Below are 254,902 nucleotides of genomic sequence, written 5' to 3' on the forward strand. Positions count from 1 at the left end.
TAACCGGCCACCAGCAGCATCCAGTCCCATGCTGAATCCCGTGTCCCCCAACCCACCCCAGCACACACAGCCTCAGTTCCACAGTGTGGATTAACTCAGCAACAAACATAGGGGCACAGGAGGCTGTGACTCCCAGGGAAATCTGAGCAATTTTCTGGGACAGAAAATGGGGTTCTCAGGACGGCCCTGACCTCCACCCTTCTCCTAACATCCCCAGGAGGATTTGCCTCGGGCAATGTCCAAACTCTCAGAAATCTGCTGCCACATCCATCGCCCTGCACAGAGACAGGGCCCAAGAAACACGTTTTGAATTAATGAAAAAATCCTATCAATTTGTGTGTGTGTGTGTGTTGCAGCTCCAGGGGAAAACTGACAGAAAAGAAAACTTCCGGCAGAAATAACTGCATTTGTTTATGGCCTATTTATTCATTGATCTGCTCTTCAGGAAGCTAAGAATTCCTATTTTTAGCACGTCTTGGGCTCAAGAGTGCATTTTCCTTTTTCCCTTGAACTTTCTTAAAAAGTTGACAGTTGTCAGCCTGTGAACTGCAGTCATGTCCTGCATCCAACAGGGTTGACAGTGGGGGTCCCCAGCCCCCAGGATTATTCACAAGGCCTTTGAAAACTGCCCTTGGACTGCAAGGAGATCCAACCAGTCCATCCTAAAGGAGATCCGTCCTGAATGTTCATTGGAAGGACTGATGCTGAAGCTGAAACTCCAATACTTTGGCCACTTGATGTGCAGAACTGACTCATTGGAAAAGACCCTGATGCTGGGAAAGATTGAGGGCAGGAGGAGAAGGGGGCGACAGACGATAGGATGGTTGGATGGCATCACTGGCTCAATGGACATAAATTTGAGCAAACTCCAGGAGATAGTGAAGGATAGGGAAGCCTGGCGTGCTGCAGACCATGGGGTCACAAAGAGATGCCACCTAGTGAGTGAACAACAATATAGAATTTAAAGAGTCTTGCATTCAATAAGAACATTTTTAAAAATAGTCACAAGGCAAGAAAGGTGGACAAGAGTGGCCAGGAAGTGTCACAAGGCTGTCCCAGAAGCAGCCTTCCAGCAGAAGTGCCAGCTCCTCCAGTCTTCGTGGACTCCACTCTCCACAGCTTCCAGGAAGCCAGGTAGGAAGGGTCCTCCTCCATCCACCTGTTCTCTTTCCAGTTCCAGAGAGAAGGTATTAACACTGGAGCCTCATCCCTGTATTTGCATCTCTGCCAAGCGCACTGGACCAAATGGTCGTTTATAAGCCACTCACTGAAAAAACGTAGGATGTATGAGCTGCACCCGAACCCACGATCTAAGCCTGTAAAAATATCTGAAAGACGGTAGTCATTGCAACTGGGGTGCTGAGCTCCAGAAATGTCTGACACTGACCACGCCAAGCACTTGAGGAAGTCTTCGAATTCTCTGGGTCTCAGTTTTTCTCCGTGAATGACGTGGGAATCATAAATATAGCAAGGAGATCCAACCAGTCCATCCTAAAGGAAATCAGTCCTGAATATTCATTGGAAGGACTTATGTTGAAGCTGAAAGTCCAATACTTTGGCCACTTGATGCAAAGAACTGACTCACTTGAAAAGACCCTGATGCTGGGAAAGATTGAAGGCAGGAGGAGAAGGGGACGACAGAGGATGAGATGGTTGGATGGCATCACTGACTCAATGGACATGAGTTTGAGTAAACTCCGGGAATTGGTGATGGACAGGGAGGCCTGGCGTGCTGCAGTCCATGGGGTCGCAGAGAATCCAACATGACTGAACGACTGAACTGAACATCAGCACCCAGTTAATACTCCTGGAACTCGGAGGAGGTACTGCTCAGCCCCAGTGATTAATGTGCAGCTTAATCACTCATGAAATCTTTCTAAAATATCCACACTGGTTACCGTAATTCCAGCAGCCACCTCAAAAATGGAAACACTGGGATAATCATCAGAGTAACAAAAGTAATGCAGCACTAGAGCACAGAAGGTTTCCAAGGTGTTAATCTTCTTGATGCCTCTGTGAGGACAAGAGGCGGCGAATACATGGAAGCATGATCCCTGTCATCATCCAGCATGCTTCCAGGGCACGGCAGGCTCTTTCCAAAATTGACACTCGTTTTACCATCTGTCTGCATTCCTGACAGAAGGATTGAAACTATTCTTATTTTCTCCAAATAATAAGCTTTTTTGAGACATGAGAATCCAGCAATATTTGGTTAAGGAAAGGTAGTGGATTGAATAATGTCCCCTCCCAAAACGCAGGTTCCACCAGAACCTCTGAATGTGACCTTATTTGGAAAAATAGGATCTCTGCAGAGATGATTAGTTACGGTGAAGTCATCCTTGAGCAGAGTCACCAATGACTGCTGTCCATGAGAAGAGGAGACGCACTAATACACACAGAGGAGAAGGCCCTGTGCAGAGGAAAGCAGAGGCTGGAGTGATGCAGACACCAGCCAGGGAACCCTAAGGATTGCTGCAGTCACCAGACCCTGGAAAGGACCAAGAAAAGATTTTTCCCTACAGTCCTGGGAGCATGGCTCTGCAGGCACCTTGATTAGGACTACCTGCCTCCAGACCTGTAAGGGGACACATCTCTGTTGTTTTAAGCCCTCCAGACTATGGTGCTGCGTTATGTCAGCCCGAGGAAACTAATAAAGCAGGACAACCAGGACCTGGGAGCCAGAAGACCCAGAAGGGAACTTGCAGGGGCTTCGAGAACACTCCAGGGCTGCCACTCAGGAATTCAGAGAAGGCTCAGGACCCTTCTGGTCCCTTCTGATGCATCCCAGGGAGCAAACGCTCTGGGATTTTCCAGGCAAGAAGACCACCAACCCCTTCAGCTGAGCCTTCTTCCCCCAGGAAGTGGTCAAACAAGTAGGTGCTGGGTCCTATATCCTCCCATTCTTCCGCACCTACTGCCTTCCTTTCCTCTCATTCCGAGACGACTGATCAGGAGACCTTCTCACCGTTTGTTTTTTTTTCCCCCAGATCCTGCAGGAGTGCCCTGGTGCCAGTCCAGGTCCTTCCTGCCGCTGCACTGTCAGGTCTCCACACCGGTCCTCAGCGGCTGTCCATCCTCCTCTGCCATCTCCGGGGACTCTCCACTCTCTTCTTCTGCAGGGTGTGAATGACGGTAATGGGTCCTTTCTCCCAGATGAAGGCAGCGAGTCCGTGAACGGGGAATGGGGCCCAGAAAGGCCTTTGCAGGGTGCATGGTGTTGCCAGAGCTCTGGAATGCTTCGCATCTTGAACAGCTTGACCTTGACAGTCAAGGTCAATTGCAAGACCAGGGGAAGGCAAAACAGCCCTTGACCTCAGAATCCTTGTTGGGGCTTCCCGAATGGCTCCACTGGCATAAAGAATCCGCCTGCCAATGCAGGAGGCGCAAGACACATGGGTTTGATCCTTGGGTTGGGAACATTCCCTGGAGAAGGAAATGGCAACCCACTCCAGTATTCTTGCCTGGATAATCCCATGGACAGAGGAGTTTGGCAGGCTACAGTCTATAGGGTCACAAAGAGTCAGACACGACTGAGCATGCAAGCACAAGGAAAGCAAATTGAAGAAGAATATTTTGTGACTTGTCAAAATTCCATGAATTCAGTATTATCCATAGGTGAAGTCTTATTGGAACACAACTACACTTATCTGTCTCCATGAGACCACAGCTGTCTTTACTGGTCAGCAGTAGACTTGAGTGGCTGTGACGGAGATCGCGTGACCCGCAAGGCTTAAAATATTTACTAGCTGATGCTTTACAGAAGTTTGCTGGCCCCTGGCATAGACTCTGGAGTCTGATGACCTAACTTTAAATCTTAGCTCCACCACTTACTAGCTCTGTGATTTGGGACAAGTTATTTTCCTCTCTCTTCTCTCATTTCCACGTCTCTATAACAGACACACAAGTTCTTATTTCAAAATATTATTGTGACGATTAGATGACTTATCATTCTAAGGTCTTAAAACGGTGCCTGGCATAGAGCAATACTATAGATGGGTTAAGTTATCTTCAGGTCTTCATGTTAATCCTGTCTCCCTAAATCCTACATCGTTCTACACCAAAGTAAAATGAATAAAAACGTCTAAGTCTTCATTTTACTTAACACAAACTTATCATTTTCTCCTTTTTTCTGCATTTCCTTCACTTTTCATTATTGGTCCATAGGCAAACAGATCTGGGAGACCTTAACTCAGATTTCTCAAATCCCAGCTGGGTTCTAATTTGTTACATGGAGGAGAAAAAAAATCCGTATCCCTCAGCAGATGCACAGGAGTGCTTTGTTAAGCACACCTGTCACCTCCTTACTCTTCAGCATTAAAGGACATTCTTGCAAACTCAACAAATCCTGACATGAAAAGCAGCACAGAGGGGGCATTTCGCTGGTGGCCCAGTGGTTGGGTATCTGCCTTGCGATGCAGGGTACACTTTGTCACAGTGGCTTAGGTTTTATCCTAACTAACCCACAGACGTGCAGCCCACTACCCTCAGCCCACTGAGTGATGGGCTGATCTGCCAACCACCCCTTGATGCCATCCCCACACTTAGCTGCAGAACCCGGTCTGAACTAGTCTCTGAACCCGGAGCCCTCTGCTCTGTCCACTTAACATGGGCACTATATTTGCCCTTGGAGACAAGCCTGGGTCCCCTCAGGCCTCTGAATTAATTCACCCAGTGCTTAGCACATGGTGCCCATGGGCTTCCCAGATGGCATTAGTGCTAAAGAACCCACCTGCCAATGTAGGAGACGTAGGTTTGATCCCTGGGTCGGGAAGATCCCCTGGAGGAGGGCCTGGCAACCCAGTCCAGTATTCTTGCCTTGGAGAATCCCATGGACAGAGGAGCCTGGTGGGCTACAGTCCATGGGGTCGCAGAGTTGGACACGACAGAAGTGACTTTGCACGCACTCACGCCCATGTGCTGCTGGGGATAGTGCATCAGTCCAGGTCCAGTCGGGAGAGAGAAACCACAGACTAAGACAAACGGGTAACATACAACAGAAGAATCAGTCGCTCTAACGGAAGTGGGGTACGAGGAACCGGATGGAAAGAAGTAAAGGGAACTCTAAAGGATATCTGACTAGCAGGTGTAGGGAGCAGCCAAGAGCCCCAGGTGTGGGACCAGGGCACTGGGGGGAAAGCGTCCCCATCTCCCACCCCCGCCCTGGGGCTGAGCTCTAGATCTGTCGGCTGCGGCTGTGGTTCTGTGCTGGAGAACTTGCCAGAAACTAGCCCTCTGGGGACTCAGGGAAAGAGTCACAGGAGACACCTCACTGCTCTGAAACCACGGGGGGCTCTAGGGAAGCTCCTGGGCACAGAGGATGATGAGCAGACAATTACAGGTCGTTTAGAGCACATTTGTAAACCACCAAGAATCATCTTTTGCTCATAATTTTCTCTTATCTTTGAATGCGTGAGTGTGAGTTCTAAGTCGCTTCAGTCGTGTCGGACTCTTTGCAACCCCATGAACTGTAGCCCACCAGGCTCCCCTGTCCATGGGATTCTCCAGGCAGGAATACTAGAGTGGGTTGCCATGCCCTCCTCCAGGGGATCTTCCCGACCCAGGGTTCAAATTCACATCTCTTAGGGCTTCTGCCTTGGCAGGTCGGTTCTTTAACACTAGCACTACCCAGAAAGGCCTCTATTATCCTTAGAAACTTCCAATTTTTTTTAAAACTAATGTGTGATTCATCTTAAAACACAACTTAAAAATATGCATCCATGTTTAAAAGGGGATCACTTTTAAAACCCACAACATCAAGGCTCAGCAGTGTTCCTTCTTTACCATTTGGGAGGGACTTTGGTCAGATACTGCGTTCGTTTTCTATGGCGCATCACCCATGGTCACAAAGATATCGGCTTCAAACAGTCCACATTCATTAATTTGTTGTTTCTGTGGATCCGGAGGTCACGCATGGGCTGACCGAGTCTCTGCTCACTTGGCAAACACCTCGTCAAGGTGCGGGCTGAGGCTGCTCTCTCACCATGCTGGACTCACATATAAGCCATCAGGACTGTTGACAGAATTCAGTTCCTTGTGGTCACAGGGCTACACGCATGCATGCTCAGTCGCTTCGGTAGTGTCCGACTCTGTATGACCCCGTGGACTGTGGCCCGCCAGGCTCCTCTGTCCATGGAGTTCTCCAGGCAAGAATACTGGAGTGGGTTGCCATGTCCTCCTGCAGAGGATATTCCCGACTCAGGGATCGAACCCCCGCCTCTTAGGTCTCCTGCATTGGCAGGCGGGTTCTCCACCGCGAGCACCACCTGGGAAGCCCCTCATCGGGCTGAGCGCCACAGTTCTTTGCCCACTGTCAGCTGGAGGTTGCTCTCAACCCCCAGAGACCATCCTCAGGTCCTCGACACCTGGCATCTCATAATGACAGCTAAGATCTCAAAGCCAGCGGGAGCATCTCTCCAGTCAGCCACCTCTGAGTCTTACATAATGTAACACAACCAAGGGAGCACCTATCGCCCTGTATTCATGGCTCTACCCGCACTGAGGGACATGAGGTCACAGCGAGTGCACACCAGGGCCGGGATCTCAGAGTTCTGCCCGCCACGGAGACTCACAGAAAGTCTGAGACAATCTGAAAATTATCAAGAGCAAGTCTAGCTTCTCCCCGTTCTAGAAATCTCTCTGATCTTCTAAATGAGCCAAGATTCCCTCATTACACTTCGACTTCCTCTATCCTCAAACCAACCCCCATCCCCCAGCTCTGGAATTTAAAGGGCTTTCTTCTCAGGGATCAGTAGAAAAACAAATCCAGATCTGGCCATGCCAGAGGTTAGTCCATTTCTTCCTCTTCTTCTTCTTCTTTTTTTTTTTTAAGCAGCTTTTCTTTTTTTGTTGTTTTTTAATTTATTTATTTTCTAGATGACCATCAGCAGATGAATGGATAAGGAAGCTGTGGTACATATACATAATGAAATATTGCTCAGCTATAAAAAGGAATGCATTTGAGTCCATTCTAATGAGGTGGATGAAGCTAGAGCCTATTATACAGAGGGAAGTGAGTCAGAAAGAGAAAAACAAACAATGTATATTAACGCATATATATGGAATCTAGAAAGATGGTAGTGATGAACCTATTGCAGAGCAAAAATGGAGATGCAGACATAAAGAACAGAGTTTTATTCTATTTCTGATGCCCCCTCTGGACAGATGGCAAGAAAAGAGGCCAGCAGGTACATTATCCTCCCAAGGCTGCTGTATCAAATAACCACAACCTGCAGGGCATAAAACAACAATCTATTCTCTCACAGTTCTGAAGGCTGGAGATCCAAAATCAAGATGTTGGCAGGACTGTGCTCCCTCCAAAGGCTTAGCGGAGGGTCCTTCCTCGCCGTTCCCAGGCCCTGCTGGCCTCAGGTGTACCTGGCTTTTGGCTTCATCACTCCAGTCCCTGTCTCCATCTTCACGTGGCCTTATTCTGGTGTCTCAAGTCTCTCTCTGTCTTTCTCTTATAAAACCCCAGTCATCAGAGGCCAATCCTAAACCAGGGATGATCTCACCTCAAGATTCTTAACTAATGTGCAAAAGCCTCTTCAAAACATGGCCACGTTCACAGCTTCCAGGGTTAAAACATGGTCTAGGGACTTCCTTGGTGCTCCAGTGGTTAAGAATTCACCTTCCAGTGAAAAGACAGAGGTTCCATCCCTGGTCAGGAGACTAAGATCCCACATGCCATGGGGCAACTAAGCCCACACCCTCTAGAACCTGTGCTTCACAACAAGAAAAACTCACGTGCTGCAACAAAGAGCCCACATACCACAACAGTCCAGGTTTTATTTATTTTTTACTTTGCATAGCCAAAATAAAATAATAATAAGACATGGACTATCTTTTCAGAGGATCATTATTCAACTGATTTCATAAGGAAACTATTTATTTAGAAGTCCAGTTATATCAGTTGCAAACACTAGTGATCCACTTTGATCTTGCAGGAGCACGCTGGGGGGCCCTGGTTGGTGCATTAATGGAATTGAGAGCCTGGTCAAGGCGATGTGTCCCTAGAGAGGCACAGGGCCAGGATCCTAACCCCTGAGACACTGCTGCTCTGCCCATCCCAACACCCCAGCCCCTGGTGCAGAGAGACTCCTCCAGGAGTCCCGGGGGGCCCCACAGATGGGGAGGCAGGGGAGCACGGAGACCTCTGCAACCCTACACGAGACGCTCAGCCTCTCTCTTCCTCAGTTATCACACCCATAGTATGAAGTTAGTCACAGTCATACTCACTTTATGGGGTGTTGTTATGAAGGTTAAGTAAGTCCATGTATGTAAAGTAGGTAAAATTCTAACTGGCTCCAAAATTCCCACCACGCTGGTGAAGCTGCCCTTCACAGTCCCCTCTCCTTGACGGCCTGGCATGTATTAGATTAAACGAGATGAAACTGATATTTTCGATGAAAAATGGAGTCGATCTGTAACTTACATGTTTCAGCAGAACACAGTCAAAGTCTTAGTCTTGCTGGTACATCAACTCTTTGCGACCCTATGAACTCTAGCCCGCCGGCCTCCTCTGTCCATGGGATTCTCCAGGCAAGAATATTGAAGTGGAATTGCTATTCCCTTCTCCAGGGGATCTGCCCAACCCTAGGGATCAAACCCACATCTCCCGCATGGCAGGCAGGTTCTTAACTGTCTGAGCCACCAGGGAAGCCCCCATAAGTATCATGTAATTGTTAGCTAAGGTTACTACCTACAGCTCTAGGCCCACCTCCTGATGATGCCTCAACCACAGCAAAGCAAAAGGACTTCTGCCTTCCAGCTCCAGGAGGAAAAGCTCAAGGGAGGCTCTGATTGGCCGAGTGTGCGTCATGTGCCAACCTGCTGACAAATCACTGTGGCCAGGAGGGGAGGGGAGTGTTGTGATTGGTCTACCGTAAATCACAGGTATGCCCCTATTGGCTGCATCCCAAGCCCAAAGAGCACCCAGAACATCAATTCTTGTTAATGATTGGTGGATGGATGGATTGAATGTATAATACATGCACAGGATAAAAATCAAACAGTAGGCAAAGTTACATGGTGGCAAGTAGGCCACTGCTTTTCAGAAGTTTCTACCAGTGCCTTTTGTGTGTGTTAACATCCTAGAAATAATTTGTGCATCTGTAAGCATGCACATCAATGCATAGAGATACAGATACAAATTTCCTGCACCTTTTTTTCACACGAATGATTGTGTGCTGGATATTTCCCACTTCTTTGAGTGTTCCTCTCCTTGCTCTGCCCTTTTCCAAAGCCAGATGAACTGATCTCTGTGTGCCTCTTCTTCTAGTTGTGCTTGACCACCTTAACGCCCTGGCAGAAGATTAGAAGGCCGGAGGCAAATGGGAGGGGAGTATTTATTCCCCCGGCTGCCACCTTGTGGGTCCCAAGGCATAGCTTGCATGCGTGCATGCTAAGTCACTTCAGTCATGTCCCACTCTTTGCGACCCCATGAACTATAACCCACCAGGCTCCTCTGTCCATGGGGTTCTCCAGGCAAGAATACTGGAGTGGGTTGCCATTTCCTCCTCCAGGGGATCCTCCTAACCCAGGGATCAAACTTGAGTTTCTTACATCTCCTACATTGGCAGGTGGGTTCTTTACCACCTGGGAAGACCCAAGGCATGGCTACCCCTCTACTAAATCCATAGCTCCTGCCATCTCTCCGAACCCCAGAGGCAGCCGCCCCTCTACCACACAAAGCCCCCACGTTGGCTGGCCCAGGGCCCTGCACCCTCCCCCGTGGGTTCCCCTTAACCCTCCCCACACTTTGATAAAGTCTTCTGTGACACCTCCTCTCCAACAAGGTGAGCATAACCCTATTAGATGGCCCAACGTAAACACTTTTTCACTAGCAAATCAAGAAATGAATTCTGCCCCGATTACTGTCCCCTCCCCAATTCCCTTCACATCTTCTTTAGAGTCGGGGCTCCCCAGACTCTGAAGTCAGGGTTTAGTCACAGCCCTGCCACTTTTTACCTGAGTCACCTGGGCAAGACACCGTCCTGACCTGTGAAGGCAGTGGTAGTAACCACCCCCTGCAGTTGGTGTGAAAATTCACTGTGAACACGCCCCTTAGCAGAGGGCCCAGCCCTTAGTGGGTGCTGGTTAAATGCTTTCTCATCTAAGCTGGATGTTATCCCAACCCAAACGTCCCTGAGGCCCCACTGGGCAGACTTTTCCAGGATCTTCATGTCCTGTCTGGCCATCCTGGTCACGGCAGATTTGAACACTGGTTGGGTTTGGGGTGGTGACTGATGGAACATGTGCCCAGAAGGGAACCATTCCCCCTCCCGAGTCAGTGGCTCCATCTCGGCACTGAAAAGTATGGGACTCCTGCCTCATCTTAGTGGATCACAGACCAGCTGTCCACGAGATGTCTGGAAGGATGCAGCCATCCTGGGGAAAGCTGCATGTGAACATGCCAACACCCTTTCAGTTAACTTTACTTGTTGAGTCTTCCAACCTCATGGAAAGCCAGCACCAAGGAAATGGAGGGGTGGATATTAGAAACGCTGGTTGAAGGACTTCCCCCATGGTCCAGTGGCTAAGACTCTGTGCTCCGGGCCTCGGTTCCATCCCTGGTCAAGGAGCTAGATCCCACATGCTGCAACTAAGACCCAGGGCAGCCAAATATATAATAAATACTTTAAAAAAGAAAAGAAACGCTGGTTGATGTGGGAGAAGTCGAGAGGGACAGAAGTGCAAGGTCAGGTGGGTGGGCCTGAGTCCAGGGCAGGAAGATCAGCTGAGATGCCCCTGCCCTCTCAGTTCTAGGGCTCAGTCCCCAGAAAGGGGGTTAATTATATTTTTGCAGCCCACCTCATGGGCTTCTGGAGAGAATCCACACTGATAACCAAGGAGGACAAACTACACAGAGTGACGTAATGGAGCTGGGGTTTTCCTTAGGGAGCGTCTGCACTGCTTTCATTCCAGATGCTAAGGCACAGAGCCTCGGGCCTAACAACAGCTTCAAGGATCTTTGAAAATGTTTAAGTCTTGGAAAAAAAAAATGATAGGCTGAAGATTATAGAAATAGCAATAGCAAAATCAAATTCAACAAATGATTAATTTATATATTCACTCTTCATTAATTGTTAAATAGAGTAGACATCAAAATCTCACTGCATTTGAAAACCGTTTGTAAAGACAGATTTTCTCATGTCACAAGAATTCACAAGTATGCCACTGACTGCCAGGAAATAACGGCTAATCGCAAGTTAAATGAGCGACTTATAGCAAAATCTTGTGTGTGTGTGTGGGGGGGAGGTGTGTGTGGCCACACGGCTTGTAGAATCTCAGTTCTGAGACCAGAGATTGGACCCAGGCCACAGCAGTGAAAGCCCAGTATCCCAACCACTAGGCTACCAGAGAACTCCTGAAGCTCAATCATTTTAAGAACAAAATCACTGGTCCTGCCCAGTGAACTCCATCCTGCCAGGGGATGGTCTGTTTCCAGAATCATTGCTACTTCCGCCTATTTCTCTTTCTTACATATCATGAATATCAACCAAAAAAAAAAAAACTCAGTTTCTTTAAAGCCGAAAAAAACAGAAGCTGACAATAGATTGAAAATCCATTCATATGCCGGTTGCACTGCAGGGACGTGGTGTTTCAATGGGACAGCCAGTTCCTAAGACCAAAGTCACCTTTGGCTAAATTGCATTTGTGGCTTTTCCAATCTTGTTTTCCCTCAACCCACCCCTGTGCCATCAATGGAGAGTAGGTACTTTCCAAACCCACAGCTCACAAATGTCAGGGATTGTTGTTTTTAATGCTGCACATGTGTCCTCAGTCATGTCTGACTCTCTGTTACCTCATGGGCTGTAGCCCACCAGGCTCCTCTGTCTGTGGGGATTCTCCAGGCAAGAATACTGGAGTGGGTTGCCATGCCCTCCTCCAGGGGATCTTCCCAACCCAGGGATCAAACCCGGGTCTCCTGTGCCTCCTGCACTGCAGGCAGATTCTTTAGCACTTGACCTACCTGGGAAGCCCTTTGAATGCTGAGTCTCCATCTTCGTCAAAGTCTCCTCACTAAGTGACTTTACTTAGAAACGTGTCTGTCTCTCGAGGAGGTAAATCCAGATGGGGTCACCTGCGCCCTCACCCTCAGCCCCTCACAGTCCGGGCTCTCCTGAATGCCACCCCAGGCTCCCACAGAAAAGAGGAACTGGTCTCTGTCTAGAGCGCCTCTGTTCAAAAATTCCAGTCTCTTGAATAGTTTATGTTATCCAACACCTCTGCCTTCCTGTGCTCAGGAGTTTCTGCCCCTCCCCCTCCCTACTCTGCAGCCTCCAAACAGATTGCTTTCCTCAGGTCATTTCTCTGCTATGAATGTGTTGTAATTAAGGTTCTTAGGAGAATGTGGAGAACCATCACTAAATATTGTTGTTGTTGTTCAGCCGCTAAGTCGTGTCTGACTATTTGCCACCCCATGGAGTGCAGCACTCCAGGTTTCTCTGTCCTTCACTGTCTCCTGGAGCTTGCTCAAACTCCTGTCCATTGAGTCAGTGATGCCATCTCACCCTCTCGCCCTCTGTCACCCCCTTCTCCTCCTGCCCTCAATCTTTCCCAGCATCAGTGCAGTGAAATGAAAGTCGCTCAGCTGTGTCTGACTCTTTGCAACCCCATGGACTTTACACTCCATGGAATTCTCCAGGCCACAATACTGGAGTGGGTAGCCTTTCCCTTCTCCAGGGGATCTTCGCAACCCAGGGATCAAACCCAGGTCTCCCGCATGGATTCTTTACCAACTGAGCTATTAGGGAAGCCCTTCCTAGCATCAGGGTCTTCTCCAGTGAGTTGTCTCTTCGCATCAGGTGGCCAAAGTACTGGAGCTTCAGCTTCAGCGTCAGTCCTTCCAGTGAATATTCAGAGTCGATTTCCTTTAGGATTGACCAGTTGGATCTCCTTGCTGGCAAAGGGACTCCAAGAGGCTTCTCCAGCACCACAATTCAAAAGCATCAATTCTTTGGCACTCAGTCTTCTTTGTGGTCTGACTCTCATATCTGTACATGACTACTAGAAAAACCACAGCTTTGACTATAAGGACCTTTGTCAGCAAAGTGATGTCTCTACTCTTTAATTTGCTATCTAGGTCAGTCATAGCTTTCCTTCTAAGGAGAAAGCGTCTTTTAATCACTAAATAGGGCCCCAGGATGCACTGGTTACATTCCATTACAAGAAAAACTCACACTACATATGTATGTGGTTAATGACATGTTATATTTGGTGCCAAGGTTTTGAAAGGCACTATTTTGACATTACAATGTGTTCTTCTCTGTATTAATGGCCTATGTCTTCTGAGTTTTCTTTTCGAGGCTTTCTAAATTTTCCTCTTTAGAATGAAGAAATCTGAAAGACCTATCATACCATTCTTTCTAGCAGCTCTAAATGGGAAACAGACAAAGATGCCCATTAGTAATCTCTTACCGCACATCATACTATTTCTATGCAATATAGCATAATTTAGCTTTACCTTAAAAATAGACTGTGGTCTCAAATCAGTAATTCTTACCCCTAAAAATAAAGCACTCTCTTTTCTTACATTGAAAAATGCATATATATTTCTAGGTGAAAAAAATTAGTACTAGGTTTAAGATTTTTTCTTTATTGACAACTCAAATTTTAGTCAGTAGTATAATAAGAGGATCTTTCTAGTATTTTAAAAGTTGATCCAGTAGAGCTCAAAGCAGTGTCTTAAGTCTATTAAACTTTGGCACTGACAACGTCTTTTGACTTTTCTCCTTATCTACAGATAGTTTTATTTCTTAAAAGATGTGAACGTTAGTTAATTTCTACTAGCATCTTAGATGTAAAAATACTGAACTGGAACAACGTTCATTTTCAATGTCAGTGGGAACATAAGAACTTCCTTGAGGGCTCATATTTAAAGGTAATAGGAACAAGTTAGTGGTTCTGAAACATACTTTACCATAAAAAGGAACCACCTCTTATGGGCCCAGGGGATGACACCTTAGGAAGAGCCTCCCATTGGAGCCACCTGGCAATGGAGAGTGGACGTCTCCCTGAACACCTGCCCTTCTGGGTGCAGGGACCTCCCACCACCGGAGCCCAACCACTGCTTAGGTAGCAGGGGAATCCTGTTACTGTCTTTGTGATTGTAAACACAGGGTTATAAACTCCCACCTCGCAGCCTGCAGTTAAATGCCCTTTTCCTGTACTTTCAGGCTGGGCAAACATGCATTTCTGTTGGGACCGTTTTAAGCCTGACAGGTGCACCAGACATCCCCGAGGGGAGGTCCAGTAGGCACTTGACATCGGAGTTTGGAGCTGGGGGCCAAGGCCAGACAGAACCCACGGGCAGCTCGAGCCTGGAGGAGCCCAGACACCCGGGATGGAGGGCCGGGCCCAGGGAGGGAGGCACAGGGGGAGTACAGTCAGTGGGGGAGCGGGCAAGGGGAAGGCCCCGGGCCTGGTTGGGATGGAAATCCCCGATGGGAGTGGACTGGAAAATGAGACTGGGTGAGGCGACAGGAACAGTGTCCCCGGAGGAGAGAGGGATAGAGGGCTGGCAGCTTCCAGGAGGAGGGAGAGGTTTTCAAGTTGGTGGGTGAAGGGGGAAGAAAACTGGGACCACAAGGGTCTGGGGCTCAGCCTGTGACTGGTGGGGTGGGGGGCAGACTTCAGAGGGAGGCGAGCTATCCTGCCACTGGCCTTAAGCACAGGGTGTCAAACGGTTTAAAAACCAGGGCGAGTTCAAAAGGAAGAGTTCGTTAGTTTCTCAACAATGAAACACGGAAATGGGTCCCTGCAGGCTGGGGGGAATCCTGACTCCCCGTGTGAGTGAAGAGCGACCCCCCCACCCCGTGCACCTCTCCCGTGGAGGGGGGACGGAGTGGGGTTGGGGTGGAGGGTAGGGAGTGCGATTCTGAAGGATGGAGGAGAGGAAGGGGTTTCGAGGGCTCCAGGTGAGGGCCGTGGGGGGGCCAGGGTCCCCTTAGGGGCCGAGGGGAGGGGTCAGCTCCGGAGCACCCCAAATGGTTAGGGGGGGAAGGGGGAGGGGACGAGAGCCTGGGAGGCGGGGACGGGCCTGCCGGGTGCGGGCTCCCGGGGGCCGGGCAGAGGGACTGACCGGTCAGTGTCACCATCAGCGGCTCCATCGCCCTGCTATCTTGTGATCTATCACCACCACAAACACGCGCGCGCGCACCGCCACTACATCCCGGCAGGCACGCGCGGCTCTCCGCAAACCTGTCCTGTGGCTCCAGGTGGCGGGTGTGGGGCTGGGGATTGTGGGCAGGGGCGCCTGGGGGGGCTGGGGAGCGGCCCCGCTGTCGCGAGGCCCACGAGCATCACCTTTCCGACCCGCCGGGCACAAGCCCCTGCAGGCAGCATGGGGGGCGGGTGGGTGGCGGGGTGCACGGGGTCGCTCCCCACTCACGCGGGGAGTCTGGACTCTCTCCACCTGCGGGGACCCATTTCCGTGTTGCATTGTCGAGAAACGAACTCTTCCTTTTGAACGCGCCCTGGTGTTAACATCGGACATCCCGTCCTTAAGAAGGCCGGGGCGGGATGCGCAGTCTGCTCGCTGAGCGGCTCACGGAGCGGCCCCCCGCCCAGTCTCCTCACACCGCCGAGCCACACCTGACACCTCGGGGCTGGGGGGCTCGGCGTGTGCTCCTTCCCTCCCGTCGAAGGCCTGCCCGATCGTCTGAGAGCCGAGAGCCCCGGCGCGCGCACTTACGCGTTCTCCTTCAGCGAGGAGAGGTAGGACTCGGTGTCCGACGCAGGGATGTCCGAGTCGAGCCCCGACAGGTAGCGGTAGACGTAGGAGAAGGTCCCGAAAGGGATGCGCGCGGGCCCGCCCTCGGGGTCCGCGGTCAGGATCTCGCACAGGTGCTTCATCGCAGTGGTCAGTGACTAGAAACAGCAGAGAACAAGCGGGGAAACGGTTACCGCTGGGATGCGCTAAGACCGACAGCAAAGACAGCCGCCGACAGACACCTGGGTACAGCCTCCAGAAGTTCTCCCCCAAGTAGGTTCTCGGCGGTCTAAATTAAGAACTACCGGGGATTTACAATTGCCACAAGAAAGAAAAGGGTTGATCAGGATGTAGCTGGCCTGAAAAAGAGTTTGATTCCCAGATTCTCTCTCATGTTAAATGGGAGTGACTCTTAAAGAGACAAGAGGAAGCCTCGATCTTACTGACGAGGGATTAGGCAACTTGGACACCAGTCCCTCTGGCCCCACAACATACCTCCGGGGGAGCAAGCAAACCGCCCCCAACTGGGCCGCCCGTGGAGGCGGGGCTACCAGGGCCCTGAGCAGGCTGGGGGCAGCAGCAAACCTGGGTCAGTCACCCGCTCAACACCACTGTCCGCCAGCATCCTTGACTTTCAGCCAGAACTCCTCCCCGCCCCCATGTGGCACGAGCTTCCAGAACATTCCAGAGCATGCTGACCCTCCCCCACCTGACCCCTTCTAGGCACCAGGGCATGAGGGTGAGGGTCGGGGGAGTCCTGGCCCATGTCAAACACCCCGGGAAGGTCCGTCTAGTCACCGCCACGGTTTTTCCAGTGGTCATATATGGATGTGAGAGTTGGACTATAAAGAAAGCTGAGCGCCAAAGAATTAATGCTTTTGAACTGTGGTGCTGGAGAAGACTCTTGAGAGTCCCTTGGACGGCAAGGAGAGCCAACCAGTCCATCCTAAAGGAAATCAGTCCTGAATATTCATTGGAAGGACTGATGTTGAAGCTGAAACTCCAATACTTTGGCCACCTGATGTTAAGAACTGACTCCTTGGAAAAGACCCTGATGCTGGGAAAGATTGAAGGCAGGAGGAGAAGGGGATGACAGAGGATGAGATGGCTGGATGGCATCACCAACTCAATGGACATAAGTTTGAGCAAGCTCCAGGAGTTGATGATGGACAGGGAGGCCTGGCGTGCTGCAGTCCATGGGGTCGCAAAGAGTCGGACACAACTGAGTGACTGAACTGAAGGCTTAAATCCCCAGCAGTTTTTCGAGATGGTAGGAAATCAGCCTCAGTGGGCGTGTCTTCGCCTCGTTGGTGGCCCTTGTCCTGCCCTTAGGGAGCCGACACGGAGGGCTGCCATGGCGACGGTGGGGCTTACAGAGCGCAGACAGCGAGCCTCTGGGACAGACCAGAGCCCTCCAGGGCAGCTCCTGAGGGAATGAAATGTGGGCTGCGCTCACGAGGAAGAGAGAGCCAGGAAAACCCAGGGGGTTGGCTGCGGAGGACAGTCCCCCAAAGCGGTGGAGGGGAGGTCACACATAGACCAAATGGATCAGAGCAGCAGCCATGTGGAAGCGAGTCCCATGGCTCAGGGACACGCAGAGGGCGGGAGCGTGGTCTCAAATACAGTCATTATCCGGCCGCCTCTGTGGTCAGGAGCCTGGGCCCAGCCAGCTGGCTCCTCTGAGGCTGCAGTCGGGTGGTGGCCGGGGTCTGGTTCTCACCCAGAGGCTCGACTGGTGGGGGACCCACTGCCAGCCTCCCGAGGGGGTGGGCAGAACTCACTTCCTGAGGCTGTGAGACCGCGAGGGGGCCCGGGCTCTGGCCAGCTGCTGGCCGGAGCCCCCCTGAGCTCTGACGAGCTGCTGCAGTCCCCTGACACAGGGCCTCCCTGAGGTCCTCTTACCACACAGCAGCTCCTTCAAGTGCCAGGGCCTGGACCAGGTTCTCACGGTAAACATCAGAGAGAAATCAGAGGTGCTTCCCGCAGCGGGAGGAGCAAGGCAGGGGCCCCGAAATGAGGTTCCTGCCCAGAAAGTGCCAACGGCCTGCATCGCCACACAGCAGGAACCCCCTGAGAGCGGGCCTGGGCATCTCACTCACTCCTCATGGTGACCATGTGAGATGAGGTCCAGGGGGGCCCAAAGAGGCCTGGTCACTCACCCAGGTGAACCAGCTTGGACGGGAATCCAGCAGTCGGCATCCTGAGCCCGGCCCAGACCATCACATCCCACCACTGGGCTGGCTCGGGGAGCAGGTAGCGGGGGGTGGTTGACACACGCCTGCCAGGGGTGTGCCTGGACCAGGGGCGCACACTGCCCCCCGCCCCTCACCAGCTGCTGGGACTCGGGGCGTCTGCAAACCACCGTCCACCCCCACCCCGACCCACAGCCCCCGCTGAGACGGGCTGCGGGGGGTGGGGGGACAACCCCACAGTCCTGAGGTTAGCCCAGCTCTCGGGGCGAGGTGCTGCTCTAGTTAGAAAAAATGGTGGCGTTCGTTTGTTCGTTTCTGCATGCACCATCTCCCCGAAAGACGGTCCCCAGGGAGGACTGGGTGAACAAAAAGTTGTGTATTTTACAGGTTCCCTGCTTGAACCGTCTGAGAGATGGGTTGCTCCGTTAGATCCTGCTGTTTCACCCCACACAGCGGAGGACAGTCATTGAGGCGGGGCTGGGGGCCTCCAGCAGGGCTAAGGGGTGGAGGGAGCGGGCAAGGAGCCAGAGCAGACACTCTTCTGCGTGACTGCTGCTCCAGCGCTTCCGAGGAAGAGGTATTTTAGGGGGGAAAAAAATGCATCCAAACATGCTGGCATCACTTCCCCCGGCAAAGATGCGATGACATTACTGGTGCTAACGTTTTTGACGCAAAGACTCGCAGCAGTTTTTATATCCAGAAGGACTCGTTAGGCAACTCTCTTGGCTTGGGAACTCTGTTCCCTACAACAGCTGTCTCACTCTCCTAAGGGTCGTGGGTCCTAAGGCTACCTGCTCGCCAGCTACTAGGACCCCTCTCCCGGGCAGCGGCCCCCCTAACCCGCTACCCATCATCCTCTGGCTGGTGCTTGGCCCAGGAGGCGGCGGCGGCAGTGTTGCCAGCCCAGCGTGCAGGCCTGAAAGAGAACCAGAGCGGCACTTGGGGCTCGGAGGATATACCAGATATCGCCCCGTGGGGCGTGGGGTGTCGAGATCCCCTAGCACCCAGAGCAAAGCCCACAAACCCATCCAACCAGAGAGACTCCAAAGAGATCCTGAAGAGCCACAAGCCATGAGACGCCACGGGTGGAGCAGCCGGAGTCGCTGCGTCACAATGAGGCAGAGTGACCCGATTCCAGCTCTACGGCAGTCCTGCGTGCAGAGAAGTGGACAGCAGTGATCCACGAGAAATTCCTCCTTCTCATCTCGCTTCAGTTCTTCACTGGCTCCTTTCTGAGCATTTCCTTTTTCCAAGCATAAGGACAAGTGCTAAGGTGCCAATCTGCCTGAAGAGCCGTCTCCTGCAAGTCCCAGCGCCGGGCTCTTGGGGCGTCTCCAAGCTGTCCTGCCAACACGGGCAGCGGTGGGTCAACAGAGCACGTGTCACCTTGGGCCTGGCCCCTCGTGGCCCCCGTGGACCCCCAGCTAGCCCTGCCCTGGGTTTTTCTGGGCGGGGGGGGGGGGCAGGCCAGGATGGAGCAGGCACCCCAGGCTCTGAAGTCTGCCTGGCAGAGGAGCAGGGGATGTTCACACCTGAACTCCTCCCCAGGGTCGGCTCCCCGCAGAGAAATAGGAGAGAGTCCACGGCCAACAGCAAAGACTCTGGACCGAGGCGGCTTAGTCAGGGGCCAGTGCCGGACCCCCCACGGGCTGACGGATGAGCAGATGAGCGACACGCGACGGAAGAAAAGAGAAGCGCATGTGCTCTTTCCCTGTCACTTGCCCAGTCTTCAGTCCGGAAGGGAAGCTCCAGCCTTAACAAATGTCTCCATCTAGCGTCACGCCCCACACACGGCTAAGAGGCCTCCTCTTGCAAAACACGAGCTGGTCTGGTTTGAAATCTAGCGCCCGATTCTCCTGATTCAGGAGGGAGGACTTACAAAGATGGAGCCCCCCAAAAGATGAAATATTCTGATTTCCCATCTTTATAAAAATCTAAACCTCACAAACCAAGTTTAGAGGAATAAACCATCAAATCAAATATTAGGTATTCATTTTCTATTATTAAAATCTCCCTTTACCGGGGCTCCAGAAGAACAAAGCCACATAAAATTTCCTCCAGGAGCTAAACGCGTCTTTGTCCTTCTCAGTGACACCCTGCTGTGATTCCCCTCAGTGGCCTCGGAGCCACCAGAGAGAGGCGGCGACTTGGTCTTGTCCAGCCCAGGGCTGGCAGGAAACGCCACCTGTGGGCAGGGCACCACGAAAGGGAGCAGCCAGCCTAACACCAGCCTTTTCTGAGGTTTCCGAGTTTCTCGCTGGGGATGTGAACAGAAGTGTTAAAGTGCACGCTATTTGCAGAGCACACAGTACAGTGTCTGTAGCCAGGCAGATGAATCAAGAGAAATCGAATTCGGAATCAAAGAAAAGTTCCAGAAGCTTATTGACAACATAAAGCTAAAACCAGCTAAAATAAAATCGTATTTCTTGGGGGTCCATATGTGCTCAACGGGAAGCAGGAGCTCAGGGCAGCCGATGCTTGAGGCGAGGGGCACAGTGCGGGGACCGGATGGGACGTTAGCTGCAGGCGGTTAGCTGTCAGTGGTCCTGTGAGGGAGTGTCAGACAAAGGAATTCTAAAACGGAATCAAGGAGGCTCGTGTGGGGACCCGAGACGAGGGCGCCCCGTGAAGCGAGGCTGAAGGGTTAGCCAGGTATGTGCTCTGGGGTCCAAAGCCTGGAGGGGCAGGGTAGCATGCCTGGTCTGGGCGGTAAAGGCAGCTGGCTCTTTTCCCAGTCCTTTTCTTCACACGCTGAAAGTGGACACTCTCCCTGGACCTGACCCCTGTGTCTCACGGGGCGACTCAAATTCTAGAGCTGAAGACAGGCTCTAGATTTCCAGCCCCTCCCCACCACACCAACTGCCTGTCTCAGTGCACAGACTGGAGGGGTGTCTATGTCTTCCGTCCTAAACCCGTGTGGGTTATACTTCTTAACATCAGCAAGGTACCTGCTGTGAGTTACTAACAATCGATTCTAACTGCTGTAAGTTACTAATAATCGATTTTAACTAAACTAGAAGATAATTTTATTCCTTTTTGCACAGGAGGGAAACCTATCAATTTGTCAAATGACGTGTAGTTTAATAAAAGTCATCGATGCGTTCTCTTCTAAACACTAAACACATTTTCACGGTGTCTGCATGTTTTATCTACTGTTAACATCTTTAACGTTGAGGCATTCATAAGTATTTAACTTCTGTAAGTTAAAGTAACTACAAGCCTAAAACATAATAAGCATCTGAAAAAAATTGCCTAAGACAAAATGCTAAAGTCATGATCGTTCCTAAAGTGATGAGAGTGTTCTTAGTTACTGAAACACCTAAATTATTTGGATGGCAGGCCCATGATCACTCAGAATTATTAACTGGCTATTTATAGGTACGTACCCCACCAAGCATGCTGCATCCAAGCGCTAAAAATTTTATCCACTCGATTTTGTCTTCACAGGGATCCAACTGCAGGAGAGCTTTGAATTTTTCTACAGGCAGGCACAAATTTTTCCATTTCTGCTCAAGATCTGCTAAGTCCACATATTCCTTGTGGCTACACTATTTGGAAAACACAACATGATATAATAGATGTTAAGTTGAAGACCCAAGAAATAACATAATGCTTGTGAAGACTTAAACAGAGTACCCATCCCCATTCAAAGATGAACTCTGAACTCACTACACCATCAGCCCACTGCTAGGGGAGGGGAGGGGGCGGGGTTGTGTGTGTGTGTGCCGTGGGAGTTGGGGTGCACAGGCAGGGAAGCGGGGGGACTGGGAACTAGAGGCTGGCAACAAGTTACTTCTTGAGAGAAAAAAGGTCTGTGACGTGAACATGGCATAATGTTATGACTTAATGAAATGAGCACACGGACCTGGGGTGCCTGATTCTCTACTGTCTGTCCGCAACGCTTCACAACACAAATAAACTTCAGCAGACCAAATGAAATGCAAGCCTGCAACATGCTAACAGTTAAACAGGAGAAATTTTAACACTGAAAATAAAACTATTCCTTCTACTATTTTAAGACAACTTGATGAAAATGGGTGGCTTCTGTGACCTGTAGCAGTATTCTGCGTGCAAGACCTTTGAGCAAATTTCTCATGTTTTTTCCCAAACTACCCCTCCCTTTCAGTGGTTTATTCGTCTTCCCTTAAGCGAGAGAGCCATGGGAGAATCCCGTGTGTAGAAGTCACTGCACCCTGGTCAGGAACACAGAACTTCAAGATGGATAACGAGGACAAGCCACTTTAAAACTCAAGGCTCAACCACGGATCTCAGTTTTGGTAATACAGCCTGATCATTTCAATAAAATACACTTTCTATGAACTCTCCAAGTGAGCTGGTGGGTCTCAAGGGCTTTCAAGAGGGCTGGAAACCAGAAACCCCTTCAGATGAAGAAGGTGGCGGATTATCATATTTAGCATAGTTTTTATAAACACATATTTCAAGAAGGATCTTGCAACCCCCATGTCTGAAATTCCATATTTTCAAACCTTTCATTTCATTCCAGCAGCCTCTTGCATCTTAATGCAAATACTAAAAAAAAGTGTACATGTATATAATCGTGAACAGCGATCTTGGGTTCTTTAAACCAGAGGAAGATCACTGAATTCAAGATTCCTTCCTTGAGTAAACCTCGAAGGTTCCCTGCACGGGACACAGGGCTGTGGATGGATGACCGTGGAGGTCCTGCAGCTTTATCTCAAGCTCAGCTGACTGATCACAAACTTTGATACCTGCTTGTGCAAAACTTTAAGGAGTCCTTGAGTCAGGCCTGTGTCTGTTTTCTGAGTGGCCATGGGCATTTCGATTCTGTCCTTCACGGGCAGTGGATCTCCTCTTGACAAAGCTGAAAAATACCTGAAACAACAACAGACATCTCTGAAGCTTCATCGACACATGCTGTTGTTGTTCAACCGCTCAGTCGTGTCCGACTCTTTGCAGCCCCATGGACTGTAGCCCACCAGGCTCCTCGGTCTGTGGGATTCTCCAGGCAAGAATACTGGGGTGGGTTGCCACCTCCTTCTCCAGCAGATCTTCCCGACCCAGGGATTGAACCCACATCTCCTTTGTTGGCAGGTGGATTCACTGACACACAAGCAGCCCCCAAATTCAGGCACTTTCATCAGCGACCCCAGAGGGAGACAGTGACGAGGGAGGACCAGGCTGGGGCCCCGGGGCCAGGCTTCCATCCTGGCTCCTCCACTCAGCTTTCGGACTTCACCTTCTCCTGTGCCTCAGTTTCCCTGTCGGCACAATGGGGACAATGGGAGCTCCACACTCAGGGACCCCCGCCTGGCACGCCTGGGGGGCTCCAGTAACACGTGCTACTTTTATCAAGCAAACACCCATCCAGGTCCAGAGATGTTGCCAGAGGAAGCGGAGGTCAGGGCCCTACATGACCTGAATGCAAGGTCATGTGCAAGGTCATGCCACTTGAACAGTTGTGGGCTTGCCCTGCCGCTTTTTGAGGGGCAGGATTTCAAGCATCTCTGCCTATTCAGGTCTGAGACCCCCTGGAGCAGGGAAGTCACCTGTTTGGCCGACCCTGTTTGGCTGGGTCAGGTGCCAACATTCCCTACCCTTCACTTTTCCTGCTTGGTATTTTTTTTTTCCCTTTATTGTTCCTTTCTGGGACACGGATATGGCTGCCAATACTGGGAACAAGCAAGGCACGGAGATGGTTTGGGGCAACAACTCAGGAGATGGTGCACGTTGGGTTTCTGGCAGGAAGGGGAGGGGTGCTACTTGGGGTCTCTGCAAAACTCTCCCCACTGGGGTGCATGTCAGTGGAGACCGGCTCCTTAAACAATGACATTTGCTGCCCGCATCACTTTCCCACCATCAAAGAAATGACATATCCAGGAAAATAAAACACTAAACCATCCAGAGTCACAGGAAATAATATAAAAGATATGAAAAACTATGGTTACCCAAGGGGAAATGTGGAGAGAAGGGATAAACTAGGAGATTGACATATACACACTACTATGTAAGATATATATATAACCAACAAGGACCTGCTGCATAGCACAGGGGACTCTACTCAATATTCTCCAATAACCTATATGGGTAAAGGGGGCTTCCCAGGTAGCTCAGATGATAAAGAGTCTGCCTGCAAGCTGAAGACCTGGGTTCAATCCCTGGGTTGGGAAGATCCTCTGGAGAAGGGAATGGCTACCCACAACGGTATTCTTGCCTGGAAAATTCCATGGACAGAGAAACCAGACAGGTTATATAGTCCATGGGTCGCAAAGAACTGGACACGACTGAGCGACTAATACATACACTTACATACATATGGGTAAAGAATTCTAAAAAAAATCGATATATGTATAACTGAATCACTTTGCTATATACTCAAAACTAGTAAAGCATTGTAAATAAACTCTACTCTAATAAAAAATTTTTAAATATATGAGTAAGTAGAAACATCTCAGAACACGTAACAAAGAGTAGGTAAACAGACATTTGCCAGGTGAAAAGAAACTTTTATATCTCACCCCCTTTTTCTCTCTCCAACCCTCAAATTCGATTTTGTTTTCATGCTTTTAAGACAAGTCCAGTAATATTTCGTTAACTTGATGGTTTGAGGGAAAGTTAAAAGGCAGGCAGCTGTGAGTTACACAAATGTAGATCTGAAGACCTAAAGGGCCAGGCTAGGGGAGGGGTGCTTCATGTGACCATGTTGCTCCTAATTGGGGTTTTCACCTACTGTCACCCTGCTTATTTAACTTATATGCAGAGGACATCATGACAAATGCCAGGCTGGATGAAGCACAAGCTGGAATCAAGACTACGGGGAGAAATATCAATAACCTTTAATATGCAGATGTCACCACCCTTATGGCTGAAAGTGAAGAGGAACTAAGGTCTCTTGATGAAAGTGAAAGAGGAGAGTGAAAAAATTGGCTTAAAGCTCAACGTTCAGAAAACTAAGATCATGGCATCTGGTCCCATCACTTCATGGCAAATAGGTGGGTAAACAATGGAAACAGTGACAGACTTCATTTTCTTGGGCTCCAAAATCACTGTGGATGGTGACTGCAGCCAAGAAATTAGAAGACGCTTGCTCCTTGGAAGAGAAGCTATGATCAACCTAGACAGCATATTAAAAAGCATCACTCTGCTGACCAAGGTCTGTATAGTCAAAGCATCATCATCACAGCCAGGGCGGAGGAGGCCTGCTTGAATGGCCAGGCCAGTTTATGTCACAGGCACAGAAGGCATGCGTGAGCAAAAGCCTTTAGGGCTCAATGACGTAATAAGGTACAGCCAATGGGCTGCGGAGTCACAGCAGAGGCTGGGAGCCAGGCTGGCCCACCTTTGCCTCCTGACAACCTCGTCTGACAAGAACCCTCCCGTGAGTGCCTGCTAGAGCCTTCCACAGCAAAGTTACTTCCACGCACTTCCTGGCTCTCTCAGCTTGGTTTCTCATTGTTTTTCCTTCCTATCGTGGTCCTTGTGTCATAGGCTATTTCCTCTCCTGCCTTGTCTTAACCTCAATCGCTACAAAACCTTTCAAAGACCACTTCACGTTCTCCTGAACAACATCTCTGCCTAACGGATTCTGTTCTGCCTGCTTTTTCTCCTCAAATCCAAAATTGTTCTTAAAAATGAAATTAGCAGCATGGAACATTCAGAAGGTTCTTGATAAAGCCTTTTCAATTAAAGTGAAGCTTAAAATAGTTGCCTCTAAAGTGTTAGCAAATATAACGTTCCAAGGGGGAAAAAAAAGAGGAAATCTTGGAAGGTTTGGCAGAGTACAAATAAACTCTTTTGAACCAGCTGTACCTTTTATTTAGGCTTGAATAATGGTTAAAACTAGAGGCCACAGGCTTTCCTGGTGGTGGCCCAGTGGATGGGAATCTGCCTGTCAATGCAGGAGACACGGGTTCAGTCCCGGGTCCAGGAAGATCCCACATGCCACAGAGCAACTAAGCCCGGGCACCACAACTACTGAGTCCATATTCTCCAGCCCGGGAGCCCCGGGAGCCACAACTACTGAGCCCAAAGGCTGCAACTGCTGAAGCCTGTGCACCCTAGAGCCTGTACTCTGCAACAAGAGAAGCCACCACAATGAGAAGCCCGAGCACATCAACTAGAGAGTAACCTCAGCTCCCCACAGCCAGGGAAAGCCAGCGCACAGCAATACAGGCTCAGCATAACTAAACAGAAAAAAAAAAAAAAACAGATAAATAAAACGAATTATTAAAAATAAAACCCAGAGGCCACAATTTTGGGCAAGAACCTTGAGAGAGTCTTTCAGAAGCATTTGTCAGAGGTAAAGTGCTGGGTTAACCAGCAGCCTCGTGTGGTAGGTGCAGTGAGGGCCCCAAAGATACCCTGGCCCTGATCCTGGAAGCTGTGGCTCTTATTTCACATGGCAACAGGGAGTTTGTATGTATTTTAAGCAAATACATGCTCAAATTTTGCATGTGTTTTGAGCAAATACATGTATTTGAGTGAGGATTTTGAGCTGGGAACACCATCCAGGACTATCTGGATGGTTCCTAAATGCAATCACAAGTGTCCCTAGAGGAGGGAAGCAGAGGTACACATGAGAACACCACAGTGCTGGCGATGGAGGAAGGGCCCAGCAGCCCAACAATGCAAGGAATGCAGCTCTAGAAGCTGGAAAAGGCAAGGGGAAGGGTTGGATTCTCCCTAGAGTCTCCAGAGAGAGCAAGTGAAAGTGAAAGTCGCTCAGTGTGTCTGACTCTTTGCGACCCCACGGACTATACAGTCCATGGAATTCTCCAGGCCAGAATACTGGAGTAGGTAGCCTTTCCCTTCTCCAGGGGATCTTTCCAACAACCCAGGTCTCCCACATCGCAGGCAGATTCTTTACCAGCTGAGAGCAAAGCTCCGGCAATATCCTGAGTGTAGCCTGGTGAAACTGATTTTGGACTTTTGGCTTCCAGAACTGTGAGATCAGAGACGTTTGTTGTTTTAAGCCATCACATTTGGTGGTTATCTGTTACAGCTGTCCTAGTAATAATTTACTTTGGTCATACAACTTATAGAGAAGTTCAGCAAAATTTGACACTCTCATTACTAAAAAAAAAAAAAATAATAATAAGTTAAATTTCTACTGATTCTTGTGATCACAGATTTTGAGTTTCTGAGTCTGAGTCTGTTTACTACAAAAGGACAAAGAGCTTTCCTGTAAAACCACCAGGATTTATTTTAATGATTCTAAAGTCTGCTGGGGCAAAGAATCCGTCTACCAATGCAGGGGACGCAAGAGACTTGGGTTCGGTCTCTGGGTGGAGATCTCTGCCTGGAGAAGAAATGGCAACCCACGCCAGTATTCGTGCCTGGAAAATTCCACGGACAGAGGAACCTGGTGGGCTACAGTCCAGAGGGTGGCAAAGAGTCTGACACAACTGAGCAGGGCTGAGTGGGCACACACACACACACACACAAAAGGTCTATTGACTTGTGACTTTAAAAGTATTGATAATCTGTTCCTGGAAATGGTTAGAATGTTTGCTGCAAGAAACTGTGAAGTCTCTTGTGCTGTGAACCACCATGGACAGAGTTTAACCTTATAGCATTCTTGGGATGTTTACTCTAACTGGAGCCACTCCCTCTGGTTCCAACAAACTCAACAAGTACCTAATCCTGGAGGATTCTCTGATGACAAGGAACATCAGCATAAGATTTCTCTTTGTAAAATAATTTCACAAGTAAAATAAAGGGACTGTGATAGTTTGACTTTTTTTAACACAACGCAAAAACTTTTTATCCCGTGTTAGTGCTTTATAAATTTCAGTCTACCTGCATAAATACCAGTCTCCAAGAATGGAGGTGTCACTACTTCGTAGATAAATTGGCATTTTGAAGTAATTTCTGGTCTCATGGTCAATAATGCATGATGTTTCCTAGACAGATACTTAGGTGTAGATGTCACCGATGCTGAAGTGGAAGTTCTGTCGGTACTCGGTCTGTATCCTGAGGGTTGGACCACTGGTCTAGGTAGGAGGGTTCACTAGGCACGACTGGACATGCCAACGGGCCGGCTCTTGGCAGGTGCTGGCCCAAGGGGGGCTTACCCCGCGGACCACTGGAGCACGTCGGCGGGCTGGGTGCGGATCGCAGCCTTGGTGAACTGCTTCAAGATGTCCGGCAGTTCGGGGGGGATGTGGATCTGCTGCGCGCAGAACATGGTGTCGGGAAGCGGCATCGCTCTCCGCAGGCCAGAACCAAGCTGGAAGAAGCAAGGTGTGCTGCGAGGGGGAATGGGGAGAGGAAGGGCGGATCGGTCAGCCTGGGGAGCGCGGGAGACGCGCCTGCCAAGGGGCCCCGGGGCCAGGGTCCCAGGTCCCGAGTTTAGACCCTGGCCGGGGCCGGGGGCCTGGGGCGGGGCCGGGGTCCCGGATCCGGGACCAGGTCAGGTTCCGGATTGGGCCAGGCGAGGCCGTCCGTGTCTCCCTGGGTTTGGAGTGGGGCCCGGACGGTGGCGGTGGGGGGGCTCACGTTTGGAGGCGGGCCAAGGGGCCGGGTTCCCGAGGCGCGGGCGGCGGCGAAGGGTTCTTACCGCTCCTCCGCAGGCTCCTCTGAAAATGAGGGCCAACCGCCCTTCCTAGCAACAGCCCAGAAAGGGCAACCCGGCGTTATTGTCCCGCAGCGGTAACCAGGCAACCGAGACGCGAGCTCGGGCTCCGCCCCTCTGGGGTCGCGCAGGCGCACAAGCCTCGAGCCGGGCTTGTCGCCCGCGTGTGCGGGTCTGGGTTGGGGTGTCGTGGAGAGCGATGCGCTTACGCGGTCTGGCTTCGGCGCCCGCTTTGCATAAATGGGTAGTTTACAGATGCACGAGCGGAACATTTCAATTAAAAGAAGAGGACGTTTGGATCGATTTCCCACTACCAACTGTGAGCGGCGAATTCGCAAATGGCCCTCCTTTCCTTTGCACTGGCTCGGTGAAGCTTTGGAACGAGATGCCTAGTGGCCTCCGTGGAAGGAAGCCGTTGAGGTCCTGGGAGCTGACCTGTGCCCGCAGCGCGAGCCTCCCTGAGGTAACCTGGCCCCTGCGCTCCGGGACACGCGCCCCTGGCCGTTTGTCCAGCATGTGTCTGACCTCCATGCCTTCGCACGCGCTGTTCCCCGTGGCCCGGACCCAGTCGGCACCCTCGGTAAACTCATTCTTCAGTTCAGTTCAGTTCAGTCGCTCAGTCGTGTCCAACTCTTTGCGACCCCATGAAATGCAGCACGCCAGGCCTCTCTGTCCATCGCCAACTCCCGGAGTCTAACCAAACCTATGTCCATCGAGTCGGTGATGCCATCCAACCATCTCATCCTCTGTCGTCCCCTTCTCCTCCTGCCCCCAATCCTACCCAGCATTAGGGTCTTTTCCAGAGTCAACTCTTCGCATGAGGTGGCCAAAGTATTGGAGTTTTAGCTTCAACATCAGTCTTTCCAATGAACACCCAGGATTGATCTCCTTTAGGATGGATTGATTGGATCTCCTTGCAGTCCAAGGGACTCTCAAGAGTCTTCTCCAACACCACAGTTCGAAAGCATCAGTTCTTCGGCGCTCAGCTTTCTTCACCGTCCAACTCTCACATCCATACATGACCACTGGAAAAACCATAGCCTTGACTAGACAGACCTTTGTTGGCAAAGTAATGTCTCTGCTTTTAAATATGCTATCTAGGTTGGTCATAACCTTCCTTCCAATGAGTAAGCATGCATCTTTTAATTTCATGGCTGCAGTCACCATCAGCAGTGATTTTGGAGCCCAAAAAAATAAAGTCTGACACTGTTTCCACTGTTTCCCCATCTATTTCCCATGAAGTGATGGGACCAGATGCCATGATCTTAGTTTTCTGAACGTTGAGCTTTAAGCCAACTTTTTCACTCTCCTTTCACTTTCATCAAGAGGCTCTTTAGTTCTTCTTCACTTTCTGCCATAAGTGTGGTGTCATCTGCATATCTGAGGTTATTGATATTTCTCCCGGCAATCTTGATTCCAGCTTGTGTTTCTTCCAGCCCAGCGTTTCTCATGATGTACTCTGCATATAAGTTAAATAAGCATTCTTCAGATCGTGGTTTAAAAGCCACTTTAGAGAGTGGCAGTTTCTAGCCGAAAGATTTTAACTTGTTTTCCTAAATAAAATGGTGGGGTTGAGCCGATCTAATTGGGTCTGGCCAACCTAGATAGCATATTTAAAAGCAGAGACATTACTTTGCCAACAAAAGTCCATCTAGTCAAGGCTATGGTTTTTCCAGTGGTCATGTATGGATGTGAGAGTTGGACGGTGAAGAAAGCTGAGCGCCGAAGAATTGATGCTTTTGAACTGTGGTGTTGGAGAAGACTCTTGAGAGTCCCTTGGACTGCAAGGAGATCCAATCAATTCATTCTAAAGGAGATCAGTCCTGGGTGTTCATTGAAAGGACTGATGTTGAAGCTGAAACTCCAATACTTTGGCCACCTCATGCGAAGAGTTGACTCATTGGAGAAGACCCTACTGCTGGGAAGGATTGGGGGCAGGAGGAGAAGGGGACGACAGAGGATGAGATGGTTGGATGGCATCACTGACTCAATGGATATGGGTTTGGGTAAACTCCAGGAGTTGGTGATGGACAGGGAGGCCTGGCGTGCTGCAATTCATGGGGTCGCAGAGAGTCGGACACGACTGAGTGACTGAACTGAATTGGGTCTGGGAGAAAATAACCTACTTTTTCCCCGATACAATAGCTTTGGGGCCCAAGGGTAGGAGAAGCTGTTCCATTCTGGTGGATGTTGACTCGGGGAGCAATACAAGGTGTGAAGTGTAGTTTCCGGGTCTCCTGCTGGCTGCTGCAAGGTGCCCTTAACACCCACACTGGATGAAACAGGCCTGAGACCAACCTCTCCTTGCCCGCCTATCGATAGAGTGACCTATCTCCAGGAGAGGCCAGTGACAAGCTCTCCTTCCTTCCCTAGAGCCATCAGGCCCCAAACACAACTCCTCGACTGGGCAACTTAGCAAATGAAGCCTACCTACCAAATGAAGACGCAGGATTCCAACTTCAGAGCACTTGCAAAACTGAAAATAGGCACTACTTAGTGTTATGGGAAAACAAGGAATTTCATACACTGAGAGAGATAAGTGTTAATGGGGCAACGTGGCACTTAAAATATGTTTGATGATTTAGCAGTCTTCTAGGAATTTATCCTACAGAAATACTAATATAGTAATATGGACAAAAATGTTTACTATAGCATGTAATGAGTTAACTGTCAGAAAACTTAAATCATCATCTTATCCACATAATGGAATACAATACAGCTACAAATTTTTCAATGGGACAGCTACTTACGTACCGAGATAAAAAGATGTTCAGAAATATGAAGTCAAAGAAGCACACCACAGAGCTGCCCAGGGCTCATGCCACCTGACATGGGTGTTGATAAAAGTACCTGTAATGCTTACAGAGTCTGGAAGCAAACACCAAACTACTGACAAGTGCTTGCTTCTGGAGGATGGTTTTCAGGTTTTATTTTAACCATATATATATACATTATTTTGATTCTGATTCATTTACTTACTCAACAATATTTACTCAATGCCCAATATGTCCCAGTCCTGAAATAAAGTAAAAAAAAAAAAGTAAAATGAAAGTCGCTCAGTCATGTCCCCATGTACTATACCCTGCCAGGATCCTCTGTCCATGGGATTCTTCAGGTACGAATACTGGAGTGGGTAGCCATTCCCTTCTCCAGGGGATCTTCCCCGACCCAGGGATTGAACCTGAGTCTCCTGCATTGTAGGCAGATTCTTTACCATCTGAGCCACCAGGGAAGCCATGTAGTAATCCCCAAATAGTTTTGTTTTTTAATCTCTGGAGCTTATATTCCAGTGAGGAAAAACATGCAAATACAAATGAGATAAGTAAACTGTACAATATGTTACTAAATATGAAAAGAGAAAAAGGAGAAAAAGGAGACAGGAATGTTCCAGTAGCTACAATTTTAGATGAGATTCCCTAAAACAGCCATTTCAGTGTAGAAATGAGGTTGGGGAAAGCTTGGATATTAAGGCATGGCAAACAGCAAGTGCAAAGGTCCTGAGGTCTGACCTGTTCTGGAAAAGGGGAGGCTGCCTGGAGCACCATAAACACAGGGGTGGGAGTGATGGTGTGACTGCCAAGGGTGTGAACCTGTGAAAAGTTCTCTTCTGATTGTGTCTATCTTCTAGCTGAAATAGGAATAAACATCAGCCAAAAGTCTGGAAGGAGGAGGAGGAGGTGCTTTATTAAAGAAAGAGAATGTATGAAATGATCCATTAGAGAGAATGTATGAACATACTACTTTTTAAAAAAAGTAGAGTTGTAATTAACATGCAAGTTGCACAATTTGGTAAATTCTGACCTGTCAAACCAGAACTCCATCAAGACAGCAAACACATCCATCACACACTCACATCCTCCCCGGCCCATTTCTTCACGCACCTTTGAAACCCCTCAAATCCCTCCTGGCCAAACCCCACCCCCACTGATCTGCTACCTACAGATTTCTGAAGGTTACTTTCGATTTTCTAGAATTCTACATAAATGAAAGCATACATTTTTGGTCTTTCACTCAGCATAATCATTTTGAGGTGTATCCATGTTGTATACCCCAATAGTGAATTGCTTTTTTGTTGCTGAGCAATATTACATGATAATCATTTGTCCACTCACCTACTGATGGGCATGTGGGTTGTTGCCAGCTTTGGGTTATTAACAAATAAAGCTACTGTGAACACTCATGTAGACGTCTTCATATGGACTTTTTCTTTTGGCAAATAACTAGAAGTGTTAAGTACATGTTTTAAGCTTTTAAGAACTGCCCAGCTATTTTCAAAAGTTGTACCACCTTTCTTTCCCTCCAGCAGAGTATGAATTCCAGTTCCTCCACAACCTCATCACAATGTGGGACGGTGTTTTTAATTTCAGTAATAGATTAGGTACGCGGTGGTTTCTCACTGTGGCTTTAATTTGCACTTCATTGTTGTTCAGTCGCTCAGTTGCATCTGACTCTTTGCAGACCCCACGGACTGCAGCGTGCCAGGCTTCCCTGTCCTCCACCATCTCCCAGAGTTTGCTCATGTCCAGAGTCCGTGATACTATCTAACCATGCATTTTACTTATGGCTTATTCTGTTGAACATCTTCTCACGTGCTGGCTTGTCATATATATAGCCTCTTTGGTTAAGTATTAATTTTGCCCATTTTTAAAATAGGCAAATAAATTTTACTGCTGAGTTGAGACTTCTTTACTCCAAAAGCACTTCATCAGAAATGTTTTGCAAATATTTTCTGCCACTCCACGACTTGTCTTCTTGTCCTCTAAACAGTGTATTTCAAAGAGCAGACATCCTCAACTTTGATAAAGCCCAATTCATCCTATTTTTCTTCCAGGGATTACGCTTTGGGGGTTGTAACCCAAGGATGAAGTTTCTCCTTTGTCTTCTAAAAGTTACAGTTTAGGGTTTTACATTTAGGACTATAATCACTGTAAATTACTGTTTGCAAATGTTGAGACATGGGTCAATTTTTAACCTTGCATCTGGATGTCCAATTACTCTAGCACCATCTGTTCACTTTTGCACCTTTGTCAAAAACCAGCAGACCACATGTGTAGGCCTATTTCTGGACTCTATTATGTTCCATCACACACTGGATTTGTGCAGCTAGCAGAAGGGACTGATCAATTTAAGCAAAGAACCAATGAGTGAATGAATGGGGCTCCCAGGTATGAAGCATCTTGTCCTTAAGTTACAGAACAAACATGGAGGAGCAGGAAGGCCGGGGCACTGTTACATAGATATATAAAGGAAGAAATTTCAAAAAGATGATGCTTAGACAATGTACAGTGGGTTACTAGGTGTTGACATATGGACAGCTGTAGTGCCACGTGGGTCTGAGCAGAAGTCAACTGCACGAGGGTGAAAGAGGAGTTGTGGGTGTGTGGGAGCAGGGGTGCTATGTACATGCGACAGTAATGAAGGATGCAGTCTACTCATCACAGACTTCCCCAGGTGCATCCTTGCTCTGTGTTCCTCCTGGCATTTTACTCATACCTGTAACAGAACCTGTTGCTCATTTTTTCCTGTTCTTTTCCAGTCTAACTGGGCTCCTTGAAGGTAGATCCCATACTTCATTCCACTATAGTACTAAGTACAGTGCTGGAAACAGAACAGACACCAAAGTAAATGAGGGTGGGGTGGGTTGAGTGTTACCTCCACACACCCTTATGGCACTTGTGATGTGGGTTCCATTTCAGCAAGAGTGGCTGCAAGTCGCACAGTGGGGGGAGGGAACTGATGACCCCTTACTGAGATTCACCGCATGACAATGAAATTTGTCTGCTGTGAAATTTCAACTTCACAGCTTATACATACCCTGTGGGTCAAACAGCATTTCACCTACCACTACTGCATTTAAAATACAGATATACTCGATTTTTTAAAAAAAATCATTAAAAAAACCTGAACCTAGAAAAAAAGGAATCTTGTCACAAGGGCCCTTTAGTAACCCACGCTGCGGTCCTTTCCTTTTTCTCTGATACATATGATCAGTATGTGAAGTGGACTTGACTGGCTTCATTCCATCCAGATCTCCACTGAGAGTCCACCCAGGGAAGCTTCATGCTGGGACCTTGCAATGAGGGCGCGGAGCCGGGCAGTGTCTCACCTGCCGCACGAGGAGGGCTGCACTCTTCCTGGTGAGGATGGTCTGTAATCACAGTCAAGGGAGAGGCAAGGAGGCAGGGAGAGTGCACCTTCTGCAACTATACTTTTAAATTTACCCTTAACACAGAACGGAGGGGCTATAATCATGTAATTTCAGTTTTCTCTTCCATAATTATTGTATTTTTAACGGTCTGGATTATCTGCCTCTACCAACTAATAATGCACGTTTCTGTAATTCTGAAGCAACCATGCCACAAAGCAAAAATAAACGAACCAAAAAAGCTAGGCTACAACTAACATTTTTATTCAATTTTGTTCTCTCAACTCAGAAGGCAACAAAGGACCACATAAAAAAGGGAACACTTTAGAATATGTACACATAAAGTTGGTCTGCATATCTGTGTTTAGTAGAAAACTGACATCCCAACTAAGTAAATGTTCTATTTATTGAGCTTCTACAACAGTCATTTCTAGGCCCTATGGTCATTACATTTTCATTTAAGGTACTAATTTTGTGACTACAAAATGAGGCACTCATACAAAACAGATGGGAATGAAAACAGATGTATAATATCTTCATGTTGCATTAAATGCCCAAGACATTGTTGGGGATCATCTGAAAGAAGCCCTTATTTACTCAAGATGGCTGTTTTTAAAAAATGACAGAGGGCGGTAATGGATTGAAAGGAAAAATATCTGACTGCAGTGCACGTTAATGAAGGAAACACAAGGGAGTTCGAGAATCTCCAGAAGTGAGGCTTCTCCTAGTACCTCTGTGCTAAGACATTTGTTTTCTTCTTGAAGGCGACTGAACAGGTAACATTCTTAAGGAGTATTTTAAACATAATCATTTAAATTTACAATATAAAAAATTTATCACAGTAAGTAAAGAGCTTAAAATGTTCAGTCCTGAAAATGACAATAAGTAGCTCACTTGAACATTTTAAAAGTGCCAATGTTCTTACGCTGGTGCAACATTCTCAGAGTAAGTGAATGAGTGAGTAAAGGTGTGTGTGTTTTAAAAAGTCATTAATTCAACCTAAATTCAAGAATTACACTTTAATAGTAGCATTTTGCCAATACAGAAAGGACATACCATCTAGGATCAAATCATCCGAGAAAAAGTTATTCTCTAGTACTTGAATAAGGGAAAGAAAAAACACAAGACAAGAATCCACAGTAATAACAGTTATATTAAATGTTGAAATAAAAATTACTTTTCATTTACATCTGGAATTGAGATGTCCAATCTCCAAGGTTTTTCCAGAGAACTAACAGGAAAAAAAAATCACCTAAAAACATGGAGCTTTTTTAAGGCTAGCTATACACAAACTTCACATTGGCATTTTTTCTTCAGCTTTCATCTCAACTATTAGTACTTAATAGTAGTTTAAAAATCAAACATAATTTGCTAATAATGAACAACTGCACACTTCATACTGTGACCATTTGATAACTGGTCATATAAAACTAACCCCAAATGTTGATTTGTCTTCAATTTATAAACAGGAAAAATAAAGCAAAAAGGTCTTTCCTAATGAACTTCCTTGAAGACAGTTTTAGCCCAATGTAAAATGAAGAACTAGACTTTTTTTTTTTTTTTAATTCTACATGAAGAAGGGCAGCAATACTAGCACTTTCTGAACTAGAAGTTTAAACATTTATAATACTATTAGTTAATAATAAAATCCTGATGCTACCCAAGTAAATAGTATGCGAGCAAATGCTTTCTTCATGAAAGTATTCACCTCATTGAAAACAACAGGACAAAGTACAAATGAAAAACCAGGGGAAATCCTTAAGTAAGATAAGACAAAGTTATCTGCCAGTGAAATGGAGGGCAACTTTTTGGCCATTCTTTTTTTTTTTTACAAAATATCTGATAAGATTCATTTAAAATTTTGTAGAGTAACAATTTTTGTCTATTGTGGTATCTGTCTAGATCTCTTTCTGGCAAAACAGATAAATATGTTCCAGTAACTTTGTATCAAGATCTACAAATTCTCTGAAAAATTTAAAAAGAAACAAAATTAACATAATCAAAGTTATATGCCCAATTTTATATTTTTTCCCCAAAGAGAACAATTTATATAGACATACACCATAACAAGTGGCATTATGTTTAAAAAAATGCTCCTAATTTTTACAGTAGGACTAAATTTCTAAGTGAGGGTAGGGCTAGCAAAGACCTCATTTCAAACATGAGAAAGGGTCACTACAAAGTGTGAAAACTGTAACACTGAGTCCTATGTCAAGCTTTTTCTTTTTTTGATACTGATGTTTTAAAGTTCTCACTTACCACTTCAGGAAAAATTGCTGAAATACGAAACAATCAGAACCTAGTGCTTTTGATTTTGGTAGCTTATGTTTGGCTGACTCTCATACTTTAAAAATCCTTGGATTTAAGCCTATGGGTTTTAATACTATATGGAAACTCTTTTATGGTTTCTTAAGACCTATGCTGACCATTTTCTCTGAGAACTTCTAAGTTATCATTCATAAAACAAACACTCCCCTTACAATATACCATCACCATCAAACACTGGGATCACGGGCTCGACCATTCTCTCTCTCTCTCTCCATTTTTCACTTGAAGCTTTGGTTATATGGGAAAATCGAGTCTCTAAGTGTTCTGCCTTCTGAGATTTTACAGCACGCTTCCAATGAAATACATTCTGCACTCCTATGTTAAAAGGCCAGCGTGGCCAGCTTCCTCCTGGTTCAAATAAAATCAAGCTGGTTTTGATAGTTTTATTCTGTAAACAAAAAGCTTCAGAAACTTTGGAGAAAAGCACTGGCCCTAATCCTCACCCAGGGACGTGCTCGCCAGCAGGACCTGGGGTTCCAGCCAGTCTCCTCTAATCTCAGCCCACAATCTAATGCTGTCAACCTAAGACCACAAACCGCGGCTACACTGGACAGACACTTCAGTATGTCCTTATTCCAGGAAGATGCAGGATCACTGGTGATGTTATTTTCTTAAGATTTATGATCTTGAGTGACTCCTGGCCACTGCTGCCAAAAGGACAGCTGTGTGTGGGAAAGGGGATTGGGGGACCTAAGGAAAAAACTTCTTTTGGACTTTTGTTTTTCCTCTTAAGTATAGACATGCCCCTAACAAGCACAAAACCCCAACTCCCGATGCTGATCACTAGGAATATTAAATTATCAAAATTAAAAATAATTTCCTCACCTAGCACAAGATACTATACAATATTACAAACACAGACACATGAAAAAAAATCAGGCAGTAGAAAATGTACAACAGCTTTGGTGTTATACAAAATAACTTCCAAAAACGATTGACAGTGAAGCACAAGTTCATGTTTTCTTACCACAGACACTCCACTGTTGATTTCTTGTTTCCTCTTACGTTCTTGGTAAGGTCTGAACAGCCAAGACACACAGAACACACAGTTCACTTAAAAGAACCGCTAGGAACACCAGGACATTGTGCTCCAAAAGACGTCATTAAAAAGTTTTGCCTCTGCACTACAGCTCTGTGGCACATATCCTGTTAAGATCACAGCAGGTCCAAAATAAAGTGACAACTAGATTTAATAAATTAATATACATTTTGTTTAAAGATGTACAATGCACATTCTGTTTAATCCAGGGCTCTAGGGTATCCAGGAACTTCTATTTACACATGTACAGACCTCAGACAGCAGTGATGTCAGAAGATGCAAGGGCGGCAGAGTCTCGCTGTTGCTCGCTGAGTGCTGAGCACACAGGTCAGATACACCTAACTTAAAAACAATGCTGAGAGATCACTGGGGAAATCTCCAGAGAGAAGTCCACAAAAAAGGACACGTAAAGGCAAGGGGAAGGTCAAGGTAGTTGAGACAACCACTTTATTCTTGGGACGACTGTGGAGGTGGTGGTGACGTGCCTTGTTTGCCGGATTTCCGTTCATAGTTCACGAGGCGCTGGCCCACAAGGTACCTGGTTGTAAAAACAGGGTGGTTACTCTCTTCTGTCATCTTCCTTATTAAAACATCCTTCCTTGGGGTAGCCAGTGATACATTTTTTAAAATGTAAATCAGATCACTTCACTTCCTCTTAGAACCTTCAATAGTTAGGGAGGTAGACTGGGGGGTCAAGAATGACCACCAGCACAAAAGCAGGCATTTCATAGCAAGCTACGGGGCTTATGGGAGACAGAGACACACAGGTCAGTGGCCTCAGATGCTATGCGATGGAGGATACGCTCTGGTCCACAGGCCAGGGGCCCTCAGAAACTGAACCCTGGAGGCCAGAGGTAGGTAAGGTCAAGTCAACTTACTCAGGGGATTCATGTCTTACAGATCATATTTTACAAAACAGGTAAAGTGGACAGATCTGAAGATATGGACTGGAAATATCACCGGAAAGCTGGGTAGGGAGGAGAGTCAAACTCTGAAAAGCTCTAGCTCTCAAGAAAAGGAGAAATCAAAGGACAAAGTTTTCAAGGAGGTCAAACGGAGAAGTGTGTGTGCAAGGGACTGACAGAAGGTAGGAGCTTATGGTCCAAGAAAGAAGGCTAACTGTCCGTAACCTGTGCGATGTGGTGGCAGGAGGTGATGACAGATAAAGCAGGGCTGCAGAGATGGAGATGGAAGTTCCTGTGGTTGGAGTGACGAGGCGGAGGTCCCCTACCAGGGACGGCGTCCCGGTAACAACCACAGGGGCTGGGGAGGAGGAGCAGGAGTGTGCCTCTCCTGGAGGCTGACCCCAGGAGAAGAGTGGGTGCAAAGCTGATGGCAACAAGCTGGGGCAGGGGTCAGAACAAGTGCGCCCACTTGAGGAGTCAGCAACACTGATCCAGAAGTGCCCAGCAGGACCTGACACGATGGTGTGAGAGTGGGACAAGGAGGCCAGCCCGTGACAGGGTGCTGGGCACTGCTGCAGCCAACAGCAAGCACGCAAAAGCCCGGGGAACGAAGGCTGGGCACGTGCTGAGGACTCAGGACTCAGCAGCTTTTCTTTTTCACCATGACTTTCTCCCCGACTTTTATCTATCACTCTTCATCCAACACATGCTGCACGAGGTACTCTGGCAGTTTATGCCAAGGAGCTTAAAAACACTCCACTAATCCTACTGCTTCTTCGTCACGAGCTCACTGTTTAATCCCTTTTTGTCCTCCTGATATTCTTTCTGAAGGTAACCATTCCTTATCCCGCTGTTCCCCAACCAAACAGCGTTTTTTCAAACTGTGAGGATTTTGCAAATGTTTTAGACAATGCCAACCTAGTAATATCTGACCTAACACATAGGGCACTACCTGACACACACCTGAAGTTCAAACTATAGCAAGATATCAAGCACAGAGAGAAAAGCAAAGTAAACTTTGCCCAGGACCCAAAAAGTAGGGGCAGAAAAAGGAGACTGAGGCCACAGGCAGTCCTAGTATCCTCGCCCGCCATACACACGGGCACGCCTGACGCCTCCCAAGGACCAAGCCCTGAGAGGCGCACTGTGGATATACACTGGCGAACAGGATGTGGCCTCCGTGGAGCCTGCAGTTCAATGGTTTCCTGCACAAAGAGACAGAGGGGAAAGACAACAGAGTGTGCTGGGATACGGGCAGCTCCCAAGGGCGTGTCTCCTGTGATTTACTGCACTATTACTGCGCTGCCAAGTCAGGGGAGGGGAGAAAAACTGACTTTCAGCACTGAAATCGCCCTCCCCATTCCTTCATGATTGACAGAACTTACACTCTGACTCCCTAAGAGGTCTAGTGTTTATTACCATCGGTAAATTATCTGGAGAAGCCCTGAACACTCTAGATTTCACTCTTTAAAAAGTTACTCTTAAGTTAAGAGTCCTCCAAGTAACAAGGCGACCATATAATCTGTTGTCCAAAGCTGGCTCTCACGACTAAATGGGGGCAGCTGCTAACGATGACACAAAGGCGGCACGTGTAAACTGGGACTTTCCCGGGCAGACGAAGACGGAGAATGACAGACACACTTCCTCTGTGAGACACCATTACAGCAAAGAGGATCCCGCCTTCCAGGAGGACACAGAGGGTCAAAGGGCTGTTACCCCAGAAGGTGTTTTCGTCGACTGTCCTCCGTTTCTCAGAGGGCAGGTAGCAGCGTTTCCTCAAAACAGAAGGCGGCACAACACTTTAGAGTAACCTTAATCTCTTCTCTCAGGAACAGGCAGAGTAACCCACTGGCCCTTGGCTACAGGAAGGGCTTCGGCAGCACTGCTAGCTCCTAGTGTAGGCTTTTTTTTTCCTCTTTAGGTTTCTTATTTATCTAAAACTACTTAATATATTGCCAGACCAAGACATCTGAAAACAGACTGAAAAGTATTTCAAATGGACATTAAAAAAATCTACCCCCCCAAACGACTTTCAGTCTTTTTCATCTCTGTCACTGATAATTCCGTTTTTTTTTTCAGTTGCTTGACCCAAGCAAGTCCTTAATAACTCTCCTTTTTACTTTCTACACCCAACCTGTTAGCAAATCCTATTTATTCTACCTCAAAATACATCCAGAACCTGAGCACTTTTCCCTCCTGTGATTTATCGCATTAGACACAATAGTTAAGATACGAGACATTTTAACAAGGGCAGATAGACTAATGAAGTCTAGACTTACTTGTCATTTTTAATATGTTCATAAAGGCGCTTAAACTGGCGGACCTGGAAGGACAAGATTCCCATCAACACCACAACCATCAGCAAAAATGGATAAATCCGCCGATGGACCAAATTTTGCATTTCCGCAGTAACACCTGTAAAACCAAAAAAAGGAGAACTCTTAAGTATACATGCAGTGTATACAGAAAGACAGTGAAATGAAAATACATCCTTTCCCTAAGAAGAGGGAAGGGGAGCTTAACTGAAACCTATCCTGTACGACACAGAGGGAGGCCAGGAGTGCCTGGGGCCAGCCCCAGCCAGAGGAGGAACCCCATGAGCTACCCCACGAGCTAGATTGTGCTCTGAAGGCCACAGAGCAACCAAAGAAAGGATGTTCACCAAAAAGTCTTGAACAGTAAGACCTGTTCTTTTGAGAGGTCATTGTGGCTGCAGTGTAGAGAATGAGTTAGTGGTCGAGGGTTCTGAGCAGGGAACCCAGAGATGAAACAGCAGAGGTTGCAGTGAGAGCCTATCTCTGTCTCAACAGGAGGCAGGCAAGGGCTCAGAGATGAGAGAATGGGTTCCTAGGGTCAGATCAGCAGGACCCAGAGGCCAGCTGAGTCTGAAGAGCAGAAAGCCTCAGGTGACATGTATGACCTTCAAGGTCTCTGATTTATCCAACTTGTTGGATGATAATGGGGGTAACTGAGAGAGGGAACTCAGTAGAAGAAAAAGACCTGGAGGGGAAAACTGTTTATATTATTGAACATGTGCTGGCTTTAAGGTCGTGTGAGAATTGTTTAGCATCTAATTACTAAGATGCTGTCTACATGTTAAAGTGTCACAAATGAGCATCTCCTCTTTGGTTTTTCTTTAACGCTAAAGAAGATTTTTATGTGTCAATACTTTCTTACTTGCCTAGAGAAAAACACTGTGACAAAGAGTATTATTATCATTATCTTACCCTGACTAGTGAAATCTAAAAAAAAAAATAGTCTTTGAAAATCATTGTTTTAGCTGGATTTATATTTACAATAAAGCGTTTGGAGCCAGGTAACCTCATACTGGAAGGGGCAAGAATGTACTGATGTGGATAAACCCACCGAGTAAAGGAACGATGCCGGACGCAATGACGTAAGGTACACACAGGGAAAGCAAGAGCACAGAGATCACTGGTGCTGCCAGTTTCCGAACGATGTACTGAAGGTCAATGTTCCGGATGCCATTTGCGTAAACCTGAAACACAGGGGGAGGGTGAGAGCCAAGACACAAGACAAATTCCTCCCGGCTAACAGAGCAATCTCGACTGCAGTCAAGCCACGGGGAGCAGGATCTACCAGCCCAAACGGATTCAAGGTGGCCCTTTTTTCCAGAAGTCAAGGCAAATTCTAGAACACAACATAGGAGTGGTGTCCACAAATTTTTAAAAGAAATGCATTTACCTCCTAACATTTTGCAGTTAACTCTGCTAAGAGATGAAATAGTAAGACCTAATTGAGAATAACAGTTACACTAGCTTTGTGCTATACAACACCAGGTGGCATCCGTAACATTAGTTGAAGACCACATAACTTGAAGTAACTTTATATATAAATTGTGTGAGAGTAACTGTGTTATTACTCAAGATTACATTCATTTTATCTGAATATAAGAAAACATTACAAATAGGAAGCATGTTTCTAAAAAGCTAGTTATAAATCAAATTTGAACAAATCAAAACATATTTTATGTAATAATTCAGTATAAAAGAATGCTACAGTCAATTTTTTATTTCAAAAATTTCTAAAATATTTCCATCATTTTATCTAGAAAGTTCTACTGAATAGTACTGCAGAGGAAAGAATGGATGGCAGTGGGGAGATCCCGGGAATAATGGAAAATAAAACACGGCGTGCAGAAGGGGACAAAGCTGAAGAGTGCCGTGTTTCCCCAGCGCTTCAGCCCCTCGTGGCCCCTGGTCACACAGTGCGGTGCAGCTCACACCAGGCCCGGGACCCCTTTGACATGGGCCAGAGCATCGGAACATGAATGACACACAGGCTTCTCGGACCCCCTCAAAGTCCTTTTAACCCAAATGCATTTAAATTAATGTAGGAAGGCATCTCATTGTTTCTCAATCATTTTAAAGACTTAGACACATGTATGAGAAAGAATGCATCAGAGAGAAAAATGTCATAAAGATCAACAATGTTTCACAGCCTCCAGCTGTAACTAATGCTTACTCTCCAAGAGGGTCAGGTCTCACCCAGAACCTCTGAAGTGGACTGGTCTGTACCCCCACAATCCATCTCACTTCAGAATCAGCCCTCTCTTCAGAGACACATGCAAACACACACAATGGCTCTTCCCGGTCCCACAAATCTCCAGGTACAGGAATTTTTGGACTATTTTTTTGTGCATACTGGACTGAGAACTATTTCATATACATCAAAAGGAGGTGTACCTTTAGTGCTACAAAACTGTAACACCTTATTAATTTGGTGCTGCCCTAAGGACAAGTAGGTTGTTTTTAAGTCCATCCTCTAGCAAACTAAACTTAAAAGAAGTACCAAAATTTACTACATTCGTTATTTTGAAATAATCTTTCTAAATTGAATTATCCTACTTCCTAGCCTTATTATCAAAGTACAGAAGCACAACCTATCTCTTTCAAGGTTATCACCACAATGACCAAATTATCTGGGAGTTCCGTAATACAAAACTGTCTTAGGTGCTACATAGCTAGAATAGCTCTATTTTTTAAATCTACTCTTTTCCTGCCTTTTTCTTTATTGCCTTGCACAATTCTCTACTACAGGTTTACAAACTTGAATCCCTGCTCTTAAAAAAAAAAGAAAAGCACGTGTGCTAAATTCTGCCTTTACTTTGCTCAGGCATCTAGGTACTCTAAGCTACCAGTTAACTTCAGGTAAGGGAAGTTTTAAGAGTAGTTGATGATAAGAGTAAAAAGTACCTTTCTCCAAAAAAAAAAATTATATATCCTCATTAAGGAAAATGTAGAAAACTTAGAGAGAAGTGGGAACGTGGAAAATAAAGGCCCCATGAGTGAAACTTGCTTACCTGCTCAATTACAGTTTTCAGCCACCACTGAGGACCCATCAATGTTATAGCTGCAATGATTTTGGCATGCAGGACTCCAAGTGCCCAGTCCTAGGGAATAAAAATCATTTAACAGGTTTTGTTTTTAGCAATAAACCCAACACAGAGGCTATACAATTTTCTTGCATTATTTACTTCAAAACACAAGTTCTGTTGGATCAGTAAAAATTTTATAGAAGCGTAATAAATACACTGGAAGAAAACTCACGAAAGTTCAATGCTTCTACCAAAACTCATTCTTATTATCTTCCCTACCCCCATAAAAAAAATCTACATTATTTTCCCAAGAGAACTAAGAAAAGTGTTTACATTAGTGGAGATCTCAACAAGCAACTAAATAACACAGTGCCCTGATTTTATTTCATCACACCATTCTTACGCTGTTCTATCGGTTTGGACAGGGAAGCCCACCCTGTCTGACTTAAAGAAGCCATCCCGAGGGCTCAAAGCACTTTGAGCTAGTGCACTGGCAGTTCTGCTGAACTGCTACTAGGACCCCCACTGCCACAGGGAGCTCCTCGCGGGGCCTCCTGTCCACCCCCACTCTCCACCAGGCAGCCAAAGTGATTGCCACTCCTACCATCCAAGGGATCTCTTAAAAGTGCAAATCAGATCATTTACAGAGCCTTCCCTGCTTACAACCCTAAACATGGCACACAAAGTCCTTCATAATCTGTTCTCTGTTTATCTAAAAATATCTGTGTATTTTTTTTTAAGTATCACATAACATGTAAATCTATTCTTACATAAAACTGAAACCTTTCCAGGGACAGCTGGAGTCCTCTGTGATCACCAGCCCAAATCCTGACCCCACCCCACCCCCAGCAGTAACCACAGCTAACATCTTCTACATTGGTTTCCCTAGGCACCAACCAATGTCTGTACCTGTTACGTCCCACAGGAAATACACAATACCCATTTTTCATGGACTTTGCCCATACTGCTCTGTTCTGATATTCCGGTTGGGCTGGCTGTTTTACAAAACATCTTCAAAATGGGGTGGGAGGCTGAAGCATGCACTGAATTCTTGCATAACCTCGAATACCACTCTATCCTGACAGATGAATGACTGAATGACATTTTGTCTGGGTACAGGAAGCATGGTTTTTGTCCCTTTTATCTTAGTGGTCTCTAAACACCTTTCTAGCTTCTACGGTTTCAGTGCTACAAAGTCCATTGCCAGTATGGTTCTTTTTGGAACTTGTGATTTAATTCAGAAATTTTACCAAGATGTACCCAAATATGTGTTTTCCTCATCAATTTCCATTTCATCAAACCTGATAAGCTCCTTCAACCTACAGATTAGTTCTTTTCTTAAGAATGTCTATTTCTGTTTCAGCGTGGCCCCGTATTTTCGCACTATAGGACCCTTTTCATGAGTGGTATTAAGTCTCCTGGCTGTATCCACCACCTCCTCTCCCCTCAATTGCCTGCTCTTCAGTTGTGCACCATGCATCAGTCTTCCAGGCCTCCAGTCTGAGCCTTAATGGTGACTGGTCACATATTTAATTCATTTATTGAATTTGTCTGAAATCCATGCTATAAAACACCACGACAATTTCACTGTGTTTTATGGGTGCTGCTGTGTGTGCATTCATACATATCCTAATCGCCTGTGTTTTTATCTTCTGTTTGGATGCTCACAGCTCTGCAAGCAGTTCCCCATCACTGGGCCTTTTCCTTCTGTGGCTGCTGGGCCCCTCCTTACATAAAACAGTTGTTACTTTTCTCTGTAGGCTCAATGTGGCTCAGAGGCTTGGACTGAGAATAGCCTACAGGGCTGCAAAAGGATCTTTTAGCTCATTAGACCTCTGGGGTAGCAAGCCAACAGCTTGCCAATGAGAACATGGAGAAAGTCTCCCTGCTTTTTCTCTATCCTCCCAGGCTCCAGGCAGAGAAGATTCAACCCACCAGCTCAGCTCTCTCGTGGCCTTTGGGAGTCCAGAAGGCACCCAAGTGAAGTTAACACTCACCTGGGGAGGAACACAGAACACTGAGGTTCCAGCTCTTTCAAATCCTCTGCTTTGCAGTTCTTTCCCACAAAACAAAACACACCACACTAGCTCCTCTGCTAGAATTCCAGAAGAGCCCAACCTCCTGTAGAACTGCTTAGAGTCAGGGATGAACAAAACACAAGTTGTTGCTTCAAACTTTGGATTTTATCCAGAATATTAAGGATATCATGCTGTCGGCAACTTGTATCTATCCTATACTCAAAAATGTATCTGAGAGCTAGCTATATTAAAACATACAGCAAAACAAAAGCAAAAAATGAAACACACAGCTTGACTTCTTTTTAACTGCTGCACTGAATTCAAAAGGAAAGATATATCAGATTTTACTTAGTCATCTTCTACTGATGGACATCTGGCTTGCTTCTAAGTTTTCTGATATCATAAAAATCACATGATAGCAGAACAACCCTGTTCATGTCTCCTGCACACGTGTAAATATTTCTTTGCAGGATTTCTGAAAAGTAAAACTGATGGGTCACAACATATAAAGATTCTTGAAACTGAGTAATTTCAACTACTCTGCCAAGGTCAGGATGTCGGACACCGTCAAGACCACCAAGAACACGTGTACAGGCGAACAAGCTGCATCACTACTCAATGCAGTGAGGGAGAACAGACAAGTGTGGAGGACTCGGAGCCCTGAGCAAGAGTTAGAAAAGGCTTATTATAGTTCTCTGGCTTGTGTGAAGTGATCTGGGGAGAATTTAAGGAAGCAGGGCTTTGCTCTATTCCAGATGCTATTTAGAAAAGTAGCCCACCAGGCTCCTCTGTCCATGGGGTTCTACAAGCAAGAATACTGGAGTGGGGTGCTGTGCCCTCCTCCAGGAGATCTTCCCAACCCAGGGATCAAACTCAGATCTCCTGCATTGCAGGCAGATGATTTACTCTCTGAGCCACCAGGAAAGCCCATTAGAAAAGTCCTGGTAATCTATAATTGGATATTTTAATAAATCTTATCCAGAAGACAGGACAGACTAAGGCTAATAAAACTGCAGCTGCAAACGAAGGAGCAGCCAGTCATGGGCTTGTTTGGTCATTTGTGTGGTTTGGACAATGCTCACGCTTTGCCTGCATTCAGACATGATTATGGAGGGGCCTTAATTTTGTTGTGATCCATCACGGTCACAGAGCGGCAGTATAATGCCGATGTTCCATCAACTGTTCATATCCAACAGGAGGCACAGCTCCTGGACTCAGGCTGTTCTGATGTTTTTAGTGCAGCGTACCACACAACCTCAGGAGGCACAGAGCATCTGTTGGCCACACTTGCAGTGATCACGTGGGTCGAGGCAGTATCTGCTGACCCCCTCCTCTATGAAGCTGTATTTCCCTTTCAGGATCAAGTAATCTGAAAGGTGCCACTCTGTCACCATGCAAACGACCACTTCTGCGCTCTAGCGGCCTTAAAACATGACTGCAAATTCTCCTCCCATGGAGTGGTAGGGGTCTATGTCCCCTTCCCATAGTCTGAGCCAACCTGTGACTTGCTTGTACCGAGTAGAAGGCTGTGAAAAGCAATGCTGCAGGCCTTCTGAGAGGAGGCCATAAAAGCTGATGTAGCTTCTGCCTTGTTCGTTGGGACACTCATTTCCCCGAAGTGCAATGGAAGAAGCCCAAGTACCTTGAGCTACCAAGCTATAAAAAAGCTCAAATACGTGCAGGGGCTCCAGCCAAGAGCCCAAATGAGGGGCAACGACCAGCGCCAGCCCTCACATGAGTGGTGACATCTCCAAATGGTGTCAGCAAAGGCTGTCAAATCACACTCGGCCACTGAGTCTCCTACATGAGACCCCAGAGAATGCGAATCAGATACGAGCAGATTATGCCCTGGCTTAACTTCTGACCACAGATACTGCGGACAAAATAAAGGATTGTTTTAAGCCAGTAAGCCGAGGCTGCCAGGTGACTTGTTATTGCAGCACAGTAACCAAAGACCGACCAATCAACTTTCATCTGATGGGTTCACTATCCACTGACAATCCCAGCAATCAACTATTTTAATTATTGCAAAATAATGATTTTCCTAATTAATTCTCTTAATTCATCTACCTTTCACAGCTGCTATTATTCTGTGAAAAACAGCTTTCCTTCAATCCCTGATGCTATTACACTACATTGCAATTCAGCTCCTACAGGAAGGCATCACATACATCTAACAATTTCCCTTTTTTGCTCACTTTCACTCCGGTTCTAACCTACGAGCACACCAGATGAGTGTGTCCCCTATGTCTGTCCCCTACGTGTGCTGTCCCACTTCAAGGCCTGCTCACTCGTTCCTTCCTGGAACACACTTCTTTTCTCACCCACTCCTCTGCACTCTACTATGTTGTCCCGGACATCGTCTCTACAGAAAACTGTATGTGAAAACCCCCTCGGCTGGGTGAGTACCTCGCCCCCTAATGCTGTGCTCCTCACGCGTGCCCCACCACAGCACCATCTACCCGTCTTTCCCACCAGCCTGCAAGGTCCCCAGAAGTCCTCACATTAGCCTCACTCCCATCTGAGTTACACCGCACAGGGTTTGGGCACACATTAAAGCACTTGAGTAAGTATGTGCTGCTAAATGAAGTTTACGGAGGTTCTTCATCAGGAAAGTAGACAAAATTTTCATCTCTGGAAAGTTTATTTTTAAAACAAAGCTGAAAATCAGGCTTTGAATGACTGAAGTCAATACCCACTCCTTCCCTAATCTCTCTTAAAAATTTGAGGTCTATGACGTTAACTTCAGGCTCTATGTATGACAGAAAAGTTTAGTCTCTTTTTTCTATGTGTATTTTAAGGCCTTTGCTATGACCTGCATAGTTTCCCTCAGAATGTTCTTTTTAATAAGCCTGTGATTCTTGTGGGGGAAAATGTTGTAATTATTCAAAAATGTAGGTTATCGCTTCAAGGCTCAAAGCTGAAAGGAGGAAAGTATCAACCTAACTAAAAAGTGAAAAGACCAATACATTAGTTTGTATTTTTAAATATTAGTGACACCTATAGTGACATTTTAACCTATAAAGTAAGGTATTTACTTTACATGACCTGCATATTTCAAAAGGTAAAATGCATTATCTGATCAATTTTATAAAAGCTCCTACAATAAAAAAAATTAAGGAGTCTTTCTAAACAAGCTGCTTAAAATCACTTTAAACAATTGAGAATTTTTCTGATTCCAAATACAAAAGGAAATATCATAAGCAAAAGACATGCACTTACCTGCCACGGGTAAAAAAGAGGAGTCTGATCCAAAGGAACCCTCAGGGGAGCAACAATAACCAGTTCAAACAGAAGCCCCAGAAGAAGTGGGACCACCCCAGCCAGCAGCACTGCCACGATCACAGTCTTCATTATCTAGTGGGAGATGAAAGGCCACTGAGTTAAGAGTCTCCTTGACTTCTAGCCAAACACTTTATCTCATGTGAAGTTTATTCTTCTTTGATTTGACGCCTAACAGAACAAATACATACCTTAAACAACTCACTTTTTATGTTACACGTTTAAATGAAATCTGAATGTATAACTACAAAAACTCAAGCTACTTAACAAAAGCATGAAATTACTACTAAACATATTATTCTGTTGCCACAAAATTATTTTATTACATGTATTAACCAAGTGGCTGTGCTACTTTTCTCAATCTAAGTCTCAGGAATAGTCCTCTATTTGTCCAAGAAGCTGACCAAGTCTCCACGCCCCATCTTGGAGTATTACTGCCAGTGCTTGTCATCTCCCTGGTTGTCCCACGTCCCTGAGCCAATGGTGGCCCACCCAGAGGCTGACCTGTGACCTCTGAGATGGACTGATAGAGTGGAAGCATTCTGCATAAGCCCAGTTAAGGTAATTAACCAAGCTGATCAAATTAGCTCCCCTGAGAACAGTATGGTCCCACAGAACTTACTGAGATGACAGAAATGACCTGTATCTGTGTTGTGCAAGATGGTAGCTGTTAGTCACATGGCTACTCTATTAGCACTGCTACAGAATTTGGACAAAAATCAGCACAAAAAGAAGGAATAGATAACATGTAAGAGCCACTATGAAATCCTGACAAAGAAATTAGTTTTAAAGTGGCCTTGATGTCCCTTTTTCTTAAGGGAGCCTCAGTGAGTACAGTTGTTTCAACACCAAGAGACTAAAATGGTGTGCATTAAGACACAGCAAGTATTTCTTTACTTAGCAATATGAAGTGGAAGAATATCAAATGAAAACTGGTACTGGCTAGTTTATTTAAATATAGTTAAGTGTCTGATTATCTACAGATTACACAGCAACCAAATCTCTCCATTCTTAATATACAATCAATCTCTTATGGTTTTCTTTAAACATGAATATTAAATAGCTATTAAACGTCTAGTAAAATCAAAATAAAAATTCAGATACAAAACTAGAGTTGATTATACAAATGAAAAGGCATAAAGCAGTGACCTACACATATTTATCAGTCATAATCAACATTATGATCAATCAATAAGTTGCCACCCTTAGACAATCATCTTACAGTGACATTTTCCCCCACTCTTGTGACAATTAAGTCCTTTATTGAGAGTAATAATTCCCATTACCTACTATACTTGCACACTAGCCAGGACATTCTTGAATAACAACAGACTATAATTAAAAGAATCTCATTTATATATAAAACATTGACTGAATCCTGAAGTCAATGTTTTATATATTAAAAGAATTTAATCAAATTTTAGAAAAAAATAACTTTAAAGGAAACTTCTACTTAAACAAATTGATTTTAAATTCTACAGACTATCTTATGAATCAAGGGCATTACTGGATCATTTAATAGCATGCTTTTCTTCTAACCCTCACACAGATCTGGACTGTATTTCTCAGAGTGAAACCAGAAAACTACTGTCTTAAAGGAATACTTTTAATTCAAAAAGATCAACTCTCTTGACATAATCAACATGGTGAAGAAACAAAGTGAAAAGATTTAAAGAAAACACTGGAAAAACATTCACCACTGCTGTCAGACAGGACCAGTCTTGACTAGAAAGGCCTACCATGAGGGACCACTCCTTGACCTTCTGGAAGATCACTCTGCGTCCCTGTGGCATCCACGCCACCAGTACCGTCACTGCCCGGATGGTGAGCCAGCAAACATAGAGACCACAGGCAGCTGTGTAGAGTTCGTGGATTTTGGCAGTCCCGGTCCAAAATGACATTAACCAACGGCCAGCAAATACTGAAAATACAAAGGCTGATAAATGAGACATGCGATCATGCAAAAAGAACTCTAATCTTGATGTCAATGTTGTACTACTAGTATTTTCAATCATTTTAAGTGATCATTAAAAAGACAACACATTTTGATGTATCAGTGTCTTCATTAAGATCAGACAAACAAAATAAAAACAAAACCCCCCAAATTCTGAAGAATGTCATAACTTAAGATACAACCAAACCACAGCAAGTCACTGGGTACAAGCTCGCCTGTGACCTGCATGGTGACCTGCGAGGCCAACTGCTTGTTCTCTGGGGACTGAAATGACTTGAGGAGGCGGGGTGTTCTTGCTGTCTGGATCATAAAATAAAAAATGATTATGCACGTAACAGGACACAAATGGAGAATATACTTTCTATTATTTGTGTTGTCAGTATTTTTAATATTTAGGAACATTACAAAGAATTTAGAGTAACTTTCTTTCATTTAGCTCATTCATTAAGATAGAAAATTAAGCTTATTTTAATAAGTAGTGGGCACAATAAAAAAAAGAATACCACACTAATTTTCTCAGGAAAAAAATATAACGAAATTTAGGAAACATGTGAAAGTTGTCTAACGGATGGCCTCAAACAAAGAGTTATTACAAATAAATTACACAACGTACCCACAAATATCTATCAGGCAAGATCATTTATATAATTTCTTCACATGATTACTCCTTAATAAGGCTGGAGAGAAGACCAAGACCCCATTTCCAGTGTCTCATTCTCCTTCACACAGTAGTTATCTGTTTTGTTTTTTATAAACTTATCAGTTATTCTTGAATGTCTAAAAGGAGCGAGTGGCTGGGCTGAACATTTTCCATACATTTTCTCATTAATCTTGCCAACAACCCTGCAAAACAACCCTGCAAGCAGTAACGACCCTCCATTCTGAAGACTGAGAAACCAAGGCCCCAACCAAGGGCACACAAGAGTGGTGGCTGAATGTGAACTCACATTTACTTGACCAAGATCATGCTCTTGATCACTGACCCACACTGTCTCCAATCCCAATCAAACCACCTCAACAATTAAGTTTATAGGCTATAAAGCTAATAACATTACAGACTTCTTTGCAATATCACAAAACAGCTTGGATATGAAGATAAGTAATTTTTAAAGACAAACACATGCAAATGTCACATGAAATACATATGCTTGTTAAAGATTTAAAAGTATCACTGATAATTCTGTAAAAATGTCAAGCATTCTATATGTATATGTATTTCTACTCCAGCAAGGAGATTAAACCAGTCAATCCTAGAGGAAATCAGTCCTGAATATTCATTGAAAGGACTGATGCTAAAGCTGAAGCTCCAATACTTCGGCCACCTGATGTGAAAAACTGACTCACTGGAAAAGACACTGATGCTGGGAAAGACTGAAGGTAGGAGCAGGGGACGACAGAGGATGAGATGGTTGGATGGCATCACCAACTCGGTGGACGTGAGTTTGAGCAAGCTCCGGGAGTTGGTGATGGACAGGGAGGCCTGGCGTGCTGGATGGAGTTCATGGGGTCGCCGAGTCGGACATGACTGAGTGACTGAACTGAACTGATTTTTACTCCAAAGTTTATGTTCTTTTTGGTTGGCTGGTTTTAAAAAATTTAAAGGCCTCTTTTAATTCTATACTTCACATACTTCCAAAGTGTTTTTGAGAGGTCAGGTTAGTTTCTAGTTTGTAGTAACTTAACATCAGTTAAAATGTAGCTACAGGAAAGTAACCTATGGGGAAACAGCATCCTCACCACCTTATATATGTACTATGACCAAGTATTTCTATGATTAAACATAGCTGCATTCCTTCCACTAGATGCTGGGACTGGATTAACAGGGAAGTATTTACTTAACAATCTTTAATGAGATGAAAGTACTTGTATTGCCAAATTCAAGTAATAAAACTAGGTTTCTTTCCTTTGTTAACTTTTTAATATTTCTGATAAAAAATGAAAACGGAATATAAAACCCACAAAGCTGTCCAAAGTTCAAAAACTTAAGTTTTCTCAAAAATATGTTTATTTTGCTGCACCTTCCCAGGTGGCGCTAGTGGTAAAGAACCCACCTGCCAACGTAGGAGACATAAGAGACGTGGGTTTGATCCCTGGGTCAGGAAGATCCCCTAGAGGAGAGCATGGCAACCCACTCCAGTTTTCTTGCCTGGAAAAATCCCATGGACAGAGGAGCCTGGCAGGCTACGGTTCATAGGGTTGCAAAGAGTCGGACACAACTCAAGGGATTTAGCAATGGTTAACTAGACTTTGCCATTTTAACAGCTGAGATCAGAGTAGTGAACTCAGGAGTAAAGTTTTAACAGTCAAAAATCACTGTGAAGAAACAGTTAAAAATAAAACAAATTTAAAAAAAAACCTTTATTTTTACCAGTTTAAGGTAAATCACAACTCTTAGACAAATCAGAAAATAATTTAAGAAACCTCACTTGAAATTAAATTAACTAGTTGTTCCTCCTCAGCCTCAGCCCACATGGGAAAAAAATCAAGTATTGAAGGTAAATCTGATTTATAAAGTTATATTGAGTGCTATAATCAAGACACTAACTCAGTATATATTTGCATACTTGGTAAGACGTGAAAAGTATCTTCCACTTAGTGATGATTTAAGTGGCTAACACATCAGTATGATTTAGGATTTTCTGGCTGCTGTGAAGCACTAACAAGGAGGCTGGGGGGCAGTGAGCTGCTTCTGATACTTTGTGACTGACTTTGAAGTCCGTCCCCATGCACCCCATATTCAATAAAAATGAAGAGAAAACTGCTTCAAGTTTATATTTGATGGAAAGATCACATCTCAGCAAAATATACCCTGTTAAAGCATCTTTTCATGATGTCATTAGGGGAGAGCGAGGATAAGCTCATACCTGGTAGAGTAAGGCAGATGAGGCTGGCAATCAGTAAGGTTATACACATGAAGACAATCAACAAAAATATCTGCAAGGCAAAACACAGCAGCACATAAACAGTAGTCACATGTGCTCAATGTATTTTAGGACACCACTCAAAGAATCAACACAATTCTCAGTAAAAACAAACTGTCTATATTGGTATTTCCAGGACTCCTTCCATTTTACACAAAAAGGAAATTTTCATTTTAGATAATATTAACTATAACTCTGGCTAAAAGGAAATTGCTTCCACTTTCATATAATCAGATATACCAATAAATAACAAGGAAATATATTTTAAATCAAAGAGCACAAAAATAAAACATGATCAACTTACATTTTCCCTCACTATTAATTAAAACTAAAAATGGTCACTTTTTATGCAATTCTCAAAAACAACTTTTCATGAAAGGAAAGCTTATTCTCTAACAGTGCCATCCAATCAGAACACCCTGATGATGGAGATGTCCACACCTGCAGTGCTGAACACAGGAGCTACGGGTACATGAGGCCACCAAGCACCTCATATGGGATCGGTGTGAATGAATGTTGGAATTTAAAATTCTAGGTACTTTGAGTATGTCTACAAGAAACGTATTTTTTACTTTTTCAGCTTAATTGACATAAATGACAAATTAAACTATATTAATAATATATTTAAAGTGTTCAATGTGATCTGATATACGTATATGCTGCGAAGGAATATCCACCATCAAGGTAATTTACCACATGTCTACAAGTGGTATTTATTTTTAACTAAGTTTAAAAGTAAACAATCATCGTAGCTATAGCTGGTGGCTCCCATATGGAAAAGTATAGATAAAAAGGAAGCTCCCTGAGACAAGAAGGAATTGGCCACCCTGGACCGAGAGATAAAGCGTGCTGCCTGCCTGGACCCGACCAGGCGCTGAGGGCAGGGCTCCGGCAGGGAGACCGCGAGCACCGGCGATGACACTGCATGACCGGGCGTGGAGACTTGGTCAACTTCCACTGCCTGACAGCCCCCTTGGTGGTCCTCTCTCTAATCTGGACCACAAAGTACCTTCTGCCTAAGAAAGTATCTTTCGTCAACTCAAGAGCCTCGTCTCTCACAGCTCCTCCATCTCTGGCAGCTCGTCCGCACCTCCTGCCTTGAACTCCATCCGTTCACTTCCCTGCAGGTCCATACCTACCACGTCTAACGTGCCTCTCGTCCTGACAACAGGCCTGGAATGCCCTTTCCCACCTGCTTTTTTTAATCTGCTTGATCTCCTAAGTTTAAAGACTGAAAAGTATCAACTCCTCCATGAAGCCTCCTGAACAACTTCCAAAAAAGTGTTTTGTGGAACAAGAAGTGGGCAATCATGTAACATGCTACTAACATAGCAAGTGAGGTGAGGACTAAGACCCGACTATTGAATTTAACACCATGAAGGTCCCTGGAGACCCCTGAAGGAACAGTTTCGGTAGCACCTGGAGGAAGGTCTCGGTGAGGCAGGCACTTCCTTAACCAATCTGGTCTTCAGTTTTATCAGATATAAACAAAATATTACTATTCATTCCTTGGAGCACTGGGATTAATACTGCAAGGATTAAAGAGAGAAAAACTCTAAAATGCGGATTCCAGTTCCTGACATATGAAATGAATCAAGAATGTTAATTTCTTATTTGATCTAGGGTCTTCTTGTTCCTTACAAATGGCAGGGGCCAATGGCACATGGAAGCCCAACTCCATGGCCCACCTCTAAAATTTGATAAGCTTATCTGACATTTACATACATAACATGTTGTAGAATGAGAGGAGTAAAACGTAGCTCTCCTCAGAAGACTGTAAGTGTGGTTACACAGAGGATAGAGGACTCTATACTAAGAGCACCAATAACAGCAGCAAAAGCTCTCAACAGAAATCTGAAAAATCTTAAGTCTGTACAGTACCTACCCTGAGTGGAAAATTTAAAGGTCGGCGGTAAGGCTGAAAGCCGACAGGCCCGCCCTGCTGGAGTATGGCTTGGTGGGCTGCGTGCAGGCCTTCCCCCACCATGGGAATAGCGTTGTTATTTCGAGCATGCTGGTTATTGTTAACCTGTTGGTTTGCACTGTTCTCATTTTCTTCCTGGTCTCCCAGCAAGTAGGAATGAAGATCCCTGTGTAAAAATTGCACCAGTGAAAATTCTCACTCAGAATGAAACAGCAGACATGACACTGTCTTTTTTTAATAACAATTATTATTACTATAATTACTGGTGATCCTTAATAATTATTACTTAGGGAAGAAAAGGTATAAGTAGAATCTATGCAGAGCACTACCATTACCTCAATCTGCTCTAAATGTTGCTGCCTGCTTTAAATGAAACCCTTCCAAATGTAAAGTTAATTAACATACAGAACACCCCATAAATTCGATCTATTTTATGTTTTCTTCAGCCAACATCTGAGAAAAAGCAGTAACTTCAAAAAAAAAAGTGAACAATATACAAGATACTCTATGTGAAGAATTTTAGGGAAAAAAGTATCAATTTCTCTTTTCGCTATAGATGACTGCTGTGTCTGCTATGACATGCAGCTCAACTAAAACCTCCAAGCCACAGATGAGTTACAGCACAAATGAGATGGAGGAGGGAGGGGGCGTGGTAGGCACTGAGCCGTTAGAGAAGGATACATGTTCAAGCTGAACCCAATGCACATAGGCATCCCCTGGAGGTACTGTGGGTCTAGCTCGGGACACCCAACAAAGCCAACACTGCAGTAAACGGGTCAAGATTTGTGGTTTCCGAGTGTATATAAAACTTATGTTTACACTTGACTATAATCCAGTATGGAGAAGGCAATGGCACCCCACTCCAGTACTCTGGCCTGGAAAATCCCATGGACGGAGGAGCCTGGTAGGCTACAGTCCATGGGGTCGCTAAGAGTCAGACACGACTGAGCGACTTCACTTTCACTTTTCCCTTTCATGCACTGGAGAAAGAAATGGCAACCCACTCCAGTATTCTTGCCTGGAGAATCCTAGGGACGGCGGAGCCTGGTGAGCTGCCGTCTATGGGGTCGCACAGAGTCGGACACGACTGAAGCGACTTAGCATAGCATAGCATAGCATAATCCAGTAAGTGTGCAACAGCATTGTCTTTAAAAAACATGCCTGAATTTAAAAATACTTTATTGCTAAAGAATGTTAACCATCATCTGACAAACCTTCAATTTATAAAACAATACTGTAAGTGTGAAGCACAATAAAACAAAGTATGCCCATATTTCACATTAAAGTATCTCGGTTCAAATACTGTTGAAGCCTCGCTTGGAGAATTCTTAACATTACTTTGCTAGCGTGTGAGATGAGTGCAACTGTGCAGTAGTCTGAACATTCTTTGGCATTGCCTTTCTTTGGGATTGGAATGAAAACTGACCCTTTCCAGTCCTAACTTACCAGGTTAGGACTTCTAAAAAAAAGGGTAACTTGGTTTGTTTTTAATGCACTAAAAAGCGTTTTACTTCTACCCAGTGTAATGAAAGAACCTGGGCCACAATCCCTCTATAAGAGAGTAAAAACATGCATGTATGTGTGCAAAGTCATGTCAGATTGTTTACGACCCCATGGACTGTAGCCCACCAGGCTCCTCTGTCCATGGGATTCTCCAGGCAGGAATACAGACAGCAGTAGGTTGTCATCTCCTTCTCCAAAGGATCTTCCTGATCCAGGGATCGAACCCGTGTCTCTGGCACTGGCAGGTGATTTTTAACACTGACCACCTGGGAAGCCCCCCAAAACATATATACATTCTCCATAAAAAGACAGCAATGATTAGAAAAGCTTTGATAAGTATTATATACACTTGTGGATATCATCAAAACGTCTCTTATTAAAACTAACTCTTCCTGAGTGGGGCATGCTTTTTCAGAAAGATTATTAAATGATAACAAATGATATGCCTACGAGGTACCTGCCGTACTTACAGCAAGTATCCAGCAGTGACAGTCCAGGCCCGCACCAGTCCCTTTAGCCACTGCCGCGTGTGTCCCTGTTCGAGTAACGCTGGTAAGACAACCTGAAGCAGAAGCAGCTCAAGGGACAGTTCACTCACTGGAGCATCACTAAGATAATTACAGAAAGCCATAATTTACAATGTGGATTCAATTTTCCATTATCACCCCCACCCTGTATCATATTAAACATTTAATGGAATGATGGTAAAACTCCTTGAAGAGTCACATGAACTTACCGCCTTTATCACCTCACATCCACTCTCAGTTGAAGACAATAAGGTGTCTCCCTCAAACATCACCAAAACTGTTCCTGATAAGGACTGCCATGACCGTCGTCTTGTTAGAGTGACAAGCAGGTCCTGGTCCTCAACTCACTTGCTGTGTTAGTAGTGTATTACACCACTGGCCACTCTGCGCTCCTCAGAACATTTTCTCCATGGACACCTAGCCAAGAGGTGCTGGTTCTCCTCATCTCCCTGACTTGGACACAATGAAAGGCCCCTGCTTTCTCTCTTCTCATCTGCATGTGCTCTCAAGATGCACGCAACCTTCTGTAAACTTCTACATACTATCAGACATCTGCCCTAATCCTTAACTTACATACCCAAAGAGCCAACCCAATGTTTCACAGAATACCCAAGACATCTTAAATTGATCATGTTCAGTATCAAATTCCCACTCCTCCTTAAACCCTGCTTCTCCAATCTCTCTCTTCTTAGTAAATGGCAACTCCATCCTTCAGGTGCTCAGGACAGAAACTTAGATCCTTCACTAACTTTCTTCACCCTACATTCAAACATCCAGAGAATGCTACCAACTGCACTCTAATCGTACCCTGAATCGAACCACCTCTCCTGACTCCACGGCCACCTCCTCCATCTCAGCCATCCTCGCCTCCCACCAGGATGTTGCACTACCCTCCCTGGCTGGCTTCCTGCTTCTGCCCTGGCCATCCCAACCCCGGCTCTTCTCGTTGCAGTATCCAGACTAATCCCTGCAAAACCTACATCAGATCACTCCTCTCTCTGCTCAACCTCCCAAAAACCCCCACCCCTCAAATCACTTTAAGCGGAAGTGCTTACCGTGGCTTACAAGGCTCTTGGATCCAGCTTCCCATGACCTCTCCGACTCACAGCCAACTACTTTTCTCCTTCTTTCACTACAGCCAAACTGGCCTCTGGCTGCTCCTCAAACCAACCTCAATGCCACCGTACATGCCTGCCTGGCTGCAAAGGGCCCTTTGCCTTCAGAGATTCATATGGCTCACTCCCTCGTCACATCCTCAGGGCCTCCTCAACTGTCACCTCAGGGCCTCACCAGTCACTTCTTCATTCATTTTTTCCCACAGCACTTATGACTCTCCATCATATTACATATTTTACCTAGTTTATTGGCTGTCTCCCCCACTGAAAGACAAATCCAGAAGGACACAAATTTTTCTTGATTCTGACTTGTTCACTCTTACATCCCTTGTACACAGAAAAGCACCTAGTATATGATGGGCGCTCAATCTTGCTGAATCGAAGAATGCACTGAACACTGCTACAACAGCTCTATTAAACTTCTAGGTATAACCAACTACCAAAATGGGACTATTTCAACAATACATAAAACCAACTGTGCTCCCTAGTTCTCACTACAACAACTGGAACATACAAGGAGGGGGAGGTAACTTACTCTAGATAGGATAAAACTCAAGAGAATAAAGCCTCAATTTGGATTCTGAGGAGAGACAGCAAAAGCTTGCAGAAGGTCACTACAAACAGAGAGAGAAAGACCAGGAAGAGCTAGGCCTTTATGAGGAGACTCAATGGAGGCTGCGTGGGGCTGGGGAATAGAATTCCAGTCAGACCATGTTGGACAAGATGCTCAAAAGGCAGCGTGAGATTATGCCAAGCCTTGTATGTCATTCTAAATGACCCAGATATTACTATGCATATTATGGAGAAAGAGGCAGATTTGTTACAGATGGATTATAAATGGAGAAAAAGAAAAAGGCCTAAAATATTAAATGGTATATCATGTTGATTTATATAAGAGATCATAAATTAGAACTGACAAGATTTAAAGAGAATTACAAGTAAATCTGAGGAAGAAATGCAATTTGCCTGGCATATTTAGACAACTGAAGAGAAGATGCAAATCACTTAAAAAGGGAATGTAGGGGGAACAATGGAGACTAGGTTTCCAGGTTAGTCTTTAAATCAAAATAATATTTTTCCATTTATAAGCCTTAGATCCTATCTTCATCTATAATTAAATGTTTAAGTATGGCTACCTTACTTATGATGTAATGCTTTTCATATAAAGATGACACCACTAGGTATCTCTCTTTAGGAATGTTAACATTTTGATGCTAAACAAAGGCACACTGCATTTGCAGAATAACAAAAGTCTTTCTTTGGAAAATATAACTGCTCAACTAATGTTCATATGGAAAAATTCAGTTATCAGATGACTGCTAGTATCTGTGAGAAAAGAAATGTTTTATTAAAGGTATGCACTCTGAGTATCAAATCCCTAACAGCCTTTTAATTGATAAAGCTTCCAAATGTCAAAAACTTACCTATAGAGCATGACGTTGTACGGAAGAAAATGAGGCAACAGACTCTTGATTATCCGTATAGGCAGCCACAGCATCAGCAGCACGATTGAGCCGAAGACAATCTGCAACAAGAGAGAGGGCAGGCCGGGCACCATCGTCACCATCCGTGAGAGACGGCAGACTCCAGTCCAGGTCGATGTGTGCCCAGGGCGCTGAGTGTTCTCACTCAACACACTACACCTGGGTCACTCTGTGTGAAGACGCGCTCCTACGACAGCCGCTCCTCTCTCTAGGACACAAGGGCTCAGACAGGAGCCACAAAGGATAACCACGGCACGGATCAGAACTGCCCGCCTCATAATAAATCACCAGCGACAGAGAGAACCCATAATAATGGCTACAGTTTCCCAAGGGCACACAATATTGCTTTTGGAATTTTATCTTGGAAAAACTTAAGACTTAACTAGGCAATTTCTTTTTCCAGCCAGGGAAAAAACTTTTGAGATGCTTCTGTTAAAGAGTTTAATTTGCTGTGCTCAGTCGCTTAGCTGTGTCTGACTTCCTGCAACCCCATGGACTACACAGCCAGCCAGGCTCTTCTGTCCATGGAACTTTCCAGTCAAGAATACCGGAGTGTTAAAAAAAAAAAAAAAATACTGGAGTGAATTGTCATGCCCTCCTCCAGATCTTCCTGACCCAGGGATTGAACCCACACCTCTTGCATCTCCTGCATTGGCAGGTGGATACTTTGCCACAGCACCACCTGGGAAGCCCCAAGAGTTTAATTTAGATGCTATTAACAAGTCTCTATTGCTTAAATGCAAATTAAATATAATTCTGATACCCATAATTTGGCAATTAATTATACTTCTAAAGAACCAAAAGGTATTTTTGTTTACTAACATTTTATTTTATCAAAGTAACCAACAAAATAGCTATTTGATAATCAACTTCCACAGGCACAGATAAACCTAAATTATTCAATCTATTCTACCAGTCCTTCTGACCAAAAAACAAAAACTCAAGGGTAGTCCCATTTTACTTCAAAAAAAAAAAAACAAAAAAAAACACTTACCACTGACAAAATAAATCTTCGAAGATGCCTATAAATAGGCAAGTGAATCATTTCTTGTACTGGATTAAAATCTGGATCATTCAAATTCCTTAGAAACCATAAAACACCAGGTCGAAGTACCTGCAAATTTATTTCAAATGCTATAAATATCCATCAATGTCTTCCGCCTCTGTATATTATTTACAGAGAAATAAGCCTTTAAAATTATTTTGGCATCTTAAAAAATTGGCCCTAAAAAATTCATGTAACTCTACTTGGAAAAGAAGTTCCTACATTAGAATTAAAACTATCCTGTGCCTGATGTCCTTTGATGCTTTTAATCATTCAATGGAAAAAATTTACTAAGTATAATTTGTCAAGAAATCTAGACCTCCAAGATGAACAATAAGTATTTTTATAAAAATTATAACTATATTGTATAATCTGGGAAGAACGAGTTACAATTTATAAGTATCCTAAACAAAAGATGTGATTTCAGTCTTACACCTTCCAAGAAGACTTACCTTAATTAAGAAACCCTTCAGCTTCTCAGTATCTTCAAGTGACTACCTATTACATCTTTTTCCCTGACTCAGGAGAAAGCATCAACTCTAGAGGTTGTGGGTGATGGGGCAGTGGATAAGCCTGGGGGATAGTTCTGGGTGGCCCAAACTCATTGAGCTTCCCTTTGTAAAGTCTCTCATGTGCCCAAATTCTATTTTTCCATCTTCCAAACAAAGCAGTTATTACACGTGACCTTTAAGTTTCCATCTAACTCCAAAATACTAGGATTCTGTATCAACAAAAAACCACCACATTGATAAACTGAAGAAATTCAGTATAAAATATTTTATTAATGAACAATATTTAGAGGTCACATAAAATTACAATTTAAAAAATACACTTAGTTTTAATCACTAGTTTCAAAACAAGAATACAGGTTTTATTTGCAAGAATTTACTAAACTTGTACTCTTAAGTTTCAGGAGACTATTTTGGACCCCAGCCTCATCCCTAGCTCCTCAAATCTCTCAAAAGAGTGGAGTAACCATGAACAGCTTTAAGCCTTTGTGCGTTAGTATTCCATTCACACTGGACTAGTCGCCAGCCTGCTCCTTCAGGCCCTGCTTCTCCAACACTGCTCTCAATGTAGTAAGCTGACTTGTTCCATGGTTATATTCCTTCCCAGAATCTAACACTGAGTAGACACTCTGTCCTTGTTTCTCACGATTACCCCAGCATACAGCACAGAGTCTGGCACAGAGTACTATTTGGGGAAAGAATTCAGAGCAGAAAGTACATTTATTACAATTACTCAAGTCTCATACTTCCTTTTGCACCAGATGACTAAGCATGAGATGCATACTAGTCAAGTACTGACCCTGTTTCTACTGTCTTCCTATCAGTAAGGATCGTATTCTGAAAACAGGATTAGTACAAGTTCCCATCTGGTGACTAAACCAGAATCATAAAGGACCCCCACCATAATACTATACTTAAGGAGTATAAACGGCTTCAAGACCATTTTACATATTTGATCCTGTGAAACCATACCCTTTGGGTATTTCTGGCATGTCCTTGAATGAAGTCCAAAACAGGCTCACATCACATAAAAAAATCCAAGAACATGTATTTGAGGATGGTTAAAACACATACCAAGTAAAACACATGCTTTAATTTTTCCCCTCACTCTACTCATATTTCAAACTGATCGAAATAATAAAACTTGACAGTTTTTGAGACCAATTACTAAAAAATGGTTTAAAGCAATTGAGCCAAACTAGTCTACAGATATTCCCCCTTAGAATAAAGAAAAAGAGAAAAAGATTTAGCTAGGAAATCATCATAGCCTTTAAGGCATGCCATGTGGTTAAAGCAGAAGTCCCTTCCATAAACGTGCAATGTTGGCACTTCCTGTGGAACTTACCTCTCTCAGTAACAGGATGAAGGAGGCAAAGTAGAACACATACACCATTCCCACCAGCCAGTGCAGAAACATGGTAGTGCCTGGGGCCGACTGAAAGCTCAGTTCCCTATCTTTCAGAGTAGCATCAAACATTTCCTAAATCAAGACAGAAAAGGTGAGAGAGATCTGTACCACTTACCTCTGTTAACACCTTCACATTCTAGGAAGTGAATGAATCACCATACATGTAAGTGCCGATGTTTCTAGGATTACAGTTCTCTTAAAGGCATTTTATAGTATCACGGAAATACAAACGATATTAAGGTTGGATGCTATTTCAAAGACATATATGATATTTTGAAAATTTTAAAAGAGGCAATACTGTAGACCAATTTGTGAATAAGAACTTTACCAATATTGCTGCTGTGAAAGAAACATTTATGTTAACATAATATCTTCTTTTCTTGGTTACAGATCTAAATTAATGGTGGGTTTTAATACTATGGTATGAGAGAAAATGTTACCTCAGAAAAGGCAGCTTTCCTATATTTAATTATTTTTTGAGAAGAAACTGATTATCACTGACAGTCATTAAAGATTTTAATCAAGACTGAGCATCTTAGTTGAAACAAATGGTTAGGGTTGAGTTTATTACTATAAAGGTAGTCTTCTTATGAGATTGCTTTTTTTTCTTTTTTCTTTCTCTGAGGAGTTTCCCAACCAGGGACTGAACCTGGACCATAGCAGTGAAAGCGCCGACTCCTAACCAGCAGACCACCAGGGAACTCCTTTGATTTACTGTTTTTAAGTTTATAACATCTTGGCATCTTTATACGAGTGAGAAGAGTTAAACAAGTAAGAAAATTCTTCACTAGTTATTAGAAAGGTGCCAATCAAAACACTCTAACATCAAAAATGTGTACAAAACCTCACAAAAATCAGGTACTCAGGAAAAATTAGCAACTTTACGATGATACATTCTCAAAAAAAAATAAATTATCATTAAATATTGGCTTTCCATTAAAAGCAACCCATTCTAAAGACTACTTTTTAAAAAGCTTTTAAATTATTAGATTGTATTAGAGAACGAAAAATAAACTCACCAAGGAACAGATATCCAGCCACCAGCCACAAATGAGGGGGAAAACTCCAATTTCTACCACCACTAACAAAGAGACCTTAAGTAAAAATAAAGGTCATCAATATCACCTAAATGGGGAGAAAGCATTTCCAGTCTTAACTTATAAAAAGGAATTAATTACCTTCACAACAATATAGCAGACTCCCAGCAAGCGACGAGACCTATGAAATTTAACAAGAGTTGCCAACCCCTACAGCATGTCGTCAAGGAAAAACTGAACATTTAAGGAAAGATACAGATAAACAGCAAGGTCCTACTGTATAGCACAGAGAAACATTTAATGTCCTATGATAAACTATAATGGAAAAGAATTATTTTCAAAAATAATGCATACATATGTATAACTGAATCACTTTGCTGCACAACACATGTAAATCAACTATACTCCAACATAAAAAATCTTTTTTATTTAAAAATAATAAAGATACAATGAAACAGATAACTAGGCAACATTCAGTACTATCTGACAGACAATTAATTTATCTCATATTTTTTCTGCTCTCATCCTCACTACAAATACCTACAACTTCTACTAAAAGGACTAGTGGAGAAAAACAGCTTTCATTAATAAGAACAACTCTTGGGTTAATAATAATATTACTGAACACCAACTTGGTTCATTAAAGGATACATGACAAATTATCAGTGTTATTGCTAAAAGTATATACCCAACTATGGTTGTGATTAGGCCTTCAAAATGAGATGCTTGGACCTAGACAAAAGAAAATAAATAAATAAAATATTAACTTTACTACACGGACTATACCCGTTAAACAATGTTTATTAAACAATCCAAGTTGACTATATAATTCCCTATAACTAGAAAACGTCCATAAAATCCCCTCTGGATGACAACTCTGCAAACCAGATTCTCCCACTGACTGAAATTTACTACAAAAAGATGACGAAAAATTAAAGAGTAACACTTTGCTCAAGCAGACAAAATCAGAGTACAGTGAATTAAATTTTGCAAAAATAAGAAAGAAGCTGTAACAGTCTGCACTCTAGTCCCCTCTGCAGTGGACCCGTAAAGGCTGAGTGCTGAAAGCAGAAGGGGCTGTGCACCGGCCACGTGCAACCAAGCCACTCTCTCTCCTACTGCAATGCTTCCAGTTTTCTTTGCTCTCTAAATCTGTTTCATTCTCAGCTTACAAAGAGCAAAAGCTTGGATCATGACAAACTGCTTTTGGTTCCTGAATTTCACATAGCAAGTGCTATTAAAATGTATCAAAGTATTCATCTGACTTTTCAAGTTCTCGTATTCATCTAGTGAGAATCTGGAGATGTGTATTAAATACCAGCACATGTCTCTTTGCCATTTCAGAAATTTCAGAATGTGATCTCTCAGGATTCACACACACAAATGGACCAGAATGTTCCAACTATGCTAGCTGTCCTTAAAGGACTAACTCTTTCTGGGGACCCCCCCCTCCGAAAATAATGGTTGTCCATCCCAATATTTATCTACCTCTGAAAAATAACCATAAATGTCAAAATTAGAGCAAACAATTTAGAAGATACCACAGCTCGTCATTCTGACACAGATAAACATTTTAAAAAACTGATAAATATCTTGTTACCTTTCTAAATTCACTATGGGGCAACTAGGGAAAAGGGAGAGAACGGAGCTCACAAGCCAGTGGTCAGGTGAAAGGTCAGTCAGGTGAAAGCTTCCCCACAGCGTGTCTCCCGCCTGCCCCACAGGGAGGAAGACTGTGCCTCACAAGGTTCAGAGAACACCTTCCACACCTCCCAACATTTCTGTCTTGAGCTGCTTTTAGCTTAAGACATGAACAAGATGGTGCTGGATAACTACTCCTTCATGTAAGGCAGACAGAGGAATGAAGTAACTCTTCAAAATATTCTTATTACTTACTCAACATACATCAAATTTGGGGTTTAATTACCGAAATTAAGTTTGTAAAAGTATCATACTCACGTGTTCTTCAAATCCCAAACCAACAAGGGAAAAGTGACCGATGTGGTAAGGGCAAAATGCTAAAAGGGGGGAAAAACTCAATGAAAACTTCAAAATCAAAACAATGAACACTCCTAGTACCAACCCCACTAAAAGGAACAAAGGCTTCTTAGAGAAATGAAAGATCCCAGAACCAAAAATGTACTGCCCGTGGTATTCTCTACAGAGAACAAAAAAGTAATCAAGCTCTAATAAGCTCATGGTGAAAGGACACAAGAACCATTGTGAAAAGGGTCTCACAGGCCAAAGAGAAGAAGCTATGAGCATCAAAAAAAACTCCGAAACTAAAGAAAACACTGAATATATACAAATCCACGAGTTCATAATATTCAAAAAAGGGAATGCCAAAAACCACAAGAGGAAAAAAGCAACATAATACAAAACACTTTTATCAGCAAGGAAAGCAGTTTGTGCTAACAATTAAAGGAAAAGAACTGCACATCTGACCTGCTGTTTCAGATTAACTAAACAGTTACAACTGATAAAACAAGCTTTTCTTTATAGAAAAACCAGCCAATGAATGTTTTAAAATGACAGAATTTGAAAATTACCATTTTGCAATGTCTAATAAAAATAAATTTATCCAGGCAAATATCAATGGCTAATAAAATTATTAGGTAAAAAGTTGATGGAACACTAGATATTTGCATGATACTAAAATACCACCTCCCACAGATTACTTTCTGGTGGTTAAAGGGAAACATGAAACCTAACATTAATGGCTTCAAGATACTTCAAGATACCATGACATGAATCACAGACAAAGGTGGAGAACCGGACATCAGGTACCTCCTGATAATGTCATATTATCAGGCAACGAATGACCAGTGAGGTTTTGTCCTACAAGTATTGACCCTGAATCAAATCGGGTCTTAGCTCTAACTTCCAGTTTAGAGGAAACACAGAGACAAAGGAGCAAGGTAGCTGACGTCATCACGAAGTAATCAGAAAAGAAGCAGACACTGAGGCACTAACAGGATTCTAGGGTCAGTCTGTAGCCTGAGGTCTCTCTCTGAGACACCCAAAACACAGTCTAACAATGACCCAATTCTATCAGACTCCACCTGAAGAACTGCTAGAGGAACCTCAGTTACTTGACTCAGTTTCCCTATCTTCCCCCAAAGCAGAAAAACCTGTGAGCTGCATCTCAATTCTGCCTTTCTCTCATGACTCCCAACTGGAGGGACTCTCAGTGCTGTCACAGAAACCTCACAGCTACAGCTGTGAAGTGTTTGGAAGTCACAGCATTACTGGAATCTGGTTCTGAGGGGAGTGACACTTGGGCTAAGTTCAAGGTTTTCCTCAAACCCGTTATCTCTCTCTGCAACAGCTCCCAAACCAAGGTCTCTGGGAAGGCCTTGGTCAGGACTTTAACAGATTAAAAACAAGACCTTCTGCCACAGGAAAGAACACACAGATAATCAGCACAAAACTAATTTCAAAAGTGGGACGCTATTCTCAAGTCAGTCTAAAACCAGCTGCTATAAAAAGAGACAGAAATGCCCAAGAGAAGTAGAGCTGGCAGTAACAGCAGTCAGTGCTGCTTAGCAAAGAAAGTATCTGTATACCTAGGGCCTTCCTATGCCAGATGACTGTCTAAAACTCCTTTCATATATTCCTAAGGTTAAAACAAAACAAAACCTGTAACAAGGGACAAGAAAACTAAACTCCTATCATAATACCATAAATAAAAGCAAAACACCACTTACCAAAAACGAGAATGAACAGTGTGTTTAAAGACACCACCCAAAAGACATGTTCCTAAAGGAAAAAAGGATTAATAAAAAAAATATTCATCTCTTACTGGATTTACATTTAATTCACTTATTTAGTTAAGAAGACTGAAATTTTTACTACAATTTTACTACAATCTTGAGATTTCATTCAGAAATTATATGTAACTTTTCATTTTTCATTCGATAGCTCATATGTGTGTGCTAAGTTGCTCAGTTGTGTCCAACTCTTTGCAACCCTATGGACTGTAGCCTGCCAGGCTCCTCAGTCCATGGATTTTCCAGTCAAGAAAACTGGAATGGCTTGCCATGCCCTCCTCCAGGGGATCTTCCCGACCTGGGGCTCGAACATGCAACACTTACATATCATGCATTACCAGGTGGGTTCTTTACCCCTAGCACCACCTGGAAATCCCCAGATAGCTCCTAAAACTAAACCTAAAGAACTCAAAGTTCTTAATGTCACATATTAAAAAAATCAAATTAATCCATAAACACTTCCTCTTCAGAAAGTAATAATATACCATGAACTGTATAGATTCTCATAAACCCCAGATTTCACTCGTATCACATGACACTAAAATAACCAAATAAAGAAAAATTTGAAAACCACATTATTTCTGAACAATATATTAATGTAAACTGCACAGCACTTCTTTCAGTGTCCAATGTGTTTTCATGCCTTCTTTAAGGTCTCTCATCTATGAGAAACTGAAAGCGATAAAGGACAAAAGGTGGCTCAGTGGTAAAGAATCCACCTGCTGATGCAGGAGACATGGGTTCGATTCCTAGGTCAGGAAGATTCCTTGGAGAAGGAAACAGCAACCCACTCTAGTATTCTAACCTGGAAAATCCCACGGACAGAGGAGCCTGGCGGGCTACAGTACATGGGGTCACAAAAGAATCAAATACGACTGAGCGACTAAACAATAGCAACCTTCTATACTGACTGTATAGAATCATAATCCCTTATGATTATACAGTGGAAGTGAGAAACAAATTTAAGGGACTAGATCTGCTAGACAGAGTGCCTGATGAACTATGGACAGAGGTTCATGACACTGTACAGGAGACAGGGATCAGGACCATCCCCAAGAAAAAGAAATACAAAAAAGCAAAATGGCTGTCTGAGGAGGCCTTACAAATAGCTGTGAAAAGAAGAGAAGCAAAAGCAAAGGAGAAAAGGAAAGATAAACCCATTTGAATTCAGAGTTCCAAAGAATAGCAAGGAGAGATAAGAAAGCCTTCCTCAGCGATCAGTGCAAAAAAAGAAGAAAACAACAAAATGGGAAAGACTAGAGATCTCTTGAAGAAAATTAGAGATGCCAAGGGAACATTTCATGCAAAGATGGGCTCAATAAAGGACAGAAATGGTATGGACCTGACAGAAGCAGAAGATATTAAGAAGAGGTGGCAAGAATACACAGAAGAACTGTACAAAAAAGATCTTCATGACCCAGTTAATCACGATGGTACGATCACTCACTTAGAGCCAGACATCCTGGAATGTGAAGCCAAGTGGGCCTTAGGAAGTATCACTACGAACAAAGCTAGTGGAGGTGATGGAATTCCAGTTGAGCTATTTCAAATCCTGAAAGATGATGCTGTGAAAATGCTGCACTCAATAGGTCAGCAAATTTGGAAAACTCAGCAGTGGCCACAGGACTGGAAAAGGTCAGTTTTCATTCCAATCCCAAAGAAGGGCAATGCCAAAGAATGCTCAAACTACTGCACAATTGCACTCATCTCACAAGCTAGGAAAGTTATGCTCAAAATTCTCCAAGCCGGGCTTCAGCAATGCGTGAACTGTGAACTTCCAGATGTTCAAGCTGGTTTTAGAAAAGGCAGAGGAACCAGAGATCAAATTGCCAACATCCACTGGATCATCGAAAAAGCAAGCGAGTTCCAGAAAAACATCTATTTCTGCTTTATTGACTATGCCAAAGCCTTTGACTGTGTGGATCACAATAAACTGTGGAAAATTCTGAAAGAGATGGGAATACCAGACCATCTGACCTGCCTCTTGAGAAAGCTGTATGCAGGTCAGGAAGCAACAGTTAGAACTGGACATGGAACAACAGACTGTTTCCAAATAGGAAAAGGAGCACATCAAGGCTGTATATTGTCACCCTGCTTATTTAACTTATATGCAGAGTACATCATGAGAAACGCTGGGCTGGAGGAAGCACAGGCTGGAATTAAGACTGCCAGAAGAAATATCAATAACCTCAGATATGCAGATGACACCACCCTTATGGCAAAAAGTGAAGAAGAACTACAGAGCCTCTAGATGAAAGTGAAAGAGGAGAGTGAAAAAGTTGGCTTAAAGCTCAACATTCAGAAAACTAAGATCATGGCATCCGGTCCCATCACTTCATGGCAAATAGATGGGCAACCAGTGGAAGCAGTGGCTGACTTTATTTTTATGGGCTCAAAAAATCACTGCAGATGGTGACTGCAGCCATGAAATTAAAAGACACTTACTCTTTGGAAGGAAAGTTATGATCAACCTAGACAACATATTAAAAAGCAGAGCCATTAGCTTTACCAACAAAGATCCGTCTAGTCAAGGCTATGGTTTTTCCAGTAGTCATGTATGGACGTGAGAGTTGGACTATAAAGAACGCTGAGCGCAGAAGAATTGATGCTTTTGAGCTGTGGTGTTAGAGAAGACTCTTGAGAGTCCCTTGGACTGCAAGGAGATCCAACCAGTCCATCCTAAAGGAGATCAGTCCTGGGTGTTCACTGGAAGGACTGATGTTGAAGCTGAAACTCCAATACTTTGGCCACCTCATGCGAAGAGCTGACTCATTTGAAAAGACCCTGATGCTGTCGCAAAGAGCTGGGCATGACTGAAGCAACTTAGCAGCAGGAGCATTATATAGACTTGATCTTTACCTTGAGTTGTCATAATTTATGGGGACATAGTAAGTCATAAAGATGTCGCTCAGTCATGTCCAACTCTTTGTGAACCCATGGGCTGTAACCAGCCAGGCTCCTCTGTCCATGGAATTCTCCAGGTAAGAATACTGGAGTGGGTAACCATTCCCTTTCTCCAGGGGATCTTCCTGACCCAAGGATCGAACCTGGGTCTCCTGCATTGCAGGCGGATTCTTTACCATCTGAGCTACCAGGGAAGCCCATAGTAAGTCATGGTAGTTATTTAGTAAACTATTATATATTTATTTTAAAAAAGTGAATGCTAAAAGAAATGTTAATTAACCCCCCAAATTACTAGAATAAACACTTCAAATAAAATGAACTATCATAAACTACAGTTTCACATTTCTGCTGATAAAGTAGTTTTGAAATAAATAGCATTACAGTTAATGAATCTAAGTAAAGAAACATTTACAGCAGCTCAACTCATAATTGCCCCAAGCTAGTAACAACACAAATACCTTTCAATGAGTGAACAGATAAACAAACAATGGTCCTTTTTCACTTGGGAATTTGGGAAAGATTGAAGGCAGGAGGGGAAGGGGACGACAGAGGATGAGATGGTTGGCTGGCATCACCGACTCAATGGACATGAGTTTGGGCAGGCTCCAGGAGTTGGTGATGGGCAGGGAGGCTTGGCGTGCTGAAGTTCACGGGGTGGCAAAGAGTCTGACATGACTGAGCGACTGAACTGAACTGATACTGACTGTGATCTAACCTTGAATAAGAGCTCACTAATATAACCTTCTTACTAATCTGAGAATTATCATCAGATATGTTCCTCAAATCCTCAAGCTATGAGCCTCAATTTCTATTCCGGCTCCATCCAGAGGCAGTTTACGGAAGGACAATACTGTGGACGGCAGAGGGAAATTATTTGGTCCATGACATTGCTGGGCCCCTGGTTCAAGCACACCTGAAGCCCATCCTTCCTCGTACGTTAATAGTTTTAGTCAGTTGGGAGTTTGGCTACCTGCAGTCAAAGTCATCTTGATAACCAAAGCTATTTAAAAATCCCAAAGGGCAAGTGATTTTATATCACAGAACCTGGAAAAAACATCATTTTGCCTTAAAGAACAAGTTCTTCGAAGAACTGCTCTTTACCTTAGAGTGGTACTCTTTATTGTTAAGGTAAACACAGGTGAGGCTCAGCAAACAGGGCTCTCTCTGTGAACATCTCAAAGCTGTTCTGTTTTCACTAGTTCAGGCATTAAAACACAGCAAGCTGGGACTTTAAAAGAAGGCCAAGTTTTCTGAATTACCATCAACTTCGTATTTCATTTTCTTTTCTAAAATTCAAATATTTTTAATAATTTCCTTTTTAAATAGTATTACCTTTATGCTTTGCCAATATTTGCAATACACCAAAAAGACTTTCTTCAATATACCAAGTAATCAAAAACCAAAGGGCATTCTGACCTTAGTATAAAAAGCAACCATATATTGTAAATTTGAGATCACTGAATCACTAAGACAAATCAAGTTACAATTCTATTATTAAAAAAGATCAGCTTTACTTACTAGAAAAACTAGTGATCCATCAAGTCCTAGCATCTAAAATAAATAATAAGCATTAAATCAAGATTCAACAGGATTTTTATCTATTTATGAAAATAAATTTTATTTATTTATGAAAAAAGCTCATTTTCCTTTCAATACCTTTAAACATAATATTTCCCACTACTTTCCAAAAGAGTCTATCATTTTCAGAGACTGAAAAACTTATCAGAGCAGTTTTACATTTTGGATCTCCTTTTAATCCAAATCATATAATTAAAATGTTAAAAAAAATTCCATCTTGGATTTTTATTCTTACATTAGATAAGGAGCCAGTCAAGATTTCCTGACACGCTGTACTGTTTTGTTAACTGAAATATCAGAATGATACTTATATTTAAATTGTTACTTCACTTTCAAAAGTCTACAATTTCAAGTTACAAATTTCATAAGTGAAACAAGGTTTGTACCAAAAGATAGAAAAGGCATTAACAGATCTTTATCCTAGTATTTTTAATATTTTCATCACAAACAATGTATCACTTAATTTCCTCTAGAAACTGAAGTTCTAGTAATTGTTTTCCTCAAATATAACTGCAAAATCAGTGTATCCATCTAAATAAGGCCGACTTTAAGACATACATTAGAATTAAAACACTAGGGTGCTTAACGGATAGAAGTCTTACTCGTTCCCATGTAAGCTCTTCTGCAGCTCGGTCCCATTCTAAAGCATTCCAGTTCATGTCATCTGGAAATATAATTTAAATATTACTTCTGGAACGTGAGTTTAATAAATAATAAAACATTTTCTTTTAATTTGTGTTTAACAGTGTTTTATAACTGTTGTTAAACACAACAGTTAAAATAGGCTAAACCAAAGTTAAAATTTCTCCGTACTGAGTATTTTCTAGTTAGGCAATTTTTAAAAAACAAACACACACAACATACAAAATAAATTAGATGATTCCAGACTGTGACGTTAAGTGCTAGAAAGGACATAAATAGGATTATGTGAAATAGAGGAATTCAAAAGCCCTGCATCAAGAATGAACCTGGTGGATTTGAGAAAAGTGAAGAAGCTGGGCGACTAGAACTCTCTGGGTGGGGAGAAGGGTGGTAGAGGACGATGTTTATGAAAGACAGATGGGGATCAGATCATACTGATACAAAAGGAATGTGAAGCCTGGATTTTATTTTGTTCTTTAGTGTAATGGGGAAATCACTGGCAGATTTTAAGGGCAAGAGATCAGTACAAACACTGTGTGGAGCAGGAAGGGAAGAGGGTTCAGGCAAGACCCACTGCATGAGACAACAGACGGAAACCAGGGCTGTCACTGGGGTACTGCAGCCGCACTCTCAGAGCCTCTGAACATACACCCACCTCTCCCTCCAAAGGCCCCTTGCTCCCACTATGCAACTGGTGTCCTCTCATCCTTCAAGCCTCAGCTCAGGTATCACTTACTCTGAGCTACCTGGGGAATTATTTCAAACAGGTCTCTCCTCAGGAGCACCCTCAGAGCAAGCTGCACACTTATCACACTGTGTAATAACAGACTCGCTCACTTGGATATTTCTACTTCATCACTAGACCAGAAATTCCAGGAAGGCAGGGACCTGGTGTCTGCGTGCCTGGCGCAGAGGGAACACTCAGCAATGATAAGTGGACCCAGAGACAGTGCAGCGCTTGACAGGAAACCTCTGGGGCCAGAGAGAGAAAAGAACATGGTGAACTATTGACAGCTGATTGGTGGGCTGGTCTCAGATATTCTTTTACATTCTGGAGTTTTTACATACTGCCAGAAAATGAGAAATGAGTTTCTCTGGTGATGTCTGGCCTGCAGAATACACTTCAAGAGTTCTTCTTTAATAAAAGAAGCTGCACTGACTCAATAAAGATGGCAAAGGAATAAGACAAAACAGTAGTAAATTCCTTTTTTAAAAAAAATAGTATCTATTCCAACTTGCAAATAACTTTTCCCTATCCATCCTATAAAAAGTCCTGTGTGAAGAACTTTAAAACACAAAACGTGCCCTGCTTCATAGCTAAAAAGAATGTCATGCTTATGAATGCCCATAAATGCAAGTCTGCTAAAATGAAGTAAAATCAGGTTACAAACAGAACTTCAAACCCATGAAGTTTTGAAAACTGCGGCCCTCCCCTGGGGAGCTGGGAATGGACCCGTGGTTGTGGAGGAAGGGCGGGGACAGCCCGCAGCCATTACCCTGAGCCCCGTTGTTGGCGTCGGCTGCATCCTCCCCGCCCGCGTCATCTTCCTCCTCGTTCTCCTCCTCCTCCTCCTCCGCCTGCTCATCCTGGGCATCAGGGTTTTCCCCAACCACCGCGTTCTCCGCTGGGGGGTTAGCAGGCTGCTCGGGGGCAACATTTTCAGCACCATTTCCTCCAGCTGGAGCCTACAATGACAGAACAGACCAGAAATTTGGCTAACTTGTCTCAGTTTTGCTGTATTTCCAAATTGCACCCTCCTTTCTAAAAAAACAAAACTAGCAAACAGACACAAACTCTATTAAAATTCCAAAAAATCAGCTCTCAAGGACATCTCTTCTAAATGTATCTGAATTTGGACCAACTTGGTAATATAAGAACACAAACTCACTTAACAGTATACAAGTTCATTCAGTATAATTTAGAGATTAACATTTCACAAAGCATTATAGAAAATACATGAACAAATCTGGCTATTTTGAATACATCATTTCATAATCCTTCTTTATAAGGCATCTCCTGTTTTTACTGATCACTTCAGGGATGAAAATGTATTTATGCACTCTACCTGCTTATCTACACACATACTGATATATAACTTATTTCTCAGTCATCAGTTAACACCTGAGGAAAGATTTCTCATGTCTGCACTGCAGGTTAAGCCTGTCCACAGGAACGTCATCAGTTCCCACATGCTCACTTCTCTGCCTCTTCCTGAATTCTGCAACCCACCAAATGCAAAGACCCAGTTGCAGTTAATTAAAACACTGAACTCCTATAAAGGTAACGAAGACTCTAAGAGAACTGTGGTCAATGCTTCAAATATGAGGTACAATGATGAAGTATTAACACTAGGTTAAGAAAAGCATGCTTGCTTTATAGTCCCATTTTTCACATGTGTAGTTTTCAAAGAAGCTGTACCCTTAAATCTGAAGAGAAAAGGGTATGGCGGAATTTGATGAAATCAAGTCTAATACTAGAAAAAGCAAAGGTACTTAAATGAAAAATTGTTGTTAATTATTTATAGTTAATTTTACAGTCAATTTTTTCATAATAAAAATTTTACAAAGTGCAAATTGTTTTTGTCTGTAAGTAGTCAGTTTTTTTTTCTTTTACATCTTTAGCCCTGAAGTTTCTCAGTAAACAAGACACTAAAAATCATTTATCATACCCTCCTCTTCTTAATGCCTCAAGCAAACGCTCTCAATCTTGCATGCCATCTCTCATTAAGAACAAGTAAAACTGTACAAGACTGTTTTCAACAGTATCCCTTTTTTCTACTTTTGGTAATGTTTCTACCAAGACAAAGGTGAGTTGTTTTACACATGAAGAAACTAATGAACAAAGAGGGCAAGGGGCCTCCTTAATGTTAAGGAGCACGTCAAAAGGACAGGAAGGAGATCTGGATATTAACTTCCGGGCAGCTGTTAGCCCAGGCGAAGGGAATGAAGGCACACTCGGTACACAACCTAATACTGCTCCTAGTCTCTCTAGGAAACCAACAGGCAAAGTCACAGCCACGTGCTTCTGACTTTTCACCTCTCCCTTAAACTTCTCCCAAACCTTGTCATTGTCCTGCTTCACAATGAGGGACATGGGAGTCAAGGGTTTGGATCCTGGAAGGGGACAATAATTCTTATGTCCCACCCATATCAAATGAATTCGGGGACGGAAGGGTTTACCTCATTTTGGTGATGCCCAGCAGCATTGAAGGGCGGAGCGGCGTGCTCCAGCCAAATCGGGGCACCCCCATGGACGATCTGCTCTCGTAGCCACACTAGGCTGATAAACGCACACAGCGTGCACGTCACCACAAAACAACCCTGCAAACAATCTGCCAACAAGTTGTCCCTGTTTAAAAAAAAAAAAGAGGTATATAAAATTACTCCAAAGAACACTTCAAGTTAAGAAACAAAAGGTAACAACATTCACTTTATACAAAAATCTAGAAAGAACAGCCAGAAAAGTGGTAACTTTTTGGTGAAAATCAGTCTCTCAAAAAGAGTTATTTCTGAGGATGGTGGCACTTTATCTATAAGAGGGTCAAATATATTTATTTATATATTTGTATTACATGTGTTTATATTATAGAAGGCAAAGAATAACATCAGAAGTACATAAACCAGCTATCCAGCCTCTCTTTGAGGATGGCTGAGAAAAAGGAAGGCAGCCAGCAAAAAACAAGAGTAGTCAAATACTTGACAAAGGTCAAGTATTAAATGCATGAATTTACTAAAGATAAATGACTGTGCCCAACACTTACTAAGAATATCCTTATCCTTATTTTATACACAAGTTTAACCAACTTGGTTGGCTGATACTTAAACCCACGAAAATGAATAGAATCAGCAAATCAAAAAGAAGAGCCTCTAGTAAGGTTCAAAGACACTATAGGAAGGTTGAGAGATGCACAGTACACAATGTGTGAGGCAAGAAGCCTGTGGTAAGCTTTACCAATGCCTCATTTAGAAGGCAGACTGAATTCTGATGTTAACTGCAAATATACTAAAAGTATATTAGCTCCTCAACAAATTCTGACAGATCATGTACAATTCACATGACAATACACAGAGTATTACACTACTGAACACTTCTTTGTTCTTTTCCTCTCTGAAGGAGCATTTCTTTCCCTGTCTATGTCTGATTTTAAAATAATTCAAAGGTAACTCAAGAATTTTGGGAGCCTTTGGAAAATTCACTACCATAATAAAATGACATTATTCCCTTCATGGAGACTTAAGGAAGGGTCAATTTGGGGAGACCTCGGCCTTTAAGCTCCAAACGGAAATAATGTGGTCCTTAGATACTATCTGGAATATATCTTAATAGAAAGAGGAATGATAATCACCCCCCTGGTAAGGAACCCTCCAGACCATTAAAATTTTGATAGGCAGGAACCCTCTTGACTCCTGCCTTGTCATCAGTAGTAAGAATAGCAACCAGTCACCGCAGACTTTAAACAGTGACAGACTCCTGGTAGAATCCTCTGCTTTTCCTTCTGGGCTGGTCTGGGAACCATCTGGACCAGAAGTGAGAATTCCTGAGTTCCAAAGCCTAGAAGAGAGCTTTCAAGCTTCCATCCTCACCCTTTTAGAAGGCTGCCCTGAGACCACCCACTAGCCTTCTGGAAGAGAGGTCGTATGGAAGAAGCAAGGTACCTCATCTTAGACTATCCCACCCCAATGACACACAGGCATAACTGAGGCAAGTCCACCAGGTAAACCGATCAGCTGAGCCCAACCCAAACTGTTAACCCCTGGAATTACAAGTGAAATTAAAATGCGTGTTGTTTTAAGGCACTAAGTTTTGGAGAGAGCATGTTTTTGCAGTAATAGTTAACTGACAGACTGTGCTTAGAGATGTTGAAGACCTGGGCTACAGAATACAAAGCGCCTACTAAGGTATTAAGAAATTTTAAGTAAACTTTCAGAAAATATATAGAGAAAATGAAACATTACTCAGAAAAAAATAAATGATTTAACTAGAAGTGCTTTCAGAAAAACTGGTTCAATTCTTCAAATTCTAAAAGGCAGCATGAGATTATAAAATCTACCCACGCTTATAATTTCTTTCGACGATCCCCACCGAGCCTCTAGCATTCTTCCGGTGTCAGTGAGGAAGCACATGAAGGCAATTCAGGCGTGGCCCTAACCAATCAGGCTGGCATGAGAGGGGAGCCTGCCAACCTAAGGCAAGCAGCAGCTCTGAGTCTGCGTGGTAACTGTGCTACTGATTAACACAGTGCTCAAAATTCACACATGGTTTTCAAATATATTTGTGAATTTAATCTCTGAACATGTCTCAGGGAGTGGGGTTCAGCCCACATTGAAGAGTGGGCTGTCCTAAGATTAAATTCACAAATACATATAAAAACTTAATGTGAAATTTGTCTGATGAGAAAACAAGGGTTCAGAATTGTCCAATGATTTGCCCAAGGTCACCAAAAAGTTGCAACTTTATTCCAGTGCCAGGGTTCCTTCTGTTACAACCTCAGTGCACTACCTAAATGATCACATCAGCCAGACAACCAGATGTTTAATGGTCCCACCTACAAGCAGTAAAGGTGGTAGGCAAGGAGAATACTGCCCTGAGACCAAAAGACTAAAACTTCTCTGACATGGTGGTTTCCATAAGCACCCAGTTTTTCACAAAGCCAAAGACTCCCAATTTAAGCTTTGGTAAATATTAACATATTTTGCCACTCAAAACAGAAACCATAAAAGAAGGAATACACCCCACTTTACTGAACAGCACACATGGGACCTCAAGTCATCTTTTCTAAACAACCAGGATACTGACTGTCTCCTACACTGTTCTCTCAAAAGCTACAATGATAAATACAACTCAGCCTCAAACTAAATGGAACAAGACCACCCTTTTTGAAACAGTTCTTTTATTATTTCATAGATGTTAAAATGTAACTTCCATTACTTTTAGCTTTTTTCTGACCTCCCATGATACTTCTAACATGAGCTTTTCTTTAGTATACAATTTCTAAAGGAAAGCCAGAAGTGAGTTATGTCATAAACACAGAGATGTAATGAATGACACTTCAGCCATTTAAGATTGATTTTCCCTGCCTCCATACTAAAACTGTGTTCTGGATGGCTGAGATAAAAATCTGATGTCCAGATATAGGAATGCTGTCATATTTATTTCCACTGAATCACTTCACAGGTTAGTATTCTCATACAAAGGATAATATTATTACACTATTTCTAAATTCTCAAGTGTGTCAAATCACTGCTTCTCCTTTTTATCATGGCCACAGCCATTAGTGCCCTATTTCCAAGATTCCTGCTACTTACGAACATTACTTCAGAAGCTGTTCTAATGTGAATAAAGTTCAAAACCTTTTTTCTGTTTGCTATACTGCCAAAGAAACAGAAATAAATAACTTGCCTGTTCTATCCAAAAAGGTAAAACCTGCAAGTAGGAAAACCAAGCTGCTGACGTATCTAATGTTTCTAAGTATTTTCAACCTTAATTCAAAATAACGATGCAGAGACTTGATTTCTTCTTTATCATAAATGAAACATGCTCTCCTGCACTCTTCTACTGTCATTTGGATTGTTTTCATAATATAATCTGAATGCCTCTATTCTAAGACAGTATTATATTGTTCTCTGCCTTTACTGAATAGGGATCAGAAACCTAAGGTTAGTTGGGTACAAAAGATTAAGCAAACAGAGGTCCAATCTTTTGCAAGCTTAATATTCTAATGATCTTGATACAGTTAATCATTCACAGCATTTCTAATTCCAACATCAATAACAAAAGTATAAGTCACATCTTTCCCAGGAAACTGCAATTATAATGCTTCATCTCAAATTAAAATACAATAAAGCCACAGTCAACAAGTTTTTGGAGTCCATATCCTAACAATCAGAAAAAAACATTTAAAAAAGATATCTGACTTCAAACGTCTGTGTGGTTAAAAACACGTTTAAAGGAGCGCTCAGCATCTACGTGGAACAAGCCATTTTGTCGCACAATGTGACAGCTATCTAACTAGCCTTCCCACCATTACCAAATATTCCTTTAAGAGGGTATGTTTTACATGTATCAGTTGCTTTCCCTGTAGCTGCTGGAACGGGTAAGAGGAATAGCAGGACTTTTCGAACCACAGCAAGTCCAGGTGTGTGTGGAAGCAGAGAGGAGCACCGCCCCCGGCGCCCTGCGGTCCAATACTCACGTGGACAGCATGTCCAGCGGCAGCGTCAGGAGGGAGCTCACGGAGCCGGTGAACAAGCACTTGTAGATGCGGCCTGCCGAGAGAGGGCGCCACAGCACAGTCACAGCCCCCATCAGCACTCCCACCCCTCCGGCAACACGGGGGTGGGAACGCCCTGAAATAAACCCTGAGCCTTTGCAAGCCTGAGTCTCAAAATACGAGACTAAAAAAAGAGATCGAGCATTAAGAATAGTGACAGTAAAGAGTAAGTGTTACATAATAATGTTTAAAGTTTAGACTCTCTCTAGATTTACTTGTGTTTACTGAATGAGCTTAGATGTTTGGGGGGGGATCCAGAAAAGATCTCCAAAATTATAATACAGAGAATGTTTTTTAACCTAAATTCCAAAATTCATTGAGTCTGCTCATGAAAATGAAGTTTTGGGGGTACACACTTTTTGAAATTAAAAGGACTTCAGTAGAGTACATGCTTCAGTGCTATAAATAGCAAACTAACAACCAGTTTTTTAAAAACACAAATTCAAGGGTCTTCAAAAGGACAAAAATCTTCAATCGGGCCATGAAGGGAAAATATGAAGTAAGGACCAATATATAGCCATTTCATATCCTCTTGTCAGAAAAGGCAGGAATAGATTTGGAAATGCGGCCCAAAAGTTGAGGTTTTCTTTCAAACCAGTACTTGTGTATCAGTTTAAGCATCCTCTATAGCCTTGTACCAAAAATTTACAGTAACTTCAATGGCTGTTTTCAAATGTCAAGTCAAAATAGAAAGATAGGAAAAGATTTTCTGTAATACAAATTGCTTATATCTGTGTATAAAATATTCAAAGTATTATAGCAAGTAAAACTGACAGATGGCCAGTTGTCTGTAGATAAGAAAACAGATTCATAAATTAAAGGCCTCCTTACTAGTGTGCTTAAAAACAGGGCAGTTCAAACACCTTCCTACATGAAGACAGAGGTGGGTACATTGCTAACTTAAAGAAAGAAGTATGACATAGATTTTAATTGTGTGTGAGTGTATGTGTAAACAAGTCAGAACAGAAATCAAGCTTGTGTTACCTGTTACTTAAATCGCCCAACTCCTTAATTTTTGATTGTGATCTACTGATTTCAGAGAAATGTGTTAGTTTTCCACTATGACTGTGAATGTTTTACATTCTAAGTCCTGTTTGCTGATGCATAAAAATTCTTAAGTCTTCTTTTATTAATATGAACTAAAATGCTTTGCCTCATTTAAAATGTTTCATCTTGAAGAATATCTGGCTGGTGAATACTGTTCCTGTGTTTTGTTAGCTAACAAACTCTCTAACATCAGCCCCGGCTGTTTTGTACTTCTTTCTCATAGTGGAGCACTTTCATATGTACACAGTGATCACAGCTACTCCACTCTTACCCTTTCTTCTCTTTTACTCCCCTTTCTCTGTCCTCCCTTCTTGTCTTTCCTGTCCTTTGCTGGACTTCAAATTTTATTCACTGTCTCCTATTCCTACTCCCTAGGATAAAAACTCACCATCTTACTTCTATTCTCCGAGTGGTTACCTTTAAGTTTTGTTACTTTTTTATTAAGGTAAAATTCACATAAATCTTAAGTGTATCTGCGTGAATTTTTACATCACTATATATCCAGGTAACTACCACCCAGATAAGATTCTCCACATTTCTAGCTCTCCAGAAGGCTCCTTCAAACCACTTCCCAGTCAATATCTCCAGCACAAGGTAACCACTATTCTGATCTCTATCACAGCAGATCAGTTTGCCCTATTTTAAAACGTCACATAAATGCAATCATACAATTCCTACTCTTTTGTGCCTGGCGTCTTTTTCTCAAAGAAGTTAGGTTCATCCATGTTATCCTGTGTCACAACAGCCAGCTCTTCTGTCATCACTAGGTAGAATTCCATTATAGGGGTAAGTGCACAGTATCCATTCTACTGTTACTTGGTTGGTTCCAGTTTTAAACTACTATCTGCAGAGCTGCAGTGATCACACTATTATACACAAGTCTTTCAGTGGACACAAGGCTGTGTCCTGTGAATATTCCTGCAATCAATATTCCCAGAAATAGAACTGCTGGGTCATAACGTATTTAAAATATTAACCACTGACAGATAATGCCAAACAGCTTTACAAGATGGTTATACCATATTTATATTCATTACTACTGATGAATACATGTTTCAGATGATCCACATCTTAATAAAAAGCATTTGGCACTATCTTTTTTCCTTAACGTCAGCCATTCTGCTGATTCTGTAGAGTACCTTCTCGTGCCTTCCTCTGATGACTAATGATACTGAGCATCTTTTCATGTGCTTACTGGCTATTTAATCTTCTTTCCAGAAATACCTGTTCACATCTGCCATCCACGTTTTAATTGGCTTGTCTGCCTTTCTCTTACAATTTAACAGTTCTTTTATTATATATCCTTGCATATATCCTGGATACAAGTCCTTTGTTAGATATGTGAACTGCAGATACCTTCTCTCACTCTGTAGCTTGCCTTTCTCTCTTAAGGGTATCTGAGCATGAATTAAAAACCTTTAATTAAGTCAAATTCCTCAATGTTTTCTTTTACAGTTGTTCTAATATATTACCTTTTAGAAATTTTTTTAATTTTAATGTTCACAATCAGACTTATGATCTATCTGAAATTAACTTGGGTCAGGTGGGAGGTGATGGTATGGTTTGTTTTTCTCCATATGCCCAACTGGTTGATGCTATACTGTTTATTGAAATGACCATCTTTCCTCCCCTGAACAGTGGTGGCACCTCTGCTCTTAATCACCTTTGCTAGCTCTGGACTCTTACTTGGCTATGCCTATATTTTTAATGTATATTTGCACTGTATTTTCTTGTTTTGTCTAAAGCATCTATAATTTTCCCACAAGTAAGACAAACAATCTAAAAAGCTCTCATTTCTATTCTTCCCTCACAAGATTCTTTCATGTGAAGATCACCTCAAATTTCAGTTTCAGACTGACACCTAAAAAACTGTAGTGCATGCATGCTCAGTCGTGTCCAACTCTTTGCAACCCCATGGACTGTAGCCACCAGGCTCCTCTGTCCAGGGAATTTTCTAGGCAGGAATACCGGTGTGGGCAGCCGTTTCCTACTCCAATTATTGCAGATTAACAACAATTATAATTTAGCTGTAAGAAGTACTTGTTTTTCTTTGTAAATCACACCTGTCTCTTTGATTCCTTGCTCTCTTTAGTAAATATGTTTTCAAACACTACTACATAAATAATTTGAAGTAGTAAACTTTCCAACTCCTTGCCTCTATTGAAATGTCTGTATTTGCCCTTCTATCTGAGAATAATTTATGTGTAGAAGATTTTAAGTTCAAAAATTTTGTCAAATTTTGAAGCTTCCGCTGTCTTCTAACATTCAGCCAGCCTGACTCTCATTACTTTGTAGGATAATCTGAAAGCATAATATCTATACACTACCCTATACAGCACTGGAAAACTTTAGAATGTGCCTAGCTTTGCCTTTTTCCTTTATCAGAGTCAGCTCTCTCTCTTTCACCTTCTGGAACTAGTTACTAGTTAGATACTGAAACAATTGGATGTGGCCTCCATCTTTCAATTTTTTCCCTCATACTCACAACTTCTTGTCTCTGAGTCACATCCTAGAGAACTCCTTGCTCAATCTTCTAGCTCACTAATTCATTCTTCAAGTGAATAGTACCTATTCTGCTATTCTCTTAAGATTTTCATAATTCATCAAGCTTATTTAAGAAGACATGAGGATATTAATCACACTTATGTAAAAATCTTGTTTGCATTTAACTCTAAAGAATCCTATCTACGTACTCTGGCACATATACTACTGACTCCTCTCCATGTCTTTAAGAACACAAAGAGCCTAGAGAGAATCAACTAAGAGTTATTAGTATACCAATTTTCCAGAGGCACTCCTATATTTGAAAAATACGCTTTCTTGAAAGCATATTTGAAAAATTCTTCAGGACCATTGGGGATGTGTTTTTTAAAGGGGGATTAAAAAAAAAAAATCTCAAAAGAATACATCTACTGGCATCTTTGAAAGCTCTGATAAACTTCAAAGAGTAAAATTCAATTTCCTTTCAATTATGCTTTGATTTTGCGTTTTCAATTCTCTCATGAACTTTCATTATTAGCCTCTCTATGCTATGTTTCTTTTCCACATTCATTTAAGAAGCTCACCTGTTAAAAAATGGTTTTTCATTCAGGTAAATTACATGTTCTAAATGAGGCTTTCCTAATACACAGCCTTATAATATATAATAAACATCATTTAACAAAAATATGATGCCATATTACTTTATCATATTAAACAGTTGTGTAATATTTAAACAACTCCAGCCACAGAGAAATGAATACTCACATGCTGTAAGAGGAACAACTCCCAACCACGCAAAGGCCACAAGTGTATAATGAAACCAATATCGTATTGCAGTGCCAATACTTGTAACCAGTCCAGCAAATATGTCCTGGATTGGAAGCCGTGAAGGCATATCTGGGGAATAAACTGTGAGGGGGAAAAAGGAAAAAGTTCACACAACTTCATAAAGATTCAAAAATAGGTTACTTTGTAGGCATATAGAACTATCTAACTTTCAACCTTTGCATTGCACTTAAGTATTTTGTCCTATATGAAAAATAGTTCAAACATTTACAACATAATACTACATTTACCCAGAAGTCATTTATGAGAGCAAATCATATAAATGTAAAAGCCAACAAAATAGGCCTCTGAGCAGGAAAAAAGATTCAAGAGATGTACACACCCCCTCACTCAAGAGCCAGGAACTTTATGCAAGGCTAACTCACACATATTTCAGCATTCAAACAATATAACCAACTAGTTTCCAGAATTATCAAAGATCACATAGAGCACACAGGAGCAAAAGGTGAAGCTGACAGAGGTCCTCGAGAAAGAACCCTCCCCCAGCACTAGCCTCAGCAGCAGCACTCAGTGCACAAGAACCTGCAGCAGTGCTACTTCCCACAGGAGCAAACAGCCCACTGAGGTCTGTCAGCCATTCCCTGCTCCCATTTTAGCACAATCAACATTCAAATGGTAAACTGCTATGATTTCAATCATATATACTCATTGTATAAAGACAAAAGTAAATTTAACATGAATTTACAGAATTTACACTCAGCAGTTCCAGATGCTTAAAGCAAACAAACAATAAAGCATAAAAAGCTTTGGGGGAGGGGGCAGAAGAGGAAGAAGAGCAAGGTACTAGGATCCCAGAATGAAAATACGCTTCAAATTCTTGATACCTTGTCAGTATGAACACCTACCTACTGATAAGGTGCATGATATTAAGTATAAATCAATAGGCAAAGGATTTATAAAATATAATTGGAATTCTAAAGATCTGCAAAATATTTACCATAGGCTTACAAAATACTGAGCTTAAAAAGTCCTGTTTTTAAAGAGTGAATTAAATACTTGTCGTCATTATTATTATTACAACCAACACAATTTTAACTGAAAAGATATCCCAAATTTTAATAGGGATGGGATATTTGACAAATTTAAGGCATCATTAATTACTCACTTTCCTGGGTAAATAATGGTATTATATCTGTATTTTTTCTTTAAAGAAGCCTTGTCTTGGAGGTACATGCTAAAATATGTACAGAGGAAATCATAAATAGGATTTTCTGTAATAAGGATGGAGACGGGAACAAGAGCATAGCGAACCACCAGAGAAGCCCACGTGCAACCGAGAGAGGCCCCCAGTAAACTGCCTGCAAGGCACTGAATCCTAACAAACACGTGAGCAAGCTCAGAAAAAGACCCCCACAGCTCCCAAGCCAAGCCTTCAAATGACACCCAGGCTCTAGCTGACAAGACTGACTACAAGTGATGAGAGATGCTGAGCCAGAGACATCCACCAAAGGTGGATCCAGATTCTGAATCCACAGAATCTATGAAATAATAAATATTTGTTGTTAAAGAGTACAGGGGACTACATGTGAGGGCTATGGGTTGAAAATGGATGCAACTGAGTGATGGATACACATAGGTTCATTGTAACTTTCTATATGTTTGAACTCGTCTAAAATATAAAAAAGAAAGAAAAAATCTCGCAAATTAAATCACACACACGTGTGTTAAAAGCTAACATGTAGTTTTAAAAAATGCTTTCCAAAATGCTATAGCAATACTTTCTATTACTATCAAAAACAAAATCGAACACAGTTGCTTTAAAAATGTTTAAACACCATTATGTAGCCAGTTATAACCTAGAAATGAAGTGAAAACTTCTGAAGAACTTACTTGGTGTGAAAGCAAATCTGTGCTTGCATAATTCACAGTATTCTTTTCGACTGTGTTTCAGCCACTGAACTAAGCTGCAATTACAAACATATTCATAAGTATGGTATTTATGACAAGGAAATTTTAAGGTTTCACTGAAAACTAATATAGCTTTACTAAACTTTTACATATCACAGAACTTTCACAATTTTAAATTCAGAGTATCTTTAATTTTTTTTATCACTGATGCCCTCGAAGAGTACAGAATTATAACAAATTAAGATAAAAAGCACATGTTTCTACTATTAAAAAGCAGCTTAAACTGAACAATTAATTAATATAAACTGTAATCTCCTCAAAGATAACTGAATATAAAAATAATCTCCAAGCATCGGCATCAGTTCTAACACTTGTCTGATAATACTGCTGCCCGGTGGCCAGGCCTATCACTAATTGTCTGGCTGTGCGACCGAGAACTTAACCTTTCTATGCTTCAGTTTCCTCATGTGAGTAATGGTAATACTCCACCTCACAGTTCTGTTGTAAGGATTAAACAAGCTAAAATGTGCAGAAGCACTGAGTATTCCCTGACACAAAGCATTTCCTCAATGTAAGCTATAACCATCCTAAGCAAAACCAGAAAACCGTAAGACTCCCCATGAACATATAAGTGCTCCACAGTAGAAACAAACAAATGGGCACTCACATGCACCAAAAGACAATATACCAAAATGACATGGCATGGTAATAAGGAATATAGATAATCTCCAAACACAGTAAAAAATTTTTTAAAATATCTAGTTACAGAAAAAGTCACTGAAACAGTTGCCCTTATTATACAGATGACAAAAGTGAAGTTCAGGCAAAAATTTTCCAAAAGGATGACTCACCATTCTTGATGGATAAACTTAATACTGCCAGTACATACACAAGGATGATAAAGAGGTTTCTCAGGTGTTCCTTCTGACCGACACACTCTACATATGTCTATTAATGAAAACAGAAAAATTGAATTATTTTGGTTGTAACTTATAAAAAATTAACAGACCGCCAAAAACTAAAATATTGCTTGTCAAAGTAAGACTCTGTCACTACATAAAACATCAATCAACATCATGGAGAACTGAAAAAGGTGATCAGTATGATAATCAAATATATGTGAAACTTAAAATCCCTATTATATAAAAAGGTCAATTGTTCCTTTGTATGAGAGTTCTGTAAATAAATAAAAATTGAAAATGACAGAAACAGTGGTTTTCTTTAAAACTGCATGGTGCTTAGTTGCTCAGTCGTGCCATCTCTTTGCGACCCAACAGACTATAGCCCTCCAGGCTCCTCTGTCCATGGAATTCTCCAGGCAAGAATACTGGAGTGTGTTGTCATGCCCTTCTCCAGGGGATCTTAACTGACTCCAGGATCGAACCCAGGTCTCCTGCATTGCAGGCGGATTCTTTACCGTTTGAGCCACCAGGGAAGCTCTAAAACTGCACTCTCTCATAACTAACAGACTATAGATAGAAATAAGCAAAAATTAATCAGCATTCCTCTCCTAACAATTTAAAGTCCTAAGTCCAGTCCTAAGTTTAAATTTCACAAAAACCTATCTCAGGACTTATAGAAACAGCAGTGAGCGGCCCTGGGGACAACCCTCCACTAGAGGGAGACACTGTAACAGACACACACACAATCAAGGTGTGGAGGGGGCACCCCAAGACCAGAGAGAAATGAGCCAGAGGCCACCTTAAGCAGAAACTACAGGAGCGCAGGGCTACGGGTCTGCCGCCAGAGGGCAGCAGCTCCTCCTCACGCTCCTGCCCCACGTGGTTCTAGGGCACCTCCGTCTGCCTGGGGTGGCAGGTGACATGCAGAGGACTGAAAGCATGCCATCAAGCTCACTAGTTTATTAATGTGGTCCTTCCGCAGGACCACCTACCAAAACCTGGTAGTGACTTTCATTTAGAACGGATTCTCAGCGAACCACCAAGGCCAAATACCAACCCCAAGGTGGGAATGTGAGGGGCAACAGGCAGTGTGAACAAGGGGCAAGGACTTGATGCAAACTTCCGATCTACTCTCTAACAGGGAATTCCTCATTAATGAGTAACAACTGCAACCCAGAGCCTATCTCTAACGGATTTAATAATGAATCTCCAGCACCCGTCCGACTGGAAGCACACATGCTGAGCACTGTGGTGCGCTTCCGGCCACTTAAGAGCATCATAGACTTATGACTGCTCAATCTTGGGCGGCTAAACAATGTTTGTCAAAGTTAAGGCTCAAATGCTCAGGGTAACCTATGGTTAGCACACTAGTCTCCCTGTTATCTATAAACCAGACAAATCGCTCCAGCAACACAGAAAAGCCACTCACCACCACCCAGGAAAAAGCTATCAAAAGTGTCAATCCTGCTTCCCATGGAGTCGCGGTCAAGTTATCCGAATTGTATCAAATTAAGCACAGATGGCACAACCATTTCAGCTCTAGAAGCAGACACTGAAGCTACCATCATCGGAAGGACTTTGCTTTCCGGTAAGCTACCGGCACATTACCAGAAATAACGCTGGCAGTCGGCATCGTTTATAGAGCGAACAACATGGAATCAAAATCTCTTCCAACCTCCCTTTTTCACCTTCATCCTTAATTAATAAAAACATCCAACAGCAACAGCTTTCACTCTGATCCGTTCTGCATCGATCTAAGACTTTGAGCTCTAGCAGTGCAGTAGGAACGTCCCAGCCATCGCGTCTAATCAGCCTCCACAAAGTTCCAACACAAAACAGAACCACGGTCCCATGCCATGATTTCCAGCGGCAGTGTGCAGGCAGCTCCCGCACTTTAGCCCAGGGAAACTAGGCTAGGAGCCAGGAGGGCGCGTAAAAGCAGGGCATGGGGATAGGGGCGGAGGCTCCCCATCCTAAACCCGTGCGGCACCCGTGCGGCAGATCACACAGTATTTTAACTGCACCGAACTCAACACCCTGCCACTGAAGGTGGAGATTAGCTAGGCTGCTTCCCTCATAGCTCAGTTGGTAAACAATCTGCCTGCAATGCAAAAGACACAGGTTCAATCCCTGGGTCGGGAAGATCCCCTGGAGAAGGAAATGGCAACCCACTCCAGTATTCTTGCCTGGAGAATCCCAGGGACAGAGGAGCCTGGTACAGTCCATGGGGTCACAAGAGTCAAACACAACTTAGCAACTAAACCACCACCTCGGCTGCAGGTACTAGACTTGCCATGCAGTGGATCTGCCTTAAAGGATTTTAAGTGGACTCAATGGCACCCCACTCCAGTACTCTTGCCTGGAAAACCCCATGGACGGAGGAGCCTGGTAGGCTGCAGTCCATGGGGTCGCGAAGAGTCGGACACGACTGAGCGACTTCACTTTCACTTTGCACTTTCATGCATTGAAGAAGGAAATGGCAACCCACTCCAGTGTTCTTGCCTGGAGAATCCCAGGGACAGGGGAGCCTGGTGGGCTGCCGTCTATGGGGTCACACAGAGTTGGACATGACTGAAGCGACTTAGCAGCAGCAGCAGCATTCCAAATACCAGACCTCCAGAAAGTCCAGTGCTGTTTTTCATCACTGCCTCCCCACCCTTGGGTCCTGAGTAACAAGTTTGCTACCCCTTGGTTGGGGTAGTCCATTACCAGGCTTCCTCTGTGGAACCAAATCTTGGTTCCCCATCACCCAATTCCCAGTCGCCCTGGTCAGCACAACAACTTAACAGGGCCACCGGACATGCACTCCTGGTGACCTAGAGTCATCAGAGCTGAGGATGCCCCCAGGCATGGATGAGTTCTAGAATGACCACAGTTCTGCCAGTAGGAGCCAAACCTGCACTCAAAGTCATTCGTTCTGTCGGGGTACCAGTCGGAAGTGCCTAGACCTCTGTGGATTAACCTTAGAGACAGGCATATGCCACTGCAGTATTCCCCCACTTATGGGGAGTTTGAGTGCAAGTGTGGGTGGGCAGGTGCAGTCACAGGGCAAGTGGTTCCACCTCTTCCTGTCTCCCCACCAGCTCTCAAGCGGCCGCAGGGGCAGAAGTAGGGCTCAGCAGCGACAGCGTAGCAGGCAAGACACAGGGCAGAGGGAAGTGGTGGGAACATCACTGGGCCTCCCATCGTCCTGCAGAAACATGGTGACTAGTAGCCAGCAGTTATGTGGCGAAGGACTGGGGTTGGGCAGGGAGACCCTCGCACCCTCGGCCAGCGGGACACAGGGACGTAACACGAGGAACACCACCAAGGAGCAGGCAAACCGCTCACGGCCAGCCTGGCTCCTCCTCAACAGGCACGCGCGGGCACTGCAGGCGGGAACACCGCCAAGACTGCGGCGTGGGCCCATCCGCCCACCTGCCAGGGGCACCACAGTTCCCCACCCTCCACAGGACTGCCACAAGGGGCAGGCGGGGCTGGAGTTGAGTGCAACTGGGAAAACCTATCTCCATTAGATCCAGACACAGATTGTCAGAAGATTTCATCCTTCTAAAGGACAAACCAAGGAACACAAAACTGCTGCTAAGTCGCTTTAGTCGTGTCTGACTCTGTGTGACCCCATAGACGGCAGCCCACCAGGCTCCTTCGTCCCTGGGATTCTCCAGGCAAGAATACTGGAGTGGGTTGCCATTTCCTTCTCCAGTGCATGAAAGTGCAAAGTGAAAGTGAAGTCGCTCAGTCGTGTCTGACTCTTCGCGACCCCATGGGCTGTAGCCTACCAGGCTCCTCCATCCATGGGGTCTCCCAGGCAAGAGTACTGGAGTGGGGTGCCATTGCCTTCTCCGTACACAAAACTAAGCAAACACAAACAAATCTAAATCAAGCCCCAGAGCTCTGCTCAACAGAGTCTACAATACAGAACTGGGACTCACCGGGGCCCTGCAAGGTCAAAACTATCTCCATTCTAACACTAAGAGTCTTCTCTCACTGTGTTACCAGTGTACAGTGGTGGTTTCCAGAGGCTGCAGGACACAGCTGTTTGAATGCAGCTGCTTCCCACTAAACCACACATTTAAAAGATACACAAATATAAAACAAATCCACTCTGCCCACCAATGTTCTGGCTTTGGAATATATGGTCATTTTCTGAAGAAAAATGTGTATTAACACATAATGGGTGTGTTAAGTGAATAAAAAATTTCTAAATGTTTTTACTCTCTTATATGGCAAGTAAAAGTTCTTCTGAGTCTTTCAGAAGAGTTTACAGGGATCCTGAGACCAAAAAAGTTTGAGAACCACTGCTCTATCTAATTTTTTTCCCACAGTAACTATGGTTCTCTCAAAATACACACATACACAATATTATCATTATTTTATCAAGGACTTCACAAGCTCCGCTGATTATATAGAAGGACGGAGAAGGGAACACTAAGGCTTCTAAATCATCTTGTTTTAAAATCATGGAACTCTTTTACATAATAATAAAAGTGGAAATCAAATAGTCAAAGTAGAAAATAAGTTGAAACAAATGAACCTGTGTATATCAAGCTTAATCACAGAAAATAATTATTTTAGAGACTTTATAACATGATCATACATCCCTAGTAGGCTATATCCAAAGACAAAAGGGACTATAGAGATATCCTAAAGAGAATTCAGTAATCATCATGTTAACAGCTGGAGAAGGCAATGGCAACCCACTCCAGTACTCTTGCCTGGAAAATCCCATGGAAGGAGGAGCCTGGTAGGCTGCAGTCCATGGGGTCGCTAAGAGTCGGACACGACTGAAGCGACTTAGCAGCAGCAGCAGCATGTTAATAGCAATAACATTGACGGGCATTTTTATTTTTTTAATTATTTATTTTTTTGGCTGCACCAAACAGCATGTGGGATCTTAGTCCCCCAACCAGCGACAGAACTTGTGCCCCCTGCAGAGGAAGTGTGGAGTCTTAACCACTGGGCTGCTAGGGAAGCCCCTTGACAGGCCTTTTAAAACTTGGGAGGATAAAGACAGTAAGCAGTATGACAATGGTATTATGGTTAGTTTTTTAATAAGTTATTATCTCTTAGAATACATAAGCATTTACTGATGAAAAGATATCATATTTGGGATTTCCTTTAGAACAATCCAGTAGAAGTGTGGGGAAGCAAGAGGGAAAGAGTTGAGATAAAAGAACTGTCAGCCGTGCTTGTATCTGTTGAATCTAGATGCTGACAATATGAAGGCTTACTACATTAATCTATTTGTAAGAGTTTGAAATTTATATAATTAAACTTTTAAACTATATAAATCAAAAGTTAAACATGCAATTTGGAAATATCATTGCTGAACTTTCATTTTACTGAACACTACCAAGTCCAATTTTATCATGAAGTTCTTTAGTAGGAGGACTTAGCATGTGGTTTACTTAATATACACACACAAATGTGAAAACTTTTGTTAGCAATTTTCCTATTTTAGAGATCATGTTTTTAAAAATGTGTTAAGGGATTTCCGTGGTAGTCCAGTGGTTATGATTTGGAGCTCCTAATGCAGGGGACATGGATTCAATCCCTGGTCAGGAGACTAGAATTTCACATGCCAAGGCCAAAAAATATGTGTTCAAACTTTCACTGTCTATATCCTCATCAGGGAAAGAAAGCAGAATAAGATCTAAGTAATCTGTCTCAACATTCCTAAAGGCCTATTTCTATGAAACCAACAATCGAATTCTAATTTAAAACCATTTAATCTAAATGACTATAAAAAGAATTTGATCCAAGAAACAATATCACAAATCTCTTCTGTAGTACTGACTCTTTGTCTTTTCTCACATGATAAAGTTGTGACTAAATGAGTTTTGTTCAAGCGTACTTTCTGTATGACTATTTCCCTAAATGGAAAGGCAAAGATTGTTTCTCTAAATCAACCATAATGGTGATAAGCCTCAGCTATAAAACACTTTAAGGCAAACACTGTTTAGTAGGCCCCGAGCCACACCTAACTCTAACCCTGATTAGGTGTGGCTTATCCCCTTTATGAAGGAACTGGAGGCCAAGAAAAGCTGCCTAGGAGCTAGGCTGTGCCTGGTCTATATCCTCAACAAAGTTTCCTTTGCTAGTCTGTGCGCATGGAGTAGAAGGCATGGAAGCTTCCCTCCTGCCAATCCATATTCCAGCAGAAAAACCTGAAACAAAGCATAAATGTATAAAGGTCATGGCTGAACATTTATTCTGGAAGAATAGGTAAGAGCTATTAACAGCTGCTACTTTGCAGGGATCAGAGTTGGGGAAAGAAGTTCTTATTTTACATGGGTATGCTGCCTATAGTACAGCTATACCTCAGTATCCATGGATGGATTGCTTCCAGGAGCCCCCACATATATCAAAACTCCAGGACACTCAAGTCCCAAAGTTGGCCCTTGACACCTGCAGGTTCTGTCTGCATCCACGGATTCAAGCAAAGGTGCCTGAAAATTCTGATCTGCGGTTGGTTGAATTTACAGACACAAAACCCACAAATGGGGGTGAAGGGCAACACTATATAATTACTGGAAGAAATCTGCATAAAAGTGGACCGAAAAAGTTCAAACAAATGCTGTTCCAGGATCAACTGCATATATTTGTGTATGTGTCCATATATAATGGACACGAATTCAAGCAAACTCCAGAAGACAGGGAAAGACAGGGAAGCCTGGTGTGCTGGAGTCCATGGGATCACAAAGAGTTGGACATAACTTAACAACTGAATAGCAACAACACAAAAGGATGCTGAGTGATAAAGAACCTCAGACACAAAGAGTTACTTACTTCTATACAATTCCAAATGTAAAAAAATACAAAAATGTGAAAAACACGTATCACTAGAAAATCAGGATAAAGTTTCCTCCTAGAGAAAGGTAGCAATAAAGACTAGAAAAGAATGGAAAGTTCTAGATCAAGATAAAATAGTCTTCTCCCTATTCCTCCTGCCAAGGACAGCTAAAAACACAGGATATTATATACGAAACGCACATATGAAGACTAAAAAGTGAAGCAAAGGCAGACCACCAAAAGGAGCTGGGGCCCCAAGGAACTACACACACAGCAGTGAGTTCTCTGGGCTTGTGTTTTGCCTTAAGTAGCCTGGACTACGGAGAAGGCAATGGCACCCCACTCCAGTACTCTTGCCTGGAAAATCCCATGGATGGAGAAGCCTGGTAAGCTGCAGTCCATGGGGTCGCTAAGAGTCGGACACAACTGAGCAACTTCACTTCCACTTTTCACTTTCCTGCATTGGAGAAGGAAATGGCAACCCACTCCAGAGTTCCTGCCTGGAGAATCCCGGGGACGGCGGGGCCTGGTGGGCTGCTGTCTATGGGGTCGCACAGAGTCGGACACTACTGAAGCGACTTAGCAGCAGCAGCAGCAGCAGCAGCAGCAGCAGCAGCAGCCTGGACTAGTCAGTTCTTCTCATCAGGTGGCCAAAGTATTGGAGTTTCAGCTTCAGCATCAGTCCTTCCAATGAATATTCAGGATTGATTTCCTTTAGGATGGACTGGTTGGATCTCAATAGAAAAGACCCTGATGCTGAGAAAGATTGAAGGCAGGAAGAGAAGGGGACGACAGAGGATGAGATGGTTGGATGGCATCACCGACTTGATGGACATGAGCTTGAGTAAGCTCTGGGAGTTGGTGATGGACAGGGAGGCCTGGCGTGCTGCAGTCCATGGGGTCGCAAAGAGTCGGACACAACTGAGCGACTGAACTGGACTGACCCTGAACTAGAGACTAAGGTAGAGAAGCTGGCAACCTAGAGACAATGAGAACACACCAAAAAAATTCCCCATGAAAACTTGCTCCCTCTAGCCAAAGGACCAGAAAAGGGGCAACTCAGTAAGCCAGAAAATTTTACAGACAATAACTGCTGCTGTAATCCAGCCAAACAGTACAAGAAAAACTTCAACCCTACCACTACCTCTGACACCAAGGACAAGTGGGGAGCAGAGATCAGCTAACTCTAGTTCTAAACTAACCCAACAATATTATCAAGCAAGTTTATGAAGAACTGAGGATTAAAACCGAACCCCAAATTCCAAAAGAGAACTTTTCAACTTTATCATGCATACTTCGGTTATATGATCAAGTTTTCTTGAATGTTTTATTTTTTCATAATTTAATGTCAATATCCTATATATCTACTATTTACCCCTCCAACTTTATTTTCTTGCATTTAAATGGTAGACTGCTCTAATAAAAAAAACAAAACACTGCATTACTGAATATAAGGACAAAAGTAACTTGTACAGTAGCTAATTAAGTAGTTTTATTACTAATGAAACTGGATTATTTCCACATTCTGCCATGTTCTTTTTCTCTGTCAACTATTCAAGTCCTTCGTCCAGCTTACTAATTGGAGTCTTAACAATAGAAAATAATCCAACAAGTTTCAGCAAAAGATTTGAACAGATACTTTACCAGAGAAGCATCTGGTGCTTCTGATGCTAACCTGGAGAAGTTAGCATCATGAAAGCAATGCAAACATCATTAAGGAAATGCAAATTAAAATCACAGTAAGTTGTTGGTAACTACACAACATGTCTGTATTTAAAGCCACTGAATTACACACTTAAAAATGGTTAGGATGATAAATCTTGTTAAGTATGTTTTACCACATTTAAAAAATGTTTAAACCACAGTAAAGTACCACTGGACTTCTCTGGTGGTTCAGCTGTGAAGAACCCATCTGCCAATGCAGGAGACACAGGTTTGATCCCTGGTCTGGAAGATCCCCTGGAGAAGGAAGTGGCAACCGACTCCAGTATTCTTGCCTAGGAAATCCCATGGACCGAGGAGCCTGGCGGGGGCTACAGCCCATGGGGTTGCAAAAGAGTCAGACACGACTGACTAAACAACAAGATACCACTACATACCTATTAAAATGACAAAAACAAAAACATAGATACTCTTATCATACATTCAGAAATCCTATTCCTAGGTATTTGACCTAGTAAAGTGAGAACTTATGTTCACACAGAAATCTATATCAATTTCATGTGTAATTCCCCCAAACTTGAAACAAGCAATCCCCAAATTCCACAAATGGGGAATGGATAAACTGTGGCACATTCCTACAATAGAATACCACTCAGCAATTTAAAAAAAAGATAAGACTATTAATATATGCAATAATGTGAAAAATCTCAAATACATTATGTTAAGTTGAAAGAAATCAGACTCAAACAGCTCCATACTGTTTAATTCCATTTGTAACATTCTGGAAAAGGCAAAACTATTAGGATGGTGCACAAGTAATTGCGGTTTTTGCATTGTTGAAATTTGCTGTTTGATGCTGGAATACATTCTTAAATGTGGTTAATTATACATCATTTTAATGCACATTTCTTTTTTTTTTTTTTTGCTAATGACATTATTTCAGACTATGGAGATGATGTTAGACAAAAAGCAAATTTGAGCGATCTTATTTGAGTACAAAATGGGTCATAAGGCATAGAGAACTCACAACATCAACAACGCATTTGGCTCAGGAACTGCTAACGAACCTACAGTGCAGTTGTGGTTCAAGAAGTTTTGCAAAGGAGATGAGAGCCTTAAAGATACAGGAGTGTAGTAGCCAGCCATTGGAAGGTGACAACAACCGAGAGTCATCATTGAAAAGGATCCTCTTACAACTACACAAGAAGTTGCCCAAGAACTCAACAACATTCTACATTCGTTTGGCATTTGAAGCAAACTGGAAAGGTGAAAAAGCTACGTGGCTGCCTCATGAGCTGACCGAAAATCAAAAAATTATTATCATTTTGAAGAGTCATCTTCTCTTTTCCTATACAACAACAATGAACCACTCCTTGATCAGCTTGTGATGTGCGATGAAAGGTGGATTTTACATGACAACTGGTGATGACCAGCTCAGCGGCTGGTCCAAGAAGCTCCAAAGCACTTTCCAAAGCCAAACTTGCACCTTTAAAAAAGAGTCATAGTCACTGTTTAGTAGTCTGCTGCCCATCTGATACCCTACAGCTTTCCTCATCTCGGCATGACCCTTACATCTGAGACGTATGCTAGGCAAATCAATGAAAAGCACCAAAAACTGCAAGGCCTGAAGCCAGTATTAGTCAACAGAAAGGGCCCAATTCTTTTCCATGACAACGCCCAACCACATGTTGCACAACCAACGCTTCAAAAGCTGAAGGAATTGAGCTAAAAAATTTTGCCTCATCCACCACGTTTACCTGACCTCTGGCCAACCGACTACCACTTCTTCAAGCACCTCAACAACTTTTTGCAGGAAAAATGCTTCCACAACCAGCAGGAGAAAGAAGATGCTTTCCAAGAGTTTGTTGAATCACGAAGCACGGACTTTTATGCTACAGGAATAAACAAGCACTTCCCACTGGCAAAAAACATGTTGATTGTAATGGTTCCTATTTTGATTAATAAAGATATGTTTGAGCCTAATTATAATGATTTGAAATTCAAGGTCTGAAACCACAATTACATTTGTACCAACCTAATACATATACAGAAACAGATGAATGGTTCCAGGATCTGGAGGTAGAGTTGACCATAAAAAAGCATGTAGATATTTTGAGTAGTGAAAGAAGTATTCTATATCTTCTTGATTGTGGTGGCTACATGACTGCATGCATTTGTCAAAAACTCACAGACATTAAATAAGGTAGATTCTACTTTAATTATACTTGGAGGGGAAAAAGATCAAAAGATTTTCTACAGTAGTGACTAAACAGATGTAGGAGACAAGAACAGGTAATGAGAAACAAGAAACAGGAAATAAGAAAAGGTAATGACATGGAAAAAAATTGGTTCTCTTTCTAAAATGTGGTCTAATGAAGTTGTAGACTGAAATGTATCGCAGTGAGCACATTTACTCCATCCAACCACATTGTGAGGAACTGTGGGAATCATCAGTGCTGGTCATCCAATGTTTCCGGCATTCTACTTCCTGGGCATGTGGCAGGACTGCACTTCCCTGTCACCTCTGAAATCTTACATGGATATGTGACCTGCTATGGTCAATGCAACATGAGGGCTAGCAATGGGCATCACTTATGGATAGAAGGCTTTGGGCACCGATGAACACACTCCATCACACCGCACGCTCATGCATCAATAACTGTGGAATCAAAAACACAGTCTACCATATAGATCCCCAGGTGATCCAATTTAGGAGCATTTCGAGATGCAGTGTCAGTGAGAAACTTCAACCTTTTATTGGTTTAACTTGCTCAGGTTTGGGGGTAGTCTGTGACTAAGACATAACTTACCCTTTCCTGTTTCATAAAGAATCTTAGCAGATTCACAAAACTAAAACAAACACAACTACCACCAACACAGAAATTCAAAGAAAACTCTTTCCACCATCTTTCCATGCTCTCAAGAGCATTAACAATGCTGAAAAGAAACACCAACGCTAGGTCCTTATCAGGCCATGCTCCTGAGTCATCATCTTGTTTCTGACTGTGATGATGAAGCATGCTTACACTGGTGAATTTCCAATCACTGATGGTCACAGGGCTGGGAAAATTGCAGTGAACCTCACAGGCAAGTTAACAAGCGTGGAGTGACCAGCCCCAGATTTGGAAGTGCAACTCAAAAACCTAGAAAAATGGCAAAATAACCTACTTCCATTCTGTTAGCTTGGTTTCATTGTCCTGACCACCTCAGCTGGCATGAGGACCATGAAGAAACAAGAAAAAACACACAGGAGAGAAATCCTGGAATTTCTTTCCTAAGAGAGTTTAACATGTGCAAATAAAACGCCTCAAAGGGGAAAGGGGGGGGGGGGAAGCAGGGACGGAGTCAAAGAATAATCTATTTTGTTTAGCAGGATCAATTCTACCACCTGAAACTTCAATAGAAAAACAAGGCCAACAGTACAAAAGGAGAGCTAAGTGTACAAAAGATGCAGCCTGAGGCCCTTCACTAAAAATGAAATGTGGCAGAGTAAGGCTCCACCAAATTTACACGCAGTAAAATTACAAACCTTGTTCAGGCCAAAATAAGATCAATGCACGTTGCTGGTTATGAACACAAACCTACCTAGAAATCAAAGCTCTGCAAACCTACCTAGGAAAAAAAAAAGCTCTTAGTGGTTTTCAAGGGCAAACTTTTGTTAGATCCTGTGGTGACTTTTGTTGCTGTATTTGAATACTTAGTATCTTCACAATAGGAAATCAACCCTGAATATCATTGGGAGGACTGATGCTGAAGCTGAAGCTCCAACACTTTGCCCACCTGATGTGAAGAGTCAACTCACTGGAAAAGATCCTGATGCTGGGAAAGATTTATGGCAGGAGGAGAAGGGGACAACTGAGGACAAGATGGTTGGATGGCATCACTGACTCAATGGACATGAGTTTGAGCAAACTCTTGGGAGATGGTGAAGGACAGGGAAGACTGGTGTGCTGCAGTCCATGAGGTCGCAAAGAGTCCGACACAACTGAGCGACTGAACAACAAGTATCTTCACAAAGCATGCTTTTTTAAAGTTTCTAGCCCAGTACCTAGCTCAATTAAGTTGCTTTGAATGAAACCTTCAAATCCTGAGTGACTGAGCAAGGAGACAGCCTAGGAGATGAAGTTCAGTTCAGTTCAGTTCAGTCGCTCAGTCGTGTCCGACTCTCTGCGACCCCATGAATTGCAGCACACCAGGCCTCTCTGTCCATCACCAACTCCCGGAGTCTACCCAAGCCCATGTTCATCGAGTCGGTGATGCCATCCAACCATCTCATCCTCTGTCGTCCCCTTCTCCTCCCGCCCCCAATCCTACCCAGCATTAGGGTCTTTTCCAATGAGTCAACTCTTCGCATGAGGTGGCCAAAGTATTGGAGCTTCAGCTTCAACATCAGACCTTCCAATGAACACCCAGGATTGATCTCTTTTAGGATGGATTGATTGGATCTCCTTGCAGTCCAAGGGACTCTCAAGAGTCTTCTCCAACACCACAGTTCAAAAGCATCAATTCTGCGGCGCTCAGCTTTCTTCACCGTCCAACTCTCACATCCATACATGACCACTGGAAAAACCATAGCCTTGACTAGACGGACTTTTGTTGGCAAAGTAATGTCTCTGCTTTTAAACATGCTATCTAGGTTGGGCCATAACCTTCCTTCCAAGGAGTAAGCGTCTTTTAATTTCATGGCTGCAGTCACCATCAGCAGTGATTCTGGAGCCCAAAAAAGTCAAGTCTGACACTGTTTCCACTGTTTCCCCATCTATTTCCCATGGAGTGATGGGACCAGATGCCATGATCTTAGTTTTCTGAATGTTGAGCTTTAAGCCAACTTTTTCACTCTCCTCCTTCACCTTCATCAAGAGGCTCTTTAGTTCTTCTTCACTTTCTGCCATAAGGGTGGTGTCATCCGCATATCTGAGGTTATTGATATTTCTCCCGGCAATCTTGATTCCAGCTTGCGTTTCTTCCAGCCCAGCGTTTCTCATGATGTACTCTGCATATAAGTTAAATAGGCAGGGTGACAATATACAGCCTTGATGTGCTCCTTTTCCTATTTGGAACCAGTCTGTTGTTCCATGTCCAGTTCTAACTGTTGCTTCCTGACCTGCATACAGGTTTCTCAGGAGACAGGTCAGATGGTCTGGTATTCCCATCTCTTTCAGAATTTTCCACAGTTTATTGTGATCCACACAGTCAAAGGCTTTGGCATAGTCAATAAAGCAGAAATAGATGTTCTTCTGGAACTCTCTTGCTTTTTCGATGATCCAGCGGATATTGGCAATTTGATCTCTGGTTCCTCTGCCTTTTCTAAAACCAGCTTGAACATCTGGAAGTTCACGGTTCACATATTGCTGAAGCCTGGCTTGGAGAATTTTGAGCATTACTTTACTAGCATGTGAGATGAGTGCAATTGTGCGGTAGTTTGAGCATTCTTTGGCATTGCCTTTCTTTGGGATTGGAACGAAAACTGACCTTTTCCAGTCCTGTGGCCACTGCTGAGTTTTCCAAATTTGCTGGCATATCGAGTGCAGCACTTTCACAGCATCACCTTTGAGGATTTGAAATAGCTCAACTGGAATTCCATCACCTCCACTAGCTTTGTTCGTAGTGATGCTTTCTAAGGCCCACTTGACTTCACATTCCAGGATGTCTGGCTCTAGGTGAGTGATCACACCATTGTGATGATCTGTGTCGTGAAGATCTTTTTTGTACAGTTCTTCTGTGTATTCTTGCCACCTCTTCTTAATATCTTCTGCTTCTGTTAGATCCATACCATTTCTGTCCTTTATCGAGCCTATCTTTGCATGAAATGTTCCTTTGGTATCTCTAATTTTCTTGAAGAGGTCTCTAGTCTTTCCCAATCTGTTGTTTTCCTCTATTTGTTTGCACTGATCGCTGAGGAAGGCTTTCTTATCTCTCCTTGCTATTCTTTGGAACTCTGCATTCAGATGAGAATATCTTTCCTTTTCTCCTTTGCTTTTCGCCTCTCTTCTCTTCCCAGCTATCTGTAAGGCCTCCTCAGACAGCCATTTTGCTTTTTTGCATTTCTTTTCCATGGGGATTTTCTTGATCCCTGTCTCCTGTACAATGTCACGAACCTCTGTCCATAGTTCATCAGGCACTCTGTCTATCAGGTCTAGTCCCTTAAATCTATTTGTCACTTCCACTGTATACTCATAAGGGATTTGATCTAGGTCATACCTGAATGGTCTAGTGGTTTTCCCTACTTTCTTCAATTTAAGTCTGAATTTGGCAATAAGCAGTTCATGATCTGAGCCACAGTCTGCTCCTGGTCTTGTTTTTGCTGACTGTACAGAGCTTCTCCATCTTTGGCTGCAAAGAATATAATCAATCTGATTTCGGTGTTGACCATCTGGTGATGTCCACGTGTAGAGTCTTCTCTTGTGTTGTTGGAATAGGGTGTTTGCTATTACCAGTGTGTTCTCGTGGCAAAACTCTATTAGCCTTTGCCCTGCTTCATTCTGTACTCCAAGGCCAAACTTGCCTGTTACGCCAGGTGTTTCTTGACTTCCTACTTTTGCATTCCAGTCCCCTATAATGAAAAGGACATCTTTTTTGGGTGTTAGTTCTAGAAGGTCTTGTGTAGGTCTTCATAGAACCGTTCAACTTCAGCTTCTTCGGCGTTACTGGTCGGGGCATAGACTTGGATTACCGTGATATTGAATGGTTTGCCTTGAAAACGAACAGAGATCATTCTGTCGTTTTTGAGATTGCATCCAAGCACTGCATTTCGGACTCTTTGTTGACCATGATGGCTACGCCATTTCTTCTAAGGGATTCTTGCCCACAGTAGTAGATATAATGGTCATCTGAGTTAAATTCACCCATTCCAGTCCATCTTAGTTCGCTGATTCCTAGAATGTCAACGTTCACTCTTGCCATCTCCTGTTTGACCACTTCCAGTTTGCCTTGATTCATGGACCTAACATTCCAGGTTCCTATGCAATATTGCTCTTTACAGCATTGGACTTTGCGTCTATCACCAGTCACATCCACAGTTGGGTATCGTTTTTGCTTTGGCTCCATCCCATCATTCTTTCTGGAGTTATTTCTCCACTGATCTCCATTAGCATATTGGGCACCTACTGACCTGGGGAGTTCATCTTTCAGTGTCCTATCCTTTTGCCTTTTCATACTGTTCATGGGGTTCTCAAGGCAAGAATACTGAAGTGGTTTGCCATGCCCTTCTCCAGTGGACCACAATCTGTCAGACCTCTCCACCATGACCCATCCGTCTTGGGTGGCCCCACACGGCATGGCTTAGTTTCATTGAGATAGACAAGGCTGTGGTCCATGTGATCAGATTAGCTAGTTTTCTGTAGTTTTAGTTTTAGTGTGATGAAAGTTTTAGGAGATGAAAAGGAGAGGGAAAGCCCAATAGTGTGAGAGGTTATCAAGTCAGCACACATTTAGTGCTAGCCTATCCCTTTAGTTTTTTTAGCCAACAATCCAGTTCACCACATACATTCTAAGTATCTACTCTAAGGAAAAATACAGACCAACTCATGGCTTTGGGTACATCCTAACTCTTAAACCATCGTCTACCCTGAAAGCTCTTTAAGACTTCAGAAAGTTTCCACTTTCCTTCTGGTGATAAACTAGTGATAATTTTAATAAACAATGGTTTAATATACTTTATTTTTTTAGAACAGATTACATTTACAGAGAATGTGGGAAGACAGTACAGTGTTTCCACGTACCCAGTACCCCTATTACTTACATCCTACATTAGGATGTTACACTTCTATTACATTAGGATGTTACTGTTATGACACTTAATGAACCCATACTGACACAGTATCATCAACTAAAGTCAACAGTCTATTCAGATTTCCTTGATCTTTACCTAAAGTGATTTTTCTGTTCCAGAATCCACATTACATTTAGTTGTCATGTCTCCTTAGGCTCCTCTTAGCTCAAGGAGTTTCTCAGACTTTGCTTGTCTTTGACAACTTTTATCATTTCAAGGAGTATTGCAGGGTGCCCTTCTATCAGAATTTGTTTACAGTTTTTGCTCATGATTAGAGTGGAGCTATGTATCTGGGGAAGGAAAATCTCACAGGCAGAATGCCATTTCATCACATAATATCGAGGGTACATATTATCAACATGATTTTTGTGACTGCTAAATTTGACACTGATTCACTTAGTTGCAGTAACAAGGGATTTTCAATATCTGATTACCGACAAAAATCTTATAATTAGTAGCGATGATTACAGTAAACAATTATTGAGAAGTATTACTCAGGACTTCCCTGGCAGTCAAGTGATTAAGGTTCCACGCTTCCAATGCAGGGGGTGCGGGTTCGATCCCTGGTCGGGGAAATCCCACATGTCTCTTGGCAGGGCCACGAGTATTACTCAAAACATTACAGCCAAGATCAGGATTGCGGCTACATAAACTGTGGTACAGTCAGTACTTGGAATGTCTATTTGTTGTTGTTCAGTCGCTCAGTCATGTCCGACTCTTTGCGGAATGTCTACAGTCCCTTAAAAACAGCAAATTGAAGAACTATATGACAATATAGAAAAATGTATAATGTTAAATAAGCAAAGCACAAATTTAAAAAATGAATATACATTGTTCTTCCAACTAGGTAAGAAACCTAAAACAGAACACACACACACAAAAAAATGACAGCCACTATAATTGGTTAGATGAGAATATGGGTGATTTTCTTCTCCTCTTTGCCCTGTTTCTACTGTTTCATTGCTACAACTATAAAGAAAAAAATACTGAACTAAAATTTTGTGGAAAACACTTCCTTTTTGACTGTAGAAGTATACATACATACATATACTTTTTAAACGTGGATTTGGTAATTAGGCCTTGAAAACAGATTTAAAATTCCAATCCACATATCCCAAAGTTTAGTTATTTCTTATCCCTTCAGATTACAGGTCATAACAAAACCAACCTTCACCTGCACTACTGCTCCTAGAAGCCCCAAAACTAGTTTCCAGCCTGAAAACTACTACTAGGCTTGAGTTACTTCTGTCAGTGCGACGCTCTTCTGTGGAATCAGAAGAGGAGGGAAGGGGCTTTGCCCAGCAGGGGGTGAATGCAAGTTCAGCAGCAGAGGCAGTAACTCCCAAGTGTCAGCAGGAGTGTGCCAAGTATCAGTCTGATTCCTCTCAGCTCCAAACTTACCCTTCAGTACTACCTGTTCAGTAATAAGACACTGACTCTTTTAAACAGGTCTCAGAAAAGGATCTGTCAGTAGAGGGTGCTGGAGGGACAACACAGGAGGCCTGGAGCACGCCTGCTCCTGATGCACTCTCACTGGGTTTGCCAGCTTGTCACAGCCCCACTGCTAAGACCTCAACACACTCCAGGCCTTGCACCCAAAGCGGTACCCTAACTCTCTGCATGTCTACCCACCTACCAACCTTGGGTTTCCTGCATGAACCCTGGGGCGGGGGTAGGGGGTGGGTGGTGTTTCCTGCTCACCCAGAAACTGTGGGCTAGCTCTGGCGAAGACAACTCCGTACTTCTCCTATGCAGTCTGAACCACAGTCTTCCTATCTGCACTTTCCCTCAGGCCCAGCGTACCCCTTACAGTAGTCCTGGCATCTTTATAATTATTCTCTTACCACAGCTTAATAATTCTTTCAACTTCTTCTAGTTAAGTTACTGTGTTTTCAGTCTCCTCACTGGATCCAAAGTACAAAGAAAAAAGTAGATTTAAAGAATCAAGTGAAAATTTTAAGAACTGAAAAATACAGGGAGTCTGGGCTCATTCTTGGGTTCAGGCTCAACAGGAATGATTGTCTCAAGAAAAAGCACTTGGATTATTCTTTGTGGTGATCAGTTGGAACTGCTTTTACCCCAGTGAAACACCATTTTTACTATGGAAGAAAAAAAATAGCCTGACAGACTAGTTACTCCGGCAGGTATGTGGCAGGCACTGTCACAAAAGAATGAAATGAGTCTTAGACCCAAAGAAACCAACTGACAGTATTTGTGCCAGTAACAAAACTTTCAAGCAAAAATTAGGATTTTAGAAAACCTGTTTCCACCACAATAAGCATGACAGTTTCCCTAATATCTAAAGCCCTTCTGAGGTAAGTGGTGACTTTAATCAATGTGACTTTTATATTATACAGGAAAACGCGTCAACATTTGGAAGATTTGCATAACTTGATCCAACAGCTACCAAATGATCAATACATGATGATACAAAGCCATGTGTAAGTAAAAGAAAGTGGATTTTTTAAAACAGCTTTACTGAGGGATAACTGACATACAATCAAAGGCACTTAGAGGAAACCACCTGATATGCTTGACACTAGTAAAACTGTCACCACATTCGAGATAATGAACAGATCCATCACCACCAGAATTAACTCAGGCCCCTTTGTAATCCTCCTTCATCTCTCATCCTTCTCTCACCCATCTCATTCCCACCGAACTGACTGTTCTCCACAGCACGGATAACCGTCTTGTCTTGCCATGTAATTTATTACATGTTTATTTTATGTTCTCCCCTTCTCCTTTACCAACCCAAAGACAAGATCGCAGGCTCTGTTAAGGAAGGGATTTTGTCTATTTTCTTACCCGCCTACCCCAGGTGCATAAAATAGTGCCTGGCACTATTTAACAGCTGCTCAGTAAGCACCTGTCAAATAAGTGCATGTACGCCTGGCTGTAGGCATGCCAAAGCACTGACAGCTGATCTGTGGCAAAAACAATGAAGCAGACATTACTGGAAGCAGAGATGAAGACCATGTGGTTCTAGAAAGACAATAACTAGCTTCTGACAACTTCCTATCCTTTGAACTCATTGCTTCCAAATCTAAGTCATCTCAAGGTTTTGCCATACTACAGAACATGATCAATATGATACACTTGAGCTTCATCCCTTCCTAATGAATACAATTCACAAAGCATTAAAATAATTGCTTTGGCAGTCCATAAAAAACTGCTGATAAGATTTTATACTATGTTTTGCTAGTCTGAGCAGTAATTTAGAAAAATGAAAAAGAAAAACGTCAGCTCTATGTATCACTGGGCTGAAATAAGAGCACTCTAGTATGGCAAAATGTTTAATATCTTAATGAGAGTTTCATACATCAATACTTGCTTGCAACATCCATTCCAATATTGCAGTGCTTTTACTTTTTAAAAATACATACCCTTTAGCAAAGGACAGCATTTTTCCTTTGAAACTGAAAAACCTCAGTGCATCACATAATCAGACTCCTAACTGACAAAATGAGCAAGATATAAGATCTTCTCAAGCTCTGACGTTTAAAGATTTAATGAGAGAGCAGTTTACCTACCTAACAGAACGTCTTTCAAAAGTGGAATCAATTCTCCTAAACCCTGCCCCTGCTTTACCAACTAGGTTTACATAATATTCTAAATGCTATGTTGTCATTTCAACAACTTTCATAACATCTTCACCAGGAGTGTATTTTGTCTCAAGAAGCTACTTTGTCTCAAGAAGCTCACCCCTAAAAAGCAACTCATCTGTTAATATTTTACCATGAAATTACAAAATTCAGTCACATCTTCAGGCTCCACTTCTAAATCTAGGCTTTTTGCTACCTATACCGCATCTGCAATTAATTCCTCCACTGAAGTCTTAAACCCCTCGAAAACAACAAGGGTTGGAATCAAACTCTTTCTTCTAAACTCCTGTTAACGTTGATGTTTTTACCTCTTGCTGTGAATCACAAACGTTCTCTTTTAAAATTTTTATTTATTCTTTTAATTGAATGATGGTTGATTTACAATGTTGTTCTAGTATCACAAATGTTCTTAATGGCATCTACCATGGTGAACCCTTTCCATAATGACTTCAATTTACTTTGTCCAGATCCATCAAAGGAATCATTACCTCCATGGCAGCTTGCTGAAGACAGAAGATGAGATGGTTAGATAACATCACCAACTCAATGGACATGAATGAGAGCAAACTCCAGGAGACAGCGAAGGACAGGGGAGTCTGGCATGCTGCAGTCCATAGGGTTGCAAACATTAAGACATGCCCTTACGACTGAACAACAACAACAAATAGCAGCTACAGGCTTAAGAAATTTCTTCTTATATAATAAGACTTTGATTTTCAAAGTCAAAATTATTAGTACTTTTTAATCCACTGGCTACAGAATGGATTTTGTCAGTGGGTATGAAAACAACATTCATCTCATTGCACATGTCCATCAGAACTCTTTGGTGATCAGGTACATTGTCAATGAGCAATAATATTTTGAAAGGAATCTTTTTTTTTTTTCTGAGCAGTAGGTCTCAGTAGTGGGTTTAAAATATTCAATAAACCATGTTGTAAACGGATGTGCTGTCATCTAGGCCTTGCTGTCCCACTTACAGAGCACAGGCAGAGTAGAATTAGCATAATTCTTAAGAGCCCTAGGATTTTCAGAATGGTAAATGAGCAACAGCTTCAACTTAAGATGACCAGCTACATTAGCCCCTAACATGAGTCAGCCTGTCCTTTGAAGTCAAGCACTGACTTCTCCTCTCCAGCTATTAAAGTCCCAGTTGGCATTTTCTGTCAATATAAGGCTGTTTCATGGATACTGAAAATCTGCTCTTCAGTGTGACCACCTTCAAGAATTATCTCAGCTGGATCTTCTGGATTATCTGGCTACTTCACTTTGCACTTCACTGTTAAAGAGACAACTTCTTTCCCTAAACCTCATGAACCAAGCTCTGCTAGCTTTAAACATTTCCTCTGCAGCTTCCTCCATTCTCTCAGCCTTCACAGAACTGAAGAGAGTGAGAGCCTTGCTCTCGGTAGGCTTTGGCTTCAGGGAGTGTGATCAGCCTGGTCTGATCTCTCCAGACCACTAAGACTCTATTAGCAATACAGCTGGTCTGATCTCTCCAGACCACTAAGACTCTATTAGCAATACAGCTGCTTCTCTTTCTTATCATCTGTAGGTTCACTGCAGCAGTACTTTTTTCAATAACTTTATCTTTGCATTCACATCTTGGCTAGCTGGAGCAAGAGGCCTAGTTTTCAGCCTATCTTGGATTTCAACATACTTTCCTCACTAAGCTTTATCATTTCTAACTTGTGATTTAAAGTGAGAGACAGGCAACTATTCTTTCACTTGAACACTTAAAAGAGATCATTACAGGGTTATTAAACAGCCTAATTTCAATGTTGTAGTGTCTTAGGGAATAGCGAGGCCCTGAGGAGAAAAAAAAAAGAAATGGCAACAGCAGTGAGTGGTGCAATCAGAAAACACATGTTGATCAGTTAAGTTTGCTCTCTTTGTGGGCACAGTTCATGGTGCCCCAAAACAAGTGTAATAGTAGTAAATCACAGATCACTATAACAAATACAGTAATAATGAGAAAGTTTGAAATACGGAAAGAATTACTAAGATGTGACACAGAGACATGCAAGTGAGCAAATGTTTTTGGAAAAACAGCACCTACAGACTTAGTCCAGGGTTGCCACAAACCCTCAATTTGTTTTTTAAAAAAATCATTATCTACAGAGCTCAATAAAGTGAAACACAATATAATCAAGACATGCCTGTATTATGAGAATGATGATAAGCCTGTTGGTTTTGCAAAAATAAGATTTAATATACTGAACACTTTAATACAGAACAATTAATATGAAAGGTCAAAATCTGGCAAATAATCAATTGTCTAATAGAATTCAGGGTTTTTACTACAAATATGAAACATTCTGAGCATATAACATCATATATGGTACTATTAGGGAAAAGCAAGAAGCATTTTTAAAAGAGATGAAGAGTTAACACTATTTGCTGGTTGGTATTTCAGTAACAATCTGTTCATATTAACATATTAAAAAAACAGATAAGTAAACAATCTTTGGTATTATCAACAATGAGTGATAAAATTTAAAGATTTTTAAAACTTTTATGTTCTTTATGTTTAGCCATATTTTCCAAATCTCCTACAAAAAGAAAGTTTCTTTTATAATCATGTAAAAACCCAACCGCATTTTTTAATTTAAGAAATAACCTATAATAACTCATTTAGCAAACAGAAGTTGCTTCCAAGCTTTTTGGTATCTTCCACTTTATCATTTTATCATGAAATCGTCTGTAATCCTCCCGCTCTTTCCAGCCTTGAAAATTTCAGAAGACTTTCAATTTGGAATTTTGCAAAATTAGGCATGAGAAGTATTAAAAGTCACTTTCATTTCATGGCTAACAGTATCATAAAACAAATGCAAACTGAAACTTTGTCAATTATGTAAATGATTCATCTTATAAAAAGAGTGACAAAAATTCAGTTATCTCAACACTAGATACAATGTGAAAGTGAAAGTAGCTCAGTTGTGTCCAGCTCTTTGTGACCTCATGGACTACAGTCCCCCAGGCTCCTCTGTCCATGGAATTCTCCAGGTAAGAATACTGGAGTGGTTAGCAATTTCCTTCTCCAGGGGATCTTGCCCACCCAGCGATCCAACCCAGGTCTCCTGCACTGCAGGCAGATTCTTTACGATCTGAGCCACCAGGGAACACACAGTGTATCAAGTATCTAATTTAAACATGAAGTCTGAAATATCTAAGGTAACCATGTAGTCAGACAGGCCTGAGTTTGAATCTTGCCTCTGACATCTGTCACCTGTTATGACTCTGGCAAAGTTAATCATACTAACCCTCAGTTTACTCATCTGTGAAAAGAGAATGCTACCTACCGAAAAGTGTTTGTGTGTAAAACGTGAGTTGTGTGTAAATGTTTAGTGAAGGACATGCCACACATCAAGCCCTCAGTAAATGTTAGTTATTTCAATAGAGAACAGTGTTTGAGTTAGTACATAAACATCATTTACATCTCATGCTGATTATAATTTTACACAGTAAAGAAACAAAAAAGTGCACTAAGAAGCACACTGAAAAAATGTCTTCCACGATTCCACACAGACTTTGAGATTCTGCAATTCCTGAATCACCACTATCGTACTGTAAGGGTATGCAGGTACTAAGTGCATAAGCTCAAAGAATGAGAACTTAATAAAACATGTCGGTATATATCAAGTGATAAATCAATCAACACACGTATTACTAGGTTGAGTCATTCAAATTTGAACCCAAAAGGATGTATGGATGCAGACAGACAGTAACACACTAGGACCACCTGTCAAAAACTTAGCAGCAGCAGCAATTTCTAGTACTTAAGCCAACAACAGTTCTAAAATGCTATTTATTTGTGTCTGTAAGATTGTACATATACTACCAACCTCATACTGTTGTGGATTTTTTTCTCACAAATTTGAGTTTGGATTTTTTTCTAGTGAAATGCTTCAGCTGTCGTTTTGTCATTGCATTTCAGATAGCTCATGACCCTTTTATTGTGGTCATTTTAGCACATAATAACCCACAAAGTGGGGGTGAGGTTTGGATTTTTTTTCTTTGTTACTAGAAGTTCTTTTATTCATTTGTCCTTGTGACTGTAGTGATGCAAAAACAGTGAATGGATGAGTGAATAATTGGTTTAATACATAGTTATTTTACTTCAGTGCTTTTTTTGGCAGGATAATAGTAAATGTATATATTTTAATTGCACTGGTACATTGAACATGTCAGTGTCTATACCACTGGACCAACAGAGCATTTTTAGAGCATTTTTCTGGCTAATGGATGTCTGGTAATAATGTCTTGATTTTCCTTCCCGACTCAGCTACGTAGAAGGGTTTGGGTTTTTTTTCCCCCTCAGTAGTGGAAGCAGCACAGGTGATGGATCATTGATGTCATTCAATTGTTATTTTTTAAAATAAACATAAAAATGCTAAAAAAAAAAAAAAGTCATTCTTAATTGCCTCAGCAGTTTCACTTGACTGTTTCCAAAGGAGTCTCCTGTGGCAATTACCTTTCACACACAGTACATAATAGAAACAGTCCAAACACAATGAAAGTAAAATTATTTGTAACTAGGATATCTAAGTTTAAACCTTTCTCTTATTCGGGTGTGAAACCTGGACAAACTATTAAGATAACTAAAGTAACTACCAATAACTTCCACATCTATAAAAGTTAATAATACCTACCTACTCCACAGGGCTCTTAGTAAGATCAAATGTGAAGTCATGTAACTATGCTTTATAAATTGTCAAGTATAACATGCAAATATCATTACAGTTGACGTTCCTCTATTATCCAAGGAAAGACTTCTTTAAAAAATGATACATTGATCCCCTCCACTCATTACATATATGGACAATATATTTTACACCACTAATTATTGCATAACACGACAGTCCTCAACGATCTTCATCTAAAATCACCAAGAGTCACAATCTGAAAGCCTGAAAGACGCTTATCACATCCCCACATAAGATATCTCACACATAAATGTATCTTCACTGATAATCGAAACAAGAAACAAGTTAGTAAGTTCATCTATACATTCACTATTCGATAGACTCTAGAAACATAAAATTGCTTAAAAACAACCTAACCACCTTCACTGAATAAAGCAAATGCATGTCAATAGCCATAGATGTTCAGTTGTGTCTTCACTTCTGTATTCTGCTTACGAGTCAGCTGGTGTCGAAGCACACGCACTCACCAGGCAAAAAAAACTAAAAACCAACACACACACACACTCACTCACTCACTCTGCTTATCGGTGTCAGGGGCTGAGCATAAAATAAACTGCACCCAAACAAAAGGAGTCTCTTCAGAGCCTGCCTGCTTCGAATAACCTCGCTGGGCCTGCTCCTTCCTCGTCTGCAAACAAATTACCGGTGGGGGCCACGCAAGCAAGAGGGCGAGGTCTTCAAACAGGGGTCCACTCAGCCGTCACCTGGCGAGGTGTTTTTCGCGAAGTTTCAGAGTCAACAAAGAAGTTTCGTCGCGAAGGGGTCGGGTCGCTCGAGCAGCCGGGCGAAGCGACGTTAAAAGACGGACAAAACCGAGTGTGGGGGTGGAGAAGGGCGTAGAAACGCCCCCTCAGACTTCGGGCTGCGACGACAGCGCCGTCGCCCCCCGGGACTGGAGCGATGGAGTGGGGGGGTCGGGGAGCCACGCCGGCCACCGCAGCCCGACGCCCCCGGCCCCCGGCCCTCGGCCCGCGCGGGCGGGCGGGGAACGGCTGTCGGCGCCGAGGGGTCCCCCTCAGACTCCCCGCCGCCCCTCGCTACTCCGCGGGGCAAACGGCCCGGGCGCCGGCCCCGCCCGGGACGCGGTCCCCGCGAGCCCCCGACCGGAGCGGAGGCGCCCCCCGCCCACCCCGCCACCTCACGCGCCGCCCGGGCCCCGCCGCCCTCCTCGAGCGCCGCACGGAACCGGCACGGGCCCGACCCGAACGCGGGCGCCGCCGACTTACCTTCCTCCGCGGTGTCCATCTTGTCTGGGGGGGCGGCGGTGACGCAGCCGCGAGGCTCCAGCGGCCGAGGCCGGAGCCTTCCGGCCGGGGCGGGGAAGGGGGAGGGAAGGGGAGGAAGGAGGAGGGAGCGGAGCCGGGCCCGGGCAGGTGCGTGTGCTCAGGTGCGAGAGTGGAAGAGAGAGAGGGGGAGAGGGAGAGGGAGAGAGGCTGACAGAAAGCGGGCGAGAGAGGGGAGGGGGAGGGGCGGGGAGAGCGGAGGGGCGAGGCCTGGGCGGGGCGTGCAGGCGGAAGGGGCAGGGCGCCTCCGCGACGCGTGGTGTCACTTCCGGCGGCGCCGCGGTGCGCATGCTCAGTGGGCGGTGGCCGCGGGGGCGTTGCGGGACGTTCTACCCCCCCCACACCCACTCCCTCCACAGGCCGCGGGGTGGCCACCGTCGTGGGCCGCGGGCCACTTGGGCTTTGTCCAGAGGGCTGCGCGGCCGGAGAGGCTGAAACCTTAGAAGGAGCTGAACTCTAATGACACCGAGGTGGGTGGCGGGGGGGCGGCGACAAAGAAGGCACAGAGCCAAGAGAGGAGGGCAGCGGGAGTGAGCTCAGCACCCGCCGCCGGACAGCGGTGCACCACACAGGCGGGCCTCCGGGCTGAAGAGCTAGCTACCTGGGCGCCTGTGAGAAGACGAGTTCTGCGCCCGGCTCCCCTCCCCTCTTCCTGCCCGAGACTCCGGTGCCGCGTGTCTGGAGTCGGTCCAGAAATAGGCATTTTTGTTCCGCACCTGTGGGCAGTTCTGATGCACGTTTTGAGGAAGTGCTAAAATATCGTTAATATGAGAAAGGCAAGTCCTAACTTTATCAAGATCCCTCCCCCAGAAGACTTCATTTGACTAGAAGGACCGCTTCGAAAAACTGCTTAGGCTGGAGGCTGTAACATCCGCCTCTAAGGGAAATTGGTTCAGACTGTGAAGTGAAAATGCCTCCTGCCTTGTAATTAAGGGGGCTTCCATGGTGGCTCAGATAATAAAGCGTCTGCCTGCAATGCAGGAGACATGGGTTTGATCCCTGCGTCAGGAAGATCCCCTGCAGAAGGAAATGGCAACCCACTCCAGTACTCTTGCCTGGAAAAGGACATGGACAGAGGAGCCTGGTGGGCTACTGTCCATGGGGTCGCAGAGTCGGACACGACTGAGAAACTTCACTCACTCACTCACAACGCTCCCCCCCCCCCCCATAGCTGAGGTGCATATGAAAGGAATAAATTCAGTGAGCCCTGAGGCTTGCATCTTCCCATACCTGGAATGCTAAATTCCTTGATAACCTGATCTTTGATGTTCAAACCGTGTGTTCCCTTGGTTGCAAACTTGTATATAGCCTGACTTCCCCACCTGCCTCCTTGGAACAGTTTTCTCAGAGCTAGTGAGATGCTATCTCCGTGGCTCCAAGTCCTAAACATTCCCACCAGTTAACTACTTTCAGGTTGTGATTACATCTTTTTAGTGGACAAGATGTACACTCAAAAGATGTACACAGGGCTAAAGTTTAAAGATAAGAGTAATCAACCAACATCTGCTGAGTCCTTGCTATGTGCCAGGCAGGGGTCCTTACAACAGCTTGATACATTGAGCCGTGGATGTTTACCTGGCCAGAGGTGAATTGCTTCTGCTTGATGAAAGACAGCCCTGCCTCCATCAGCACACACGTTTCCTCACTGTAATTCCTGCTTTTTTACTCTAAAGGAAGAACTGTCACATAACATTGTAAATCAACCATACTCCAATTAAAAAAAAAAACCACCCTATTTAGAAAATACAAGTTATGTCACCATCTTTGAATTGCCTGAGTAGAGCTAGAGATGTCGGTAATCCCAAGAAAATATATTTTAAAGACTATGTAAATGAATTGGAAAACTAAATTCAAGAATGCTAGCAATACTTTGGAGAAGGCAATGGCACCCCACTCCAGTACTCTTGCCTGGAAAATCCCATGGATGGAGGAGCCTGGTGGGCTGCAGTCCATGGGGTCGCTAAGAGTCGGACACGACCGAGCGACTTCACTTTCACTTTTCCCTTTCATGCAGTGGAGAAGGCAATGGCAGCCCACTCCAGTGTTCTTTCCTGGAGAATCCCAGGGATGGTGGAGCCTGATGGGCTGCCGTCTATGGGGTCGCACAGAGTCGGACACAACTGAAGCGACTTAGCAGCAGCAGCAGCAGCAGCAGCAATACTTTTTCCATCTGTGAGAGTGAAGGAATTGGGAAGATCCCCACATCACTCACTCACTCACTCTGCTTCCTGCAAGCCTCATCAATCAGAATGAGACTTAGATAAAGATAATGGAGGCCTTCCAGAAAGACAGAAGCCTTTGAAGACTAATGCCATTGATTTTTCCAGTCACTCATGTTGCCCAAGGTGGGAACAAATTCAAATTCTTGATGCAATAATGGAGGCCCACTAGTGTCAAGAGCTGACCTTGAGAATTGAACATATTTAAGCTTTTCCTTAAATATATTTGGACTCTATTCTCTCTCAAGAAACTGTATCTGAAGGAGGCTCATACCTCATTCCCCACCCCTCCCACCCAACATGTGGAGCTGGCACATCCCCTGTAAGGCCTGTCGCAGGGCACATCTCCCTGAGCTCAGACCAGGGGCGCAGTTCACCACCACCAGTTCAGACCCAGACTCAGGTGTCATACAGCAAAAGGGGAGGGGGGTGGATTCTGAGAGGTAGACTTTGAGATTTACTGAGGGACGTGCTAGCGGTCTGTCAGCAGTTCTGTGAACCTCCAGGCGGTAGAACAGGGTTAGGATTGGAAGGGTGTATGTGGTGTGGGTGGAGGGCTCCCCGCTTTTGTCTTTATCTTTCTGTGGTGCTCTAAGGAAAGTTACTTCAAGAATTAAGAACTGCCCCAAAGTTTTTTCATTCAGCCTTTGGAGTTTAAAGATAAGAGTAATCAACCAACATCTGCTGAGTCCTTGCTATGTGCCAGGCAGTGGTCCTTACAACAGGGCCTTTGAAATAAAGTAAGTCACTCAGACATTCGATGCAGTTAACCATTGACAGGAACCCAACTAAGCCGGTAGGCAAAAGGGAGAAGTGTACTGTTGACATGAACAAACTGTGACAAGTGTAGTGGTCCAGTGGGCCTCCGGAACTGCTGGAACTAGAGTCCTCTCTCTGCCCACACCCCTCAGCTCTGCTTCGTTCTGTACATCAACTTCTTGCTGTCAGACCAGCTTCCTCCACATGGCTGGGGACTGATAGCTCTTAAGGCCATATCTTCAGCTTCACCATCAGACAGACTGAGGGGTGACGCCCTCCAGCCCCAAGTCAGTAATTCTCAGGGAAGGACAGTTAATTGGTCCAGCGAGGTGCACATCCCTGAACCCAATGATGAGGGTCTATAAGAATATGTACACTGCCACTGAACTCTGTTACTGAAGTGCAGAAAAAGCATTTCCCAGGAGAAAAGGGAGAACAAAACTATAGATAGGTGTTATAGTTAGAATTCTCATTGTTTTCAAACAAGGACACCAAGATTGTAAAGAAATATGTTCATTTGCCACACTTTTATCTGAGGAAATCAATTAGAATTCATACAGAATTTCACCCCGAGAAAAAGTTATTTTAGTCAAAAGAGACACTGAAAGGTATAGCATATATGTGGTTCTAGCCTGAGTTTGTGTGTGTGTGTGTTTACTCTGCCATGAGAATACTATAGTAATTCTGGGTTTCCATATAGCAATGAAATGAGCAACAGAGCTTGTGTGGGAAGACAACAGTATAATTTTCAAGCACTAACTCTAACACACTAACAATAACAGTAATTAACCCTAATCCCTATTATGAATGAACATTAATAGCAATCGTGTGAAGAAAATATTATACCCATTTTATAGATGAGGAAACTGAGACAGTTGGTAAGTAACTTGCTTTTGGCCCTATGTAGAAGAGGAACCAAAATTAAAGCACAGGTCTCTCTGACTCCAAACCCTAATTTTTAAACCTCACCTGTTTCCCATTAACAGCCATACTCTTAACACTGCCATTACACTCTCAACTTTTTACCATGAGCCCATGTTTATAGCGGAGAAGGCAATGGCACCCCACTCCAGTACTCTTGCCTGGAAAATCCCATGGACAAAGGAGCCTGGTAGGCTACAGTCCATGGGGTCGCCAAGAGTCGGACACGACTGAGCAACTTCACTTTCACTTTTCCCTTTCATGCATTGGAGAAGGAAATGGCAACCCACTCCAGTGTTCTTTCCTGGAGAATCCCAGGGACGGCGGAGCCTGGTGGGCTGCCGTCTATGGGGTCGCACAGTCAGACATGACTGAAGTGACTTAGCAGCAGCAGCAGCAGTATGTTTATAGAAAAACCCAAGACTTTGCAACAGTTGCACAGAATTGCTGCTGATACAGTAATTAAGCAAAATGCCTTGCTAAAAGCTTAACATTATTAATGTCTACAAATTATTGAAGGCAGTTCATGACATTATCTTAACATTAAACTCTCCTTCCTCCCTGTTTTCTTTTTCCTCTTATTTCATCTTCCCTTCCATTTTTCTATTCCATTTCTCTTCCTTTCCTGTGATGAGACAGGACAGTAATATGGGCAAGAACATGGGTGCTGAAGGGAGAGGCATGCAGGTGGCAGAGAGAGGGGAAGACTGGTGGGGTTGGACAATTTATTACATTGAATAATGACAATCAGATTTTCCATTGTTGGAGAAATTGCTAACGTGGGAAAGGGGAAGGCTAGGAAGAACACTGAGCCTTGGATTGGAACTATAGGTATCTTTAGGAACTCATTTTTAAACATGTAAATAGATATAAAAATATATACAGTTGACCTCTGAACAGTGTAGGGGGTTAGAAGCACTGACACGTCCCCTCCACGCAGTCCAAAAGCTGACTATAACTTTACAGTCAGCCCTCATATCTGTGGTCCCACATCCTTGGAGTCAACCAACCTCAGATCGTATAGTACTATAGGACATATTTATTGAAAAAGTCTAAGTGAACCCATGCAGTTCAAAGCCATGTTGTTCAAAGCTCAACTGTATATGTATGTCTACAAATATCACATGTAACACATATCAGATATTAAGTACGTATACTGGTAAATATATATTATGTAATGTTATATATATTTCTTAGTTCTGTTCCCTGAGAGTATTTCCATGCAGTGATGTCCCAGTAGCTATAAGCACACTAAAAATACAGATTCTGGTCTCTAATACCATGCTCCACTAAAAGGAACCAAGACTGTATGATACCATAATGATAGACACATGTCATTATACATTTGTTCAAACCCATAGAGTAAAGTGTAATGCAAGTCATGGACTTGAGGTGATTATGATGTGTCAATTCCAGCAAATGTAGCAAATATATCTTGGGGGAATGTTGATAATGGGGGGGCGCTATACAGGGAAGCCTGGTGTGCTAAAGTTCATGGGGTCACAAAGAGCTGGACATAACTTAGTGACAGAACAACAACATGCATGGGTACATGGAAATCTTTGTACCTTCCTCTCACTTTCTCTGTGAACCTTGCTGCTGCTGTTGCTGCTAAGTCGCTTCAGTCGTGTCTGACTCTGTGTGACCCCATGGACAGCAGCCCACCAGGCTCCTCCGTCTGCCATTTCCCTATGGCAGACGGAGGAGCCATTTCCTTCTCCACTGGAAATGCTTTACTCAGAGAATAAATTACTGTAGACAAAGTCAGCCACACTAGTCACTCTTACATGCTTGCGCGCTTTCCTGAAGGAGACAAAGAGGCAGGTTTCAGCCGTCAGCACTATCGTGAGCACCCTGGGTCCTTAAGCAGCTCTAAAAAAAAATAAAGTTCAAAATTTTCCCAAAAAAGATTTATATGGGGAAAAAAGAGGAACCAAGACTCTAAAGAAATGTCAAATTTTAGGGCTAGAGCAGGAAAACTAAAGATAAGCCTAGAACATTGTGAAGAAACTAAGGAAATGCTCAAAAATTGACAGGGTTATGCTAAAAGGATATAGGAACTGGCTCAAAGAGGCTCCCACTTGCCACGCTGGGAACAATTTGAACATGAAAATACGTATTACAGTAACAGATTATAGTCTATTGAATAAAACAAGAATCCATGAGCTCATTGTGATATAAACCAGTAGGGAGAGAAAAAACTTCTTCCTCTGCAGTAAAACGCCACCCAATAAGTGTAAAAAGGAATGATACAAACAGAAAAATCACTTACCAACCTGATAGTGGTTCAGACTGGAGTTGTCAATAAAGGTTAAGAATGGGTAAATTTTCAATGAGGAAGAGCATTTTAGCATATTACTGCAACATTTCCCAATCATTAAAAAGAAAAATAATAGCTTTACAGTGACTATACCAACATGATTAGATGATCAAGGTTACTGTCATCAGCTATGGGAAAGACTGACATAATGAGAAAATCAAAGTTTATCAGGAAGGCACGCCTGAGTCTGAGAATAAGGACACAGCCAGTGGAATCGGGTTGAGTGCCAGTCTACAGGCCTGTGTTCTCTTAAACTCTCAAGGACATGATAGAGAGAATGACTGACGAACAGTTTCAGATTGGAAGAGGCAGAAGAAACACGACAACTAATCACAATGTATGAAAATCCTGGACCTGAAGACCAGAAAAGACATTTTCAAGACAATTAGCAAAACTGAAATTTGAATAGGTTCTTTGAATGATAGTGTTATATCAGTGTTGATTTCTTGACTTCTTGAGGGGTCCTCGTTTAGAGAAATGCACATTAGAGTATTTAGGAGTGATGTAGAATCAGGTCTGAAGCTTGTAGTCAAATGGTTCAGAAAAAGACTAAATGTGTGTTTGTGTGTGCAAGTGTGAGAAAGAGAGAAATGTTAAAAGCTGGTGAATCTGGGTTAAGGAATATGGGAGCTTTTTTGGAATGTACTTGCAACTCTTCTGTGAGTCTGAAATTATTCAGAAATCATTTTTTAAAAGAAAGTTGCTAAGTTCTGATAGACCTGTAAAGCAGTGGTTCTCAAATTTGGGGAATCTCAGTCATAACCACCTCTGACAATCTGACAAAATCTGCGGGCTTTTTTTCCCAGAAAAATTGCATAAACTCAAAATGTTGCATACAGTTCTGAGAGTTCATGGATGCCTTCAAGTCTATGCAGAAACCTCAGATTAAAAGAGTTTCTCATAAATCCACACACCTACGGGCACCTTATCTTTGACAAAGGAGGAAAGAATATACAGTGGGGCAAAGATAGTTTCTTCAATAAGTGGTATTGGGAAAACTGGACAGTTAGGTGCAAAGGAATGAAATTAAAACAATTCCTAATGCCAAACACAAAGATAAACTCAAAGTGGATTAAATACCTGAATGTAAGACCAGAAAGTATAAAACTCTTAGAGGAAAACATAGAACACTATGACATAAATCACAGAAAGATCTTCTATGACCCAGCACTCAGAGTAATTGAAATAAAAACAAAAATAAACAAGGGGGGCCTAATTAAACTTATAAACTTTTGCACAGCAAAGGAAACTATCAACAAGGTGAAAAGACAACCCTCAGAATGGAAGAAAATAATAGCAAATGAAGCAACTGACAAAGGAATTAATTTCTGAACTATACAAGCAGCTCATAAAACTGAATACCACAAAAGCAAACAACCCAATCAAAAAGTGGGCAAAAGACCTAAACAGACAGTTCTCCAAAGAAGACATACAAATGGCTAATAAACACATGAAAAGATGCTCAACATCGCTCATTATGAGAGAAATGCAAATCAAAACTACAGTGAGATACCACCTCACACCGGTCAGAATGGCCTTAATCAAAAAATCCATAGACAATAAATGCTGGACAGGCTGTGGAGAAAAGGGAACATTTGCGCACTGTTGGTGGGAATGTAATTTGATACAGCCATTATGGAAGACAGTATGAAAACTGCTCAAAAAGTGGGAGTAGAACTACCATATGACCCAGCAGTCCCACTTCTTGGCATATACCCTGAGGAAATCAAAACTGAAAAAGGCCCATGTACCCCAGTGTTCATCACAGCACTGTTTACAATAGCTAGGGCGTGGAAGCAACCTAGATGTCCATCATCAGATGACTGGATAAAGAAACTGTGGTACATATATACAATGGAATATTACTCAGCTGTAAAAGGAATGCATTTGAGTCAGTTCTAATGAGGTGGATGAGCCTAGAGCCTATTATACAGAGTCAAGTGAGTCAAAGAGAAAAACTATATTAACGCATATATATGGAATCTAGAAAGATGGTACCGATGAACCTATTTGCAAAGCAAAATGGAGATGCAGACAGAGAACAGACTTGTGAGCGTGGATGAGGGAGGGAAGAAGAGGATGGGACAAATGGAGAGAGTAACACGGAAGCATATACACCATATGTAAAATAGACAACCAACAGAAATTAGCCGTATGACTCGGAACTCAAATCAGGGCTCTGTAACAACCTAGAGGGATGGGAAGGGGTGGGAGCTGGGAGGGAGTTTAAAGAGGGAGGGGACACACTCATGAGGGGGCTGACTCATGTGGATGTATGACAGAGGTTGCACAGCATTGTAAAGCAATTTTCCTTCCATTAAAAATAAATATGTTTGGAGGGGGAAAAAAACACAACACTTCTCATTTAAAGTATTGAGAAAAATGATGATGTTCACTTCCCCTTTCCAAGAATATAGCAGGCCAGGTTATTTAGGCCAACAATTGAAAATACTTGATAAAATATTAAAAATATATTTCTAAAACCACTGACGTATTGACAAAAATAGTAATGCAACTAACAGGCCAGAATCTGAGGACCTGATGTAAATGGAACACAGCCGTGACTTCTGCTCTACTGATATAGGCAAACTTTGAACTTGTGTATTGACAGATTCCAGGGGCAAGAATAACATCAAAGCCCAGAGCCTGCCCAAGGGAAACAACTATTAAAAGACCTTCTACCAGGATCCTCCCCCAAGGCCCATAGAGCTGCTATCTCAAAAGGAATAGTGAACCAAAAGTCAAGCCCTCTCGGAAAGTTCTAGGAAAAGTTGGTTTTGCTGAGCCGTATGAAAATTGTACCCATGAACCAGCCCTGGCATGGATTGCATCTCAAACTCATGACACCCCAGTGACCAAATAATCTCAAGCAGTAAATGTCATTGAAAATGATCTTGTACTGCTGGGACCCCTAAGTACCTGGCAGAAGCAAACACAAATCCTCTTGAGGGGAAAGCACTTGCTTTCTCGCTGCCTTAATCTGCTAGGGCTGCCCTAAAAGAATACCACACACTGGGGGCTTCAACAACAGAAATGTATTTCTCACAGTTATGGAGGCTAGAAGTCCAAAACCAAGATGCCATAAAGGTTAGCTTATCCTGAGGCCTCGCTCCTGGACCTGCCAATGCAGATCTTCTCTGTGTGTCCTCACGTGACCTTTTCTCCGTGATCATGCGTGTCTGGTGTCTCTCTTCCTGTAAGGACACCAGTGCTATTAGATGAGGGCCCTATCCTTATGACCTCCTTTAACCTAAATTACCTCCTTAAAGGCTCCATCTCCAAATACAATCACACTGAGGGCTAGGGCTTCAACAAGTTAATTTTAGGGAGACAGTTCAGTCCATAACACTAGCCTTCAAAGAACTTTCACAAATGGATTTACAAAGAAGTTGAGCTGTACATTAAACATGAACAAATATATGTGTAAAGAAGAACAGACAACAGATAACAGAACTCATCCAACAAGGACTTCAGGTATGGGATTACCAGACAAAGATTATAAAGAACGGGGCGGGGGGGGCACAATGGGGAGGTTCAAGTGGAAGGGGACATATGTATACCTATGGCTGATTCATCCCGATATATGGCAGAAACCAATACAACACTGTAAAGTAAATATCCTCCAATTAATAATTTTTAAAAGATTATAAAGAAATTATACTTACTTGGATCTTTTCTTAAAGTGATGGAACAATTTAAAAATAGCAATTTTATGCCACAATTATATCTTTGCTACCATTTAAACATACAATGAGAAATTTTATTTATCAAGAAATGAAGGTAATAATTTTTTAGGGTATGCACAAGCAAATTCTTTAGAGAATTTTGCACTTAGCATAAATGAGGCTACATCTGTCCTTGTGCATTTGGAAGTCTGTGGCCTTGGATCTTTAACAGCACTGCCTTTACCCCCCCACCCTTCCCCAACCACCCACCTTTCATTTATTGATGTTTCCCTTAGGCCAACACAGGCGTGGACATGTAGCAGTAACTCAATAAATATTGGCTGAATAAACAAAGCAAAATTTTCCAGGAGATATTTTTTGATGCTGAAATATCAACATGTATATGAATGCCTCTCTTAGCAAGAGATTCATTTATATGGCAGCTGAAACATCAGCTGAGCAACAATGATGTATTAGGTTTCTGTGTCTGTACTTTTATATCTATTCTCAGTGATGAATTCAATTTCAGTGCTTCAGACAGTCTCAACAAGGAGGTACATTGAATCAAATCAAATCATCAAAACAAAGTACCAAGTGTTTCTTATCCCTAACACATTCAGATACAACATTCACATAAAAATTACTTGCAATTTAAGCCAAAATGTTACTGAGATGAAGGCCCTCAAGACCAGTTTTTTTTCTGCACATTTTATTACGAACATTTTCAAATTTTTTACGAACATTTTCAAACGTACAGACCTTGGAGAAGGAAATGGCAACCCACTCCACTATTCTTGTCTGGAGAATCCCATGGACAGAGGAGCCTGGCAGGCTACAGTCCATGGGGTCGCAAGAGTCAGACATGACTTAGTGACTAAACCACCAACCAAATGTACAGAAAAGTTGAAGGAGTAGTGCGATGAACACCTATATGCTCTCAGCCTAAATTCAACAATTATTAACATTTAGTCATATGGATTTTTTAACATAAATTTGTTTGCTTGTTTATTTTTGGCTGCACTGGGTCTTCATGGCTGCCTGTGGGCTCTCTCTCGCTTCAGTGAGCCAGGGCTACTCTCTAGTTGCAGTGCATGGGCTTCTTATTGCGGTGGTTTCTTTTGTTGCAGAGCACAGGCTCTAGGTTACACAGGCTCAGTACTTGTGGCTAATGGGCTTAGTTGCCCTACGGCATGTGGAATCTTCCCGGACCAGGGATTGAACCCATGTCCCCTGCATTGGCTGGTGGATTCTTAACCACCGGAACACCAGGGAAGCTGAAGCCATGTATTTTAACCATAGCGTTTTTCTCTGTCATTTGAAAAAACGTGAGCAACTTTCTCCCTAAGCACTTTAGCATGTATCTCCTGCAGCTAATGTCCTTTAAAGCCAATACCACACCATAATATCTAGAACCTAAAGTCTCTATAATTGTCCCAAGAATGTCTTTTATAGTTTTGTTTTGATTTTTTCTAACAAGTATCCAACTAACCTTCATGCATTGCTGCTGGTTTAAGCCTATGTAGTCTCTCTTAATCTAAAATGGTCCTTGTACTTTTCACTTTCTGATGACAATGCCTGTTGGAAAATCACAGGAAAGTTGTTTTATACAATATTCTTCATTCTAGATTTGTCTGATTAATTTGTCCTGGTTTCATTTAACAGTTCCCTTAGCCTCTGTATTTCCTATAAACTGGAATTTAGCCTAGAGACTTGATACAACTCAAGTTAAGAATCTGCCTGCAATGCAGGAGACTCCAGTTCAATTCCTGGGTCAGGAAGATTCACTAGAGAAGGGATAGGCTACCCAGTCCTGTATTCTTGGGCTTCCCTTGTGGCTCAGCTGGTAAAGAATCTGCTTGCAATGTGGGAGACCTGGGTTCGATTCCTGGATTGGGAAGATCCCCTGGAGAAGGGAAAGGCTACCCACTCCAGTATTCTGGTCTGGAGAATTCCATGGACTATATTGTCCATGGGGTTACAAAGAGTCAGACATGACAGAGCGACTTTCACTGTCAAGAAGAATATCTCAAAGATGATGTGTTTTTCATATGGTAGCACATCAGGAAGTCAGAATGTCAGGTTGGACCATGATTACTGTTACTGAGTTGATAAGTTGGTTGAAGTAATAGTTACTGAGTCTCACCATTCATTAATAATCAGTGGAGTATGGACTTTCCTCCTGGTCCAGTGGTTAGGACTCTGTGCTTCCAATGCAGGGGGCTTGGGTTCGATCCCCAGTCATGGAACTAAGATCCCACATGCCTGTGGCACAACCAAAAACATATTTTTATTATTATTATTTAGGCTGTACTGGGTCTTCCTTGCTGTGCAGGCTTGTCTCTACTTATGGCTATCAGGGGTACTCTTTAACTTGATGTATGGGTTTCTCTTTGCAGTGCCTTCTCCTGTTGCAGAGCAGAGGCTCAAGACCACAGGCACACGGGCTTAGTTGCTTCAGGGTATGTGAGATCTCCTTGGACCATGGATCGAACCCGTGTCTCCTGCATTTTGGCAGGCAAATTCTTTACCACTGATCCACCAGGGAAGCCCCCAAAACTATTTTTTTTAAGTAAAAACAAAATCTGTGGAATAAAACATGAAAGCTACAGTCCTTCATTTATACATTTTTCACAAGTAGGACAACCATATTTTTAAATTATTCTTTTAATTTGAAAGTGCATGCTACCCTTAAAAACATTCTCATTGATATTCACAATGACAAGTGTATTTTTACAAAATCTCCCAAGCTCTTTATTAAAAACTTCTCCTGTAATTTTCCCAGTGAAAGACAACCTTGTTCTGTTTGTGTCAATCTCCTAATCCTTGCAAAGAAAGAGTGAAGAAAGGAAAAGAAAAGAGAGAGAAAGAAAGAAAGGGAAAGGAAGAAAGGAGAGAGAGAAAAAGAAAGGCAAATCACTGTTGACTCCTACAGGTCTTCCCAAGGGACAGCATCCTGACTGTCTGTGCACATGATGTAACTGGGCCTTGAGCGTTCCTTCTGAAGAGGCCAATGGTAGAAAAAGAGAAGTTGAGTGTAAGTCCCACAAGTTTAAATTGAGTTGCCACTTCTGACCTATTACTCAATGAAGCAGCTAAAGGAGATGCTCTATGTGGTACTATGGCCACAAAAGCTCACCTACATGCCCCTCGATGATTGTAAAAGAGCAGAATGTGAGGAGGACCACAGAGGACGTGGCACAACAAAGGATTCTGTACTCTCTGCTGTAACTTCAAACAAGTCAGTAAGTCCTGGGCAAACACGGCTGAACCCTGGGATGAAGCAAAGTGTCAGCAGGCGAGCTGGTGGCTAACAGAGACCAGAGTCCAGTACAGTCAGCAGTTGGCACAAGTTCTGAGATTGCAAATAAAGCCAGGAAGGAGGCAGACTATGACATTCCCTCATTCTGCCAACATAGAAGACACAGTGCAAACACCTGCCCATACATTTCCTCTTCAATAGATCTCCCTTCCAAAGCCAAGTATGATTTCTGAGGGGTAAATACTGGGCTTGTCCACCATAGGATTTCTGAGTGCCTTTGGTCTACTTAAATGTGTTGAGGATCCACAGAGGGGGATATGGTCACCAGTGTTGTTCACGCATCCTTAATCACTAAACTCTTCTCGGAGGCCATCTCACACAGCTGGAGTACCTGGGCACACACTCTGCAAAATGCTGAACCATACAAGCCCCAAGAACCCCAAAGATAAATGGACCAAGAGGTCCACCCCTGAGAGTAGAAAAGCATGTATGTTGGCCATGAAAAATTCCACATCTAGATGATCCTTTAGCCTAGGAATTTCATGAAACCCTGCTGGGTATCCTGGCTATGTCAGATTACCCAGGCTGGCAATGAATGACATCTCCAAGGGTGGATGGATGATGGGCTGTTCCATGTGAGCTCACAGGTTCAGCTCCAGAATGTTCCAAGAGCTCCAGAGCAGGCAACAAGCTTTTTTCAGGAGTGAACTCTGAACGTCTTAATGTTCTTGCCTTGGGAAGATGAGTGTCATGGGCTAAAGGGTGGCCCTCCAAAACACATCCTTGGAACCTGTAAATGTCACCTTATTTAGAAAACGTCTTTGCAGATGTAATTAAGGATTTGGAGATGAGATCATCTTGGATTATCCAAGTGTTAGTGAAAGTGTTAGTCACTCAGTAATGTCCAACTCTTTGCAAACTCATGGACTATAGACCACCAGGCTCTTCTGTCCGTGGGATTCTCCAGACAAGGAAACTGGAGTGGGTAGCCATTACTTTCTCCAGAGGATCATCCTGACCCAGGGATCAAACTCAGGTCTCCTGCACTGCAGGCAGATTCTTTACCATCTGAGCTAGAGTATCCAGGTGGACCATGAATCCACTGGCAGGTGTCTTTATAGAGTGAGGCAGGGGGAGATCTGAGACTCACAGAGAAGAAGGCCACGTGAAGATGAAAGCAGAGACTGGTGGGGCGCAGCCACAGGTCAAGGAACACCAGCAACGGCCAGAAGTTGAAAGACACAAGGAACAATAGCTCCTCAGGGCCTCCATAGGAAATGTTGCCCTCCCAACACCTTAATCTCAGACTTCTCAACCCCAGACCCGTGAGAGATGAATTTCTATTGTTTTAAGACACCCAGTTTGCCGCAATGTGCTACAGCAGCCACAGGAAACTAATATGCATGCCTCACCACCCATCTGAACCTCAGTGTTGACTTGCTAGCTCCAGGGGCTGTAACCAAATCTCCAGGGTCAACCTCTCTGCCATGTGTGGTTGAGTGCAGCCTCCAGAGGCAGCTCCCAGGGCCCCAAGGGACGGTGATCTCTTTAACTGATGAGTCTGCTGAAATATGCATTTTCCTCTGATACTTTGGATTCTAATCTGAAATTGTGTAGTTGCCCTAAAGTGAAGTCCTTCCCAGAAATTTTTATCTTAGGTAGTGTGGAGCCCAAAGGAAACTTCAAGGATTATCTGGCACCCCTCACTCCCTTATTTAAGGACACCATTAAGCTCTTAAGCTGAATTTCTTGTGTTGTCATCTTGTATGCCTTCATTATCATTAAACATTTACTGAGCATTTATTTTGTGAAATATGTTTTTTAAACCCAGAAGATAAGCTCGTCTGGTATGTCTAAAACCTGATTCCTGTGCTCAAAGGTTATCACTGAATTAGGATGACTATCTAGTTTTAAGGGCATCTCTGGTGGTTCAGACAGTAAAGAATCTTCCTGCAAAGCAGGAGACCAGGGTTCAATCCCTTAATCAGGAAGATGCCCTGGTGAAGGGAATGGCAACCCACTCCAGGACTCTTGCCTGGAAAATTCCATGGACAGAGGAGTCTGGTGGGCTACAGTTTGTGGGGTTGTAAAGAGTAGGACACAACTGAGCAACTTAGCATGCGTGCACACACACACACATCTAGTATTACTGGGAAAAACACTTTTTACAACTTCACTCGGGGAACCCATGTCATGATTAGCATTATGACTGCTTAGATGTAACTCTGGGGTCTAACTAGAATTTCTACATTTCTTAGGTTCTAAATTTCTAGAATTCTTAAGTTTGAAGTCTTTCTTTGCTCACAGACTTTAAGCATATGACCACACATACATGTTATCTGTGTGTGTAAAGCTCTTCATTCCCCCTTCTGCTAACAACAAGATCTGCCTCTCTTTCAGAGAACGGCTCCTTCTTCACTCAAAACTCAGAGATTTAGGGGACCTGCCAGGCTCCCCACTGGCCTATGCCCCACTTTCTCCTCCGCCCCTGGGGAGGGCATGCAGTCTAGGCTGAACCAAACATACAACCTCCTGGTGCCCACGAATGACATGTTTCTTTTGCTGGCCCCTTCAGTCAACTCATCACCACCCTTCTTCACCCTAGTCTGCAGCCAGGTGTCAGACACTTCTGCTGACCTGGATCCTAGCGATACACTTAATTTCATTTTTTTCACCAATTATTCAGAAACTCTAAAATAATTTTTTTAAAAAAATAATATTTAACATTGACCAATCACTTGCCGAGTGCCAGGCACAGTCCAGTGAACTTGACCCATATTAACTCATTCAGTTCTCCACAGTCTGAAGGGAACACTCAGGTTCAGTGAGTTACCCAGTGAAGTGGCGTCACATGGCATCTAGAGCCTGTGTCAGTAACAACTTGTGAGTTCCCAATTCACAAGAGACTCTGTGAGTCCCCATCAGAGGTGCCCTACGCCCTGTATCTCCGAGTTCAGATGGGTGTTTAACCTCATCCAGCTCCCTCCCTTTCTTCCCTGTGATGCTTCAGTCCCACTTCTCCTGGGGTGGTCCTCAGAGCTGCCCCCTACACTGACTGCACAGTCACTCCCTCCTTAACAGGACCGCAAGGACTCCTCTCCTGACTATCTCCCATCTAGGTACTCATTGAGACCCTGAATGTACAAACTGACAACAGCCAGGCCGTATATAACAATAGAACTCTGTCCACAACCTGCTGCAAATAGCCGGGGAAGCCAAACCACAATCACTACAGCAAGCAAACTAGAACGGTCAGCATCCCTAATTTTTGGCCCCGTTTCCAGTGCGGGACCAATCAGAGAACGCCAAATAAGCAATGCTAGCCAATCATACAGGATGACACCCCACCCCCCACCCCCTTAGGCAGCCTCCAGTTCCCCATGACAACAGCCTCGGATCAGGGCACACCTGCGGGCTTCCCATTTTCTTTTTTAGCGCTCGGCCACTCCTCCCCATGTCTTTGAGCCTCTGCCAAACACAGGAGGGTGGCTGACTGCTCCATCAGCAAGCTCTGAATAAGCAGACTTTGTTTTTCTCGTTTGGGCGATCTTTGTTTATGTCCACCTCTTCTTGGTTAGCCTGCCCTCACCTCCTTCTGTTGATGCCCTGACGGCCCCTGCCCTTCAGATAACATAACTTTCACCACTCTCTGAGGCCTGGGTCCCCCCAGTCTCAAATCTGTCCCGTTTCTGCACGAGTGACCCAGTCTAAGAAGCGTCAGGCTTTTCATGCAGTGACTCATCAATTGCCTCCTCAGGCCACACGATTCCGCAGGCAGGTGAGACCACCAATCACGGACTGACACCCACGGAGCCTCATTTTAGCCTCAGATCCCAGCGAGCAGTTGCCATAGCGATAGATGCAGCGGGCGGGCGGGAGGGCGGCTCGCTGCAGCCAGCCCACTTCCTCCGGGGCGACTGAGCTGGTCCACCTCCGTCCTCACCTCCTCCCCGCCCGCTACCACGGAACACAAAGGGGCTGGGAGTGGGGATTGTTCGTACGGAGCACTCTAGGATCCTTGGCTTAGCAACATCCTCTAGGTTGGCTGTCAAAGGTAGGCGTCGCTTGGTTGTGCTGTTTAGGCTGTGTTGCTTAGCAACGAAATAACAAACAACGTAAATCGAATCTCCACCGAGTCTGAGCGAATGCCCTGTTTACGTGGACGCAATCTCAGCGCGCATGGTCGAGGTGGGGATGGGGGCGGTCTAAACCTCTTCAAACGGAGCATACAGGCACAGGGTAAAAAGTGCGCAGAGCTTAAGTGCAACGTTTTGGAAACTTGTAACTTGGGCACCCAGATCAAGACAGAATATTTCCAGGACCGCTTAGAATTCACCCCTGCCTTCCCAATCAATGCCCACTGCCCTGCGCATGGGTGGGATTTCCATCACCATCCATTTATTCTGCCTGTTTATTATTATTACTATATATTTCAGGTATACAGCATTGCAATTCGACATTCTATAATTTTTATACTCTACAGTGATGTGCAAATCACTCAGTCGAGTCCGACTCTTTGCGGGACCCATGGACTATACAGTCCATGGAATTCTCCAGGTCAGAATACTGGAGTGGTTAGCCTTTCCCTTCTCCAGGGGATCTTTCCAACCCAGGCATGGAACCCAGGTCTCCCGCGCTGCAGGCGGATTCTTTACCAGCTGAGCCGCAAGGGAAGCCCTGTACACTAGAAGGTGATCACTATTATAAGACTAATTACCCCATCAGTCACCTTACAGCCGACCCCATTCACCCATTTCGCTCACTCCCAACCCACTTCCCCTCTGGTTACTGCTAATCTGTATCTGTGAGGTGATTTTTGTTTTATCTTGCTTTTATTTTTTTTTTAAGATTCCACATACGAATATTTGTCTTTCTCCATCTGCCTTATTTTTTCCCCACCAGTCACATCTGAGCCTGAGAGTTAGGGTATCTCAGGGATGGGGGGCCCAGACAGCTCACTGCATCTCGACCGCAGACATTAGAAGTGTTTCCCTCAGACAGTGTTTCGTTTCTATCCAATTACTTCCCTCTTCTAATTTAAAAACCAACTTATTTTGAAATAATTTTAGACATTACAGAAAAGTCTCAGTAATTGTACAAATTCTCATATACATTACACCCACATTCCCTCAGCTGTCTTAGTCCATTTGGAATGCTACAATAAAAATAAAAATACCACAGGCAGGCTGAGTGGCTAGAAACAGAAATCTACTTCTCACAGATCTAGAAGCTGGAAGTCACTGACCAAGGAGCTGGTGAACCTGCTTTCTGTTTCACAGACAGCCGTCTTCTCACTGTATCCATTAGTGAGACACTTCAATATTAGACACTTCTCAGGTGTCCAACACTTTGATCACCTGATGTGAAGAGCTGATTCATTGGAAAAGACTCTGATGTTGGGAAAGATTGAAGGCAGCAGGAGAAGGGGGCGACAGAGGATGAGATGGTTGGATAGCATCACCGACTTGATGGATATGAATTTGAGCAAACTTTGGGAGTTGGTGATGGACAGGGAAGCCTGGCATGCTGCAGTCCATGGGGTCACAAAGAGTCAGACACGAAAGAACAACACCACCAATCCATTTCTAGTAATTGCTCGTCATCCTAAACTGAAACTCTCTACTGATTGAACCATGACTCCCCATCCCTGCCCCCCACACACACCCCCGCCCCCCTGGTAACCACTGTCTATGCTGCCTTTATGAATCTGACTCTTCTAAGTAAATACTTCATAAAAGTGGAATCACACAATATTTGTCATTTTTTGGCTGGATTATTTCATTAAGCATAATGTCCTCAAGGTTCATCCGTGCTGTAGCATGACTAATGTCTTTCATAAGGAAAGGAGGAAAAAATGTTTTTCCTGGTCCAGGATTCAATCCAGAATTCACATTGCATTCAGTTGTCACGCCTCGTTAGTCCCCTTGGATAACGAACAATTGCTTAGTCTTTCTTTCTTGTTCGTGGTATAGATACTTTTGGAGGGTGCAGGACAGTTGTTTTGTAAAACATCTCAATTTGATTTGTTTGGGGTTTCCTCCCAGTGAAATTAAGGTTTTGCGTTTCGGGCATGTTGTGTCCTTGTGTTGCAATCATATCAGAGCCACCTGTTGTCACTTTGTCTCACTACTGGTCACATTAACTTGATCACTCGGTTAAGATGGTGGCCAGGTTTCTCCACTGTGAAGTTATAGTTTTCCCTTTTGTAGTATCCTGTGGGGAAAGAACTTGAGACCATCTACAAATCCTGTTTCTCATTAAATTTTCACCTCCCGTTATAGCATACATTAATGATTCTTCCTGACAGGATTGTTACTATGGTAGCTCCAAATAGTATTGTCTAATCCTATTATCCCTTCATTAGTCAACATTCTACCATAAGGAAGCACTTTCCCTTCTCCCTATGTATTTATTTTTTTATTTACATAATTATATCCATGTGCACTTGTGGATTCTTACTTTGGGTTATGCTTACAATAGAATCAAGGAAGAATAGTTATAATTTAATAATATCATTATCTCAGATTTTCCAATAGGAGCTCTCCAAGCTTTTGTCCTTCTAATACGTTCCTCAGATTCTTTGGCACTTCCTCACTGTCTGGAAGAATAATACTTGGGGGGCACGTCTTGTATCTTTTCTGCCTGAACCTTGAAATCAGCCATTTCTCTATGGAGTTCTGCTTCCTTTTAATGGAGCATAGTATTCAGAACCACCAGATTTGGGCACTAGGTAAGCATCAAGTCCCTCTTAGTGGGTAGAATGGGAGATGCCAGCATTAGCTATATGACACTTAGCTTTTACAGATGACTTCTCACAGTTCTGGTCCTCAGTTGACTGCTGAGCTACAGATATTAAAAATCATGAGTTCGTTCTAGGAGTTGGACTAGAGGTGACTGATTTTCTTTTTTCCTTTGGCCTAAGGGCATGTGGGATCTCATTTCCCTGATCAGGATTGAACCTATGCCTTCTGCACTGCAACTGAGAGGACTTAACCACTGGACTGCCAGGGAAGTCCCTGATTTTCTTCATTTTTAACGTATATGTATTCATGTTTTCAGGCTTCTCAGGTGGCTCAGTGGAAAAGAATCCACCTGCCAATGCAGGAGACGTGGGTTCCACCCCTGGGTCGGGAAGATCCCCTGAAGAAGGACATGGCAGCCCACTCCAGTATTCTTGCTTGGAAAATCCCACGGACAGAGGAGCCTGTCAGCCAACTGTCCATGCGGTCACAAAGAGTAGGACACAACTTAGGGAGTGACGAAACAAAACAAAACATTCCTGTATTTATGTCCCATTGCTGCTGTAACAAATTACCACAAACCATTTGTGATCTTCCAGTCGTGGCAATCGGAAGTATGAATGGGTTTCCTGGCCTGCAGTCAAGGATTTCTACAGGCCTAGGTTTCCTTTGTAAGCTCTAGGGGAGAATCTTTCCTTGCCTTTTCCACCTTCTAGAAGCCATTTGCTGGAGAAGGAAATGGCAACCCACTTCAGTATTCTTGCCTAGGGAATCCTGTGGACAGAGGAGCCTGGTGGGCTGCTGACCATAGGGTCGCACAGAGTCGGACATGACTGAAGCAACTTAGCATGCATGCATGCATGCCTTGGAGAAGGAAATGGCAACCCACTCCAGTGTTCTTGCCTGGAGAATCCCAGGGACGGAGGAGCCTGGTGGGCTGCCGTCTATGGAGTCACACAGAGTCAGAGATGACTGAAGCAACTTAGCAGCAGCAGCAGCAGCAACAGCAGAAGCCATTTGCATTCCAGCCTCTATCTCTCTCCCGCATCCTCCGAGCTGGCAATTGCATCTCTCCGTCACTCGGGCCTCTGCTCTGTCCTCTGGTTTCCTCCGACTGTGACTCTCCTGCCTCCCTCTGCTCAGCACCACAGTGGTTGTGCTGTCTCCCCCTGGATGGTCCAGGGTAACTACCCATCTCAAGATCCTTAATTAATCACATCTGCAAAGTCTCTTAGTTTTTTGCTTTGCCGGAGGGGTTGGGGGTGGGGTAGGGTTGGCGGGACCTTTAGCAAATGTACAGATTGTCGGTGGGCATCTTTGGAGGCCCATTGTTCTATTCCGTGTCTTTTATGTATTGTCATTAATAAATAATGAACACAAATTATTGTGGTGATAAAAAACAGTTATAAGAAAGAAAGACCAGAGAGACAGCTGCCCTCTTGCTCCTCCCTGAAGTCTTGATGAACCTGCCGCCAGCTCCTGAAGCATCCAGCCACTTGGAGGGCAGCAGAGACGGCAACTTGTGACAACTTGTGACAAGGGGGCCCAAGCTGGCCTCAGAGGCAAAGCCCCAGCGTCACCGCCGGGCTGAATGACCCCAGACCCGGAGAGGCTCTCCTTTCAACCTCCAGCTCCCTAGTGGCCCCCTCTTCTCCTGTCCCAGATTCATGGCTGGCTAGCATTTTAGAGGCAAATTCAGGACTCTGCGGGGCGCCTGGGACTGGGTTTCTATCTGAGTGGCTGGGTTGCGAGAGCAGAGGGGGAAGTTTAACCCGTCCCAGCGCACTTCCTGCACAAGGCGTCTACACGCGTCTACACTGCTGTCTCCCTAGGCAACCCTTCGGCTGGCTCTCCTGGGCCCACCCGGCCCGGCTTGTGTCCCACGTGATCCCGCTGCCCCCAACAGCCCTCCACTCTAGCTCCAGTCCGCCTCGCTGCTGCTTTCTCCGCGACCCCCAATCCGGAGTGCTCCGGACGCTGCTGTTTGCTTTTCTCCCTCAAACAAACATTGTCTTGCCGTGAACCTCCCGTCCCCCGGCCGCCCCTTTGATTTGAGCCGGTCCGGCTGGGAGAGACGGGAGGGTTCCGCTGACTCGGCGCCCCTTTCCCTGCGGGCCTTCCCTACTCCCGGGCGGCCCTCGGGGGGGCATCGCGCCCACACGAGGACACCACCCTCCTCGGCCCCAAGGCGCCCGCGGGTCTCCTTTCTCCTCCCGCAGCCGGGGGTCGGCAGCCACCCCAGAGGGACCCGATCCAGGGGTTGCCGCCGCCACCTGTGCCCTCAAGAAGCCCTTTCTGGACTGGGGGTCCGGTTACGGCTGGTTCCGGGGGTCTCCCAGGATGGCTGGGATTGCGCCTGAAGTCAAACGCCTTCGTTAATGTCGCTGCCTCCTTTTCCCAGGAACCGCAGCCCCTGGGGCTTGGCTGGGGTGGAGGGCCCCCCTGTACCGGGCATCCTGCCCCCCAGGGGACGCGGCTAGAGGCTCCTCACCCACCCTCTGCCGCCCCCAACCCCACTCGACTCCACCCCACCCCACAGTGGGGAAGAGAGAAAAGGGAAAAGAGAGACTTGCAGAAAAGGAGGCTGTTTCTAAGGCGATTTTCTTGCACTTAGAACTGTTACACTATGTACATCCCTCCAAGGACCAGACTACACATCTTCAGTGCTCAGAGGACAATTATATTCAACCTCTTTCCTGAGACATAACTCACAAAACCATGCCATTCATCCACCCAAGTGTCCACTTCAGCAGTTTATACCTTCACAGAGTTGTGCCCTCACCATCACCATCAATTTTATAGGATTTTCCTTCCTATGAAAAGAAATCTATACCCATTGGCAGTGGCTTCCCACCCCTCCTTCCCCTCGCCCCTAGCCCCTGGCAACCTCTAGTCTACTTTCTGTGTCTACAGATTTGACTTGTTGTTCAGTCTCTCAGTCATGTCCGACTCTCTGTGACCCCATGGACTGCAGCACGCCAGGCTTCCCTGTCCTTCACCACCTCCTGGAGTTTGCTGGAACTCATGTCCATTGAGTCAGTGATGCCATTCAACCATCTCATCCTCTGTTGTCCCCTTCTCCTCCTGGACCTTTTATTTAAAGGAGATCATATAACACGTGATCTTTCGTGGCTGCCTTCTGTCACTGAGCATAATGGTATCAAGGTCCATCGATGCTGTAGCATGGAACAGCACTTCCTTCCTTTCTATCACCAAATAATCTTTCCTGGTGACTCAGAAGGTAAAGAATGTGCCTACAATGCAGGAGACCAGCATTTGATCCCTGATCAGGAAGATCCCCTGGAGAAGGGAATGGCAACCCACTCCAGTATTCTTGCCTGGAGAATCCCATGGACAGAGGAGCCTAGTGAGCTACAGTCCATGGGGCTGCAAAGAGTTAGACACGACTGAACGACTAACACACACAGAGTATTCCACTGTATGTATACAGAACCTTATATTTCTCCATTTATTAGCTGATACACATTTGGATAGTTTCCACTTTTCAGATATTATGAATGATGCTGTTATAATCATTTATGTATACATTTTTGTGTGGATATGTGTTTTCAGTTCTCTTGGCTATATTCCCGGAAGTGGAATTGCTGGGCTCTATGGTAACTCTGACATTTCAAGGAACCATCAAAGACCTGATTCTAGATATCTGGGGAAGACGAAGGTGGGGCAAGTTCAAAAAGCAGATGAATAGACCTGCAACAGCACAGAATAAATGACCTTCCAGGTGTTGACAGAGAGCCTCCTATACAGAAAGCCTACTCTATGGGGACCTACAAGAGGAATAGCTCACTAGACTGAGAGGCATAAGACCCAGGTCAGGGAGGACTCTGTCCAGTGTGAGCATCCTCCCCCCGGTGTTGGGGAGGGAGGCAGACACCCCAACTCTCAGCTGTCACCCTTTTACACACAGAGAGGGCAGAAATCCATAGGAACGCTCGGCAGTGGCTGGTTGGAGAGGGGGGTTCTGGTGAGAGCATGGGGAAAGAAAGCTGAAAGCTGAAATAATATTTGCCTCCACCTCCAGGAGACTTTGCAGCAGGGCCGGGGCTCAGCATGGGTGAAAGCCCAGCTGTGGGAGAGCGCTTGATACACTTGGCCTTGGGAAAAGGAGGACCGGAATTGGGGAGATGGGCCAGGGGGTGGGGAGGGGGAGACAGTCCCGGAGGGCAGACTGAGACCTGACTCAGATGCCACACTAGGGAGTTTGAACTTGAATCTTTAGGTCCCGGGAGCCACCCCAGGACTTGGAGCTGGACAGGGTGGTCAGCCCATGACCTGGAGCCCAGCCTTGGGAGGAGAAGAGGGCAGGGGGGTTGCCATCAGGAGAGAGGGCAGGAAAACATGGTGGCAAAGACCCGGGAGGGAGGGTGGGGAAAGGGACAAGGAGGCAGATGGGGACTGACACAGCTGGGGGGCACAGAGAGCCACCTGAAGTCATGAAGGTTTAGTCGTTTACTTCCCAGGGAGAAAGAACAGCTGCGATATCGGCAGCGCCCAGGGCACATACGGTAGGGGTGGTACTAGTGGCAAAGAACCTGCCTGCCAGTGCCAGAGACACAAGAGATTCAGGTTCGATCCCTGGTTTGGGAGGATCCCTGGAGGAGGAGATGGCAACCCACTCCAGGATTCTTGCCTGGAAAATTCCACTTCAGAGGAGCCTGGTGGGCTACAGTCCATGGGGTGCACGGAGTCGGACACGACTGAGCACACACTCACACAAAGTCTTTAACTGTGTGTTTCTTCCAATTGAGCTACAATAAGAAAACAGCTTCCGATGAAAACTCAAGATTCTTCTGGTGTGGGACAAAGTCTTCACTATCCATCCGCGTCGAGAGGGTGGGAGTGCCCATTACATGGGGCATCCCCTTCAGTGGCACACACAACACCCCAAACCCACGCCCAGCCCCACATTTGCAAACCCCTCCAGGCTCCTCCTGAACAGCTATTTAAGGGTCACCTTCGGGTCAGCAGAAACGTGAAAAGAAAATACTTGTCTCCAGAAGCATGCTTTTTCTTCCTTCTTTCTGCTTTCCTCTGTTTCTGCGCCTCTCCTCTCTGCTCCCCTGTTCGTCTGCAAGCACTCAGAAGTCCAGCTGCCCAGTATCTCTGCAGCACCTGTTCCCAGGGTGCTGTCATTTCTTCTCCAGCACTAAGGTTCAGGCACAGGTCGGGGGCTGCAGAAAGGACCCCTGACTCAAGGGATCAAAGGAAAAAACATTCCCTAAGGATGGATGAAGGCATAAAAATCTGGGCTGGAGGCAACAGAGGAGCAAGGCAAAGCACTTTCCAGGATGCCGAAGCTCTTGCTAAGGTTTGAAGCACACTTTATTACCCACCCTTGGGGGTCAACTTTGAGGTCACAAAGGACTGCTAGTGCAAAGGCTTTGCATTGGAGGGGAGCGTGATGAACTTGGTGAGGGAGAGTAATGGGGCAGGTGTGGGGGCAGTTCCCAGCTTTGGTGTTTTTGTGTGGTGCTTTCTTCACAGGGAATTTTTGGAATTGGCCCAAACTAATTCCAAAGCACTAATTCGTGCTAGGTCGCTTCAGTCGTGTCCGATTCTTTGCAACCCCATGGACTGTAGCCTGCCAGGCTCCTCTATCCATGGGATTCTCCAGGCAAGAATACTGGAGTGGGTTGGCACTCCCTTCTCCAGGGGATCTTCCTGACCCAGGGATCGAAGCTGCATCTCTTATGTCTCCTGCACTGGCAGGCAGATTCTTTACCACTAGCGCCACCCAGGAAGCCCAGACTTTAGAGGTGGTCAGATGTCGGTATAGCCCTGCTCCTCACCCAAGCATTCCTCCTTAGTGCCAGAGTATGACAAGGGTTGGCAGCCCACAGTGACGAGAGGGCCAAGTCTGAGCGGGGGGCACAAAGATTATCTCAGCCTTCTCTGCGCCTTCTGCTCCAGGGGCCTTCCAGCATCATAGTGCCAGTTCACTTTTATGTTCAGCTTTGCCCGCATCCTCTTGGGAACGGGATCTCATCATTATTCCATAACATTGTGAAATGTTTAGACATCAGGAAACCTAAGGGAGTTGACATACAATTAGATAATAATAGTACATTTAAAAATAGCTGACGGATTCACATTACTTTTCTCTCAGTTGATGGTTAAACTCTGTAAAAATTGCAGGGTCAGATTTCTCTGGCTCTTCTATGAGTGGTTTCTGATAGTTTTAAATAAGGATTAACTGCATCAAAGCTGGAATGAATGCAAGCTTTTGATCCAAAATAGATCTTTAGTTTGATTTCATCCAGGTTACAGTTTCAGAGCTGAGAGCTAATTTAATTCATGCTTACATGAGCTTTAAACGTTATTTCAAACAGTGTGATGCCCTGGGACAGTCATGAGCCCACAAGCAGGGTCCTGAGTCCTCCATCCTTTGCAGTATGATGTTGCTGCTCTTCCCTAAATCAAGAGAGGAGACTTCTTTCTCCACCCCTTTGACTCTGGACGGATCTCCTGGTTTACTCTGGCCAATAGAATACAGCAGAAGTGACTTTGAAGGAGCCACGCCTTCAGAGGTATTGTAAATTTCAGTGTTGTGAAACAGCCAGAGACCATGTGGAGAGAAAAGCCCATCCTGCAGCCCAAACAAAGTCCTGGGATGTGAGGCCACCTTTGGCTCTAACCTCAGCATCTCTACCAGCAGTCTGACCCCAGGGAGACCAGCAGAAACTTGAAAAACAATACCTTGTTGCTTTAAGCCATTAAATTTTAGGGATGTTTCTTACACACAACAGATAACAAATACTACTAGGATCCTAAATGGTGTCAGAATACAGTCCTTTTCAATAAAAATAGACCTCAATCCTAAAAACATTTCCCTGCTTTCCTGTAAGGTAAAGTAGCGTTTTCACCTTTGAAAGAAAGAAAGAAAGCTAGCAAGCAGAGTCACTCAAGAAGGTCTGTGCCTTCTGGTTTGAATGCCAAAATATAATAATATTTATCCATTTTTAAAAATTAAGATTTATTATTCAGACTGCTACTGCTAAGTCGCTTCAGTCATGTCCGACTCTGTGCGACCCCATGGACGGCAGCCCACCAGGCTCCGCCGTCTCTGGGATTCTCCAGGCAAGAATACTGGAGTGGGTTGCCAGTTCCTTCTCCAGTGCATGAAAGGGAAAAGTGAAAGTGAAGTCGCTCAGTCATGTCCGACTCTTAGCGACCCCATGGACTGTAGCCTACCAGGCTTCTCCGTCCATGGGATTTCCAGGCAAGAGTACTGGAGTGGGGTGCCATTGCCTTCTCCGATTATTCAGACTAAGAGCTATTAGTTGTCGTAGTGAAAGTGAAAGTGTTGGTCGCTCAATCGTGTTAGATTCTTTGTGATCCCACTGACTGTAGCCCGCCAGGCTCCTCTGTCCATGGGATTTCCCAGGCAAGAATATTGGAGTAGTTTGCCATTTCCTTCTTCAGGGGCTCTTCCTGACCCAGGGATCAAATCTGGGTCTCCTGCGTTGCAGGGAGATTCTCATACCATCTGAGCCACCAGGGAATAGTTAGGGAGAAGAAAAGTAAATTGGTGAATGGGTTCCATGATGGCCCAGTCACTGTTTTGCTGGCTTCCAACTTGAAGGTTTGGAACCTGCTCTCCTGGCACCTGACTTTGAGTGCGCAGAACTGGGCTGTCCCTTTCTACCCTCTTTCCACACTGACACCGCGCTGGTAGATACTGCACCTTCACCCTGACACTGTGACCTTTCTTACTTGCAGAAAGTTAAATTAAAATGCATCTCCCAATAATTGGTTCATTGGCCAGATTGATGCACAACATGCCAAATGCTGAGAGGCGGGAGTTTACAGCAGAGAAAGACTTTATTCACGAGGCAGTCAAGTGAGGAGAGGGGAGAACAAGTCTTAAATCTGTTCCCCCCAAAGGCGAAGGGCTGGAGATTTTATGGGATAAAGAAGGAGGCTGGCCTGAGGTGTGCGGAGAGATGATTGGAGGCATGAAAAAGGTGACGTAATTGGTGTTCTACGAAGGCATAACTGAGTTACGTACTTCTTTATGGGATGCATGTTCAGGATATGTCAGTGTTAGCCTGATATAAGGGTGGAGTTCTTGGCTCTCTGACCTTAAAAGTTCATACTTTTGACTCAAACCTCAATTGGAGGGTTAGTGGTCCCACCCAGTCTTACCTGATTCAAATTTGGAGAGCTGTCCTATTTCTGAAAAACAACTTAAGCGCCCATTACCATAGTGACACCATGGGTCGGAGTTGTCATTCAAAGGGAGTGCTAAAGCAATCTTGTGACATACTGTCTAAGCTACATGGAGCTTGGGGGAAGCACAATTTAAAAAAAGACTTTAAAGCAAGCTATGTCCGTTAAGACAGGTTAGAGAATGTTACTTATTAAACAAGTTATAGTTTAAGGGATGTAAGTGAAGACTGCTTCCCCGGTTTTGTGATTTCAGGGAGAACCTCTTTGCTCTTTCACTGAAACAGAAACACAGGATGATAATACACCTTTCATGGGATTCTCTTGAAATTAAGGACTTTGTTAACAGGATTTATTCCGTTGTTCACCAGAATACCGGGCAACAATTACTTAGAGAAAAATATCCAGGTAAGGAATTACTGCTATATTTTTTATATTTGTCTCTGTATACATTTAAATTATTTTAAAGGTACATACTGTAAAATGCACATTTGCTTTCGGTACACAGCTCTGTGCATTGTATCATATGTGTAGACATGTGTATCCACCACAATCAGGATAGAAAACATTTCCAACAACCCAGAAAATCCCTTTGGGTGCCCTTCCATGGTCAAACCCTCTCCCAAGCCCCAGCCTCTGGCAATGACTGATTTGTTCTCTCTTCTTATGGTCTTGCCTTTTCAGAATGCATAGCGTGGAATCATGTACTGTGTAATTTTTGAGACTGGCTTCGTTCACCCATTCATATGGAATGAAGCCTCTATATAAATCCGAAAGAACAGAATTCAGAGGATTTGTGCTTGGTGGACATGTGGATGTTGGAGAGAATGTCTGGAGCTTGGAAGTTCATTGCCTGTCCCCATGCCTTGCCCTGTGTATCTCTTCTTCTGACTGTTGATTCCTAATACGCCAGTAATCTTGTGAGTAAGTGGGTTTTGCTGAGTCCTGTGAGCTGCTCTAGAAAATTAATGTGTGTATCTCTTCTTCTGACTGTTGATTCCTAATACGCCAGTAATCTTGTGAGTAAGTGGGTTTCACTGAGTCCTATGAGCTGCTCTAGAAAATTAATGGAGCCCAAGGAAGGGGTCACAGGAGCCTCTGATTTATAGTCAGTTGTTCAGAGGTACAGGATACAACCTGGACTTGGAATTGGCATCCTGAATTGGAAAGGTCATTGGAAACTCCAGTTTGTAGCCAGTTGATCAGAAGCACAGGTTTCCATTGGTGTCTGAAGTGGAGAGTGGTCTGATGGGTCAGCCCTTTACCTATGGAATCTGCTTCGATCTCCAGGTAGACTGAGTTGAATTCTTGAACACTCTACGGGGACCCAAGAATTGCTCGTTGATATGGGGAGGCATCCACACACAGACGTGCACACACACATTGTGACTGGGCCCAGGAACCCTTTGCAAGATGTGTAAATAATATGTTCCTTTTTTATGAGTAGTTCAGTGCAGTTCAGTTGCTTAGTCGTGTCAGACTCTTTGCCACCCCGTGAACTTCAGCACGCCAAGCCTCCCTGTCCATCACCAACTCCTGGAGCCTACCCAAACTCATGTCCATTGAGTCGGTGATGCCATCCAACCATCTCATCCTCTGTCATCCCCTTCTCCTCCTGCCTTCAATCTTTCCCAAATTCCCAAGCAAAAAAGGGCCATTATTTGTTTATCTGAACAGATATTTGTGTTGTTACCAGCTTGGGGCAATTATGAGTTGAGCTGCTGTAAATGTTTCTTTACTTAGATTCATTAACCGTAATGCTATTTATTTCAAAACTACTTTATCAGCATAAATGTGAAACTGTAGTTTATGATAGTTAATTTTATTTGAAGTGTTTATTTTAGTAATTTGGGGGGTTAATTAACATTTCTTTAGCATTCACTTTTTTAAAATAAATATATAATAGTTTACTAAATAACTACCATGACTTACTATGGGCTTCCCTGGTAGCTCAGATGGTAAAGAATCCGCCTGCAATGCAGGAGACCCAGGTTCGATCCTTGGGTCAGGAAGATCCCTTGGAGAAAGGAAATGGTTACCTCCTCCAGCATTCTTACCTGGAGAATTCCATGGACACAGGAGCCTGGCTGGTTACAGCCCATGAGGTCACAAAGAGTTGGACATGACTGAGCGATATCTTTATGACTTACTATGTCCCCACACATTATGACAACTCAAGGTAAAGATCAAGTCTATATAATGCTCCTGCTGCTAAGTTGCTTCAGTCATGCCCAACTCTTTGCGACCCTAGGGACCATAGCCCACCAGGTTCACGCTTAGTTGTACCACATGGTACAAGATATTTAGTAAAGGAAACAAGTGATCAAACTTAAAATGACTCACCACGGGGCATCTACCATTATGTTCCTTGTGATGTCCTAGAACATGAAGTTCTTCAAACAACCTATGAAGACTCTTGCCAAAAATGTTTAACCTGAACCTCATCAACCCTCTAAACTTACCCTACAGTTTATAGGAAATAGAGGGGAGGGTAGTTAAATGTACACTGGATTAGTTACCTATTGCTGAGTAACTAATTACCTCAGACCTGAGCTACTTAAACAACAATGAACAGGGATTTCCCTAGTAGTTCAGTGGTGAAGATTCTACACTTCCAAGGTGGGGGACGCAGATTCGACCCCTAATCAAAGAACCAAGATTCCACAAGTCGCACAGCAGGGCCAAAAAAAAAAGGAGTCTGCAACGACAATGAACAGTATCTCACACAGTGGTCCAAGAGAAGACAAGGAGAGAGTCACAATGTCTCAGATGGTCTAGTCTCAGATGGCACAAGCTCTCACTTCTGCCATATTCCATTTATTAAAAGTGAATCAATGAGGATGGTGACTGCAGCCACAAAATTAAAAGACACTTGCTCCTTGGAAGAAAAGCTATGACAAGTTTAAACAGTGTATTAAAAAGCAGGGACATCATTTTGCTGACAAAGGTCCATATAGACAAAGCTATGGTTTTTCCAGTGGTCATGTATGGATGTGCGAGTTTGACCATAAAGAAGGCTGAGTGCCAAAGAATTGATGCTTTTGAACTGTGGTGCTGGAGAAGACTCTTGAGAGTCCCTTGGACTGAAAGGAGGTCCAACCAGTCCATCCCAAAGGAGATCAGTCCTGGATGTTCACTGGAAGGACTGATGCTGAAGCTGAAACTCCAATACTTTGGCCACCTCATGCGAAGAGCTGACTCATTGGAAAAGACCCTAATGCTGGGAAGGATTGGGGGCAGGAGGAGAGGGGGACGACAGAGGATGGGATGGTTGGATGGCATCACCGACTCAATGGACATGAGTTTAAGCAAACTCTGGGAGATAGTGAAAGGCAGGGAAGCCTGGCACGCTGCAGTCCGTGGGGTCACAGAGAGTCAGACACGACTTAGTGCCTCAACAACAAGGATAGCCCACACTCAGGGGAAGTTCTGTCTTCTGAGAATCAAAGGATTTGTGAACATATTTGAAAAGCACAACTGGGGTTATTTTAACTTAAAAGAGAGAAACTAGAAGCAATGTGTGAATCCTGATTGGAACCTGAATTTCTTAAAAAGTCATAGGAGTTATTTTGAGGACAATTATGCTTAGTGAAATAAGTCAGAGAAAGATAAATACTTACGCTATCACTTACATGTGGAATCTAAAAAGTAAAATACATTATTCAATATAACAAAAAAGGGGAGGGGCAAATGGGGAAAGGGATTAAGAGGTACAAACTAATATGTATAAAATTAAATAACAGGGAAGCTTTGCATGCTGCAGTCCATGGGGTTTCAAAGAATTGGACACAACTCAGTGACTGAACAACAACAACAAAAATAAAATTAATAAGCTACAAGGATATATTGTACAGCACAGGGAATATAACCAATACTTTATAACAGGTATGCTGCTGCTAAGTCGCTTCAGTCGTGTCCGACTCTGTGCGACCCCATAGACGGCAGCCCACCAGGCTCCCCCGTCCCTGGGATTCTCCAGGCAAGAACACTGGAGTGGTGTGCCGTTGCCTTCTCTGGTGCATCTTACTAATATAAGCTTTAAAAAGCTGGTGTTTCTATATTAATATTACTCAAGTAGACTCCAAGATAGAGTTTTGCCAGAGATAAAGAGACCTATTTTACTATGATCAAAAGATTGTCAATAGAAAACCATAAAAATCCTAACTGTGTGTGCATCTAATAAAAACAGCTTTAAATACAAAAAGTCAACATTGACAGGATTGAAGGGAGAAACAAACAAATCCACAACAACAGTTGGCAAAGGCCTCCCAGGTGGTACTAGTGGTAAAGAACCCACCTGCCAATGCAGGAGATGTAAGAGATGCGGATTCAGTCCTGGAGTGGAGAAGATCCCCTGGAGGAGGGAATGCCAACCTGGACTCCAGCATTCTTGCCCAGAGAATCTCATGGACAGAGGAACCTGGTGGGCTACGGTCCACAGGGTTTCAAAGAGTTGGACACGACCGAAGCGATTTAACACACACAGTTGGTGAGACTGACACGAACATCTCTTTCTCAGGATATTTATCTACCAAGAAAAGAAGTAAACAAAAATCAGTAACAGTATCAGTTCAGTTCAGTTCAGTCGCTCCGTCGTGTCCGACTCTGCGACCCCATGAACCGCAGCACGCCAGGCCTTCCTGTCCATCACCAACTCTGAGCCCATCCAGACCCATGTCCATTGAGTCAGTGATGCCATCCAGCCATCTCATCCTCTGTCGTCCCCTTCTCCTCCTGCCTTCAATCTTTCCCAGCATCAGGGTCTTTTCCAATGAGTCAGCTCTTCGCATCAGGTGGCCAAAGTATTGGAGTTTCAGCTTCAACATCAGTCCTTCCAGTGAACACCCATGACTGATCTCCTTTAGGATGGACTGGTTGGACCTCCTTGCAGTCCAAGGGACTCAAGAGTCTTTTCCAACACCACAGTTCAAAAGCATCAATTCTGCGGCGCTCAGCTTTCTTTATAGTCCAACTCTCACATCCATACATGACCACTGGAAAAACCATAGCCTTGACTAGACGGACCTTTGTTGGCAAACTACTGTCTCTGCTTTTTAATAAGCTGTCTAGGTTGGTCATAACTTTTCTTCCAAGGAGCAAGCGTCTTTTAATTTCATGGCTGCAGTCACCATCTGCAGTGATTTTGGAGCAAATTTTTTATTTTGGAGGCAAAATCAAAACATCTTAATACACATGGTTAATACACATAGTGACTTTAAAATTTTTAGTATATGAGTCAGGAATCTGGGAGTGGCTTAGTTGGGTGGCTCTGGCTCAGGGTCTCTCGGTTACCATCCAGATGCTGGCCAGACCGTGGTCATCTGAAACTGGATGAGGCTGGAGGATCTGCGTCCAAGATGGCCCAGGCATCTTGTTTTCTCTCTGTTGGAAGGAAGTCTCCATTCCTTGCTGACTTTGGCCAGCAGCCTCGGTTCTTCACCACATGGGCCTCTTCAGAGGGCTCCTGGCTTCTCCCAGAGCAAGCGATCTGATGGTGAAAGAGATAAGCCATAAAGATTAGTTAATATCAGAAGTGATGTACCATTACTTCTGCCATGTGCTGTTGGTCAGACAGACTAACCATTGTGAGGGGAAGGTCTGGACAGGATATGAATGCCAGGCAGGCGGGATCTCTGTGTGCCAACTTGCAGACCACCATGGTCCACCAAAGATTTGTATCCTTCCCACGTGCAGAATACAGTCAGCTCCTCCTAGAGTCCCCAGAAATCTCACCCTGCGATAGCGTCTGCTCAACATCCACAATCTCAGTGCACAGCAGGTCCGGGTGTGATCATAGTTCCTTACATTCAGTTGCTTCATTCCAGTTCTTCTTGCTAAGTTATCTGCTCCACCCCACCCATCTCTGTATTGGCTAGCTCAGGCTACTGTAACAGACTGGAGGCCTTAAACAGCAGACATTTATGTCTCACATTTCTGTAGGCTGCAAGTCTAAGATTGGGGTATCAGTGTGGTTGAGATCTGGTGAGGACTCTCCCCCTGGCTTGGAGCTGGGTTTTTTTTTTTTTAATTTTTTATTGCCTTTTTACTGTATCCTCACATGGAAGAGAGAGAGAGAGAACTAGTTCTCTGCTCTCTTTACAATCCTATCACGAGAACCCTTGTGGTCTCATCTAAACCTAATTACCTCCGAAATCCCCATCTCCAAATACCATCACATTGGGAGTTAGGGCTTCATAATGAACTTTAATGGGCCACGGATATCCAGTTTGTACACCCTGCCCTACTGAACATACAGTGGGACAGACACAGAATAACCACTCTAGACAATCCTGCTCAAAAAGGGACAAGATGAGAGCATGGAGCAATTGCTGGTCCATACAGGTTCCAAGCCAAGCAACTGTTGTTAAGTTCCTTAATTTATGTCTCAGGGTTTGAGAACCATACTCCAAGGCTCTGGACAGGTATACATATAGCTGAGTCCCTTCACTGTTCACCTGTAAACATCACAACATTGTTAATTGGCTAATCGGCTACATGTGTATGTGTTAATTGCTCAGTTGTGTTCGACTCTTTGCGACCCCCTGGACTGTGGCCCCCAGGCTCCTCTGTCCATGGAATTCTCCAGGCAAGAATACTGGAGTGGGTAGCCACTCCCTTCTCCAGGGGATCTTTGTGATCCAGGGATTGAACCTGAGTATCCTGCATTTGCCGTCAGATTCTTTACCATCTGAGCCACCATAGACTATACCCCAATACAAAATAAAAAGTTTTTTTAAAAAAGGGAGAAGATGAGAGTATGAAGCAGTTGCTGGTCCATGAAGATTCCAAGCCAGGCAAATGTCATAAGCTCCTTAATCATGTCTCAGGGCTTGGAAACCATACTCCAAGGCTCCTGACTGCCCTCTGGGCTCTTGGTCCTTCCCTGTGACTCATCCTTCCTTTTTCATGAAGGTATCATGTGTTAGCAGCTGGGGAATATTCTCAGCCTGCTTCTTGTCAGTAGAACTTTGAGGGTACAAAGACCTTCTTTTATTTTGCACTGCCTCTGTCCCTTTCAGTCCAAGTTGGTAATGATTCTGTGCATATAATTCTCACAAAAACTTTACGGATTTTCTGCTAATCTCCATGGGATCTCATCCATTAGACAAAGGCAACACGCCCCAGTCTCTTTGAGATGAGATCTTCTCCACAAAAACAGCGCTTCTGAAGACAGCTGCAGAGCAATGAGCTGAAGCTTCTGAGAGCACTAGGTAATTTTTTGGCTGCACCGTTTGACATGCGGGATTTTAGTTCCCCGACCAGGGATTGAACCCGTGCCCCCTGCAGTGGAAGCTCCAAATCTTAACCACCAGGGAAGTCCCAAGGGGCACCATCCTTTGATTGCGAGGGTCTGTGAGTGTCTCAGACCATTGGGGCTGCTGTAACAAAACACCACAGACTGGGTAATTGATGAACAACAGATATCTATTCGCACAGTTCTGGAGGCTGGAAGGGTTGAGACCAGGGTGCCAGCTTGGTTGGGTTCCGGTGAGGGCCCTCCTCCAGATTGCAGATGTCTCCTTGTGCTCTCACATGGTGAAAAGGGCTAGAAAGCTCAGTGGGGTCTGTTTTATAAGAATGCTAATCCCATTCAGGGGGCTCCACCCTGTCAACCACAAACTGGCACTGGGCATGGTGCTTGACAGGTTTCCCTCATAGCTCAGCCGGTAAAGAATCCACCTGCAATGCAGGAGACCCTGGTTCGATTCCTGGGTCGGGAAGATCCCCTGGAGAAGGAAAAGACTACCCACTCCAGTATTCTGGCCTGGAGAATTCCATGGACTCTATAGTCCATGGCGTCGCAAAGAGTCGGACACGATTGAGCGACTTTCATTTTCATGGTGCTTGCCATCTACCTCCTCAAGGATTAGGTCATGTACCACTGTAGCTGCTGACCTCCAACACCCCTGAAGGGGTTCAGGGTGGAGAGCAGAAATGAGGCACTCTGTGCTCCCAGAAAACTGGCAGGACAGGTCTTCAGATAATCAGATATTCTCAGGAGCTGACTTTATGAGCCCAATTCTTGTATCTCCTCATATCTGCTGCTGCTGCTGCTAAGTTGTGTCAGTCATGTCCGACTCTGTGCGACCCCATAGATGGCAGCCCACTTCTCATATCTAGAAAAGCACTAAAATTCTTCATGGCAATGACTGTTTCTCATGACTAACAGAAGCTTCACGAGACCAGTAGAAATGTTGTAAAAAGTAAACAGGCTTGATCACATGAATTCTCAGTTCAGTTCAGTTGCTCAGTCATGTCCGACTCTTTGTGACCCCATGGGCTGCAGCACACCAGGCCTCCCTGTCCATCACCAACTTCTGGAGTTTACTCAAACTCATGTCCATTGAGTCAGTGATGCCATCCAACCATCTCATCCTCTGTCATCCCCTTCTCCTCTCACCTTCAATCTTTCCCAGCATCAGGGTCTTTTCAAATGAGTCAGCTCTTCGCATCAGGTGGACAAAGTACTGGAGTTTCAGCTTTGGCATCAGTCCTTCCAATGAACAGTCAGGACTGATTTCCTTTAGGATGGACTGGTTAGATCTCCTTGCAGTCTAAGGGACTCTCAAGAGTCTTCTGCCTTCACCTAAATCACACGTATACTGACCTTCCCCCCTGCCTCTTTGGAGCAGTTTCTCAGAGCCATCTGAGGTGCTGTCTCCCAGGCTGCAGTCCTCATTTTGCCCCACATAAAATTTAACTTGAAACTCTCACGTGCATTTTTTAAGTTGATCTAAGCACCTTCCAAACGCCACACCTCCTAATGCCATCGTGTTGGGGGGTTGGGATTACAACGTAGGAATCTGGGGGAGACAGGAGCATTCAGGCCACAGCAGTGAGGCACTTCTAATCTCGATAGAGGGCTTTTTGTCTGATAAAAGTGCTCCGGGGGTAGGGCTTTATGTCTTTCTGAAACCATTCAAAAATGACTTACAGGCACAGTCTAGGGTCTATCACTGGACCATGGTTTTTCTGGCAGGGCTTTGGATTTGACCTTTTGCTTGGAAGCCATTTCTTGATTCTAGCATAACTTGTCTTCTGGCCGAGCTGAAAACCATCCAGTCTGAGCTCCTTTCTGCTTAACGGCCTTTCCATTCATTTCTCTCTCCCCCTGACATCTTATTGTGAGTAACTAGCGGAAACCATAAGGAAACTATAAAGAAAGCTGAGTGCTGAAGCATTCATGCTTTTGAACTGTGGTGTTGGAGAAGACTCTTGAGAGTCCCCTGGACTGCAAGGAGGTCCAGCCAGTCCATCCTAAAGGAGATCAGTCCTAGGTGTTCATTGGAAGGACTGATGTTGAAGCTGAAACTCCAATACTTTGGCCACCTGATGTGAAGAGCTGACTCCTTTGAAAAGACCCTGATGCTGGGAAAGATTGAGGGCAGGAGGAGAAGGGGACGACAGAGGATGAGATGGCTGGATGGCATCACTGACTCGATGGACATGGGTCTGGGTGGGCTCAGAGTTGGTGATGGACAGGGAGGCCTGGCGTGCTGCGGTTCATGGGGTCGCAAAGAGTCGGACACGACTGAGTGGCTGAACTGAACTGAACTGAACTGAAGTGGAAACCAGGCAGCCCTGGCTCCAAATCTCCTCGACTAGATCACGAGCCCACTGGGTGCATTTTCCTCTGTCCACGTGACTGCAGGCGATGGCATCACCAGCATCTCCTTCCTCCAGTTTCCAACAACATTTCCCTCACTTTCCTGCCAGCTCTCACCTGAGTCTTTAAAGGCCTTGGCTCTTTTTTTAAAAAAATTAATTTTTTTTAATGATTGCGTTAAAAAATAGAGGGCTTCCTGGTGGCTCAGTGGTAAAGAATCCACTTGCCAATGCAGGGGACACGGGTTTGATCCCTGGGTCAGGAAGATCCCACATGCCCTGGAGCAACTAAGCCCGGGCGCCACAGCTAATGAGTCCCCATGTACTGCAACTACCGAAGCCCGAGCACCCTAGAGCCCGTGCTCTGAAACAAGAGAAGCCACCTCAATGAGAAGCCCTCACACACAGCAAAGAGTAGCCCCCAATTGCTGAAATCAGAGAAAAAAACCCATGCAGCAGCAAAGACCCAGCACAGCCAAAAGTAAAAATAAATAAAATTATTTCCAAAACTATATATTTATTTATTTGGCTGTGCCTGGTCTTAGTTGCGGCAACTTTGATCTTCCTTGTGGCATGCAGGCTCCTTTAGCCGAGGCATGAGGACAATTAGTTGCAGCATGTGGGATCTAGTTCCCTGACCAGGGATTGAACCCAGACCTTCTGCGTTAGGAATGCAGAGTCTTAGCCATTGGACCTTCCCTTGTGGCTCAGCTGGTAAAGAATCTGCCTGCAATGCGGGATACCTGGGTTTGATCCCTGGGTTGGGAAGGTCCCCTGGAGAAGAAGAAAGGTTACCCACTCCAGTATTCTGGCCTGGAGAATTCCATGGACTGTATGGCCCATGGGGCCGCAAAGAGTCGGACACAACTGAATGACTTTCACTTTCACTTCAGCCACCAGGGAAGTCTCAAGACCTTGACTCTTTTATTTACAGCTTCTTCAAGGGGCTGCAGGCTTTCACCAATACTCTCAACAAAGCCCACTGCCAGGTGCGAAAGCCACTCCCACATTTTGAGTTTCTGTCACAGGACCCCGCCTACAAATGGGTACTCTCTATGCTACCAACTTAGCAACGAACTGTGCAGCTTAAAGCAGTAGAAATTATTACCTTGCAGTTTCTGAGGCTCAGGTATCTGAGTGGCTTAGCCAGTGGTTCCCATGCAGGGTCTCCTAGGAGGCTCCTGTCCAGACATCGGTGGGTGTTGCGGTCATCTTTGACTGGGTCTGGAGAATCTATGCCCGGGAGGCTTTCTTTGCTATGAGGGCCTCTCCATGGGGCTACTAGTGACTTGGCAGCTGACTGCCCTCAGGAGCAAGTGATGGGAGGGAGGGGGAGGGAGCGAAGACAAGATGGAAGCAACCACGTGTCTGTTGTAACTTAATTCCAGATGGGACAGGCATCACGATTTCTGTATTCTACTGGACCAACCCTGTCCTGTGAAATCCCAGAAGTATTATGGGTCATTTTGGAGGCTGATGGCCACATAATTATTTAGGGGTGAAATGTCATGTTGTCTATAACTTATATACTTCCGCAAAAAAAAATGAAGCAAACTTAGTAACAATACAGTTAAGTCCCTTCATATGAATCTTCCAGCTGTAAACCTCAAAGATGAGAATGTGCATTCACATGTCCAGTCATGTAAGTTAGTTCACGTGTCTGATGTACATTGGGTTCACTCAGTTCCTGGAATTTTGGGATATCATATGCATGCATCCTCTGCAAGTGGTTGGGCTTTTGTGTACTTTACTGCGCAGTACTGTATAGTGTACAGTAGTGCAGTATCTTTATTTCAGGCCCAGGATGTTAAGAAGCAAGCATAAAAGCAGCGGAGATGTAGCTTGATGATCAGGCGTGAGTGAAATCGCAGCTGGTCCCCTGTCTCCTGTTGGTGGTAATTCTTCTGCCCTGCCATCTCCCACCTCTTCTCCCTCCTCCCATCAGTAACCCCTTCTTGCCTGTTCTCTTGATGCCAGCCCCTGCATGCCAGCTGTTATACTGCACCACTGTACTTTTCAAGGTACAGTACGGTAAGATTTAAAACGCTTTCTTTATTTTTTGTGTTTGTTTTCTAGGTATTATTAGTGTGAAAAGTATTATAAACCTATTACGTGCGTGCTCAGTCACTTCAGTCATGTCTGGCTTTTTGCAGCCCTATGGACTATAGTACACCAGGCTCCTCTGTCCATGAAATTCTCCAGGCAAGAATACTGAAGTGGGTTGCCATTCCCTCCTCCAGGGGATCTTCCCAACCCAGGGATCGAACCCAAGTCTCTTCTATCTCCTGCACTGCTGGTGGATTCTTTACCACTAGTGCCACCTGGAAGCTCCTGTTAGTAGTACAGGACTATACAGCCGATTGTGTTAGTCGGGTACCTAGGCTAACACTTTGGACTTGTGAACAGATCTCACTTACAAACGTGCTCTTGGAATGGAGATCCTTTGTTTGTAGAGGTGTTACTGTATGTGATGCTTTGTGACCCCACGGACTGTAGCTCGCCAGTCTCCCCTGTCCATAGGATTCTCCAGGTAAGAATACTGGAGTGGGTTGCCATGTCCTCCTCCAGGAGAGCTTCCCAATCCCCGGATCCAACCTTCATCTCCTGCGTTGGCAGGCGGGTTCTTTACCACCAGCGCCACCTGGGAAGCCCCAGGGGACTTCCTGTTATTATATCTAAATCTATGGGACTTTATTGAGCTTTTCTTTCTACTTTTCTACATATTCCCATATTTTCATAGTAAAAAGTGAGACAGAAAAAAAGGCAATTTAGGTTTTCTGTGTGGGGGTGACCAGATGGCTTACTGGTTCAAGAATCGTCTAGAAACCAGCTTTCCTTTCTACCCAGCCTTCCGACATTCAGCAGCAAAGCCTGCCCTGCACGGAGGACTCAGTGCTTTCCCAGCTGGCTGCCTGCAGCTGCACACAAAGTGGGACGGGGGTGGGGGGGCTGAGTCAGCAACACAGCCCAGAAATAGGAGCAGACGAACCGCAAGACTCTCTCCCCCAGGTATTCCTGGGAGATGTTCTCAAACACACCAGCACTTTTTCTGATTTTGCTCCTAAATTTCTTTAGAGGAGCAGTTACACGGAATACTTTTCCTGACCTTGCCTTCAAGGTCAGTGTTGATCCCGGGGCTTTAGCAGAGTCAGCGGTCTTGTTTAACTTTGCTTTTGCCCTGTTTGTTAATTCAGCTTGGGTTCACTCAGTTCCTGGAATTTCGGTCCTGATTTCATAATAATAAATAAAACAACTTTGGAGGGATAACCAGCTGTGACTGTTGAGTCACAACTCTAATTTATTAAGGAACTCTGTGAAATCCTAGTGTTCAGTAAGAGTTTCTATAAGAATAGAATTACAGAAGAAATTCTTTTTAGAGTTAAATATTAACTTGTGATCAATTTTCCAGAGGCGTTTGGAACTGAAATTGGTGAAGGTGAAAAACTGCCCTTTGGGGTGTTGCAAGAAGTTTGTGCATTTTAAGATAGAAGCAAACATTTATGTTTAGAGTTGACCCTTAATTTGTTCTGGGTGATGATACTTTGGTGACTTCTTTTACTTATTCAGATAGTTTAAAAAAATACCTACACATTATTTTGGAGAAATCCTGAGGCAGTGAAATAATTCAACTGCAGATGTTTCAGACTGGCATGTGAAGGGCTCTGTTAATGGTAAACTGGTGTATCTCTAGCAGGACACCTTTGCAGTGGGGAGGATCAGAAGGGTACCAGCCATAGGGTGATGGTTTGCTAGCTCAGCTATATTTCCCAGGATTCCTTGTCTTGTATGCTTCCATTTGATTGAGCTATTGAGTCGTGTAGTTGTGTTTGACTCTTTGTGACCCCGTGGACTGTAGCCCACGAGGCTCCTCTGTCCATGGGATTTTCCAGGCAAGAATACTGGAGTGGGTTGCCGTTCCCTTCTCCAGGGGAATCTTCCCAACCTAAGGATCAAACCCACGTCTCTTATGTCTCCTGCACTGGCAGGCGTGTTCTTTACCACTAGCGCCACCTGGGAACGATCTCTATTGAGCTATGCTGCTGCTGCTGCTGCTAAGTCGCTTCAGTCGTGTCCAACTCTGTGCGACCCCATACACGGCAGCCCACCAGGCTCCCCCATCCCTGGGATTCTCCAGGCAAGAATACTGGAGTGGATTGCCATTTCCTTCTCCAATGCATGAAAGTGAAAAGTGAAAGTAAAGTCGCCCAGTCATGTCCGACTCCTAGTGACCCCATGGACTACAGCCTACCAGGCTCCTCCGTCCATGGGATTTTCCAGGCAAGAGTACTGGAGTGGGTTGCTATTGCCTTCTCTCCATTGAGCTATAAGGGATATTTTATCCTGAGAGTTGCACCTGCCTTCCTCCAGCCAGTCTTTCCTTGCCAAACATAAAATCATGGAAGGTTGACACTGGCATGGGCTGAACAGATTACCTAGTTCAGTTGGGTCCTAAAGTTGGTCCATCATAAGACTCATCTGGGAAGTATTTTTTGAAATATGGTTTCCCTAGTACCACCTTGGAAGATTCCAGTTCAGTAAATCTGAGCTCAGGACATCTGAATTTTTTGAAGTCCTTAGGTGGTTAGAATGGTCAGCTAAGCGGGTTTGCTGGTCATTGCAGTTTTCAGTGCGGTCTTTGGACTAGGAGTACTAGCATTATCACCTAGAATCTCGTTTTGGGCACACAAATTTCTGTACACCCTCCCCCACTCTGCCTTGGACCTTCTGAATCAGAGGCTCTGTGTTTGGGGGCCTGGCACTCTGTGGTTTAACAAACCTTCCAGAGGATTCTGATGCATGATAAAATTTGAGAACCAAACTGAGTTTAATACCTCATTTTATTGTTAATGAAACTGAGTCTAAAGAGAAGGGACACACGTTTGGCTTTAATATAAGGAGATGAGTCACTCTTTCCACTTTTTGGAAACAGTGACAGAACTTTATTTTCTTGAGCTCCAAAACCACTGCAGATGGTGACTGCAGACATCAAATTAAAAGATCCTTGCTCCTTGGAAGAAGAGCTATGACCAACCTAGACAATGTATTAAAAAGCAGAGACATCACTATGCTCAGGAAGGTCCATATAGTCAAAGTTATGGTTTTTCCAGTGGTCATGTATGGATGTGAGAGTTGAACCATAAAGAAAGCTGAGTGCTGAAGAATTGATGCTTTTGAACTGTGGTGCTGGAACTGTTGGTGTGGTGTTGGACTCTCGAGAGTCCCTTGGACTGCAAGGAGATCCAACCAGTCAATCCTAAAGGAAATCAGTCCTGAATATTCACTGGAAGGACTGATGCTGAAGCTGAAGCTCCAATACTTTGTCCACCTGATGTGAAGAGCCAACTCATTGGAAAAGACCCTGATGCTGGGAAAGATTGAGGGCAGGAGGAGAAGGGGACCACAGAGGATGAGATGGTTGGATGGCATCACCGACTCAATGGACATGAGTTTCAATAAACTCCGGGAAATAGTGGCCAGGAAAGCCTGGTGTGCTGCAGTCCATGGAAGTGCAAAGAGTTGGACACAACTTTGTGACTGAACAACAACAAGAACAAGCAGAGGAGAAGAGTAAGCAGCCTCTTATGGCACTCAGGTATTTTGAAGAGAAAATACTCACAGCCTTTGTCTTGAGAAACCTCGGGTTGCTACACTTGTGAAAGGAAAGTTGTCATCAACTAGAATATAATACATGATCCAGTGACCCAGTTTGTAGTACAAGATGCCAAAGGGATCATTTTTTTTAGGAGTGCCTATTAGGGAAAATCAAGAGCTGTAGCACTAAGGCAAGCTTCATGGAGAAGAATTTTAAAAGCTAGAAAGGATTTGCACAAATGGAAAAAGAGAAGGCGGCTCTCTCCCCAAAGTGGGAAAACCACAGGGAGTAAAAGGCAGAGAAAGGAAAATTGCAGCCAGGCTTAAGTGGAAGGTGCAAGTTAAGACCAAGAGAAAGCTTGTGGGCTGGATCCTGGAGGTTGTTTTAGGAAAACAGGTGAGAAAACAATAGATACAAACCATTCTGTATGTAGTTGTTGTTCAGTCAGTCATGTCCATCTCTTTCCGATCCCATGAACTGTGGCACGCCAGGCTTCCCTGTCCTTCACTCTCTCCCAGGGTTTGCTCAAACTCACATCCATTGAGTCCGTGATGCTATCTAACCATCTCATCCTCTGTTGCCCTCTTTTCCTCTTGCCTTCCATCTTTCCCAGCATCAGGGTCTTTTCCAGTGAGTTGGCTCTTTGCATCAGGTGGCAAAGTATTGGAGCTTCAGCTTAGGTAGGAGCAGAGGTGTATTTCACATTATAAGGCTGTCTTGTAAAATCTAAATCGGCCACACAACTTTGCTAGTTGGGAATGATCTGGAGAAGGTTTCCCAGGTGGTAAAGAATATGCCTGCCAATGCAGGAGGCATGTGCTCGATCTCTGGGTCAGGAAGATACCCTGGAGTAGGAAATGGCAACCCACTCCAGTATTCTTGCCTGGGAAATCCCATGGATAGAGGAGCCTGGCAGGCTAACTGAGCATTCACGTGCACATTGATCTGGAGGACACTTAAAACAAAACAAAACAAAACTACTTTTAAGTATCTGTGTCAATTTAGCACTGGGTTGGCAAGTTTGGGCAAGACATGCATAGAGCTTCGAATATGAAATCCATCATGTTAATTAGTGTTAATAAATAAGAAGTCACTAATGATGTTTGGAGGGCAAAACTTAGCAAAAACAGGAAAAATGATGCCTAATCTGTCACATCTAATCCTTCCTTGTAAATGGTACTTACAAGATGCTTAGAAATAGTCTTATAGAAACAATTTTGTGTTTCCATGGAAACATATGCTTGTGTAGAGGTTACCCTCCAGGCTCTCTGATTTTTGTCTTTCAGTGTATGGGAGGTGTTTTACAATTAGTAAGTTGTATGGAAATGACAGATAAGTAAACTGACCTTTGCCTCTGTCTTGTGGGAAAAAGCCAGTTTTGCCTTCATCTGCATTTTCCTTTTAACATTCCTTTACTCCACATATGGGTGGACTTCCCAGAAACTTTCTTTTGAACTAGTTTTAACATGTGCCTGGTGTTCTCATTAATTCATGAATATTGTAAAATCTTCAACACATGTCATTCTTATATCTGTGTGAACATTGTTTTCCCTTTTTTGAAAATTACTCTTTAACAATCAGACTAAGTCTCACAAACCTTATTGCTGCAGGCTTTTTATATTATTGACTCATCATCCCTCTGTGGAAAAAAATGTCTTATGAAAAAGGTTACCCTTCATCTGAATTCACAAGTTTTCCAATTAGAAGCATCTTAATTAGCAAGGCTCTGGTCTCTCTGGCCATCAGATTTTGGATGAAATTCTTATGGTGTCAAAAGAACTGCTGTTCCTTCTCCCTCTGCCACTTATTTTCTTAACCCTCATTCCTTCCTGTTTTGTTTCTCAACCTTCCTCCGTGGCCAGTTGCATTGGTTATCCCACTCTCAGGTGACCTGACAGAATGCGGAGTAGAGGCAGAGGGCGGGAGGTCAGGTATGAATACCCGGTCACCTACTTTTTAAAACAGCCTAATTTAGATTTATAGTAAAGAAGCCACAGGCGAAGAGGGACGACAGAGGATAAGGTGGTTGGAGGGCATCACGGATCCAATGGAGGTGAGCTTGGGCAAACTCAGGGGGATAGTGTGGAGAAGGAAATGGCAACCCACTCCAGTATTCTTGCCCAGAGAATCCTGTGGAGGGAGAAGCCTGGAGGGCTGCTGTCCATAGGGTCGCACAGAGTCTGACACGACTGAAGCGACCTAGCATGCATGCATGCCTTGGAGAAGGAAATGGCAACCCACTCCAGTATTCCTGCCTGGAGAATCCCAGGGACAGAGGAGCCCGGTGGGCTGCCATCTAAGGGGTTGCACAGAGTCGGACAGGACTGAAGAGATTTAGCAGCAGCAGCAGCAGCAGGGGCAGGGAGACCTGGCGAGCTGCATGGTCCATGGGGTCGCAAAGAGTCAGATACGACCTAGCCACCGAACAACAACAGAGGAGTCACAGGCCTCCAGAACCAGGCACACATGTAAATTTCAGGGGCTCGCGGTCTTCATCCTCCTGGTCGACCTCCCTCCCTCCCCCATCCCTCCTCCCTCCCCCTCTCCCTCCCCCGTCCCTCCTCCCTGTCTCCTCCTCCCTCCAGGCCTCCCCTCCCCGCCCCGCCCTCCGACTCTGGCCTTCCCGGAGGCTGGAATCCTGGACGGCCACTGGCCCGCTGGGATCCCGCCGCGCTTCGTCACCGCGTCCACTTCCGTCTCGGCCGAAGGCGCCTCCCCCTCGGCTGGTCCCCGACCGGCACCCCAGGGTCCCGCAGGGCTGCGGCGCTGCCCTCTCCGGTCTGATCTCTTCCTCCTCCTCGCGGGGTGGACAGCGCTCTTCAGGCGGCTGGAGGAGGTAAGTGTACTTTGCTGACCCGAGGACTGCGCTGCAGGTCGGCGCTGCTCTTGTGTGCATGCGCGCGCAGGAGGCAAAGGAGGTCCCTGGCATATATGCACAGGGAATGAACCGATCCAGGTCCATTCTCAACACCTGTTTTCAGCAAAGCAGGACATTGTCCCTTGCAGGACCGCCACCCCGCCATCCTGCTTTGAAGTGTTTTCTTATACTATACTTTCACCATACATTTTGAAAAGATAGTTGAAACCATACTCTGCATAAATTTGTAATCTTTATTTTCTCCTATGAAACACCATGTCACAATCTTTTCCTTTATTCCATTAAATACTCTTCGTGACTGTGTTCCTACCGTTGAACATTTTGGTTGTAAAGTTCTTACTACTAATAGTATGCGGGGGAGAAATGAGCATACCTGTGTCCAGTCCTTTTTTCACACTTTGAAGCATTTATTAAGGAGTGATGGAGAAGGGAATGGCAACCCACTCCAGTATTCTTGCCTGGGAAATCCCATGGACAGAGAGGAGCCTGGCGGGCTGCAGTCCATGGGGCCGCAAAGAGTCGGACACGACTGAAGCGACTTAGCGCTATGTTAAAAGAGATTGGGGCTGGTCTAGGAGTGTGGCATCCTGGGTGCTGCCTGGCTCCTGCCAGCAGAGACTGTACAGTTCCCGCTGGCCCACGTGTGTCAGGAGGCGAGGCCCAGACCTTGCTGACACCGGGCCCTGTGATTTAGGGCCACTTGCTGATGGGAATGCCACCTGTTGTTTTCAAAGCCCATTTAAAGTAAGGTGGTCAGAAGTGAGCCTTGTGGGTATCAGGGGGAATGCCATCTGGGCCTCGCCACAGTCCAAGAAAAGGCCGAAGGCAGGCGTCTGGTTGCCAACTTCACAGGCCAATCTAGCCTCATCCCATCTTGTTTTCTAATTAATGTTCTCAAGACTGTGTAGCCTCTGGAAAACGCAGCCCTGACTGTGTGTGTGCATTAGTCGCTCAGTCGTATCTGTGTAGCCCACCGGGTTCCTCTGTCCAAGGAGTTCTCCAGGCAAGAATACTGAGTGGGTTGCCATTCCCTTCTCCAGGGGATCTTTCAGACCCAGGGATCGAACTCAGGTCTCCTGCATTGCAGGCCGATTCTTTACTGTTTGAGCCACCAGGGAAAGCCATGATTACTGAAAAACAAAAATAACTGGAAGAGTTGGTGTTCACAGAACCATCTCTAAGGGTAGAGACTGAAGATTGATTGCCATGCAAGTTCCAATGTTTACCCATAAAGGAAGCCCCCCAGCCTTTCCCGGCAGCCACTCGTGGTCCTGTAACATTCCCCAGTGTTGCTTTCGATGCCTTTGCAGGGGTTTCCTTTTCTAAATCTCTGAGGCTGCTGGCACTTTATTCCTTGACTTCTTTGCTAGTTACATTTCCCTCGATGCCCATCTGCTTAACTCATCGAGATCTGCTTCTCTGTCTCTTTTAGAGAATCTTCATTGCTTTGAGAAGTGTGACTCCCAAGTTATTCAAATCCTTGGGAGTATGAAAGCAGGAACCCACACTAGCTTTACCACCCATTTCTCTCACCTTCTGCCCTCCAGTGAGAAAAGGAGAGTGTTCAGTTACACAGTTAAAGGATACTTTTCAGCGAAAGGCAAAATCATGACTCTAATACAAACATGAGCATGTGCTAAAGATTCTGTTTTATTCATTAAAGAGGGAACTAGGCAGGTGTTATAATTGTTTCAGAAGAAGAAGTCAAGAAGCACACATTCATATGGGGTAAAAGAATGCCTCCGGAAGGTGCATCTTAGGGGAGGAGGGAGGACGCAGCAGCCCCTTGGACTTTGCAGACGGAACACACCCCAGGGATCTCTGTGGGTCTGTTGCCGCTGCTGAGTCGAGTCAGTCATGTCCGACTCTGTGCGACCCCATAGACGGCAGCCCGCCAGGCTCCTCCGTCCTTGGGATTCTCCAGGCAAGAACACTGGAGTGGGTTGCCATTTCCTTCTCCAATGCATGCAAGTGAAAAGTGAAAGTGAAGTCGCTCAGTTGTGTCCGACTCTTCGTGACTCCATGGACTGCAGCCTATAGGCTCCTCCATCCATGGGATTTTCCAGGCAAGAGTACTGGAGTGGGGTGCCATTGCCTTCTCCCTCCGTGGGTCTAGACTTGTAATTTGATGGAGACATTTGCTATGTGAAGGAGGACTGGAGGGTGTTAAAGAAAAAATTAATCATTCATGATGCTTGTTAAAAAACGGTAAGGTAGAGTTATTCAGGACCATTGTTATAGCTGTAGGGAGCAGTCCAGTGGGATTTTGCGGTAGGAGAGAGGCAAGGGGCTTTAACTCTGAATATCAGGAAAAGTGGGAATTTCTAGCCAAGGAGCAGAGTAAGGGTCAGTGGACGAAAATAAGGGGATTCTGGCTTAAGCTGACCTAACAGGATTCTTGCAGAGAACAAGCCAGGGTGAACAGACATCCCCTGGGGGGTGGTGGAGAAGGAGGAACTGAATCAGACATGGAGAGTGGGGCCTAAACCGACTTAGCCCAGAGTCTTACTAACACTGAACGAAGCCCAAAGTCAGAGCCTGGCTGAGAAGAGAGTTCAGAGGGTCCTGACTGGAGTCGCATCAAGGAGAGCATCTTTGTCGAGGGATGAGAAAATCTGTCTATACAGGGTGGCTCTTGCAGTTATTCACAGTTGTGTGGGACCTTGCATGGATGTGGTGGGCGGATCGTGGGCTTCAGTGCTGCATTTTGGGTGGCCTTGCCAAAAAAATGTGCCCCTTAGGGTCTCCCCTGCTGGGACCTGCCCTGGCCACCGCTGGTCTCATAAAGAGGACTCTGACTTCTAGAGGCGTCCGTGGTGAAGACCACAGATCTGATCGCAGTGTGGCTGGCACATGTGGCCAAGCCTACCTGCCATGATCCAGAAAAGCTCTTCTCGGCACGTTTTATGAGGCCCCCACCATAGGTGTCAGCCCACAGTCTGATCCTCTTACAGGAGGAAGCCTTATCACTCACCATGACCTTGTAATGTCATAGGAGGAACTCTGTGTTTCAATGGATAAGTAGCACACCCTTCTGGGCTGTGTGGTTCCAGCCCTGTTCACTGTATTTGAGCTGTTCTGCAACTCTGTGAACGTTGTGGGTAGCCGATAGGTTTGTAAATTCTGACCTGTCTGGTGATAAACTAACTGGCTTCCTGGGGAAAAATCGGTTTGGTCTCCACGTACAGTTCATCTCAAGATCCCTCTCCTGGGCAGACATCTGTGCTTTTCCCCTTAGGCCCAGTTACAACATCTGCTTTATTTCCTCTTATTACACAAGTAATACACAAGCCTTAACATGAAGTCATTTTGATAACTCTTCGGGAGTCATAATAGTTTTCCTTTGTTTCCTGAAAATTATGTTGTAACAAATGTGTGCTTGAGGGTGGGGTGGGGGAAGGGCCCAAATCCTAAAGTGTCTGTGCAGAAAATTTATGTCTAGTACAGTCAGTTGAGCGTCAAGGGCACGTTTCCCAAGGCTCTTGCCCACAGAGAAACTGTCTGCCCTGCCCGCCGTGGCCTTGGGCTGGGGCACCCAGGCTGGGCTGGGCTGCTATGCCACGTGAAGTCTCTGGCAGGAGTCCAGCCTGCGTGTGTGGCATGGCCAAGCCTTCGCTGGCCACCAGCCCTTTCTGCAGGAGAAAGACCTTTCAGGATCAGCCCAGAGAGCGGCTCTCTTGGCTGTAAACATTCCTTTCAGAAAGTGGATAGCGGTGGAAAGTCAAGTAAAAAGATTCTGATTCGAGGTTGCTTCTTTTCTGCTGTCTTGCATCCTCATTGGACTGCCCAGGTAACAAACCAGCCGGAGGAATTGCTTCTCAAGAAATCGTGTGCACTGGGACATGAAATTCACTGCTATTGATTGCCCTGACTTTTCTTACTAATTGTCCTTCTATAATGTAGTTTACAGAAGCAAAGCCGTGAAAAATACAGTCAGATTTTTCTACGGTCCAATGACTTAACTCTGTATTTTTTCTGGTTTCCAGAGCTCTGCCTAGCGTGCAGTCTTGTTGTTGATTTTAGTCCGACTCTTTGCAACCCTGTGGACTATAACTCGCCAGCTCTGTCCGTGGGATTTCCCAGGCAAGAATACTGGAGTGGGTTGCCATTCCCTTCTCCAGGGGATCTTCTCGACCCAGGGATCAAACCCAAGTCTCCTACATGGGCAGGTAGATTCTTTCCTACTGAGCCACCATGGAGGTCGTCAAATGACGAACTCTTAATTTCTCTTTCCTTAAAATTTATTTATTTCTAGTTATGAACATTTAGAATCTGGTAGAAAGTACATGATATAATGTAACAGCCACCTTTAGTTACATGACCCGGATTTAAGGTATAAATATTTTGTCCTATGTACTTGAAACCAAAGATTAAAAGAAAACAATTTTGTTTACTTATTTGATTTTGGCTGTGCTGGGTCTTTGTTGCTGCATAGGATTTTCTAGTTGCCGCGAGTGCGGGCTCCTCTCTAGTTGCATTGGGAGGGCTTCTCACTGTGATGGCTTCTTGTTACGGAGCACAGGCTCTAGGGTGCTTGGGTTTCAGTGGTTGCAGTCCATGGGCTCAGTAGTTGCAGCTCCTGGTCTCTACAGCACAGGCTTAGTAGTTGTGGTGCATGGGCTTAGTTGCTCCACTGAATATGGGATCTTCCTTGATCAGGGATTGAACCTGTGTCTCCTGCATTGGCAGGCAGATTGTTTACCACTGAGCCACCAGGGAAGCCCCAAATCAAAGCTTTTTAAGGAAATAAGATGTAGCAAATACAGTTAAAACCAACAGTCTCCATCCCTTACCCCCGACAGTAACCACTGTGTAATGTGTGGTGTGTTTTATTCCCATGTGTTACACTTTTCCTCCAGTGTATTTGTTAATGGAGTATTATTATTTGGAGGTCTAAGTATTTATTTAGCATCAAAAAGCCATTGTCTCTTTATAAAGCATTAGATTTCGAGATTTAACGTTTTGGTACATATGTATGGAGTTTGTTCACTGAACTTGCAGTGTCCTTTATAAGAATGGATTAGTTTCCTGCAGCTGCTGTAACAAATCACTGCAAACTGGGTGATGTAAGACAACAGAAACTTACTCTCTCATTGTCTGGAGGCCAGAAATCTGAAATGAAGATGTTGGCAGGGCCATACTCTTCCTGAAACCTGTAAAGGAGAGTTTTTCCTTGTCTCTCTCCTGGCTTCTGGTGGTGGCTGTGGTCTTTGGCGTTCCTTGGCTTGTAGATGCCTCACTCCAGTCTCTGCCTGTGTTATCCCGTGACTGTCTCTCCTGTGTGCCTATATCTGTACCCAAATTTATTTCTCTTCTAAGGACACCAGTCATTAATTATATTAACACTCACCCTCCTCCAGGATGTTGTTTTTTGGTCTCTTAGTCGCGTCTGACATTTTATGACCCCGTGGACTGCAGCATGCCAGGTTCCCTGTCCTTCACTATCTCCTGGAATTGGCTCACACCCGTGTCCATTGAGTCAGTCATGCCATCCAGCCATCTCATTCTCTGTCATCACCTTCTCCTCCCGCCTTCAATCTTTCCCAGCATCAGGGTCTTTTCCAATGAGTTGACTCTTCCCATCAGGTGGCCAAAGTATTGGAGCTTCAGCTTCAGCATCAGTCCTTCCAATGAATATTCAGGGTTGATTTCCTTTAGAATTGACTTCCTTGCTGTCCAAGGGACTCTCAGGAGTCTTCTCCAGCACCACAATTCGAAAGCTGCCGGGAGCCAGCCCATGAGATCCCACCCATGACAGAGTCATGGGAAAGAGGAATGATTGAGCACGGCTTCTCAGGCCTCAGGGATTCTCGGAAGGCTGCCTCAGCGCTCACCTTAAAGATATCTTTCTGATGTTTGCTGTAGTAGACCTCTTCCTGTTTTCTGTGACTTAGGCAAAAGGCCTTTCCCGATTTCCTTCTAAAATAGATCATTCTGAAACCTCAAATCAACAAGGCCCCTGAACGGTAGCACCCTAAATAAAATTATCTGGGATATAGAGTATGCTGATCTAAATTCCTTTTGCTAACATATTAATTTGTTTAATAAATAAGCCTGTGCCTCTAGAGCTAATATGCATAACTGCTCCTTAATAATAAAACAACATTGAGAGCCTCCACACAGAAAGCCCCTGTGGGCACAAAACCCTTTCGCAGGAAAAAGGGCTTGTTGGGAAATATAGGAAATGTTGCTTTGTGAAACTGTTGCTTAGTCTATATTTACTCGCTATGTTTTTACTCTTAACGTATTTAGCCTATATAATAAAAGCATAATAGTTGAAGATTTATATAAATAGAAGTTTAGCTGTAATACAAATAGTGAGACAATTGTTGATTTAACTGAAGATTCTTACTTAGAGCTGACCTTCAGCTTGCTGTTCTATGACTTTATGGGACCACATTCTTTTCTGTTAAGCTCAAGGTGTAGAGTAAATTACCGAAAACAGGTTTTACCTTGAAACTTTCCATTGACGAATTCTTTCCTGCTGTGCCTGATACAAAAGTGTTCTGACTGATCAACCCTTATCAATAGGAGCGTCACAAGATGTTAGCAGGCCCCCAGGCCAGAAGATGATGTAAACAAAATGAACTAAGATATGCAAACAATGTCGGTAAAGGTCAACACTGTTGACCCATTAAGCTGATTTGATATGACTCTATACATTTGTTTCTATGTACCACTAAAGATATAAAAGCTGTCTTAAAAAACAATAAAGGCGGGAGACACTTGGAAACACCGAGACTCGCTGTGTCTTCTCATTCACATCGCCGACGCCATCCATCCTGAGGGAACCCCTGGACCAGCTGGAGCAGGACTCCGGCAGAAAGCATCACTTCTTTGGTGCTCAGTCTTCTTTATGTTCCAACTCTCACATACGTACGTGACTACTAGAAAAACCATAGCTTTGACTGTATGGACTTTTGTCAGCAAAGTAATGTCTCTGCTTTTTAATACACTGTCTAGGTTTGTCATAGCTTTGGTTCCAAGGAGCAAGTGTCTTTTAATTTCATGGCTGCAGTCACCATCTGCAGTGATTTTGGAGCCCAAGAAAATAAACTCTGTCACTGTTTCCATTTTTCCCCATCTATTTGCCATGAAGTGATGGGACCAGATGCCATGATCTTAATTTTTTGAATGTTGAGTTTTAAGCCAGCTTTTTCACCCTCCTCTTTCACCTTCATCAAGACGTTCTTTAGTTCCTCTTCTTAACCTGGTTGCCTCTGCAATGACCGTATTTCCAAATGAGGCCACTTTCACAGGTTCTGTGGGTTCAGACTTGAACAGTGTCTTTGGAGGGGGACATCATTTAACCCATGACAGTGAGTGAATTACAGTGTATCCTATTCTTTTCCTGATGGTCCTTAGATTGCTTGCACAGGTTGCTTGAAATTGTTGCCACATCTTGATGGGAAGAACAGTCTTCCACATCCTCTGTGGGTGTGCACGTGTGAACACATACACACATGCATGAATTTCTCCAGGGAATACACCCTGTGGGGGATTTCTGGGTTGCAGATTGCGTTCATTGTTGCCTTTGCTGACCTGCTTCCCAGTTTTTACTCCCTTCCTCCTCCTTACATGGGCATCATCTCTTGGTGCTAAAAGACTTACTGCTGATCTGCAAGAGGTAAAATGGTATCTTGTGTTGTTCTTAGTATAATTTCCTTAAATACCATTGAGGTTGAATATATTTTCATATGTTTATGGGCCACTCAGATATATCCTGTTGTGACTTGCCTGTTCATATCTTTGGAGCATTATCTATTGAAGTTATCTTTTTCTCGTTAATTTCTAACAATTCCTCATGTATTTTATCTGGATACTACAGCCTCTGCTTTGAAAAGAGTAACTTCGTTTAGTCTGTGTCTTGTTTTCCTCACTTTTTTTTTTTTATGGAACCTTTTATCTTACAGTGTTTAAAATTTTAGTGAGAGTTTGAAAGCTTTTTGTTGTAGGACATCTAAAAGGTGTATGAAAGTCCAGAGACTGGTACAGTTGACACTCCTGAACCCCTCACTTCCAGCACTGTCAGAACTTGGACACTCTCTGCCACCTTCATGGCCTACTGGGAAAGCCCCAGACTTCTGGTCATTTTATTAGTATGTGTGTTAGCATGTTGCTATAAAAGATAGGACTCATTAAAACTGAAACTATTGCTGATATAATACTATTCCTCTTTCCCTTCCTCCCCCACCCATTAAAATGTTTCTCAATATCATCAAATACCCAGTCAGTCGATTTTCTCCAATCTTTTTCAAATATTTGTTTACTTATTTGGCAGTGCCGGGTCTTAGTTGCAGCATGCAAACTCGTAGTTGCAGCATGCAGGATCCAGTTTCCTGATCAAGGGTTGAACCCAGGCCTCCTGCATTGGGACTTCAGAGTCTTAGCCACTGGACCACCAAGAAGTCCCCTCAGTTTTCTCATAAGTGTTTTTTAGACTTGGCTACATCAGCACCTTCTTGCACTTAGAACAGTAGACAGCACTTCAGCACTGCGCATGAAATCACCAGCAAAAAACCACAGAATTACAAAAGACATGGCTCTAAGTAGACCACGAGAAGGACACTTGTTTACAGCAGGAGAGCTGAAACAGGAAGTGAGAGCACAGCCTTGTTCAACCTTGGCTGGGAACGTGCATTTCAGTGGCTCAGATTTTTTGCAGCTCTACACAGACCTGCAGATGACGCACAAGCCCTGCAAGTATTGATTTTGGCCTTCCAAGTAAATGTAGCAAGGAGGCAAGTTCATGAATATAGAATCTGCAGATCATGAGGTTCGACTGTGTATGCTGATCACTCTCAAATGCATGTCTTCAGCTTGGCCCCCTGCCCCCGACTCGTGTGTTGGCATCCAAGTGTCTGCTTAGGGTGTCTCGTAGACATTTCAAGTTCTCATGCCCCAGACTGAAGTCCTGGTCTCAAACCTGCTCTGTCTCTCTCTCCCCTTCTCATTGAGACCTTTTGTCCTTTCCCTGTTGCTCAAGCAAAAGACCTAGTCACCACTGACTCTTTTTGGTCAAGCACCCTGCCCATGCCATCTGTCAACAAAACCAATTGGCTGCACCTGAAAAATCTCCTCAGCCCCTGACTTTTCTCACTCTTTTCTCCATTACCCCTCTTGCAGCAATAATTTGGCTTTTCCTGCATATGAGATGGGAGCTATTGGAGGATCCTGGGAAGAGGAATATCCCCCACTGCCCTCCCTGATCTTTCTGTTCCAGTTACACTGTTCCTTGTTGTTCTTCAAACACTGAAAGAATGGGGACGTCCCGGGTGGCTCAGTGGTCAAGAATCCGCCGGCCGATGCAGGAGACATGGGTTCGATCCCCGATCCGGAAATATCCCACATGCCACGGAGCAGCTAAGCCCGTGTGCCACAACTATTGGGTCTGTGCTCTAGAGCCCAGAAACCACAGCTACTGAGCCCACGTGGGGCGCCTCCTGAAGCCCACAAGTCCTAGAGCCTGTGGGCCACAAGAGAAGCCGAGGCAGTGAGAAGTCCGCACATGCAAGTAGAGAAAAGCCCGTGCAACAATGAAGACCCAGCACAGCCAAACACACGCACACACACACACACAGCAAAAGCAAGCCAAACTTGTATACTGATCACCTAGATTCAACAAGTGTTTGCAGTTTGCCATAACTGCTTTATGTGTCTATATGTGTGTCTGTGCATGTCTATTTGATGACTATTTGAGGATAAACTGCAGATATTGATACTTCATCCCCTACTTGAACATACATCTTCTAAAACTAAGAATGTTCTCCTGTGTAACCATCACACCGTAGAAATTTAATATTAATTCATAATATCAACTATCATCCTTATTCATTTCCTCGGTTGTTCCCCAAATGTCTCTTATAGCTCTTCTTTTAAAAATAATTTTATTTATTTCATTTATTTATATTTTTTACTTATTTATAATTTTATTTCTTTATTTTATTTATTTTTACTGGGTCTTCGTTGCCGCTCGGGCTCTTCTCTAGCTGTGGAGAATGGCGGCTACTCTTTGTAATAGTGTGCAGGCTTCTCATTGCAGTGGCTTCTTTTGCTGTGGAGCGCGAGCCTAGGGAGCGCGGGCTTCAGGAGTCGAGGTGCCTGGGCTCAGTAGCTGTGGTTCCCGGGCTCTAGAGCGCAGGCTCTGTTGTGATGCACGGGCTTAGTTGCACCGAGCCATGTGGGATCTTCCTGGGTCAGGGATTGAACCCATGTCTCCTGCATGGGCAGGCGGATTCTTTACCATTGAGTTACCAGGGAAACCCTATAGCTGTTCTTAATTTGGAACGGGAGTGTAGTCAAGATTCACACAGTGCATTTGGTTTTATTTCTCTTTAATCTCTTTTAATCTCCTGCTGCCTCATCCTTTGTTTTTTCTTTTCCATTGATTTCTGAAGTTAGGAATGTTTCCCTCTCTTGTATTCTGTGTATTTGTCAGTTTTTTTCTGTTTCCAAATTTATTAGCATCAAGTTGTTCATACTCACTATCTATGAGTTTTAAAAGGAAAAATATGTACTTTTTTCATTCCTTGTGCTATTATGTTGTTGTTGTTATGTGACTTTATCATTCTGTCCTTTTTCCTGATCTGGTTTCCTGGAGATATACCTATTTTATAACTCTTCAAAAATACTCAGATTATAATCATTTTCTGTTTTCTTCATTGTTTATTTTCATCTCATTATTTTCTTCTTTGGGATTTATTCTGTTTTTTCCCCCCCTCACTTTTTTTTTTTTTAAGCTGAGCTTTGGTGCACGTGGGATCTTAGCTCCCTGACCAGGGATTGAACCCAGGCCCCCTGCGGTGGAAGCTCAGAGTCCTAACCACTGGACCCGCCAGGGAATTCCCCTCTCTCACTTCCTGAATTGGATTCTTAGCTTATTTCTGTTCTTTCCTCTTGCCAATTACATGTGCTTGAAGAGGATCAGAGAATGCCATCCTCAAATATGGCACTTGAACATATTGATTATTTCGAGCCGAAGGCAATTGAGAAATAGCAGATGAAAAGAGAGTTGTTTTTCACTCCCACTTTTGGCTTTTCTGCCTAAAATTAGGCCATAACTCCCCTGCCCCCATGAGAGGAGCAACTCTTACCACCAGGGATGAAGAGCTGTCACAAGACGAGTCTGCATAAACAAACTGGGCTCAGAGATCCTTATCTTTTTATCAATTCCCCATGTCTTTCCTGGTCACATCTCCGCAATTGATCACCCTTTGTTAAAATGGTATGTAAGCTGTGTGTCTCCTTGGGCTTTCACTTCCTTTCTGCAAAGCCCCTGTGTACTCATTAAAAATATTAATAACATATATGCTCTCTCCTGTTAATCTGCCATTTTTTTAAGAGGAAAGTTTATTGAAGTATGATATATTCACTCCTTTTAAGTGTACAGTTTGATTGATGCTGACGTATCAAACTAGGTAGCCACCACCAAAACCAAGATACAGAACATGTTCATCACCCCAATAAGTTCCCTGTCCCTTTGCAGTCAATCTTCTGGCAATAGTGATTTAATTTCTTTCTCTATTATTTTACCTTCCCTGGAATGTCAGAGGGGCTTCCCTCGTGGCTCAGCGGTAAGGAATCTGTCTGCCAATTCTGGAGATGCGGGTTCAGTCTCTGGATCAGGAAGATCCTTTGGAGTAGGGGCTGGGTGCCTACCCCAGTATTCTTGCCTGGGAAATCCCATGGTCAGAGGAGCCTGGTGTGCTGCAGTTCATGGGATTGGGTTGCAGAGTCGTACATGACTGAGCATGCATGCACATACTCTTGTACTTCCAGTGTTTGTAATGGGAATGGATTCTGATCAGCCTTAATCTTATTACCCAGAACCGGAAGTGATCATTGACTTCTTGCCTGAGTACACTTCCCTGGTGGCTCAGTGGTAAAGAATCTGCCTGCCAGTACAGGAGATGTGGGTTCAATCCCTGGGTCAGGAAGATTCCCTGGAGAAGGAAGTGGCAACCCACTCCAGTACTCTTTCCTGGGAAATCCCATGAACAGAGGAGCCTGGCGAGCTACAGTCCATGGGGTGGCGAAGAGTTGGACACAATTGAGCAACTAAACAACAACATAGTTAAAATTAATTTTCTTTGTACTCTTGATTTTAGTTTACTCATTGTTTGTAAGCTTTGGCTTTGCACCACTCAGAGTATAATGCCTGTTCTCTCTCTGCAGCCTGACTTGAGTATCTCCAATGGCTAATGAAGCTCATCCCTGTCCGTGTGACATTGGCCATAGAATAGAGTATGGAGGGCTGGGGCACGAAGTTCAAGTGGAGCACATCAAGGCTTATCTCACCAAATCCCCTGTGGACGCTGGCAAAGCTGTGATTGTCATTCAGGATATATTTGGCTGGCAGTTGCCCAACACCAGATATATGGCTGACATGATTGCAGGAAATGGATACACGTACGTATGAAATTCTGTGGGTTAATTTTTTTTTTTGGCTTAAATTTGTGTAAATTTCTGTCTTTTGTTCCCTTCAAAGGAAACAAAACCAAAAAACCCTGACTGTGTTCTGATGTACACTATCTATTTTCTTATCTCACTGAAAAGAAAAAAGGAAGTGAAGTTGCTCAGTCGTGTCCAACTCTTTTCGACCCCATGGACTGTAGCTTACCAGGCTCCTCCGTCCATGGAATTTTCCAGGCAAGAGTACTGGAGTGGGTTGCCATTTCCTTCTCCAAGGCAATCTTTCCGACCCAGGGATCGAACCCTGGTCTCCTGCATTGCAGGCAGATGCTTTACCATCTGAGCCACCAGGGAAGCCCTTAAAATGGAGAATGTCATGCTACTGCTGCTGCTGCTGAGTCGCTTCTGTCGTGTCCAACTCTGTGCAACCCCATAGATGGCAGCCCACCAGGCTCCCCAGTCCCTGGGATTCTCCGGGCAAGAACACTGGAGTGGGTTGCCATTTCCTTCTCCAATGCATGAAAGTGAAAAGTGAAAGTGAAGTCGCTCAGTCGTGTCCAACTCCTAGCGACCCCATGGACTGCAGCCCACCAGGCTCCTCCGTACATGGGATTTTCCAGGCAAGAGTACTGGAGTGGGTTGCCATTGCCTTCTCCGGAGACTGTCATATGATAGCCAATATTCAATGGAAGCCAGCTGCTCCCAACCCAGTCTCTGGGCTTTAGATCCTCCTTGGTTGGCTGGCCGTGTAGACCTGCTGGATGCTGAGAGAGTTATTTCCCCGTGTGGGGCCCCACACAGACACTGGTGCAGGACACCTGGGCAGAAGTCAGCAACTCTGAAATGGACCCATTACTTGGCTCCTGAAGCATCTCTACCTGGGGTCAGCTTTCACACGCAGGGTGCCCATGACTATCCTGGTCTAAACACAAACTGTCATTATGTCAGAGTGAGACTTCCCTCACCTCCCGAAGGTCATCTCTTGGTCACATTGTGTAGCCATGACCACCTTTGGTGAATGCTGTCGTCTCGTTGCTCCTCACCACCCTGGTGTTGGTAGTAGCTTCAGTAAAGCTTCCATGAGAGCTCAGTTGGCAAAGAATCTGCCTGCAATGCAGGAGACCCTGGTTTGGTTCCTGGGTTGGGAAGATCCGCTAGAGAAGGGGTAGGCTACCCACTCCAGAATTCTTGGGCTTCCCTGGTGGCCCAGCTGGTAAAGAATCCACCTGGAATGTGGGAGACCTGGGTTTAATCCCTGGGTTGGGAAGATCCCCTGGAGAGGGGAAAGGCTACCCACTCCAGTATTCTGGCCTGGAGAATTCCATGGACTTTATAGTCCATGGGGATGCAGAGTTGGACATGACTGAGTGACTTTCACTTTCTTTTCAATAAACCTTGGAGGAGAGAGGGGACCCTTCCTTCTGTCCAGCTTCACTAAGCGTAACGCCCAGCAAGCCCTAAGTGTGGTGCACTCTGATTCCCTTTGTTTTCCCAAAAAGAGGAGCTTCAAACCAAAGGGAGTGCCTGCCTCGTTTTCCTACAAGGAGAAACCCATTTAAAGGACTCATGCCCACTGACACGCGATGTGGATTTTGTGTTGAACGGAAAGAGGGTCTTCATTTGACTTTTCCCCTTTTCGTGCCCAGATGTGTGCTTAGTCGCTCAGTCGTGTCCGACTCTGCGATCCCATGAACTGTAACCTGCCATGCTCCTCTGTCCAGGCAAGAATACTGGAGTGGGTTGCCATGCCCTCCTCCAGGGGATCTTCTTGACCCAGGGATTGAACCCAGGTCTCCCTCATTGCAGGTGGATTCTTTACTAGCTGAGCCACCAGGGAAGCCTCTTGAAGATGAGGCAGCTTAACTCTCCAGGAGGCTACACCAGTAGTAAACACAACAGCCAATCCTGAGTGCCTTCTGGCTTGGCCAGACCCTGGGCTAGGGTGGGTCCTGGGCGATTGCCCTTCATCCTCCCAACAACTCTGCTGAGGCAGGGCTGTTGCAGTTCTCACTTTGCTGGTCAGGAAACTGGGGCATGAAGGTAGAGGTCTCGGGTGCCCTAGATCACCTGCTGTGACCAGGAGACTGGATAGGATGGAGGCTTCTACTGCCTCAGTTCAGTTCAGTCGCTCAGTCATGTCCAACTCTTTGTGACCCCATGGACTGCAGCACGTCAGGCCTCCCTGTCCATCACCAACTCCCGGAGTTTACCCAAACCCATGTCCATTGAGTTGGTGATGCCATCCAACCATCTCATCCTCTGTCGTCCCCTTCTCCTCCTGCCTTCAATCTTTCCCAGCATCAGGGTCTTTTCCAATGAGTCAGTTCAGGTGGCCAAGGCATTGGAGTTTCAGCTTCAGCATCAGTCCTTCCAACGAGTATTCAGGACTGATTTCCTTTAGGATGGACTGGTTCAGGTGGGTCCATTAGCTGGAGACGGAACATAAAAATTGAGTAAAGACGCCTGTGACCTACAAAGCCCCTTCATACCTTGTCTATTTTCCCTTCAGAATAGTCTTCTGAGGTTTGGTGGTGCATGGCACCATCTCTGTCAGATTAAGAAAAAGAGGCTGAAAGTGATTAAGTGACTTGTTAAGGTTCCAGGGGGGCTTCCCTGGTGGCTCAGTGGTAAAGAGTCCACCTACCGATGTTGGAGATGAGGGTTCAGTCCCTGGGTTGGGAAGATCCCCTGGAGGAGGAAATGGCAACCCACTCCAGTATTCTTGCCTGGGAAGCCCATGGACAGAGGAGCCATGGTGTCGCCAAAAGGCAAAAAGTTGGACGTGACTTCACGACAGCATAAGGTTTCGGGACAGAATGGGGCAATACTGGGGCCTGAACTTAGATTCTTCTGACCCGATTTCAGTGTTCTTCCTCCCACCCAACCCCCCACCCCCGCAGGAGGAGGAGCTGTGTTCCTCTGTCCATGGCCGTGACCGTTACTCTAGGAACTGGGTCTCTGGCTGGAGCCACGTTGCCCAGTTTCTGGGCTGATGCTCGTGGAAGGTTGACATGCTTGACATGACCATGGTAGGCTGACGTGGACCCCACAAGCCATCTTGTCCGCTCCTCAGGCCTTCTAGACCTGCCCGAGACCAGACCCTCCAGGCAGGACATTGTGCCCCGTTGGCCTCTTGGGCGGAGGCTGAGAAATTGCTTGGTCATGGTGACTGGACCACTCAGAGGTGTGCCCGCTGGCCTGAGGCTAACTCAAAAGGCCTGCTGAGAGGTGTGGCTCCCCAGGGGTAGGTGCCACCCAGAACCTTTGTCCCAGGCGTCACACCTCGCGGGCACTGTGCTGACGCAGGCGTTTCAGAGGGGTTGGGCTCTGAACAGGCTGCTGGCGGCCGTGCACCTTGGGTTGTGAAATCTGAGATGCTCTGGCCTGGGGCCAGCTGGCCCGTTTGCCATGATCACAGTCCACCCGGTGGCCACTGCTTTCTCTTTTCCTGTGGTCCAGAACCTCCAGCACGTCAGGTTTCGTAAGGAAGGTAAACAGACACCAAGTCCCAACAGCTCTGACACTAAGACGGGTGGATCTCCTATTTTACAGAACCATTGTTCCAGACTTCTTTGTCGGGCAGGAGCCTTGGCACCCCTCGGGGGACTGGTCCACCTTCCCGGAGTGGTTGAAGACAAGAAATGCCAGAAAGATTGATAAGTAAGTTTACAAGTGTGTTGCCAGCCGGCGTGGCAGTGTTGGCGGTGCCCCCAGGGACCCAGGAAGCAAGAGGCTGGAGGGTGAGGAGGGTCTGGCTTCTCCGTCATGTAGGATCTTAGAGGCCACTGCTCACAGAGTCCTTCCTGAGGCAGGAAGGCAAGGTCTATGCAGCAGAGGGTTAGAACCCCACAGGCACCCTGACGCCCGCAAGCTCACTTGCTTTGCCTTCTGGGAAATTCTTCATGGCAGGGATGCTGAGGGAGCTTTCTTGAAGTCCCTGAGGTCCCCTCTCCCGTGGGCTCTCGGGGGCCATAGATCTAATACTCCTTCCTCCCATCGGGCTGCAGAACTGCCTGAACCAACGGGCAGAGAAGAGAGACTCGGGAAAACCTCAGGCCTGCGTCTGCTCGGCCGACTGGTGCTGCCCTCCCCCGGCGGTCCTCCCTACTTCCCTGGGGAAACTGCGGGTCTTTAGACTAGACGTCCAGACCACGGCTGCTGTCTTTCCAGGGTCCAGAGAACAGTGGGAAGAAAAGTAGGGGGGCGGGAAATCCCCCAGATCTCAGCCTTTCATTTAATTGGCTCAAGGCAGTTCAGAAGCAAGGACCAGAGTGCTCGGCCGCCACTCGGATCCCTTCTCTATCTGGAAGGTGGAGGATGGAGTGGGGGAAAGAGGCGGGATGTTCTCCAGGGCCAAGCTCCTCCTGAGTAAGAGACCTGAGTCCCGGGCAAGGGGCTTCGCTAACACCTAGCTCTCATCTCCCATCATCGGATTTTCTCCTGCCATGCACGTGAGCCTCGTGTTTGATAAGTTGCCCCCCAAGCCCAGGCTGGGGCAAGTGCCAATAACAAGGCTCACTCTGCCTGTGGCTGCTTGGTCCCAGGACTCTCTGCTCCTCTAGAGCTGACCCCAGGGTGCAGGCCCCTCTGTCCCCCGACCTGGGGGACCCCACACTGACCTCTGCCCCCAGCCCACAGAGGTCCGAGAATGGAACCGACATCAGACAAAGGTGTGGAGATGGCATCCCGAGGATACCTTCTGAGCTGTGGATCAGCCTTTGCTCAGAGTCAGAAGACACCTCCCCAGCCTATCCGCTGTCCGCTCCAGCTCCTCGGCCCCGCCTCACTCCCCATGCTCCCCGGGGTTCTGGACACACCCTCTCTGGGCACCTGTGTGGAGCAGCCGTGCTCTATGGCTCAGGCCAGGGTCTCCCTTGGGCCCCTGCACAGTCCCTCAGGCGGAGGAGATGCTGCAGGCTGCCCTGGGAGCTCCCCGCTTGCCGGAGCATATCAGCAAGTAGTAACAACCTCAGGGTCTCACTGCGGGGGAGACCAGGGCCAGCGGCTCCCTTTGGAATTGCCTCGAGGGTGTGAAGCACCTTGTCTTGTGTCCCATCCCGGGGAATCTCACTGCAGGGGTACGGAGGCCCGGCTCCTTCACCCCAAGCTGGGGGACCCTCAGAGGTCACCCCAGCTCCAAGCTCCCTGAGGAGCCAGTTGAGGCTTTTGTAGAGACCGTGCCACACCCCACTTTCTGACTCCATCCTGCTTTCTCCCTTCCCCAGGTGGACCCCGAGATCACTGGGGACCTAAGCTCCCACACATTTATCCATTTCCAGGCCTCCATCCCAGGGATTCAAGCTGAAAGCCAAAGAAAAACAAAATAAGCAGAAAGTTAAGAGTAAATTAGAAGTCGAAACACAAGAAAACCCAAGAGCCTGGGATGTGACTGTGAAATTCAGCTTTGCATGTAGGGATAGTCTGGAGAGACTAGTTAGGACATTTTGAGGAAGAGCCCGTGGGGCTGTCTCCTGTTTGTGAGCTCAGATCTGGGTGGTCCTTTCTGGCAGGCATCAGAGAAGCCCAGAGGGAACCTTCCACAGGGGATAAGGAGAACTGCACCTTTTCAATCAAAATGAGACATAAAATGCAAGCACTAATTTGGAAAATAGACTGAAGTCCTTGTGCCTGGTCAAGTCTTTTGTTTGAAAGAAAAGCCATCTTGAATGCTTACTGCTTAAGCAGTCGTGGGGTTTATTGGCTGACAGAACTGAAAAGAGGTAGTTTCTGTCTCTGAGCAAAGGTTGATCCGTAGCTCAGAAGGTATCCCCAGGATTCGACCTCCACACCCTTGTTTGATGCTGACTCCGTTCTTGGGCAGCGTTTGCCTCTGGATGACAAGATGGCTGCAGCAGCTCCAGCCTCCTGTTGACTCTTTTCCTAGCAACCCAGCAAAACTCTCATTTTGTCCTGATGGTTATGACTGGGTCACAAGTCCATCCTTGAACCAATTATTGTGGCCAGAGATTGCTTATGCTCTGACTGGCCAGGCCTGAGCCACATATTGCACTCCTGGAACCAAGGCCCCCAAGGTATATGGACCGAGCATGGGGAAGAGAGGTTCCTCTAAAGCTAAATCCTGGTGTCCCCGGCAAAGTGGGCAATAGTTGCAGCAACAAAAGCAAAGATAGGGTCACTCGAGTCGGTTAAAGACTTTTTACAGAAATGCCCTCTTCCTTCTTGTCCCCTCCAATTAAGGCATTTATTCTTAAGATCAGAGCATTTGAGAAAAACCAAAATGACAAAAACAATGGCTTATTCCATTTCATTTTGCAGAATTACTCAATTACTGCTCTTCTAACCTTGTGAAAACTACTTGCACCCAGAATGTTATGATACAAATGCTTAAATATGTTCCAAGATATCTTACAATTAAAGAAGAGAAAAAAGTGCAAGAGAATTGTTTTCTCTCTCTTGTTCTCTCTCTTTTATTCTTAATTGCAAACAGACAGCATTTCTTTCTTATCAGAACAAGCAGAACTTTCTGGGCAGGTCTTGCAGCCCTACCTCCATTTTGGCATCTTGCGTCTAGCTGAAAAAAAGCTGTATGAGTTCCAAACGGCCAATTTGCAAATCAGCCATTTGCGAGAGGAGGGCCGCTGTCCCCGGTCCCCTCTGGCTTGCCTTGTCCTTGTGGCTTTCCCAGCATCGCTGGGCTCCTGGGCACCAGAGCAAGGAGGTGGTGCAGAGTTAAAGTGTTGGGCAGGGAGCACGAAGGTGCCCGATCAGACCGAGCTGGGGAGCTGCCTCCTGGTTGCGACTGGGCCCTGCTGGGGGAGGAGAGAGAGGAGCTGGAGGTGTTTTCTGGGGCAGGACTTGGATCAGGCCCTCGAGCTGAGCTGCGGTCGTTGGCTTTGACTCCGAGGCTGTGGGAAGCTGTTGCTCAAACTCGTCCTGTTTGTGCTGCCCTGTCGGGTGGTTGGAAAAGACTGGGCTTGGCAGGGAGACTTCCCAGGGGATAGGGCACTGGTTACTCATCAGCTGGGCAGGAGGACAGGGTTCTGAAGGAGGGATCTCAGAGCCTCTGGAAGAGCTGCTGACGAAGCCCTGTAACCATTGGCACTCGCTGCCCAGCTCGCTCCCAAGGGGCCACACGATACCTCTTTTTTTTTTTTGGTGGGGAGGGGTGGGGGGCCGTGCCGTGCAACTTGCTGGATCTTAGTTCCCTGACCGGGGATTGAACCCGGGCCCTGGCAGTGGAGGTGCTGAGTCGTAACCACTGAACCACCAGGTTATTCCCCTTGGATAACTTTCCTTTCTGTTTCTTAGAGAGTTCGATGCAGTCTTGAAGTATCTGAAGCAACAGTGTCACGCCAAGAGAATTGGTGTTGTGGGATTCTGCTGGGGTGGAATTGCCGTTCATCACGCGATGTTGAAATACCCAGAACTCAGGGCAGGGGTGTCCGTCTATGGTAAATCTGCCTTGTGTGTTTTTACACGGTGAAAGCTGGAGGGGGTGTTGAGTGACAATGGCCGCAAGCCTCTTCCCCAGCTGAGGGTCCCGGGTGTAACACAAAACCCAGTAGTGTAGAACTGTCGTGCAGAGACAGCTGATCTTAAGGAAACGGTTTTAAAAATCTGAAGCTAGAGGCGGATGTATGTTCTATCTGACCAGAGGAAACAAGGTCCTGACAGTGTGCCTTTGGGAAAACCCCCTAACCCAAGGTCTCAATTTTTTTTACCTAGGATGAAGGCGATAATGTTTCTTTTCACGATAATGGTTAATATCAAACAATATCGTTAGCCACAGCTTTGAAAAGATTTTTTTCCAAAGATATGAATTCTCAGCTACTCACACATGCGTGCCCTCCTGCACACACACACACACACACATACACAGGTTTCCCAGGTGTGCTAGTGGTAAAGAATCTGCCTGCCAGTGCAGGAGATGCAAGAGATGCAGTGTGATCCCTGGCTTGGGAAGAGCCCCTAGAGGAGGAAATGGCAGCCTGCTCCAGTATTCTTGCCTGGAGAATCCCATGGACAGAGGAGCCTGGTGGACTATATAGTCCATGGGGTCGCAAAGAGTTGGACACGACTGAGCGGCTGAACACACATACATGAAGAAAGGGAAAACCCACTCTAAAATGTAAATGGCAACATCAACATTTCATCCAAATAGACCAAAGGTATCACAGCAGTACATAAGAACGTTGCTGTCTGTGTACAGAAACATTGCTAGTTAGGATGTGAAACGTTTGACTTTGGCTTTCTTTCATAGTCGTATATTCCCCAGTTATGCTAGAGATTCTTATTTAGCTTAATGGTTCCTCACTGTGGTATTTTCACTTACTTTTAGCATTTAAAAAGCCCTTTACCTATAACTTACACAAAGGTGTTAGCGAGTAGCTAGTTGCTGCTGTGCCCGAGAGGCTGGCCACCCGGGCGCTCCGGAGTGGACTGCTCGCTTGCGCCCCCTCGTGGCCACTGCTGCGAAGTGCCGACTGCGGAGCCGGGCTGGTCTCGGAGCCCTGGGGTCTCAAACGGCGGTCCAGCCACCCAACCTGGCCTTAACAGGATAGTGCAGAAAGCATGGCCCTCTTTCCCATGGCTCCTTACTTTCTAGAGAAGAAGTGCAGCTAAAGGGAGGCTCTCCAGGTTACGAAGCTTTGCTACAGAAAATGGGGAAATTTTATCTCCTCTCTCCTAACCAGGATTCCCCATGACCACCCTTGAGTCAGGCTCCTCTGTGAGTCCTTTGCCTGAGTCCCGACCTTGGGCTCTGTCCTTGGCCCACTGGGTCAGTTTAGCAAGAATCCTCCACCCTCGATACGTGATCAAGCTCCTCATGTCCCACCCTTGATGTCTTGTCACCCTGGCCTGCCTCCAGCAAGGAGAAAGTGTTAGTTGCTCAGTCCTGACTCTTTGTGACCCCAGGGACTCTCCATGGACTCTCTGTCCGTGGGATTCTCCAGGCCAGAATACTGGAGTGGGTTGCCATTCCTTTCTCCAGGGGATCTTCCCAACCCAGGGATCGAACCCGGGTGTCTGGCATTGCAGGCAGATTCTTTACCGTCTGTGCCACCAGAGAAGCCCTGCCTCCAGTGAAGGCTTTGTCAAATGCTCTCTGGCCAGAATCCCCTTTCCACTTGGTCCCTTTGTGACTTTCCCTCCACCAGTGCTCACCTTGCTTTGTCAGTAAATCCCTCTTGTCCTTACAGCATGGTTGAGTCTGGTCTCCCTCCCCTGCTGAAAATTCTCATTGAATAAAATCATCCATGTTGCCTTTAACAGGTGCCAGAATAATCTTGCCTTAGAACTCCTCTTGGGCTTCCCTGATGGCTCAGTTGGTAAAGAATCCGCTTGCAATGCAGGAGACCCCGGTTCGATTCCTGGGTTGGGAAGACCCCCTGGAGAAGGGAAAGGCTACCTACTCCTGTATTCTGGCCTGGAGAATTCCATGACTGTACAGTCCATGGGGTTGCAAAGAGTTGGACACGACTGAGCGACTTTCACTTAGAACTACTTTTATTTCAAAATGACAATGGATTGCAAAACTTTTACAGATTTTCCTATAGGACTGAGCACACCCACAGTTGTCTGAATCTATGAGGATTTTGACTAAATGATCTCTAAATTCTGAAGGCACTTAAAGCTAATTATTATAAGTGACCTTCTAGGACCCGGTGCTGTTCCCGGGGACTTCATACTCTTGGTCTCATTTGAGCACAAATACCCCATCAAACACTGAAGTCAGAATCTTAGGGCTTGAATAGACTGCGAGAAACTTCCAGAACAGCACTGGTCAGCTGGGCCAGGTTAGAAAGTAATCAGTTCTTGGTAAGCAAAGGCACTCCCCAGGAGGGGGCATTTTTCAGGCTGCTCTGCATCTTCACCAGCCAGGCAGCCGGCAAGGCCTGCCATCATCATTTATTGGCCTGATTCCTGGTGAGTGGGGTGGAGAGAAGGGAGAGCTGACTCAACAGCCTTCTCTTTGAGCCCAGTTGTATAGGCCAGGCCACTTCTGTGGAGCTGCTAAAAAAGAGAGAGAAAACCCCCAAAGCACATGTTTTCCTTTGAGAAATCAAACTCACATCATTTTCTGTGGCTCTTGTACGGGAATCACAGCCTCGTATCTGTCCCTTCTCCAGGCATCATCAAAGACGCTGAAGACGTGTACAGTCTGAAGAATCCCACGCTGTTCATCTTTGCTGAAAATGATGCTGTGATTCCTCTCGAGCAGGTAAGCTGGCATCTTGTTTAAGAGGACGACTTGACATTTTGGGAAGATATCCCAAAGGATTCATGTGTTGCTCCAGATATTTTTCAACATTGAAATTTTAAAATTGGGTTTTATTTGAGGGGGATTGTAACCCCCAGACTTCTGCTGGTACGGAGGCTCCTGGTCAGCAGGCCCTGCCTCCCTGTCTCCCATGTGTAACCAGTTACCGTAAGTTCTCTGTCCTTAAAGACATGGCTTTGTTAAATCCAGTATGTTGATAAGGAAAAAGCAGAAGGGAACTGTGGTTCAAAGCAGTTGTTTAGAAGTTCCTGTGGTTATTCACAACCCTTGTTCGGTTGCCAAGTCGTGTCCGACTCTTTGGGACCCCATGGACTGCAGCACACCAGGCCCCTTGTCCCTCACCATCTCCTGGAGTTTGCCCAAGTTATATCTGTTGAATTGGTGATGCCATCCAAATACAATACATTATATTACAACCAATGCATTATATTAATGTTGAATATACATTTCAAACAACTTACATTTGAATCTCTTGGAGTAGATTGAACCCACTGAATATTGTATGGTCAAATAGATTGAAGTATATTTTGAGTAATATGTAAATATATTAATATAACTTCAAAATAATGGATGTATCATTTTTATCAACATACTGCTCTGAATTCTCTCCTTTGCCAGAGGTTAGGATGGTGTCAGTTATAAAATTAAAAGTGAAAACTTCATTCTAGCTCTGGCGCTTAAAACACGTTAAAGCTTAAAAGACATTAAAGCTCTTTGATGAGCATTCAGGGAAGGTGTGGAGAATGGAACGTATTGCTGGAGGGTTAACATCCTGTCTTCGTGACATCTTTTGCCAACCAGGTCTCTTTGCTGACTCAGAAGCTGAAACAGCACTGCAAAGTGGAATATCAAATTAAAACGTTTTCCGGGCAGACGCATGGCTTTGTGCATCGCAAGAGAGAAGACTGTTCTCCTGAAGACAAGCCGTATATTGACGAGGCGAGGAGGAACTTACTTGAGTGGCTGAACAAGTACGTGTAGCCACGGCTGAGGGCAAACTTTCTCCAAATAGCTCTCATTCAGAAATGTGCTTTGAAATGCTTAGATCATTTTACTTTCACTTTACAGAAACGAAATCAAGGAATCCTGAAATTCATTGTGTCATTTGAAACACGAATTCAGAAGGAAAAGTTAATGTATGAAATACTTTCATTTTTAACATGTGCCCAAAATAAGATTTTTAACAGGTCAGTACCTGAAGAATTTGGGTGATAGAGTAATATCCTAACTATTAGCAAAAAACCTAGAGGTCTCCAAGGAACATCCGACTGCTCGGGTATGTTCTTCCTGGCCTTGAATTGAGCACATTCTCTAGAATAGCTAAATTGGCGAAACCATGAAAAGCATGAAATGTAAACTCAGGTAGAGCAAAAGCCCACCTTCATTGTACTTTTATCTCTGTCTTTACAGAAATGAATGTCATGATCATATAGAGATTAAAGTAGGGTTCCATTGAACTAATTATATAAAGCTTATAAACTTGATTTTTGGGGGTTTTGAATCTGTGGCTTTTTCTAAAATCTAATAAACGATGGATGAGAGTTGCCATCTGGCTGTCTCGCAAGCAGTGGTTTTTCAAACACGGCCGTTTTTGGGCCCCTGGGGTTGGAACTGCATCAAAAACTGCTCCTGTGTTCAACCAGGAGGCTGGTGGTGTTGAGGGTGAAGCTTCAGTGTTTACATTGAAATTCATTAAAATGAAATCAAAGCTAAGGGACTTCCCTGGTGGTCCAGTGGTTAAAAATTCACCTCTCCATGCAGGGTGGATGTGGGTTCAATCCCTGGTTGGGGAGCTGAGATCTCACATGCCTTGTGGCCCCACAACGAGAACATGAAACAGAATATGGTAACACATTTAATAAAGGCTTTAAAAAATGGTACCCATTAAAAAAAAAAAAATCAAAGCCAAGCCCTGGCTCCTCAACAGCCGCCCCCTGAGTCAAGCCTCAGTAGCCGCGGGTGGCCACAGCTTCTGAGTTTTTGCATCTGTGCTTTTCCCACGTGCAGTGGCTGCACCCTGCTGATGCCGAGACCTGCGGCCATCCTTCTCGGCTGCAACCCAGAGACTCTCCACCCAGCAGCCCTCGGGGCTGGAGCAGTCAGCCCTCTCTCCCACTGCCCCTGGGGTCTGCAGACACTGAAGGCTGCTTGTGTCCCTCTGGGGACCTGGGCCCTGCAGGAGGTGCTCCTCACCAGCCGGGGGAAGGGGGCTTGTGGGGGTCTTGGGCTGCGGGTGGGCTTTCAGCCCAACGTGCACGGCCTAATGGGCCATTTCTTGGCAAGGGTGGGGTTTTGGGGTGGGGGGGAAATCGGGGCCTTTCTCTTCTAGAAGACGGGGAGCAAGACGATCCCTCCAGCCCCAGGGAACCCCTCTTCTTCCTGGGCCTGTAGGGGCCCAGGGAGGGGGTAGTGGCTGATTAAAGCTCTTCCTGTAGGGGTACCAAAGGGACCAGGACTGGAGGGCTGGAGGGCCGGCCCCTCTGGAGAGCGAGGGGGCCAGGGAGCAGAGGTGCCGGCTGACCCAGTGGGGGCGGGGAGGGGAAGGGGGGCTCTAGAGCATTCGAAGGGGAGCTGGGAGGACACAGGGTCCTCTGAAGTCGCCGAGACCATGCAGGAGCAGGGATACCACAGAGAAGTGGGGCTGTGGAGAACCGAGTTTGGTTTTGGTTCAGCCTGGAGTATCAGGTTTTCTTGGGCTGCAAATAACAGAAAGCCCCACTAACAAAACAGTGGCTAAGACAAAGCTACAGGTTTCTAGTAGTCACATACGGATGCGAGAGTTGGACCATAATTAGATTTAATTGATATTTACAGGACTTTCCACCCCAAAACAATCAATTTTACCTTTTTCTCAAGTGCACATGGAACTTTCTCCAGGATAGATCACATCCTGGGCCATAAATCTAGCCTTGGTAAATTCAAAAAAATTGAAATCATCCCAGCCATCTTCTCTGACCACAATGCAGTAAGATTAGACCTCAATTACAGGAAAAAAACTATTAAAAATTCCAACATATGGAGGCTAAACAACATGCTTCTGAATAACCAACAAATCACAGAAGAAATCAAAAAAGAAATCAAATTATGCATAGAAACGAATGAAAATGAAAACACAACAACCCAAAACCTATGGGACACTGTAAAAGCAATACTAAGGGGAAGGTTCATAGCAATACAGGTGTACCTCAAGAAACAAGAAAAAAATCAAATAAATCAACTAACTCTACACCTAAAGCAACTAGAGAAGGAAGAAATGAAAAACCCCAGGGTCAGTAGAAGGAAAGAAATCTTAAAAATTAGGGCAGAAATAAATGCAAAAGAAGCAAAAGAGACCATGGCAAAAATCAACAAAACTAAAAGCTGGTTTTTCGAGAAGATAAACAAAATTGACAAGCCATTAGCCAGACTCATCAAGAAACAAAGGGAGAAGAATCAGATCAACAAAATTAGAAATGAAAATGGAGAGATCACAACAGACTCCACAGAAATACAAAGGATCATAAGAGACTACTACCAACAGCTATATGCCAATAAAATGGACAACTTGGAAGAAATGGACAAATTCTTAGAAAAGTATAACTTTCCAAAACTGAACCAGGAAGAAATAGAAGATCTTAACAGACCCATCACAAGCACGGAAATCGAAACTGTAATCAGAAATCTTCCAGCAAACAAAAGCCCAGGACCAGACGGCTTCACAGCAGAATTCTACCAAAAATTTAGAGAAGAGCTAACACCTATCCTACTCAAACTCTTCCAGAAAATTGCAGAAGATGGTAAACTTCCAAACTCATTCTATGAGGCCACCATCACCCTAATTCCAAAACCAGACAAAGATGTCACAAAAAAGGAAAACTACAGGCCAATATTACTGATGAACATAGATGCAAAAATCCTTAATAAAATTCTAGCAAACAGAATCCAACATCATATTAAAAAGATCATACATCATGACCAAGTGGGCTTTATCCCAGGAATGCAAGGTTTTTTAACATCCGCAAATCAATCAATGTAATACACCACATTAACAAATTGAAAGAAAAAAACCATATGGTTATCTCAATAGATGCAGAAAAAGCCTTTGACAAAATTCAGCATCCATTTATGATAAAAACCCTCCAGAAAGCAGAAATAGAAGGAACATATCTCAACATAATAAAAGCTATATATGACAAACCCACAGCAAACATTATCCTCAATGGTGAAAAATTGAAAGCATTTCCCCTAAAGTCAGGAACAAGGCAAGGATGCCCACTTTCACCACTACTATTCAACATAGTTTTGGAAGTTTTGGCCACAGCAATCAGAGCTGAAAAAGAAATAAAAGGAATACAGATAGGAAAAGAAGAAGTAAAACTCTCACTGTTTGCAGATGACATGATCCTCTACATAGAAACCCCTAAAGACTCTACTAGAAAATTACTAGAGTTAATCAATGAATATAGTAAAGTTGCAGGATATAAAATTAACACACAGAAATCCCTTGCATTCCTATACTCCAATAATGAGAAAACAGAAAGAGAAATTAAGGAAACAATACCATTCACCATTGCAACAAAAAGAATAAAATACTTAGGAATATATCTACCTAAAGAAACAAAAGACTTATATATAGAAAACTATAAAACACTGATGAAAGAAATCAAAGAGGACACAAACAGATGGAGAAATATACCGTGTTCATGGATTGGAAGAATTAATATAGTGAAAATGAGTATACTACCCAAAGCAATCTATAGATTCAATGCAATCCCTATCAAGCTACCAATGGTATTTTTCACAGAACTAGAACAAATCATCTCACAATTTGTATGGAAATATAAGAAACCTCGAATAGCCAAAGCAATCTTGAGGAAGAAGAATGGAACTGGAGGAATCAACCTGCCTGACTTCAGGCTCTATTACAAAGCCACAGTCATCAAGACAGTATGGTACTGGCACAAAGATAGAAATATAGATCAATGGAACAAAATAGAAAGCCCAGAGATAAACCCACGCACATATGGACACCTTATCTTCGACAAAGGAGGCAAGAATATACAATGGAGAAAAGACAATCTCTTTAACAAGTGGTGCTGGGAAAACTGGTCATCCACTTGTAAAAGAATGAAACTAGAACACTTCCTAACACCGTACACAAAAATAAACTCAAAATGGATTAAAGATCTAAACGTAAGACCAGAAACTATAAAACTCCTAGAGGAAAACATAGGCAAAACACTCTCCGACATAAATCACAGCAGGATCCTCCATGACCCACCTCCCAGAATACTGGAAATAAAAGCAAAAATAAACAAATGGGACCTAATTAAAATTAAAAGCTTTTGCACAACAAAGGAAACTATAAGCAAGGTGAAAAGACAGCCTTCAGAATGGGAGAAAATAATAGCAAACGAAGCCACAGACAAACAATTAATCTCAAAAATATACAAGCAACTTCTGCAGCTCAATTCCAGAAAAATAAACGACCCAATCAAAAAATGGGCCAAAGAACTAAACAGACATTTCTCCAAAGAAGACATACAGATGGCTAACAAACACATGAAAAGATGCTCAACATCACTCATTATTAGAGAAATGCAAATCAAAACCACAATGAGGTATCATTTCACACCAGTCAGAATGGCTGCTATCCAAAAGTCTACAAGCAATAAATGCTGGAGAGGGTGTGGAGAAAAGGGAACCCTCTTACACTGTTGGTGGGAATGCAAACTAGTACAGCCACTATGGAGAACAGTGTGGAGATTCCTTAAAAAACTGGGAATAGAACTGCCATATGACCCAGCAATCCCACTGCTGGGCATACACACCGAGGAAACCAGAATTGAAAGAGACGCGTGTACCCCAATGTTCATCGCAGCACTGTTTACAATAGCCAGGACATGGAAGCAACCTAGATGTCCATCAGCAGACGAATGGATAAGGAAGCTGTGGTACATATACACAATGGAATATTACTCTGCCATTAAAAAAAATACATTTGAATCGGTTCTACTGAGATGGATGAAACTGGAGCCCATTATACAGAGTGAAGTAAGCCAGAAAGAAAAACAATACAGTATACTAATGCATATATATGGAATTTGAAAGATGGTAACGATAACCCTATATGTGAGACAGAATAAGAGACACAGATGCATGGAACAATTTTATGGACTCTGAGGGAGAAGGTGAGGGTGGGACGTTCTGGGAGAATAGCATTGAAACATGTATATTAGCATATGTGAAACAGAACACCATTCCATGTTCGATGCATGAGACAAGGGCTCAGGGCCGGGGCAATGGGATGACCCAGAGGGATGGGATGGGGAGGGAGGTGGGTGGGGGGTCCAGGAAGGGGAACACATGTAAACCCATGGCTGATTCATGTCAATGTATGGCAAAAACTATTACAATATTGTAAAGTAATTAGCCCCCAACTAAAATAAATAAATTTATTAAAATAAATAAATAAATAAATAAATAAATAAATAAATAAAAAGGAAGCTGAGCACCAAAGAATTGATGCTTTTGAACTGTGGTGTTGGAGAAGACTCTTGAGAGTCCCTTGGACTGCAAGGAGATCCAACCAGTCCATCCTAAAGGAGATCACTCCTGGGTGTTTATTGGAAGGACTGATGTTGAAGCTGAAACTCTAATACTTTGGCCACCTCATGTGTAGAACTGACTCACTGGAAAAGGCCCTGATGCTGGGAAGGATTGAAGGCAGAAGGGGACAACAGAGAAGAGATGGTTGGCTGGTATCACCGACTCGATGGACGTGAGTTTGAGCACACTCCGGGAGATGGTGAAGAACAGGGAGGCCTGTCGTGCTGCAGTCCATGGGGTCGCAGAGTCGGACACGACTGAGGGACTGAACAACAAAGGGAGTGATGGTGAAGTCTCCCCCAGGCACCCTTAGCGGACCAGGAGTGGCTCAGGGCCTTCCTGATGTCAGGATGTGGTAGGTGCCTGCGCTCTGGGCCCCTCTCCTCCAGGCCTCGCGGGGAGTGAGGGAAATCCTGTCAATTTCTGTTAGGAGAGCCTCTCGCAGAACCCAGCCCCTTCTCCCCCCAGCTGTCTTCCCGCCGTCAAAGAGGCTGGGTGAGCCTGAGTTGAAGGGGGTCCGTGGTCAGGACTGCTTGGCCCCCGCCGCACCCCAGGGCCAGGCCCAGTGAAGGAGGCCTCCTGGTGGGTGGGCAGTAGAGGAGCCCTGTGCGGATCTAGGGAATCGGGAACCAAAGGCCAGGTGGCTGTGCCCCACGTGGGCAGAGGCGGGTGTGGAGCAGGATGAGAGTGAGGTGGGCGGGGAGGGGTCCCAGTGTCCAGGCCCCAGGGTGTCAAGCCCCTGTATGGCTTTGGGAAACGGACCCTAATGCTCTGACCTGGTGGTGGTGTAGTCGCTCAGTCGTGTTCTCTTTGCGACCCCATGGACTGTAGCCCACCAGGCTCCTCTGTCCACGGGATTCTCCACGCAAGAACACTGGAGTGGGTTGCCATTTCCTTCTCCAATGCATGCATGCATGCTAAGTCACTTCAGTCGTGTCCAACTGTCCGACCCCATGGACAGCAGCCCACCAGGCTCCTCTGTCCACGGAATTCTCTAGTCAAGAGTACTGGAGTGGGTTGCCATTTCCTTCTCCAGGCATGAGATGGGGGTCAGCCAAAGCACAAGGGATGTAAATAAACCATTTGGAACTGGAAGATAAAAAGGCAACGTGGTACCTATAAGAGGTGCTTTTCCTGGAAAGAATCAAAAGCATGTGAACACATCTACGAGTTTGTTCATCAACCACGTAGTTTCTTTCAACCGAAACCCTCCAGGCACATCCGTGGTTCACTTTTGAGGAGTGGTTTAGTCTTCATTCGATCACAAACCCCTTCACGTAAGAGACTCTGGTTCAAAGCAAGCTGCTGGATGTTCTTCACAGGCTGGAATCCGCCCTTGTACATCAACTCATCCAGATGACTAGGTCAAGACAGTTATCTGAGTGGGTCTGTGTCTGCACTGAAACCAAACTTGAAATCAATGCATTCTGACGCTGCACCCAATAGGTAGTAAATTATAACAGAGCCACTTCAGAGTCCACTGCACGATGAGATACATACTAGGTTGTATGTTCATCAGGAAGAACGATGTTAACGCTCACTGCTAAGTTTCCTAGCGAAACCACCAACGCATTAACATGGAGCAAACACAACGACCCAACAGTTAAGACTGGCCAGCATCCAGGTTCCCAGGAGAAACCGACGGCTCCAAACCCTCTTCCCTGGTGGCACAACAGTGCGCGTAGTCACATCCTCTAAGCAGCATGCTTTCAGAAAAGCAACCACAAGCCAGCAGGGGGCAGAACACCACGGGGAGAGGGGACCCCAGAAACGTCGGCCAGGGTCTGACCCCGCTCCACCACATGCTGGGCTGAAGACACTGCCCAATGAGGCCATTTGTAAGATGTGAACGGTAAGCAGCCTTTCTCCGTCACAGGGTGCTAACAGGTGAAGCCTCTGCCAAGGGCCATGCCACTCTGAGCCAGTACTGTTCAGTTGCCAAGTCACGCTGATTTGCTTCTTGACCCCATGGACTGTGGCCCGCCAGACTCCTCTGTCCATGGGATTCTCCAGGCAAGAATACTGGAGTGGGTTGCCATTTCCTCCTCCAGGGGATCTCCTAGGCCCAGGGATCAAACCCGCAATGAGTAGATCTAATTTAATACCAACCTACCCACACATGGTAACTGCAAGCTGTTTCCTTCCACTCAACCCTTTTTTTCTGTTCCACTCTAACCTTCACTTGTTTTGTTCCTCTGAGAAAATCCCACCTGGCTTCTGGATGCCCTTCTAAGCACCTGAGGGTGCCGCCAGTCTGTGCCCACCCTGGCCTTCTCTGTGCGATGCTGGCCAGGGCTCTGGGTGGAGCCAGGCCAGGATAACGCAAGGGGACTGTGTGAAGGTCACCCCGTTAGTGCTGGTCTCGTCAGCACTGTCGGACCACCCTAGTCAGCATCACCCAACAGCAGAGAAGACAGGCCCAGTCGTGTGCTGGATATTCCTCTCTGAAGGGTCTCCACAATCAAAGATTCACCCATTTAGACAGATGCAGCACTTAAGTAGTTTAATAGGACCAAGCACATATTCCTCAATGTTAAAGTAAATCTTGAGAATAAACTGAACGTTTAAAACTGTTAAAAACAGGTCCTACATTAAAAAAAAAAAACTCAAACCCCTTCAATTAAGGCATTTGATGAACGTTATAGTGAATGTTTGTTAACTTGAAGAGCAGAACATAAAGGTTGTTTAGAGTTCCCTTTAATACAACAAATACAAAACACTGTGAGATCATACCTCTACACTTTCATGTCTCTGAACAAGTGAACTATGGTTACCAAACAGCTACTGTTGTCACAGCATCCACTACAGTGTCTATACAGGACGGAACAATAAATAGCTGTAGATGCAGCACAAGACGCCCCTTTATTGTCACAGTAGTGGATCTTACTCCTCATTTTACTCTAAATCCTCTCTTTACTCTTCAGACTCTCCGGGTTTACGGATGTCGTCAATCTTCAAAATCATTCTAACCATTTGTGTTGCAAGAGAGATCTGTTGCTTTTTGCCGATCAAGGTTTCTATGACATGTTGATGTTTCATATCTGAAAAACACAAATTCATGATTCTAAAACAGCATACAAACTTATCATTCTAAAACAGCATACTCCTATCATTAATGGAAAGTGAAAGTCGCTCAGTCACGTCTGACTCTTTGGGACCCCATGGACTGTAACCCGCCAGGCTCCTCTGTCCCTGGGGATTCTCCAGGTAAGAATACTGGAGTGGGCAGCCATACCCTCCTCCAGGGAATCTTCCCAACCCAGGATCGAACCCAGGTCTTCTGAATTGCAGGCCAATTCTTTATTGTTTGAGCCACCAGAGAAGCACGTTATCATTAGTTCCTTGTTGCTATTTATGAATCAGAGTAAAACTTAAAGACATACAACTTTCAAAGCCACTGGTCCCGGTTATGTTTTCAGAAGAATACCCTTACTTCCCAAGATTTCTGGAGTGTGGGCCTGGTTACTGGGGCACTGTGGGGGACAGGGAGCCCTCTTCAATGACAGGGTGGGTTTCTCAGTGACTTGCTAAGAGGGAATCATTCAGCGACTTCTCACCCCACAAAGTTCCCTACGCTGTCAGTTAGTAAGCCCCAAGTAAATGAGATCAGACGGTGTCTGACATGTAAAGTTGCTTCAGCAAAAACCCAGACAATCAAGTTAAAGAAATGTAAATTCTCTGACAAGAAGTTGCTGCTGTTACTAAATCCTTGGGTTGTTAACCTAAAATCCAGAACACACCTGCAGTTCTAAGTAAAAAAAAACCAGCCGTCAGATTCTGTGGTCAGGACTGAGACAGAACCCCAACTAGTACAGAATCTTGGGATTCACCAGGACCCCCATCCCAACATGCCAGGGCTGTGCTACCTTTTCAGCAGTGAATGATGGAAGTGCTACAGAAGTCACAGTACCTACTATAAACACCCTATGATTTACAGGACACACTCACAGAATCAGCGGTAAACTGTAAGTCCATTTTAGAGCTGTTTTATATGACATACAGAAGCCACACTGACAGACATTTATGTAAAAGAAATGAGAAGGGAATGATTTTCCACAATGGAAGTCAACTTTGGAATAAATACTGCACTACAGTTTTTTGTTGTAGGTTGCAAAGACCAGCATCCTAACAATTCCCCAAATAATTATATCAAACACTATAATTCAGGCCCTGGGTACCTGAAGTGTGTTCAAGAATTAAAAAAGCCAGGACCAGTTCATGGTACACATTATGCGGCAAGTACTTCCTCAGTTTAGGTCAGACCGTGGCCCAGCACCTCACCGTTGGTCCCCTTGTGCAGACAGTCGATCCCGAGGGCGGGGTTCACCTCCTTCACTTGTCTGGCCCGGACCTCAGTCATGGTCTGGATGGGGTTCATGCCACTGTTCTCGGCAAGCGCCATGGGGATGACCTCCAGTGCGTCGGCGAAGGCGCGCATGGCATACTGCTCCAGGGTCGGGCACTGCAAGGGCACAGGGTTACATCAGCACACTTGACAGAACCCCCAGCAGCTATTTGGGGACATTACGGAATGACATCCTTGGACAAGCTAACTCAGGACGAGTCCTCAGAACAGGCTGTTGCATGAGTGTCGCTATAGGGCGAGGATGGAGAAGGTACACAATGTCAGAAGTCAAGAAAGCCAGTCTTCCCGCTGCATCTTCAGTTATGTCTAAGTAATTCTCAATTTCAAGTAACACTAAGTGTGCAGAGATCTGTGTCAAGGCTGGAGTCTGGAAAAAGGCTGACACACGCTGGCCTGTAGTAACCCACATCCACAGGCACAAGAACAGCTCAGATCAAAGGCCCGGAGTCCAGCCCGCCACACACCACACGGTCACACAGGCGCTCACCTTGTCGGCCTCCTGGCTGACGGCCAGGGCGCAGGAGATCTCCGCAGCGCCCCCGCCGTACACCACGCGGTTGTCCCGGATGAGGTTGCGGATGACACACAGAGCGTCGTGGAGGGAACGCTTGGCCTCCTCGATGATCTGGGGAAAGCAACGCTGCCTAAGTTAACGGTTTCTATCTTCATTCTACTTTTCCTCCCTACAACGCAGTTAGGAAAAAAACTCCCAGAATCCCAGGCAGCCAAGGACTCACGCCAGGACATATGACCAAGTGGTGAAAGGGGTCAAACAAAAATGACAAAGCAACACCCTCACAATGAGTCTTCCTCATCGTGATGCGCTGGAAACCCATCCCTGGAGAGTGGAGAGTGCACCCATGCGCCTTCTCAGGTCCCCGTTTCTACCTGAGACCGAGGAAAGGCAAATGTGCCCTGGAGGCCCAAAGGTGGAACATGGTCTTCAGTGTCTTACACTGTGATGAGACCTTATTTTTTTTTTTCGGGGGGGGGGGGTTGGGGGGGTGGGGAGGGGAGAGGCCCGCACTGCATGGCTTGAGGGATCTTAGTTCCCTGACCAAGGATCAAGCCCAGGACCCAGCAGTCAAGAGCAGAGTCCTGCAGAGTCCTAACACTGGACTGCTAGGGAGTTCCCGAGGTGTCCCTGCTTCTCCAAGAAAGATGACCTTGTCCTTCTTAAAGTGTCCCAGCTAAACACATTATGCGAAAAGCCCAATCACATTTCAGAATCAGAAAAAATGCAGGACAAATAAGTGAGTCCTCACCATCTTGTTTCCTCCTCTGATGAAAATGGTGACAGCTCTGGAGTTCTTACACTGCTCGATGACCAGCATCTTGTCTTTGGTGGTCCCAAACGAGATCTCTTTCACAAGACCCGCAAAGCCCAGCTTCTCAGCTGTGAGCTCTGAGAACCGAGGGACGATGCGGCCACCTGTGGCGATGGCAATCAGCTGACGGGAGGAAGGGAACGACCAGCATGGTGAGTGGGGAACTTTCAACACCAGACCACAGACGGGCCGAATGTGACCCACGGCTGCCGTGCTCCCTAGAACCACTGCCCAACTCCAGCCCAAGTATCAGGGTCCAGCCCAATGCCTTGTTCAGGGAACAAGGTTCTGAAGGGCGGGCGACCCGGCGCTAGGACCCTGCACACACTCTCTCAGCTCTCCCCTTCCTCCTCCCATGAAGACCAACTAGGCCGTGTCTGAGGGGCCACAGACCATGTCTGGGCAGCTGAATGCTTGTGAGACTGACACAGAAGTGCACAGCCAGTCCCCCACCTCTGAGGGCCAACCAGACAGCAATGAGGAGGAGAGCACCTGGCAATGCCACACCAGAAACTCACGTACAAACAGGAAGAAAGAGTCTAGCATTTTCCCCTCTTGCAGCTCAGCCTCTAGTCTGTGGGGCCTCAGCACAGCGTGGGAACCACAGCAGAGCGAGGTCACAGGGGCTTCGAGCAGAGATGCTCCGTGAGCTCAAGCCCTGCACGCAGTGTCCTTGCAGGGGGCCTCCTACCTCAATTTCAGGTCCTCCAACCCAGCGAACCGCCGGCAGGTCATTCTGGAGAAGTAAATGATTCGCTTCATCGTCAAAGCCCCACTGGCAAATAGCTAGGTTAGCACCAGTTTCTTTAATCTGGGAAAGAAATGCCACAGTAATGTTAACAAAAGTATTCTTTGCACTCTTCTATTGGAAAAAAGGTTAAAACCAAGGTGAGAAACATAGTTGGGTGTGTGGGTGGGAGTACTAAAGTACAGAAAAGAGAAAGAAATACACAAGTGGCTATGTCCTATCAGCCCTAGTTAGTTTAAACCTCACTAGAAGCTGTGGTAAGGCGCACCTGTCGGATCATCTCTTCAAACTTCTCCTTTTCGTACTTCTGAAGGGCTTTAAAATCTTCCACAGATGTCACATCCAGCTTATGCTTCGTTTTTGGTTTCGGTGGCTCAAATGGACACGTGAGGATTGCAATCTTAGCATCTTCCACTTGCTGTAGGGAGAGACAGAAACGTATGAACTACCTGGAGGGCTCAAGAGGGAAAAGCCTGACGCCAAGGAGGCATGGCTCACCTTGGGCATCTGCGGGTGACTGAAGTCCTTGTCCACGATCACACCCTTGATCAGCTTGGTGTCCTCCAGCCGCCCGCCCACCTTGCCTTCTACCTTGATGAGCTCGAAGTCAACGTCCCTGCGCTGCATGTCGGCCACGGTGAGGACGGCGTTCACGGCGATCTCGGCCATTTGCCGGTGACAGCTGTTAACCCTGAGAGGACACACAACACTAACCTTTCATGTCCACTCAACAGTGACTGCAGCCAGAAAGAACACGTGCTGTGAAACTCAGATGACATGACATACTGTGACCCACGGGTATCATATAGAACTAACCATGTTCAGGGTCCCCAGGGAAGAATGTCACCACGACCTGTACTTTCAACAGTCTGGGAAGGGACACTTAACCTGGGTCCAGGGACCCCAAAGGGAGTCATAAACTGGGATGGGAAAAAAATTGTTAATAATTACTGAAATGTACTATTTTCTTCCATTATGAATGTACATTAAGAGACCACTAACGTATGCCAAGAACCAAAAATTTACCAAGACCTCTACTTTGTAATACTACTACCACTTTCAAGCCAAAACAGAACAGGAAAGAGATGAAACCACCAAGCAGAAGCCAATCTTATCTATGGGAAGTGCACCACTTAACATGTGAAGACTGTTCGATAATTTCACATCTGATTCTGAAAAAACCAAAGGCAATTGTAGCCCTCCAAATACAGTGCCTGGAATCTAAGTGACCTGGAAAAGATAGCCAAGAAACTAAAATATCGTGTGTCCTAAGTAACTGACATACAATGTTTTGCTTTATGTTGAGTTTGTGTATCTGGCCCTTGTCGGTCCATTTGCACGTTTTCTATAGTCAAGATCTATACATACCGGAGTTTTCTAAAGACTTGCAAATAAAGCTGAGTCAACTTAGAATGCAGTAACAACACAGAATGTGTGCATTTCTAGAAAGGGTAATGCCCTCCTTCCAGGAGAACCAGAGTGCTGTACTTGTGATGGAAGCCACCCCAGGCAGTCACCCCTGCCCAGGAGTGGTCTCTGCTCAGACCTGCGACAAGGGGACAGCTGGCACCATGGAGGACAGAAGGAAGCAAGTGTCTCTGCTGCACTTGCCCTGCCCTCTAAGTTGAGCCCATGTCATCCTTTAGGGCACAAATTTAAAAACTTCCCGAATTGATGTGGATTAAGACAAACCATGCAATAAAGTACCTTACATTAGGTTTTTACACTACATTTTAACAAGAGTCCCTAAGTCTCCACTGTTGTTCAAGTTGAGCGTGTCCCGTGGCTGAGGCGGCTGAGTGTCCAGGGGCAAGAGCTGTCTTGTGCTCCCAAGACTCAGCAGTAGGCCTGGCAAGTGATGAGAACTATGTAAATGTTAACAGCAGCCAATGTAAGACAATTTTGAGACTGCCCTTTCATACTAAACTCAAATTCTGGATTGTTCAATTCCTTGTTTTGAATGAATAAGGAGCAGAACCTCTCCACTAAAATGCTTCCTAGCAAAGAAATGGTACAAAGTGTTAGAAAAAATGAGTACTTCCCACTTGTAGGACCCTTTCCTACCCTAGCCTATCCTGCAAAATAAAGAACTATATAGCTTACAAAACCTTTCCTACCCTAGCCTATCCTGCAAAATAAAGAACTATATAGCTTACAAAACCTATCAAGAGGACTTAACCAAACCTGGTAATCCAGCCTCCAACAAAAACACGAAATGCCCATGTTTATACCTACAGTAAAGAGAAAGTAAACCCAAATAACAAAACCAGAAGGCAGCTCATTACATCAGTATGAGGCCGCCGTGGATAATTCTGAGCTGTCTTTAAGACCCAGCACACGACCACCGCCTCCTGCACGAATGTGCCCGGCAGCCCTGCACTGTGCACGCACACTTTGGAGCCCAGCGTGGTCTTCGCCGTCTGGATCAGGGGCTCGGTCTTCTTCATGTCGACGAGGACACTGTCGCTGATCTTGTCCAGGTGCTCGATAGCGATGCGGGCGGCCTGCTCGTAGCCGTCGGCGATCCTGATGGGGTGAATGCCACGGTCCAGCAGCTGCTCAGCCTCTTCCAACAGGGCACCAGCCAGGACTGCAGATGAGACAGCACACTTGGCTCAGGAAACCGCTAGAACTCAAAACACATGAGATGCTGTCCTGGAAATACGAAGGTTCCAGATTTAAGCTGAAAGTGTCTCAGAGACGGAGGCCATCCCTAAAAATGGAGCCTTGTGTTTTGGTTCTAACAGGTACCCCTCGCAGATGGATGTTCAACTCTCAGTGATGTACAGGAAGCAAAGAACGTAATACACAAACATTTTTATAAGGGAAAAAAACTTCCTGTTTCCTAGGCCAAGGATTTCTATTCAGTGAAATTTATGTTGGCACTATACAGTATTAAATAAAATTTGTTTACTATCCCTCCCCCAATCTGTTGCCTTCCCCTCTCATTTTAGCATCACAAAAATAAGTTTGAATATTGCTGCATTCCAAGTACATCCAGAACAGTGTTTGGTTCCCAATGAATGTATAAAATATTTGCTGAGTAAATTAATTCAAAGTTCAAATGCAGAAAAAGTAACATTGAAGATATTCATCTCATCAATCCTTCCAAACTTAAAAAAATTTCAAACATTCAAAAAAAATTTCAAGAATAGTACAATAAATACTAGTTTACTTATTAATGATATTTTGTTGCATTTGTTTTCTTTATATACGCATGCTTTTTCTGTTCAACAATTTGAAAATTAGTTGCAGAAATCAGGCATGTCACTCCTGAATATTTTAACATTCAGCTCCTAAGGACAAGCATGTTCTCCTGCATTGCTGTAACATAATTGTCACACTCAGGAAATCTTGATGTTGGTAAATACTAATACATGACCCACAAATGACCCGTGTCCCAAACGTCCTTCAGAGCTGGGAAAAAGAAATCTGGCACCCAACCAGGTTTCACATATTAGAGCTGCTGTCACTTCTCTTGAACTCCCTGAATCTAGATGGGCTGCCTAACTCTACTCCCCCTCCCCTTCCTGTTCTTTCATACGGACACTCTGGAAGTGCCTGGGCCATTTGTCTTGTATCATGTCCTTCCACATGGATTTGTCAGACTGTCTCCCCGTGATGTGATTCAGAATAAACACTCAGCAAGCGTGTCAGGCCTGTACCATTCTTTGCAACCACACAGATTGCAGCCCATCAGGCCCCTCTGCCCATGAAGTTCTCCAGGCATGCATACGAGATTGGGTAGCCATTCCCTTCTTAAGGGGTATCTTCCCGATCCAGGGATCAAATCCGGTCTCCTGAACTGCAGGTGGATTCTTTAATGCCTGAGCCACAAAGGAAGCCCTTAATATTAAATAACTCCTCTCAAATGAGAAAGGATATTTTGCCTTTTCTTACCAACCACTCCCGTGGTTCCATCTCCAATCTCATCATCCTGTGATTTGGACAGTTCAACCATCAGCTTGGCGATCTGGTGGTCAACATCCATCATGCTTAAGATGGTGGCACCGTCATTGGTCACAGTCACGTCGCCATCTTTATCCACCATCATCTTATCAAGCCCTAAGAGACAACCCTGTTTAAAATAACTGAGGGAAAAAAACAGAATCTACACCAAGCCTATAAAAGTTACCCTGACTTCTTGACCCAGGACCTATCTAGGAGTTTATTACAAATAACTCAACATACAGGAAGGAATATCTCCATGAAGACTTTTTTAGATTGGCTAATCTAAAGCAAAACATTGGAACAATTTAAAGATGGCTAAAACCAGAGAAACTGCAAAAAAAAAAGAAAAAAAAAATTATGAAGCATCACTAAATGTAATATCACAAAATATGTTGCAAAAGACAATAGCTATGATTTATAAAATGCTAATGAAATTATGTTAAGTGGAAAAAACACCCGACCTCAACTTGGATGTAGCATTATGACTTTAACTGCAGATGACACCACCCTTATGGCAGAAAGTGAAGAAGAACAAAAGAGCCTCTTGATGAAAGTGGAAGAGTTGGCGTAAAGCTCAACATTCAGAAAACTAAGATCATGGCATCCGGTCCCATCGCTTCATGGCAAACAGATGGGGAAAAATGGAAACAGTGGCTCTGACTTCATTTTTCTGGGCTCCAAAATCACTGCAGATGGTGACTGCAGCCATGAAATTAAAAGATGCTTACTCCTTGGAAGGAAAGTTATGACCAACCTAGACAGCATATTAAAAAGCAGAGACATTACTTTGTCAACAAAAGTCCGTCTAGTCAAGGCTATGGTTTTTTCAGTAGTCATTTATGGATGTGAGAGTTGGACTATAAAGAAAGCTGACTGCTGAAGAATTGATGCTTTTGAACTGTGGTGTTGGAGAAGGCTCTTGAGAGTCCCTTGGACTGCAAGGAGATCCAACCAGTCCGTCCTAAAGGAGATCAATTCTGGTTGTTCATTGGAAGGACTGATGTTGAAGCTGAAACTCCAATACTTTGGCCACCTGATGCGAAAAGCTGACTTATTTGAAAAGACCCTGATGCTGGGGGCAGGAGGAGAAGGGGATGACAGAGGATGAGATAGTTGGATGGCATCACCGACTCAATGGACATGAGTTTGGGTAAACTCCAGGAGTTGGTGATGGATAGGGAGGCCTGGCGTGCTGCGGTTCATGGGGTCGCAAAGAGTCAGACACGACTGAGTGACTGAACTGAACTGAAGGTCTGGGATACATCCTAAACACCTGACCATATTAGGGGAGGATGCCCCCCTCTGTCTCCTAACTTTCTGTAGACAGGTTGAATTGACTATTTTATGTTATACAACTTTTGTTAAAAAACACAGAATGTTAAGTTTCTTACCATTTGGTCCAAGTGATGTTTTCATTGTATTTGCTACAGCCTTTGCTGCCATTATATGAGACTAAATGAAACAGAAAAAGCAATATTCAAGTTAGATATAACTTTAAGTTAAGAACATATAACTGATGGCTGTAAAACTCACTTATGACATAGCTTCTCTTCTCTAGAAAAGGCAGCAGACAGGTCCACATCTACCTGTGAAAACGGCACAACTACTAGTGTTAGAAGACAATTCCTGTGTAAAAGAACAGAACCAAGTGCTCTGTGTTCTCTCTATAACCCTCAACGTATCTATGAGGCAGGTTCTCCGGGCCCATTTTACAGCCAAGAGCAGGGACAGTCTGACTCAAGAGGCCGTGCAGGACAACCGCACAAAGCTAACTCCATGTGAGGAGTCCAGCCGTCAACACACAACACCCTGAACTGTCACGCCATGGTTTACTGCACACTCCTCTCCCCAAAGGTCCAGTCGGTACACAACCCACAACCAAGAATCACCCACCAAGGGAGTCAATGCTGAGAATAACAGAAGCCCAAAAGCATCCTTTTTCCTTTCCATACATAATTACGCTCATATTCCCTCCAAATACCTCGTTTCCTGTCTTCCTATTCCTGGCGTCACCAACCTAACTGATCCACCACACCATACAGATTTCTAGGGTCTCTCATCTCACTGATCCTTCCGATTCATCCTCCATCCAGCTAAGTCATCCATTTTTCCAAACGTGCCCTTTTCCTCAGTCCCCAGGCCTTAAATAGAGTCACCAGTACTCTGACTCTCAAGTCTGTAAGCTCCAGGTGTTCTTCAAAGTCTGAGACCTCGCTCTGTTCTAGTGAGGGCGGCCAAGGCTTGCTCCCCAACATGCCCTCTGACCCCCGAAGCCTTGATGCACTGAAGACTTCGGCTCATTAAATCCTGACCAGTTTACAAAGAAGTTCAAAAGCATCAAATGTAATGTTCTGTGAGGCCTTCCCTTGTCACCCCATCTCACAGGTAACAAGACACAAAGTTCCCTATGTTTGTAAAAATATTGGTTATCCTTAAAATACATCTTTGACTGATAGGTCTGCACAATGAAATATGTAAAGAATAATGACTGCAGGCAGGTGGTTCTTAACCAGGGGCAAATGTGACCCCAGGAGACATTTGGCAATGCCTGGAGACATCCCTGGTTGTCACATCAGGGAGGGGACCATAGAGGGTGGAGGCCAGGGTGCTGCTAAGCATCCTGTACAGGACAGACCCCACAACAAAGGAGGATCAGCCCCAAGGCTGCGGAGCAGGCTTTAGACCACTGGCTGCAGAGTCAGAGAGAGAGGCAGGTTTGAACCCCGATCCTGTTCTTTACTAGCTCTGGTGCCATGTTTCTCTATAAAACCTGCCTCATGAGAGCGAGGACTACAAAGATGTGGCAGAGACAAAATCACCTGTAGCTTCTGTTATACTGGTATTTTGGGTGCATGTATTGGGTGTTAACTTTCTCTGCTGGTTGCTTCCCATGAAAAATAGAACTGAACATGTAACACAAGTGGCTTGAGTACCTACCACTGGTCAAAGGCTGGGTGGCCACTTCTTAAGTTACCTCATTTAATTTTTGTCCTCCGCTTGACAGGGGTGTATTGCCCCCACTGGGAAAGGAGGTTGGGAAAGGATGTGTAACTTGCCCTAAATCAAACAGTCCAGGACAGACCTGTAGCGCTTAATTTAAGTAAAACCTCAAGACACTAAGGGATACCTCAGACCTGATGACACACCAACTTCATGGATTCCACCCCAAATGCCACCTCCTCAGGTACAGTTCTACTTAAATTTTGATTCTGTCCAAACCCCCTTCAATGGCTCCCTTCCATCCCTGCCAACAACAACACTGTCATGTCAACACGCTCAAGAACTTCCACCTTTGTGAACCCCTGCAACTTAGCAAGACTATGCTGCTAAGATCAGACTGCTGTCTCCTCCTACAAGGTGCCACGCGTTCTCCTGCTTTTGCTGTTCTCTCCCTAGCAGCTAAGCTCTCTCCCATTCGGAACATTGCTCCATCCCCGACCAACAGCCAATCCTCTACCCAAAGTAATAAGGACCCCCTCTGACTTTTTACCTGCACACACGCCCTCCTACAGCTGGTGATTCAGGTCACACACTGCCTTGTACTACGATTATTGGTGACCACTTTTCACTCTTGCAGCTGTATTTTCTTCCTTAAAAGTGTACGTTTTTAACTTTTATGAGACCACACCCTAGAATATGCCATGTATAAAGGGACTCAAAAATGAAATTACCCTATCAATGCCTAAACCTTTAGGATGCCACGACGAAAATGACCCTCATCTCCTTTGAGGCCGTTGCAGGGACACCTACTGAAGGTTAAGAGCCAGCGTCCTAACCTGCTAAGTGACCTGAGAACACCTCCCCACGCCTGCATCCTACTAACGAAAACACCGTTCGGAATGCCTGCAGGTTGCAGAAACCAGCGGGAACGCGCCTTCACCGCCTGAGAATTCAAGCCGCCCCACCCAACTCTGAAGAGAGCCCGCGGGCCACCCTAATCCCCAAATGAGACTAAAGGCTTATACGTCGATTTTTCCCAGGCGCGGGGTGAGGGACTGGAGACCAGAAGGGGCTCCCTCAAGCTTCCCCTGGAGCACATGGCAGAACCCCTCAGACGTTGCGCAGGCGCAGAGTCACCGGCTTCGGCCGCCTCCCCTCATCCCACCGCCAGTTCGTCCCGGGCCCGTTACCTTGAGGGCCTCAAGTCCCATAAGACGAGACTTGCGGTCCTGATCCTTGATAATGAGAAAAGGACGGCCATATTCGTCGAAGGCGAGGGTCCCCACGGACGCCATGATGCGGCAGCAAGAGTTACTCTCCCTCAACCGGCGGAGACCACGCCGGAACCCAGAGCCCGCCTTCCTCTCGCGGGAGGGCCCAAGAGCTCGCGCAGGCGCAATGCAGGCTGCCCGAGACCTATTTCTCACTTGAGACTAGTTTAACGCCAGACAGTACCTTCTGGAAGGAACGGCCTTCGGAAACTTCTATCATCCAGGAAGCTGGGGGGGGGTGGAAGTTTGAAGACACGGACGGGAACTTTAGAATCCAAAAGCCAGGAATAGATGTAAATAAGACATTTATTATAGCTTTAAAATTGGCTGTTTCTTAATAGTGTTTCCCAACGAGGAGCTCATTTACTTAGAACATTATTTTCTCCCTCGTTCCTCTCCCGGCTCTGGGACAGTGGTAGAGCCCACTTCCGGTTTTCTAACTGCTGGAAATCTCGCGATGGAGGGAGGAAGCGGAGGTGAGGCCGGCCGTGCGCGGCGGGCTCTTTGGGGCGCGGGCGCGTCGTGGAGCGCAGCGTGGGGCCCGGCGTGGGGCTCGCGGTCAGTCCGCGGAGCAGCCCGTCCGAGTTGGGCGCGGCGGGGCGGGGACGCGCGGGACCGGTTCCCGGGCTCGCGGCCTGGCGTTCGGTGCTCAGTGCTCGCGCCTGCGGTGCGTGCTGGTGCTTGGCCCTGGTTTCTGACGGCCCGGAGCTGTTCTCAAGCGCTTTACGGCGAATAACTCATTCAGTCCGGCACGATATTCCGAGATGTGGGCCCTGGAGTCCGCTGTTCGGGGTGGGGAATCACAGCTCTGCTGCTTTTTCTAGCTGCGTCTTTGGGGAAGTGACCTGTCTGCAGCAATGGTTCACCAAGGCATTCTTCTTTTGAGAATGTCCCTTTTTCAATACAATCATCCCCTGCTTTTTTCAACTTTACACCACTTTGCTTTTATGAAAAACCTACATTAGTACCTCTTTTTCCCAAACTGAAGTCCAAAGAGGATTTTCACTTTCATGATAAAAGAGGACAAGGGAAGTTGCTTTCTGAGTTTTGCAGTGAGCTATACCCGGGGGCAGCATTTTCCCCGGGAACCACACTCAGCATCCAGCCGCCACAGCTCTGACCCCTGTCTGTTAGCACCTGTGCTCTAGCTGGATGTGTTCTGTGCATCCCTTAGCAAGACGTGCTGTAAGGTAATTGCTTCTTCCCTCTATGCCATTCAGCTTATGAAAGGTTTCACGGAGATATACTGCTTTTGGATAGCATGGGAGACCCTGTACCCTTAGGTCCAGCTGAAATTCTGTTTCTAGCCACACCTTCCCGGTTCCATCATTGGGATCAACCTTTCTTCCACCTCCGATGTTCCCACAGCGTTTGGTACACGTTAGAGCATCTCTTACGCCTTGTAACTGTCTCAACATAACTCACCATTCACACAGGCTAAAGGGTGCGCTGGAGACCAGGAGCGCTTTATTACATCTTTTTGCTGGTTAAGTTGGAGACAGAGTTGTTTGGGTCATCTGACTCGAGTTTCTCTAATCAGCTACCTGTTGGGTTATGCTAACTAGAGAAACGGACCCGTTACCGTCTGATCTACCAGGGAAGCCCAAGTAGAGAAACGATTCATCAGCTGTTAGTTGGAAAACAAAATGTGGGCTGTCCATACAGTGGAATATTATATATGACAGAATATGTTATATGTATTATTATATATAATATATAATTATATATTACATTATATATTATAAATATTACATTAATATATATAATACTATATATAACATTAATATATATTATAACATTAATATAACAATATATATCATGTATAACTATGATATACATGATATATTACTATATCATGTATATTATATATATTATATATTATATATATTATATATTATATATAACATATAGTATATATTATGTTATTGCATTATGTATTATATATATTGTATGTAGTATGTATAATATATAATATATATTATTTATTTTAGATAATATATATTATATAGATAATATATAATTATATATATTATATGTTATATGTTAATGTATATTATATAGATAATATGTAATTTATATATAATATATATTATATACTATGATATACTATATTATACATTATATATTATAGTATACATAATATTGTATATTATAATTATAATCTATATGTAATATAGATTATATATTATATGTATTTTATATACTTTATATATAATTTATATTATATATTATTATTATATATAATATACAAGAATTTGAGCAAACTCCAAATTTTCTAATATATAATATATAAATATATAAACATAATTATAATATATAATTATATAATATATAATAAAACAAATATATTATATATAATAATATATGTATTATATATTTTATTATATATAATGTATTGTATATTTTATTATATATTATATATATAATACAATGGTGATGGTTACACCTATCTGTGAATCTACTGAAACCCTTTGAATTAAATGGGAAAATTGTATGATACATGAATTATGTCTCAATAAAGCTTTTAGAAACTATTGATCCCCTCCATACCTCCCGATGATAGTATTGCTCAGTCACTAAGTCATGTCTGACTCTTTGTGATCCCATGAACTGCAGCACACCAGGCTTCCTTGTCCTTCACTATCTCCTGGAGTTTGCTCAAATTCTTGTCCATTGAGTCTGTGATGCCATCCAACCGTCTTATCCTATGCCATCCCCTCCTCCATTATAATAATAGTGGCTAAAAATCATCACTTTCTCTGGCTGTGCTAAGGGCTTTATAGGCATTGTTTATTTAACTGTCGCAGTAACTCAGTGAGGATAGTATTATTTTAAAATCTTGCAGGCGAGGAAACTTGGCCTTAGCAACAACTCATCTCTCTTTCTCTCTCCCTTTAAGTCTGTTGCTAAGTCGTGTCTGATTCTTGCAACCCCATGGACTGTAGCCTGCCAGGCTCCATGGGATTCTCCAGGTAAGAATACTGGAGTGGGTTGCCATTTCCTTCTTCAGGGGATCTTCCCGACCCAGGAATCGAACCCTGGTCTCCTGCATTGCAGGCATATTCTTTACCAGCTGAGCTATGAGGAAACCTCAACTCATCTCATGCTACACAACTCTGAGTTCTGAGACTCCAGAGCTGTGTGACTGAAATCTTTCTGGTCACTGTCCTCTACAGTTGAAACACCTGCAGAAGGACTTCTTCATATGAGGCAAGGCAGATGTGCCTGCTTTTAAAAAAGAAAAAACTCAAATGCACTTCCATTAGCATGTTAAGTTCCTCCGTGCAATGCTGAAAAGTATGAATGAGACTGTACTTAAAACTCTTGCTTTCTATCAAACACCATCACTTTTCTAAACTTTACTTTTATTTTACCTCCATCACTGGCACCACGAGTAGACTTCTGTTATTGTTTCTGAGTTGGTTGTCTGCCATGACAGCAGTTGTAAAACTCACTTTAGGAAACTTCAGGCTTCAGCAGAAGATGCTGCAGTGAGTCAGCCGTGGGCTTCCGGTGTGTTCTGAGTCCACGTTTGGGCCTCACCCCAGTTGCGACAAATTACCACATCTCATGGGCTTCCCTGGTGGCTCAGGTAAAGAGCCCGCCTGCCAATGCAGGAGATGTGGGTTCGATCCCTGGGTCGGGAAGATCCCCTGGAGGAGGAAATGGCACCCACTCCGGTATTCTTGCCTGGAAGATTGCACGGATCGAGGAGTCTGGTAGACTTCAGTCCGTGAGGTCGCAGAGTCAGACACGACTGAGTGAGCATGTGCACACCAGGACTGTTAGCAGAAGTAAGTCCGTGTCCTGATTCCCAGCACCTGTGAGGACACTGCCTGAGCCACTCGGCAGATGTGATTGAGTGGAGGACTTCAAGATGGGAGGCTTATCCTGGCCTGTCTGGCCACTGTGCTCCCAAGGAGAGGATTCCTAAGAAGGAAAGGAGAGCAGGGGTGTCGGAGGAGGTGTCATGTGGAGCCAGTGGCTGGACTGGTGTGGGGCCACTGGCCGAAGAGTGCGGGCAGCCCTTCCTACCCCAGGTCTTCCAGAAGGGACACGGCACTCCCATTCTGTTTCAGAATCTGACCTCCAGGACTGTACTTTTAATAAGTGTGTATCGTTTTTTAACCTGCCTAGTTTATGGTAATTTCTTATCGCAGCAGTTTAGGAGACTAAACACAGTGATCTTTTGAACAGCTTACTAATGCCTAAACGGTGAACACTAATGTCTTCACACGATAAGACTCTTTGTCCTTCCTTACTCCGTTTGTCTACAGATTCCCATGGTTTTGGTTTTTAGTGCCTCCGTTAGATTGAGAGCTGGTTCAGGGCAGGGTGGTCTTGTCCCATTGGGGTTCCAGCGCTGTGCACTGTTGTGCATGCTCTTCCTGTATCCCCTCGTCTCATCCTCACAAGGATCCCATGATCCCCACTTTACAGATGAGGAGACTGAGGTTCCGAGAGGTGAAGGGTCACGGCTGTTAGTAAGGCGTAGAGCCAGGGTCCGACCTTGGCACGCTCTGCAGCTGTGCCCTTACCCTCTGCTGTGCCCATCATTAATCCATTTCAGAATTAATTTCAAATAAATTTCAACGTAAAAAATGTGAGATCCTATTATGAATACATTCTAAAGCATAAAACTCAAGAGGAGGATGTTTAAGGTACCATTTATTCCCTTGGTAATTGGTGATTAGAGTTTGTTTTATTCTGTACTGTGATAGCACTGAAATGAGTATTTTTTGGTCCTCTGTGGATCTGCTTTAAAAGTCTCCTTATAACCATGACTGTTTAAGATTTTTAGTAAAACCAGAATTTTGTCTCCTCTGTTAACTTCAGAATTGAATTTATACCACTGGATTTTTGATGCCTGACCAATTTTGATGTAGAATACTTTGCTCCTGTTTGAAATAGGATAATGATTAGACATTTTTATGCTTAATATGGAGTTTTGTTCTGAACCACAAGAACACGGAGTGCATGGTTAATATTTGTATTAATGGATTGTTGTTTAGTTGCTAAGTCACGTCCAAGTCTCTGTGACCTCATGAACTGCAAAATGGTAGGCTCCCCTGTCCGTCAGTATCTCCCGGAGTTTGTTCAAGCTCATGTCCATTGAGTCGGTGATGTCATGGGTACTGATTCATAATGGATACTGATTCATAAATAGATTTGAACACACTATTTTCTGGGGATGACTCCTAGGGGGAAAATCAGTATGTTGGAAAGAAAAGGTTTCAGTCTTCCATTAGTATTGAATAATTTTCTGTTAAACACTAGTTGATGGACTCTAGAACTCATTGTGGAATTGTACATTTGTAGTTCCAATTGTATTGAGCAAAATTAGCCCTTAAAAAGCACGAGTTTATTTGTTAATAAGAACTTTGGGGGGAAAAACACTACCTTGGATTTCTGATTTGATGTTTCATATATCTTTTTCTGCTCTCAACCCAGGGACACACCCAGCAACACTTGAAGAAGAAAGGCCGTCAGAATGTGTTCCACCTACAAGTCTTGAAGCCAACAGTTTGAAGAAAAGCAGTTGGGGGGTCTTATTTACTGGCATTGTTGGGGGAACGCTGGTGGCCGTGTATGCCGTGGCCACACCATTTATAACACCAGCCCTCCGAAGAATTTGTTTGCCTTTTGTACCTGCAACTACGAAACAGATCGAAAATGTTGTGAAGATGTTGCAGTGCAGGAGAGGACCCCTGGTGGACATTGGTAGTGGCGACGGACGTATTGTGAGTTATGCAAAAACGTTTTAAGTTTATGTTTTTTTAGGTTTTATGTTTTAAAATTTCCGTTTCATATTTCTTACGAGGCTTATGCAAAGCCTTGTTAAATTGATAGCCTAATAGTCATTTAATTTTGTGTTTGTTTGGCTGAACTACTAAGTCCTTCAGCAGGACTTTGGAATTTATTTTTCTCAGATTTAATTGTTCTTAAAGGCGAAAGTGCTCTGGATGTCTGGTAAAAAGGAACAATCAATTGATGATTATGAAATTGTCCATTAAAAAATGTAGGCCAACAGAAACATGTTAAATCATGTAGTTTGACTATTTTACGTTTTTTTCCAAGGACGACTCCTTGGGGAAAAAAATCAGTATGTTGGGGAAAAAATTTTCAGTCTTCCATTAGTATTGAATAATTTTCTGTAAAACCCTTTAGTTGGTATTGAATTAATTCTGCTTATTGTGGGTTCAATCCCTGGGTTTGGAACATCCCCTGGAGGAGGAAATGGTTACCCACTCCAGTATTCTTGCCTGGAGAATTCCATGGACAGAAGCCTGGAGGGCTACAGTCCATGGGGTTGCAAAGAGTCGGACATGACTTAGGGACTCGAGAACAACAACAGCATAGGTAGGGAGTTTTCATGTCTTTTTCTTATCTTGAACATGGCCTTTCCCTGCAGGTGATCGCAGCTGCAAAGGAAGGGTTCACAGCTGTGGGTTATGAGTTGAACCCCTGGCTCGTCTGGTACTCCAGGTACCGAGCTCGGCGGGAAGGGGTGCAGGCATTGGCCAGATTTTACATCTCAGACTTGTGGAAGGTACGTACGGCAGAGGCCCTGCTAGAGTACTCCACCCCCAAACATAATGCTTTGTGATTAGTGTGAATGAAAACCGAATTAAAAGAGAGAGTTAAATAAAAGTGTGTATCTCAGCATAATGAAATGTGAACAGCTTTTAAATTGATAGATTTTACAAATCAGCCCTACTTTAGAGTAGAAACTTAAGGTTTATAACTTACAGATCATGTAACTTCCAAGACTTTATTTACTCAATTTAAAATGTCCTCATTTCTCTTTTATTATGTGGTGATAAGATTTTTTTTATCTCATTTGTAAGTTTTGTACGTTGTCATATAGGCATTAACTTGTTAATGTCATTCTTGGTAAATAGTAGTTTTGTGTATGGGTATGAGTGTGTTTATGTGTGTGTGTGTTTGTATATGAATATGTGTGTCTGTGTTTGAGACTGTATGTGTGTCTGAGTTTGTGTGTATATATGTGAGTGTGTGTGCTAATGTGTGAGTGTGTGTGGGTATGTGTGTGTACATGAGACAGAAGTAGTGCAGGAGAAAAGAAGACCCACCAGCCATGCTGTGATGGCTCCTTTGTGTCTTCATGAAGTATAAGATATTTCCAAGTTTACTTGTTCTCTAAAAAGTGCCTGGTAATTTTTGCTTTAGGAATGCTCCATAAAATGCTTTTTCTTAAATAAGAATTTTCCTTTGTAATATTGTCATCAGTAGCTTATAAAAATTCACTTGTTTTGTTTGCATTGTTTTTTGTTCCATTTATACGTAAATGATCTCTCTATAGAGTAAATAAAACTTTTATTGGGTAATAAGAATTTTGACTGGCGAAGCACTTTTCCCCCCAGTTTTCCAGCTAAAGACCATTTTATTGCCATTTTTACTTAGTGTTTTAGAGAAGTGGAGGGGAACCGGAATTCTAAGGATGGCTCCACGGGAGAAACAGGTGGCTCTGGAAAATCCTCTAGTTCTTGCTAAGCTTGTTTCGTGTAGAGTAGTGTAGAAAGGGGGCCAGGGTGCAGGTGGCCCAGGCCACCAGGGTGACCACCAGTGGTTACTGGTGAGTCCCTGCCTTTCTGACCATCCATCTGGGTGGCCCTGTGTGGATAGTGGCTATGAGGATGAGCTGGGATAACCTCTGGGGAAACTTCTGGAAAACTGTAACAGGTGAGCTAACACAGGTGAAAGTGTTAACATGGGAAATCTTAAAAAGGGCCACTCTTTGTGAAAACCCACTATTTTTTTTTAACTTTCTATTTTGTATTGGGGTATATATATTGGGATATATTTGCTGGAAAAGAATGAAGACAGGAAGAGAAGGGGTGACATAGGATGAGATGGTTGGTTGGCATCACCGACTCAATGGACATGAGTTTGAGCAAACTCCGGGAGGTAGTGAAAGACAGGGAAGCCTGGCATGCTGCAGTCCGTGGGGTCGCAAAGAGTGAGACAGCTTAGTTACTGAATAACAATATCAGATTAACAATGTTGTGATCGTTTCAGGTGAACAGCAAAGGGACTCAGTCATACATATACATGTATCCATTTCCCTCCAAACTCCCCTCCCATCCAGGCTGCCACCTAACATTGAGCGGAGTTCCTTGTGCTGTACAGTAGGTCCTTGTTGGTTATCCGTTTTAAATATAGCATTAGGTACATGTCCATCCCAGACTCCCTAACTGTCCCTCCCCGGTGGCAACCAGAAATTCGTTTTCTAAGTCTGTGAGTCTCTTTCTGGAAAACCCACAATTTTTTGAAATGGGAAATTGCTACTCATTTTGAAATAAAGCTTGAGCTGATGTTTGGCTTTCCAGAATTAATCTGTGATTGTTTTCTCCCTTCCCTTCAGGTCACTTTTTCGCAGTACTCAAATGTTGTTATCTTTGGTGTGCCTCAGATGGTGAGTATGCGCTTCCTGCCACCCGAGTGTCTTTTTCTAGGTTAAGAGGGGCCTGTTGGCCCGAACAGACCATCTCTCTCTGGGCTGCTCGCCCGTGTGCAGAATGACAGATCATTGGTTTAACAAAGTACTTTAGGGCCTTAATAGTTTAATCATAAAAGATTCAGTCTTGTAGTTTAAAACTTCTGCTTTAGACGAAGACCTCAGTGATCTACCTAAGCCCTAACAATTCGAGTTGAAAACTGCTTTATGAACTCCTGGTGTCTAATGTGAGTGGGTTTTCATGGTTGCTTACTTATTATATCCAGCTGAAATCACTTGGGAAAGTTAATGGGAGGGGGCTTCCCTGATGGCTCAGTGGTAAAGAATGTGTGTGCCATGCAGGAGACATGGGTTCAATCCTTGGGTCAGGAAGATCCCCTAGAGAAGAGAATGACTACCCACTCCATTATTCTTGCTCGGGGAATTCCATGGACAGAGGAGTGTGGCAATTTATAGTCCATGGAGTCACAAAGAGTTGGACACAACTGAAGCAACTTAGCACGCACGCACGAGCGTTGACTAGTTTCCTTTGACCTCAGTTGGCTGATTTGAATTCTGACTCTGTACTTTCGAAAGTGAAAATGCTGCAGCATTGGACTGCCAATGGTCCTCAATTTAGCCTTTGGAAAGATGACCAGAATGGGAGGCTTGAATTGTAATTGTTGGTTTACAGACTGTAGAAAGAAATCCCCCTTCACTTTTCAAGCTCTATAATTGTAGGCATAATAATCTGGCAAATATTGGTTGTTTGCTGAAATGCCACTAAGAAAGTGATACAGTTTTTATTAAAAAAAAGAAGGGCTTTTTTTGTTGTTATGCTTTCTTATTCATATCTTAATTTTTTCTTAAGATATCTCAGTGCTGGAGAAATTTTTTTCTGTTAGAATTGTCAGTGAAATGCTTTTTTCTCTTTTTTTTTAAAAACAGTATTTAGAAGTGCTTTTGTTATTTTTGAAAGTAATAGGATTCTTTTTTTTTTTTTTTTTTTATAAATTTATTTATTTTACTTGGGGGCTAATTACTTTACAATATTGTAATAGTTTTTGCCATACATTGACAAGAATCAGCCATGGGTTTACATGTGTTCCCCTTCCCGAACCCCCCACCCACCTCCCTCCCCCTCCCATCCCTCTGGATCATCCCACTGCCCCGGCCCCGAGCCCTTGTCACATGCATCGAACATGGAATGGTGCTCTGTTTCACATATGACAATACACATGTCTCAATGCCATTCTCCCAGAACGACCCACCCTCACCTTCTCCCTCAGAGTCCATAAAATTGTTCCATGCATCTGTGTCTCTCATTCTGTCCCGCATATAGGGTTATCGTTACCATCTTTCAGATTCCATATATATGCATTAGTATACTGTATTGTTGTTTTTCTTTCTGGCTTACTTCACTCTGTATAATGGGCTCCAGTTTCATCCATCTCAGTAGAACCGGTTCAAATGTATTTTTTTTAATGGCAGAGTAATATTCCATTGTGTATATGTACCACAGCTTCCTTATCCATTCATCTGCTGATGGACATCTAGGTTGCTTCCATGTCCTGGCTATTGTAAACAGTGCTGCGATGAACATTGGGGTACACGTGTCTCTTTCAATTCTGGTTTCCTCGGTGTATATGCCCAGCAGTGGGATTGCTGGGTCATATGGCAGTTCTATTCCCAGTTTTTTAAGGAATCTCCACACTGTTCTCCATAGTGGCTGTACTAGTTTGCATTCCCACCAACAGTGTAAGAGGGTTCCCTTTTCTCCACACCCTCTCCAGCATTGATTGCTTGTAGACTTTTGGATAGCAGCCATTCTGACTGGTGTGAAATGATACCTCATTGTGGTTTTGATTTGCATTTCTCTAATAATGAGTGATGTTGAGCATCTTTTCATGTGTTTGTTAGCCATCTGTATGTCTTCTTTGGAGAAATGTCTGTTTAGTTCTTTGGCCCATTTTTTGATTGGGTCATTTATTTTTCGGGAATTCAGCTGCAGAAGTTGCTTGTATATTTTTGAGATTAATTGTTTGTCTGTTGCTTCATTTGCTATTATTTTCTCCCATTCTGAAGGCTGTCTTTTCACCTTGTTTATAGTTTCCTTTGTTGTGCAAAAGCTTTTAATTTTAATTAGGTCCCATTTGTTTATTTTTGCTTTTATTTCCAATATTCTGGGAGGTGGGTCATGGAGGATCCTGCTGTGATTTATGTCGGAGAGTGTTTTGCCTATGTTTTCCTCTAGGAGTTTTATTGTTTCTGGTCTTACGTTTAGATCTTTAATCCATTTTGAGTTTATTTTTGTGTACGGTGTTAGGAAGTGTTCTAGTTTCATTCTTTTACAAGTGGTTGACCAGTTTTCCCAGCACCACTTGTTAAAGAGGTTGTCTTTTCTCCATTGTATATTCTTGCCTCCTTTGTCGAAGATGAAAGTAATAGGATTCTATATGTTCGTAATTCTCAGCAAGCCTAACATGAAGATGAACCTCCGTGTCTATACCTATGTTACAGAAATGAAAAGAGGTAGAAAGGCATGATCTCTGATCATTAAAAAAAAAAAAACAAAAAAAAAACCCTATTGGATATCATAGAATTGCCATGGAATTGGATAGTTTTTTTCCTACTTATTGTGAAGTTTGGGCATTCTTTTGGGATAATTAGCATTTTGAAGCAAAGAACGTTAATTTAAAATCCATGCCTTATACAAATAGAAAGCTGACATTTATTCCTTGCTGTCTTGAGAGGCCCCGAGGTGCTGTCCCTGCGTGGGGCAGCAGTGGCCTTCTGCGGGCTCCAGCTCCTTGGGCTTCTCACCACGTCTGAAGTGTAGTCAGTTTTGGGAACTGTTCACCAAAGGGAAGAGTGTTATTTTGATAAATACTTTTGTGATTATGGGCCATTCTTCTGTACACAGAGAAACCTTAAATAAGGCACTTGCAGCATTTCACCGTTCCCAGGAGGAAGGGAGCAGCTGAAATGCATGAAGTGCCCACGTCCCCTGGCATGAGCGGGATTCTGCCAACCTGATGTCCTCCACGCAGGGGGACGGATCAGGGCGCGGAGGCTCGGATTCCTGGGTGGAGGTCCCTGCTTTCCGCCCTCCCCAGGCCTCGCCTACGTGGAGACAGTGAAAGAGGGAGGGGACTGCAGGGGGAGTCAGGGGACCAGGTTGGCTCTTGGGGGTACTGTGGGCGCTGGAAAGTTCTTTAGGCTGTCTGGGCCCATTATGCCATCTTCTGTTAGAACGCATTTCCCTTCTCCACCCACTGGCCAGTGTCTTGGCAGGGGCTCGGTGGCTGGATAGAGCCAGCATGGCAGGAAGGCTTTCCTGTGGCTCCTGGGCCGCTCGTGGGCCGTAAGAAGCCGGAGGAGGCGTTGGGAGCATCAGAGGGCTAGATCCCTGTGTTACGTGCTCTCCCCCTGCTTCCGCTGCCAGACTGGCGGTCCCTCATAGCTCTGCTTCCGGTGCGGGACTGGCCGTCCCTCACAGCTCTGCTTCCGGGACCGGACTGGCCGTCCCTCACAGCTCTGCTTCCGGTGCGGGACTGGTCGTCCCTCACAGCTCTGCTTCCGGTGCGGGACTGGCGGTCCCTCACAGTTCTGCTTCCGCTGCCGAATTGGCAGTCCCTCACAGCTCTGCGCTTCCGGTGCCAGACTGGCTGTCCCTCACAGCTCTGCCCAGTGGCGCTTGGCTTACAGCGGCCCAGGCCTGCATCACGCGTGTGTGTCTGGGGTAGCAGGAGTGATAGTGCCATTGGACCTGGCCAGGCCAGTGCCTGGATGGGAGATACCCACGCTTACCATGAACTCACTCACCAGGAGTGCGGGACAGATGGGTTGTGTCCTTGTTGAAAGCCCTCCCATGACTTTGTCCTGCTTTAGTTCAGTTCAGTGGCTCAGTCGTGTCTGACTCTTTGCGACCCCATGAATTGCAGCAACCCAGGCCTCTCTGTCCATCACCAACTCCCGGAGTCTACCCAAACCCATGTCCATCGAGTCGGTGATGCCATCCAACCATCTCATCCTCTGTCGTCCCCTTCTCCTCCCGCCCCCAATCCTACCCAGCATCAGGGTCTTTTCCAATGAGTCAACTCTTCGCATGAGGTGGCCAAAGTATTGGAGTTTCAGCTTCAACATCAGTCCTTCCAATGAACACCCAGAATTGATCTCCTTTAGGATGGATTGATTGGATCTCCTTGCAGTCCAAGGGACTCTCAAGAGTCTTCTCCAACACCACAGTTCAAAAGCATCAATTCTGCGGCGCTCAGCTTTCTTCACCGTCCAACTCTCACATCCATACATGACCACTGGAAAAACCATAGCCTTGACTAGACGGACTTTTGTTGGCAAAGTAATGTCCCTGCTTTTAAATATGCTATCTAGGTTGGTCATAACCTTCCTTCCAAGGAGTAAGCATCTTTTAATTTCATGGCTGCAATCACCATCAGCAGTGATTTTGGAGCCCCCCAAAATAAAGTCTGACACTGTTTCCCCATCTATTTCCCATGAAGTGATGGGACCAGATGCCATGATCTTAGTTTTGTGAATGTTGAGCTTTAAGCCAATTTTTTCACTCTCCTCTTTCACTTTCATCAAGAGGCTCTTTAGTTCTTCTTCACTTTCTGCCATAAGGGTGGTGTCATCTGCATATCTGAGGTTATTGATATTTCTCCCTGCAATCTTGATTCCAGCTTGTGTTTCTTCCAGCCCAGCGTTTCTCATGATGTACTCTGCATATAAGTTAAATAAGCAGGGTGACAATATACAGCCTTGACATACTCCTTTTCCTATTTGGAACCAGTCTGTTGTTCCATGTCCAGTTCTAACTGTTGCTTCCTGACCCGCATACAGGTTTCTCAAGAGACAGGTCAGATGGTCTGGTATTCTCATCTCTTTCAGAATTTTCCACAGTTTATTCTGATCCACACAGCCAAAGGCTTTGGCATAGTCAATAGAGGAGAAATAGATGTTTTTCTGGAACTGTCTTGCTTTTTCGATGATGTAGAAGATATTGGCAATTTGATCTCTGGTTCCTCTGCCTTTTCTAAATCCAGCTTGAACATCTGGAAGGTCACAGTTCACGCATTGCTGAAGCCTGGCTTGGAGAATTTTGAGCATTACTTTCCTAGCGTGTGAGATGAGTGCAATTGTGCGGTAGTTTGAGCATTCTTTGGCATTGCCTTTCTTTGGGATTGGAACGAAAACTGACCTTTTCCAGTCCTGTGGCCACTGCTGAGTTTTCCAAATTTGCTGGCATATCGAGTGCAGCACTTTCACAGCATCATCTTTCAGGATTTGAAATAGCTCAACTGGAATTCCATCACCTCCACTAGCTTTGTTCGTAGTGATGCTTTCTAAGGCCCACTTGACTTCACATTCCAGGATGTCTGGCTCTAGGTGAGTGATCACACCATCGTGATTATCTGGGTCATGAAGATCTTTTTTGTACAGTTCTCTGTGTATTCTTGCCACCTCTTCTTAATATCTTCTGCAGCGATAATAAGGCCCAAACTTCCATCTGGCCTGGACACCTGGCCACCCCCAGCTCTCTGTGCACTGGCCCTGCCCTCCTCTTGGCTCCTGGACCACACTGTGTGGGGCCATGTCCTTCCCGAGACTCCAGTCCCCCCAACTCTGGGTCTGGTTAGTGAATGTCTGCTGACCACTCACAGGTCAGATGTCTCTTCCTCCAAGAAGCCATCCTTGATTGCCCTGTGCGATGAGCCCCAAGACCACCCTGAGACCGCGATTTCCAAAGCTTGTTCCCTTCCATGTGGACATGTGACTGCGCTTCTCCTGTGATGGCTTTGGTGGCGTTGGCCGTGTGCACTGCACTCTGAGCTCAGGGACAGGGCAGACCTGTTGAGCTCTCTGCCAGATTCCCAGCTCCTGGCTCAGAGTGATCACCTAGGAAATGTTTGTTAAACGAATGGATGAATATGGTATAAACATGCGAGTTAAGTACACTCTTCCCCTGGGCTATTAAGTTTCATAACTTCAAAGGATGACTCATTTAATTTTAGTTACGAATTCTGTTATGAATCTGTGAATGAAAATACTGTCTTGGTGTTCTGATAAAGAAACAGGATTCATGACCATGAATCTTTCATTCAATCATTCATTAAACAAGTGTTTACTCAGGGTCCACTAAGCATCAGACCCTTTATTCACCCTTCAGTGAATAAAGAGGAAAAAGAAAACATCCCTGCCCCAAGGTATTTACATGCTAGTTGGGAGAGCAGGTATTCAGTGAGACGTCAGTGTAGCCTGTGTGGTACAGTAAGGGGGGGGTCAGTGCTGTGTGCTCACCAAAGCGTGAGAAGGAGAGAGTCCTCGAAGAGGGGACGTTGGAGGTGAGGGAGAGCCATGCGGCCATGTCCAAAAGAGCTCTCCAGGTCGAGGAACAGCCACAGCAAAAGGAAAGGTGCTGAGGGGTGTATCCCTGAGGATCCAGAAGCAGCGAGGAGGTGGGTGTGATGGGAGGGGGTGAGCAGAGGTGGCAGAGGAGAGATACGGGGGCCAGGCGGGAAGGACAGGGCCTGCAGTGGGGAGCAGAGGATGAGGGAGATGCTGGGAGATGGGTCTGAGCTCTTGCAGGCATTCAGGCCATCAGTGGGGGGAGCTAGTGCCAGGGTGGAGAAGCTGGTGACAGGCGGTCAGACTCTGGATGCTTGGTGAGGACAGAAACAACAAAGTGAGCTGGCAGATCTAGTGGGGGGTACCCCGAGGTGTCTTACCTGAGCTGCTGGAGTCTGCTGAGCTGGGAAGCTGCAGGCAGACTGGGTAGGGCGGTAGGGTGGGGGGGGATCAGGAATTCCTCATGGCACATGCAGTCTAGGACACGTGTGGGTTGACACATGTAGGCATGTCAGGTGGGCAGCGGCCCATGCCCAGAGCCTGGACTCAAGGTAGGGGGCTCATGGGACATCAGTGCCCAGGAGCTGAAGCTGAGAGGGGCTGAGATCACCCGGGGAGGGGCCAAAGCCTTGCTGGACCTGAGCCCTGGCCTTGAACACATGAGGGGCCCCCAACAAAGGACTCAGAGGAGTTGGGGCAGAGGAGAGGGAGGTTGCGTGTCCCAGGGAGGTGGGAGCGACCCAGTGGCTCAGAGCTGCGGACAGGCCTGGCTGTTTTGTGTCTTTAGCTGGTTTCAACTTACGTTTAAAGGTTTGAAGAGGTAGTTAGAATAGGATGAGTTCATGTCACTTTGAAACGTACAATTGTATGAATAATTTTGAGTTTCATTAGGCAGACATGACATATCACGGCTTCTCTTTGTGTAAGATATCAAGACCCAGGTTTGTTGCATATTTATGTGTAATTTAGTCCCGTTAATTTCTTATGATTGAAATAGAGCCTTTCATTCATAGGTTTATCTTGACTTAACATATGACAGTCATTTGGAAATAAAAGATCTGTAGAAGAGAAAAGAAGAATAGTAATCTGAATAAATTTACAGTTGTCCTTTTTATGAACAAAATTACCATAAGAAACCCCTGACATTTTGGAAAAACATATTGTCTTATTCTTTGCTTATTTAATTTTTCCCACAAGGAACAAAACTTCTGCTTTTTTTTTTTTTAAAAATAATCTTTTGCTAGCTGTTAGAAGAATAAAAATATTCCATCCTTAGTGGAATTTATTCATTGTTATCTCGGTATTGATTCTAATAAAGAAGCAGAATTTTGGCTCACTCCAGCCACAGGTCATGTAGAGGAGTTTTTTTCCAAACCGCTTTTTAAAGACACAGGTGAGGAATCAAACTGCTGTAGAAAATTTGTTTGTCTTAATTAAATTAATTAATTAATTAATTTTTGTCTGTGCCACGTCTTCATTGCTGTGCTTGCGCTTTCTCTAGTTGCGGCGAGCAGGGGCTACTCTCTAGTTGCAGTGCCCAAGCTTCTCATTGCAGTGACTTCCCTTGTTGTGAGCACAGGCTCTATGTGTGCAGGCTTCAGTCGTTGCAGGTCACGGGCTCAGTAGTTGTGGTGCATGGGCTTAGTTGCTCCATGGCCTGTGGGATCTTCCTGCATCATTGATCAAAACCTGTGTCCCCTGCATGGGCAGGCAGATTCCAATCTGGCACATACAGTCTGGGACACGTGTGGGTTGACACGTGTAGGCATGTCAGGTGGGCAGCGGCACATGCCTGGAGGTCTGGGCTCAAGGTAGGGGGCTTGTGGGGCATCAGCTCCCAGGAGCTGAAGCCAAGCGGGGACTGAGATCACCCAGGGAGGGGCCAAAGCCTTGCTGGACCTGAGCCACCAGGGAAGTCCTGCTTGATTACTTGTAAAGAGAGTAGCTTTTGCACAGGTCTTGGTTTCTGAACATCACTTCTCACTCAGAGGAACGAGGGATGTTTGAGAAGTGGCTGATCCCAGGGCTGGGAAGGGAATGTGTGAAAGCCTGGAACATTTAGTTGAGTCTGAATGTGAGGAAGCACTCAGAAGGTTCGGTCAGGGCATATGCACAGGAGAGAAGCCAGCTTGAGGGGCTCCCGATGACCAAACTGGACAACTTGAGTGTTGGGAGAAACGATGACAGTGGATCATAACCCGTCGATGAATCCAGGAGTTCATGCTTACAGTGATGGAGAGAGCGGGGGAAAGCTCTTCCTTGAGATTCTGACTGTTGATCTGAAAGGAAGGATGGACTTGGGAAGTTGCCGCTTTCAACCTGTATAGTGAAATTGACTCAGGCAGAGTCATCAAGAATGCAGCACTCAAGGGTGCTCGGGGCTGGTGCACCGGGATGACCTGGAGGGATGGGATGGGGAGGGAGGTGGAAGGGGGGTTCTGGAAGGGGAAAACATGTACACCCATGGTGGATTCATGTCAGTGTATGGCAAAACAAATACAATATTGTAAAGTTAAAAAATAGAAAAATAAAAAAAGAATGCAGCACTCAGTGGGGGACAGTTAGACGAGTAACAAGACATGAGCATCTTCTCAAGGTGTCTGCCCACAACATCGTGTTCATTTTAAAGGAGGAATAGTAACCACACTGTGGAGACACCGAGATACCTCCTTAGTCGAGTGGTGCGTCACCTTCAAAGCAGAAGGACCCCAAGGGCTCAGGACCGTGGAGTATGCGAAGTTCACAACCCCTCTGCTGGGTCGTTGCCTTGGACGCACATGCCACTCATCACAAGCAGACACCAGAGGGACCCGCCTGTGGTTTGGTTTTTTTTTTGAGTTAAAATTTTATTTGGGGGCAAAATGAGGACTGTAGCCTGGGAGACAGCCCCTCAGATAGCTCTGAGAAACTACTCCAAAGAGGCAGGGGGTTAGGTTAGTATTTATGTGATTTTGGTGAAGGAGAAATAGTTACAGTCAAGCACATACATTTTTTGCAGAAGGTTTCTGCTAGTCACAAGAGACAGTCATCACCATGAAGGATTTTAGTGCTTTTTTTAGATATGAGGAGATAGAAGAATTGGGGTCATGAAATCAGCTCCTGAAGATACCTGTCTCTCTAAAGGCGTGTCCTGCCAGTTTTTCCCGAAGCACAGAGTGCCTCATTTCTGCTGTCCACCCTGAACTCCCTTCAGGGGATGTTGGAGGTCAGCAGCTGCAGCAACACGTGATTTAACCCTTGTAGAGGTAGATGGCAAATGCCAGTTTGTAGCTGACAGGGCCTACTCATGGTCATAAATTCAACCATCCTTTGGGAGGCATTTCGTGACCATTTCATCTAACGATGCTCATTCCAGGGGCCAGCGAAGATTTCGCAGATGGGTCACTCTGCGTGCTCTTACTGGACTAGGTCTATCAGCAGTAACCAAAGGTCTCTGGACCAGCTGCCTTAATCTGTCATGGTCCGTGCAAAATTCCCTCTGTATCTTTCCATATTTAGAGTTACACCATTACAATCATTGAGCATATACAGGACTATATATTTGATCAACTGCTCCCAAGTTGACTGGCCTGTGTTCTTAAAGGAGGTTTTTGTCATGAGAGACAAAGAAAGGCGAGACATTGTTCCAGGTTCAAGGAACCATTACAACCCTATGCAGTGTGCGACCCTGGACTAGGGGACAGTGTGAAGGACATTCCTGGGGCATTTGATCCAGTGCTATTGGGATTATTGTTGTTGGAATACAATGTTAAGTTTCCTAAATTTGATAACTGTGCTGAGGCTCTTTTTCAGAAAACACTGAAGTACCAGGGAGTAAAGGGGCATGTTGTAGGCAGCCTGTTCTCAGATGGTTTAGAATAAGTGTTCCGAGAGAGGGGGGCATAGAGCAAGTCAGATAAAGCAACTATGACAAACTGTTGAAAACTGGTGAGCCTGGGTGAAGGAGTACAGTAGTTTTTTGCTCTATTCTTGTATCCTTTCTGTAAATTTGAAATTATTTGAAAATAATAAATTAAAAGAATAAAGTGGAAAAAATATATTTAAGAGGTGAAGATGGTAATATATTTTTAGGATCTGAAGATCAAATTTTAGGTGGCTGTTAATTTGCTAATGTAACCACAGTGTCAGTACTTTTAGTAAACAGTAAAACTCTTTTTTCACAGATAGATTACTTATAAAATTACGTAAAAGTGATACGTAAGAGAATTTTACTTTTCGTAAGTTATGTTGACTATAAAGACTTTAATTATTGGTATATTATGGATATCTTTTTAAAAGAATTGTGAAATGTTTGATCATATTTCAATTTGGTAGAATATGTATTTTTTTTCATGATCTAATTCTACCATATTTCATTAGTTAGGAAAGTGGAAATCTGTGATACATATTTGCTAAAAATGACAAATTTTATATTTGATGATAGAAGATAGTCTTAAAACGGTGGTTCACATGACTTCTGTATTTTGGTGGATTGTTTGATGATGGGTTGTCGCCAGGAGTGGTCTTTTTTACAGTCAGTAATTTGGCGCAGGTGTTTTCAGGGACACAGATACAGAAGGACACTGGGACGTCCCGTCCTGTGACCCCCGCTCCCTGAAATGACGGCCCTTCTTCTCCACAGATGGCGCAGCTGGAGAAGAAGCTCGAGCTTGAACTTAAGGACGATGCGCGGGTCATCGCTTGCCGGTTCCCCTTCCCGCACTGGGCCCCGGCGCAGGTCACCGGGGAGGGGATAGACACGGTGTGGGCCTACGACGCCAGCTCTTTCCGGGGAGGAGACGGGAAGCCCTGAAGGTCTGCGCGCTTCCCATCGGTCGTTCCGTACAGGCTCTACCCAGAGTTCTCTGAGGTGTTGAAGTCTTTGATCTTCTAGAGACTTAAGGCTGTGTCTGCAGCAAAGATTATATTTTTCACCGCTGTGGAATGAGAAATGACAATTACTATCCCTGACTTTTGGAGAAAATAAGCAGAAGTTGAGGCCAGCAGGTAGATGAAAAGCCCCTTTTCACGGTGTATGCTAACAACTGTGCTCACCACTTTTCCGGCACTTGGACGTGAGAAGATTCGAGTAAGCTGTGCTCACGTTGACGGCTGGGAAAGACGTTAGCAGCTCTGCACGTTGTGAAGGATATGATTTGATGCCACTGATGACAAGAAATAATTTTTAAAGAGGGAATGTATTGTAAATGCTTGCTGTTTCCTATAACTTTATTCATACTTTAGATTTAGCACTCTTTTTTTTTTCTTTCTGTACTTCAGGACAAGATTAATTTTCTAAAGGGTTAGAGAAGTGTTATATTTTGCAACACTTTTTTTGGAATAACTTTTTCCAAGGCTATTGGATTACTATATTTTGTCAATCTAAGATGTATATGTGTGTGTAAATCTGTGTACATACATACACATTTTAACATTTCTGAATTGTGACATACCTTCCAATTGATGGTGTTTTGTAACCTAATCGGCAGTGTGGTACTTCATGGCACAGTTGTATGTCAGCCGCTGTTGGCAGAGTCTCAGATTTGATGAACTGTGGTATTCAGAGAAGATACATGCTGTGGTGGAATAGTTGGTATTGATTTGATAGTGCAATAAACCATCCTGGGCTTTGGTAAGGCAGACCTGGGTTCAGAGCCCCGCTTCAGCAGCAGCAGGGCCTTGTACAAGTGGCTCGCCCTTGGTTTCCTGAGCATCGCTGTCGTTGGGATGGCGATGTGCTGAATACGGGGCTGGGGACCGACCTGTAGAACTCTCAGCATAGAGTCTGTGGCCTGTAAGTGGTGTTTATTATTTCAGACACTAAAGAAAAGCTTGTTCACAGAAGCTGCAGATTATTTCTGCTAGTCACCTCTTTATTTTATGAAAGCAGCCATTTAATATTTCTCATTTGTGAGAAGAGACTTAACTGATTTAGATAAAAACACGTCAAGGAAAACCTTTGAATGTTAGTAGATAAACTTCACATATCTGAAAAACGAATATTGACTGGTGACTCACACAGTCCCCGTGCATCACAGAAAGGAATTAAACTCCCAGTAATACACCTGAAACCTGAACACCAAACCATCTTAAGAGAGGTTTGGTGAAATGAGATGGTTTGCATTTTTAACTAAACTGATAAAAATACAATCATTTGATAATCTTCACTTTCATGAGCAGCGACTGGGGACTCATTCATTCAACAAATGTTTATTGACTGTCTACTGTGTAATAAACTTTTCTGATTCAATGGTGGGTGACGTGCAAGTCCCCAGATCTTACGGGGTTTATGTTCTAAAAGAGAGACAAACAGGTGAGTGAATGTTACCGTGTGTGAGTTCTCCGGAAGACGTAAGCGGTGTGATGGTATAATGAGAAGCAAGTGTGTCTGGGGTGAGAGGGTAGGATATTGTGGACATTCGTCAGAGCGTACGGCAGAGTATGCAGAACATACGGCAGGAGTCTCCTTAGGTCTCACAGGTGGACAGACAGACCAGAAGCACATCCCTTGGTTGTGTGGTGTGTCTTGTCCCCACTGGGGCCGTAGCACGTTGTTTGTTGCTCAGTTGCTAAGTCCTGTGTGACTCTTTGAAACCCATGGACTGTAGCCCGCCAGGCTCCTCTGTCCATGGGATTTCCCAGGCAAGAATACTGAAGTGGATTGCCATTTTCCCCTCCAGGGGATCTTCCTGACCCAGGGATCAAACCACGTCTCGTGCATTGGCAGGCGGATTCTTCACCACTGAGCCACCAGGGAAGCCCTCAGGATACCTTGTTAAGTGATAAACCCATGTTGTTCTTAAGCTGCTTTCACGTGGGTGCTGTGTTATTTGCAACCTCAGCAGTCTGATGGGGACAGGAGGGTTGAGGCTGTACCTGAAGGAGGGAACGCCTGCTGGCAAGGTTGGAAGGTGTGTCTGGAGTGTCCCAGAGGGATGACGAGCCCCCAGGAACTCCCACCTGCTCCCAGAGTGGCGTTTAGGAATCGTACCAAGTCACAGGGTCAGTGACCTTGGACCCGGCCTTCACAGCCGACATCCCATGGGAGCATCCTGCTCTTGGGGATGTGGGCAACAGAGCCTCTGCTGTATCCCTGCCCCCAGGGAGTTCTGTTGGGGGAGAGATGAATTCTCAGGCTTGGAAAGGACTTGGGGAAAGGAAGGGAAGAACTCACCTTGGACTGCCCTTCTTGGCAGGTAGAGGAGCTATTTTATGGGCTGCATGTTTGTTTCCTATTTTGAAATCCTAACCTCCCCAGTGTGTTGGTATCAGGAAGGGGGGCCTTGGCTTTAGGTCGTGAGGGTGGATTCATGCCCTGATAAAAGAGACCCCAGAGTACTCCCTTGCCCCGTCTACCACAGAAGGTCACAGCGGGAAGAGGGCCCCCACTAGACCCCGCATCAGCCAGCACCTTGATCCTGGACTCCCCAGCCTCTGGGACAGTGAGAGGTAGACCCTTGGTGTTTCAGCCTCTTTTTGTGATATCCATCAGAGCGGCCTGATCTGACCGAGACCAGCCAGCGCTGAGAAGAGCCACGCCAGCCGTACCCAGACCCGTCTGGGATCCAGCCAACATTTCCTTGGCCCCGGCGAGGAAGGGAAGTGAAAGGGGGAAAGGGAGCCTGGCTTCAAGAGGACCCTTCTGGGAACCCGCCAGGAAGGGTGGGAAACCAGCCCCCTGCCCTGATGGGCAGGGCTGAGTAAGCTCCCTGTCGGTTGGAAGCTATGGGTGGATGCTCTTTGTGAAGGCAGTCTCCCTGGGAGGGGTCTTCTCTCTGGATCTCCCCTCCTGATGCTCACGGGGGCAGCTTTGAACACAGTTTGTCCCTGGACTCATGTGGGTGATAGAACTGGAAATAGAAAAAGGAACAGAAAAAACATCTCTGATAAGCAGAGTGAATTCTGGATGGTAAAGGATCTTGAAAACACATCCAAAGAGGCACAGTTCCAGAGGTGGTGATGTGGCCTTCCCTGGTGGCTCAGTGATAAAGAATCTGCCTGCCAATGCAGGAGACATGGGTTTGATCCGTGGTCTGGGAAGATCCCACATGCCAAGGGACAGCTAAGCCCATGTGTCACAACTGCGGAGTCCACGTGCCAAGGCTATGAGCCTGCGTGCCTGGGCCTGTGAGCCACAGGAGAAACTACCTCTATGAGAAAGCTGTGCACCGCGATTGGAGGTTAGCCCCTGCTGGCCGTAACTAGAGAAAGCCCACACACAGCAACGAAGACCCAGTGCAGCCAAAAAATAAATAAATTTATATTAAAAAATATGAGGCTGTGGTATTTACCTTGGGTGAGAGATGGTTCGGAGGAAAGATCTTTCAAAGTTTACAGGGTTGCCAAGCAGCAGCAGAAAGGAAAGTGACAACACAGCCGTGTGGTTTCCATGCATTCGAAGTATCCTGCTCTCATCTTCAGGGAGGTGGTATTGTATTTATTTTTCCTTTTTAGCCAAGGCTGTGTGTGTGTGTGTTCATTAACTTGCTCAGCTACAAACTGCTCCGGTGTGTGTGTATGTATGTGTATGTGTGTGTGTAGTCATTAACTTTCTCAGTTACAAATTACTCTGGTGTGTGTGTGTGTATGTGTGTTTATGTGTGTATGTGTGTGTGTGTGATCATTAACTTGCTCAGTTACAAACTGCTTCAGTGTGTGTGTATGTATGTATGTGTGTGTGTGAGTGTTCATTAACTTGCTCAGTTACAACCCACCCAGGTGTGTGTGTGTGTGAGATCATTAACTTGCTCAGTTACAAACTGCTCTGGTGTGTGTGTATATATGTGTGCGTATGTGTGTGTGTATGTATGTATATGTGTGTGTGAGTGTTCATTAACTTGCTCAGTTACAACCCGCCCCAGTGTGTGTGTGTGCATGTGTGTGTGAGATCATTAACTTGCTCAGTTACAAACTGCTTCAGTGTGTGTATGTATGTGTGTGTGTGTGTGTGAGTGTTCATTAACTTGCTCAGTTACAACCTGCCTTGGGAGCTCAGGGCCTTACTACAGTTGGCTGCTTCTCTGTAATTCAACCTGTTCCGTGGCTCTGAGGTGTGAACTGGGGTCATCGGGTGGGAGCCGGACAGATGTGAAGTTCACACTCAGGATGAAGTCCTTTCAGGACCTGGTGAGTCGCTGGTCACTGGAGATGCTGAAGCTGAGGCAGGCCGGCCACCAGGTGGAGATGTTGCAGAAGAGATCCGTCCTCCAGCAGACTGAGTGCTGAGACGACCTGGGCTGATGATGAGCTCCCCAGTCCCGGCAGGGCCGCCTGCATCCTGTCTGCCAACCTCCGGGGGTCTGGGAGGCATCGAGACAGCCTTCAGCCATGAAGGCGAGCTGCACAACTCCACAGAACTCAGCACCCGAAACACAACTACCTTGGGATGTGCTGACAAGGTAGTTGAAGTGCTGGGGTGCAGACGAGTGAAGAGAAACGTACCAGGGTCTCCAGCTGGGAAACGTGCAGGACCAGAGAAGGAGGTTGGAATCTACAACCCATCAAGGGCTCAGCTGGAAAGAACGTGGTCGGGTTCACTGGGCACTGATTAACCCGGGGGACTGTTTCTGAAGCCTCTGGTGGAAACAGGTCACTAACGACACCTCACTCCCTTCTGACATCGCCTGACCTTGGGACCTTGTCCCAGGAGCAGCCTTTTGAAGACCAGGAACCCCCCGACCCTTCCCCAGCTTGTCTGACCAGGCTTGGCATCTGGGAACTGGTAGACAGGAGCTGAGCTGTAGGGTTTTGTGTTGAGAATTTTAACTGGGGAACAGGAGGTTTGGGGACTGCCAAGTGGGAGTTCAGGTCAGGAAGTTGAGGCCAGAGGACCTTGGAGAGGTGTGAGAGACAAGAGGCAGGTTTGTCTCTGGTCAAGGGCTCAGTGCAGGGGGCTGGCCATGGTCCTGGAGGTGGGGAGGGGGTGGGAGCTCCTACCAGATGCCTGCCCTCGACCACCGACCGCCAGGCGGCTGGAGGAGCTGTCACTGTCCCTGGGATGTCCCAGCTCCCTCCTCATTGGATTCAACTGAGTGTTGGTTCCTTGAAGAACTCCATTTAGGAACGGGGTTATTTTGTGATGATTGAAAATACCACTTGTCATGGTGGGTATAAACACAAAAGAAATAATTTTCCTCAAAGATATTGCAAGTTGTATTATTGTCATTTAGTCCGTACGTTGTGTCCGACTCTTTTGCAACCCCATGGACTGTAGCCCCCCAGGCACCTCTGTCCATGGAATTTCCCAGGCAAGAATACTGGAGTGGGTTGTCCTTCTCCAGGGGATCTTCCTGACCCAGGGATCGAACCAATGTGTTCTGCATTGGCAGGAGAGTTCTTTACCGCTGAGCCACCAGGGAAGCCCACAAACTACATACTTAGATGGAAGAAGTAGATATTTGTATAAATATAAGAAAATTTCCATCTAGGTAACACAATATAGTTCAGACAGAAAACTTGAGTGGTCTGGGATCCTCTTGGGCAGGACTCCGTCTCCCTTTAGAGGGGAGTGTTCCTGTAAAAACACCAAGTTATGATTGTGTTGGAATCGTCCCACTTGTGACCCTGTGGACTGATGCAAATTGAACATGAACAACAACAAAAAAAATCACATTGCCTTTTCCAGGTGAGGGGGATTAGATGTCTTTTTCTAACTTAATATTATGGTGTGAACGTTATCTAAGAAGGATGGATAAAACAGTAGCTCGTCAATCACTAGCTTCAATTCAAGGATGCGAGGGAGGAATCAAGTGATTTTTCTTCTCTGTAATATTGGAGGATGAGCAACTGGGCAGCCAAATTATTTTTCCTAAGAATGAATGCAAATGTCAGACAATTTTCACAAAAACTCCATCTGTATCCCAAACTTGGTGGATGCATTCACGTGGTGATATCTCATAGGGTTTGCTATAAATATAGCTTTGCTGTGTTGTCCATACAGAGCGTGACAGCTGAAGAAGGGACAATGAGTCACAGGACACCAGGCGAAATGCCGATACCGAGTAGCTGGTAGTTAGCAAAATCGTGAGGCAAGTGAGGCTGATGGTTCCCAGTCTTCCCTTTACCTCCCCCTGTGCGGACCTTGTCCCAGGCTCTAATCCTTTACCCTTTAAAAGAAAATAATATATTTAAAATTTTTATTTATTTTCAAGTGGACTGTTTTAAAGTCTTTGTTGAACATTGCTTCTGTTTTACATTTTGGTTTTTTGGCTGTGAGGTATGTGAGATCTTAACTCTATGATCAAGGTGTGGGATCTTAGCTCGACAAACAGGGATCGAATCTACACTCCCTGCATTGGAAGGCGAAGTCTTAACCCCTCGACCTCCAGGCAAATCTCTACCCCCTCCCCCTGCCTTTTTTTGCACATTTTTTCACACTTAAAATTTCTTTCTTTTTTAATAATTGAGGTATAGTTGGTTTACAGTGTTTTAGTTTCAAGTGTACAGCAGAGTAATTCAGTTGTACGTGTGTATATATTTTTTCAGATTCTTTTCCTTTATAGGTTATTACAAAATATTGAGTATAATTCCCTGTGCAACACAGTAGGTTTTTGTTGTTTATTTATTTTATATACAATACTGTGTATCTGTTAATCCCAAACTCCTAACTTATCTGTATCCCTCATCGCTTAACCCTTTTTTTTTCGCACCTCTGCTTTTAAGGGTGATATTTTCAAACACATTTGTATTTTGTTAAGGAGAGCATTTATATAAATTTGAATTTTAGTAAGGCTGAAGGAGATGAATTTGTAGTGGAGATGTGTCAGATTCCTTGCTTCCGCCTGCCCTTACCCCAGTCTAACCTAAACCATTCAGTTGGTGTGTTCGTGCAACTTGGAAACCAGAGCATCCACAGAAAGAATCACTGGTACCTGCGGAGACTCCCTGGGCCTCCCAGACAGGCAGCTCGGTGCCGCTGGAGACTGCCCAGGGGAGAGTAATTTATACAAACGGCATGGGAATGCTGCTCTAGGGGAACCTTATAGCCACGATGAGCTCCTGAGGGCTTCCACTTGCTACCAGCCTGGGACAGCGCAAGCCCTGGGTCATTGAAGATGCTGCTGTTACAATTTCTTGAAATACAACAGAAAGGACTCCACGTTGAGAGCCACGTCCCTTCCAGCTGAAGCTTCCAGTTCTACTCTCATCATTAAAAGCTAAGCTCCTCTTGCAGGAAAATCCAATATGAACCAGCATGACTTCCAGTTGCTTCTCTCTGCACTGGTGGTCTGCCAGCTAACTGGTGTTAGAGCAACAGGTATTGCTGCAGGGCAGGGTGTTGTCAGGTGTAATGAACAAGAGGCGGAATAGCATGGTTTGCTTCTATTTATGTCATCGTGGGCCATTCACACACTCACACAGACACACATGCATATCCTACCTGAAGTAATTATGAATATATGAGAAACTGGTAGTAGCTTTTGCGTCTCAGGAGGGTGGGTGGCATTTGGAACTTGATGTATGAGGAAGACATATATATAAATTTTTACATTTTACCATACATATAACTTTTTAATAAAAAGTTAAATTTTACAAGTTCATACACATAGATTAGCTCCTATTCACATACCAGACACCACTTTTTAGAGCTCATTGGAGAGAGAACGGCTCAGCAGTGTGGGACTGAAATGTGCTCAGCTGTTGCAAGACTCCTCTCTCCACGGGATTCTCCAGGCAACAATACTGGAGTGGGTTGCCATTTTCTTCTCCAGGGGATTTTCCCAACCCAGGGATCGAACTGGTGGTCTCCTTCATCTCCTGCATTGGCAGGCAGATTCCTTACCACTGAGCCAGCTGGGAGGCCCAAGCTGGTAAAAAAGCAGAAAATCGGAGAACTGGACCTTCCAGGGCAAATCTACTGCCTGTCAGAGTCAAACTTTTGTGAAGATGGAGAACTCAATTTCAGTGATGTGTGTTGGTTACATTCTGTTTGTGATTTTTTTGTTCCATCTTCAGGTTTTTCCTCCTTTCCTCCCTGTTATATGTCTTTATCATAAAATGAAAGTGAGAGACATACAATTTGTGAGAGTTTAGGTCAGCAATCCCCAAAATTAGAGATGAAGACAGGAGGCGGGTGGGCAAGGCGGGTGGGCAAGGCGGTGGATTCAGTGGGCGAGGAGGAGAGGGGGCAGCCCTGGGCAGAGCCTCCCCTTGCTGGACCAGCCCTCCCCTTCCTCCCCCACCCCCCGGCCACTGTAGGTCACGTCCAGCCCCTCCTCTCCCCTTCATCCTCATTGTCCTTTCCCGCCACCTCGGGAGATGGCTGCTAACTTCTAGAACGGATCATGCCCAACTGGCCCTGTCGCTTTCTCTTTTGTACTGTCTGAAAAAGGACATCCTGGGTAGATTAGCAAGTGTCACACACGAACAGTGCTGAATGGAACGTTTAGGTTATTGATTCTAAGTAACCATAACTCCTGTCTGAAGTGTTTCCTCTGTGTCTAGGGAGCCCCAAGGGCATGATCCCGGGGCTGGAGGTTTGCTCCCAGCCCTTCAGGAAGCCCCATTTACCGTGGACACCCCTGTTAGAAATGCCTTCCGTAAACCTGGCTGAAACCTGGCTCCCGGGCATGTCCTATGCACTGGTCTAATTTTACGCCCTGGGGACCACCCTGAACACGTCTAGGGCTTCCTCCGTGGGCTGGAGCTTCAAAGATTTGAAGGCTTGTCTCCTGTCCCTAGTCTATCTTCTATTCTCATAGTTCTTGGTAAAAATTAACTTCCCTGGGCTGGTTACTGCCCTCTTCAGAAGCTAGATTCGGTGTGATCTTTCTGAAGTGTGGTTGCTGGACCCAGACATGGCCCCAGGCATGGCCGGATCAGTGCAGAAAACAGGCTCCTTCATTATCTTCAAATTAGCTGAACACACGACACTCTCACTCACATGGACTTTTTAGTTTTGCTCCTTAGTCATGATCTGTCCCCAATTCTACAAACCACATTCATGGAATTAAAAAAAAAATTTATTTATTTATTTTAATTAGAGGATACATTACTTCATGACTCAGAGAACCCAAAGCCAGCGCTCTGTGACAGCCTGGAGGGATGCTGTGGGGAGGGAGGTGGGAGGGGGGTTCGGGAGGGAGGGGACACATGTATAGACCTATGACTGATTTATGTTGATGTATGGAATTTTTTTTTTTGTGACCCAAGTGTGTTTTCATTTGTGAAGCCAGTGAATAACCTTAGATACGTTCCTTTTGAAATCTTTTATCGTGTTCGATTTGCCCACCTGCCCGGGGGTTTGAAGGCACCGCTGGATCCTCATCTCCGCATCCGTCATCTGGTTGCCCCTGTGCCACCCGCAGCTGCGACAGCCACGCCTTCAGTGTTCGCATCCACCCTGGGTGAAGGGAGCGGGCACAGCCTCTCAGTGAGGCAGAACCCTGAAACCTGCCCTCCTGGAACCTGCGTCACCTCCACCTGGGCTCCGTCGCTGTGTGCCGGCTGGGAGGACAGTCCACGCATATCTTTGGTGGTCGGTCCATACGTATTTGTTGAATAAACGGGCAAATAAAGGGTGTCGGGAGGCTGGGCCCCTGGCCCCGCTGTCTTACTGAAGTGCTCTGTTTTCCTTTATCCGAATGGTGTTGGCTTCCTGGTTAAAAATGAAAACTCGCTACCCTGCCAGGGTTCATTCCCAGCCATCCACACTGTCTCCTGTAGTTTCTACTTTTTTTTTTTGACTCATTTTTTATTATGTGCTTTCTCACATTTTTCTTTAAGAAAAAACAGGTTAACCAAGGTATAGTTGATATTCAACCCTCTCCCCCACAACAAAATTCAGGACATATTTCATGTATACAGTTTGATGAGTTTGGATATGTGCACATACCCGTGGAACCATCAACACAGTCGAGGTAATAAACATATGCGTCACCTCCAAGGGTTGTCTCCAGTTCTTCTGTGTTTTATAGTTGTTGTTTTGGTGGGAGTGGAACCATCACCACAGTCGAGGTAATAAACATATGCGTCACTTCCAAGGGTTGTCTCCGGTTCTTCTGTGTTTTGTAGTTTTTGTTTTGGTGGGAAGAACAGTTACCATGAGGTCTGCCCTCCTAACTGTGATGTGTACAGTACTGAGTTGTTCACCCTAGGCACTGTTTTGGGCAGTAGACTTCTAGAATTTACTCGTCCTGTACAACTGAGACTTTATACCCATTGAACACATCTCCCCTTCACCTCTCCACCAAGCCCTTGGCAACCCCCACTCTACTCTCTGCTTCTGGGAGTCTGCCTCTTTTAGATTTCTTACTAAAGTGGAATAATGCAGTATCTGTCTTTCCGTGCTGCAACAGTGTCCTCTGGATTCATCCGTGTACTCACACATGGCAGGGATCTCGGCTTTCTTTTTGCTGGGGTGTATAAACCTCCGCCCAGCTCTTTTCTGAGGTTCAGCCCTTGTCAGCCTACAGTTTCCTAAATCGACCTTCCTCCCCTTTTCAGGACTAATATCTGCACACTGCCAAGAGATTGCCATCTCTCGCCTGTCGTACACAATTTCTTCAACATCCCCAGGGATAAAATCATTTCTGGACAATATTTTATTCTAACATGAACTCATTAAGAGCCATTAACTCATCAGGCTGTCTCTCTGTAGATTAAAAAAGCCCCAGTTGGATTACATTTTGCTATCCATTCTGTTTTTTAAAACTTTTTCTTTTTGCTTTTGATGACTATAGAATTCTCACAATGTTGGTTTCTTCCTGAGTAAATGAGTCTAAATTTGAAATTTCTAATGAAGAATTTTTCTTAGTATAGTCACTAATTGAGATAAGCTTTACCTCTGTGAACAATTTTTCACTTATAATATCTCAGTGCAGGAATCTAAGTATTTGGGGAGTGGTGGATTCCAAAATAACACAACGGATTTCACATTTACCACGTGATTCTGCTTGTATTTACAATTTACAAATCACTTTCTGGGTAGTGGACTTCCCAGGTGGTGCTATTCCAGGTAATAATTTTTTTTTTAATCTCTTTTCTCTCTTTCCTTGGACCCTCACCTTCATCTTTCTTTTTGTCTTGTCTCTTGCATCTTGGAACCTGGCATTTGCTGTGTCCTCCTTCTGTTCTTGAAGGGGTCTTTTCCTTCCACATTTTAATGTTTCCAAATATAGTTTTTGATCTCGAAATTCACGCTGTAACGAAGCCTCTTGTTGTTTTGTTTTGTTCGCATTTAACTAGGTGTCATCTTGTTTCTTCATGTTTTATCTCGTAGCCTGTCTGCTGACGCAGCATCACTTTTGTTTCCAGTAAATGAAAGGAAAACATTTCCACCCACTTAGTAGTTAGGCAGAGAGAAGGAAAAAAAGCCTGAGTGCTCAGCAGTTCTCTGAGATAAGTACGTGGTGGATTTACGTTTTATTCTGTTTTCACTGTTTGGTTCACAGGTCAGTGTTTTGTGTCTTCAGTAGTTTGGTGATTGTCTGTTAAGGTTTTTACTTGATGCTTTTTAAGACATGGATTTTGACCCTATTTAAAAAGAGTTTCCATTAAAACAGGAAGTTCTGATTTTTTTTCAAGCATAAAGAATTACTTTGCTACAGAATGCAGTGGATTATGTTTAGAGCAATAGGAACAAACAAATATTTCAAATTATCCATATGACTATTGGTCAAATCCTACAAACTGCTAAGCAAACATGCAAATAATTCAGACTGACTATGATGAATTCTTTCCCAGAAGAAATGAACTATTGCTAGAATTAAGACAAGGGAGAGGATTTTACTGCTTGATTTGTATGTGGAGGGAAATGATGAAGGACGGTGATGTGCTATTTACAATTTTTCCCCCACAGCAGGAGAAAGTTTCAAAGTGGGTTTGATATGTCTTTTTTTTCTTTCAGTTTTCAATCCTTTGTTCAGAAAAACCAATATTCCGGCCTAAAGAAATAGAAATAACTTCCAAGGGTAGGCCAATAATGATACCATATAAAAGAACTGTATAGAATGTTTTGACCTAATGTTTTAAGGTGTTAATGGTAAAATATTAAAGCTATCTGCATAAAAAATTGCAGTATAATTTATAGAAAAAGAAAACTCTTTTTAGTTTACAGGGCTGTAGTTTTGACAAATACTTGCGGGTCACATAATTACCACACAATGAGATACAGAATAATCCCGTTATCTACAAAATTCCCTTGTGCCCATCTGTGGTCAGACCCTCTCCCAACCCCCGCTTCCCGGCAGCCACTCATCTATTTCCTGACCCTCTATTTTCCAGAATATCCTGTAGATATTACAGGACGTAAGGGCTTCCTAGGTGGCACTAGTGGTAAAGACTCCACCTGCCAATGCAGGAGACACAAGAGACGTGGGTTCGATCTGTGGGTTTGATCCATGTTGGGAAGATCCCCTGAAGTAGGAAATGGCAACCCGCTCCAGTATTCTTGCCTGGAGAATTCCATGGACAGAGGAGCCTGGTGGGCTACAGTCCACGGGGTCATAAAGAGTGGGATACCCCTGAGCGACTGAACACATACAGAATGTAAACCTTTGAGTCTGGCTGCTTTGACTTAGCATTATGCATTTGAGATTCATCTGTGTCGTGTGTTTATTAATCTTGATTGCTGAGTAGGGGTCTGTTGTATGGGATACACCTGATTTTACCATTCACCAGTAGAAAAACATTTGGATTTTTTTGCAGTTCTTGATGGTTATGAATACAGTCACTGTAAACATTTGCATAGTGTTTTTTTTTTTTTTTTGAAGACAACTGTTTGTTGAAGTTGGGTAAATACCTAAAAATAGAATTGCTGGGTGTATGTTATGTTATAAGAAACTGCCAGGCTGTGCATATATTAATATTATCTGTGTTCCCACTGGCAGCTTTGGAGAGTTCTGGTAGCTTGCTGTCCTCATCAGCACTTGGTTATCTGAGTTTTCTCCCCTCATTCAAATGAGTTTGTACTGGTTTCTTATTAGAGCATTATTTTGTATTTTTTTTTTAATGATGTCATGGTGAGCATCTTTTCATAATCTTATCTGCTACCCATAACACATCAGTTCTTTAACCAAGTGTCTATTCAGGTATTTTACCTGTTTTTAAAATTGGGTTGTTTGTTTACTTATTACTGAGTTTTGATAGTTCTTTATATATTTAGGATACAAATATATATGAAACGTGTTTCATCAGATATGTGTTTGCCAATATTTTCTTCTAGTCTGTGGCTTTTCTTTTTCCTTCACTTAACAGTATATTTTGCAAAGCAGTTTTTAGTTTTGATGAAGTCCAACTTAATCTTTTATGAGTTGTACTTTCATGTCACATCTAAGAAATCTTTCCTGAAGTTACAAAGATTTTCTCCTATGTTTACTTTTAGATGTATTAGAGTTTTAGGTTTTATGTTAAGGTCTGTGATTTATTTTGGGTTAAATATTGTGGAGTAAGGTATGGATTAAGGCTTATTTCTTTGCCTGTGAAAGTGTGAAAGTGTTAGTTGCTCAGTCATGTCCAACTCTTTGTGACCCCTTGGACTGTAGCCCGCCAGGCTCCTCTGTGCATGGAATTCTCCAGAAAGAATACTGGAATGGGTAGCCATTTCCTTCTCCAGGGTATTTTCTTGACCCAGGGATTGAACCCAAGTCTCCTGCATTGCAGGCAGATTCTTTACCATCTGAGCTACCAGAGAAGCCCATTTCTTTGCATATTTGTGTATGTGTGTGTGTGTGTGTGTGTGTCAGTTGCTCAGTCCTGTCCGACTCTTTGCAACCCCATAGACTGTAGCCCACCAGGCTCCTCTGTCCCTGGGATTCTCCAGGTAAGAGTACTGGAGTGGGTTGCCATGCCCTCCTTCAACGGATCTTCCAGCCCAGGAATCGAACCCAGGTCTCCCGCATTGCAGGCAAGTTCTTTACTGTCTGAGCCACCAGGGAAGCCCTTCTTTGCATTAGGCCATTCAATTATTCCAGCAGCATTTGTTGAAAAAATTGTTCTTTCTCTTTTGAATTGTCATTGCATTTGTGTTGAAAATCAATTGACAAAATATATGTGAGTCTCTGGACTGTATATTTTCTTCCGCTGATTTATGTATCTGTCCTTTCTTTAATTTCATACAGTCCTGAGGACTACAGCTTTATGATAAGGTTCAACTTTGTTCTTTGTAAAAATTGTTTTGGCCATGTGGTTCCTTTGGCTTTTCCTGTAAATTTTAGAATAAGCTTGTCGATTTCTACAAAAAGATCTACTGGGATTTTGAAGGAATTTTCATTAAATATATAGGTTAATTTGGGAGAATTGATGTCTTAACAATATTGAGTCTTCCAGTTCATGAACACAGTATGTCTCACATTTGCTTAAGTGTTTACATTTTTCATCAATATTTTGTTGTTTCCGGCGTACGGTTCTTGCACAGATTTTGTTGGATTTGTACCTAAGTATTTCATGTTTTGGGGTAATATTGTAAATAATGCTTGAAAGATGTCAATTTCCAATTTTTTTTATTGCTAGTACATAAAAGTACAACTCATTTTTGTATATTGACCATGACCTTGATAAACCCACTTATTAGTTGTTATAGCTCCTTTGTAGATTCTTTGGGATTTTTAATGTACAGAATGTTTTTTATTTTGGTTATTTATTTTTTTTAACATTAAAGGAAACCTTTTTATTTTGTATTGGGGTATAGCTGATTCCCTGGTGGCTCAGACAGTAAAGAATCAGCCCACAATGAGGGAGACCCAGGTTCAATCCCTGGATTGGGAAGATCCCTGGAGAAGTGAATGGCAACCCATTCCAGTGTTCCGCCTAGAGAATCCCAAAGACAGAGGAGCCTGGCAGGCTACAGTCCATGGGATCGCAAAGAGTTGGACACGACTGAGTGACTAAACATGCACTAGACTTTTATCAGATGTATAATTTATAAATATTTTCTCCTATTCTGTGGGTTGTCTTTTCACTTTTTTTTTTTTGAGGACCCTTCTCCTGTAGGAGGCCACCTTCTCATTGTGTGCTTACATGGCCTTTTCTTTTTCCAGGTGCGTAGGGACAAAAAGAGAGGGAAGGAGCCGAGAACTGTCTCTTCTTTTTTGAAAACTATTTATTTGGCAGTGTCGGATCTTAGTCGTGACTCGTGGGCTCTTCCATTGCAGTGAGCGGGCTCTTCCTTGCGGCCCCCACCCTTTTCTCTAGTTGCGGCATGGGGGGCTCTGGAACCCGTGGGCTCAGTAGTGGTTTAGATCTTAATTTCTTTCAACAATGTTTTATATTTTTTCATGTTCAAATCTTGCACTTTTTTCTTAAGAGTGTTCCTCCGTATTTCTTTTCTATGCTATTGTAAATGGAATTGCTTTCTTAATTTCCTTTTCAGATTGTTCATTGTTAGTGTGTAGAAATGCAGTTAATCTTGTACTTTGCAACCTTTCTAAGCTTGTCTGTTAGCTGTGATAGTGTACTTGTGAATACCTTAGGATTTTCTGTGTACAAGATCGTATCATCTAATCTGGGTATTTCAATTTCTTTTTCTTGTCTAATTGCCCTGCTCAGAATGTCCAGTACAGTGTTGAAGAGAAGTGGTGAGAGTGGATGTCCTTGTGTTGTTCCTGGTCTTAGTGGGGAAAGCTTTCAATCTTTCAGCATCAACTATGCCATTATCTGTGGGCTTTTTGGGTAGATATCATTTGTCAGAATGAGAGAGCTTCCTTCTGTTCCTAGTTTAATGAGTATTATGATGAAAGGTGTTAGCTTTTGTCACATGGTTTTCCTTTATCTATTCAGGTGATCTTGTGATCTTTGTTTTTAGTTCCTGGATTCAATTTCCTAGTATTTTGTTGAGGAGTTTTGTGCCTATAGCCATAAGGAGTGATTTGTGGTTTTCTTTTCTCATGATGTCTTTATCTGGTTTTGGTACCAGGGAAATGCTAGACTCATAGAATGAGTTTTGGAAAATGTTCCCTTCTCTTCTATTTTTTTGTAGATTTTATGGAGGGCTGACATTAATTCTTCTTTAGACATTTGATAAGATTCACCAGTGAAGCCATATGGTTACTCGATGCTTTAGAAGAAAATAAAATCTGTTTTATTTTTACATACATACTATATTTAGGTTTAGGGCTTCCCTGGTGGCTGAACAGTAAAGAATCTACCTACAATGCAGGAGACCTGGGTTTGATCCCTGGGTTGGGACAATCCTCTGGAGAAGGGAAAGGCTACCCACCCCAGTATTCTGGCCTGGAGAATTCCAGGATTGTATAGTCCAAGGGGTCACAAAGAGTTGGACATGACTGAGCGACTTTCACTTCACTTCACTTCAAGATAAATCAATTTAAAATTTCTGTTGTTTCCAAGCCTGTTATAGCTGACATTTTGTTCTTTAAGTAATTAATTGTGATTTAACAAGGGTGATTTGACCTTAGGAATTTAAGTAATATTTGTGTTTAAGAGATTTGGCACCATCATGAATCAAGGAAGATGAACATGAAAACATGGTCCTAAGAAAATTTGCTAATTGCCAATTTGATGATTTCACCTTATCATTGTCTCTCCTTTAAACAAAACTAGTTACAAAGAAAATATTCTTAGGTGAATAAAAATGTGTCCTTTCCTATGTTTAAAAAATCAACAAAAAGTTTAACTTTATTACCCCCCAGTTCAGAGAATTCTAAAACACTCTTCAGTCTGAAGGATGTTCTTAGAGGTGGAAATAAAGGAAATCGTGCAACATACAGCACAGCAAATGAAAGTCTCAAAGTGAAAAACCTATAGTGAGATCAATCGTCAATCACTTTGCAAGGTCTAATTCTTCCTGTTGCATTTTCTTGTTTTGGCCCAGTGACACATTCAGTGAAGGAGCATGATTTTATGCAATTAATTCCATGACTGTAAGTACTGAAAAGGAGAGGTTATTAAAACTTGGGAGACTTCTGACTTCTAGTAAAACCATTAAAAAGGAACTAATGTGATAATAAAATGAAAAGCAATTCAAAACTTATCAGCCTAATAAAGAATATTACCAAATATCTTACTGTAATAAAGATCTTTGAAAATGAAACAAAGGAAAAAAAAAAAGCTCACCAGCTCAGATTAACAATCTGCTATGATGGAGTTGGCCGTCATTAAATCATCCATGAAATCTTGAAGAGGGTATTTAATTACCAAGTGATTTGTAACCAGATTCACTGAAGAACTATAGGAGGAATTGTAAGCATGTTCACATCAACACCATACACAAAGTCTAGCCACAAACATTGTCTATATTTGGTACTCACTGCTTTTTCTGTGATCCAGACAGAAGCAGTTCTTGCCTCTGCAAGGCAGTGAATTACACGTACGATGCATTGAAACAACACCATCGTGCCAAGAAGGACAAGGTATTTCATCTCTATGAAGGGAGTTTGAAGTCAAGAAACACACTGTGGCAGATGGCAGTACATACAGGTCTCTTCCCTTCCCCACTGTAGAAGTGGAGGGGAAGAGACGAGTAAGTGTCCACCCTTGGACTCTCATCCCCGACCGCAGAAGAAAGACTGCCTTCCCTGGCAGAGATCTGTGCCCATTTCATCTTGTTGCCACACAGGGCTGTAGAGTGCACAATGACTATGTTTCAAAACCACTGAAAACCCGGAGAACAGCTTCTGAACAAAATGCAGGTGATCAGAGTCACAGAGATGTCAGGCGCCCTCCTGCTCCAACAGTATCCAACCCTGCATATTCACTGGAACGACTTATGCTGAAGCCGAAGCTCCAGTCCTTTGGTCACCTGATGCGAAGAGTGGATTCATTGGAAAAGACCCAGATACTGGGAAAGATTGAAGGCAGGAGGAGAAGGGGACGACAAAGGATGAGATGGTTGGATGGCATCACTGACTCGATGGACATGCGTTTGAGCAAGCTCCAGGAGATAGTGAAGGACAGGGAAGCCTGGCGTGCTACAGTCCATGGGGTCACAAAGATTTGGACACGACTTAGTGACTGAACAGCAACTCCTGCTCCAAGTGTCTGCTCTGCCCTTAACATCCTTACGGATTTCTCTTCATCACTCTTTCATTCCTGTTCCACGTCCTTCTCCCTCATCTCCTTTTTTCAAAGTTCTCCTCCTCCCAGGACCCCTAAGTTACTTTTGGGTGCTGTCGACTGAAAACAAATGCACAGCCTAAAAGCTGTCAGTTAGGTTTTATCTGTGGAAATTACTGAGAACTGTGGCCAGGAATGTGGCGTCTCAGGTAGCTCTGAGGACGGCTCCAAAGAGGAAAGGGAGGAGCCAGGATACACAGGAGTTTTGGTGAAAAAAAACAACCCTCACAGAACATCAAAAGATAGCTGCTGATCACAAAACCCGGATATCTCAAGTTAACAATTTTAGTGCTTTTCTACGTAAGGGAAGATGCACGAGTCTGGCTCATTGAGATCACTCCTCTGATGTGCACCTTAACCATCTGTGGTCAGTATCCTGTTTATTTCCATCCTGAACCCCCTCAGGGCGCACTATCAGGTGGCTGCAGTGACTGATGGCTTGATGACTGCAACATCCTTTGTTTACTGAAATGGCTGGTGACACTCTTTGTCCACAGAATCTCAGAAATCTCACTGTTTTTGACTCCCCTCTCACAAAAACCATGCTTATGAGGTTTTCCGTAGCAATCTCCAGTAATTATAAAACTGGAACAGACTTTAAGAAAATTTCATCAAACCCTCAGGTTAGGTGAGAGAGAACCAATAAAGTGTGCCCCGATTACAGAGAAGTGGCTGGACTGGAGTGGGAACACAGGGTTCTTGGACCTTCCTAAATGCCTGATGAATTAATTCACACCAGGCTGGTCACAGCAATGCTGGTGTGTTGTCCAGTCTCTAACATGTTTTTTCAGAAGTGTATGTGCTTAGTCGCTCAGTTGTGTCTGACTCTTTGCGACCACGGGCTGCAGCCCACCAGGCTTCTCTGTCCATGGGGATTCTCCAGGCAAGAATACTGGAGTGGGTTGCCATGCCCTCCTCCAGGGGATCTTCCCAACTCAGGGATAGAACCCAGCTCTTCTGCATTGCAGGCGGATTCTTTACCATCTGAGCCACCAGGGAAGCACCTGGTGTTTCTCAGAACTGTTTGAGAAGATGTTTTTTCAGAAGTGTGTAGAGCTATGAAATTAAAAGGCTCTTGAGTGTCCCTTGAACTGCAAGGAGGTCAAACCAGTCAATCCTAAAGAAAATCAACCCTGAGTATGCATTGGAAGGACTGATGCTGAAGCTGAAGCTCCAATACTTTGGCCAACTCATTGGAAAAAGAGCCAACTCATTGGAAAAGACCCTGATGCTGGGAAGGATTGAAGGCAGGAGGAGAAGAGGACAACAGAGGATGAGGTAGTTGGTTGGCATCACAGATTCAATGGACATGAGTTTGAGCAAACTCTGGAGATGGTGAAGGACAGGGAAGATTGGCGTGCTGCAGTTCATGGGGTTGCAAAGAGTTAGACACGACTGAGTGACTGAACAACATAGAGCCATTGGATGAATCCATATGGTACATCTTCCTGAAGCATCAATTCAACTACAACTGATACTGGAGAAAAAAAACATTAAGGACTGTGTTGATTAAGCTGTTGTTTCTCAGCTCCCCCAACCTTTCTGTGGTCAGCGTGTTGGTGTTGGGCTGAGTGTCTGCAACCTTGGTTCAATTTCCAAGCCGCTCCTTTTAAGGCACTGCCAAAAGGGGGCGCCAGAGGGTGGCTGCTAGGCTGGAGGAGGAAGAAGGGTCCTCCTCCTTGCTGCTTTTTCCTGTTAGTGACCATCCAGTGACTGACTGCCTGCTGACGGTTCCTTACTCCGCAGCATCCGATGTTGCAGTAATAACAGCTGCAGTTTTTCCCATGTGCATACAACCCGTTTCATTGATCCCCTTAGAAACACCCACACTGCTGTTCATCTTTCTGCTCCAGAGACCTTCATCCCCTATGGAACTTGTCTCTCTGCTTCTAGGGTTTAATGATCCCAACCTCTTCCTTTTGTTTCCCAGCCCTGGGGTGTTTAGTTGCTTTCTGCATTACAACCTCTGGGAACCTCAGTTCAGTTCAGCTCAGTCGTGTCTGACACTTTGTGACCCATGGAATGCAGCACGCAAGGCCTCCCGGTCCATCACCAACTCCCGGAGTTTACTCAAACTCATGTCCATTGAGTCGGTGATGCCACCCAACCATCTCATCCTCTGTTGTCCCCTTCTCCTCCCGCCTTCACTCTTTCCCAGCATCAGGGTCTTTTCCAAGGAGTCAGTTCTTCTCATCATGGGGCCAAAGGATTGGAGTTTCAGCTTCAGCATCAGTCCTTCCAATGAATAATCAGGACTGATTTCCTTTAGAATGGACTGGTTGGATCTCCTTGCAGCCCAAGGGACTCAAGAGTCTTCTCCAACACTACAATTCAAAAGCATTAATTCTTCGGCACTCAGCTTTCTTTATAGTCCAACTCTCACATCCATACGTGACTACTTGAAAAACCATAGCTTTGACTAGACTGGGAACCTCACTGTCCCCTATTTGCATTTTTTAGGTCACCAATGCTTGGTTATCAAGCTTTTATGTTAAATTCTCAGTTAAAATAATGGGCGTGGTTTCTTTACCCTATCAGACTCTGAGTGATATAAGTACTTCAGTGTGTATTTACGATTATATTAAGCACAAATATCTGTGGAGTAGAGCACAGAAATTATTTACATTTAAAAGACAAAAGAAGAACTTCTTCAAAGGAATTTGGCACTCTTTCAGAAATGCCTCCTGCATTTCCTTCCAAATACCTTCCTTATCTTCTATTAGGGGTACCCTAGTGAGGAAGTCTGGGAAGCATTTTAATGAGTTATTCCTGAGGGCTTTTTAATGCCAGGAGGGGGAACTTCCAGAGACTAAGACTTCATTTAAGGAGTTGGAGCAGGCAGTTTGACTGGGAGGATAACTTTTAGCAGTGCTCTACAAATTTTACCTCTGAGCAAGCCTTCAATCTTTCCCAGCATCAGGGTCTTGAAGGCAAGAGGAGAAGGGGACGACAGAGAATAAGATGGTTGGATGGCATCACCGACTCAATGGACATGAGTTTGAGCAAACCCTGGGAGATGGTGAAGGACAGGGAAGCCTGGCGTGCTGCAGCCCGTGGGGTCTGCAAAGAGTCAGACACGACTGAGCAATTGAACTGAGCTAAAGTCGTACTGCGATGATGAAAAGAGTATGACTTTAAGTGGCATTATTCAAGTAATGATCGGAAAACAGCAATGGGTTGCTATCAGAAGCAGTTTTCCTGAACTCTGCGTAAGTGCTCAGTCACTTCAGTGCTACTCTTTGTGACCCTATGGACTGCTGCCCACCAGGCTCCTTAGTCCATGGGGTTTTCCAGGCAAGAGTACTGGAGTGGGTTGGCATGCCCTCCTCCAAGGGATCATCCTGACCCAGGGATTGAACCCTTGTCTCCTGCATTACAGGTGGATTCTTTATCACTGAGTCACTGGGGAAGCCTTCCTGAACTCTATAAAATTCTAAGAAAGTTTTAGCTCTAGCTGAGTGGCCCATCACATATGGGCTGGGTAGTTCATGCATGAATCAGAGCTTAACCAGCCCTTGGAGGTGGGATAAGTTGCATCTTGATTCAAGCCAGACCTAAACTAGCAGCTGTGGTTTGTTCTGTTCACTGATCAGTGAAGCTTCTCTTTCACATTGGAACACCCCTGCATATGCTTGGCAGGCTGATGGTGTCTTGTTTGCAGCTCCCAGAGAAGACATAACCATGGAGCATCATCCTTCTTGAGCAGACTCCCAGTGTTCTTCTTGAAGTAAATAAGGCAAGAGAACAGCAAGAGAGCAAACTCATTCTTGAGAGTGTATCACACATAAAATTGCTCATAATGCAGTTTAGTGTCTGGAGATAATAATCAGTTTTGCATTTCTAAAGTTGTAACCACGTGGGATGGGAGTGAGTGGGAGGGAGGTCTCAAGGGGAGGGTATATATATATATATATACACACATATAGCTGATTCATTTCCTTGTACAGCAGAAACTAACACAACATTGTAAAGCAATTCTATTCCAAAAAACAGTTGTAAACACAATGGCAATGATGTAAACAGGTACATAGCCTCCTTGTCCTCCAAACAGAAAATCAGGGCTTGGAAATTACACTGTGGTCAAAAGCAAAGAAATGTCTAGCAACAGTTGGGTAAGATGTGTGGAACAGGTTGGGATCAATGAAGCTGCCCAAGTGAGTTTGGGTTGGGTCTATGGACCTTATGGAATCTAGATGAAGCTTTCTTCTGCTGTTAAGTGAGTAAATGGCGTGAATATGAATGACAAGATAGTCTTTATGGGAAGAGAACTCCAAAAAAAGGGCAGCTTGAGAACAAGACCCACTCTATCCCTTTGCCTGATTAAGGTGTAGAAGTAGAGAACAGAATCTGTGTTAGAAGAATTATCCACATATATGAAAACATTTTTCTATGTAAACTGCAAGGAACCTCCTAAAATCATGGAAACACAGACTATGAAGCTCTGACATGCTAGACCTGGTTCCATAACACAGAGAAATCCTTCTGTAGTTACAGGTCATTTTTTTTTTTTTTGGATTCCATGGCTCATATCCTCAAAAATAACCAAGCCTAGAATAAATTCACCTGAGAAACAAAACTTAAACACAACCCAGATAATTCACTTACTGCATTATATTCTTAGAAATGAAAGCCATTTTCTCTCCAAATGGGTTTCAAGGTCCTCTCATTCCATGAGATGCTCCTGAGAAGTTCTGCAATGAAGAAATCCATTTTAACTTTCGATCCATTTTTTTTCAACTTTGTTGGAACACAGAATTCTTTTTTTTTTTAATATATTGTCTCTTAAAATTCAGTGGAAACTGCATTTTAAAGATTGGGAGATGGCCTAAGGTATTCTCTCCCATATAGAACCACAGATGAAGACTAGTGTCTTCTTTTTTTTTATGTATAATTTATATTTATTTATTCAACTTTTGGCTGCGCTGGGTCCTCGTTGTTTTGTGTGGTCTTTCTCTAGGCGAGTGGGGGCTATGCTTTCTTGTGGTGCGTGGGCTTCTCATTGTACTGGCTTCTCGTTGTTGAACACAGGCTCTAGGCACATGGGGCTTCAGTAGTTGCAACCTGCAGGCTCAGTAATTATGGCTCACGGGCTCAGTTGTTCTGTGGCATGTGGAATCCTCCCTTAGCCAGGGGTCTAACCCAAGACTCCTGCACTGGCATGCAGATTCTTACCTACTGTCTCACCAGGGAAGTCCTGGTGTCTTCTTTTTGCATGCAGTCTTTTGGAAAGTTTATTCGAGCTTATTCTCAGGTGTCTTGATCTAAAAAAATGAGTGTGATAATCATAAGGACTATTGACTATTATTTTCGCAGTCTCATTCCCTGGGGGCTCAGACGGTAAAGAATATGCCTGCAGTGCAAGAGACACAAGTTCAGTCCCTGTGTCGGGAAGATCCCCTGGAGAAGGGAATGGCAACCCACTCCAGTATTCTTGCCTAGAGAATTCCATGGACAGAGGAGCCTGGTGGGCTACAGTCCATGGGGTCTCAAAGAGATGGACACAACTGAGCAATTAACACTTTGACTTTTCCAGGCACATAGTAGGATTGGAATTCTCTTGAAATTAGGTATGGCCATGTGACTCAATGTGGTCAATAAAATATGGACAGAATCATTAAGATTTAGTGCATCAATTACTATACTCCCCTGGTGGCTCAGATGGTAAAGAATCTGCCTGCAGTGCAGGAGACATGGGTTTAATCCCTGGGTTGGGAAGATCTCCTGGATTAGGAAATGACAACCCACTCCAGTATTCCTGTCTGGAGAATTCCATGGACAGAGGAGCCTGTGGGGTCCCAAAGAGTTGGACACGACTGAGCGACTAACACTTTTTTCACTTTCACTTCTTTCTACCACAACGGTTCCAGATGGTGTTGTCTCTGTCAGACCCTGCTGCTGCTGCTGCTAAGCTGCTTCAGTCGTGTCCGACTCTTTGCGACCCTATGGACAGCAGCCCTCCAGGCTCCTCTGTCCACAGGATCATCTAGGCAAGAGTACTGGAGTGGGTTGCCATTTCCTTCTCCATTGTCAGACCCTATCTCTTAGCAAAAATGACACGGAGCAGTTCCTGCTTTGTGCCCCCTACTGGCCAATGCATAGTGAACCGGTAACATGAGAAAACTAATTCTATTTTCTAGCTGTGGAAAGGAGAAGGCAATGGCACCCCACTCCAGTACTCTTGCCTGGAATATCCCACGGACGGAGGAGCCTGGTGGGCTGCAGTCCATGGGGTCGCTAAGAGTCGGAAACGACTGAGCGACTTCACTTTGACTTTTCCTTCATGCACTGGAGAAGGAAATGGCATCCCACTCCAGTGTTCTTGCCTGGAGAATCCCAGGGACGGGGGAGCCTGGTGGGCTGCCCTCTGTGCTGTTGCATAGAGTCGGACACGACTGAAGTGACTTAGCAGCAGCAGCAGCAGCAGCTGTGGAAAGTGTGGGTCTTTTACTTACTGTAGCATAGTTTATCTTATTCTGACTGATACAGAAATTGCTACCAGGAGTTGGATGCTAACATAGCAGGAAAATTACAATTTGTCATTGGCTTGAAGGACAAGTCGTAGGCAGTGAAGAAACTGTGATAATGTCTGGAAAGATGACAATCCTTGTTATGCAGGTGCAAACATTTTGGTGAAACTGTTGCCCACAGTTATTTGGAAGGCAGATTATATGCCTAATGAAGTTGCAGCTAGAAAAAGATGCAGAAAGACAACACAGTTGACTCTTAGACAACCATGAATCGTGGAGTACTGTAGCATTTACTGTTGAAAAATACCTGAGTATAAGCAGACCTGCACAGTTCAAATGTGCGTTGTTCAAGGGTCAGCTGTATTACTGACATGTTGGTTTCCATTGGCTGTACTTGACAAAATATTGTAAGAAACAAGGTCAGAAAAGAATTAGCTGGATTCCAAGCAGGAGTTTATGGAAGATTTGAGGCTTTGCAATACTGAAAAAGCTGACTGATTTTAGACTCCAAAGAGCAGAAGATAAAATCGAGAAAACCTCTTAGTAATAAAAAGGAATTGAATCTGAGTCTTGCAGCCCAGGGCATGACCTCTGTGCCTACTGTTGAAAACTATTCAACCGATTATATTTCCTTGGCTATCACACCATTACTAAAACCTCTGCAAGATTTATTTCATTTTGTATTTATTTTTATTTATTTATTTTGGCCATGCCATATGGGATCTTAGTTCCCTGACCAAGGATTGAACCCATGCCCCCTGCACTAGGCATGAAGAGTCTTCACCACTAGACCATCAGGGAAGTCCCAAGACAGGTCTTGAAAATAACTGGTTGTGCCTGTTGGCACATGGAGTTTTCTGGAATCAAATAGATAAAAGACTGATGAAGTTGTTACAAGAAGTATACTTCCAAAAGATCACCAGGCCGGATTAAAATTGGATTGAAATTAAAACTGTTTAGGACCCTTGAACCCTAAACGTTTAGATTGGGAAGTGGAATGAGTAAGCCATACAGCTCCCAAGCAGAGCATGTGCCCTGATGCTTCCTTCAGATGGGTCAAGGGCCCGTGTGTGAAGCCGAGGCCTGTGGAAGGTGAGGATTAAGGAGAGTTCGTGCAGGGAGCATATACAGGGACTAATGTCCCCCACCCCCAGGGTGGACCTCATAGTACTGGGTTGGCCAAAAAACAAAACTTTTGGCCAACCCAATATTTGTCCAGGGGATTTCAGGACTGGTGAAGACCACTGTCTGTTATATATCTCCTATTCTCCCTCTTTCCAAAGAGAAATGTTTGTTGGCATTGTCTGTTCCTTGTTTCCTCTTTGTAAATTGGGAGTCTGTGTCTTTTTATTTTGTAAGTCTCCAGAATGAGAAAAGCCATATCGGGGACCACTTTAGTTGCTGTGTACCACCTGCTGTCACGGGCTGAACTGTGTCCCCCAAAATCAAATGTTGCAGCCTTAATGCCCAAGGAGACTCTACTCAGAAACAGGAACTTTAAAAGAGGGAATCAAGGTTAAGGTAGGTTATAAGGTGAGGTCCTAAGCTGATACGATCGGTCTCAGGGGCAGCTAACCCTGCTGACACCACAGCTCTCCTCCAGAGCTGTGTGAAATAAACTTCTATTGTTTAAGTTCCAAGTTGGCGATATTTTGTCACACCAGCTGGAAGAGCCTAATATACCTTTGGATGAAGGGACAAGCGTGTATCACCCAGAGGTGCTGGATCAGTGACTGGATGGGTTTTTATGTTGTCCTTCTTGGGGAGGGAATAAGTGAATTTTGCCTAAAGGAACAAAACAGAGCTGACTGGCCACCAGAGAGGCAGATTACCATTAGGACTCTTCAGCCATGGTACTTCCACAACCCCTTGAAGATTGGCATGGTCACGTGGCTCCCTTAGCCAATCAGATGTGAGTAGATGTGATCTGGTGTTTGTCTAGGCAGAGTCCCTTAAGAGCTAATGCGTGATGTGCCGACCCCCCTTCCCTCTGCCACAACATCTGTGGTGTTCCAGATGGTAGAGTGTCAACCTGTGTCCCTGAATACTGACAACACGGAGCAGGGTCCCAGCCAATCCATAATAGTCACGAGCAGGGTGAGAAATTATGTTTATGGTCATTGAGATTTTGGGGAGTGTTTATTACTGTGGCATAACCTAGTCTATCTTGATTGATGTAATCAATGATATGGGTATGAAAAATCTCCAAAATTCTCATAGAAAATTTGATTGTGTCATATGAGGAATTCAATACATCGGAGCTTGTCCTTCATTAGATAAAGAAGCAGAGCTGACATTGGAGCATGCCCATCCATCACTGCGCTGTCCTCTGTCTTTAAAGGTGATGCTACTAAATAACTATAGGAAGAACATGTTTTAGGTTAATTTGTCAGTAGTGGTAATGGATTCTCTTATAACCATTCACTCTTCTCCACTCAGCTACCTCTAGGAAAGCAAGGGTTATATGTCATCAGAACAGTTGGGGCCTCAAATCCACCATGTCAGTTCCATTCACTTTGTGCTGCAATAAATGAGCACCACCAGTTGACAGCAACAAGGTGGAATTGCCAGGGAATCCTCAGGTCCTGTTTAGCTTAAACATGGACCAGAAACCAGGAGCACGGGGCAAGGTATGACCAGCTACAGATTGCAGACATTTGCAAGGTCAAAGTGTAGTGACCTGAGGAATATCTGTTGTATACCTTTGTGAATAATGAGCTTGCAAGGAAGTTTTACCATGTGCATTGCCAATAAGTCATCAATAAAACTCTTAGAATGTAGACTGGTGTGTTGTTATAATAGGGATTAAGACTAGCTGAACACATTCTGTGGAGTAGAATGCACGGTTGTCTGTTGTATGGTAGGTTATTTGCTCTCTAACAATGCTTTAGAAAGCAGAAAACTTCAAGGGTATGTGTGTATGTGTGTGGTGTGTGTGTGTGTGTGAGAGAGAGAGAGTGAGAGACAGAGACAGAGAGAAGAATCTGGAAGAAGGAAACTTTGGGGAAAGATTGCGTATGAGGTTGGAGAAGGAAATGGCAACCCACTCCAGTATTCTTGCCTGGGAAACCCCACGGACAGGGGAGCCTGGTGGGCTACAGTCCATAGGGTCACAAAGAGTCGGACACGACTGAGTGACTGAGCATGCATGCAGGCGTATGAGGTTAGAAGGCGGAATCGTAGTCTTCAGTCAAAGCATCATCCCTATATCCCGGAAGCTGTCTTTGGCCACATTCTCCTCAACAGTCCTTCTGTGAAGTGTGACCCTCTCACCTCTGCCCACAGCTAATTGTCCAAGGAGGCTCTTGACCCAAAGAGCCTAGAGTCTCTCTAGAGGCAGAAGTTGTGAGAGATGAAGCTGGGAGTTGAGCTGACCAAGCAGTCTTGCCCCTCTGGAAGGCCTGTGGTGAGAGAGGGAAGAGGAAAGCGAGCTGTAGAGGGGAAGGGCTGGAGACCAAGCCTGGAAGGTCCCAGGGGCTGGCTTCCCTTGGTCTTGTCCTTGACTAACTTAAGGACGACCCAGCGTCCTTATGTATGAGTTTCCTGCGGCTGCTGTAACAAATGACCACAGACTAGGTGGTTTAAAATAACAGAAATGTAGACTGCAGAAGGGATAGGCTACCCATTCCAGTATTCTTAGGCTTCCCTTGTGGCTCAGCTGGTAAAGAATCTGCCTGCAATGCAGGAGACCTGGGTTTGATCCTTGGGTTGGAAAGATCCCCTGGAGAAGGGAAAGGCTACCCACTCCAGTATTCTGGCCTGGAGAATTCCATGGTACAGTCCATGGAGTCACAAAGAGTTGGACACGACTGAGCAACTTTCACTTTCACACTTTCACTAGCCTTTCAGAGTTCTGGAGGCAAGGTGTCAGCAGGGTTGGCTCCCTTCGAGGTCTCTGAGGGAGGGAATCAGTCCGGGCCCCTATCCTGGCTCCAGGGGATGGGTGGCTGTCCCCGGCAGTCCCTGGCATGGGGCTGCATCTTGCCTGTCTCTGCCTCTGCTGTTACACGCATGCTCTCCGTGTCTCTTCCTACTGCCTTCTGTCTGTCTGTCTCTATGTCTCTTCTCCTCTATTTATTTTTATTTTGAAAGATTTTTTTTTTTTTGATGTGGACCATTTTTTAAGTCTTTATTGAATTTGTTACAATATGGCTTCTGTTTTATGTTTTGTGTTTTTTTGCCCCTGAGACATGTGGGACATCAGCTCCCTGACCAGGGACTAAACCTTCACCCCCTGCATTGGGGAAGGCAGGTTCTTAACCACTGGACCACAGGGAAGTCCCTTCTCCTCTCTTTATAAGGACACCAGTCATACCAGAGGAGGGCCGCTCTAATGATCTCACCTTGACTTGATCCACATCTGCCGAGACCCTGTTTCCAAATAAGGTTCATTTATAAGTGCCAGGGTGCAGACTTGAACCCATCTTCTGGTTGGGGTGGGGGGAACAAATTCATCCCATGACGCCTTGTGTGCATCTTTTCCCTTACGCTTCCTGGACGTCTCTCTGTCTCTTGCAGTGTCACCTGGGTTTGCAGGGAGGGGGACCTGAGGCAGACCTTGGGGTCCTGGAGGCAGAGCAGGTGTAGGGGAAGAAGCGCTGACGTGCGTTACAGAACACCCCCCCCCATCTGTGTCGGGAGGGGATGTGTGATCAGGAGGTGAATCAACAGAATGACTCACAGGAGAGCCGTGTGAGTCTGTCTATCTCTTGACCCCACAGAGGTGGACAGACAGGGTTAGAGCTACTGGGACTCTTGCCTCGGAAGAGAGAGAATCCCGGCTCCAAACTGCTTAAGTCAAGAAAAGGGAGGTGGGATTACTGACACGAGTAGCTGGGAAGACAGGGGACACTGTGTATTAAAGCAGAGTAAAACATAGCCAGTGCTCTGTTATTGGAAATATCAAAAAGAGCCAGGAAATATCTTATTACATCTAGAAATGAATAATAGCAATAATAATCATTTAAAAGTATATATTTGAATACACTGTTGAATGGCCAATTTTTAAACTAAATATGACATGACAACGATTACTTCAATTATACATAATATTACAAAGGTCTAAAAAAAGAAAGGTTTTTGCTGAAATAGAAAAGGTTTCAGGAAGAGTTAAAATACCAGCTATTATTTGTCTGATGAATTACATTAGATATTTATCACAGGTCTGGGGTTGTAAAGAGTGACCTGAAGCTGGAATTTTTCAGGGCTCGTGATTTGAAACCCAGTCTCAGTGTTACTGGAATTCAAATTATCACCATTCCATGGAGGGCATCCATCAGCCGTCCAGTCTCTAGACAAGGATGAGAATGGTGACAAAATTTAAAGAATGTGGATTCTATTCCCAAGCAGTCAAGGTACCTCTTTTTTTGTTCATTCTTTTTTCATTAGAGGTAAGATATGAGAACAGTGAAATCAATCTCTTGAATTTATCAACCAAATGACAGTAGGAACTTCAGCTCAGCAAGATAAAAAGCATGGATTTGAAATTTAAGTACTAATCCTACATTGGAATAGAACAGGGAGCACGTAGGTCTCCATGCAGTTTCTACCTCATCTTTGGGATATAAGGAGAGAGTGTCAGACAGTGTGAATGGATGTAGAAAATTATTCTCAAAAGAGTGAGTGGACATTATTCTAAAATGCTCTAACAAGAAGGTCAAAGTCCTCATCTCCAATTCGTTTTCAATTTCAGGAAAAATGCAAAACAGAAAGAGAGGAAAAGAGAAGCAAGTATGTTGTCCAGTTTGTTGATGTCTCACTGGCCTTTCATGATGATTATGTCATCTGATTAATTAGTAGTTTCTTTTTTGAAATATGTGCACATGATAGAATATTCAAGAGGGAAAATGTCTTTGGGGGTAATATAGCTCTACCTTCCACTCCTGATTCTTTCATTTTTCCTTAAAGATACCCTTGGTCACTGGTTTCTTATGTATACATATACCTGGCAATCTTCTTTGTATTTACTACACAAATGGTAGCATACAAGATAAACTAATTTGAAATTCTTTTTGTTGCAGATTGGCACACATGGATCCATGAAGCACTGTGCTTTTTTCCCCCTAAAATTGGAAATGGCACACTATCATATAGATGCATCATGATATTTTAAATTGTCCACTATTTATATATATTTTTAGGTCTTTTGTTATCAGAAATAATGTTTTTTTTGTGTGTGTGTATACATTTATGAGTATGCCTGTAGGATACATTCTTAAGGTAAATGTGTCAGACCCAGGTCAGTAGGAAAACAGAAGCCAGTCCATGTAGTTCTGGTGTTAAAGATTTTAATAAAGGGAGTGAGGGCTTACACATCCTTGGCACACCCAGGTCAGCGAAGATTAAGTAAATGTTAGTCTCTGAGTCATATTCGACTCTTTGCGACCCCGTGGACTCTAGCCCGCCAGACTATGGAATTCTCCAGGCAAGAATACTGGAGTGGGTTGCCATTCCCTTACTCCAGGGGATCTTCCTGACCCAAGGATCGACCTGGGTTTCCTGCCCTGCAGGCATATTCTTTACTCTCTGAGCCACCGGGGAGCTAAGGTTAGAGAGGATGCAAAAAGCAATCTCAGGTTGAAGCCCC

The 254,902-nt window shown here is 44.5% G+C and overlaps 5 protein-coding genes and 3 long non-coding RNA genes across 30 annotated transcripts; 4 read left to right on the plus strand and 4 right to left on the minus strand.

Moving 5' to 3' along the window:
- Positions 1-13,193: 13,193 nt before the first annotated feature.
- ROPN1L (rhophilin associated tail protein 1 like) lies at positions 13,194-28,494 on the minus strand. Of its 8 annotated transcripts, none has more exons than XM_081521306.1 (6): positions 28,442-28,494; positions 27,957-28,111; positions 22,635-22,758; positions 21,291-21,452; positions 15,695-15,870; positions 13,194-13,376 (listed from the first exon to the last, which is right to left on the minus strand). In XM_081521306.1, exons 2-6 carry the CDS (start codon positions 28,085-28,087, stop codon positions 13,313-13,315), a joined length of 657 nt encoding a protein of 218 aa, XP_081377432.1. In that variant the 5' UTR covers positions 28,088-28,111; positions 28,442-28,494; the 3' UTR covers positions 13,194-13,312. The 8 variants fall into 8 exon arrangements, with proteins under 8 accessions (XP_081377432.1, XP_081377437.1, XP_081377429.1 ...); XM_081521311.1 differs by having other exon boundaries at positions 27,682-28,111; XM_081521303.1 differs by having other exon boundaries at positions 27,957-28,130.
- Positions 28,495-28,560: 66 nt separating this feature from the next.
- LOC145517976 (uncharacterized) lies at positions 28,561-31,819 on the plus strand. The gene is made up of 2 exons (XR_014062466.1): positions 28,561-28,919; positions 30,830-31,819. It is a non-coding gene; the product is annotated as an uncharacterized LOC145517976 (long non-coding RNA).
- Positions 31,820-38,103: 6,284 nt separating this feature from the next.
- On the minus strand, positions 38,104-114,216 carry MARCHF6 (membrane associated ring-CH-type finger 6). 6 transcript variants are annotated; one of them, XM_081521296.1, is made up of 26 exons: positions 113,987-114,216; positions 88,177-88,273; positions 87,308-87,381; positions 85,397-85,540; positions 81,026-81,098; positions 77,013-77,181; positions 75,329-75,518; positions 73,793-73,854; positions 73,131-73,163; positions 68,646-68,697; positions 66,898-66,956; positions 65,590-65,670; positions 65,080-65,148; positions 64,921-64,995; positions 63,839-63,973; positions 61,934-62,053; positions 60,880-60,980; positions 58,284-58,421; positions 56,272-56,476; positions 54,330-54,399; positions 51,251-51,432; positions 49,452-49,586; positions 44,197-44,286; positions 42,240-42,372; positions 41,153-41,288; positions 38,104-38,506 (listed from the first exon to the last, which is right to left on the minus strand). In XM_081521296.1, the coding sequence occupies exons 1-26, from the start codon at positions 114,003-114,005 to the stop codon at positions 38,416-38,418; spliced, it is 2,733 nt and encodes a 910-aa protein (XP_081377422.1). In that variant the 5' UTR covers positions 114,006-114,216; the 3' UTR covers positions 38,104-38,415. The 6 variants fall into 6 exon arrangements, with proteins under 6 accessions (XP_081377422.1, XP_081377423.1, XP_081377425.1 ...); XM_081521297.1 differs by having other exon boundaries at positions 41,153-41,311; positions 42,202-42,372; XM_081521299.1 differs by lacking the exon at positions 113,987-114,216 and adding an exon at positions 113,465-113,827.
- LOC145517975 (uncharacterized) lies at positions 108,401-113,827 on the minus strand. The gene is made up of 2 exons (XR_014062465.1): positions 109,562-113,827; positions 108,401-109,515 (listed from the first exon to the last, which is right to left on the minus strand). It is a non-coding gene; the product is annotated as an uncharacterized LOC145517975 (long non-coding RNA).
- Positions 114,217-123,183: 8,967 nt separating the features above from the next.
- Positions 123,184-128,987, plus strand: LOC145517977 (uncharacterized). Its single transcript, XR_014062467.1, has 2 exons — positions 123,184-123,736; positions 126,324-128,987. It is a non-coding gene; the product is annotated as an uncharacterized LOC145517977 (long non-coding RNA).
- Positions 128,988-142,209: 13,222 nt separating this feature from the next.
- CMBL (carboxymethylenebutenolidase homolog) lies at positions 142,210-184,392 on the plus strand. Of its 7 annotated transcripts, none has more exons than XM_081521316.1 (8): positions 142,210-142,289; positions 142,370-142,521; positions 172,365-172,598; positions 176,154-176,261; positions 179,871-180,013; positions 182,693-182,784; positions 183,646-183,815; positions 183,913-184,392. In XM_081521316.1, the coding sequence occupies exons 3-8, from the start codon at positions 172,384-172,386 to the stop codon at positions 183,932-183,934; spliced, it is 750 nt and encodes a 249-aa protein (XP_081377442.1). In that variant the 5' UTR covers positions 142,210-142,289; positions 142,370-142,521; positions 172,365-172,383; the 3' UTR covers positions 183,935-184,392. The 7 variants fall into 7 exon arrangements, with proteins under 7 accessions (XP_081377442.1, XP_081377440.1, XP_081377443.1 ...); XM_081521315.1 differs by lacking the exons at positions 142,210-142,289; positions 142,370-142,521 and adding exons at positions 163,625-163,980; positions 164,177-164,359; XM_081521314.1 differs by having other exon boundaries at positions 142,210-142,521.
- A 7,528-nt stretch (positions 184,393-191,920) lies between these two features.
- Positions 191,921-204,399, minus strand: CCT5 (chaperonin containing TCP1 subunit 5). 3 transcript variants are annotated; one of them, XM_081521321.1, is made up of 12 exons: positions 204,365-204,399; positions 203,145-203,151; positions 201,217-201,277; positions 199,775-199,939; positions 198,266-198,464; positions 196,373-196,565; positions 196,143-196,292; positions 195,818-195,937; positions 195,064-195,249; positions 194,286-194,423; positions 193,714-193,894; positions 191,921-192,473 (listed from the first exon to the last, which is right to left on the minus strand). In XM_081521321.1, the coding sequence occupies exons 1-12, from the start codon at positions 204,397-204,399 to the stop codon at positions 192,346-192,348; spliced, it is 1,563 nt and encodes a 520-aa protein (XP_081377447.1). In that variant the 3' UTR covers positions 191,921-192,345. The 3 variants fall into 3 exon arrangements, with proteins under 3 accessions (XP_081377447.1, XP_081377446.1, XP_081377448.1); XM_081521320.1 differs by lacking the exons at positions 203,145-203,151; positions 204,365-204,399 and adding an exon at positions 203,956-204,114; XM_081521322.1 differs by lacking the exons at positions 199,775-199,939; positions 203,145-203,151; positions 204,365-204,399 and adding an exon at positions 203,956-204,114.
- A 79-nt stretch (positions 204,400-204,478) lies between these two features.
- ATPSCKMT (ATP synthase c subunit lysine N-methyltransferase) lies at positions 204,479-225,089 on the plus strand. 3 transcript variants are annotated; one of them, XM_081521323.1, is made up of 5 exons: positions 204,479-204,828; positions 209,488-209,777; positions 210,449-210,586; positions 212,423-212,473; positions 223,482-225,089. In XM_081521323.1, the coding sequence occupies exons 1-5, from the start codon at positions 204,801-204,803 to the stop codon at positions 223,650-223,652; spliced, it is 678 nt and encodes a 225-aa protein (XP_081377449.1). In that variant the 5' UTR covers positions 204,479-204,800; the 3' UTR covers positions 223,653-225,089. The 3 variants fall into 3 exon arrangements, with proteins under 3 accessions (XP_081377449.1, XP_081377450.1, XP_081377451.1); XM_081521324.1 differs by having other exon boundaries at positions 204,479-204,512; XM_081521325.1 differs by lacking the exon at positions 212,423-212,473 and having other exon boundaries at positions 204,479-204,512.
- The last annotated feature ends 29,813 nt before the right edge of the window (positions 225,090-254,902 follow it).

The sequence above is a fragment of the Giraffa tippelskirchi genome, chromosome 8 (genome assembly GCF_054371585.1).
Source record: "Giraffa tippelskirchi isolate mGirTip1 chromosome 8, T2T-mGirTip1v1.2.pri, whole genome shotgun sequence".
NCBI lineage: Eukaryota > Metazoa > Chordata > Mammalia > Artiodactyla > Giraffidae > Giraffa > Giraffa tippelskirchi.

Coding starts and splice junctions, on each gene's coding strand:
- ROPN1L (XM_081521306.1), bottom strand. CDS start 28,087: ATGCCGCTTCCCGACACCATGTTCTGCGCGCAGCAGATCCACATCCCC. Junction 15,871..21,290: donor GATGCAGCATGCTTGGTGGG/GTACGTACCTAT, acceptor TGCTGTTTCTAG/TCACTGACCACTGCGATGAA. Junction 13,377..15,694: donor TCCTCGCTGAAGGAGAACGC/GTAAGTGCGCGC, acceptor TTTCCCATTTAG/AGCTGCTAGAAAGAATGGTA.
- MARCHF6 (XM_081521296.1), bottom strand. Junction 60,981..61,933: donor GAAGATTTATTTTGTCAGTG/GTAAGTGTTTTT, acceptor CTCTTGTTGCAG/ATTGTCTTCGGCTCAATCGT. Junction 54,400..56,271: donor CTTTAAATTTTCCACTCAGG/GTAGGTACTGTA, acceptor TTTGCCTTGCAG/ATATTTTTGTTGATTGTCTT.
- CMBL (XM_081521314.1), top strand. CDS start 172,384: ATGGCTAATGAAGCTCATCCCTGTCCGTGTGACATTGGCCATAGAATA. Junction 172,599..176,153: donor ATTGCAGGAAATGGATACAC/GTACGTATGAAA, acceptor CCTATTTTACAG/AACCATTGTTCCAGACTTCT. Junction 182,785..183,645: donor CTGTGATTCCTCTCGAGCAG/GTAAGCTGGCAT, acceptor TTTGCCAACCAG/GTCTCTTTGCTGACTCAGAA.
- CCT5 (XM_081521320.1), bottom strand. CDS start 204,060: ATGGCGTCCGTGGGGACCCTCGCCTTCGACGAATATGGCCGTCCTTTT. Junction 196,293..196,372: donor GTCACCCGCAGATGCCCAAG/GTGAGCCATGCC, acceptor CTCTCCCTACAG/CAAGTGGAAGATGCTAAGAT. Junction 192,474..193,713: donor TCTGCACAAGGGGACCAACG/GTGAGGTGCTGG, acceptor TGTGTTTTTCAG/ATATGAAACATCAACATGTC.
- ATPSCKMT (XM_081521323.1), top strand. CDS start 204,801: ATGTGGGCCCTGGAGTCCGCTGTTCGGG. Junction 204,829..209,487: donor CCTGGAGTCCGCTGTTCGGG/GTGGGGAATCAC, acceptor CTCTCAACCCAG/GGACACACCCAGCAACACTT. Junction 212,474..223,481: donor TCTTTGGTGTGCCTCAGATG/GTGAGTATGCGC, acceptor TCTTCTCCACAG/ATGGCGCAGCTGGAGAAGAA.